This window comes from Stegodyphus dumicola, chromosome 5 (genome assembly GCF_044657685.1).
Source record: "Stegodyphus dumicola isolate Sdum_Otavi_A_Nest chromosome 5, ASM4465768v1".
Classification (NCBI taxonomy): Eukaryota; Metazoa; Arthropoda; class Arachnida; order Araneae; family Eresidae; genus Stegodyphus; species Stegodyphus dumicola.
In genome coordinates this window covers 224,801,504-225,089,861 of record NC_140772.1, presented here as the reverse complement: position 1 = coordinate 225,089,861, position 288,358 = coordinate 224,801,504, and the positions used below count along the sequence as shown (strand labels likewise).

The following is a 288,358-nucleotide window of genomic DNA, read 5'->3' as shown; positions in this document are numbered from 1 at the left end:
ATTATCTCGTTGGACATTCAGGGCGCATTTGACGCGCTCTGATGGCCTGACGTTCTCCAAACTCTTTGTGGCCTAGGCTGTCCCTCTTTTTTGCTTAACTTTGTTAAAAATTATCTTACTCATAGACGTGTGCAAATGAGTACTGAAATTGGAGTCGTGACAAAAGCGGTTACACGTGGATGCCCACAGGGATCTTGTTTTGGTCCACTATTCTGGATTTTGGTGGCCAACACACTTTTTCCTCTGTTTGAACAGATGGAGAATGTGGCAGTGATATCTTATGCTGACGATTTTTGGATTGTGGTTGCAGGACGCTCTGACATTTCACAGAGAGCGCAGTTGGCTCTGGATACTTTCAGTGACTGGGCAAATACTCATAAAATCTCTCTCTCGCCCAGCAAAACGCAAGCTCTTCTAATTGGTAGACGTTCAGTTCTACGTAGGAATCCATCCATTAAAATTTATAATCAGCCAATTCGTTTTGTCCCCTAACCCAAATTTTTGGGAGTCATTTTAGACAATCGCTTGTCCTGGCTCCCGCACATTAAATATTTACAATCCAGGAATAGACAATTATTAAATTCTTTTTTTAAAGTTGTGGGGTCTTCTCAATGGGGAGTTCCATCTCATTTTTTAAAACTATGGTATCGGCTTGTTTCCGAGAGAATATTGTTATATGCATGTTCCATCTGGGCACACACCTCACACGCCAAAAACGCAAATTATTATTACAACTACAGAGACCATATCTCTTGTTTATTGCAAAATCATATCGAAACCACTTCTACTTTGGCGATGCAAGTGTTAGCGGGTGTGCCTCCGCTGGACTTGCTTGTCGAGAGAGAGGTTTTACTAACTAAAGTTCTGCGCCTTGCACAAAATTGTACTTTATGGAATAGTGAATATTTTCATTCGCATTATGTACAGCGTACTAACCGAAAACTTTGGGCGCCGTCTGAATTCAACCTTCCGGAGACGGTTGGTACTGATCATGAATTAATACCTCGACCTCACACGTCAATTTACACTGATGGTTCTGGTTTTGAGACTAGCGTGGGCAGTGCATTGTAGTATATTACTGGCACAGCATTGCATCCAATCACTTGGCAACGCCATTTGGCAACACATAACTCTGTTTACCAGGCGGAATTAGTCGCCATTCGAAAAGCTGTTCAACTTTCTCAACAACTACCTGGACCAGTTGTCATTTATACTGACTCAGCCTCCAGTATACAATCATTGCAACAAAATTTTTCTAGAGATCCATTGGTCCAGGACATTCAAAATTTTTTACAATCCGTTTCGTTGGCGGATCGGCCGTGGATTACCTGGGTTCCTGCACATGTGGGAATTCAAGGGAATGAAGCGGCGGATCGGCTGGCGAAGGAAGCAGCCTTATCCACAACGTTTCCCACAGTGTCTCTACCTGAGCCGATCTCTTATTTAAAGCGTATCACTTGGCTGGCACTTTTACAACAGTGGCAGTTGCGATGGGATGAAGAGACAGTTGGTCGACGCACTTTTTCCTTTCTACCTAACGTTTCAACTGATCTAGTTGGCTCCTCTCCTTTTCGGACCTGGTTTTTAACCGGACATGGTCCTTTTCCAACCTATCTCCTTCGCTTTGGTCTCCGCCCCACAGATCTCTGTGATTGTGGGGAACAAGGAGATCCTGATCACTTTGCCTTTTCTTGCTCTTTAACTTCTTCTTCCCACTTGCGTCCTCCGTCCCAGAGCAATATTCCGCATTTTAATGAAATTTTAACACAAAATGACCGGGCCTTAAATAAGTTATATACATCAATGCAATTCTGTGCTGAGCACTTTAACTGATGTGGTCTGTTTCTATGTATAATTAACATGTTGAATGGTGTGAATGATTTAACTATTTTCATTTCTTACTCTTATTTATCATTATCAAATGTCATTAACATATATTATACTTTTGTATCCACGTACTATATTTTTTTGATTCATGCATCCATATTGTTTTTCTGAAATTTATTTTTTGTATTATGGGTCCCATTTGTATACTTTGCTTTCTCTCCAAACTTAAACTTGATGATAGTGCGCTAAAGTTGTGGGTCTTCTGACTTGTCACTGATATTCATCGTATAATACTGGTGAAATCTTTTTCTTGTGCTTGTACCAAAAACTACAAGGTGCTCCTTACACTGAGACTTTTGACAGCTTACTTGACTATTTAAATAATGACTGTCTTGATTTTTCAATAGAGCACATCTGTGAATCTTACTCATCTGCACATGAGGTCATAGATCTTATATGACTCTCATATATACTCGTGCTTACAAATCTAAATGAGGTCATTGAACTTACATGACTTTCATAGAAACTTATGTATAATTCTCTACAAGCAACAATGATTTATCAAATAGCCGGACTTTGGTGTATTTGCGCATTCATCTGCTTAAAACTTTTTTAACAGGATCTTGGGCGGAGATCTTTGAACCTGCAAATATAAACTAATTAAACAATGCCATTATGGACATTACCATTGATTTGTAACACAAATGGAAGTTGTGTCATACAATATACTTGTGTATTTGAACACACTAATTATATTTTACTTCATCTATTGTAATCTATACTTTGTAATTGTAACTTTTTTGCTTTGCTTAATAAACGCCAACTGATTCTGTCGGACCGTCCTTTGGTCGTGACTAGCGGATGGTGGATACATTTTCTGCGGGGGGGGGTGGATTACTCTGTTTGTTCGTTATTAATAAGCGATCGAAGGTCAGAGTCCACCTCTCTTTCAGGTAGCGGTGTCATTGAGCACTGAAAAAATAGAGAAGAGCATGGAGAATGTTTCGTAGATACCCTACTTTGAGAAACTTTATAGCGAGAGCCAAAGCAAGTGCACGAAAAGTAAGACAGCAGAGCTATAGGGATTCTTGGGTTTCATATGTGTCATCAATAACACCTTCTACGTCTAGTAAGTGGCTTTGGGAAAGAGTAGAAAAGCATGAGGAATATACAAAGACCACTAACTTTCCTTTTTGGAAAAATATGATCGAGTGTTAGCTCCATAGAAGAAATTGCGAATACTACTGGTGAGACATTTCATGAAGTCCCTTCCAGCAGAGAGTATTCCCCCACATTTCGTTCTGTCCAGCAGCGATTTGAGAGAAATCCCATCGCGTTTAACTCTTCCAATTCTGAGGCTCATAATAGAAGTTTTACTATGCTTGAGTTAAAGAAAGTTTTGTCACATACACATAGGTCTTGTTCGGGTCTTAATGGCATGAATTACGAAATGCTGAAGCATCTGTCGCACAAGTCATTGACTAACCTTCTCGTTCTTTACAATAGGGTGTGAAAGAAGTGGAAATTTCATAGTGAATAGAGGAGAGCTGTTGTGATGCCTATTGCTAAGCCAGTGACAGACCCGAGGACTCTGTCGAACTATCGGCCAATTGTCCCTACGAGTTGTGTATACAAGTTGTTTGAAAAAATGGTAAACAGCCGCTTAGTCTACTTCTTGGAAAAGAATAATATTATATCGCCTTACTAAAGCGGTTTACGAAACGGAAGAACTTCTTTTGGAGATATCCATTCAAAAAGAAACTATCGTCTCTATTTTTAGCAATGAGAAAGCTTATGATAAGGCACGGAGGGACGGTATACTCCGGTATCTTCATGACAGTGGCTTGCGTGGCAACCTACCAATTTCCATTCAGATTTTTTGAACCCTAGAACTTTTCAAGTAAGGATTAGCTCTGTTTTGGCAGAAATGTTTGAAATTTTTCGAAGAGAGTGTGCTCAGTGTAACCCTGTTGAGCTTAAAAATCAACACTGTATTAAAAGAACTTCCTCCCACTATGTTAGGATCTTTATATGCTGATGACCTACAAATTAGCTGTTGAGGGGCAGACATGAGACATGTAGAGAGGCAATTACAGATCGCTTTGAAGAGAATCGAGGAATGGTAAAAAAACGAGATTCTACTTTCTCGAAAACGAAGACTGTATGCGTGCACTTTTGTGGAAAGCAAGGTCTCCATCCTGAGCCCTGAGTTATATTTAAATACTTCAATGATTCCAGTTGCACCTGAAGCAAATTTTTAGGGGCAATTATCCGACTGAAAATTGACTTTTCTTTCTCATGTCTTACACCTGAGAAAGAATGTGTATGAAAAACATTTTTAAAAGTCTGGGCGAACATCTCCTGGGGTGCAGAGCGCTGCTCTATGCTTCGCATTTATAGAGCGTTTTGTTAAAACTAAAGCGTGTTCGTCATCAACCTTTGGGGAATTGTTCTGGACCTTTCAGGACGTCTCCCTATCCAGAGCTTTTATGGTGACTGTGATGAACTTTCATTCCATATGAGGCATGAGGAACTGTCTCTTTGGCAGTATTTTAATATATTGTTTCAACCTGACCATGTTTGCTTGATAATATCTGTAACATTTCAATTGAAGCACGACCATCCTGTGTGCCTTCTTTTTCTTTAAGAGTTCATCCTCTGATTAAAGAACTCCCCCTGTCTAATATCTCCCCCCAAGCAGTACTGCATTTTGGAATCCCTCCTTGGGAAATACAGAAGTACATCTTCTTGATGTTTTCAACCCATCACGTTAAAACTAACGAGACTATCTACAGACAACTTTTTGCTGAGCACAGGCATAGATATTGCACTTATGTTCCCATGTATACAGATGGATCCAAAGCAACTGATCATGTTGGGAGGGCGTTTGTTATTGAAGGTCACATGGAGGGCCGACGTTTGCGCTACGCTTCCTCAGTGTTAACATCAGAACTAACTGCTGCATATTCTGTACTTTTTTACACATCAAACCTATGCCATAATAATTCATAATTTATACAGATTCGCACAAGTGCGTTGAAACCTTTAGAAGCTTTAGTCGTTAATATTCTCAAGTTAACTTTAAACTTGCAAAAGCGTGGCTACGAAATTCTGTACAGCTGCTTTCACGGTAACAGGGAAAATGAAGTTTCAGATATCACAGTCAAATCTGCTGTTGATCTGTGCAACCAGCATCTTCCCCTGGCGAATATTTAAAGGGTTTAATTTAAATATCAAGCTGGACAACAATCAAAAACAAAGTCCAACATTAAGAATCAACGTAAATTTCAGCTGCTAAGTGCAAATTAACCAAATAAAGGACAATCCTTTATTTGGCTCATTTACACTTAGCTGCTAAAGAAGGTAGTTAAAAAACTACTGAAACTAATACTGCTCAAAAAGTTTTGAAAATTTATCCGGATTCTTGATGTTGGACTTTGTTTTTGATTATTAAAAGGGTTATCAAGAGAAAAATCTTAGAGAAGTGGCAGCTAATGCAGAATGCTCAGGTCCTCAATGAACATCAAAGCGTAAAACTTGTAGTTCAGTATTAGAAATAGATAAGAAACCGAAGGCAGGAAGTAATTTTAACCCATCTTCGTATTGATCACTCTCGTGTCACATGTCACTCTTTTGTCACTTATCTCGTGTCACTCTTTTGAAACCGAGAATGACTCTGTTTGTTCTTACTGTGGGAGTGTTCTAACAGTGTGTCAATGTTTAATTGACTGCTCGTATTTTAACACATTTCGTTTAAAGTTGTAACGTTGCGTGCCTCCAACTTGCACGCAACCAAGAGGTGACTGTGAAAACTGTATAAAACACAGAGTCTTGTGAAGGGTTTAAGTCCCTTTTTATTCAACGTAAAAATTACAATGGCGTGCTCTTGAAGCTCACAGACTGTGCCAACTCGGCAGTCAAATAAAAATAATAACCTGAAAAGAAACTAAAGACAAGACTCTAACTACGAGGCTCTCTAAAATAACTAACTCACCGCGTTTTACAACACCGCTGCTAATTCAGCAGACTTGAAGCTCACTTGAACGATTAACACTACTTCCCGCCAAGCACATAGGCCGAAACGCGGGGTTCTTCAATTTCTCGCTAACTACCTCCGCGCTCGTGAAGTAAGAATATCACACACCGAACTTGTTTCCTTTCTATTTAAATCATAATACTTCCGCTGATAATTTGAATCCTTGCGCGTTCTACTCAAATTTACATATTCTGGCATTGGCAGTTCCAGGGGAAAGTAAGGCTTGACAGGAAAGATAGTTTAAACTTAAAATAAATGTTAGTTAAAATAAATATAAACCCTACATTTGCCGCTGCCAGAATTTGGAAAACTTGGAAGCAGGTCCTACAAACGACCTGTTGTAAGTTTCTCTAATTCTGAACTAACTGGCGAGAACCTCGTTTACACACAAAAAAAAAATCTTATGTAACAAATTGTATACTAAAATTTCTGTTGATAGTTGTAACTTTCTCTTCTTACAGCAACTTTTCCTGGACTTCATCAATCAATCTTGGTCTTTCCTTCCAGCATCTGGAAGGAATAAGTATCAGTATCTTTCTACATACATTATAAGTTACACTTTCTTGACACAATAAATTTTTGTTTTTAACGATTCGTTTTTCTTAGTTATTGCTTACTTCACATTCATTCAATTTTTCAAGAATTAATTTAACTTTACCCTGGCTCTCCACCGTCTGTGGTGTCAAACGGGAATATTCGTGTTTTAGTCTTACAACACTTCCCCTAACCACCAAGATTTGTTAGAATTCAACAACCAACTAGACACACCTTACTCGACATTCTACAACTCCATGAGCTACTTTAATAGTCTTAAAAATTCAAATGTAGGTGGAGAACCCTACAAAACACATTCATTCTAACTTCCCCCTCATTCATCTTTAAACATGCAGGCTTTCGCTCTAAAGCATGACTTTATCTACAATTTAATACTTAAATTTTGACTTCATTGCTTTTAAGCATTCACTTTTAGCATCTACAATTTTATGCTTCTAGACTTATTTCTACTTTTACATAACATTCAAGTATTTACATACATTTACAAAATTTTAATACATATGCTTTTTACAATTTACCATAAAATGAATAAGAGAAAATAAATTTTTACTTTACTCATTCTTCGCCAAGCTGGCGGCACTGAAAGTAAAATTCTTATTAATACAAGAATACGAAGTTATTTTTATCTTCGGCCAAATTTTGGCTTTAACATAACAGAATTAGTCTTTCGACCAACAGAAAATGCTTGTTTTTAGCTTTTACACTTAAAGAAAATAATACTTTTGCCTTAGCTAAATAAGGTAAAACAAAACTAAGTCTCAACCGAGACATATTGACTTTCGTCAAAACATAGAACTTCGTACTTATGCATAACATTTCGGAACAAAAGAGAAAAAAAATTTATAGAAGGTTTTAACTTATCTTTGAGTTTTCGATGCTTGAAACTCCGTCATTCGTTTTTGGCAGAATTGGTCCCAAGTTAGAGGTTTCATGGATGTTAATCTTCTCCTTACTGCCCTCCGAGTGTCGTCCACCTGACTTTTTCTTTTGCGTCCTCTACATGCTGGCCTCTTGGCGGAGTAATCGTCTGGTTGTTGGCATTTCCGTTTATCCCTGGGACGGCTGGTCTTGACGTCCTCCGGTCTGGAGTCCTTCTTGAATTTCTTCTGTTCGTCGTATTTTTGTGCCTCCTGTTGTCGTTTCAGTTTCCGGAACGGCGGCCTTGATGACACCTGACTCTGTGGCCGTGTGCACGTTCTCCTTGATGTGTAATTTCTCCTGCTATCTTTTGTAGTTGGTGTTTTTCTCTTTACCACGGTTTCTTTACCCGGTGCATTTGTATTTTTGTTTTTCTTAAACGCTGGAGTTTGAAAATTATTTTTTCTTTTTGATACCGACGTCCGGGTTGTAGAAGTGTTAGGTCTCTCTTCAGTTCTCTGTTTCTTGGGTGGTGGAATAGTTGTTGTAGTCTCTGGACCTTGTCCTTCGTTTAGACTTGAGTCCTGCAAGAAACTTTTAAGGATTTCAAAATCATTTGGATTATAGTATTTTTTCACCTGGTCGGGACTTGCTTTACAGATTTCCCCTCTCCCGTTCTTAAGATATAATACTACCCCTTTGATTTCCTGAATTACATAGGGGCCTTCAAACTTTGGAGCTAGCTTTGCCGTAAAATTGTCTGGGGCACTTGATAAAGAAAATTTCCGCTTCAATACTTTATCCCCAACTTTAAAATCTGCTTCACGGCGTTTTCTATCATAATATATTTTCTGTCTATTTCTTGCCGTATCCGAGGTTTTAAGCGCCTGATCAATCAACTTTTGCACATCTTTTTGTTTAAACTCCTGCTCTCTTTGTTGCACAAAGAATAATTTATCTAAAGGCGTAATTAATTTTCGGCCTAAGAATAATTCTGCTGGAGTTTTTCCCGTAGTATCATGATGTGCCGTTCTTAAAGCATAAGCTAATTCATTTATGTAGCCATCCCAGCGCTTGTGATGTGTGCTCACGTAACTGCGAATTATTTTTACTATGTTTTTATTAACTCTTTCTGCTATGTTAGCCTGTGGTCTATACGGAACCATTTTGATATGGCGTATGCCAAGTCCATTGCATATGTTTTCAAATATTTGACTAATGAATTGTTTTCCGTTATCGCTAATGACTTTTATCGGTGTACCGTATTTTAAAATGTATCTGTGTAAGAATGCATCTGCGACTGTTTTGGCTGACGCGCGTTTAAGTGGAACAATTTCTATCCATTTTGAAAAATGATCTACTATTACTAAGAGAAAACGATTTTTATTTAACTCGCTCTGGGGGAAGGGACCAAGGAGATCTATGCCTAAAATTTCATTCGGAAATGTAGCGCGAATGCTATTTAAGTACCCGGCCGGGCTGTAATTAATATCATTTATTAACTGACATTGATTGCAGGACCTGACATACGCCGTTACTATTTTGTATAATTGCGGGAAATATTCCGCCTCGCGTACCCTTTTTAAAGTCTTTCTGACCCCTAGGTGGCCGGCTGTTTTTGCTTCGTGCAACTCCTTCAAAATGCTTAATCGAAGCGAGGCTGGGATGACTGGCTTATACTCAAGATTCTCGTTTGTTGTTTTCGTATAGAATAATAAATTATCTATTATTTCATAGTTTTTTGCTCTATTTCTTATCGCATCGATATCTGTGTGCTCAAAGCTTTCGGGGTCTTTCAAATAAGCATAGATATTTCCAAATTCAGGATCAGCTTTCAGTTCAGTAATAACCGTATCTCTAGAATCTAAAATTTTTGAAGTCAACACAGCGCATTTAAGTTCATTTCCTTCATCGTCCAGTTTTATACGAGAAAGTGCGTCAGATACATTGTTTTCCTTACCCGGTTTATATTTTATTGTGATATTATATTCTTGGAGTTTTAAAGCCCATCTTATTAACCTGGGCGTTAGGTTTTTTCCCGAGTAAAGTCTACCAACAGCCGCATGATCAGAAAAGACTGTTACTGCCGAAATAAACTCGAAATTTGTGTACAGGCATTAATACGGCTAATGTTTCTCTCTCTGTAGCTGTATAATTCCTTTGTGTCTGATTCAACGTTTTACTAAAAAATGCCAGAGGATGGTTATTTTGCATAAGAACCGCACCCACCGCATAGTCTGACGCATCTGCTGCAATTTCCAGGTTTTCGTCCCCCTCCGGGAATTTTAAAACAGGGGCATTAATAAGCGCTTCTTTTAATCTTTCAAAAGCTGTGTTAGCTTCCGCTGTCCACGTAAATTTAGCCATTTTTCTTTTGATTACTAAGAGTGGTTCAACAATATTAGCGAAATCTTTTATGAAAGATCGATAGTAAGAACATAATCCAAGGAAAGAAGAAAGTTTCTTGGCGGTGTTTGGCGGTGGGAAATTCTTAATAGCTTTTATTTTTGAATCTTGCGTTTCTATACCCTTTTGCGAAATTTTATAACCGAGATATTTAAGTTCTTTAGTTGCGAACTTGCATTTTGAGGCGTTAATTGTAAGACCGGCCTCTTTTAATAATTTAAAAACTTGTTCGAGATCAGTAATGTGTTGTTCCAACGTACTACTCGTTATAATTATATCATCTAGATAAATTAAAGTTGACTTTCCTAGGACAGGCCTTTAGAACAATGTCCATAGCTCTCTGGAATGTTGATGGGGCCCCACACAACCCAAAAGGCATGCGTAAAAATGCATAAGTGCCCGATTTTGTTATAAACGCGGTTTTATGTATATCTTCGGGTCTCATAGCTATTTGATAGTAGCCAGACGTTAAGTCCAAAGTAGACATATATCTTGTCGATTTGATCTGTCTAATGATCTCGTCTATAACCGGCAAAGGGTAAACTGGAAATTTGGTAATACTATTTAGTTTTCTGTAATGAATAGCAAACCTCCAAGCCCTTTTATCCGAAGGAGGAAACTCGTTCTTTTTCCTACATAGTACGACTGGACTCGCGTACTCACTATTTATGGGCGTTATTATTTTATTCTTTAACATCTCCTGAATATGTTCTTCGATGATTACGTCTTTCTGTTTCTCATAGCGGTAAGGTTTAGTCCTACAAGGTTTTTTGGCATTTAATTGAATCTTGTGCGTCACTATTTGGCAGTTTCCTGATTTTTCTGAAAACAAATGAGAAAAATTACTCACCACTTGCTGTATTGCTTTCCTTTCATGGTCATTCAGATGGCTAAGGTCCACTTGAGGTGTCTCCACAGGTTCCACCACCCTCTGGTCCATCTCCAACACTATCTTGAAAATTTAATTTGGCCCTCGCGGCCCTTAAAAAGTCCATACCTAAAATAAGAGAGTGTTGCAGATCTTTCACCACAAAAATTAATACTTTGAGACTTTCCTCTTTTACCTGTAAGTTTAACGATAATTTCCCGATGCAGTGACATGTTTTTCCTTGCGCCGCTATAATTTCCGTATTTTTGGTTTTAAATAGTCGTACCCTATAAAAATTCTTTTTGAAGAAATTTTCACTCATAAAATTTCCTTCTGCTCCTGTATCGATGAGGGCTTCTACTGGTACATCGCCAACCAGGACTTGTATAATTGGTAGCTGTGAGTTTTTTTACGATGACCGTGTTTAAATGTCTATTTGAGGGTTTTTTTTAAAACTTCCGGGGTCTGGACCTTCCCTTTCACAGGCCCCTCTACTCGTTTAAAGCTTTCCTTTCAATCTGTGTCTTCTGGGTACGCGGATGCTTATTTTCAAATTTTCTTTTTGGGCCTTGACCTTCGAGTTTCGATGCGTTAGCTTGATAGCTTTTTCCCCCATAAGAGCGATTTCCATTTCTGGTTTCCTCCTTTGAAGATTTCCTTCGGGTACTTTGAGAATATGTTTCCCCTCTCGCTTTTTCCGCTATTCTGCGATTTTGAAACTTCATCGCCAATTCGAAAAGTTCCTGCAATGTGCTTGGGTTTCTAATTTCAAAGTAGTCTTGAACAGCGGGTAACAATCTTGGTAATATTATTTCAATAATCTCCGCATCGGGTCTCTTTCCATACAGCATATCCGTTAGCTTGATTTTTCGTAAAATAAAGTCCGTCAATTCTGCTGTATCCCGTTGATAGAAACTATATAGTTCGGCTTCCAGCCGTGCGCGATCTTTCACTATGGGGAAGGCCTTTACTAACGATTTTTTGAAATTTTCAAATATATATGTCTGGCTTCCAACTTCCCCTAATAAAAATTTGCCTATGTTTTTCCACCATAGCGCGGACTGTCCTCTTAGTGCTGATGAGGCGATGGCAACTTTTTGTCTTTCGGGAACAGGGTAGAGCTGAAAGTGGTTTTCTAGACCTTCTAGAAATACCGCCACCGAATTTTTCCCGTCGAAATGGACGTTTGGCTTGATTGACGCTCTCAAAGTCTGGACCAGATATCCAAATCCTTCTAACTGGCTTGTCATTTCTTGGTGTTGTCCAGCGGCTTCCATCCAGTTTTCGGCCATTTCAGTTCGATAATTGTTCGGGCGCCAATGTAACGTTGCGTGCCTCCAACTTGCACGCAACCAAGAGGTGACTGTGAAAACTGTATAAAACACAGAGTCTTGTGAAGGGTTTAAGTCCCTTTTTATTCAACGTAAAAATTACAATGGCGTGCTCTTGACGCTCACAGACTGTGCCAACTCGGCAGTCAAATAAAAATAATAACCTGAAAAGAAACTAAAGACAAGACTCTAACTACGAGGCTCTCTAAAATAACTAACTCACCGCGTTTTACAACACCGCTGCTAATTCAGCAGACTTGAAGCTCACTTGAACGATTAACACTACTTCCCGCCAAGCACATAGGCCGAAACGCGGGGTTCTTCAATTTCTCGCTAACTACCTCCGCGCTCGTGAAGTAAGAATATCACACACCGAACTTGTTTCCTTCCTATTTAAATCAGAATACTTCCGCTGATAATTTGAATACTTGCGCGTTCTACTCAAATTTACATATTCTGGCATTGGCAGTTCCAGGGGAAAGTAAGGCTTGACAGGAAAGATAGTTTAAACTTAAAATAAATGTTAGTTAAAATAAATATAAACCCTACAAAGTAAAGGTCTTCAACCTTTTACAACCACGTCAATAAATTCACAAAGATCCGCGGGCCACATGTCTGTCAAAAAATAGTGTAGTCAGAAAATTTATATAAAAAAGGGAGATTTGTTTTGCAAGACTACAATTGATTCTAAGCGAAGAGATAGTGTTACAGATTTGTATATATATATACATTGGTTCCAAAAAGTCAAATGGATATCGAATTAACATGTTTTGCAACTTCTTTTAAACTATGAAAAAACAAAGTATAAAGATGATTGTACAGAACGATATTACAAAATAATTTACAATAAAAAAAAGAAAAAAACTTACATTACTGGCGGGAGATGGTAGTTACTTTAGTTTTAATGTGAAATTTGACATTATTTTTGCTTGATTAAAGCTTCAATATCCGGTTTAATCTGTGTTGCTGCAATTCGTAAAGTTTTCTACAAATTTCTGTTTGTCAGCTATGTTCTTGTGTTTTACTTTAGGATTTTCATTTTACTAAAAAGCTGGTCGCATATGTAGGTATTACCAAAGATAGAAGACGTGAAGAGTGCATGTTTACGAATTCCTGGATACTTGTCTTCGGTTACGTACTTCGAATAAAAATTGCATTTTACTGAAGAGTCACACTGTAAATCTATATATTCTGATTGAAGTTCAAGTGGAATACTTCCAACGTCTATTGAAAATGACAAGGAGAACGTTCTCATAAAAATTTTTTTTAACGAAAATCGGAAAATCTGCTTTTGAATTTCTCTTTCAAATTTGAAATGCTTTGTACATAATTATTTGAATTCCATGTTGTAGAGTTCTTCATACACTCCACGAGTTTTGAAAAGTGAGTGAAATTTTTATTTAGCAACTGACTTTCCCACAGGATTAATTTTGTCTCAAAAGCTTTGACAAAGTAGTAAAGATTACGGACAATTAGATCTTTTCCCAGTAAGCGGTAGTTCAAATATTTGAGATGACCTGTAATATCGACAAGAAATGCAAAGTCTCTCAACGATTTCTAAACACTGAAGTCGTGCATAGATTTCTCTTTAGATTCCATGAATTGTTGAACAGGCGTTGAATTGAAATTGCCTTTGATTAAGTCCTTTAGACCGAATGAAATTAACCACTTTTACAACAACATTCATCACATGTCCAAAGATTGAGAAGGACTTCTTGCACAAATTTTCTGGGTGGATGATGTATTGGAAATTCATCACAGTATTATTTCCACTTGCCTTCACATCAGATTTGAGTAATGTTGTTGAGATTTGAGTAATACTCTTATTTTCTCTCCAGTCATAGGTTTAGAACCAACCGTGGTTATAGCAGATATATTACTGAAGTCTAACTCAACATTTATCCAAAGTTTGTGTCAGACTCGAATACAAATCTATTCCTCGTGTTGTACCTTTAAGTGCAACGACACTGACTAATTCCTCTAAAATTGCGAAGTCTCTATCAACGACATGAATAAAAATGGCTACTTGTGCAGTATCTGTTGCATTTGTTGATTCATCCATCGTTACAGAATAAAACTCAAATTTTTTGCATTTGGATTTTAATTTACTGAATATACCTGTTGCGAGATCCTCTGTGAATCTCGCTACTATCACACCAGATAAGCTAATATTCGATATGACTTGAGCCTGTGATGGACAAAGCACATCAACTGCACTCTGAAGACATTCTTTTAGAAATTCTCCATCAGCAAAGGGTTTTCCACTCTTAGCAATTTTTTCTGCTATCCTGTAACTAACATGAACACTATTTTCAGTTTCTTTATTCGCTGTGGTGAAGAAAGACTGGTGAAAATTTAGTTTTGATTTTAGTTTACTCACCTTATCACTCCGAAAATGACCTTCCAATACAGACTCTTAATGTTGTATTCCTTCATCACAGCTACACTGCCGTTGCAAATAAGGCAAACTGCCTTACTCTTATGTATAACAAAAAAATAAACATCTGACCAGTTTCTTGAAAAAAAAAAAAAAAAAAAAAAAAAAAAAAAATGCACTTTTCCTTCAACTTTTCTTCGCTTGTTATCACGGCTTGCCGTTGTGTACTCATTTAATGGCCATAAAAGCTTCTGAATTTTAGAATGTAGAATGAGCGTGAGTAACCAAGCTTAAAATCAACTGTAGAAAATCTGTTTATCACCGAATCAAACAGGATGTTTACGACCACCTTTGACAACTAATTGCAACGTTAGGAGAAATATAATTCTGTTAATTTATTCCCCTTCCCCTCTATAGTAGCGGCACGCTCAAGCTCACCTTTAACGAAGTATTAACGAAAGATAGACATCTGTTGCAAAGCTGTTAGAGATAAGAATCTACCCTTTTTATGGAATTGAGATTTTATGCGTAATCAAATTTTTTTATTTTTAAAATTGCATAAAATAAAGTGAAATTTTTGAAAAATTCGTCATTTTCCGCAAATTTTATCTCATACAATATCAGGCATGTCAATAAAATGTTTTAAATATCAAGAATAAGAGGGAAAAAAGTTTTTTTTTCTCGACAAAAGCTGACAAGGCAATTTTTCTTGAAAAAATTCCTTAAAATTCTTCAATTTTTCATCAAATTTATATGTGGGACACTCGTGACTCGCGGGCTACGGGTTGAAAATCCCTAGTTTCCTCTAAAATTTCTCTAAAATAAAGTATTTTAACCACTTTGACTTGCCTGTTAAACAAATAATCGGGAAAGAAATCAATAATAATTTATTTCAGTACTTGATGGAAAGTGGCTTTTACGATCTAATTTGATGTTATATCCTTCCTTAGTAACTTCATTTTAATATTTATTATTTTATTACTTATATTGATTTTATACGTCTGTAGTTCTTTAAGTGTTAGATTGCCCTACATTGTCTTGTTTTTTCAACATGTGTCTGGGGCTTATAACTTCTCCAGTTTCTGCGCATATAGATCACTAATCCAGTACAATCCATTACATGTCATTTTTTTATTACTTTCTCATGTCATGAAATGTAATTTTAACGAAATCAAAGCTGACAACTTAAAGATATCTTTTGCATTAAAGAAATAGGAATTAAATGTTTTATGTAAAGAATTCCCCTTTTAAAATTATTCAATATAGCACTCTAATAGGTCTCAGATATTGATGGCGGTTTTGCATCGCTTTCGTAGATGAATTTCAAGGCCTGTCCTTACATCTGTAAAGCTTTTAGACGCCTTATGCATTTTGGACTCAATTTTTCTCTGCGAGTTCTGTACCTTAAATCTTTACGTCTTCTCCCAATTCAAATTCTTGGATTTTATGCCCTCTGATTTGTTTTAGTTGAAACGATATCAGAGGAGCACTAAGATCGAGCAGTAATGTCAGAGTATGTCGTCTCACACCTTGTAACAGCTTGAACACTGCAAAATTATAAGTAAATAATGCACTGCTAATGTAAATAAGTAACATTTTTATTCATTAATCGTGTAAATAATTTTGTTCCTATATAGAATCAATATATTTTGAAAAAAAAAAAAAAAAAAGGCGATTAACAGTTCATTACAAAGTTGCTATTTATATTTCTGGCCTTGGCAGCAGTAAGTGTTGCCATGCGACCGAAGATGATTCCAATCGAAAGTTTGATATTTTTAACCCATAACTTCTTCAGAACGTTTTGCCCTTTTAGCGTGATTTGTGTTATTTAAAAATTCAGAAATCACTCTAAAATGGCGTGTAGGTATTATTATTTACATTGTTTATTTAGATTATTTATCTTGTTTATTTACAATGCATTATTTACATTGAAAAATCCATTTCGGGTAAAAAATGGAATTCACTTGTAAACATTTTCGTGCGATTATTTTTCATAACATTCGACGTGGATTATCAAGACAAGAATGCTCCGATGAACTTAAATCTTTACACAGAGATAAAGCACCACTCCTACAGTACTGTAAAAAACTGGTAGAACGAATTCGAGTGTGGTCGATGTTCGCTCCAGGACGAATTCCATGAAGCTCGTCCAAAATCAGTTATTGTGCCAGAAAATAGCGATATTGTGCGTGAACAGATATAGCAAGATCGTCATGTGACATATCGTGAGATTGAGGCATCTTTAGGCATTAGTATGACAAGCATCAATAAGATACTACATGAACATTTGGCCGTAGAAAAGATTTGTTCTCATTGAATCCCATATAATCTGACAAACGCTCAAAAAAAAAAAGGTGCGGTGCAAGGAAATATTGGAAAACTACGTTCGCATAAATGAGCCCGAAACAAAACAGTAGTCAACTGTATGGGTCTTTTAAGACGGGCCAAATCCAACAAAAGTTGTTTGCGGAAGAAGCAGACAGAAGCAAATGGTTGTCTGTTTCTTCGGCATTACCGGTCACGTGGCGACACAGCAACGCAGGATGGTCAATTCCGAATGATACACGACCATTTGTTTGCCAGAAGCCATCACAGAAATTTGAAAAAGCAGAAGAGGCGATCATTCTTCATCAATGCGAGTTCTCACACACCGGCTCGACAAAGAAATTTTTCACGAGCCAAAACATCGAATTGATAGGTCATCCGCCATACAGCCTTGATTTGGCATCCAATGACTTGTTTGTTCCCGCACATCACAGCGATTTGCGACATCCGACGAAGCGGTTTTGATGCATTCAAAAGGCATGGTTTTGAGTTACCTCTACGGAGTTGAAAAAAAGCTTCGAAAATTGGTTCAAACACATACAAAAGTCTACTGATCTGTATGAAGAATATTTCGAAAAACAATAAATATAATTTCTATCTAAATATATTTTTTTCATTATTAGGACAGAAATATAAATAGTGAGGTACATATATTATAGTGAGGTAACGGAAGATTGTTATTCACAGGCCTTGTGTAAGTATCACATTATAGATTTTTTAAAGGCAGTAAGATGAAAAGAAACTCAAGTTTAAGTCTCCTACTGAGAATGGGATTTCCTAATAAAATAAAAAAGACACTTCAGATAGCTCTTTCATAATTAATATTGCTAAATTATGCGAATACAGTTGTACAAACGACAAAAAGAAATCTATTTTCTAAAATCTTGAACATCACCTTGCACTAAATAAAGAGCATAGGTGGCAATCACACAGCCGGATGTCATGAATAAAATTAATTTATTCAAAAGTGAGTCGAAAATCAATAGTAATAGCAAAAATTTCTATTTTCGAAGTAAGATCAATATCTTTTTTTTTGCAGTTTTATGAATCATGCTCTTTGACATGTGCAATAATTCACGAATGAGTGAACCGGATATTTATTAAGAAGATTAACCACAATCCAAGGCTGCCTGAACTTTTATTTCACAGCTGGACATTCAGATAAACTCCGAACTTAAACCCTCATGTACGTATTTTCAGCTTCACTCTTTCAACAAATACATAAAATGGAAAAAAGAAAATGAAAATCAAAAGTAAATGTGAAAATAGTGCTTAAAGTGTTACAAGGCTATGATATTTTCCATGTAATGTATAATGAAAATCTTTTTCAATAAAAATAGAAGTGCTATGCATTTAATCCCAAGTCACGTAAATGTAATTTTAATAATGATTGATGCATATTATATAGACCAAGATATTATGTTGGGAGGATTTATTTATTTAGTTTGACTAATAGTTAATTTTTAGTTAAAGTAACTATCCTGTCGCTCTCCTTTTCACCCATGCTTTCCTACCAGAATGTAAATCAGTTAGCGCAAGCATATTCAAATCCAGGGAGAAATTTAAATAATTAAATTAAAGTGCTATTTAAGCGAAGGTTTTGCAAGTTCATTTTAGAACGTGCTATGCCTGCTTAAAGACCACGTTGTTACCTAGACTTAATAGCTATTTGATTCTGTGGCGTTGAGTGCTTCTAGCCATTAGACTTGTCCCGCCGCTTTTTACCAGCCAGTCTTCCTATGCGTCTAAATTACCCGTGTGAGCCGTTAGGGTAGTTGAATTACATTTAATTTTAGGTTCAGCTTTACTTGTTTAAGTTAAGGCAGAAGTGTTGGCTTCTGTAAACCCAAGTGGAGTAATCTGCGAACGCTTTGTGATCGAATTAAAGGGTCATTTACACTCTTCTTCTAACTTTGTTTCTATGATAACACTAAAGGATAATTCTTCTATACTCTTTATAGGTAATTTCTGTAATTGAGTAGTGTGCCAATAGTGAATTATGTTGTGTATGTCGCGTAACGTTGCTTATGTATGATTATGGTGTACTTTGTAATGGTATATGTATAATTGTTTCTGCATACTGTCTTGCATGATAATAATGTATTTTATGCATATGTAATGTATTTTATAGCGGTATATATTTTATTATATTGTATGATAGTGATGTTTGATTATAGTATTGTATTGATAGTAATGTATTGTAGACAGGCTTCTATACTTGATTGATGTTAACATCATTGTATTTGAACTGTTATTGTTCGATATGGAATTTGTACAATAGCTATATTTCTGTACTGTGTATTGTATCTGAACATTAGCTGATTCAATACAACGAGATTTATCTGTATAATCGGAATTAGCATTTTGTCTATATTATAACTATGTACTGAGTTACTACCCATTGTTGTTATCATATGTTATTTATATTTCTTATTTATATATATATATAATATATGTTATTTGTAATTTATCATATGTATATCTTCGTACACTCAGAAATGATTATGTTATATATGATCAGTAATGACTATATAATAAAACTCTTCTGCCTGTCATAACTAACGACTTTGTAATGCATTTCATGACTTCGTACTGACCTTGTCCAACTTAGTTGTCCCCGCACTCTATACTATACTTGCACTTGTACTATACTCCGTAACGAATATTAGGTCTGTAACACACATTTAACTGATACTGTAAAATCTGATTTAAAACTTAATAAAAGCCGCTGGGCTCGCCCTGGGGGTGGCAGAGGTAGATGTTAGATGATTTCTACAGATGAGGGTATAGTCCGATTGGTTTAACCTTAGGACGGGAGCCTTGTCTGTAGTGTAGAGAGAGAGAGAGAGAGAAAGAGAGTCTTTCTAGATCCCGTTTTTATTTCCGTTAGGTATCACCTTAGGTCGGAAGCCCTCTCAGTAGTGCAAAATGCAAAGTCTTTCTAGGATCTCGTTAGTATATGTTACCAAAGAATACGAGGCCCTATAAAGTAATAAACATTGTGGTTGTTATGTTACAGTTGAATGTTTACAGAAGCCATAAATTACATTTACTATTTAAATTTGTCTTAATTACATATGACATCAGACCAATTACATCAGAATACACTTAATTACTCGAGAATATTCCTCATCTGTGTATGAATACCAAGCAAACATTAGACTCATCTCTAACAATTGTTTCATTTGATATTGCAAAAGTAATCTCATTGGAAATTACACTTAGTCACTAATTGATGAGATTGTGCAGCAGGGTTCTTATCCTATATTTAACTACGGGCTTTGTTCGGAAAGTTAGTCACATTATGTCTATATTCAAGTCTGTGGATTCTCACTAATAATCTATGCATTACTCTTTTAGCAAATTATTCATGTCGGCTTAGACAACAACACATAAACTTCTTTCGCAAAATGAATAATGCACGGTAACTGAAAAGGAATCATCTCAGTTTAAATGATTATTAATTTAAAAATTAGTAATATGCAGAACGATATGCAATATATGAATGTGAAGGACAAATTTGTAGGTTTTTTACGAATATTCGAAATGATGTTTTGTAGTTATATGTCTCGTGCCAAAGTGATATCGAAGTCCTGTCAAACATGTTTCAGTAAATTCTTCTAAGGCAGCGAATATGATTTCTTATAGTTTTTATGCTCGTGGATTTAGCTGGCATGAAATACCTCACCACTTACTGACAAAAGAAGAATCTATACCGACTGATAGTTGGAGGTTTAAGATACCAGTTGCTTGAAATCAAATCTTCTAGTCCACTGTGACGGACGGACATCACGCAAACGACAGTTTGCAAAACCTTTTCGCTGTTTGGATGCCATTTTCAGTTTTCCTCGGAAAGAAAATTTACCTTGAAAACCGTTGGTGTTATTTATTTGCTAAAAATTATACATTTTTCTTTTGCATTCATAAATACTTATCATTTTTTATTCATAAATACTTATCATTTATTCATGTTTAAGTTTTAAAAAATGTTAAAATTTATAATCGGATGATTTCTCCTGAATTACTTTGCTCAATAAATTATGTAACATAATTTTCGATTACCCATGTGCAGATTATTTCTTTTACACACTATTTGCACATTGAATGGAAATAAATGGAAGTGAAACTCTAAAATGTCATTAGAAATTTTGTTTGTCTTCCTTCAGCATGAGTTTCAAAGGAAATAATTTTTTTCTTGGAATTAAATTCTGAAGAGGAAATCTGACGGAGTAACTAACCTATATTTTTCAATATCTTAGTTACAGTACTGCATATATGTTCATCAAGAAGCTGCTAGTTGTGGTTTTAAAAAAGAGTTTATTTGCTATTTATAGAAATGCATTTTTACTATGTGTTCATAGTTTCCAGAAGAAAGAGAGAAGGCCTAGCTAACCATTTAAAGATACTCATACCGAGCATTCCTCGGCTGCAGGGGAAAGACAAACGACGAACATCTAGCTTTAATGGACCCCTTTTTCATCAATCTGTTTACTCGCAATGTACCGAAACCGAAATAAATGTAACAAAAATAGCTGCATATATTGCCGAGTTTGTTGAAAAAAGAACGTAAGACATGGAGCTGGAATTCTGGATTTTTGAAATGGCATTGTCCTAAAAGCCAATGTATCAGATAAGAACTTCTGGAATATAGCCGACGGAAACCAATTTCCATTCTTGAAAAAAGCATTATGCAACACAAAACCGTTTTTTGGTTCCACATATTTGTTTTCAAGAATAAATATCACAAATTCAAATTACAGATCTCGACTTACAGATGAATATTTTGATAACAGCTAACGAACAGGAATATGGTCGTGCCCATTAATTATGAGGCAATGTCCAACGAAGTGGCAAATATCCCACTGACTTTAGGAATTACATATTTTATAAAGAATATTTCCATCAACGAACTGTAAGTTAAAGAACTTGTAAACTTTTATCTGTATTATTTAGTAATTATTTATTTTACATAACAATACAAAGAACAATTTTTATACCTTAAAAGTATATTTCTGGAATTTTTATATTGTTGTGTGTAACTAAGTTTCTAGGGTTTCCCTTAATTCAATTAACCAATTATTAAAATTTTTGGTAATATTTTCTGAACTACTCAACTTCAACTCGCATTTCCTCGCCTAGATGCAAATTTAAAGTTTTGTGAAGTAAGTATTTAGACGGGTGAATCTTGGAGTTTATTCAGAGCGTGTTTTTGCTAGCCAGCGCATGTTGCGAGTCTATCCTTGCCGTTACGCGGTGTTGATGATACGCCTTTTTGGCCATTTACCATACAATTATCACGCCAAGTTGTTGAGTCAACCTAGTTAGCATTAACTTAAATTGTTACTCCAGCACTACTCTGTAGCGAATTTATTGTGTAACGATTCTTAAGTCCCAAAGCATGTTGTCGGTGTTCTTGTAAGCACGAAATACGTGCCTTTTTCTGTTCAGAGTTTGAACAATAACAAAGAATTATTTTTATCCATCTTCTGAGTTGGTTTCCTTTATACCTGTGCGAGAAGTCGCCAGGTTCCTTAATAGGATCTAGTAGAGTTTATGTGGCCAAAGAGAACACAATCCTACAAGTTAACCTATGAATTTACCTTCAAAATATAAATGTGCTCGCCGGCCTACTGGTATTCTAGAATGTGTTCTAAAGTGCGAAACGGTTGGAGATCTAAGCTAGCGGAACTGCTTTGTCGTCCACTTTGCAACTGCCGTTCCCCGGGGTCCCTGTCGTCCCCTCAGGGGTCGACGCAGAGCGCTTTGTGCAGTACTGCTTTGTGAAGAACAATTCCAGTTACATATTTACAGAGTAATGGATAGGTGGTTACAAATACTAAAAGTAATAAGAAGTAAAATACTAGAAAGTAAAACAACACATAAAATAAAAAAAAGGCAAAACATTGGAAACAATACATAAAAAAAGGCAAAATACATAGTTCAAGCTTCATAATTCAAGGTTTACAGTTCAAGGAGATAAATATATACAGGGAATAAGAAAAGCCGAATAAGCTAACTTAAGATAAAATTAGTTCACTACAGGTACAGAGCATACAGGGGCTGTGCTGGTGACGAGGATGGTGGCTGAGAATTACTCCAGCCTGTCTGAGATTTTGCGTGCAATGTTTATGCAATCGCATATGCGTTTCAATGCATTGCGATATTTTGAAGTAGCTTCGGCCCATGCATGGATGTGGTTTGCTACTGGTTGCCTAAGATGATATTTGGCGGTCTCTCTGCAAGCGAACAGATAGTGGTCCGGATCTCCTACCATCCCGCATGAGCAATGCTCGTTTTCGCGTCGTCTGAAGCGATGCAGGTAAGTCATGAAGGGACCATGTCCTGTTAGATACTGAGTGAAGTGAGACGAGCCAGATTTTAGAAGCCGGCAGACTTTTGGAAAAAATCTGTAAACTCTTCTGCCGGTGGTTTCTGTCTCCCACAGATGTTGCCAACGTTTGAGTAATTCTCTCTCGAGCTCAGCTTTTAAGGACGAACCCGGGAGAGGCACGTCAAGTGTGCGAACGTGGGGGTCAGTTGCTGCTCTTTTGGCTATTGCATCTGCAATTTCATTGCACCCTTCTTCCATCTTGCACTATCGTCTTCTTCGTCCAGCATTTGTTTGCACTGCCACCAGCAGTCGTCTTGAGCACAATATATATTTATAAGTGTGTCTTTTGTTCAAGTTATTTCCGTCAGCGGGGCTATCTGGCCGATATGCTAACTACCTAGTGGAGCGGTTGCCTCGCTGTCGGTGGAAAGAAAGAAAGTACTGCTTTGTGCAGTACGCAGAGCGTTTTGTGCAGAGCGCTTTGTGCAGTACTGGCTAGGATCTACACCTAGGCAGTCTCGGCCACGGGGGTATAAAATTTTTGAACTTGGCGGTTCCCAGTGGTCCATGGGGTGGGTTCTATACTCCATGGGCCGGGTGGTGTAAGTCCCCTCCACCAGGGTATTGGTAGCCAAATAGCCCCTAGGCCATTGAGCGTCCGGTCACTGCTGTCCTTGGTATTCCATATAAAGCCTAAAGAAAAGGGCCCCACTGTGGTCTCGGTCTTGCCGGGAAGGAGGTTCTGCCTGGCCCGTGTTTAGCGGTGGGTAATTAGAGGAAGCCTAAAATGTGTTGGTGTCTCGGGGGTGTGGGAACCTGGGCCCAGCATGTGTGTACGATGTCGCCTTGGGTGATGTAATACTGGTGACGTAGCAGTCCCCGAATGTGATTAAGTTCATTGGTGGTGGTATGACATTACATTACCCTGCAACTTGCTTAACAGCCATTGCCTCGCTTAAAACCCAATTCTAAAAGTATACTTGGTTGGCAAGTTCAGATTCTGAATAGCTGTTAGTAGTGCATCTGTGAATTTGTAGCCGCTCACAGAAAGTAAATAGATATTGCATTGACAAGACTTAGGCCAATGATGTTCACCATCAGATAAATCAGGTGATAATTTTGTGTTGTAATACATTTAGTTTAATCCACATAACCGTGAGGTAAAGTAAGCTCAATTTAAAATTAATGGTCAAGTCTCTTCGTTTTCAGAAAACAATTAAGCTAGTACTTAAATAAACTAAGTTAGCTTTAAATACTACCTGAGTGTTAGTTTAGGTTACGTTAGTTTTTTTTTTTTTTTTTCGATATGGCAAAGTTATGAGAGTTATCTACTTAAAGGATGTTTTCGTAAAAGACTTTCTACCGGAAGAAGGTTCGTATTCACGTTACACACGGGGAAAACCATGGAAACGAAGTATGCAGCCAGCCCACTCGACGTGGGTTTGAACAGAAGCCAGATCGAACTACCAGTATTCAGCGATCATAACGACTTGGCCACTGGTAGTCCCCTAACACCTAAAAGAGCAATTCTAATAGAATTATTATTTAAGAAATAGATTTATCACCATGTAGATGCTAGAACACGACTGGTTAAATATGACATATGTCTGTCGATATAGGTTAACAACTCCTAACAGAAGAAAGTCTTGACACGGTAAAGTGACGTCACAAATAGTGGTTTCAATCAAATATTCTTTCTTATTCAGGAATTACTTTCAGTGATTCAGTAATTACTTTCAATTTCTACTCTTTCTTATTTGGTAATTACTTTCAGTGCATTTATGTGAACATATGGGATAGATTTTATTCTAATATGCAATGTTTTGGTAGCTTATGAGCAGTAAGAAAAATATTTTTCGAAATTCTGTAGATCAAAAACAAAAAACAAGTTCTGTAAATTCGTTGGCTAAAACTAAAAGTTAAAACGTTATACTTGATATGTAATATTAACAAATGAAACTAATAAAAATACTCGTGGTGAATTAGAAACTTTTAACATAAAAATTATTTTGAAATATGTACTCTACTCCACACAGAACCATTATCTACTACAATACAAATTGTTTCTACAAATCTACTAACGATAATACTCTGCAGAGGAATAGTTATTATTGTGGTAAGGCTGAATTTATTTCAAATAGCTATTTCCCCTGCTTACTAATCAATAATTAAATTAATTTAGAAAAGAATCATATCTGTGAAAGATAAGTACTTTCTTAACATTCTTTTTTTCTATTTATATTTTATATTACAACCAAAAATTTTCAAAAGCTATATATCGTATATCCCGGCGTATAACGCGCAATTTTATTACAATAAATAAGATAAAAATTTACGGGTGCGCGTTATACACCGGATATACAAAATGATAGATTAAAAAATTAGAAAAGAAGAAAATTCAGAAATTAGATTTCTACATATACCTAAATGCTGTTTATTTAAAAGAAATGATCCAGCTTATGAACTAAAAAAGTTCCATTATCGGATAATTTCCGTTACATAAAGCATATTAATTATCGCGCTTTTATTCATTCATTCAGAGAAAATATTTGACTCCTAATTCAGCGAATTCGTTCGCTTCGGAAGTGCATTCTTAATTCAAGTTATGTTCCCCTTTTCTCTAAGGTCTAGAATAATATTCTTGTGCACACCTACACTGAATACGACCCACCTCCTTTGTTAAAGTATTTACTCCCTCAAGCATTAATTCCACACACACATTGTTTCCATTATCGTTTATCAGTTTAGTACACCACTGTTCAGAATTATTGGGAAAGTCTTCAAATGAATGACGTCAAAAGGCAAACGCATCGCACGTGTACTTTTCAGGTTTCTTCTTAAAGAAAAGGGTGCGCGTTATTTGGCGAACGCACCTAAAAATTAAGAGGTATTCGAGAGGTCTAGGTTCGAGTCCCAGGGAGGACATTGCTCATTTTTCACGTCTCCTGCTTTAAAAAAAAAAAAAAAAAAAAAAAAAAAACAGTGGCGCCCCAACAGGGACTCGAACCTAGACTTCTAGAATACGCGTCGAATGTGTTACCGTTGCACAAAGAATGTAGAAAATGCCTTATAGTACACTATTTTAAGCATCAGCTTTCAGAACCGGAAAGACAGACAGACGACTTGTCATCCTTTCTTCCTTCTAATGCAGTAAATACAAACTCTGATGTAGATTTAAAATTATTCAAATTTAATTCATAAAATTATTAATTTATTATTATTCATTATTATTAGTGCGATATGGTAACACGAGCTATCCAGCAACATAAAATCCTCTACTTGGGGGGGGGGAGAAATTGAACACAAAGTAACACACACAGAATAAGGGACTCTTTTTGTTTCCCAAACGGATTATAAAATGGATTCAGAAGAGCTTTTTTTTCGTGACGTCTGTACGTACATTTCGCATATCTCAAAAGCGAATAGCCTCGGAACATTGAAATTTTGTACATAAGACTGATATAACTTGTAGTTGTGCACCTCCCTTTTTGGTTGCAATCATCCTCACAAAAGGTATATATATATATATATGTGTGTGTGTGTGTAATAATAAAATTCCATAGTCAAGAACACGCTTAAATTTCTAACTGTATGTTCTTTTCATTTTTAATGGCGACGTTCGCTTATTTGAAAGTACGTGGAATTAAATTCACAGCCCCGTAGTCAAGTTGTTTTTCCCGCCTTTTTCTACACGTACAGTTTTAGAATGTTCTGGAAATATTTAAAGCGAACTGGATTGGCTGACGAGGCTGACGTCATTTCTTGGAAGCTCCTCCTTTTCAGAGGCTATAAAAGGACTCGCAAAAGAATATCGGGGCTTTTTCTTAAATGTCACGATGCAGTAAACCTTCATACAAAATATTATTAGTAGTTCTTTTTTATTTACTCCGGATATCTGATTTTCTAACTGCTATTTCTCCTGACCAATAATAAATGGATCCTGTTTTTTAAACTTATCGTCTGATAATTTAAGCTACGACTACATTTATGATTCTTCAATAATCTATTTGTTCCTGACAAAAGCTGGTACATCACACACACACTCACACACACACACACACACACACACACACACACATATATATATATATATATATGAGTACCCACTTACTAGGCTCTGTAAGCTCAGTTTTTTTTTTATTCTTATATGTTGGCACATAGTGCATTTTTTCAGTTCTCACTTCGCGGCAAGACGAAAATACATAAAACCTCAAAATATTTTCATTAAAAATTGAAAACAAATATAGAAAAACATAAAACATCAAATACAGATTAAAGCTGATTGTTGTTCTTATCTTTCGGTTAAGGTTTTTATGCCTCTACTCAATCTCTAATTGCAATAGTTGTAGAATTATGAACGATTTAAAAGTTGTTCAACTGTGGCTAAGCCTATTTTTTTTTTTTAAACCATAGCAGCCATATTTGTTTACATTTAAAACTTAGCAGGCTAATGAAGTCAATTTCTGCATCTTCAGTGTCTTTTTGCCGAGTGGTACCAAAAGTAAATTTTCAGTTTCTTTGCACCGAAAAATCTGCATTCTTGCCTGCTGGCCGAATTGCTTGCTTTTGAGTAAATTGTAAAAATTGGTTTTCCTAATTGTTTTAACTGTATTTGGTCTTTTATCTGTATTTGATGTTTTATGTTTTTCTATATTTTTTTCAATTTTTAATGAAAATATTTTGAGGTTTTATGTATTTTCGTCTTGCCGCGAAGTGAGAACTGAATTAATTGAATAAAAAATATATCTCTAATGAATTTCGAGGAAAAAAGTTTAAATGAATTGCCGGAAAAATTGCGTATAATTTAATATTCCGTACAGGGAAGTCATGTGGTATCCACATTAGATTTTTTGATATGTTGACACTGATGTTGTCTCACGTTCAACGGGAAACGGAGAGAACTAAATTTTTGACTGCCCACTTTGGGAACTAGGAGAAACCAAGAGAAAACTGCATCATGTCCGGAGCTAAGAGAAGGAGCGGAATAACTTTAACTGAGAATTTTTAATGATAGGAAAATGTGCCACTCGTGAAATGTTGTTCCAAGAAAGCGAAGTTTGTGACTTTGCAAAATTTAAAGACTGTAACTTTCTTCTGTACAGTGCGTTAAATGTAGGAAAATTTCAAGGTATAGGATTTGTATACGATAAAACATAAAACATAGAAATTAATATAGAAAAAGAGTCTATCTGGAAAAGAGAAAACCTATAACATGTTCACAAACACGCTGTGGAATGTTAAGGGAAAAAATGATACTGAAGAGCCTAAAATAAATATAACTTCGAGATGTTTGAAGAGTAAATCAAACATTCAAACATCAAGCAACACCAGAACAAGTACACAAATTTCATCATGGCAAGGAGTGGTAGATTGCGCCTGTCGTTGGCAAGAGTCTTGAACAGCACGACGTTGCTCAATTTTGCCCCCCCCCCCCAATTTAGATGAAGAGTGCCCGGGGAGATCGGTCCGAAGGTCTTTCCACCCCTTTTCCTCTACCAACAGCTTCTCGACAGGACTTCCGGCTCACCGCATATTTGGAGTCCCCTCATGCCGCACAGGCGCTGTACATTTACCGACATCCATGCCTTCTTCGGGATTCGAACCCGGGCGGTTCAATACAGCAGCCAGCGACGCTAACTACTATAACGGTTGGGCGGCAGTTCATGAAATTAAAGTACAATTCTTGAATAGCTATGCAACAGAAATTATGAGGATTGTGAATGAAAACAAGACTATCATAGGAATAGGACATTAAATATTTTAGTTTTTTTTTTCGTTTATGTGTTGGGTGAGTGAGTTATGTGTCGTCTTACTGTTTTTTGTTTTCTAATCGATTATGCTTATGATTTTCCTTATTTTGTATTGTGTGAGTGTATTTTTAAAGATACACAATCTGTGTTAATCTGTTTAATCTGTATTTTATCTTTTGTTTTTATCTTTTAACTTTTTTTTTTTTTTTTTTTTTGTCTGCGTCGGGTATGCTGCGTTAACTATGAGGCCGATTATTATCGACCAGGAGCTTTGCAGTATACTCGTAAACTAAACTAAACTGATATTAAAGAGACATCCAAAGTTAGGGACTCACTACTGATTTGAGGTGGTTATTTCGGTTGTTATCAATTCTGCTGCATCAATTATGAATTCACATACTTTTTTCAAAATATTTAAGGAGCTGCCAGAATAAACAAATTCATTCAAAGGGGTTCGAGCAAATGGTAAATTTTAGCATTATAATGCATCCTTTCACAGATGAAATTATATAAAATAGAGCCTTCAACAACAATGTATTGAAGATGACTGTTTGTTTTTCGATCGATTTTGGAAAAGCACGCGAAGGCTTCTTTCTTCTGGGATGCCTTTATGAAATTGGTCCGTATTCACGTTACAAGTAAAAACAAAGAAAACGTAATTACAGCCATCTCATTTGCTGGAATTAGTAGCTAAGTCGAACTAACAGTTTTCAACAGTATTATCCACTCCCCTATTAATGGACTGAAAGTAAACTGGGGATTGGTTTGTTTAATTATGGCAAAGCCCTCGAGGGCTATCTAGCTAAGGAAAGGGATGCCTTTGTGGAAGACTTCCTCAGGCAAACTGTTACCGATACATATGATGTACATGTTACACATAGGCAAAACCACACGAAAACGCCCATGCAGCCATCCCGTTCGAACTGCCACTGTTCAGCGACTTTACCGATCGGCAGCTGTACTGCCCACCAGCTGCCGATAAACTGGAGAATATCTTGAAAATGTTACTATCGTTTGAAGAATAGACTCATAGTTATTCACTCGACATGTAAGCAATAATGAATACAATTTCCAAATTTTGATTTACAGAATCGTTATAAATAAGACAATCGTAATTGAAAAAAAATTAACGAAATGAAATAAAACGAAACATTTTGCAAGTTTTTAACAAAGCATAAAATTAATGTATGCATTTTTATTTTTATCTTAAAGCTTGAGTTTTCCTTCATTTCCGAGGAAGCTGTCACCCAAAAATAAAGTTTCGATAAGTTGACGATAACTTATTGAGTTTCAGAGGTTCTTATAAAAAATAAACCCTGATAAAACGGAAGAGCTCAATCAGAAAAGAACGCATTATCTTAAAAATAAGGGAATAATTTAACTTTAGATTAACTTTAAACTCGTATAAAACAGTTCTCAGCCTCTTAGAAGCCAGTTCGATTTCCGTCATTCTTAATAAAGAAGCAGTTTCGTTTGTGTTTTGAACATTCACTCATGCTTCAAAAATGAAGGAAAATTTCTGACAAAAACTTTTCAATTTCAAATGTAAACTAATGCGTCATTTTATTCATAACAGCAGTAACTAGTTTGACTATATCTACAGCATATGATTAAGATCAATAAACAAATTTATTTTTCAATAGTTTTGACAGCTTTCACATAGCTTCACATGCAACATAATGGACACCCCGCTACTTTGTCTATGATAAAATGTCGATTATGTAACGAATTTTTGCTGAGTTCAAGTACTTACAACGTAGACTCGAGGAGGGTTAAAATACGCTTTTATTCGTAATTGAAAGTAAAAATAATAAACTCCAATAAAATACTAACAGATGGTCCCTTCTCGGGCTTACAAGAAAGACTCCACTCGAGCTTTTAAATCAGGCTAAGAAAGTAAACTAATCTAATACTAAACAAAACAGACTTAGCCGAAGCTAGACACAAATACTTAACGTAGTTGGCTCTTAAATTAAGCTAGCCAACGATTATTAACAGGCAAGTATAAAACGGCTTAGCCTAATACATTCAAAAATGAAGTAGCCAGAAGACAAACACCCGCCACTAAAGACTCCTAATCACTCTCTTTCGAAGTAAATTGAACTTCCTTTAAATACTACTTCTAATCCATTTGCATTCAACGCAATTCTAAAAATTCATTTTGGTAAAGAGTTAGTCGTAAGTGGGAAACCAGAGTTGAAAGGAAAGTTTTCAACAATAACATACCTGTTACAAAAATAACATACACTTTAGAGCTTCACAGACCACGTAATCTTAGTCGCTAGATTAGGCATGTATTAAGCAAATTTCAGAAAAGCTGATTTTTGGGGGTCTGTTTTCTGGCTTTTATACGTATTAAAATTATTTTTATGAAAATTCAAGCAATTCATGTATAATTGTCCTTATTTTTACATGAGTTAAATAAATAGCATTATTCCACAATGAAGTACTGTCAGCTTTCAAATTCTTCATTTACTAACAGATTTCGCATCCGTGGCAATGGGAATAAAAATTTGTATGTTAAAAATCTTACATTCTATTTGTTTCTAGTCTCTGATGTCGATAAATTATGATGTGTACACCTTGCACAAAGAAAAATGGAACAGTTCTATATCTCCCGTTCTATTGGACCGATTGTCGAAATTGCGCTTTCCATGTCTCGAAAGTGTGACATAAGACATATATTAGATTTATATATAGCATTATTCTAACATTGGTATTTTGACAGAAAATCGGACTTTTTCTGAAATAACATACCAATCTTTTTCCATATTTTGATTCTTCGACTCAAATTATACTAAAGTAAAAGTGCAAAGTTTTGTAAAAATCGCACGAGAAGTTTCTAAAAAAAATTATCTCTCAAAATTTGAGCTTCTCCATGTTAATTGAATTTGGTATATATTTATTAATCTCTCTTTTTTAGTAAACTTATTTCATTCTTCCTTTTTCATTTCGAAATTTATGTTCGTTCTAAATAAAAGCCGTCCTCTTTTTATGATTTATTTTTTAAATTTGTATTTTTAAATAATTTATAAATTTTTCAAAAAAATTTTGAATTATAGCCCAGAACATTTTTACGTCATCTTAAAGTAAATGCATTTCTAAGCATGCCGGTAAAAAGATCAGAGTTGTTTATTTGAAATTTCCTAAGATATACCTGAATTTACATCTTAGCGCGTTTTGAAATTCGACATATTTGTCATGAGCAATATAAACGCCAAATGTGGTTTACGCATTTTGTTAAAATTACTTTAAAGAATGAACGATGCGTCTTCCCTCCCCCCTCGCAAAAATGCTACTATAAATTAAGACCTTCGCCAAGTGAAATATTCTTGGCGCAAAATGAAAAAAATGCACCAAGATAAATTTTTTAACATCTCACCAAAAATTACAAAACTTAATATCTAGGCATAATTTGAGTTGTAATCGAAATATAGAAAAAAATTGGTATGTTATTTCAGAAAAAGTCCCATTTTGTATCAAAATACTTATGTTATAACTATGCTTTATATAAGTTTAATATATATCCTAAGTCTCGCTTTCGATGAATGGAAAACTCAAGTTAAATTTCTACAATCGATCCAGTAGAACGGCAGATACATAACTGTTCCATTTTTTTTGTGCAAGGTGTACTTCTTTTAGACACGTGATTAGGTGACGAAGACACGGATGCAGTTGGTTTCCTGATCATCACCCTACCCTGTGTGAAACGTACAACATAACTTTTTATAAAATTATCTCCGTTAATAACATCTTAATTGACGGATATTTCCAATTAAAATAAGGAATAAACTGCACTATCTTCACTTGGAAGACGTTCCGAGAATCAAAGTAGAAGTACACCTTTTCAGAAAAATGCTGTAAAGGCACTTCACATGTTTAGAAATGAGAAAACACTGTCATGTGACAAATTTATTGGGCAGTCTGCTTCGTTTTCGTTTGAAAAATAGTGTCCTAGTTCTGAAGTTGCGTTTTTCATGTCTCAAAAGCGTGACTTCGGATATGTATTTCATTTATATAAAAGAATGTTCGAATATAGGTATTTTTACACAAAATCGGACTTTTTCTGAAATGGCATGCCATTTCTGAATGGCCATATTCCGTTTCTACGACTCCAATTATGCCAAAATATTAAATTTTGTAAAATTTGGTGAGAAATTTACGGAAACGTTCAAAATTTTATTTTGGTGCATTTTTTTTTTCCAGTTTGCGCCAAGAATAATTCACTTGGCGAACTTCTTAATATATGGCAACACATTTTTCTTTCCCTTCTTATATTGTGCATGAGAGGAAAAAAAGTCACATCGTTTCTACTTAATAATAATTTTAACAAAGTGAATAAGCCACATTTGATGTTATTATCGTTTTCAACAAACATGCCAAATTTCAAAACGCGCCAATATATAAATTGACGTATATCTTAAGAAATTTTGAATAAAAAACTCTAATTTGTTGAAAGTATGTTTAGAAATGGATCTATTTTAAGATGATGGCAAAAATTTTATAGGTTGTAATTCAAAATTGTTTTCGAAAAATTTATAGAAATTATTTTAAAATACAAATTTAAAAAATAAAGCATAAAAATGAGCGAATTTTATTCGGAATGAATCTAAATTTCGAAATGTGAATGGAAGAATAAAATTAATAAAAAAGAGATATTAATAAATATCTATCAAATTCAATTAACATTGAGGAGCTAAAATTTTAAGAGCTAATTTTTTTTAAACTTCTCTTGCGATTTTTAGTAAACTTGGCATTTTGGTATAATTTCAGTCGAAGAATCGAAATATAGGAAAATAATGGTATGCGATTTCAGAAAAAGTCCGATTTTTGTGTTAAAATAATAATATGTATAAATATAAGTCGCGCTTTCGAAACGTGAAAAACGCAAGCTGAAATTCTTTCAATTTCAGCTTCAATAGAGATTTGTTTTCGTGACCTCTGTAGGTATGTGCGTACGCATGTATATACACATAGTGCATAGGTCAAAAACGCGTAGCCTCAGAACATTGAAATTTTGTATATAAGACTTCTATAACATGTAGTTGTGGACCTCCCTTTTTGGTTGCAATCGGCAGCATCAAAAGTATATAAATATATATATATATATATATTTATTTATATACTTTATATATAATATATATATATATATATATATCCACTCCGTTATTAGGCTCGATGAGCTCAGTTTTCTCTATTCTTATATATTGGTAAATTGTGCATATAATTCATAATAAATATAATTCATTAATTTAGGTACGTCAGCTACTCTTTAATGTTTATCTTTACCGAAGAAATTCTAGGCCCTTATTGTATTGTACAAATAAGATATCTACTTGTAAATATTCCAATTATCAAGAGGTTTTATTTTATTTTTATGCTATTTCAACATTTCTAAAGACGTCTTAGCGTTATGCTAGCGTTTTTTAGCCAAGCAAAGTATTATTGTAGACAGAAGATAAGCTGTGCACGTTGATCAAACACTTTTGGGTATGCAATTATTTGACCAATTGAAAGCAATATTTGGTTTACGCCTGTAACCATTTCAGATGTGATTGCGTTTGCGAAAGAGACATTCTGAGCTTGATTTATGGCTAGTGTTCTGAGATGAGAGCAGACGGCTCAATTTCTTCTTCTAAACAGTGGAAGCCGAACTGCGTAGTTATTTGTTCTCAGCTAATATATAGCAAAGGTCATTCTGAAAAAAAAAAAAAAAAAAAAAAAAAAAAAAGAAGTGTCAATCAATCCCAAGCAAGCGCCGCCCGAAAGTTCTTTGAAATGCGATAGAAAATTTAGGGTTATTCAAAATGATTGAGCTGATTTGGAAGGAGTACATTCCGTACTTCTAAAAAGTGTATTTATGCGATGTATACCAAAACTTAAAGGAAAGCTCCAAGCCTTTATGCCACATTGTGTTACAGAATGTCGTAATCCTTAATACAGTGCCCTTGTGCTCTGCTAGGAGGCTAGGCCAATCGCAATCGATCCGACTGGAAGTTTGCACGGATCTTCTGGAGGATGCTTATGCGATGTACATCAAAACTTAAACGAAACCTCCAAACTTTTATGACACATTGTGTTACAGACTGTCGTAACCCTTATGCGATGTATATCTAACTAAAGGAAAGCTCCAAGTTTTTATGCCACATTGTGTTACAGAATGTCGTAATTCTTAATACAGTGCCCTTGTGCTCTGCCAGGAGGCTAGATCAATCGCAATCGATCCGATTGAAAGTTTGCACGGAGCTTCTGGAGGATGCTTGTGCGATATGTATGAAAACATAAAGGAAAGCTTCATGCTTCTGCGTCACATTGTGTTACAAAATGCCGTAATCCTTAATACAGTGCACCTGTGGTCTGCCAAGGCTAGATCAATCGCAATCGATCCGATTGAAAGTTTGCACGAGCTTCTGGAGGATGCTTCACTGGATTGGTAGCATCACTAGACTGTACCCGTACCACAATCTGCTTCCCAGAAGGGCTAATAAGGCATAAAAAAGCCCACAGGGGCATTTTGTGGCATGTCACTATAAACGGTAGTTAAATTTTCAAATTCTTACCACCAAATATTATCACCCCGTATCATATTTAAAAAAATTAAATAATGAAGAATAAATACATAAATATATGTATTTTTCTCGCATTGTGTTAAAACAACGGTACCTAGAGCCATCACATTTGGAGAAACGTACGTCTCCACCTGAATATGGCCATCTGGAAGCCCAATTTTGAACTTGTTTTATTATCGATTTCATATTTTGTAAAGCATTTATGAGTTTTTCATTAAGAAACTCAACGATTTCAAAGCGAGCAATGATAACACTGTACGAAAAAAAATTATCTCCAGCGCACGAGACTGTGTATTGCACTTTTAAAATTATTTTGTGATACTGTTGATGAATTTACTTTTATGATTTAAGGGCAAAGAACATGATATTTCATAAATATAGGTAAAACACAAAACAATTAAAAATCCCTTTGGAATAAAAAATCTCAAATCTTTTAGATTTCTTTTTAAATAAACTCTTTTTAAAAATAAGTATACAGGAAACAAACTTTGTTCAAACTCTATTCTACTAACTGAAAAATGTAATTATTATGCAGAATAAGCCAGCCGTTGAGAAATCTCTCTCATGCACTACGCTTGTTTTACTGTATGTTTACCGTATCTATTTATTTTGCTATAGTGTTATAAATCCACTATAACACTACATTTGATACACTAACACTATATATATATTAAACGAACTTATATCAACACTATATATATATTAAATGAAACGCTTTTCCAAGATATATTTAATTCAAAAATTTTTTATTTCATATTATATGATGCAAGTATTTATTTTATAGACGTTTTGGAACAATATGCTTGAGAAAAAGCATTTTTACTTTCCGCCAGTATGTATACATCAGAAAGGGAGGTAATGTTTTCAGTCCAAAATTCGACAGTGAATTTTCAGTGATTCAGTACGATTTATTGATCCCATCCCAAGTTATTACTTTTAGACTGACGTAGGTTTGTTTGAGTGGGTGTATTACGATTTTTTGTCCACTCTTATTCTTATATGAAGCTTCCGAAAATTCCCATTTTATTAGTTGAGCTTTCTACATTTAGATTGTAGAGACATTAGACTATTTCGAAGTAGGAGACATGAAAAATGAGGAATGCCTTCGCCAGGACTCGAACCACAGACCTCTCGAGTACGCGCCGAGTGTGCTGACCATTACATTACAAAGGCATACTAAGAAGGCTGGAGAAATACCTTATATACTCTCTCTTTTAAAGGGCGACTGGGGACTAGGGGACCCAGTCGCCAAATCCTGGTGGTGGAGAATCATCATCCACCACCCTCTTTTGTAAAGGACAATCGGAAGTGCTACTTTACTCGACACCCATATAGAATTTTCAATGAAAAACTGTATTAAAATGTAATCCAAAACTTTTCAATTTCAGTACTTAAAATATTTATATCAATGGCAACAACATTTATATCAATAGGAATGTGGGTAAAATTGATAAACCGCTAATGATACTTTACTTGAAGATCTGAACAGACTTTCGTAAAACAAAAGTATAAGATGATCCAAAACTTCTCAAATTTAGTGTTGAAAATAGGTATGTGATTGGCAAAAATATATTACATTTATAAGCATTAAATGTATTCTCGGAATTATGATAAATGCAAAGAGAAAAAGCTCATTATGAAGACCAGCTCTCGTCACAGAAGTTCGTTTTATTATTTTTGTGTCGAATCACTTTTCAAATAAAAGAATGTTGCGACCAAATGTTATCGCTATATTCTATTTTTAACGAAATAATATAGTAAATATAAATAATATATCAAGTTTAAAAAATGAGTGGTAACATTTAAATCTGTATAGGGAATTCTACTCTTAAAAATTTTGCGATTGTTAGGTTACTGATTTGTGACTCCGAAACACAATATGGCTATCCATGTGTTATTTTGAAATCAAAGCATGAGAACGGATGAGCATGCATAGTTATCATTGTCCACTGCATGGGAAAATGAATAATTAAAAATCAGTAATGCTTATATAATTAACATTGAGCAATAAAATTTAAGCAAAATTAATTTATTTACGAATAAAAATAGCTAAAAAATTCTGAACGTTTTCAGATTTCATATTACGCCTAAAGAGACTTTTTTAACGTTTTGTGTGTTACCTTTACTTATTAAATATCGTGTTCTTTGCACGTAAACCATAAAATTCAGTTCAACAGCAATATCGCAAAATAATTTTAAAATGAGCATAGCTTTAGAATTTCAGATACACAGTCTTGCCCACTGGAAATAAAATGTTTTTTTTTTTTTTTTTTTTTTTTTTCGTACACTGTTGCCATTGCTCGCTTTGAAGTCTCTGAGTTTGTTAATCGTTAAAGTGTTACAAAATATCAAATCGATAATAAAACAAATTTCAAATTAGGGCTTCCAGATGCCTATATTCTGTGGAAGATTGCGTTATTCATAATTTGATGGCCCTAGGTACAGTTGTTTTATCACAATGCGAGAAACATACATGCGTTTCTTCATTATTTAATTTCTTTAAATATAACACAGGGCGATAATATTGGGTGGCAACAATTTGGAAAGGGAACCGTCATTTATAGTGAACCAACGCAAAATGCCAAAACGAAATTAATAGCACTTCTGGGCTAACGCCCTTTGGCCTAACAATCAAATGAAACTGATAATTTACTTAATGCTCGTTGCTATTTCGCCAATCCCACACTAGCGGGAATTGATGTACCGGTGACATCAGGTTTTTTAATTTGTTATTGAACTTTGGCCTTCATAGCATAATGTAATGTAATTTTTATTAAATGATGCTACGTTCAAAATATTAAAAGAAGCACCAGTTATCAATTAATATGTATAAAAGAAAAAATCAAAATTTATTTTTTACTACAGTTTATTCGTATTCTAGTATTACTATTTCACTGAAATTAAACTTTGGTTAGACGAACAGGAATAGATGTACGGTAGTCAATTATGTTTATTGTATAATAAATTTACTCAAATGGGTAACTCAGTTTTAAACGGTTTAACTTAAACTCAATTTTAAACGGTTAAATTTCGCAATTACAGAATGACAAATTTTACGTGAAATAAAAGGAAAATGATCCCAGATGCTTGCAAATACTTATAATTATTTCATTTGATTTTCTTTAGTTACACAAACAAGTTTAAGTTAATTTATTACCCCTTTCATCATTATAACAACATCTATAATGATAGGAAGTTTCAGAGATGACGCAGAATTGCTGGAAATATCTCATGAACACATCGCTAACGGATAATTTAGACGGATAACGGATAATAGATTAAATTTAGAACAACGAATTGTCTGGTACTCTCAACTAATTGAACGTTTAATGCGTCTGAGCATTTAATTTGGAAAAAATGACATTATGCATATAGGATGTATCAGAATAAAATCACCAAACCTGTGGCGTACATTTTATGCTGAAGTTATGAAAAGGATGTGTTATGAACATACAGGAGGAAAAAACTTGTTCATAATTATCAGATGCTGAAGATCAATAATAAGACGTATAGAAGTTGGCTGCTATTCCGTGTGGAAAAGATTTGACTGATTTGATTATTGCATAGCACGTGAAGGCTGCCTGCGTAAGCGGAGAGGTTCGTGAAGGATTTTCCATGGGGAACAGGCACTTAAGACATAGTTTTTACCAACTATAGTTAAGGCTCTTCTTTTCAACTATAGTTAGTACCTTTTTTTCCAATAATTACATTTTCCCCGCCATAGTTAGGGTACTTTTCCTCCACTACAGTTAGAGCATTTTTTCTCCACTATAGTTGGGGCATTTTTCTCACTATAGGTGGGGGCATAGCTTTTATCCCCACTATAGTTGAAGCATTTTCCTACTATAGTTAGGGCATCTTTTTCCCTTTATAGTTGGGGCATTTTCCCCTCACTATATTGAGGCATTTTCCCCACTATGGTTGAGGCAATTTTTACTTACCCATTTAGCATCACTTAAACTTTTAAATCGTTGATAACCTATTGCATGCAAATTAATTATCAGATTCTTCTGAACCGGAATATAAGACATTTCAATTAATTTTAAAGCAAATATTCACAGTTTACCAATAATAAGTTACATACAACATAATTTTGGGAAAAATCGCCAAAAGTCGCCAAATTTGGGGACCATTTGGTGACATTTTGGTTCGGCCTCTGTATCATCATAATACGTATTGAAATTGAATAAATGTAATTGATCACTTAATTCAAATTCATGAATGGTAAAATTCATGAATGACATTAGACATTAAAATTATTTCAAAATGAATGATAAACCCAGTATCTCTTAGATAAAGGAATTATTAGTATTAAAAGTATTATTAGTATTAGTTCTCTTAGATAAAGGAATTATTAGTTATTAGTATTATTAGTATTAGAATCTTGCCCGATGAGATGTTGAAGAGTTATCTCAGAACTATTAAAATATTTCTCACGAAGTTTACTAAAATAAGGGCATTCTGTTAAAATGTGACACACAGAGAGTGTAGAATTACATCTACAACAAACAGGTTCTCCGTCTGCTTTTAAAAGGTAGTAATGTGTCACTCGTGAATGACCAATTCTGAGGCGAGTTAAAAGCACTTCCTCTCTCTGATTTCCATTTGCTTCCCAATGTTCTATTCTCGTTTTATTCTTCTCAGCTTGTTATTAAGCTGAATATCTGCCACATACATAAGACCAGAATAGCTGCCACATACATAGAACCTTCTGCTTGATGACAATGTTCGCATCTTTACAAGGAATGAGGCTACTAGACATTTCGATAGCAGACTTTGCTGTGATGTCTGCCAGATCATTACCTTTTATCCCTACATGCCCCGGAACCCAGCAGTAAAGAATGTCATATCCACGGTTCTTCAAGTTAACTTCAGAACTTCAACGACGACAGGATTTTGGGTGTCGCAAAATGTTTCTAAAGCTTTCAGCGCACTGAACGAGTCCGTATATATAATAAACTTTCGTTTGTGTAGTCCAGGTGTAAAGGAAAGTGCTTCATATACAGCAGTCAATTCAGAAGTTAAGACAGAGCAAAAGTTCTGCAGACGGACGCCCTTCATATAATTACCAATCACAAAAGATGCTCCAACATGATTATTTTCTTTAGAGCCGTCCGTATATACGGCAATGTACTTGCTGTATTTTTGTCTATGTTCAATAAATAACTGTCTGTGTATGATATCATTAGTATTCCTCTTGTTAAGGTGCTGAAAAGCGTTAAGAGGTTGGATATTTGCCCTCTCCCAGGAAGGAATTTCAAAATGTTTTATGGTCTTGACATTTACATCGGACATGTGGTATTTTTCTATCAGTGACTGAGCTCTTATATGGAATGGTGGCACACATAGAGGTCGCGCAGGAAACAGGCGGTTGTACCAGTCATAAAGCAAAGGAGAGCAACTAGGATGGTCAGGTATGGATAAAATTTTGAAATAATGAGCAAGACAGTTTCCCGTCTCAACTGAAGGGATGGTTCGAAGCAGTAGACATAGAGACTCTGTACGGGAGGTGTTCTAAAGGCTCCAGACCTAATCCGCAGAGCCTGATGATGGACAGGATCTAGTTTTAGTAAAACAGGACAGCTTGATCCATAAACCACTGAGCCATAATCTATCCTTGAGCGGACCAGCGCTCTGTAGATGTGAAGTAGGGAGCTACGCTCTGCCCCTCAGGAGTTGTTTGCCAGGACGTTTAAAAGATTAAACACTTTGAAACACTTCTTACTTAAGTACATTACATGTGGCATGAAGGTTAATTTTGAATCAAACATTACTCACAGAAACTTAACTTCCCGTACAACTGGAATTAATGATACTTCAAGATGAAACTCAGGCTCAGGATGAAGATGTCTCTTTCTGCAAAAGTGCATGCTAAAAGTCTTGTCTTTCAAAAATATAAAGCCCTGCTTATTTAACCATTTCTCAATTTTGTTAACAGCTACTTGCAACTGTCTCTCTATATATATCATATGCGAACTTTGACAACTTATTTCGAGATCGTCAACATACGATGATCCCGAAACGGTAGGGTAAAGCTCATTCAAAACAGAATTAATTCTTAAAATAAAAAGGGTGACACTAAGCACAGAGCCTTGAGGCACTCCCTCTTCTTGATAGAAAGTATCTGAAAGTTCATGGGCAGTTCTTACTTGAAATGCCCATGACTTCAAAAGGTTCTGTATAAAAACTACCAGATTGCCGCGGATGCCACTGGCGTATAGGTCACACAGTATGCCATACCTTCATGCCTTATCATAAGCTTTCTGGATGTCAAAAAATACTGACATTAAGTGGTTCCTTTTGACAAAGGCTTTACGGATGGAGGTTTCCAAAAGAAGTAAATTATCCACTGTTGTTCTTCCTTTACGGAAACCACTTTGATAACGTGAGATTACATTGTTTTTTTTCAGAAAATAGACCAAGCGTCGATTTACCATTTTTTCAAACAGTTTGCAGATACAGCTTGTTAAAGCAATTGGTCGATAGTTCGACGGATTTTTGGGGTCTTTTCCTGACTTAGCTATAGGAATAATGATAGCTTTCTTCCATGAGTTTGGGAATACATGCTCTTTCCATACTGGATTGTATAGAGCGAGAAGGTTCGACAAAGACTTGCAAGAAAGATGTTTTAACATTTCATAACTAACGCCATCGGGCCCGGGCTAGATCTGTGTGTGTCCGACAATGCTCTCTTTAGCTCGATCATAGTAAAATCAGCATTATATGGTTCCAAGTTGGAAGAGGTGAAAGTAATGGGAGTTTTTTCTGATCGACGCTTGACAGAAAGAAATGCTTCCGAATAATTTTTGCCACTGGAAGTGGCAGCAAAAGTCTCACCAATAGTATTCGCAATTTCTTCCGTGTTGCTAATCCCTCGGCCATCTTTTTCCAGGAGTGGTCTTTATATAATCCATATGCTTTCTTAACCCTTTCCCATACTTGTTTACTTGGTGTAGAAGATGTTATTCCAAGCCCATAGGCTATCCATGAAGCTCTCTGGCTCCGACGTCGTACTTTTCTTGCATTTGCTTTGGCTTTCTTAAAGGCTATTAGGTTTGACAAGGTGGGATATCTACGGAAAATTCCCCAAGCCTTTCTCTGTTCCTTTAGTGTGTCTGGGCATTTATTATTCCACCACGGTTTTGAATATTTTGGTAGCTTATTTGATGACTTTGGGATACAGATATCAGCTGCTTGAAGAATTTTGTTAGTAACAGCCTGCATTGCTGCATCTATTAGCCCATCGTTCACCACCTCTTGTGTTACTGTGGCATTAGCGTTAAACATATCCCAGTTGGCACGATCAAATATAAATTTTTCTGGTCGTTCAATAGGAGAGTTACTTTCTATCGGTAAAGACAAGAAGATGGAGAAATGATTGCTATTATAGGGATGATTTCCCACACTAATTTTAAGAAGAGGCAGGAGGGCCGGTGAACAAAGGGCAAGATCAAACGTATGGAGTGTTCTCGTTGGCTGGTGGAAGTAGGTTTTCTCATCATTAATTCACAAGGCAAAGAGAATGATCATTTATCATATGCTCTATCTGCCGTCTGCGTGAGTTGGTGTCACTGCTTCCCCACATAAGACTATGACCGTTAAAATCTCCTAAAATTAGAAAAGGCGAAGGCAGCTGCTCTCTAAGTTCATCTATCTGTTACTGATCTATGTGTTCATTGGGTGGCAAGTAAAGAGAACATATTGTCATTAGTTATTGGTTCTTAATTCTGAATTCATATGAAAAAATTTTATTTGGCAGTTTATTATTGTCTTAGTTTATCTTTATGCATTTTTTTTCCTAAATTGAATGGTTCTTCTTGAATTTGTGAATTTAATTGATATTAATTGTGTATAATGCAGTAATGGATGTATTATATTTTGTTTGTACTATAGTTTTTATTTAAATTAGTTGGACTCAGTTTTGAAAGTATTTCGTATTTTCAGTACAAATTATGAAAGTATACTCGGTTTATTGTTTGAATGCTATAGGTACTACTTGTAACATGCTTTCTTTAGGGTCTTTTATGACTATGTTACTTATGTTCTTGTGTTCTTGAAGGCCTTGTATGCCACTGTAAACTTATTCTGCTTAGTCATAATAAATAGCTTCTGGAGGCAGGGGCTTTAATCCGTGTAAGGCAGACATCATGTCAGCTAGGTAATGGAGCCCCTGTTCTCTGGTTAACAGTGTTCTCATATTTATTTATATTGCTGTAGCTTGGAGGGTTGTTGTCAGTGGGATTATGTTAGATGGGTAATTAAGTGAGAATAAAATAGCTACACCTCCAGAGGCTCGATCATTACTGACATATTCCTTCCTTACTATAGAGTAGCCTCGCACTTTTACAGAACTTTCAGGTTTTAGGAGCGTTTTCTGTATTGTCGGGCATGCTGGATGGTGAATATTGATAAGCTCTCTTATGTTATCAAGACTGTGGTGGAAGCCACGATAGTTCCATGAAATGAAAAAGGCCATCAAGAATGCTTATTTTTCTAGTGCTCTTTCTTAGACTTGCGGGGAAGCAGATGCTTTGGGACACTGATTCCATCTTCCACTTCCATTCCGTCTGCGTCTTGTGAATCGAAGCTCAGACTCTGCAGAGAGCTATTGCTAGGGCTCCTTAATTTTTCATATTTTTTATTTAGAGATTTTGTTTCTATATTTTTAGATGTTATTTGGTGTGGAGACTGGGCAAGTTCACTTTTATCATAATTTTCCTGTCTAAGTTCCTGTTGGTTTGCTTGTGAACTTCTTGGGAGACTGCATATTGTTTGAAAAGCTATTGTTCTTGTTGATATAGTTACGCTAACGTAAGAAACTGTTGATCGCAGCTGAGAACTCTGTACTATTCTTCTGGCTTCTGCATACGAAACGTTTTTCGTAACTTTGGCAGTCTGAACTTCTTTTTTCGGCTTTCCACTTTGGACAAATGCGTGAGAATGCTGGGTGTGCCCCCTTGCAGTTAATGCACAATGGCTCAGCTGCACAATTATCGCTGTCATGGCCTTTCCCAGAGCACCGGGCACACGTGGGTTTACCACTACAGAACATTTTAGTGTGATCCAACCGCTGGCACTGAAAGCATCGCATGGGGTTAGGGAAATAAAGTCTCACAAGACAATTTAAATAACCAGCTTTAATGCTAGTAGGCAGATTAGGCGTGAAGGTCAGGACAACGTGTCTGGTGTTAATCAACTGACCCTCCTTACGCATCTTGATCCGCCTAGCTTCCCACACATTTTGTGACGCAAGTTCCTGCAAGAATTCCTCTTCTGAAACAGATGAAAGATCGAATTCGGAGATAACGCCGCGACAACTATTCAAGGTCTTGTGGGCAGACACAGATACATCTATTTGTTCTATTCTAGTAAGCACAAGAAGAGAGGTAGATTGTACAGATAATATGGTTTCGATAAGTATATCTCCAGATCGTAAACGTTTCATATTTTTTGGCTCACCAACACTAGCTGTTATATATTTATGTATTAGAAATGGAGAAACTTTTTTCAGCTCACCAGAAGAGTTGCTCATTTCTACAAAGCGTGGTATGGTAGTTAATTTGTCTTTTATAGGGATACTCGAACCTTGTATAATATTAAGGTTTGCATTGGTTCTTGCTTTTTTTAGAGGGGTATTGTCTGATTTACCCATATTAAAGGAAAAGAAAATTCGGACCCGACAGCCCCACCCACCACGGAGTCCAACGAGGGGACGCAGAATCCTGCGCCAGGGTTAACCGGGTCTATACGCAAACTGAAGTCCCACAGTCGGCTTTCCCGACTCGAGAGCTTATCCCCAAGCCACTGACACAAGGACTAGTGACCAGCCGATTCACACACGTGAGGATGACAAAGGTGCCTTCCGTTTAGCTGAAGCAGAGGCCAAAGCAGTGTGTTGGGGACAGTACCTCGTCCCTCAACTACCAGGACCCACCTTTCCAGCGACACGGGTCTCCACGCACGGCAAACACGTGGGCAGTTTTCTGGCCACTCGAAAACTAGAAACAAGAGCTGTTTTAGCTTCTCGTGACGAGCCCCAACCTCCGAAGAGGAAAACCACAAGGGAGCATGAAAAAAAAAAGAGGTATCAGGTCAGAGGAGACGAGAGGGAAAAGAGGACAGATCACTGGGGCTCCAGGATCGTGACACCCGTCTCACCAAAAAGATGATCCCCTGAAGGCCTAGGGTACCTCGGGATTGCCCCACCCGTATTCACAAAAGTGAGCCCCTGAGGGGGATTGTTTATTTAAAGGAGTTGATCTTATGGAAACGCTACTTGGTATTCTTGATCGTTTTAGAATGTATCTGATAGGTATAAGTGCTGACATTGAAAACACTTTTTTGAAGTTACTTGTTGCCTCCAAAGCTAGAGATTTCTTAGATTTTTTCTCGTGTAATGAAGGACAAGGAATTTATAGACATGGTCGGAGTTGTAGTTAAAGTTTGGTCTAACCCTTATTTGTTGAATGCCTCTATCATGCATCTTTTAGAAAACTGCTTGCCACCGTATGATGAAATTTCTCAAAAATTGAAAAACTCATTCTATGTGGCCAATTGTGTAACTGGATTTTTAATATTAACGAACAAGCTCACTTTTTCGAAAATGCAAAGTTTATTTATATCTGTAGGCTGTTTTAATTTGCATGGTTTTAAAATAATGTTGCTTGTAAAAATGTTGATAAGCATTTGGTGAAATTTCTGTTAGGGATGACCTGAAACTTAAATAATGACACTTTAAGATATTGTACTAATTTAGAGCTATTGGTATGTGAAATGTAAACAAATAAGAGATTAAATTTTTCAGTAGTACTGCAAAGACATTAGGTTATTTCGAAGCGGGAGAAGTGAAAAATGAGCAATGTCTTAGTCTGGAATCGAACCATGGACCTTCAAACACGCGTCGAGTGTGCAGATCAGTACACTACAAAGGCACACTAAGAAGGGGGAGAAGGGGAGAAATAAGTTAATATACCCTTTTTAATGGGCGACTGGGCACTAGGGGACCCATTCGCCAAATCCTGGTGGAGGAGAACAATCATCCACCACCATTTTTAGTTCGGGCGCCACATTGGGTTATTTTGAAGCCGGAGACGTGATACCCTCACCGGAAATCGAACAACGGACCTCTCGAATACGCGCCAAGCGTGCAGAGCACTGCACTACGAAGGCACTCTAAGTAGGGGGAAGGAGAAATACTTTATAGTACAAAAAAAATTGTCGATCCTCTATCACATATGTTTTCTTTGACTTTAGATTATCTTGTTGCGTGATTGACTTCATGAATTTGTTATTTTTAGCTACTATATTGCACTAAGTGTTTTGTACCTTCTGTTGCATCTCAAATATTATGTAATTAATTTTTGTATTTCTTTTATATTCGTAAGGAAGAGATATCAGTCCTAGATACGTTCTTGCACAGTGATATTTATGTGTAACATTGTATTAACTTTATAAATTTTTAATTTCTTAATTTCTACTTTTTACTGATTTTCTTAATTTCTACTTTTTACTTTCTTAATTTCTACTTTTTACTGATGTATAATTGTTTTTTATATTTAATTCTTTTATTTCTTTATTCCTGTTTTATTTTTAGTACTGTTTATATATTCAGCTTGTAATGTCTTTTTGTATCTTGTATTCCTATCACTGTAACCTCAAGCCCTTGTTTTTTGTCACTGTAACTATGGAATTTTCTTAATAAATGCCTGGACGGTTGGGTGAGCGTTGTCTGTAGGGCGCTTTTGGTCGGTCTGACTGCCCTCTGGATGGTCCGGGAGTTGGGCCTCGGCTTTCGGTGCTGGGCGCAAATGTGGCTCCTACACATTGGCTCTAGACAGTGGTGGGCACGGTGCAATACCGATTAACCATTATGGTAGGGACAGTGCCCGTGCCCCCCGTTACCTATACCTATAACCTATGCTTGTTAATAGTAAAGGAAAAGTGCCCACGTCCTCCGTCACTCTCTAACTCCCTCACTCCCTCACTCTTTGCTTGCTAACTCTAACAACATTGCTTCTGAAACTACTGTTGCAAGACTTATGGAAGTCAAAAATAACTTAAAATTCTGAACTACCACCAGATATTGTGAAAATTTTCAAAATGGTATAAAGATGTTCATAAACTAAAAAATATAACTTTGACTCGTTAGATAATAATTCATTTTTTTTTCTGAATTGCTGCTTTTGTTGATGCTAGCAAAGGGGAGTATTCTGCGTGCCTCTTTATTCGATTAATAGCTAATTCTGACGTGACTGTAATTCTTATTACAGGGAAGTCTGTTACCAAGTTAAATTACCCCAAACAAGTGAGTATGCCACGACTGGAGTTGGGGGCCCGCAGTGTAAGCACTAGGTTTGTAAATTTTAATATCAAAGCTCTTGGTCTATCAGATCTTACAATAACACTCCGATCTGATTCTACTATAGCCACTTCGTGGATAAAACAGCTGTAAACAGTTTTAAGCAATTCATCAGTTGACAAACCCTCAGGCATGTGCGGGTTGGCCAAATCGATAGTCAGTTTAAAGAAATAGATATATAGAGAAAAATGATTCGGATAATGATTATTGATTTGGCGAACAATGCACCCCACATCATCTAAACCACATATCAAATTATTATAAATTAATTCGAGTGTTTGCTTGAGTTTCAAATTTGTAAATATTTGTGTAAAAACTCTCATCAAGGGTAAAAACCGTGAACTTTCTTTTTCTCAGCTTGAAAATTCTAAAAAATGTTTGATTCGTTTGTAGGATTCTGTACTGTGTATTTTCAGTTACAGTTGAATGTGAAGAATAAGAACTAGTAAGCGAATAATCGCTTGAGTTCGTGAGACAGTAACCAAAACTTGAAAAGAGTTAAATACCCTTTATTATTCAAATAATGTTTAGCAGAATTCCGTCTTGGAGTTGTTCAATAAAGCCGACACTCGGGCTTGAACTTAAGAGACTAAGAACTAAACTAAACTAATCTTAACTAAAGAGATATAGCCGAAGCTATCAAAAGTCTAACAGAGTTGGCCCCTTAATACTAATTGATTGCGAAGCTATCAAGGGCCTAAAGTACGGCCGAGCGTAACAATAGCTTAAGAGAGAGTAGCCTAAAAAGCGGACGTGTGCTAGCCAGAATCTGGGTCTCTCCGTGACTAAGACAGTAGAACTTCGCGGTTAAATACCGCTCTTCCTCAATTTAAATTCAAACGTGGTTCTAAAACTACGTGAAGAATTCTTTCTGTATCCAGTATTTTTATCGAACAAATATGAATTCACTAGGTAATTGATCAAATTTGCATATACGAAAATCTGTTAAGCTGGAATTCAAATAATGCAACTCTTATTATGAGAGATTAGCATTTATTCAACTATATTTGTTATAAGTTTGAGAGTCTTCTCAGATCTCAAGGGGAGGCTGTTGTCAACTGAAGTGAAGATGGAGTAGAGCAATGTGAGCTTCTAGAATATATTAGAATTGGAGTTTTAGTCTTTAGTTTGAAATGTGAAGGAATGGCTTTAATTTTCGTGATTGTCCTTGTATGTATCTCATTTGCTTCAATAAAGTGTTTCGTGCTTCGTAATGACTTCTGTCTTTCTAGCTTTTTCAAAGCATTCTGCATAGGATAGATACGAACCCATAAATCAAATTACGAATTTTCTTTCTCTATAGATGCAAAGTTTTTGACCAAAAATTAATAAAACAGCGTATTACTGTAAGTTGTCACATAATTAGCATGTTTAAAGAATAAAATTTTAAGAAAGACACTGGATCTGGACTTTGCTCTTTTATTGTAACTCTCAGTATTGTAACTGATATTGCTGCCACAACGGCAAGCATTTTGAAGATTTTTATAAGTTATTGTACATGTTTAGAACTCATGCTTCGTCCTTGAAAGTAACTTCTCAAGCATACGTATGCTGTTAACAATAGTAATTTATAGTAATTTTTCTTTCACAGGTGTCTAAATTTAGGTTTTTTTTTTTTTTTTCACGCTAACCAAATTTAGCTTAGAAAAGTATAAGCAATAAACTGGTAGTAAGATTTTGTGTGTTTTGCATGAAATATGCATTTTATAAGATTAAAAAATTTTTTAAATGGACTCTCAGACTATATGTAAAATGAAGACATAAATGCATTTTTTGTGCTGTCAGCTGTACCAAATTTTTAATGTTTCTAAAAGTACTCAATTTATTCTTTCCACTAAATATATAATGAACAATATTTCCCACAAAGTTAAAGAAAAGAACTGAGGAATATTGAGGAAGAAAACGAAGGAAGAAAACTGAGGAGTCCTTCTTCATACTGAGGAAGAGAACGAGGCCATTACTATCCTGATCTTACATCGTATATTAATGATAATTTAATACTTGGAAGAGCAATTCCTTTATAGCCTCCCTGACAGATTATAATAAAAAAATTATATTCAGCGGCATTCATACTGGGCAGTTTCTTTATAGAATTAGTCTACTAAACCTAGGTTTACATATTTAGGTATATAATATTTGTTAATAGCAGTAACAACAACTGTAATCGCTTTGAATAAAAACCACCGACATGCTATCACAATTCTTTAGCTGAAAGGCCTATTTTCAGCAAAATTGTTTTATAAATATTGTTACGAATTTTGTGCATAAATAGATAATTCTAGTGCAGTTATATGTGAAATTGTTGATTCTAGTGCAGTTATATGTGAATTGTCGTAACGGAAAGATCTAAAGAGAGAAACTATGCCGTAAAAGTAAGAATACAGGGACAGTCCATTTAACATTAAAGAAATGTGTATCTCGGTAATTTGGCGAGATGTCGCCAAGCTGACAACGGTTTTCGCAAGAAATCCCCCAAACTCGCCAAACTTGGTGACCATTAGATCTCTGTATCACCATAAAAGGTACTGTAATTGAATAGATGTAATTGATCACTATATTATCTGTAACCGTAATTCGACCCTCATATTGCGTTTTAGTAATTTCGAGAAGCAGAAAGTACTAGAAACATCTCGGAGACCGGTTGAAAACTATATAAGCATGGAGAAAGTATCTGCTCAAACTATATAAGCATGGAGAAAGTATCTGCAAGGCAGTTGTTGTTGTTATTCTTGAGAGTTGTTAGTTCAGCGTGAGATTGGATTAACTTTCTTCTCTTTAGATGCGCATTGCATTGCTTGTGTTTAACGCTCTTAGCTGTTTGGACTAGTGATTATACTGTGGGATACTGTGAACACCTGTACGAGTATTTCTGTGGAAAATTCCAGAACTCTGAAGTATTTCTGTTGATAAAATAAATTTTATTAATCTATAATCGGACCTGTGTGCTTTCAATCTACTACGAACCCGTACGAGCGCAACGATATTTTAAATAATGCAAAAAATCAAACTTTTTTGAAAAAAATTAATCTTTATATTAAAATAGGGTCTTATGTACTATGATGACTACCTAGATATCTCGCCAAAACTGGCGACCTTTGTAGGTTATACAAGTTAACCCTAACATAGGTTATAGAGGGGGCTAAAATAAAGCGTATTATCACGCACTAGTCCCGCACTTGCTGTTACCACACCTTTTTTTTTTTGCTGCATTACTCAAATTATTACGTTAAGGTTAAATACATGAAACTTTTTGTGATTATTTTTTTCTCAATGGATATCAATATTTTCCAGCTTCCTTCGAATGAAGAAAAGTGATAGAATTTTAACCAAAGAACGCATTTGTAAAAACGGTCATGATATGATGTTTTATAATTCAGGATTTTATTGGAGATGCAATGTCAAAAATTGTCAACAAATGTTCGTGTCCGAACTGGTACGTGGTTTGAAAACAGTCGTATTAAATTAAGCTTTAAGATTTATTTACTTTTGGGCATATGAGCAGTCTTCCATTAAATGGTGCAAACATCAGTTGGATTTATCAAATAAGACTGTTTTTGTTTGGAATAATTATATGCGTGAAGTGTGTGTGAAAGATTTGGAGGATACTTTTTTTCCTTTATAATTAGGGCTTTTATTTTTAAAAGAATTTATAAACATAAACCAAAAAACGCCAATGAAGATTTTTATCGGCAAATGTTACCAAGGTAGTCGTCATAGTACGTAAGTACCTAAAATAAATTTACATACAAAATAAGACAAACATAAATTATAGTAAAAAAATGCTGAAACGTTTTCTCTTCCATTTATTAAATTTCCCCTTATATCAGACACAAACATACCAATATTTCATACATAAAAGTTTTCAGTTGCACACATACAGGATTAATTTCCGTAAAATTGAAACTAAATACAAGTTTTAAAAATGATCAATTTTTTTATACTTCGAAAAAACTGCATATTCTACTTTCAGTATATGAATATTGTTGACTTACTAGATTACTTAAACATATATCAAACCACTCACCTTTTTTAACTTCAACTGCAGGAACATTTTACAAACAAAAGAGCAAATAAATCTGTTTTAAGTAATACTAAAAGTGAACACTAAATCCTCTATTACTAATGCAGTAAAATTTGTAAACTCATTAATTTTGCATAAAAGATAGTCTTTTGTAATTTAATGCATCTTACATCTTTGTTTCACTTCGTGGTGTGGTGTATTTAATTACGGCAAAGCACACTGGGGCTATCTGCCTAAGGGGAGGGATGCCTTAGTGGAGGACTTGCTGAGGGAAACTGGCTCGTATACACGTTACACTTGTTTCACTTCGATTAAGATTGGAGAAAAAGCAACCCATTTATAAAAATTTAAGTCTTCTGTTAATGCAAATTATCCCATTTCGCAATGAATGAAAAAAAAAAAATATTTTTGAACATGCAAAAAGTGGTACATGGAAGAATTGTTGAACGATACATTGTGCTATTGCCGTGCATAGCACCTGAAGTAAAAAATCTGATGTGGACACCACATGACTCCCTTGTATGGCCTATTAAATTAGGCAAATTTTTTGCTGCATTTCATTTAAACTTATTTCCTCGAATTTCATTACAGATAGATTTTTCGTTCAATTTATTCAGTTGTCACTTCGCGGCAAAGCAAAAATACATAAAATCTCAAAACATTTTCGTTAAAAAAAAAAAAAAAAAATTGTAGAAAAAACATGAAACACCAAACACAGTTAAAACAGTTAAAAAAATGTGTACAATTAAAATTAGAGTTTCTACGCAAAAACTAGCAATTCGGCCAGCGGGCAAAAAAGCAGATTTCTCGGTGCACAAAACTGAACGTTTAGTTTTAGTAACACTCCGCAAAAAGACATTGAAGACGCAGAAAGACGTAATTCGATATTCTGCTAAGTTTTGAATTTAGACAAATATTACTGCTATGGCAAAACGAAACTAGGCTTAGCCGAACTTAAACAATTTTAAAATTGTTGATAGTTCTACAACGATTGCATGCAGATTAACTAAAGGTGTAAAAAACCTTAAGATAAGAACAATCAGTTTTAAAGCAAAAAATGCACAATTTTCCAACATTTATGAACTAAAAATGTTGAGCTCACCGAGCCACGTAACACCGTTAGACATATTGATACATTAGGTGCAAAACAGCTTCCTGAAAGAACAATTTGTTGTCTTCCTAGCGAAGCTTTCTGCTTTTACTAAACTCCAAAAACAATTCGTCCCCAAGCAATAAATTAATTTTCTTGGGTTTGTAAAATTCAGTGTCTGCTAAAAAGGTGTTAGGAATTTTTATTTACGAAATGTTAATTAATTTTAGATGGACAATTATTTAATTTACATGATTCCATTATTTTTGGTATTACCAAAAAATCTATATTCTATTCATATCTGTCATTTAAATTTGATAATTCATCTTTTTTTTTTTTTTTTTTTTTTTTTTTTTAATTCCTTCTATTAGGTCACACGCTCCCTATATCATGTTCAAATTTTCAATAGTTAATAAAATACTTTTTATTCATTCATTCAAGTTCAAATACACTTTTTTAAACTTGTAGTGGATGACACTTGATATTACATATATATTACATATTTCATATATTAAAGGCAAATCTTACTTATTTATTCCTGTTTATCGGAACTAAAGATATGCTGTTTTTATATATATTAAAAGACTTACAAATAATGACCGTTTATTAGGAATTCTCACGTGCTGTAAAAATTAATCTTATAACAACTTATAAATAACAGTACATGACTGTGATAAATGGGATTGTAATATTTAACAAAAATAAGTAACAACAGTAAGACAGAGTTCTAAAGATTTTTCAAGCATATGGAATTAAAGAATAGTAGTTTTATAGAGTTGGATGAAGCGGATGTAATGTCCCATTACATCGCAAAGTGAGTTGCGAAGCACTGTAGATTATGCAGTAATCACTGTAGCTACAGTGAATACAGTCAAAAGTCATTAATTCGAACACCCATAATCCGGAATGATCTATAATCCGGACCACAAAGCTAAAAACTTTCTGCGCATGCGCCGCGTTGAAACATGCGCAAGCGCAGAATAAGTTTTCGCGTGCGCGTTTTATGTATAACGGACGGTATAAGCTAAAATTATCTAATTATCTATTTCAGTTAATGTTGATGATTGCGTTGTTCCTTAATCTTCGAATTGGATCCGGCTTATTATTTTTTGCAGACTGTAAGAGCAATTTTATAAAAGTAAACTTAAACTTTCGATTATGTCAAATAGAGTTTCCGATGCCAAAGGATCTACAAAACGAAAGTATGTTTCGATGTCCATCAAACAAAAAGTGGAATTGCTGCAAAAAATGGATAAAGACATGAAGAAGGTGACAGAGAGGTTAGTGAAAACGAAAAAATTTCGATTGACAAGTTAGTCGGTATTCTCGGCACAGCAATTACGGGACTTGAACAGCGGAACTTTGTAACTGAACAAGAAATTATGTCTGTTTATAGAATTAAAGAGAAAGTATTATCACATAAAACGAAGCAACTTAAACAACTTACATTGAAAGAAATGTGTAATAAAGTAAGCAAATAAATATTAAGCTTTTCTTTTTGTAAATTTTGATACCCTTTAGATCATAATTGTTCTTTATTTCATAAATTACGGTTTCATATTTTTAATTTTAGAATTTCTGCATGCCATCCTACGAGATTTAAACTGATGATCTATAATCCGGAAAAATCGATAATCCGGAATCGCCGAAGTCCCGACGAGTCCGGATTAACGACTTTTGACTGTACTAAAATGATCTACAATGCAGTATTCACGGTAGCCATAATATGTAATGTCCCATTACATCGAAAAGTAAGTTGCGAAATCTGTAGATTCTGCAGTAATCACTGTAGCCACTGTAGCATTGAGGATTATGCAGGAATATATCTAGGCCGAAAACTCTTCGCAGCAGGTCAAGCATATGTCGCCTTGAGTCGTGTGAAATCATTAGATGGAATATTAATTGAAGAATTGGCCTGCTGGAAACTCACTGGAAAGGTTCCTTGCAATAATGAAGCATTAGAAGAGATGGATAGAATGAGAAATTACAGACCACCATCAGCTTCATAAATTAGAAACGAAAAAATGTTAATAAAAAGTAAGTAAAATAAAATTTTTATTTCTTGACCTAAGTAGGAATTTAATTTTCTTTTTATATTACTTGCTTGTTTTAATATTTAGAAAGGAATCATTAACTCCTGAAACAGGAACAAAAATCTTTCGCTTTTTTAATACCAATAAATTGGCACACTGAAATTACAGTGAGAAGCTGAGTGAAATATAGCAACGACAGGATGTTTACGCTAAAATAAATCTTGAAAATGAACGCGATAGCCGTACGCAACAAAACTGTTTTCTTTTTATCAGCCGTTATTAACGATTTAGCGAAAGTAAATAGCTTGACGTCTGTCCGCACCTTTTCTGTGTTCTATTCAGTTAAAGCGGATGTTGCGTAATCAAGACAATATTTTTACTTATTAATTTTGAAATAAGAATTTTACTATAACTGTTTTGCTATTTTTCATTAATTACTTTTCTTATTTCCTTGTATGAATTAAAGGGAATAATGTAATGACGGAAAATTCCTGGCACTATATTTCAACGAAAATATCCGTTTTGACCGCTATCGAAAGCACTTTAACGACGTTTTTGCTGTGTACCCAAGGGAAGAATAAAGGACTCTTTTTTCGAAAACGAATTATAAAACTGATTTAAAATAGATTTAGAAGAAAGTTTCTTTCGTGGCGTCTGTACGTACGAGCTCAGATTTTTGTATTCTTCTGTGTTGGTAAATTGCTCATTTTTTGCTTTAAAAATGATTAAACTATGTTGATTTTACTTCTGGTTAAGGATTTTATGCCTTTAGTTACCTACATGCAATAACTGTAGAATTATCAACAATTTGGAAATTGTTTAAATGTGGCTAAGCCTAATTTTTGTTTAATTGTAGTAGCCATATTTGTTAACATTTGAAACAATAGTATAGTGAATTTGTTTCCAATCTAGAGAAATTAAGCTTCGCAACAAAAAAGATAGCGTCTTGTTTTATTCTTGTGAATTAAATCATGCTTAATCCATTCTGGAAATAAAATTTAAGTTATTAAATTATCCCATATATTGACTCAGCATATCGTCCACAACAATGTAAGTCAGCTTCTACGCCTTCAGTGTCTTTTAACCGAACGGGACCAAAAGTAAGCTTTCAGTTATGTGCACCGAAGGATCTGCCTACTTACTTGCTGGCCGAATTGCTTGTTTTTGCGTAGGGCATCTTAATTTGAATTGGAAAAAATATTTTTAATCGTTTTAATTGTATTTGATGTTTTATATTTTTCTATATTTTTCCATTTTTAATAAAGATATTTTGAGTTTTTATGTATTTTTGCCTTGTCGCTAAGTGAGAACTGAATTAATTGAATGAGAAACATATCGCTAATGAAATTGGAGGAAATAAGTTTAAATGAAATGCAGTAAAAAGCGCGTACAGTTAATATTCTCTACAAGGAAGTCATGTGGTGTACAAGTGCGTATTAAGTGCGGTTTTTTTATTATTATTATTTTGTAAAGTATTGTTATGTAGAAAAAAAAATTAATATATTTCGTTTAACTTTTATCTCTTTACAACTGACTGCTTGGTGCCGCGACAAAAAAAAAAAAAAAAAAAAAAAAACTAACTACTAAATCTACTAACTACTCTAACCTTAGTACTTACATAATCAAAACCTGTAAAACTAAAAGACATCAAAGAAAGATATCCTCCCTGGTGTTTTGGTAGAATCACCATTAATTATGCACATCCACAACAAAATCTTTAACAGGTTATCTCTCACTAAATGAAAACTAATTTATATCTCCAACCTGAAAACACATAAATTTCAATCTTAAATCTAGAGATAAACTTAAATCTTGAACATTTCAAATATCACACAGAACTCTTCAAAACACCGGGGAAAGATACAATCTCCCAATTAAGAAGTCTACTCTTCAAATCAAAATAAATTCAGCAAACCGATCGTATAGTCACCAACTAAAATTAATTTTTTTCTACTGCCGCAATATAATTACCCAGGTTCGGTTGAAAAACCATGTTTCCGTTAGGATCACATGGGTGACCTACAGTAGACCACAATTAATACACACACAAAAAAAAAAAAAACATACAATATTAAAGATAATAAACACATTTATTGAAAATTCCCACACATTATAACTTAAGATAGCTGGCCAGACTACCCCTACAAAATCTTTTAAAGTTCCTCATAGTTTTTTTCTTTTCATAGCAATCTCAATTTAAACATTATTTCATTAACTCAAAAATCATAGGGAAACACGTCACAGTTCTTAATCATTTTAAGCAGGAACTCAAGAATATTAAACTCATTTTAAAAAACTAATTTAGAATAAAACATATTGAACATAGCACTTAAACATTAAAACAAAGATTCACTTCCTCCAATTAGTTCAATTGACTTCTGACTATTAAACATTAAATAAAAAATTACTTTCTCAGCTAGAAATTGTTAAAAATATTCAATTTTTATCTACTTAACATGTCAACTCTTGCTTTAGTATTAAACATTTCCAAATTTAAAAAGATTATGTATCAAAATAAAAAGTCACTCACGAAATCGGCGTACCACCTTTTAGAGAATCAGGGAGCTGCCCAAATCTATTGATCCAATTTCAAAACACCGAAACAATAACTACTAAATCTTCATCGTTGTTTTCCGGAACCGGAGCCTTTTCATAGTTCATAGTTTTCAATTTGACTCAGGGAGCTGCCCCGATCTAAATTACAAATCCCGAAACAATAACATCCAAATCTTCATCGTTGTTTTCCGGAACCGGAGCCTTTTCATAGTTCCAGTTTAAAGTTTTCAAATTCCTCCGTTAAGCAAAACTTTCACTCAATCATCTTCCCGTTTTCGAAGTTCCACTGAAGATAAGAGAAAGAGGTCGAAACTGGAGACAAAAGACCAAAGCAGACCTCAGGCGATGACGACTTTCCATATTTCCACCTTTTCTAAAGCAAAATAGATACTCCAGCACGAACGAGCAGTTCAGACTGTTCCACAAATGGGAAAAAGAGATCTCAGCGACGAAATTGAAAATAATAGGCCGCAAGAATTGCCGCCGTCACCCTCCGAACCCAGAAATCTCGGAGATAAAAACTTAACTGTATACCGCGGTCGACCACGGCAGAACCGCCGCGTTTTCCTCCGCACCATCTCAGCACCTCACTGACCGCGGCCGGCCCCGTAGGGGCCGCCGTCAAAGTAGCAAACCCCTAAGGCTCCAAAAAAAAAAACCTCTTCAAAGTCTTCTCTACAAATCGCTATTTTTTCAAGTCCAAAAAAAAAAGATTCCCTCCTTCCATGCAACGGCTTAAGAAACCTCGGTTTACCCACACCAAGAAACGCCTCAAAATTACTATTGGTTCAAACAACACTAAAATTAAAAAATTTAGCCAATCTTACGAAAACTAGGAATCCCTTTCGCCAATTAAAAGAAAGGTCATAAATCGCCACTGAAATTCTCAGAAATTCAGAACTTTCTACAAGAAGACAGACCCTTTCTTTCCCACGCAACAGAAGAATGTTTCCAACCTATAACTCTGTCAAAATATCGCTGCCCCTTAGAACTATTCTCCTCTGGACGAGAAAAACACGTGTTTTCAACCCCCGCGAAAAAAGGGGAAAAATGCAGCTGGACAGTGACCTCTAACCTCCAAAGACGCCTACGCGTGAGAAACGGAAATACAACCGCGCCCTTTTAACTGTAACACATATTCAGCCAAACTTAAGGGAGTTTTGCCGTAAAGTTTAACAATATTAAATATTAAACATTAATTTAAAATAAGCTCAATACAAATTCATTAAACACAAAAAATAATATAATAACTAAGAATACATTATGCACAGTAAAATAACACGCAATAATTATACACAACAAAAAATACATAAGAAATTTCCATGGTGAGTTGTTATGGAAATTTCTTATGTATTTTTTGTTGTGTATAATTATTGCGTGTTATTTTACTGTGCATAATGTATTCTTAGTTATTATATTATTTTTTGTGTTTAATGAATTTGTATTGAGCTTATTTTAAATTAATGTTTAATATTTAATATTGTTAAACTTTACGGCAAAACTCCCTTAAGTTTGGCTGAATATGTGTTACAGTTAAAAGGGCGCGGTTGTATTTCCGTTTCTCACGCGTAGGCGTCTTTGGAGGTTAGAGGTCACTGTCCAGCTGCATTTTTCCCCTTTTTTCGCGGGGGTTGAAAACACGTGTTTTTCTCGTCCAGAGGAGAATAGTTCTAAGGGGCAGCGATATTTTGACAGAGTTATAGGTTGGAAACATTCTTCTGTTGCGTGGGAAAGAAAGGGTCTGTCTTCTTGTAGAAAGTTCTGAATTTCTGAGAATTTCAGTGGCGATTTATGACCTTTCTTTTAATTGGCGAAAGGGATTCCTAGTTTTCGTAAGATTGGCTAAATTTTTTAATTTTAGTGTTGTTTGAACCAATAGTAATTTTGAGGCGTTTCTTGGTGTGGGTAAACCGAGGTTTCTTAAGCCGTTGCATGGAAGGAGGGAATCTTTTTTTCTGGACTTGAAAAAATAGCGATTTGTAGAGAAGACTTTGAAGAGGTTTTTTTTTTTGGAGCCTTAGGGGTTTGCTACTTTGACGGCGGCCCCTACGGGGCCGGCCGCGGTCAGTGAGGTGCTGAGATGGTGCGGAGGAAAACGCGGCGGTTCTGCCGTGGTCGACCGCGGTATACAGTTAAGTTTTTATCTCCGAGATTTCTGGGTACGGAGGGTGACGGCGGCAATTCTTGCGGCCTATTATTTTCAATTTCGTCGCTGAGATCTCTTTTTCCCATTTGTGGAACAGTCTGAACTGCTCGTTCGTGCTGGAGTATCTATTTTGCTTTAGAAAAGGTGGAAATATGGAAAGTCGTCATCGCCTGAGGTCTGCTTTGGTCTTTTGTCTCCAGTTTCGACCTCTTTCTCTTATCTTCAGTGGAACTTCGAAAACGGGAAGATGATTGAGTGAAAGTTTTGCTTAACGGAGGAATTTGAAAACTTTAAACTGGAACTATGAAAAGGCTCCGGTTCCGGAAAACAACGATGAAGATTTGGATGCTATTGTTTCGGGATTTGTAATTTAGATCGGGGCAGCTCCCTGAGTCAAATTGAAAACTATGAACTATGAAAAGGCTCCGGTTCCGGAAAACAACGATGAAGATTTAGTAGTTATTGTTTCGGTGTTTTGAAATTGGATCAATGGATTTGGGCAGCTCCCTGATTCTCTAAAAGGTGGTACGCCGATTTCGTGAGTGACTTTTTATTTTGATACATAATCTTTTTAAATTTGGAAATGTTTAATACTAAAGCAAGAGTTGACATGTTAAGTAGATAAAAATTGAATATTTTTAACAATTTCTAGCTGAGAAAGTAATTTTTCGTTTAATGTTTAATAGTCAGAAGTCAATTGAACTAATTGGAAGAAGTGAATCTTTGTTTTAATGTTTAAGTGCTATGTTCAATATGTTTTATTCTAAATTAGTTTTTTAAAATGAGTTTAATATTCTTGAGTTCCTGCTTAAAATGATTAAGAACTGTGACGTGTTTCCCTATGATTTTTGAGTTAATGAAATAATGTTTAAATTGAGATTGCTATGAAAAGAAAAAAACTATGAGGAACTTTAAAAGATTTTGTAGGGGTAGTCTGGCCAGCTATCTTAAGTTATAATGTGTGGGAATTTTCAATAAATGTGTTTATTATCTTTAATATTGTATGTTTTTTTTTTTTTTTTTTTTTTTGTGTGTATTAATTGTGGTCTACTGTAGGTCACCCATGTGATCCTAACGGAAACATGGTTTTTCAACCGAACCTGGGTAATTATATTGCGGCAGTAGAAAAAAATTAATTTTAGTTGGTGACTATACGATCGGTTTGCTGAATTTATTTTGATTTGAAGAGTAGACTTCTTAATTGGGAGATTGTATCTTTCCCCGGTGTTTTGAAGAGTTCTGTGTGATATTTGAAATGTTCAAGATTTAAGTTTATCTCTAGATTTAAGATTGAAATTTATGTGTTTTCAGGTTGGAGATATACATTAGTTTTCATTTAGTGAGAGATAACCTGTTGAAGATTTTGTTGTGGATGTGCATAATTAATCGTGATTCTACCAAAACACCAGGGAGGATATCTTTCTTTGATGTCTTTTAGTTTTAAAGGTTTTGATTATGTAAGTACTAAGGTTAGAGTAGTTAGTAGATTTAGTAGTTAGTTAGTTTTTTTTTTTTTTTTTTTTTTTTTTTTTTTTTTTTTTGTCGCGGCACCAAGCAGTCAGTTGTAAAGAGATAAAAGTTAAACGAAATATATTAATTTTTTTTTTTCTACATAACAGTATTGCCTCATGATTTTTATAACTGTATTTATTTTGTTGTGTGGCAACAGCTCTTCTGTAATTCTTCGATATATTTCTTTTAGGTGACAACAGTGATGCTGTAATGCTTTGAAGTGATAACATCGTTTTTGATTTAGTAGATGAAACATGTTGTTTCAGAACTTTCTTCAAAAATATGTAAAATAAATGTTTAGTTTTTTTAACTCGGATTATACAAACGTTATTTTGTTTCAACATAAAAGCAGTGGCGTCCTTTTGGACAGCATGTTTGAGTGATTTCGAGTAGTTTTGATTTAGGCGTTTTGTTCAAATGGAATTTTTAAAAGCAAAGCGTAAGAATGAACGTACTTCGTTTACGTTAACTACGCAAATTGTGGAAGAAGAATTGCTTACTTTCACCGGCCCTGTTCTGGTGGGGCAACTAATTGACAAATTTGAACGCTGGGACAGTACTCAAAGCAATGTTTAGTGTTAATGTTTTTAGTTAGCTTTAGAACAAACCAAGGAAGCTTATTTTGAGCATGAATTTAATATGACTGACGATTACAGAGATTCCGATACTTTTCCGTTTTGCTTGCGCAGGCCATGAAGTCGCTAATAGTGGTACAACGGATGCCAAACGGAATATCCTCTCTGGTAAACTTTTACGCCTCATTTTCGAAACAAGTCACAGCCATTTCTTATCAGAATGAGTGTTGCTTTCAATACTGGCATAAAATTACATTGAATTGAAGTTTTACGAGATAGCTCAATTTTATGCCCTAAGGCCATTTGCGCCGGGAAAATGGAAAACTACCGTTTTATCCAAGGAGCGGGAATAGTAACATAAAACAAATATCCTAAATGCGTCATTTTTAGAATTTATGTGATAATAAATGAGTTTCTTGATAAGATCATCCATAAAAGTCCCCATGTGCAAAGTGGATACCAGCTAGTTTCCCTTAAAAAGTCCTCCACGAAGCATCCTTCCCTTTCCGTCTAGAGCCTAATGGCGAAGCACGTAATAAATAAATAAATAGTTGCTCTTTTGCAAGAAAAAACCTTAAGCTTATAAATTAACAGATTGTTATTATTATTATTGCTACATAATGGCGGGGAGTAGTTGTACTCCCTCGAAGTTGGAAAAGATTGGATTTCCAGAACCGACCATCTTATGGGAGGAGATCCGGGGTTTGAGTAACAGCGCATGGATTCAACTTTTCTTATCGTCACTGGATCAGTGATTCCTCCTAAATTATAGCGACAATTAATTTTCAAAACCTTCTTACTAAGCAGGGTTCACTAAAATTTAAAACAAAACAAAACAAACAAAAAAAAAAAAAAAAAAAAAGGTATATCTAGTGAACATTAGATGAGTTCCCTATTTATAATATTTGTATTGATAGAAGTGAAAACTCAGTGATGTTAAGTAGTGAATTAGAAGTGAACTTTAGATACGTTTTGTGATCAACAGAGAACATTAACTCTCTAACACTATATGGAGTGGACTTTATTCATTTACTCTATCTTATATACTCATAATACAGCTAAGCAAGATTCTCTAGAAACGAAATCTCAGTGACGCTTAATAATAATTCAAAAGTGAACTTCAAGTCAATCTATATGGTCAATTATTTTACTGCATGAACTTTCTAAGACTATATGAAGTGAACTTCATTCAATCACTTTATCTCAATGACTTTTAAAAAAGAATAACTAATATATATACTTAGAAAAGGGATTCACAGATAAATCCTATACTTAGCCATATTTTAGCACTGACAGTACCTTTACGTATATTCACAAATTGTTTATCCTCACGTTGTATCACATTATTTACCCAGTATAAGTAAAGTTTCTTATATTTTCGGAAAATTTAAAATAAGTGCCGCTGATTCACAAGCCCGCTTGGCTGGGTCTGGCAGTTTGCAGATATTTCCACAGAATGAGCACTCCGTTGATGGCTTTTTAAAGGCATTCTTGTGGTGACCTGGACCTTCTGAGAGGGGGTGCAGCTGTTGAGGGCAGTGACGTGCACCACATAGCCTCTCCTGTTTCTATCTGACATGGGCCTTCTCGTGGCGCCGCCGGTAACCAGGTTCGCCTGGGCTGATCCCGTCCGATACCATTCCTGGTGGTCGACATCGTTGGAATTTCCGTAACCGACCATTTTATGGGAGGAGACCTGAGGTTCTGTCCAGTAAACTAGCTAGACCAATGACTAGACAGCCTCGACTCCTGGGGTAAATAAACAATCTTCACAGGAATATAACCATCAGAGTCGACTCAGAAGGACGCTTCAAAGAACGCAGTAATTTTTTGCAAATACGAAGAATGCCATCCTAGCTTAGTTTTCCTTATTCGACATCTCCTCCCTCATATATGTCTATTAACAAGCAAGTTATGCCGTTTCTACTGCTTTTCTGCCATTATCTTTGCTGCAAAGGACTTTGTTAATTGCTATGCCTTTTCACCGCTTCGGGCTATTATGCGCTGATTGCTCCTGACTTAGGAATTTGCTTATCATATGCTATGCATCCTACGATTTACAAATTGCTTTCGCTCCTTATTATGCCAGTAAGAATGCAGCGTATGCCATTTATGCCAAATTGCTTCACGACTGTTGCTTATCACTTCTGTTAGTTCATTGCGAAAACTGCTTATCTCTCTGTGTAAGTATTTTTATGATTTCCTGACTAATTCATGATTTTATTTGCCGCCTACGGGTGTTGGTGCTTTTTCTGTGCCATTTTGTTTTTAAATATTTTTGAAAGGCTAAGTGCATTCATATGGAATTACTGGTTTAAATTCTACGTAGTTACGCACCAGAATGAATGGATTTCACAAGTCACAATAACATCGAATATTCTGTGGTAGTTTCAGGCTTGGCAAGGATCCTACTGGTACTGGATGGGGACGTTACAGCGTCAGTTATCGCCGATTGTCCAAGGGGGATGGATTTCCCTTGGTCAGCAATCGGAGACGGACGGTTTCTGACTTTGTAGTGTGTATTTAACCTAGACTCAGCGATATTTAAAGTTCCCCCTGGGTTTAACGAGAGAAGTGGTGCCTCCTTTGATGGCTCCCGGAGGTTGGGGTGTTTTTAACCGTGCAAGACTGCGGCGAGCTAGCCAAGTCTGGGTCCGATGTACTGTCCCGTGCACACTGTTGCTACATAACAAAACAATTTAGGTGCGAAATTTCACACTGCTGGACGTACGTTTTTTTAGTGTTGAACGATACTTAGATTCAGTAAGCGTTAAAGCTGAGAAAGTCGTTTCAAAAAGTCTCTGATGCTGAATGGGAAAGGAACATTAATACCATTAAAATGTGGAAATGCAGTTGTAGCGACCATCAAGAATTCAATTAAGGATTTTTGTGAAAAATCATGCTTTTTTAAACTTTTTTAAACTTGAATTCTTAGATAGTATAATAAAATCACCTTGAGTTTTTATGGCAGGTGATAAATCTTATTAATGTTAATTAAAACATTTGGACTCAAACTTGGGCAATAAAGTATTTGCAAAACTGTGTTTCTAGGCTTTTAAGTGATCTAAAATAATTTTTGCAGTTAGAGTTTTACAGTTATTTTTTAAAATTAAAAAAATGTCGACAGTCGAAAACATTTCGAATGAATCATTTTATACCTATTCTTCGAATTGATGAGCTTTTTACTAAAACCTTCAATTTTATCATTAAACAAATACATTTTTGAGTGCGTACGGGTTCGTAATAGACTGAATGCACAAGTCCGATAATAGGTTAAAATTTATTTTTATCAAAAGAAATATATCAGAACGCTGGAATTTTCCTGAGATATACGTACAAGTGTTCACAAAATCACTCAATATAATCAGTAGTTATACTTCCAACTACAAGAAAAGTTAAATACAACGTAATGTACAGCGTATTTAAAGAGAAAGCTAATTAAAATATCTCACTTCAGGCGGAAATAACAACTCGTGACAACAGTAACTAAGCAATTGGACCTCGGACGCCGTCTCTACGGTGAAGCTAAGTGGACGCAGTCCGACCCACCTATCCGTCCGAAGGACGGACTCTATGGTCATAGGACCACGTCCACATCATACCACAAACGACGCCAACCAGAGACCCTGGCAAATCCCAAACAACACGCGGCAGCTCCAGGGATCCAAAACCCGAGGTCCGAGTAAAATAAAAGTTAGTGCAAAGAAACAAAAAGAAATTATATCATACAGAAAGTCCTTAACAAAACACTCACAAAAATTTTATTAACCAACTCGAACAAAGGACTTCCTATCAACCATTAAGAAAGAGAAGAGAAACTCAAAATAACTAGAAAGAAACATACTGTGTTGTTAAGAATTAACTCAAAAGCAAAAGGAAAGGGACATCACAACATAAAGAAAAACAAACACTTACATTCAACCAAAATCAGAAAAACACCACCAGGAATTATTATATATATCAGAGAACCTAAACTAATACACCGACCGCCCGACGCTGCTTATTTATAATATTCATTACTTCTCTACAATATTTACAGAATTTTCTATAATCTGCGAAAGGATCAATATCTGTATATTTTGTTTTTATAACATTTACAACCTGGCAGTTCCCGAGGAAGTGCTGCGCATCGCCCAAAGTATTACATGTATTACACAAGTTGTTGTTCTGTATACGAAATCTGGAGAGATAAGCCGGAAAGCGCCCATGTCCAGTAAGAAATTGATTAACATCGATGTCATTTAAAGGGAATAATTTTTTATGTTTAGAGAAATCAATAAACGTTAATTTTCCAACCCTTTTTTCGGAATTATGCCAATTATCATGCCAACAGTTTAAATAATATTGTTTGATAATATTCAAAGCAATTTTAAGAGAACCCTGGACACAGGCATCAACCGACCCCTCCCAGTTGCGGCTTCCTTGGCGAGGACATCAGCCATCGCATTACCAATTATGCCAATATGAGCCTTAACCCAGCCAAAAGTAATTCGAAAACTATTACTTAAATTAAAATACAAATGTTTAATTGAATAAATCAATTCGTTAGATGTATTAATCGAATGTAAAGCCTCTGAGGATGACATTGAATCTGAAAATATATAATATTCTGAAAAGAAAATTTACAATCTCTAATCCAAAAAATGCATATAATAGAGCCGTGAGCTCTGCCTGAAAAACAGAATTATACAATTCTAATTTAATCTTCTGATGGCAGATTTCCCTTCCATAATAATAAACTACGAAGGCAGAGCCCACTCCCTCGCTGGAAAATGAACCGTCGGTGTAAATCTCAAATTCTCTAAATTTATTTGTAAAATAAACATATGGAAGTGTGAACCTCTCAGCTGGGTGAATCAAATGAAAATTAAATTTTAAGAAAGAGGTAGAAAATACACATTTATCATTATAATATATAAAATCATCTTTTCCAAGTCTAATATCATAGAAATATTTGTAGTAAATAGAGAGGGGTGGAATCCCCACCAAGGTGCACAACACCCCCCCCCGGAAACAGTACCAAAGCATCTAGTCAGCGTTATCAACCAGCGAGAAGAAGAGAATCTAATTTAGCCCTCAGGCGAACCAACTCCCCAGCCCTGGAGCCCCACGCAGAAATTCCATATGTAACGATAGGAATGAATACATTATGATATAAGGCTTTTAAAAGATCATTTCTAAATGTTAAAATATTACTTGAAAATTTATGTCGATAAAAATTTAAAATGGAATCACATTTTTTATGTATTAAATTAAAATGATGAGTGAAAGTAAGTTTCGAATCCAACCACACACCCAAATAATAAAGTGAATCCACCGGTTTAAAATTTTTCTCATGAAATCTCAATTTTGGAGGTGACCGCCTTTAGGAAAAAACAAATAATTTGTTTTTTCAACATTGATTGTCATCTTTTCGTCAAGACACCAAGTATCGAGTAATGACACAAAATTTTGAAATTTCTTCTCTAGTTTTTCTAAACAGTCAGCGAAAATAACACATCAGATCATCAGCGTAGGCCACCACATCAGTACCTTCTTCAAAGGTGGAATTTATAAAATTATGCATGATAATGCTCCAGAACAGGGGAGCACTATTGGACCCCTGAGGGCAGCCTCTGTAAACAAATCTTTTAATCTGAATATTATCTGAACTAGATGAAAATATTACTGATCTATGTCGAAAATAATCATAAATAACCCTAAATAAATTATATGGAACATTTAAATTATAGAAATGTTTAATCAAAGAAGGCCAGTACACCGCATCGAAGGCGCCCGAGACATCAAAGGAAATCACCGCTACATGTTTAAATTTTTTATTGCAACGAATAAATTGAACTACTTTATCCAGTGCTCCTTCAGATGATCTCTGCGGAGTAAAACCAAATTGTCTATTTGAAATACAATCATATTTAAACATAAAATGTAATAAACGATTCGAAATTAATTTATCCAATATTTTTCCCAAGGTTTTCAACATACAAATAGGACGAAATTTATTGCTATTATTTTTCGGAATAAGAACCAAATTTCCAATTTTCCAAGAAGTTGGAAACACACCAAAACATAAGCATTTATTATACAAATCCAAGAAAAACACAGGGTAAAAATCAAACAAAAATTTACATAATAAATTGGTGATTCCGTCGAGTCCCGGGCTACTCCGTATATGGAGACTCGAAATAACCAAACGAATTTCATCTAAAGTAAAATTTAAATTATCATTACCATTAATAAAATGAAATAGAGAAATGTCGTCCAACTCAGCATCCCGAGGCATACCAAAATAAATATTCTTATCCAATAAATCAGAGTAATAATCCTGAAAATTTAAAGTATTACTAACATTAACCACCCTTTGATCCACCAATTTTTTAGATTGTCTGAAAGGATATTCGTAATATTGTTTGCCCACCAGCGGACTAGCGGTAATGTCGCAGAACACTGGTAGTTCAGTCCGAGGTTCGAATCCCGCGAACGGGCTGGCTGCATGGGTGTTTTCGTGGTTTTCCTTATGTGTAACGTGTATACGAGTCAGTTTCCCTTACAAAGTCCTCCACGAAAGGTAATCCCTCCCCTTAGGCAGATAGCCCTAGTGTGCTTTGCCATAATTAAATTTGTCATAATTGTTTAGCGTTAATAAACAAATAATCCTTAACTTGTTTTTTAGTTATTTTAATCAGTTTTCGACATTGAGCTAATGCTCTTTTATAATTAATTCTTCTTAAAATTCTAACTTCAGGAGAAAGATTTGAAACCTGCGAGGAGGACCTCAAGGCTCTCACCCTCCTACGAAAGGGAATAAGCCGGTCATTCCACCAGGTATTCTTTTCAACACCTTCTTTGCATACATTCAGATTTTTATTCGTCTCCGAAACCAGAAAACCTACAAGAGATTTTACAAATTCGTTCAAGCCCTCAGACTCATCAATCTTATTCAGACGATCATGGAATTTCTGTATACGGTCTTTTATAATTGTCTCTACGGTCTTTTATAATTTTCAATCGGTTGCGAGAAATTTTTAATAATTTCTGCTTCTCGAGATTTCTGGAAAGGAATAAGAGGATGGAATTACGGTTACAGCTAACATAGTGGTCAGATGCATTTATTCAATTTCAATACCAATTACCGAGATATCCATTTTCTCAAATTATCATTGTAGAGTTCTCCACTTTGTAAATGATAATTTACAGTTGGACATGAAGAATCTTAAGAACTGATAAGCGAATAATCGCTTCAGTTCGTGTGACAAGAAACAAGAAGATGGAAGGGTAAATAACCCTTTATTAGTCAAATAAGATTTAACAAAACTCCGTCTTGGAGTGTACAATAAAGCCGACACTTGGGCTTGAACTTAAAAGTCTAAGAAGTAAACTAAAATTAATCTAAACTAAAGAGATATAGCCGAAGCTATCAAGATTCTAACCGAGTTGGCTCCTTAACGCTAATTGACTGCGAAGCTATCAAGGGCCTGAGTACGGCCGAGCGTAATAACTGCTTTGTGAGAGGGTAGCCAAAAAGGCGGACGCGCGCTAATCAGAAACTCTGATTCTCTCTAACTCAGCAAGTAGAACTTCACGGTTAAATACCGCTCCTCCTCATTATGTATTCAGACGTGATTTTAAAACTACGTTTTGACCGGAAGTAGTAAGTTAGAGTTAAGAATTTGACAGGAAAGAAGTTTAACTCAAAATTTAACTGTTAATAAAATTAACATAATCCTTACATCATAAACGTGTGCATTATTAAAGTTAAATGCCCGTGCTCCTGTATTCTTACTTTTCCGGTATAGCTTTCTCTTAAAATTTGTCTCGCGCTGCATTTCAAGAAGAAATACAACAATTTTAATTATAATTCTACTAAAATTAGCTATTTAAATGCAAAATTTGTAACAATATTGCTAACGTTTCATTGATGGGACGAAGTCAGAGTGTTTAGTTCCTCAAAAATTTAAATAACGTTTATAATTTTGGCAGCCTCTTGAAGCACATTGTTTCGTTCCTTTGCTTTCTTGCAAGAGCTTTCGATGGATCAGACAGCGTGTAAATGTTACGTTATCATTACAGCAACTTTAGCAAAGGATTTAACGCCAATATTTTCGTCTGTCATCCCCCGTCCTTTGCACAATTACGTGCATATTTGGCGGTGCAGAACTGTAACTCTTAATCTTTAGTTTGTAAGTATCTATGTTATTTTAAATTTTTAAATCCTTTCCTTTCATTTCTTTTTTCCCACTTATATTTCCCTACCAGAATACGTTTTTAGAATCTCATTGAATGCAAATGAGTTAGAAGTAGTATTTAAAGGAGTTTTAACTTACTTCAAAAGATTCCTACTAAGTTTCTTCTCACATGGAGAATTCCCTTCAGGTCTTCTTCAAAAGTCAGGGCCTTTAAGGGACTCCCTGACTGAATCGGTAAGAGCAGAAAATGTCATATCTGCTCAACCAGTATACCACTCAAAGTATCTTCGAAAGAGAGTGCTTCTGAGTACTTGGCGCATGTCTGCCTTTACTTCGTTTTGAATCTACCACGCTCGGCCGTATTGAACGTGCCTGTTGATATCTGCCTGCTAGTTTAATTTAAGCATCAAATACGTTAGATATTTGTGTCTAGCTTCGGTTAAGTCTTTTTTAGTTAATATTAGTTTAGTTTCTTATTTTCTTATCCCGATTTAAAAGCCCCAGTGAAGGCTTTTCTGTAAGCCAGAGAAGAGGTCAATTGTTATTATTTCTTTGAGTGGATAAAAAGTCTTTTAACCTTTCTCGAGTCTACACTGTAAGTGTTTGAACTCAAGGCTACTTAGTTCACTAGGTTCCTGGACATTTTATCATAGACAAAGTATCGACATTAATTAAACAAGTTTACAAATCTTTAATTAATATCTTCTCCTGTTGTATTTTGTTCCATAGGACGATAAAACAGAAATTATTCATCAATCTTTTTGTTATAAATGGATCTAAAGTGTTTGGTAAAAGAATTTTCCATAGTCTATCGTCACATCTACTTCCGTGACGCATTTCTGCCATCTTAAATGTAGCGTCTCCAGTGGCGTAGGAACTTTTTATTTTCAGCGATCAGGTAAATATTTTTGGCTATCAGTCATAATTTTTTAAAATAAGTTTTTGTTTTTCCTGATCATTTTAAGAGTCGTTTGAAGTATTATTTTGGTTTATTGACGCGAAAAGGATATCTGCATCATTATGATCCCAAAGGGGGATTAGCCTAGAGAGGCTACTAGTCTCGAAAAGGCATTTTTTGTTATATCCCTAAAAGCGTCATATCACTTTTCAAACTGTTAGAACCAAATATTATATTTAAAGAAAGCAAATAATAAAGAATCTCAATGAAAGCATGTATGTTTCTCGCATTGTGAAAAACAACGAAGCCTAGAGTCATCAAATTTTGAATAACGTAGACCCCACCCGAGTAAGAGCACCTGGAAGCCCGAATTTGAAATTTATTTTATTGTGTATTTCCTATTTGTAAAGGAATTTTTGATTAAAAATCTCAATGATTTCATCGCGAGATATGGCAACACCGTACGTGAAAAAAAAAAAAAAACATTGTTATCTTCAGCGCGCGCAACTGTCTATCGGAAATTCTAGGGATGTGTTGTTTTTAAAAATTTTTAGCTAAAAGGTTATCGAAACTTGTATGTGTGTGCAAATGAAAAAAAGCTCCCCTTTGGACGCAATATAAAATATGAAAGCTTTCGGGTTATTTTTTTTAGTTTTTTTAAAAATATAAATACAATAGCATTGCTCATGATAATGTTTCAAATAAGTAATGTAATGTAATGCAATATACGAGTGTCCAACAACAACACAGGCAAACAAAAATAAAGTTAAAAGATTAAAACAAAAGATTAAAACAGAAATACAGTTATAAACATCAAATAAAAATTCCCAGTTGTTTCAAATAAGTATCAAACTAAGTCCACTACAAATTTAAAATACGATATTGTATTGCTCTTGGGATGTATGATACTTGTTGCTATGAAACAGAAACAACGGTTTATGATTTCCTAATTGGTATTTTTTCAGTATGTAAATAAAATTTACACCTCAACTTGATCAATATTACGATTTTATAACTGCGCTTTAGAGAAAATGTAAGAAATTAAAGATAACGAAGGAACTGTGCCTAATATTTCTTAATATTTCGTGTATCTGAATGAAATTTTGGCGACCCAACATTTCTCTTTGTGACTGTTGATTTTTCAGCTAAATCCTATGTGATATATCTGACTTCGAATCTAAAATTTTCTGAAGAACACAAAAACCTTGTCTAAAACTTAAAGGTTTATTCAATTGCAACTTCAAAAATGATGTAAACTTAACATCATAAACGAAAACTTAACATCTTAGGTGGAAAACATTCAAAGTGCTTCAAAGTAACAGCTATGCCGGCACGGTGAAGAACACTTTCTTTCAAAAGACAGAATCCATCTAGCCCTTTCGGCATATATCTCCATTCGCTGGGCTCAGACTTCCGCTCCTACGTGTTTTGGACTTAAACGGCCGGACTGGAAGTGGAACAGGACTGGATCAGGACCGGAACAGGACTGGAACCGGAACAAAACGGGAACCGCAACAGGACTGGATCCAGATCAAGACGGGAACCGGAACAGGGCTGGATCCGGAATCTATCATCCCCTGGCTTCTCCCCCGGGCAGGTCTATTCTGGCTCGAACTAAAATGAACTGCGGTGCCACTAAGGAAAGCACCTCCTTTTATTGACGGCGGTTGCCGTTACTACAGGCGATTATGCAAATATTTAACATCCTTCCACCTAAGGGGAAAAAAAAAGTGAACTTTCACAACAAAGTAAAACAATGCCAAAGAACCTTAATATGCCAGTCTGTCTGGCGGAGTTACAGTTCTACCAGATCGTGTTACAGGTCTCACAGATTTATCATCTACGTTGAGTTTAAGTTCAGACAACGAATCTTGTTTTTCATTCTGCAGCTTCAAGGGTACATCATTTGGCATTACCTCTAAAGGATACAGAGTTCGAACCGCTCTAAGCAAAATTCCATTTCGGGTCTTTACTTTTGCAAGCCGATTTATTCCATCAGGTCCTGGAAGTAGTTGTATGACACGGCCAAGTTGCCAAAAAAGTCTTTTGTCACTACTACCGTTCAAAACAATATCATCTAATTTAATAGTAACTTTCCTTTCAGCTCTTTTATGCGAGACCTTGAGAATTCCCAAATATTCTTTACGAAATCTATTTTAAATGCTTCTCGTACAGTTTGAATATACTGAAATCTTTTTTGTAAATTACTTGATTTTAATACCGTATTTTATATCCCGTAAACTACTAGTTCTAATTTCTTTTAAAAAGTCGGCAGGAGTTAAAGCTTTAAATTCAGTATCGGAAGGAATTACTGTCAACGGTCGGTCATTAAGAATCGCTTCACAGTCATACAGTATCGTGTACATTTCTTCATAATTTAAACAAGCATGTTTTAAGAACTTTTTTAAGGACTTGCTTCATCATTCCGATCAGACGTTCCCACCAACCACCCCACCATGGAGCACCAGGGGGAATAAATTTCCATGTTATTCGCTCATTGGCTGCCTGCCGATTAATTTGTTCAAAATCTATTAATTTGAATGCATTTGAAGCTCCTACAAAATTAGTTCCATTATCACTGTACACAGTTGTGGGTTTACCTCTTCGCGACACGAATCGATGAAAAGCCTGAAGAAACACTTCTGTAGATAGAGAAGTCAGCAACTCCAAAAGGACCGCTCTATAAACGGCGCATGTAAAAACACAAATCCATGCCTTTTCTTTGTTTCTCAGCAATAAAGGACCACAAAGGTCTATACCCGTTACTTGAAATACTGCTAAATCATTTACTCTTTCTAATGGCGGTGGGGCGGATATGTGGTCAACAGGTACAGCAGAATATCTCTTGCAAGTAATGCATTTACTCAAAACAGAACGCACAGTTCTTCTGCCAGATAACAACCAAAACCTTTCCCTTAAGGTATTCAGTATATATTGTACACCTGCATGTCCTTTCCTTTTATGTTCTTCCATAATTAAATTCCTAACTAATGGATGTTCTCCTGCTAATATTATAGGTGTTCTAAACTCTAACGTGTCATCTCTTCGAAACGCACCAGTTTTAATTCTTAGAATTCCCTCATCATAAAATGGACTAAGAGTTCGTAAGCGTGCGTCTTCTATATCCTGAAAAGATTCCGATTGAATCAAGCGAATAACAACCTTTTCTGCAAAATCAATTTCATCAACAGTGAGTTCACCTTTCCTTTTTTTCATATTTCTGCAATTAAAGAAAAATCGTTGAATCCAACCAACAACTCCAACTGTTTTTCGATAGCTAGAAAATCGCTCACTCAAACTAAACCTTTCAGTAGACACTAGAGATGAAACCACTGCCTTTTTTTTCTCGCCGGCTATTTCCGCTTCATCAGTTATAAATTCGGCACTCGGCCAATTTTCTTGGGATTTTAAAAGCGAGCTCGGACCCTCCCACCATTTTGACCGGGAGAGTTGGCGAACTGAACACCCTCTACTTGGAAGATCTGCAGGGTTAAGGTGACCAGGTATGTGCCTCCAATCCTCCACACGTGTCAAAAGCCTTATTTCCTGTACTCTATTTTCTACATACGTCCCCCATAGTTCTTCCCTTTTTATCCATGCAAAGACAATAGTTGAATCTGTCCAGAAAAATGTACTTCTGACCTCAAAGTCTTTTAGAACGTCTGCAGCAAGACGAGATGCAATAGTTGCTGCTAACAATTCTAATCTTAAAATAGTCGTTTCCTTTTTATCACAAGGGGAAACTCTAGACCTAACCTGAAGCAACTGGACTTTAACTGATTCAGGTTCTTCTACACAAATGAAAACTACTGCCGCATACGCTGCTTGCCTGGCGTCACAGAAAACATGTATTGAACACTGTTTTGGCTGATATCGTATCCACCTTGGAATTTTAATGTTTTTAAAAAGAGAAATGTCTTTTACCCATTTCAAAAATTTACTTTTAATTTCAGTATTAACTTCTTCGTCCCATTTTACTTTTGTTTCCCATGTAAGCTGTAATAACATCTTAGGTAATATAAGGACTGGACATGTTATACCGATGGGATCAAATACTTTATGGGCTATTGCCAAAATACTTCTTTTCGTGACTTTCTCGAAACAAAGATTTTGTAAATTAGCAACATTTATTTAAAGAGTATCGCCTTGTCTTTCCAATAACAAACTTAATACATTCGCAATAGTTTCGGTTTCTAAACTACAGTCGGTATATTCCCAACCCCGTAATTCAAATTTTCGTTCTGCCATAACATCTGAAGATACTTTCATGAAGCGCTGTAATTCATCTTCACTCCCGACACTTGTTACACAGTTATCAACATAGAAACTATTCATTAATTTAACAATAATGTTGGAAGGATATTTTACATCTGCATCATTTTTCTCTAAAATTGAATTTAGGTGATATTTAATAATAGCTCCAAGTAAAAATGGACTACTGGTTACACCAAATACGACTCGACAATGACGAAAATGCTTCAAGCCATCTTCACGCTTTATCCAAAGAAATCGGTGTGTGTGTGTGTGTGATTATGGCAAAGCCTCGAGGGCTACGCCCATGCAGCCAACTCGCTCGCGGGATTCGAACCTCGGACCGAACTACCAGTGTTCAGCGACTTTTACCGCTCGGCCGCTGGTGGGCCCAAAGAAATCGGAGGAAGTTTCTGTCACTAGAATTCAGGCCAATTTGTAGAAAGGCCTTACGAATATCAGAAATCACCCCTATTTTTTCTTGGCGAAATCTATTTAAGATTGTAGGAATAAATGCAATAAGGTTTAATCCCTTTTCAAGACAATCGTTGAGACTCGGATAACCCTTTGCTTTAGACGAAGCGTCAAATACTGGCCGTAACTTCGTAGTACTATGTTCCTTAACAACATGTCTATGTGGCAAATAATGATGGGGTAAATCCAATTCATTTACGGGTACTTCCTCTATTATGCCCTCTTTGAGCCATTCTTGGAATATATTTTCATACTCTTGGCGAAGATTATCCATTTTAAGTTGCCTAATCGTACCGTGCAACCTTTTAAGCGATAACTCAAAATTATCCGAAAGGGGAGGGTGCCCTTCCAACCAAGGCAAAGACACTACAAAGCGGTTATCTTCTATTTTTACAGTATCAAGAAAATGTTGCCTGGTAGCCTCATACAATTCCAATTTACTCTTTTGTTCAGATGGGTCCGTAATACCAAGCGAGTTTAGGGCCCATAAATCAGAAATACAAGCCTCTTTATTCAACATTGAAGTAACTAAGAATGTTGAACCTTCACTATTCAACTCCCGGTTTTTCCCATAACCGTCCATCCTAACTTTGTCTCAATAGCTACAAGACCGTTTGAAATTTGTTTACGATTCCCCGTTAATAATCATCCTGCAACATCGGCTCCTATTAAAATTTCTATAGGTCCTTCTAAACGATCTGTTAAACTTATTCCACAGTCAGCAAGCTCTTTAAGCCATATTCCTTGTCCAATAGAAGGTATATTATTACAAATAACAAGCTGACTTAACGTATCAAAATTACAGCTGTACGAGCCAGACGTATTAGATAAATGAATTTTGTAAACTTTATGTTCACACAAACTGGTCGTCGTACCCCCAAATAACGCGTGGCTAAGGTATTCCTTTACCGTATACCTATAACCCATATCTTGAGCTGTGCTTTACAGAATATATGACCTTTTACAGAACCAGTATCAATTATAGCTCGATCCGAACGAGGTTTTTTATCTCCTTTAATTATTACTCTTATTGTTTGCAGCAAAACTTTAGGAGACCTTGAAGAAATGTTGGCGAGTATTTCAGCCTGATTTGGAGGCTGTTCCGTTGCCCTTGTCTCACTCATTTGTGAATGGCCATTACATAGAAAAATATGATGCCTTTTACCGCATGTAAAACAAACTGTTTTTAATCTGCACCTCCTGACAGAATGTCCAGATTTCAGACACAGATAACTAGAGCGTGTCCTTTCGACCAAAACTTCTCTTTCCGACAACGATAAGTTACGCGCCTGAAAACATTCCGCAAAACAATGATTTATACTGGAACAAAATATGCAGCCTTTTCTAGCTTCATGAGAAGAAGTAAACAGTTCAGCTGCCGTAGGTTTTAAGTGAGGTTCTCTTATCTTTAAACCCGAATTTCCTTTTTTATTACCGTGAGCCAATGGATCGAAAACATTGAAAGATTTAGCTGCTAAAGAAATTCTTTCCTCACTTTCAACTTCACCGCGCAAGAAACATAAAAGGCGCTTAAGGTCAGATTCCCTTTCTCTTAACTCGGCGTTTTCGCCGGTTAAACTTTCTGATCCTTTACGCGAAAACCTAAGTCTCTCCCACATTTTTAAGACTTCATTCGGTAATGCTGATTCTACCAATGGATATAATATCGCGCAATATTTGCCTCTATTTATTCCCAATATCTCCAAGGCTCTTAGATTAGATTCGAGTTCATCGTATAGTTTCCGCAAAGAGTGTGTACCTTGTTTTTGAATAACAAGGGTTAACAAATCACGAATATAAATCTCCGTTAGTAATTTTTTGTTACCAAAACGCGTTTGCAATGCTTCAATTGCGCTCTTGTAACTATCGCCAGTTGGCGGAAAGCGTTTAACTATTTTCTCTGCGGGAGATTCTTCTCCATAGCCTGTGCCAAATAAGCAAATTTATCATTATTATCTAATGTAGGATCTTTATCAATCTTTTGGAATTGCCCCCAAAATCCTAGCCATTTCTTCACGTTACCGTCAAAGATAGGCAATTTAATTTTCGGATAATGTAACATTTTATTCTGAACAAAGGATGGATCAATTAAAGTTACATTCGGGGTACCAGAAGTAAGAGCTTTTAGTTTACTTTCCATAAGTCTCCACTTATCAAAATATAATTCAGATTCATCCACTTCCTTAATAAGTAAAGTCTCATCTGTAATTTCTTTAAACATTAATTCTCGTATTTTCATTTCAGTATCAAACAAAACTTTAGCTTTCTTGGCAATAACTTTTATTTTAATTAATTTTTCTTCCTGATTAATTTTAGTTCCTTCATTGTCAAATTCATTACACGCTTTGCTAAATAATCTTCTGTATTGAGTTCGTGCTAACTTTAAGGCTTCCATGATTCAAAAATAAAAAGTTGCTTACCTTGCAGACAATATCCTGTCGCGGACGCCAAATGTTGATTTTTCAGCTAAATCCTATGTGATATATCTGACTTCGAATCTAAAATTTTCTGAAGAACACAAAAACCTTGTCTAAAACTTAAAGGTTTATTCAATTGCAACTTCAAAAATGATGTAAACTTAATATCATAAACGAAAACTTAACATCTTAGGTGGAAAACATTCAAAGTGCTTTAAAGTAACAGCTATGCCGGCACGGTGAAGAACACTTTCTTTCAAAAGACAGAATCCATCTAGCCTTTCGGCATATATCTCCATTCGCTGGATTCAGACTTCCGCTCCTACGTGTTTTGGACTTAAACGGCCGGACTGGAACTGGAAAAGGACTGGATCAGGACAGGAACAGGACTGGAACCGGAACAAGACGGGAACCGGAACAGGACTAAGTTCCGGAACAAGACGGGAACCGGAAAAGGACTGGATCCGGAATCTATCATCCCCTGGCTTCTCCCCCGGGCAGGTCTATTCTGGCTCGAACTAAAATGAACTGCAGTGCCACTAAGGAAAGAACCTCCTTTTATTGACGGCGGTTGTCGTTACTACAGGCGATTATGCAAATATTTAACAGTGACTTTATTTAGGATATTTTACATAAAGTATAAGAAATGCTGCCTTAGAAAGTCCTCCATGAAGGCATGCTTCATCTTAGCACGTAGCCTTCACGTGCTTTGCCACAATCAAACAAACCATACAGTCCTTGGTGAGAAACCCACGGTTATCGGTGGGATGACGGATGAAGATAAAAAAGACTAGAGAGAGATAAAGAGGAAGTGAAGAGATAAAGCGGGAAAAGGAAAAGAGTGAAGATAGAAATGACAAAGCTAAAGGTGAAGTAAAAGCCCTGTGAAATGTATGTCGCTAGCAGACATAATTTTCAAATTAGTTTTTTGCTTTCCTTGAAGATTTTAAGTCGTTTGAAATATTCTTTTTTTTTTTTTCCTTACGCGCAAAGGATGCTTAGAGCCATCAAATTTTGAATAACGTACCACCAGAATATGGGCATCTGGAAACCCAAATTTGGAATTTGTTTTGTTATCTATTTCGTATTCTGCAAAGCATTTATTAGTTTTTGATTAAGAAACTCAACGATTTCAAAAAGGTCAATGGCAACACTGTAGGAAAAAAAAAAAAACATTTTTAGCTCTACCGCGCGAGACTGTGTCCAGTTACTATTTCCTTTCCATTAAAAATTTCTTGACGTATTCTAATGCTGAGAAGCATTTCATGAAACGTTTTTACAACTCTGAGAAAGCATAATAAGTCTGACCGAAAGGGTATATTTTGAATGTTGGAAAGTTAAAAGATGAGATACAGACGGTGCATTTCCACCTCCTCATTAGCTGGTACCTGAGAAGGAAACCTTATTCGTTTACTGTGTGTCTAGAGGTTTTTCTCTAACCTTATAAGATTCTAGCTAAATTAACTTTATTTTGCTGAATAGATCTTTACTTGATTTTAGGGAAATTTTAGCTTGATTTATCTTTAGCTAAATTTACTTGATTTTAGGTAAATTTACTTTGCTGGTTAGATCTTTACTTGAACTATGAAGCGATTATAAACTGAGTTCCAATTGTATCAATGACAAAGCATAGGAAGGATGAAAAGACACTTTTATTTAACTCAAGAAGGAATTTACAGACGGTACTCCTGGTTCTTACAAACTGAGCCAACACTTTTGGCTGCAACTCAAAATATATATTTAAAATTTAAACTCAGTTAAATAATCAGCAAAGCTGCACAGAGGTAATTAATGCAAGTTGACGTTTAGCCCTACCACTGACGAAGACGAACAAGCATTTGATATGCATGGCCGTAAACAGCGAAACAATTTAGCCGAATGGCAGAACACGCTCTATCTAAAAGTAACTCAGACAGCAGCTTAAATATTATCTTTCTAGCCTACTTTGGATATCACGCAAAATTGAAATACCATTCTGGCAGGAAATGCAAATGAGGGAAGCTGGAAAAGGTAAGTAACTGAACGAAGCCAGTTAGTTTTAAACTAAATAATCCTTTACAAACTTAAGATAAGGAAATTATGCTTTTTCGTGCAGACAAAAAATTCTGAAAACTGTGTTTGATAGGTACACTGCGAAAAAAAAAATCTGAAAGTTTTAGATTTTAAATTACGTCCAAAGGAGCGTTTTTTTAACATTTTGTGTGTCACCTTTATTTATTAAAAATCATGTACTCAAAGCATAAAATTCAGTGCAACAGCAATATCGCAAAATAATTTTAAAATGAGCATACCTTTAGAATTTCCGACACAGAGTCCCGAGCGGTGGAGATAAAAATGTTTTTTTTTATCGTACAGTGTTGCCATTGTTCACTTTGAAACCGTTTAGTTTTTTAATCAAAAATTCGTTGAAGTGTTATAAAGTCTAAAATCGATAATAAAACAAATTTTAAATTCAAATTAGGGCTTCCACATGCCCATATTCTATGGAAGATTACGTTATTCAAATTTTGGTGGCTCTAGGTACCGTTGTTTTATCACAGTGCGAGAAACGTGCAGACATTCATGCAGATTCTTCATTATTTAATTTCTTTAAACATAATACAGGACGATAATATTTGGTGGTAACAATTTGAAAAGTGATAGGATATGTATTAGATTTATATATAGCGTTTCTCTAATAAAGGTATTTTCACTCTTTTTCTTAAATGGTATGACACGTTTTTTCCCATATTTTGATTCTACGACTCAAATTATGCCTAACTGCCAAGTTTTGTGAAAATCGCACCAGTAGTTTTTTAGAAAATTAGCTCTCAAATTTTTAGCTCCTCCATGTTAGTTGAGTTTGATATACATTTACTAATATCTCCTTTCTATTAAACTTACATGATTCCTTCTTCCAGAATTTGAAATTTAGGCTTAATCCAAATTTAATTCGCTCAGTTTTATGATTTATTTTTAAAATTTGAATTTTTAGATATTTTTTTAAATGTTTCGAAAATATTTTTGTATCATAACCTGTAAAATTTTTAACACCATCTTGAAGTAGATGTATTTCTATGCACACCTGCAAAACATTAGATATTTTTACTTAAAAGTTTCTAAGATATACACGCATTTACATACTGGCCCGTTTTCAAATTTGGCATATTCCTTATAAGCTATAATAACGCCAAATGTAGATCACGCACTTTGTTAAAATTATTTGAAAGTAATGAACGATGCCTTTTTTACTTCCTTGTACGAAGTAAAAAGGAAGCATTGTAATCGCGAAAAGTTTCAGGCAGCATATTTCAACGAAAATATCCATTTTGAACGCTATCGAATGTAATTTAACGATGTTTTTGCGTGATATCTGTACGTAAGGACAGAATAAAAGACTCGTTTCTTCCAAAAAAATTATAAAACTGCTTTAAAATGAATTCTGAAGAGAATTTTTCGTGGCGTCTGTACGAACGTATGTACGTACGTGCGTACGTATCTCGCATAACTCAAAAACGAGTAGCCTCAAAACCGTTGAAATTTTGTATATAGGACTGCTATAACATGTAGATGTGCACCTCGTATTTTGGTTGCAATCGGCCGCGCCAAACGTTTATGAATATATTTATATATGTATCCACTCTGTTACCCGACTCAGTGATCTCAGTTTCTTTACTCTTATATGTTTGTAAATTGTACATTTTTTGCTTTAAAAATGATTGAATTATGTTAATTTTATTTTCCGGTTAAGGTTTTTATGCCTTTAGTAAATCTGTATGCAATATGTTTAGAATTATCAACAATTTTAAAGTTACTAATTCAGAAGTCAAACAACAAAAGTCAGCGTTATATTTACAAAATTTTCACAGGACTAGTTTCGATGGTTTTACCGAACCACCATCCTCAGCTGCAAAACCGCAAATGAACAAGATAGGAAATAATGATTAGATAAAATAAGAAAGCCTGGACAAGAATAAGCAAGTGGCGCCATCTATTGGTGAAACCAGAACTAAAACATATTTTTTTTTAAAGGCCGAAGGCAAATTTGGATTGGAAAATTCGGCCTTTAAATAAATTATGTTTTAGTTTTGGTTTCACCAACAGATGGCGCCACTTGCTTATTCTTGCCCAGGCTTTCTTATCTTATCTAATCATTATTTCCTATCTTGTTCATTTGCGGTTTTGCAGCTGAGGATACTGGTTCGGTAAAACCATCGAAACTAGTCCTGTGAAAATTTTGTAAATATAACACTGATTTTTTGTTGTTTGACTTCTGAATTAGTATTTATTCGGCGTGTTATTGTGTTATAATTTTAAAGTTGTTTAAATGCCGCTAAGCCTTTTTTTATGGCGGCCATTGATTGTTTACATTTGAAACAGCAGACTAGTGGATTTGTTGCCAATCTAGAGAAACTTAGCTTCGCAACAACAAAGATAACGCCTTCATTTATTATTGCTAATTAAATCATGCTTAATCCTTTCTGGAATTTTTTTCAATGAAATAAGTGTTTAAGATTTACTTCGTAATTTTTAATATAGATATTTTGAGTTTTTATGTATTTTTGCCTTCTCGCGAAGTGAGAACTGAATTAATTGAAGGAGAAATACTCAATCGGCTGTGAAAAACGGTTTCTTTTTTGTTTTGTTTGCTTAATTTCTTTTATACATCATTCTAGTTTTATTATAGTATTTGAATAGAACATGTGGCAACGATTAGATAATTATAGTCTTTAAATGATATAAATTTTGTGCATTATGAGTTATAATATGAACGAAATATAATACTGTTAAGTGAATCTAGCGCCAGAGTGTCGCTATGGTAAACAAATACTAGAGTGAATTTTAAAGAATGCATTTATTCTATTGTGGTTTATGCGCTGTCGGCGAAGTAGATTTAATTCAATCCAATAAGTTTAAGTGAAATGCAAGAAAAAATGCGTATAATTTAATATTCCGTACAAGAAAGTCATGTGGTGTACACATCATATTTTTTCGCTCGTGTAACAGATGAGAAAAAGGAAAGGAAAATAAAATAGTTTGCTGTAAATTAAGAATTTCGGCCAAGTGTGGTATTCTTGGCGCAAACTGAAAAAAAAAAAAAAAAAAAAAAAAAAAAAAAAAAAAAGATAAATTTTTAAATTTCTCCATAAATTTCTCACCAAAAATTACAAAATTTTACATTTTCGGCATAATTTGAAACGTAGAATAGAAATATGGTAAAAAGTTTGGCATGTCATTTCAGAAAAAGTCCGATTATGTGTCAAGATACTTATATTAGAACAATGCTATACTTAAATCTAATATAAATATATATTACATATAATCTAGTATATAAAATATATATACATAAATCTAATATATATGCTATTATATATAATATATATATATACATAAATCTAATAAGAAATTTTTTATCAAAATCCCTTTTATTGAAATATTGCATACTCGAATGATAAAGCCAGGGTTCACAATACTTTAAATGAATGAACTCTGTAAGCTCTGTAAGAACTGGAAGAATTGGTGGATCCCTTCAGCCCACCTGGACACGAGTGTCCTCATAGCTCAAAAGAAGGGGCCAATCTCTCCACAAACAAGGGCAGCCAGCAACCCAGCCGCCCCCAAGCAATAAACAAAAATACTAAATTAAAAGTACATAAGTACATCTAACACAAAATTACAAACAAACAAACAAAACCCACAAATACAAATTCACAACATCTAAAACAGATATCTAAAACCTAAATATCTAAAATATCTAAAACCCGACATAAATATAGAATTCAAATTTAACAGAAGATTCCTGCAAGCATCCTATTTTCATTGATAAACTTCATTAGAGCAATGGTATATGATTTAAAAAAAAAAAAAAACTCTGTAAGCAGATAGAGACTTTGATAAATACAAGTAGGATATTTTGGCTCTGAAGACACAGTCTTTTGCCAATTTGAGCTCTGTAAGCTGCGGAGATGATTTAATAAATGGCGGTTATTCTATTGAATAGTATGTATTTGTTTTGGTTCCTTGAAACAAGCGTAATAAACGTGTGAGTGTATTAACCAGCGAGTTTAATAAGCAGCGAGTGTTATATACGAAAAGCGTTTGATACGAAAAGAATCTTACTATTGATTCGAGCTGTCACTGAACTGATTAATACGAATTCGGAAAAATTCATGTCTTATTAAAAAAGAGGTTTTTTTAAATATATATTCAGTTTTTCTCACTGTGGCGTTAAAGGAAAAAAACACAATGAATTTAGAAATATGTTTAGTCCTTTTACTCATTTTTTTAAAAAAAACGTGCCTTAGAAATCACAAGGTATAATAAGCTTCCGTTATTTCTATAACCTTTCTACTGTGGAATCACATTATACGGGGATTAATAATCAATATATATTATAGAAGTAATAATAATCAATATATATTATAGAAGTAAGTATTCATGGAAAAGAATAATGTGTATCCAGAAGTATTTCAATAATCAGAAGTAAAACACAAACACTTTCTTTCCTTTAGTAGCACTGCAACGCATGCCGGGTAACAGCTAGTTTGATATATATCACGAAACTTTAACTAGCTCACAAAGTCTTTAATTTCAGGAGAGTCGTATAAATACTGCAAAGAACATACAAAAAATAGACGATCATTATAGTTATTATTCACCTGATAAAATATTTCTGTGCCTAGGTTTATGTAAAATTCAATTTCTCACTATATGTTCTTAAAAAGTAACAAAACTAACAAATACTGGGCATGAACGCGAGCTCATGTAAGAAAATTCCCTTTTCATCTGTTTACAATTTCATCAATTTGAATGAATATCCTCTGAAAAGATTGGAATTGGAAAATATTCCAAACGCTTCTTTTTGTCCGAAGAAAATCTTTACTATATGATGGTTTTCTTCTGGTTCTTTCAAGAAGTGAAACGATAAAAGCAGTTCGATATAGTACAGTTTTAAGGAAAACTGCAACTGGGCTTTAAACATCTAGCCCTTGTGAAGAACCATAGAGTCGTATTGCTTTAGAATATCGCCCGACTACACACTACTAGAATGTCAACCACACAAGCAAATCAACAGTTTAGAATAGGGGGTTCTACCTCATCGTTCATACTGCCATTACATTTTACCCAATCTATTCCCTTCATTTCTAGCACTTAAGCAAATTTTGGTTCAACAAATAATTTTCTAATAAAGACGACAAGAATGTATTTATCGGGCAGTGGAAGGCTTCCTCATTTTCTAACAACCTTGATACAAATGACCACGCCATACATTAGCAATAATTCGTTGATACTGCTGGAGATTACTTTGATTGAATGAATATTCTTATTATTTTCATTCTCTTCTTTTTGAATTACCCTTAATAACTGCTATTTCATTTGCAACAATCTAATAAATAAGCAAGTGATAAATTAATGACATTTTGCTTCTAGAATTATGTGAACATATTAAGAGCAGCAAGGGGCGACGTAAGTTCTTGCGACATTCGAACATGCTCTTTTTCCATAAATCGATGTTTTGTCTGTCCGAATGCGATTGTCCCTATTTTTTTCATTATTGAGCACAACACTGTATATCTCTTACCGTCAAAGTTTGAAATCCAGAATTTTATACAATGCCTAGATATTGTATACTATAATGCCTAAAACTAGCCGGCAATATATGAAACGATTCATATTTCACACATTTCCTAGGCATTCTGTAAAATGCCAAAAGACAAACCAGTAAAGTAGGAAATACATTTCCGATTCGTTTCGAAGAACCAAACTACTTACCATAAGTTAATAAATGATATAAAAATGCCAAAATGATTACGAAGAAGGAACCACGGGACTACTGGCTACTGAATCGCTAGAATGTGATGTTTGTGGCAAACAAAATTACATTCATTTATTAGAAAGCATCAATACTATATAGCATCACGTCACGAACGTTGAGTTATTTCCCGTACTTGTTGAAAACTCATTTGAGTGCTGGACAATGCTGAAAGAACTTTCAATCAAATACAGAAGCGTTACACTTAATGATATTGAACTGACCACCTTTGTGAGCCCTGCAAGAAGAAACAAAAAGATATTAAAAAGGGCCTTGTTGTGAAACTTATGATTATTTCTGAATTTAATTTTCATTGTAAGGTAGATCTTACTGATTCCCAAGATTTATAGAAGGAAAAAGTACTACTTTGGCTATTTGTGATTTATTGGATAAAATAAAAGAAAACAGAAGATTGAAATTGCATACTGCACTTGTTACATTGGATGTTAAGAGTGCATTTAATAGTGTTTGGTGGCCTTTTGTTTTGATCCAGTTAAAGAAGTTTAAATGTCCTTTTAATCTTTTTAAGTTATTTGAAAATTTTCTTTGTGATCGTTCTGTTTCTTTTCAAGATGGTAATTTATGCTCTAAAAGAAATTATGGTAGAGGTTGTCCTCAAGGTTCTAATTCAGGACCTCTTTTGTGGAATATTTTATGTGATTCAATGCTTGTTTTACCGTTTAAAGACAATGTAAAGGTGCAAGCTTATGCGGATGATATAATTATTATTGTTTCTGCAAGTGGAAGGCATACTATTGATGCTGATATTGATCATACATTGGATCTGATTAGTAATTGGTCAAAACAAGTTAAATTGAAATTCGATTATAAAAAATGTGCTATTATGGGAATAGCCAAAAGAGGAAAAATGATTACTCTCCCGAGAGGACATATTGATGGGTATTCTTTAAAGAGTGTTCGAGAATTAAATTATCTCGGCATTTTAATAGATGATCAACTAACTTTCATTCCTCATTTGAAAAAGATTAAGTTACAGTGTTCTATTATTTTGAATAAATTATATGCAATAAAAGGTCTTAATAGTGACATAAAGAAAATTTATTATAAGAGAGGGATTGAAAGGAAAATTTTATATTCGTGCGCTGCATGGTATAAAAATAATGTTAGAGTTAACAATATGTTAACTCAAATTCAAAGACTTGCCTTGTTAAGTATAACTAAGTGTTTTAGGACAGTTTCTAATGCTAGTCTGTTTATTTTAAGCGGATGTGAGCCAATCTATTTGATTGCTCAAAGAGATTGTATTTTATTTCATTTAAAATATGGCAGAAGTTCTGATCAAAGTTTTGATTTACAAGTGGATTTTTCAAATATTGAGATTTGTAAAATAGTTAATGATGTTCATCCTGCCTTACTTACTGATTATTATTGGGACAAGAAGTTTCCTACTCGTGAAGGACACGAAATTTTTACTGACGGTTCAAAGATAGGTGAAAAAGTTGGCTGCTCTTTTGCAGCGTATTCAAAGGGAGAAATTGGATGTTTTAAATGTGTAGATTAAGTGATAATTCTACTGTGTTTCAGGCAGAAGTCTTTGCCATTTTTAAATCTCTGGAATGGATATTGGGGAAAGATATTAAAAATGATGTTAATTTATATTCGGATAGTCAAAGTGCATTACTTGCCATAGTTTCTGGCAAATCTTCTACTAAATTGGTTTACGATACCCCTGTTCTTTTGATTGAAAATTTAAAGGAAAGAAAAATTAATCTTCATTGGGTTAAAGGTCATATTGGGCATGAAGGAAATGAATTTGCTGATATTTGTGCTAAACAGGCTACGTTGAAGAATTCAACTGATATTTTTCTTCCTAATTCTTTAGAAACTTTTAAAAATGTTTTAAAGAACAATATAATTAATTTATGGGAGGAGTTCTGGGATAAAGACTTAAAAGGCAGATATACTTATAAATTCTTTAAAAATGTTAATAAAAAGAGGTGCATTGGTAACGGGTTTTTGGCCCAATTTTTAACAAACCATGCACATGTACCAAAGTATTATAGTAGATTTCATATTAAATATTTGAAATGTTTATGTGGTGAACAAGAAGCTGATGTAGAACATGTAATTTTATGTGAATTATTGAGAAATAAGTGGTTAAAATTCTTACCATGTTTGAATAGAGAAAAAGATATTGTAAAAATATTTCAAATTGAAAAATTTAAAAAAGGAATAATAGAAATTATGAAATTTATTACTGAATTTGAAAATGTCATATTTGAGCAGTCACTGTAATATATAATTGTTAAAATAGAAGAAATAATATGTGAACAAATAATCTTTTGTAAATTATTTTATGTTACCTTGTAAATATTAATTTAAGTAAATTCAAGATGAATTGTTTTGTTTGTAATTTCTTTGTATTTGTTTGATTTAGTAAAGAGAAAGATTGTAAATGAAATAATTTATTTTGTTTTGTAAAATGTGTTTGTTTAAATAAAGGTATTTGCTGGTGAGGTCAGCAGATCTTCCCTTAGAGTACGAGTACGGTATGGTGGTTTTATAAAGTTTGAAAGGTTCCAATAAGCCCTGCTTTTGCCGCAAGGTAGCAGGTTTAAATATCGGTCTTACTGGTTCCCAAGATTAAGTGATAATTCAACAGTGTTTCAGGCAGAAGTCTTTGCCATTCTTAAATCTCTGGAATGGATACTGGGGAAAGATACAAAAGAAGATGTTGATTTATTTTCGGATAGTCAAAGTGCATTACTTGCCATTGTTTCTGGAAAATCTTTTACTAAATTAGTTTATGATGCTCATGTACTTTTGATTGAAAATTTGAAGAAAAGAAATCATTGGATTAAAGGTCATATTGGACACGAAGGAAATGAATTAGCTGACACTTGTGCTAAACAAGCTACGTTGAAGAGTTCGATTGATGTTTTTCTTTCTACCTCTATTGAAACTTTTAAAAATGCATTAAAGAACAGAATAATTGATATATGGCAGGACTTCTGGAACAAAGATTCAAAAGGAAGGTACACTTATAGATTCTTTAGAAAAGTTAATAAAAAGAGGTGTATTGGTAATGGGTTTTTGGCCCAATTTCTAACAAATCATGCACATGTACCATTATATTATAGTAGATTTCATATTAAATATTTGAAGTGTCTATGTGGTGAACAAGAAGCTGATGTTGAGCATGTAATATTATGTGATTTGTTAAAAAATAAGTGGTTAAAGTTCTTACCATGTTTGAATACAGAAAATGATATTGTAAACATTTTTAAAATTTAAAAATTTAAAAAAGGAATAATAGAAATTATGAAAATTATTACTGAGTCTGAAAATGTTATATTTGAACAGTCACTGTAATTTATTATTTATATTGTTAAGTTAAAAAAGTTGTAAGAGTACAAGTAATCTACTGTAAATTACTTTATTATGTGTATTTTATAAATATTAATTTAAGCAAATTCAAATTGGATTGTATTGTATGAATTCTTTTTATTGTATTATTTGTAATCAAAATAGATTGTAATTGATGTAATTTTGTTTAGTTTTGTAAAATTTTATGTTTAAATAAAGGTATTTGCTGGTCAGGCCAGCAAATCTTCCCTTAGAGTATGAGTACGGTATGGTGGTTTCATAAAATTTTGAATAGTTCTAATAATCCCTGCTTTGCCGCAAGGTAGCAGGTTTAAAATATCAGTCTTACTGATTTCCAGTCTCAGCCAGATAGAAAATACAAATTTATTATCTTGTATCAAGATCATCTCACTATTCTCTTTTTTTACATATTCTGAATAACAGTTTTCCTATGGTACTAATTCATTAATTTTTTTAAATAACATTTACATTTCTGAGGAATGAACGTCTTTTAAATAACAGCCTTATAGAAACCTTTTATCCATAGTCTGCCTAAAGAGCATTCGTTTGTCACTCTATAGAATGCCTAGGTATTATATGCAACGCCCAGGGGAAGTATGTAATAATTCTCATATATCATATTTTGCCTAAAATCGTCCGGCATTATATACAATGCCTAGGCAATCTATAGAATCCTGGCATTTTATATTTTGTCGATAACATATTCACGAAAGCAACCTGATAATTTTCAGTGTGTTTATAAGCACCGTTTAAATGAACATATAATATTCGAATTAGGCCTTCAGTGCTCTTATAATTAACCGGTTGCTTTCTGGTGAATAAATAACTTGTATATTTTTAAGTTAATTGTAAGGGGTGAATGTTATGTATTACTAACGTAAAATTGTAAACACACATTCGTTGAGAAGTTACATTAGTAGGAAAAAGAGAATATAGTATTAACATTTTGAATCAGCTGGACAGTATTAAAAATCTTTCTTTCTTTTAAACAAAATAAATTCGAGTATATTATGTTTTTAAATAACATGTATGAGACTTTAGAATTCACTAGAATATGACATATTACACAATATTTATAGTCTATGTAATACTACAGCTTTAGCATTTATAACATTATTCGAGCAATTTCTCTTTACGTAGAAAAATGACTAAGTAATAGTAAATAATCTAAAATTGTAAAACTTTGTCATCTTGTTAGATATTAGTTAATATTAACAGCTTTATAAATGTATACATATTTAAAAATCGTAAAACTGTATGAATAAAATAAGTCGAATATTTGATGATAAATTTCTAATTGTTTAATACATCTGCTAATAAAAATATAATAATTTATTTGTCAAACAAAACTGTTATATTTCTGTAACATAAAATTTAGTAAACACTGCTAATAGCATAATATCTGTTCACTTGCTACTTGTTGGCGAAGGAGCGCAATACATACTAGATGATATTTTGATATAAAAAACTCATTAAACACTAAATTATATAAATATAATAATACTCCTTGATAAAAATCTGAAGATCGAATAAAAGTAACTAGTATTTACATCTTTAAAAATTAAATTACTAATTTTAAGTCTGGAATTTGCTGTCGGGATATTCTTGGTAATGCCTGACTATCCTGTATCTCGAAATGGTTATGTTACAATATTTAACATCAAGTGTAAAGTAATTTCTTGCGCGTTGCATTTTGTTTGTTGGAAATCGGAGCGAGTGACCAAGACATAAAATGAAAATCCACTGCAATTTCTCGCTTTTGTTTGCCGCTAAAGTAAACTAAAAATCCATTTCAAACTGACATATTTTGCAAATAGAAAGCCGCGTAAAAGGAAGCTCCTGCGAGATTTCTATGTTTATTCAAACCCAAGTTCTTAACCGTGTTCAAAAGTCTATTAATTTTGTTACGATACGAGAAGTTTCTTTGAGCTAACAAACCGATCTTGAGCACAAGTAGAAAACCGCGTTATATTTACGTAGTTTTTGAATTAAAGTTAAATTTTGTTCAGCTTTGCAAACAATATTAGAAAAGCCGCCTTCTGGAATTCTACAGTCGAAGATCCTCCTCTCCACCCACACATCTTCGGATGGAAGATACATATAGGCGACTTTAAACCACTGGGCATTACAACAGCTAGTCCTTTCTTCAGGAACCCACTATCGGAGATTCTTCTCACGAACTGTCCGAGAAGTCAAAGAAGGTAAGGATAAAACAGTTGCATTGTATACGAATAAGGGGTACCTGCTTAATGGAATAAACGAGGCAAGAACACAAATCATGCTTACTGATAAAAATATAACAGTTTTTTTTAAAATTTTTTTATTTCATTTTCGAACTGCATTAAAATGTTGCTTTGTGCTAGGAAACGATTCGCCAGCTATGACTTTCCCCATCAAAAGGTTTTCTTGAAGCTCGGGAAAAAATGATTTTGTAGTGAAACTACTTCAACTACTTCTTCCGTTTTGCAATCCATTGCAAAGTATTCTCTTAAAACTTGTGGGACAGTTTTTATAACATCTTTAGAATCCTTTATATTTTACCATTTCGGTTTATATGTCTTGCTCGTTTGTGTAATTATTACGCTTTAGAGAATGGATTGTAAATCATCGTACGATGTTCACGTAACGGACGAATCTGTTCTTGGTTACGAAATTTTGCAAGAGAACTCGTTTTCTGTTTTTCCAGAAAAATTGTATTCTGAAAGTGTGTCTTTTCAAAATTACGTTTAATGTTTTTGGAAATTAGTATTCTAAGAGTTATATCAGTAATGTAATATTATCATTCTTGTTATTTAGATCAAATTTCGTTTGAATTTTAAATCGGCAAGTGCATATCGATGCATTTAGTAAGGAAACGTTCACCCGTAATTAAATGTACTAATTAATATTTTTATCATGTTCTATAAAATATTAAAATCTATTTTCTTTATCTGCATATTTGGACTTTACTGTTAAGCATGATATTGCATCTATTGAATCAATTATCTTGGCATTTCTTTCTATCTTGCATTCACAAAATTGTGGATTAAATAAATTACTTTTCTTTTAATATTAGTATACTTCGACCGCCTAATCTGTGACCATGAGCACAAACACGCATGCGCCGCCATTCGGACCGAATTATTCTCAAAATAGGGAGGAAGGACGGGGACTTTTCTTTCCCATGAGCATATAAATTCTCTCTTTCTGGAGAAGAATAGACTTTTACATGACTTTTTCATGTCGCAACAAGTTTATATAATAACGCCCCTTTTGGACTAGTCTATGTGTTTTGGCAGAATGCCAGTTAAGGTTGCATTTGAGATGCTTGGACTATACCAAAGTTTTTGAATAGAAGTTCTAACGTCGTAAAGTTCTAAAGTTTTATTTTCGACGTCTATGACTTGCGAAGAAAGAATTCCTGAGAAATAAAATAAAAGTAAATAAGAATAATAAAGGTCGCTTTAGGTAACAGTTCGTTTTAAATATTTTCTTCATCTTGATTTTTAATAACAAATTAAGCAAATTACAAAAACGTTGAAAACATTGCATTATTAAGCATTACTTAAATGTCTTCATAGTTCAGATGAACTTTGGAAAATAAAATACTTGGATTTTGACTGCAAGTAAATTCGGCGTCACAATATTTTCCGTTTTATTTTGTATTACAATTAGAATGATTAAAATTAACATCATAAAAAATTTTTAAAATGTAAAAGAAGTGAAAGAAAAGTAAATCATATTGGACTGCTTTTGCTATATAAGAACTTGAATTTGTAAGTTAGACGAGACAACTAAAGAAAAATGTCTATTGCAATCTTTTCACAGTTTTTATAAATTTAGAGAAATATGAGCATTTTTTTTTCATTGGGCAACTCTCCTTTGATTACATAACTTTTACAAATTAACATTTATTTTTCAGAACTCTAAATAGCAGCTGGATATTTTTGATAACATTTATTTATAAATTTATAAAACTCTTTCTAAGATAATTTAAAACAATAAAATATGAGATTGCTTCCCAGAAAAAAGAAAGCTCTTAAAGTTATAAATAATAAATTTATCTTGATAAATTTATTTTATTTATTTATGAGGTATTTTTCAGTTTTTGAATTTGCTTGTTAAGCAGTATGTGGGATTATGAAATTATTATCAATGATGGTTTAATTTTTCCGGATTTAGATGAATTTTATTCAATGAAAAAGTCATTTTTTGTAAGGTAAGTAAAACATGCAGTGCTAGTCTAAAGATCTCACAATACGTTCTTATTTGGATATGGTCGACTAGCGGCCGATTGTCAAACTGGGAAACACTGGTAGTTTGATCGGGATTTATATCGCGGCGGCTATATGGGGATATTCGTGATTTTTCCCATTTGTGACGGAAATGCGAGGCAGTTTTCTTTAGAATGTTTTCCATGAAGGTATTCCTCGTCTTAGGCAAGTAGCTTTTGAGTGCTTTGCTATATTCAAAATAATCGTTTAGCTGTGACCAAAAGAAAAGGGCCTTTCCCCAACAACAAAAAAAAAAAAAAAAAAAAAAAAAAAAAAAAAAAAAAAAAAAAAACTTGTTCTCAGTTAAAAAAGAAGATACTATCAGCATTGCAAGTCTTACCTATAATCCAGCACTTCTTCTTGCTAATTTTTATCCTCCTCTATGTAATTGTCGTTGAAAACCATTCGTAAATGTACTCCAGTAAGATATATCTTGAGAACAGACATTTTGTCTCTTATATAGAGGTTTTTTGCTTCGGAGATTTACCTTCTAGAAATGGTCAGTTGACAATAAAATTTTATTATGTACACCTGTACTTTGTACACGTACACATGCGTGATATTTGTCTATAAAATAGTGTATTTCTTATATAAAATTAATATAATGGCAAATGTGTTTGGTGTTTTTGAATTACATCACAGGCACTAACAGTGGCAAAACATTTCGCAGTCGCTCTGTGCTTCTGAAACTTTCTTTGAAGTTTGTTTATAGCACACGTTCTACCTACCTCTGTTTCAGGATTTATTAAGCAATTTTCTAGTTTTCCCTCTTTTGCAACTTCAGATTTAAAAGCTCGTATATTTTTTATAATTTTCACATTTTGTTCAACAGTTGCAACGTAATCCTCTGTTAAAGCATTACTGCAGATGTACTTGTTGAACTAATCAATGCGTTATTTTTAACGTTATTTTTGAAGTCAGGTACATAATACACGTTCTAAATTAGTTCTCTAATTTTGAAGGAAGTCTTGAGCATAATGCTGAGAAACTCTCTGAAATTCAGCGTAACTGAATCACTGAACTTTCTTTGGAAATAAATATGTCTTAAAAGAGTTTTCTTTAGTCAGGTTTGCACTTCAGATGGCACCCTACGGGTTGAAGACCTGATATTGTATTAGTAGGAAAAAAAACATTTTCAATAAGTTTCATTTTTGAATCGTGAGGTTGAGATATTACATTATCCATGATAGTAGTAGTTTTCTATTTTGTGTCCTCATTTGTTTATCTAATGAAATTAACCAATCAGATGACATGCTTAGCATCATGCTGAATCAATAATTCTGTGAATTCTTAAAACATTTTCTTTCTTTCTTTATGTTCTAAGTTCTAGTAGCTTCACGATATCTATTTCCATACCGCGGATAAAGAAATTGGTGAGGTTTTTGCCATCTCAACACATTTCTTTTTTCAAGCAAAGGGTTTTACATGGTAACATTTTGAATATTTCTACTGCACTATACTACGTATAATACTATTTCAACTGCTTATAGATGTCTTTAGTATCACAATCATTGCAGCTTCCCAGCCACTAAGTTCTTTTTAAACTGTGCTAGTTTTACATGGATTCAAATCCCGACAAATGAGATTGCTCTCCATGGGCGTTTGCAAAGGTTCTTCTTTCCGTAAGGCGAATGCTAGCTAAATGCTTTCCACGAATGCACCCTCCCCACGCAGATACTCTTAGCGTTGTTTGCTACATAAACTAATCCAATCCAAATAATAACCATTAGACATTTCATTCAATTTTTCGAATCATTTTTGAAATTTCTGTACGATTCTTTGAGTCAAATTCACTACAAGCAGGCCTGGTAATGTGCATGCTTTGTCTTAATGTAAATTATTGCAACCAGTCTTACGATACTTTATTGTTCTCAACACTTGAAGCTTCCAGCTACTTATCTGATTTGAGAAGTGCTTTCTTGAAGAGATTTTCCTTTCGTTCTCTTCTTTTTTTATAAGTTTTCGTTTGTGTTAATCATTCGTAATTTCTTCAAGCCTGTCTTACAAATAACTTAGTTAGTTCTTGTTAACTCCAAATATTTCACTTAGTTTTCATTAACTAAAATTTCCAAATTATGTTGTTTTAATCATTTATATTTTTCGTACGTATAAATGCTGAATAATTTTTATTGCTGTATCAAAACAAAGAATACAGTTTCCGTTAACAGAATCAGTCACACAAGTGATAATATTACCCGAAATTCAATGAAAAAGTTTCAATTTTGAATACTCGAAATTCCTTTTTACATATTTTTTATGTTTGAGATTTATGTACTTTAGTAAATTTCACATTTATATATTGAGGCATGTACAGCGTTAACTGATATTTTAACATTGTAAAAGAAAACGCCAACACATTTATTGCACTAAAATAAACAGAATCGTGTAAAAATAAACCCAACTTAAAATTTTAATTCTTTTTTTATGATCTGCTTTCCTAGGATATCTGAATTCCTGTTCCCCTTATAATGTTCACTGTATCATTCATACTGTACTTACTTTTCTGCTAAATATGCAGTACTGTTAACCAGAGAACAGGGGCTCCATTACCTAGCTGACACGATGTCTGCCTTACACGGATTAAAGCCTCTGCCTCCAGAAGCTATTTATTATCACTAAGCAAAATAAGTTTACAGTGGCATACAAGGACACAAGGCACAAGGACATAAGTAACATAGTCATTAATAAACCCTAAAGAAAGCATGTTACAAGTAGTACCTATAGCATTCAAACAATAAACCGAGTATACTTTCATAATTTGTACTGCAAATACGAAGTACTTTCAAAACTGAGTCGAACTAATTTAAATAAAAACTATGGTACAAACAAAATATAATACATCCATTACTGTATTATACACAATTAATTTCAATTAGATTCACAATATCAAGAAGAACCATTCAATTTAGAAAAAATGCATAAAGGTAAACTAAGACAAATGAACTGCCAAATAAAATTTCGTCATATGAACTCAGAATTAAGAACCAATAGCTTTGATAACTGAACAATATTATCATAAAATACACTGAACCTGAGATATTACTACAATACAAAATATAAATTTGGTTTAAAAACACAACCACTCCAAGTAATATAAAAAATCTACATCAGGTTTGCTGGCAACGCGATAGAAATACAGTACAAGAATAATGCCAACGTAAAGATATGAAAAATTTCAAATTCGAAAACCAAATGCATTCAAAAATAATTCAAAGAAAATTATTATAAAATACTGCCTTAAATGCAAATTTTACAATAGAGAACTCAAGTAAAACCAATCAAATTCTCAAAAAAGGTCAACTATTCAATTCAGAAAAGTGCAAAAAGGTGTACAAAATAGTTATTCTAGATAAGGTTTGCTGGCACCGCTAAGACAAATGCAAACAAAATAATCATGATATATACATAATTAAGAACGATTTCAGTACCATACAACAAATACTATGTGCGTCACAAATAAAACCGACTATTTGTACAATATAATAATTGTACAATATAAGAAAGTAATAGGCTGCAAGTAACCGTTACAATTTATAAGAGCATAGATGCATTCAATGTCAGATACGTCTGTTCTACGTAAAACCATTTCTAATTTTAAATCTGTAACATAAGTAGTGGAAACAACAAAACTGAACAATAATAAGCAACAAACACAATAAGTTAAACAATTACCATTATGCAGTAAAATCTAATGCAGTTAAAAAAATCTAACAGTCGCTGAAAGTCAATTACTCACTTCTCATAGAGATGATCTGAGAGAATTTATTTACAGAAAAATTTAACTCCTGACAGGAAAGCATAATTTCCTTAAATTTCTTTCTCTTATTAGAGTTTTTTAATATCAATTCAACCCATTTTGGTCTGTGTTGATCTAAAGGTTTATTCAAGTGAAGTTTTTTAGTAAATGAACAGTGAAAGATAAAGTATTCAGGGTCTCCCAACTCCCCGCAAGAACAAAGCTCAGTCGCACGTAGTCCAAATCGAAAGAGATATGTATTAAAAGGTCCATGACCGGTGAAAAATTGAGTATAAAAACCCGATGTGCTTCTTCGACTGAGTGAAACTTTTGGGAAGAAAGAGAAGACTCGTCTTCCTGTGGAGTCATTAGTCCATCTTTCCTGCCATTTCACAAGCAGTGCATTTAAAGTCTTGCTCTTCAAGTGTGAAAAAGGCAATTTCGTTGGATTTTCAATTCCGTTGATATCATTAGCAGCCCATTTAGCTAAAGTATCTGCTTCTTCATTGCTCAGTATGCCAACATGAGCTGGCACCGAGGTAAGAAGTGGTCTTTCAGATAAATTAAATCTTAGCAATTTCTCTACAATCGGATTTCTATTCGTAATGTCTAAGATATCCTGCAGATAGATAATGAATCACTGAAGATCTTAGTCTTGCCCGATAGATTTCTTTTAACATAAGTGAGAGAAGCGTTTATCGCTAAATGTTCTGCCTGAAAAACAGTATTTATGTCATCAAGCCTTCGAGTCCATGTATTGTTATTTTGAGTATTGTTAAATACACAAAATGCACAACCTGTTCCCCGTTCAGTCTTAGAACCATCTGTAAATAGAGCAATGTCATTGGCTACTGGAGCCGTATAGTATAGTATAAATTGACTGCAGATTTGAGTTTTAAAGAGGCATGATGGCCAAGATTAGATGGAACCCGTACTTCATAATCATTTACTAAGTGATGTTGGTTCCATAAATCCCCATTCAATCGTAATCGTAGGATCCGTCCTAAGAAAGAGTCTCTTTGAGCCTGCAGATCTAATGGAGGTATACCCACCAAAATATGCAGTGAGGCTGTCGAGGTTGCTCTATAACCTTTGGAAATAAGCAACAGCTGATACCTCTGTATTGAATTCAGTAAACCACTCATAGTTTTGTTCATATCAGAACCCCAAATGAACAACAAAGAACTCTTTCAGTGATTGTTTTATACCACAGTCGCAAGATTTTTGAGGAAGTACCCCAATTAAGGCCTGTAGTGTTTTTCATGCCATTCGTAAGAACGGCACCCTCTGTTTAAGATGTTTCACATGTGGAAACCAAGACAGTGTATTGCTGATAACAAAGCCTAAATATTTCAATGTGTTTGCACATTTTATGGGCCTTCCATGGATTTTTACTGACGGATTTCGACGCATTTTTTTTCCTACCGATAAACAACATAGTAGTTTCTTCTTCGGAAATTCTTAATTTATGCATGTCTGCCCACTCTACAAACATATCAATCGCTTGTTGAGCTCTTACTTCAATATCCTTTACGCCTGAGATAATTAACAGAAAATCATCGGCATAAGCTTGCAGAGTTACTAGAAACTAGTTGTTCAGTATTTTGAAACATACCAAAGGCTGTATTAGCGACCAAGCTCCACACGGTTGGTCCTAAATAGGAACCCTGTCGACAGCCTCTTTGCAATTCTTTTATTAAAATTTCATTATCAAGGGTTAATTGAATTTTCCGTTGTTCCAAATAATTTCGAATTAAATTCAAAATTTCTACAGGGCAGTTTGCGTTATCCAATGCATCAATTATGTCCCGCCACCAGACCGTGTCAAATGCACCCCGTATATCAATGGAGATGATTAACGTGTGCTTGTTACCATCCCTGTTGCCTTTTACTGTGTTCGGCAGATTAGAAACAGCCATTTCAGTTGAAACCCCCTTTTTAAATCCAAATTGAAAGTCGCTGATCGCTTTATTTTCAGTTAGAAAATAATTTAGTCTGTTCAATATTAATTTTTCAAAGAGTTTATTTAAAGAAAAAAGAAGACTCACTGGTCTATAAGAAGACAAAATAGCAGGGCCTTTACCTTTTTTGACAAGTAAAACTATTTCGGCAATTTTCATCTGTCGTGGAAATAAAGCCAATTTCCAACATGCTCGATATAAAGATAACAACAATTGGGGGAATTCTTTGAAAAGTATCTTTATGATAATATTATCAAGACCGTCTGGTCCGAAGGCCTTCTTAGACGGTAGAGAACGAATTGTATTTTCTAACTCCTCAAGCTACAGCAGGGCAGAGTCACTTACAATAGAATTCCAAGTTTGATTTTTAAATTTTTCTCGCATTACTTTATGTAAATCCATATCGTCAAATCCAATGGAAATAACTCATCTAAAATGTTTTTATATTTCTCTCCCAGAGAAGTACAGTCCGGAGTTACCTCTACTGGCAGCTGAAGAGGTCGAAATACTCCGTCCACTGCAATCTTTTGAGTGACGCCATAAGGATTTTCAATAGCTGCACAAAATGCCTTCCAAGATTCACTATTTGTCTTTATAATCAATCTTTTAAAAATTGCTAGTTCCTTCTTATAAGAAATTTTAAGTGAATGCCTTATATTGTCATCCCTTTCTTTTTGCATACGTCTCCTCAAAGCACGAACTTTGTTCCTCTTTTGTGAGCGAGTCGGATTACCATGATGTAGAGGTTTTAATCCGTACTCTTTTCGACTTATAGGACGCTTTTGCTGCATCCATCAATGAAACAGTAAAAAAGACGTAGTTATTTTCTAAATCCTCTCGAGAAGTATTAGATTCAAATAAATTTATACATTGAGAAATTCGTGGACGAAGTTTCTCAATGAATTTTTCATGTCCACGATATGGAGTTTTAAATCTACGTTTCAAAATTATGTCTTCCGAGATTCCAATTGCAAACAAAATAATTTGATGATCACTAATAGACAAGCCTGTCAACCCTCCAATTTGTTATAGAAATTGCAAAAGGAGAATAAGCTAATGTAATATCAGGCCAACCTTTGGCTCTGACAGTCAAGAATGTTGGCTCTGAATCGGAGGAATTAAGAACACATAGTCTGTTTTCTAGGATAAAATCAAGAACTTTAGCAGCCCTATGATCTTCTTGATTTCCACCCCAAAGAGGACTCGTAGCATTAAAATCACCCGCAGTAAGCAAATGATCATTATGAATAATATGTGAACAAAGTTCGGTTAAATTGCTATCTAAATCGTCCGTCGACTGAAAATAAAAGTTAGTAATATTAATACTTCTATTGATAATTTGCAAGTGAATTGTCACTACACAAGGTTCTTTAATATACTAAGGTTAGGCCAGGAACGGAAAAAGCGTGCCATTGGTTGCTGGTAGTGACGTCACCCGGGAGACAAGACGCATCGGCCGACGCGTCTGCTACATGATTTTGGTAATGGAAAAATGTAAACTAAAGCAAAATGATCATTTTATATGTGGTAGATACACCGGAAATACCGGGTATATACTTTCCGATTAAGTATTTTGTTAAAGAAAATGTTTATTTTATGCACAGAATTCGTACGAATGCTGAAAATAATTGTAAACATTAAATTCTTTTCGTAAAGGAAAGCATTAGAAAATGAAAAACGATATTTAAGTTAATTAAGGGAAATAAATATTGTAAAACAAGGTATTTTTCAATATTTTTTCGTAGTATTGTTTGCACTAAATAAATCTTGTTGAACAGAACACATGATGGCATAACTGCTAAGACCATGGTAAAAACATAATCAAAAAGTATTATTCTATTTATTTTCATTGCTCATGCACTTTTTTTAATACAAATGAACTTTGACATTCCATGAGAAATATATGATCGTGATTTCAGTTTAAATTACATATCTCAAGCAAAAATATATATAAAAAGATTTGACTTAACAAATTCATATTTAAATACTATAAAATTCTACAAATTTCTTAATATCCGTCATTATACTTTTAAATAGTATACTTATCGCATTCTTTTTAAAGTGAAAAGTCACTTTATACTGATTCACTTCAGATTTTAGCAGAAGTGCGTATATTTTCAATATAATCTAAAAGTACTCTTATAATCCCTTACACTCAACAAGAATTCTATATAACATTTATCCTTACGTGATTATTTGCTATAGTAAATAATCTTCGATATTGGCATCCTATTCTTCCTTCCATACATTAAAAATGGAACAATTAAAATACATTTTCTTACACATATACGCACAATTATAATAATAATAAACTTGCCCTACATCTTAGTTTCGGCCCACCAGCGGCCGAGCGGTAAAGTCGCTGAACACTGGTAGTTCGGTCCGAATCCCGCGAACGGGCTGGCTGCATGGGTGTTTTCGTGGTTTTCCTCATGCGTAACGTGTATACGAGCCAGTTTCCCTGAGAAAGTCCTCCACGAAGGCATCACACCTATTATGCAGATAGCCCTAGTGTGCTTTGCCATAATCAAATACACCACCACATCTTAATTTCAATTCAGCCTGTACACAAATTAAATATTTTTAATTACTAATGTATTTTTATAAGGTTATTTCTTAAAATACTTTTGTTATACTCGAAATATGTGTTCAATATTGAATTATTTTTCTTTCTCTTATAATTAAAAACAAGTTATATGGAATCAAAATTAAAACATATGCAGCAGTTAAATAACACTGAACAGAATATCTTACTTACTCTTTCGCTATTGTATTCTAGCATTATACACAGATTTGTTTTCCTTCAGGTTCAAGCATGTGTAAGTTATATCAATTAAATTACATCACACATACCTGTATGCATCAGTTAAATAACACTGAAGGAAATATGTCACTCACTCATTCGATGTTTTCATCATGTGGTCGAGAAATTGTTCTTTCCTCACGGTGAGGCATGCATTAGTTTACTTAGTTCACAAAGCTTAACCCAGACGCTGCTTCAATACATAGAATTACGTTTGGGATGTAAAGAAAGTAACCAAAACATGTGAATGAAGTTGGATACGCGAATTTATTAACTAATCATTCAGGTACTCAGTATTGGTAAACATGACACTGAGTTTAAATATCTCACTACGATGTAAGTCTCATACACAAAATGAAGATTATGATAAAAAATGATTTAAAATGAGAAATTTTTCAATTTAAATGTAAAATAGCAGTAAAATGAAAAATAAATGTAAAATTACATCACATTTATGTATGAAAACTACATAAATTCATTAAAAAAAATAGTTATTTTATCTGGTTGTAAAGAGTGTTTTCCGCCAAAAAACGTATTAACGTGTATAATTCTGACACAACGCTATAGCACAATTTGCCACTTCCGCCTAGGTATAATAGCAAATTAACAACACAAATCAAATCAAACTGTTGATGCAACGAAAGTAAACAAACGCCAAAAACTAACGCTGTCACCCACATGACGTCATGCGCATGTGGCATAACTTTCTCCCTGCACTGCGCATCGCTCTTGGGCCCCCCTGGTCACTACATCTAAAGTTCTCGCCACAAAACATGGATTTAGAGGGCCGTTATATATTATCAACGCTTTAAAAGAACCAGAAAAGAATATCTTACTAAAGTTTGGTAATTCAATGATCTTGCCATCTTTGACATAAGGTACTTGTAAGAGAGCGAGCTGTATTTCATTTCTAATCATAAAATCAATAAAATTTAAAGTAGCTGCCCTTGATCTCTGCAAATTTACTTGTGCACAAGTCAGACCCGAGATGCTCTGAGTAGCCGGTATGTTCATTAAGCCTGTCACTTCTGAGTGTTGCTGAGGCGAAGAATCTCCTGCCTGTATAGCGGACATTATGATGAGCTAGCCTCATGGGATGTCTCGTACTTCGTTCCTGCAGAGGCGTTGGAGTGAGTACAATTGACGCAATTTGCAATGCTTTCAGACCACTCCTGAGTAAGGTGGCCCTTCCCGCACTTTGCACAGGCCGGTGGATATTTGCAAATTCGACTTAAATGACCAAAGGCCTGACAGTGATAACAACGCGTCACTTTATGAAATTCTCGAAAGAAGCACGATGCGAAACCAATATAGACTCTTTTAAGGTCCTTCAACAATTGTGCCTGTTCTCTAAACACCTCAACAAGCCAGTTGCACGTACCGTCTGCTCTGGGTCTGGGTTCCCCTGGAAAAACAAAATTCTTCTCACCTGAAGATAAGAGTTCTTGGAAAGCTATTTGTAGTTCCTCAGAAGTAGTATCCTGAGAAACCCCAAAAACTATGAAAGACTCGCTTGGCAGTCTTGGAATTCTTAGGTCCAAATGTTCCTTCAAATCCGAGTTTTCCAAAATGGCTTTTTTCAATGTCACCAATTGCTCTTCCCCTTTACAACGAACAAGTAACTCTTTGGCTCTTGTTGGAGGAACTTGTAAAATATTTACTCCGAGCCTTTGCGGTTTAATATTCTGAACTAATTGCGTCTTAATACTGTTTGGCGATCTACTTGTATCTTTAGCATTGATAATCAAAACGTGATCCTGTTGAGCTGGAATCTTCCTTACCTGTGAAGGCTTCGAAGTAAGCCTAACAATTTCTGCAGAAGATAACTCCGAATTCACTTTATCAAATTTACCGTCTAAACTATGTGATTGACAAGCCTGTAAATCGGATGCTATTTCCGAATGTGGTAAGACAGTGGCTTAGTCAAGCTGTGTTAATTGATTAAATTTTAACTCAAGTTCCAAAAGTCTTTTTTCCGACAAAGAATTCTTTTCCTCCAATGAAGAAGCTCTTTCCTTCAAGCAGGCGTTAAAACCTTCCATGTGAGCTATTTATAATTCACGTTTGTTTGAATATGATCTGATATTGCTTTCAAACTTTTTAAGTTTCGCTGCATCTTTATTATTTAATTTATGTTTTGCATTAGCATCAACTAAAAATTCTAAGATACTATCACAGGAGTCAATAAATGCTAGATGGTTCCCAGTTACCTTTTCTGAAGCCAAATCTTTTACAGAGCCAGAAGAAGATTCAAAGACTGAAGAAACTGATTGTGCCGGAGAAAGCGTTACATTAGAATGAGACATTTTATTATAATTCTATAAAATGGGCTTTTCTGCAGAGGGAGTTACTGTATAATCATAAAACCCTTAAACATATGACTTAAAAGTGAAATAGAAATAGAAACAGTATGAAATACAAATCGGTAATCAGAAAAGAACCAATTAAACAAAAATCATTAATTAACAAAATACTAATTAAAATTAAGTACGATTTGAATTAGTAAATTAACAAAAAGGACCCCAAGGAACATTATAGCACAGAAATGAAAACAATTATCACTTGACTTCAAGTAGTAATATAAGCATGAATTTAACATATAGTCTATGGAGTTTTCCAGGAAAGAACCACAGTCTCAGAACGTTAGTTTGACAAGTTCAAAAACATTACTTCTCTAGAGATTATAATCAGTAACAACATATAAATTTAGAACATATTTTCTATGCGTATGGCAACTTCCGGTTACAGACTCTTAAGAATTTCGAAGAACAGTGGTGTAAGATAGCGTCCTTTTTGTACCATAGTATAAAAATCTTAATTAATTATCCTATTTGTGATAAAACTGTCCAAAAATTTTATGTAAGTCATAAAATCAAAAAAACATGAATATTTAAAAGAAAACTGCAATTAATTTCACCAAAAGGACCATAATTAATTCGAAAACAGTCTTTAGCTTAATATCAGTCTATGAACACAAAGTACAATGTAAATAAATACAAAATTGAAGATAAATTTCAGTAAATACTCATCTAAAATACATATGACGCAAATTGATGTAATCCACGGAAGCTGTAAAACATAATTTTTACACCTGTTTGGCACAAAACACGATCCAAAACTTCACAAAACGAAGACCCCATTGCTGGAATCTCGTAACATTATACCACAACTATATATCCAAAAATCACCATAACTTTGAAATTTGCAGGACGAATTTCACAAAATTGGTATCTACTTAATCAGGAACACTTTATGCACATATTTTAAAACATGAAAAATACCAACTGTAGCTATTTACACCTTTAAAATGCACTAAAATCGGAGCACGAAGTTTAACGGCCAACACCATCGACGGTCTCACCACTCTGACTCAATATGCAGCACTACATTCCAAAACATTTTTCTTGTGAACATGGCTGTTTTCTGTCTTACAGTTCTCACTTACTTATTTTCTTCCTCCTTCCAGCATGCCTTCGTGGTGTAATAGTAGCACACTCGGGGCGGATTCGAGAGGTTTAGGTTCGAGAGACGGCCAGGACATTGTTCAGTTTTCATGTCTCCTGCTTCAAAATAACCTAATAGATCTAATGTCCTAAAAGTTATGAGAATGTTCTACTTATGTATAATCATATTATGTTCTAGTAATGTATTGAATAATGATTCCATACAAAGTTATGAAAATAATTATATATCAACTCGTCAAATCCTAGGTAAATATCGAGCCCAAAGCAATCACTGGGTTAATGATGTAAACCTAAGATATTTAATATGTATTAGTTATATACTTGTTATGCATAACTATATACTATGTATTGGTAATGTATCAGGCATTATTGTTAACTTTCAACCATTCAAATTTATGTTATTGTTTAACAAGATGTAAATGTCTTGAATTCTCTTTATAACAAATTCAAGTAATTATTGCAACCTCAAGTATGTACGACTGAGGCCTCTGTTAGGGCCACGTATACTGCTTATGTATGTTTATAAAAACTCCTAGTTGCTGCTTGGGGTGGTGGGCTAGAAGGGTTATGCACCAGGCACTGCCTTTCCGCGCTGGGTGCGAGAGGCCTGCGGGACCCCCTTCATTACCATCCAAAGTTTGCTCTAGATAAGGGTGGAAGTGGCGCTATACTAGTTATCCAATATGGTAGAGGGATGGTGCCCACGTCCTCCATCACTCATTGATTTTATTCCAGTTTTCTTACCTTATGTGTGGTTCTGTTTATTGTTGCTTATTATATAACTTGATTTTTTTAACATGATTTGCTGCTATGGGATTTTATTTCATCGGAGTGGATACTTCTAAAGTTTGCTATCATAGCATATTCTGAAATTTTAGTAAAGCGTCCCTTTTCAAAGAGCATTTAATGCCTATCCTGCGCATAGGATGAGACTGAGACATAAACTGCATATAACGAATGTCTCTAATATGTGTGATATAATCTTTACGGTATAGGTATAGCGTAAAATTTTGTAATTAATATTCATGAATATTTTAGTTAGCGATGACAACACAGAAGCATAAAATAACTGCGATAAATAAGTAAAACAAAATCTCATTCCAAATGATTTCCTCATTTGTGCTCATGTTATGATTTTCTGCATGTTTTTACCTAAGAAGCTTGCAGAAAACTTGTTTAAGAATCTTTAAGGAATGAAGATGCAAATTGTTGAACGATATTCAGAGGCCTGATTAGAAGGTTCACAAAGCCTAAAACTAAAGATATAAAAACGAATTCTTTAATCTCTTCGTACTTACAGACATCACGCGAAAAACAATCATCCAAATGGGTCCAAGACGGCTCAGAATGGATATTTCCGTCGCAATTGAAAATGTTTCACGATTACAATATTTCTTTTACTTCGTTCAAGGAAGCAAAATTTTGGCAAGTTAAACGAATGATAATTTAACAAAAGTGCGGAGCCATTGTGTTTTTAAGCAAGAAACATGAAAAATATACAATGTTTTCGCCGGGATTTGGACCTCTCGAATACTCTCCAAGTTTGCTACTATTACATAACGAAGTCATCCTGGGAGAAGGGAGAAAAACACCTTATATGCTCCCCCTTTTAAAGAGCGACTGAGGATTAGGGGACCCAATCGCTAAATCCTGGTGTTGACGAATTTTTATCCACCACCTGTTAGCTCGAGCGCCATTGTAGAATTATCTTAGAAATGTTCGAAAAGAATGGATTAAATCTGCTGTAGCGCCGGAAATAAAAGATGGTGTACAGTAATTCGTCACCACCAGGATTTGGCAATTTAGTAACCTAAACGTCACCTGCAATTGAGTCACCCGGTCTTTTTTTAAAAAGGGGAATATATAAGGTGTTTTCTGCCTCCTTCTAGCATGCCATAGTGATGTAATAGTAGCACACTCAGAGTGTATTTGAGACGTCCAGGTTCGAGGTCCGGCAAGGACATTGCACATTTTTCACATTTCCATCCTCAAAATAACCTAATGTCTCTGGAAAACAACAAACAAAAATTCGTAGCAAGTGAAATTCACCTATTTTAAATACGAATTTCTTTGAGAACTGGTACATCAAATTATTGTAGATTTATTAAAAATATCTTAAACTGTTGAGACAGAGCTAATTTAAAATAAAAAGAATTTTATTACGTTTAAGATTTAGGTTTCATATTCTATCCTGATTTAGAGATATAAAATTTTTGAAGTTCATTAAATCTAGCATTGTGGTACTGATTTTGAAACAACATGATTTATAAAAAGTTTCGAAAATTATTTTTAAATATTTTTTTTTCATACACAGAGCTGTCGAGTATGAAAGAAAATTTGAAACTGATAGTGGTGACCATCATATATGGGCTCCTAGTTTCTGAAGTATGGGCACTTCCAGTTACTGCACCCCAAAATGATTTCCCTGGATTCGATATATTTGAAGAAAACCAGTTTGATGGTCTTAGCGAAGATTTTGGAACATTTGAAATAAATGACATTGCTATTGATGAATTTGGTATTACTAGTCTACAACTAGGAGATGAAAATAGACTAGTCCAGTCAACATTTTTAAAAACCTCCGAAACGAATGGCGATGAATTAGACGAAATATTCGACCTTGACCTTTCAGAAAACGACGAAGAATTTAGTGATTTCCTAAAAGACACAAATGTAAACGAAAAGGGAGATATTTTTGCATCAGAAGATTTATCATGGATAACAACGGATATTTCAGAAGACCAATATCATGAATTTTCTACTTTAGCCAAAACCAGCTTTGATGTTTCCACAAATACAGAAACGTCTGTATCAGGCGAAATTTCCAATTCTGCAGGTTTTGATACATCTGCTTCAACAAGCATAGATGTATCTGGCTCAGAAAAAGAGGATAATTCCGTTAGTGCTGATGCATCTGCATCTGAAAGTGTTGATGGTTCGGTATCTGCATCCTTTAGTACTGATATCTCAGATGCTGAAATTTCTGCATCGACATCTACTTCTGCTGACACTTCGGCTGATTTCACTACCAGCGTATCGCAAGATGTCAGTACGAGCACATCGGAAGAGATCAGTACCAGCGCATCAAGTCATTTCAGTGCTAGCGTTTCGGAAGACACCAGTACCAGCGCATCGGCTGATTTCAGTGCATCGGCTGACTTTAGTGCCGGCGCATCCGAGGACACCAGTGCTTCGACTGACTTCAGTGCCAGCGAGTCCGCGGATTACAGTGCTTCGGAGGACACCAGTACCAGCGCATCGACTGATTTCAGTGAATCGGCTGACTTGAGTGCCAGCGCATCCGCGGATTACAGTGCTTCGGAACACACCAGTACCAGAGCATCGGCTGATTTCAGTGAAAGCGCATCGGCTGATTTCAGTGAAAGCGCATCGGCTGATTTCAGTGAAAGTGCATCGGCTGATTTCAGTGAAAGCGCATCGGCTGAATTTAGTGAATCGGCTGACTTCAGTGCCAGCGCGTCCGCGGATTACAGTGCTTCGGAAGACACCAGTACCAGCGCATCGGCTGATTTCAGTGAATCGGCTGACTTGAGTGCCAGCGCATCCGCGGATTACAGTGCTTCGGAACACACCAGTACCAGCGCATCGGCTGATTTCAGTGAAAGCGCATCGGCTGATTTCAGTGAAAGCGCATCGGCTGATTTCAGTGAAAGTGCATCGGCTGATTTCAGTGAAAGCGTATCGGCTGATTTCAGTGAAAGCTCATCGGCTGATTTCAGTGAAAGCGCATCGGCTGATTTCAGTGAAAGCGCATCGGCTGATTTCAGTGAAAGTGCATCGGCTGATTTCAGTAAAAGCGCATCGGCTGATTTCAGTGAATCGGCTGACTTGAGTGCCAGCGCATCCGCGGATTACAGTGCTTCGGAACACACCAGTACCAGCGCATCGGCTGATTTCAGTGAAAGCGCATCGGCTGATTTCAGTGAAAGCGCATCGGCTGATTTCAGTGAAAGCGCATCGGCTGATTTCAGTGAAAGCGCATCGGCTGATTTCAGTGAAAGCGCATCGGCTGATTTCAGTGAAAGCGCATCGGCTGATTTCAGTGAAAGCGCATCGGCTGATTTCAGTGCCAGCGCATCGGCCGACTTCAGTGCCAGCGCATCGGAACACATCAGTGCTTCAGCTGACTTCAGCGCCAGCGCATCGGCTGACTTCAGTGCATCCGCTGATTTCAGTGCCAGCGCATCGGAACACATCAGTGCTTCAGCTGACTTCAGCGCCAGCGCATCGGCTGACTTCAGTGCATCCGCTGATTTCAGTGCCAGCGCATCGGTTGATTTCAGTGCTTCGGCTGACTTCAGTGAAAGCGCGTCGACTAAATTCAGCGCGAGTGCATCAGCTGACATCACCGCTTCGGCTGACTTCAGTGCCAGCGCATCCGCAGACATCAGTGCATCGACTGACTTCAGTGCCAGCGCATCGGCTGACTTTAGTGCCAGCGCATCGGCAGACTTCAGCGCCAGCGCATCCGCAGACATCAGTGCGTCGGCTGACTTTAGTGCCAGCGCATCCGCCGACATCAGTGCATCGGCTGACTTCAGTGCCAGCGCATCCGCGGACATCAGCGCATCGGCTGACTTCAGCGCCAGCGCATCAGCTGACATCAGTGCTTCGGCTGACTTCAGTGCCAGCGCATCAGCAGACATCAGTGCGTCGGCTGACTTTAGTGCCAGCGCATCGGCTGATATCAGTGCTTCGGCAGACTTCAGTGCCAGCGCATCCGCAGACATCAGTGCATCGACTGACTTCAGTGCCAGCGCATCAGCTGACTTTAGTGCCAGTGCATCAGCTGACATCCGTGCTTCGGCAGACTTCAGCGCCAGCGCATCCGCGGACATCAGTGCTTCGGCTGACTTTAGTGCCAGCGCATCGGCTGACTTCAGCGCCAGCGCATCAGCTGACTTCAGCGCTTCGGCTGACTTCAGTGCCAGCGCATCCGCAGACATCAGTGCGTCGGCTGACTTTAGTGCCAGCGCATCCGCCGACATCAGTGCATCGGCCGACTTCAGTGCCAGCGCATCCGCGGACATCAGTGCTTCGGCTGACTTCAGTGCCAGTGCATCCGCGGACATCAGTGCTTCGGCTGACTTCAGTGCCAGCGCATCGGCTGACTTCAGCGCCAGCGCATCAACTGACATCAGTGCTTCAGCTGACTTCAGTGCCAGCGCATCCGCAGACATCAGTGCTTCGGCTGACTTTAGTGCCAGCGCATCGACTGACATTAGTGCTTCGGCAGACTTCAGTGCCAGCGCATCAGCGGACATCAGTGCTTCGGCTGACTTCAGTGCCAGCGCATCGGCTGACTTCAGCGCCAGCGCATCAGGTGACATAAGCGCTTCGGCTGACTTCAGTGCCAGCGCATCCGCAGACATCAGTGCTTCGACAGACTTCAGCGCCAGCGCATCCGCGGACATCAGTGCTTCGGCTGACTTCAGTGCCAGCGCATCGGCTGACTTCAGCGCCAGCGCATCAGCTGACATCAGCGCTTCGGCTGACTTAAGTGCCAGCGCATCCGCAGACATCAGCGCTTCGGCTGACTTCAGTGCCAGCGCATCCGCCGACATCAGTGCATCGGCTGACTTCAGTGCCAGCGCATCCGCGGACATCAGTGCTTCGGCTGACTTCAGTGCCAGTGCATCCGCGGACATCAGTGCTTCGGCTGACTTCAGTGCCAGCGCATCGGCTGACTTCAGTGCCAGCGCATCGGCTGACATCAGTGCCAGCGCATCGGCTAGCTTTAGCGCCAGCGCATCTGCTGACTTGAGTGCCAGCGCATCTGCAGACTTCAGTGCCAGCGCTTCGGCTGACTTCAGTGCTAGTGCCTCCGCTGACCTCAGTGCCAGCGCTTCGGCTGATATCAGTGCCAGCGCCTCTGCTGACTTCAGTGCCAGCGCTTCGGCTGACTTCAGTGCCAGTGCCTCGGCTGACTTCAGTGCCAGCGCATCGGCTGATTTAAGTGCCAGCGCTTCGGCTAGTCTTAGCGCTAGCGCAACTGCTGACTTGAGTGCCAGCGCATCTGCTGACTTCAGTGCCAGCGCATCGGCTGAATTCAGTGCCAGCGCATCGGCTGACTTCAGTGCCAGCGCTTCGGCTGACTTCAGTGCCAGTGCCTCGGCTGACTTCAGTGCCAGCGCTTCGGCTGACATCAGTGCCAGCGCATCCGCTAGCATCAGCGCCAGCGCATCTGCTGACTTCAGTGCCAGCGCTTCGGCTGACATCAGTGCCAGCGCATCTGCTGACATCAGTGCCAGCGCTTCGGCTGACTTCAGTGCCAGTGCCTCGGTTGATTTCAGTGCCAGCGCATCGGCTGATTTAAGTGCCAGCGCATCTGCTGATTTGAGTGCCAGCGCATCTGCTGACTTCAGTGCCAGCGCTTCGGCTGACATCAGTGCCAGCGCATCCGCCAGCCTCAGCGCAAGCGCTTCGGCTAGCCTTAGCGCCAGCGCCTCAGCTGACTTGAGTGCCAGCGCATCGGCTGACTTCAGTGCCAGCGCTTCGGCTGACATCAGTGCCAGTGCATCGGCTGAATTTAGTGCTAGCGCTTCGGCTGATTTAAGTGCCAGCGCTTCGGCTAGCCTTAGCGCCAGCGCCTCAGCTGACTTGAGTGCCAGCGCATCGGCTGAATTCAGTGCCAGCGCATCGGCTGACTTCAGTGCCAGCGCTTCGGCTGACTTCAGTGCCAGTGCCTCGGCTGACTTCAGTGCCAGCGCTTCGGCTGACATCAGTGCCAGCGCATCCGCTAGCCTCAGCGCCAGCGCATCTGCTGACTTCAGTGCCAGCGCTTCGGCTGACATCAGTGCCAGCGCATCTGCTGACTTCAGCGCCAGCGCTTCGGCTGACTTCAGTGCCAGTGCCTCGGTTGACTTCAGTGCCAGCGCATCGGCTGATTTAAGTGCCAGCGCATCTGCTGATTTGAGTGCCAGCGCATCTGCTGACTTCAGTGCCAGCGCTTCGGCTGACATCAGTGCCAGCGCATCCGCCAGCCTCAGCGCCAGCGCTTCGGCTAGCCTTAGCGCCAGCGCCTCAGCTGACTTGAGTGCCAGCGCATCGGCTGACATCAGTGCCAGCGCTTCGGCTGACATCAGTGCCAGTGCATCGGCTGAATTTAGTGCTAGCGCTTCGGCTGATTTAAGTGCCAGCGCTTCGGCTAGCCTTAGCGCCAGCGCCTCAGCTGACTTGAGTGCCAGCGCATCGGCTGAATTCAGTGCCAGCGCATCGGCTGACTTCAGTGCCAGCGCTTCGGCTGACTTCAGTGCCAGTGCCTCGGCTGACTTCAGTGCCAGCGCTTCGGCTGACATCAGTGCCAGCGCATCCGCTAGCATCAGCGCCAGCGCATCTGCTGACTTCAGTGCCAGCGCTTCGGCTGACATCAGTGCCAGCGCATCTGCTGACTTCAGTGCCAGCGTTTCGGCTGACTTCAGTGCCAGTGCCTCGGTTGACTTCAGTGCCAGCGCATCGGCTGATTTAAGTGCCAGCGCATCTGCTGATTTGAGTGCCAGCGCATCTGCTGACTTCAGTGCCAGCGCTTCGGCTGACATCAGTGCCAGCGCATCCGCCAGCCTCAGCGCCAGCGCTTCGGCTAGCCTTAGCGCCAGCGCCTCAGCTGACTTGAGTGCCAGCGCATCGGCTGACTTGAGTGCCAGCGCTTCGGCTGACATCAGTGCCAGTGCATCGGCTGAATTTAGTGCTAGCGCTTCGGCTGATTTAAGTGCCAGCGCTTCGGCTAGCCTTAGCGCCAGCGCCTCAGCTGACTTGAGTGCCAGCGCATCGGCTGAATTCAGTGCTAGCGCCAGCGCTTCGGCTGACATCAGTGCCAGCGCATCCGCTAGCCTCAGCGCCAGCGCATCGGCTGACTTGAGTGCCAGCGCATCTGCCTCCGCCAGTGCATCAGCAGAATTAGACATTTCCGCAAGTGCATCTGCCTCCGCCAGTGCATCAGCAGAATTAGACTTTTCCGCAAGTGCATCTGCCTCAGCCAGTGCAACAGCAGAATTAGACATTTCCGCAAGTGCATCTGCCTCCGCCAGTGCATCAGCTGAATTAGACATTTCAGCAAGTGCATCTGCCTCTGCCAGTGCATCAGCTGAATTAGACATTTCCGCAAGTGCATCTGCGTCCGCCAGTGCATCAGCAGAATTAGACGTTTCCGCAAGAGCATCCGTCTCCGCCAGTGCATCCGCCGAATTAGACATTTCGGCAAGTGCATCTGCCTCTGCCAGTGCATCAGTAGAATTAGACATTTCCGCAAGTGCATCTGCGTCCGCCAGTGCATCAGCAAAATTAGATATTTCCGCAAGTGCATCTGCCTCCGCCAGTGCATCAGCTGAACTAGACATTTCAGCAAGTGCGTCTGCCTCTGCAAGTGCATCCGCCGAATTAGACATTTCGGCAAGTGCATCTGCCTCCGCCAGTGCATCAGCAGAATTAGACATTTCCGCAAGTGCATCTGCCTCCGCCAGTGCATCAGCTGAATTAGACATTTCAGCAAGTGCGTCTGCCTCCGCCAGTGCATCAGCAGAATTAGACATTTCCGCAAGTGCATCTGCCTCCGCCAGTGCTTCAGCTGAATTAGACATTTCCGCAAGTGCATCTGCCTCCGCAAGTGCATCAGCTGAATTAGACATTTCTGCAAGTGCATCCGCCTCCGCCAGTGCATCAGCAGAATTAGACATTTCCGCAAGTGCATCTGCGTCCGCCGATGCATCAGCAGCATTAGACATTTCCGCAAGTGCATCTGCCTCCGCAAGTGCATCAGCAGATTTAGACATTTCAGCAAGTGCATCTGCCTCCGCCAGTGCATCAGCTGAATTAGACATTTCAGCAAGTGCGTCTGCCTCTGCCAGTGCATCCGCCGAATTAGACCTTTCGGCAAGTGCATCTGCCTCCGCCAGTGCATCAGCTGAATTAGACATTTCAGCAAGTGCATCTGCCTCCGCCAGTGCATCAGCTGAATTAGACATTTCCGCAAGTGCATCTGCCTCCGCCAGTGCATCAGCAGAATTAGACATTTCCGCAAGTGCATCTGCCTCCGCCAGTGCTTCAGCTGAATTAGACATTTCCGCAAGTGCATCTGCCTCCGCAAGTGCATCAGCTGAATTAGACATTTCGGCAAGTGCATCCGCCTCCGCCAGTGCATCAGCAGAATTAGACATTTCCGCAAGTGCATCTGCCTCCGCCGGTGCATCAGCAGCATTAGACATTTCCGCAAGTGCATCTGCCTCCGCCAGTGCATCAGCAGATTTAGACATTTCAGCAAGTGCATCTGCCTCCGCCAGTGCATCAGCTGAAATAGACCTTTCGGCAAGTGCATCTGCCTCCGCCAGTGCATCAGCTGAATTAGACATTTCAGCAAGTGCGTCTGCCTCTGCCAGTGCATCAGCTGAATTAGACATTTCCGCAAGTGCATCTGCCTCCGCCAGTGCATCAGCAGAATTAGACATTTCCGCAAGTGCATCTGCCTCCGCCAGTGCTTCAGCTGAATTAGACATTTCCGCAAGTGCATCTGCCTCCGCAAGTGCATCAGCTGAATTAGACATTTCGGCAAGTGCATCCGCCTCCGCCAGTGCATCAGCAGAATTAGACATTTCCGCAAGTGCATCTGCCTCCGCCGGTGCATCAGCAGCATTAGACATTTCCGCAAGTGCATCTGCCTCCGCCAGTGCATCAGCAGATTTAGACATTTCAGCAAGTGCATCTGCCTCCGCCAGTGCATCAGCTGAAATAGACATTTCAGCAAGTGCATCTGCCTCCGCAAGTGCATCAGCAGAATTAGACCTTTCCGCAAGCGCATCTGCCTCCGCCAGTGCATCAGCAGATTTAGACATTTCCGCAAGTGCATCTGCCTCCGCCAGTGCATCAGCTGAATTAGACATTTCAGCAAGTGCATCTGCCTCCGCCAGTGCATCAGCTGAACTAGACATTTCCGCAAGTGCATCTGCCTCCGCCAGTGCATCAGCAGAATTAGACATTTCCGCAAGTGCATCTGCCTCCGCCAGTGCTTCAGCTGAATTAGACATTTCCGCAAGTGCATCTGCCTCCGCAAGTGCATCAGCTGAATTAGACATTTCAGCAAGTGCGTCTGCCTCTGCCAGTGCATCCGCCGAATTAGACATTTCGGCAAGTGCATCTGCCTCCGCCAGTGCATCGGCAGAATTAGACATTTCCGCAAGTGCATCTGCCTCCGCCAGTGCATCCGCTGAATTAGACATTTCCGCAAGTGCATCTGCCTCCGCCAGTGCATCAGCTGAATTAGACATTTCCGCAAGTGCATCTGCCTCCGCCAGTGCATCAGCTGAATTAGACATTTCAGCAAGTGCGTCTGCCTCTGCCAGTGCATCCGCCGAATTAGACATTTCAGCAAGTGCGTCTGCCTCTGCCAGTGCATCCGCCGAATTAGACATTTCGGCAAGTGCATCTGCCTCCGCCAGTGCATCAGCAGAATTAGACATTTCCGCAAGTGCATCTGCCTCCGCCAGTGCATCAGCTGAATTAGACATTTCCGCAAGTGCATCTGCCTCCGCCAGTGCATCAGCAGATTTAGACATTTCCGCAAGTGCATCTGCCTCCGCCAGTGCATCAGCAGCATTAGACATTTCCGCAAGTGCATCTGCCTCCGCCAGTGCATCAGCTGAATTAGACATTTCCGCAAGTGCATCTGCCTCCGCCAGTGCATCAGCTGAATTAGACATTTCAGCTAGTGCGTCTGCCTCTGCCAGTGCATCCGCCGAATTAGACCTTTCGGCAAGAGCATCCGTCTCCGCCAGTGCATCCGCCGAATTAGACATTTCCGCAAGTGCATCTGCGTCCGCCAGTGCATCAGCAGCATTAGACATTTCCGCAAGTGCATCTGCCTCCGCCAGTGCATCAGCTGAATTAGACATTTCCGCAAGTGCATCTGCGTCCGCCAGTGCATCAGCAAAATTAGATATTTCCGCAAGTGCATCTGCCTCCGCCAGTGCATCAGCTGAATTAGACATTTCAGCAAGTGCGTCTGCCTCTGCAAGTGCATCCGCCGAATTAGACATTTCGGCAGGTGCATCTGCCTCCGCCAGTGCATCAGCAGAATTAGACATTTCCGCAAGTGCATCTGCCTCCGCCAGTGCATCAGCTGAATTAGACATTTCAGCAAGTGCGTCTGCTTCTGCAAGTGCATCCGCCGAATTGGACATTTCGGCAAGTGCATCTGCCTCCGCCAGTGCATCAGCAGAATTAGACATTTCCGCAAGTGCATCTGCCTCCGCCAGTGCATCAGCTGAATTAGACATTTCCGCAAGTGCATCAGCCTCCGCCAGTGCATCAGCAGAATTAGACATTTCCGCAAGTGCATCTGCCTCCGCCAGTGCATCAGCTGAATTAGACATTTCCGCAAGTGCATCTGCCTCCGCCAGTGCATCAGCAGAATTAGACATTTCCGCAAGTGCATCTGCCTCCGCCAGTGCATCAGCAGAATTAGACATTTCCGCAAGTGCATCTGCCTCCGCCAGTGCATCAGCTGAATTAGGCATTTCCGCAAGTGCATCTGCCTCCGCCAGTGCATCAGCTGAATTAGACATTTCCGCAAGTGCATCTGCCTCCGCCAGTGCATCAGCAGATTTAGACATTTCCGCAAGTGCATCTGCCTCCGCCAGTGCATCAGCTGAAATAGACATTTCAGCAAGTGCGTCTGCCTCTGCCAGTGCATCCGCCGAATTAGACCTTTCGGCAAGTGCATCTGCCTCCGCCAGTGCATCAGCTGAATTAGACATTTCAGCAAGTGCGTCTGCCTCTGCCAGTGCATCCGCCGAATTAGACATTTCGGCAAGTGCATCTGCCTCCGCCAGTGCATCAGCAGAATTAGACATTTCCGCAAGTGCATCTGCGTCCGCCAGTGCATCAGCAGCATTAGACATTTCCGCAAGTGCATCTGCCTCCGCCAGTGCATCAGCTGAATTAGACATTTCCGCAAGTGCATCTGCCTCCGCCAGTGCATCAGCTGAATTAGACATTTCCGCAAGTGCATCTGCCTCCGCCAGTGCATCAGCAGAATTAGACATTTCAGCAAGTGCGTCTGCCTCTGCCAGTGCATCCGCCGAATTAGACCTTTCGGCAAGTGCATCTGCCTCCGCCAGTGCATCAGCTGAATTAGACATTTCAGCAAGTGCGTCTGCCTCTGCCAGTGCATCCGCCGAATTAGACATTTCGGCAAGTGCATCTGCCTCAGCCAGTGCATCAGCAAAATTAGACATTTCGGCAAGTGCATCTGCGTCCGCCAGTGCATCAGCAGCATTAGACATTTCCGCAAGTGCATCTGCCTCCGCCAGTGCATCAGCCGAATTAGATATTTCGGCAAGTGCATCCGCCTCCGCCAGTGCATCAGCAGAATTAGACATTTCCGCAAGTGCATCTGCGTCCGCCAGTGCATCAGCAGAATTAGACATTTCCGCAAGTGCATCTGCCTCCGCCAGTGCATCAGCAAAATTAGACATTTCCGCAAGTGCATCTGCCTCCGCCAGTGCATCAGCAAAATTAGACATTTCCGCAAGTGCATCTGCCTCCGCAAGTGCATCAGCCGAATTAGACATTTCCGCAAGTGCATCTGCCTCCGCCAGTGCATCAGCTGATATAGACATTTCGGCAAGTGCATCTGCCTCCGCCAGTGCATCAGCAGAATTAGACATTTCGGCAAGTGCATCAGCCTCCGCCTCTGCTGAATTAGACATTTCGGGAAGTGCATCCGCCAGCGCATCGGGAAAAGTCAGTGCTTCCGGCAGCGCATCGGTTGGCATTCGTGGATCGGCTGAGATCGATGTAGAAATTAGTGCAAGGGCTAATGTTGATGCTGATTTTGAAGTAGGTGTCAGTGCTGATTTTAGTGCCGATTTAGATTTCGATGCCAGTATTGGAGGAGACAGCGGGCATAGGAGGCGTCGAAGAAGCGCGGAGTGTAAGATATTTTTTGGCTTTTAACTTTTTCTTTGTAAATTACTAAGATTTTGCTTTGATTTCATCGATATTATGTCAATGTTTCTTTTTAAATGATCACGTAAACCGTTTTCTTAATTCTAGTGTCCAAAAATTCTGTTTGAATACTTGCAAAGAAACCTAATTTTTGAATCTATTTGGTACGCAAGAGAAAAATAGATGGTACGCAAAGAAACAAAGTATTTTTAACTATTAAATTCAAATATCTCGTGGAAAAAAAAGAACACTTGATAGAAATTTCCTGTGTGAAATTTAGACAAATAACATTCTTAACTTTGGGCTACCCCACCAAAAAAAAAAAAAAAAAAGATTTTAAAAGCTTTTCAAATAATCCTGCTAAATATTTATTCTCTCTTTGCACAACCTATTTGCGTGAACAAGTATTTCCTTCCACGTTTTATTTGAAAAAGAAATACAGAACGAAATTAAGATTTGATCTTAATTTACCGTTAAAATTAAGTAAAATAAGCAGACATAAAGAAATTGATCTGTTTTAAACAGGCCCAAATTTCACACTAAATTTTAGAATTAAATTTTGATAACTAAAATCGTAACCAATTTTTAATCTAATTATTTTTATGTGTGCGTATTTAATATAGCCAATACGTTGCGCGAATGGCAATATATATATATATCTTTTTTTTAAATCTTTCTATTGACACATTGAAAAATAATCATTGTGAAATGTAGTAGTGGTTCTCAAGTTTTCCAGCTTTTGTTTAGATGGTACGCGTTAGTCAAAAGGTTGAGAACCGCTGATCTAATTTGTTTCTTTAATAACTTTTCTTCTTAACTTATATTTGTTTGCCCAGGATAAAATCATTATTTGCATTCACAGAAAATGCCATTTGCTTATAAAGAAAGAAAGAGGGAACAGAACTGGAATTTTATAGATTAATGCAAACTTTGGCTAATATACATGATGAGCATTGGAAACAGCAAAAGTCGAATGACACGCAGATCTGTTACACAACCCCATCATATATAATAGAACGTCGTGGTATCTTGTTCTTTGATAGCTTATGTAACTTCCTCTATGTTCAGACAAATAGGTTTACAAAGTATTCCAGCGATTGATGGGGCGCCAAATAGTAGACATTAAGGGTAATTAATAGAAGCTTCTCGAATTAATATAGACCGTCCTGGCCAGAGGAAGTCTCACGCGAACGGAAAGTATCGCTGTGTGCTTCCAATTAGGATTGGAACAGCTGAGGATTATAAAATATTACTTTTGTAGCACTATTATTTCAATGTTCTATATAGTACTGCTAAAGCTGTTATGGTATACAACACAATGGTTTCTCAAACGATAACGCATAGCCTGAAGTAAATGTATTGCTCAGTAATGACTTTGGATTTATGCCGATGAGTAAGGGAACAGGATGATCATTTGTCCGGAAATGAAGAAGCATTAATGACAAAAGAAGTGTATTTATAGACTGTCGCGAATTTTTTCAATGTTTTCATGAATAAGAAGGTTATTCTTCCAGTTTTATGACAACATTTTGATAACCTTTTGATTTCAATGCATTTTCATGCTAATTTCTGTTTGGATCACATTTCTAAGTGATGCTCTTTCTAAGCCCAAACGAGAACTTTGAGTTTTGAAATGCCCTAAGTTTTACTTGATCTTTGAAATGTGAGAAAAATTTATATAAATCCCCAAAGTAACATAAATTTATGATCCTCTGCCTTTTAATTCTCACAAAGAATAATTATCAATCCTTTTCCTAAGAACTCGATACTTTGTGAAAAATACCACCGCATGTACAATATAATGTATAAAATTCCTTCCCAGTTAAATGGTAATCTGATCAGAAATAATTGTGTTGAGTATATTTCTAAAATTAAATTATTTTTCGTTCGTAAATGAAAAACTTTATAAAATATTTTTTATTTAGCTATATATTAATACCGATTTGCATTAATGCCTTGTTTCTGGAAGACTGAATGAATGCCTCTCTGAAATATTAATATAAATGTTTAACCTAAAATTATTACATGTTTTGCGAGATTTCACTATGCACGCTAGGATGGCCCTGCGAATTTCTCTTTCTCTATAGACTCTAAAATTATTCCTCTGATCAAAGTTAAATATTATGCATCGCCAGTCTATGGCACGCCTTGGCTTTTAAGCTGGAACCATTACAATATATTCACCGATGTTATGTCGTTAAAATCAAAATCCTAAAGGACGCCAAGCTAGACAATAGGCTTCCAACAGGGGCTTGGATGTTGTTTCGTGGGCACAAAGAAGACGCTAATTATTCTAGAGTGGAATAAATTACTCGTGGGACCCGTATTTCCTGGCGCATGATCATTTCGTTCTCTCTACGATTTTCCCTTTCTTCCTGGAATCGATGCTTAGCATGTGAGTGCTGTAATTGTCGATTGCGCAAAACAGCATTAAATGGTATAGTTAGATTAGTCCACGTGGCAGGATATACAGCATATCTCATACACTGAAATTTTCACCTCCAAAATGATGTCACTGGAGTTAGAGATGAGTTATTTGGATTATGGGAACGGTCACGAGAATAGTCCCTGGAAGTCTGTAACGTTATTGACATTTTCGGCATCTTCCTATGGATACTTTCATTCTGTATTCTTTTGTGAGTTAGCTGGTGAATTTCTTGTTCATGTGGCATCGAATATAAGCTGGATTTTTAAAGCTGCTTCTTCGTGTTTGCAGTGGCACTACAGGATGTGCGGTCATGCAAAGTCGCACCAAACTTCAATCGTAAGTCCATGGTATGAGGATTTACATATATTCGTAGCTGTAGCTTTTGTTGTTTCTTCTGAGCAAATTTCAATGTCCTTGTTTTATAGTAGTCGGTAATAATTATACTGCAAGATTTCCTTGCTGTCCGCAATTAAAAAAATACGAAAATTGGCTTAAAAATCTTGCTCAGTTTTTTTTCCAGTTTTAGCATATTCGCTGCTTATTCTCGCATTTTCGATTGCTGGAACATTCAAAGTATGGGACCCCTCTTGTAATCGTGCGACGTTTATGTGACGTCATATAGAGATGTTGATGTGAAGTCACACTGTGACGTTGATGCTTAGAAATGTTGCCACATTGCGACTTTGATATTACGCCACAGAACATTATAAGCTGAATGTGATCTCTAAAAATTCAAATGGACGTCCGTCAAAACAAGATTGCTTTCTAAATGTAGCGTGATGTCTCAGTACTCTTACTTTAGAGAACCGATAACTACACTCCTAATTTAGAAAACAGATAGGTACAAGAATGTGTTAGTAATCCAGTAAAAAATTATTCTCTTTAATATATTAGAAAATTTCCGTAATATTCGAAATTTTTAAATTATTGAAAATATTAAATATGAATTATTTAATACTTTTTATCGTACTAAGGTTGTATTAATATTATACAGTAATATCCTTGTTATTTATTACCTATTTGTATGAACCCTAGAGCCTCTGAAAATGCAGAACTGCTTATATATGATAAAAATGTGTTCATATGTTCACTTACTAAGCGTATTACATTGCAAATACTTTTAAGTATTATCTGTCCAGAAGTTACATCATTTTGCTTTCAATCTTTAGAATTTAATATTTAAAAACTCTTCATACTTTTCCAAAAAAATCTAATTTTATTTAAGAATCTGGGTTCTTATTATAGTTTGTTAAAAACTTAACTGTGTTTGTTTATTACTTCTTTCAAGGAAGAAATAGTTGGGAAAAAAAAAAAAAAAAACCTCTTTGGCTTTCAATTTTTTTTTTTTTTTTTTTTTATTGTTCAGCTTTTAATACTATTTTCTCTTCTCTATTTCTGTAATTGTTTTTCCTCCACAAAAGAGATAAATTATTAGATTTGGTAAGTGGATAAAAAAACATTTTTAATACTATATTTATAGCACATTTACCTACTTGAATATTTTGTTGTATAACGAAATGCTTGGTTTTGAGTTAAAACCTTTTCTAAATCAACACAATCATAGTTTCCAAATTAATTAACTGCCACCTTAGTTTTCAAATTATCAATTTTTTGTTTAATCTGCAATACTGAACGAATAGTTATAAGTACACAAATCAGTGGTTCTGGAAACTAAATAACAAAAAATATATATTTATATTTAGTTATATTAGTTACAAAAATGTGCCCTTCCCTTTCACCATTATTTCTTCATTGACGAACTACTATTTTCTGAGATGTTTAAGCTATTAATTTCAGGTAACTTTCTTACAGTGCAAATTTTCAAAGTATTTAAATATTTGTAAAAATGTCGTTTCATTAGCTGATTGATGTGAATCACTTATTTTAAATACTTCTGAATTTCCTGAATACGTATTTCTGTTCTCGTAGTAATTAAAATGTAAACTTAATACAGTTTTACATAGTTTATTATGCAAAGGCATAAAAAATTGCATGAATTAATAATTCCAGTTCAAAATAACAATTATTGTTTCTATGGACAATCTGTATTACTCGCTTCTGAGAATATACACTGTACTTTAACTGTCATAGCAATGCTTAAATAATGTCAATAGCTCATACGGTAGATTGAACGAAACTCAGCCGCTGAGGTGGAAAACTTCGTAAATTACAGTATTTAATTAACACCTACTGGAGTAAACACTTAACTGTATACTGACGTATATGACAGCAGTAATAACTAATTTAAAATTATTGAAGCGAAATTTAAAAATTGTTATTTAGAATGAAGCGATTAGATCAAGAAAAATACCAGAGATGTATGAACTTCGTAGCAGTGCGATAAACATCAATGAAGATTCTTTACTATCCACAAATTTCTGCAAAATAGAATGAAATCAGAGTCATGTTTTAACTTGGACATCTGTAATTATTTTAATATTATTTCACAGAGCAAAGATGAGGATTCGGAAAATTCGGAAACTCCAGTTAATTATGGAAATAAAAGTAATTCGACTACTTAATTTTGTCGGAATCAAAAGGCGCAATTTATATTGTGTTACACGCGAAAGATGATTTCATTTTCCAACTACATAAATTTACAACTTTTTTTAAAATTAAAAAATAGCGAAAACATGAAACTCCCTCTATTACATTAAAAAAAGTATTTAATATTAATTGGTAGGTAACAGTAAAAAGCAGCCCAATTATCTAGAGTTTTCAGTTCCTTCGATTGACTCGCCAGGATTAGCCTTTCTGCTATAAACAAATTTTAGACAGAAATTTATGCATTTGTTTAAATGCGGCAAACATGAGGTCTGTTCCGATGAAAAGAATTTCATGAAGTTATATTTCCCCTTACAATCATTTTTTCTTCTCCTGGATTGTGGTAAAGACTTCACTTTAATGAATCAATGTTTTATAATATGTAAAAGTCGAAGTTAGCGCGGTAAAACATTTAAATTTCTTCGCGAAAGATTCCTTTCTTAATTTTCTAATTTTTAAAACGAGGTTGCAGAAATTACATACCTTTGCATTGTTTATTTCTGAATGTGATACATTAAAGCAAAATTAGACGTGATTAGGTTAGATAATTAAGCTAGACGTAATTTTTAAATTTCTAAAAACAAAACAAAGTATCTTGTTTTCAGAAGTGAAATATATTAATTTAAATATTAAAATTATTGTTTCAGATAAAGTTTATCGGTCATGTGGCTTAAATAAAAGTTTTGAATAATAGTAATTTTCATTATATTTATAAAATGTTCTGCAATAGGTTAAATTCTGTGAAAATCCAGTTTCTTTATAAAATGAAATAACTTTATAAGGTATTTCTCCCGCCTTCTTAAAATGCCTTCGTAGTGCAGTGGTCAGCACACTAGGCGCGTATTCCAGAGGTCCGTGGTTTGATTCCCGGGAAAGGCGTTGCTCATTTTTCCTTTGTCTTGCTTCCAAAAAATACATAACGGCTCTACAGTGGCGCTCGAACTAAAAGGGTGTGGATAACGATTCTCCACACCCATGATTTGGCGATTGGGTCCCCTGAAACTCCAGTCGCCCTCTAAAAGGAGGAGTATATAAAGTGTTTCTCCCGCCTTCTTAACATGCCTTCGTAGTGTAGTGGTCAGCACGCTGGGCGCATATTCCAGAGGTCCGGGTTCGATTCCCGGAGAAGGCCTTGCTCGTCTTTCACTTCTCCTGCTTCCAAAAAAATACCTAATGTACATCTACAACTTGTACTTTTGGAGAGAAATTACTATTAATTTACACTCTTTTGTCAGAAGTGAGATCTTAACTTCCTTCATATATAAGTAACCATGAAATGTAATTTTCTTATTTTTATATTGTTATCGTTTAAATAATTTATATATATGTTTAAAAATGAATATCATAATTATATTCTCTTAACCTCTCCAGTAAGAAACACTTTTGTATAGTTAGTTTTGATGTTTTTCTTAATATGTAAGGTTTATACTAACTAGTTTCCTTTAGAAAGTCCTCCACAAAGCATCCCTCCTCTTATATAGGTAGTCCTTGTGGGTTTTGCGATATTGAAATAACCTAACCTATAAGACATATTTTTCTCTAGCTAAGTCTGTTAATAAGGAAATTGAGTTATTTTAACAACACAAGTTAAATATATGATATATAAAAGCGGGATATAATTTACAGGAAGAAAAGATCTAATGCAATAAATTTACAAAGTAAAAAAAATTAAATAATTTTAGAAATTTACATAAGGGAAACATGTAGAAAAACATAAAAACTATATGGGTCGAAATGCAACTAGGGCGGTCGAAATGCGAAACTATATGGGTATCTGCCTAAAGTGAGGGTTGCCTTCATGGAAAGCTTTCTAAGTAAAATTGGCTTTACATTACACAAGAGAAAAACAAGAAACAAACCATCTGGCAAGCCCGTTCGTTTGGGATCGAATTCTCAGCCCTCAGCAGTTTTTAAGAATTTTGAAATTTCTGGCGCTAGTGTGATTGGTTTTTAATTTCATGAATATTACGTACTCGTTGCTTACAGAGCCTTTTCATTTTACATAGGGCTGGTGATGAGAAAGTAAACTTTCTCAACTTTATTAAAAAAATCAAGTTGTCATATAAATAATAGCGCAAAATCTTGGCATTAGTTGCTAAAATTTATGAAATGAAAGCGTCCACTATACAAGAGATGTTACGATGTGAACAAAAATGCCAATTTCGCTACCGCCAAGTGCTCCGTCACCAAAATTTAAGCTTTATAGAAAAGCTGTTAAGCTGATTAATATCGGAAAACCATAGTTGACTTGAAGATCAAATCCAAAAACCATTTCCAATGAGTTCTTTCATAATCACAGAAAATGCGAATAGCAGTGCAGGATTTACGTATAAGCCACAAAAGCTATAGCTTAGGTGGCCTCAAAAATCCTATTTATCACATTTAATATTTGAACTTATATAAATGTTCCCATATCTCAAATAGCTTAGAGCCTTATCAAGTCTAAATCCGGCCCTGGCGAAGAATCTTCATGAGAATGATTAACGTCTTTGGATGAAAGTAAAAAAGCGATCTTCATAACTTCCATGGAAAAGCCGAAATTGAACAGTCCTGTTTTACTAAACAAGATCAAGTTTGTTGGCGCGTTTGTCTCAGATGACTACACAGCAACTTATAGGTTTAGGCGGTTAAACGATTTTGTAGGAAAGAAAAATGGCATAATTCAAAAGAAGTCTTCGGTGTGAAGGAGAGGAATCTTTTTTTAACAACTTTTGAGAATTTTTAGACCTGCATATAGATTTAAAGCTGGCAAAGATAAACATATTTCAAAGTTTTGTGCGAAAACGAAGTCTTTGCTTCTTTTTAAATCATTGAATGCACGAGCTTTCGAGGCTAAAGAGACAAGCTAGCCAGTGTTTTGTAGAGCTTTTAAAGTCTTTAGGTTATATCGATGCTGGAACGTGAAACATATGCATTACACTCGCTGGGAATCGAACGTCGCACCTCCTGAATATGTTTCGAGCATTCTTCTAGTTACACCACGAAGGCATGCGATGTGGAAAGAGATAATACAACTTAAGCTAGCAGAACAACATGAAGGACTTCCAATGAAGACATTCGTTAAACTGCTTGTTTCTTTCAGAAGTAAAGTCTTGCGTAATATTAAACAGCATTATATGTTAAAATTCTTTTGTTAATTGTGAATGTCCCACTTCATCTACAATCCCTGACGTTTGATCATTTGGGTTTGAATTCATAATTTTGTCACTAAATACTATTTCATTTGTAGACCGTGAAAAAAAAAAAAAAAAAAGGGACAGTTCTCTATCTCGCGTTCTCCTGGGCCGATTGACGAAATTCAAATTGCATCGAAAGCGTGACTTAGGATATATATTAGATTTATATATAGCATTGTTTTAATATACATATTTTGACACAAAAATCGGGCTATTTCTGAAATAACATGACAATTTTTTTTATACATTTCAATTCTACGACTCATATTATACCTAAATATTAAATTTTGTAAAATTTCGAGCGAAATTTACCGAAAAATTCAAACATTTAACTTGGCGCGTTTTTTTTTATTTTGCGCCAAGTATAATTCACTCGGTGAACTTTTTAATATATGACGTATATCTTCAGAAGTTTTTGAATCAAAAACTCTAATTTTTTTGTAGGTATGCTTAAAAATACATCTAACTACATATAAAAAATACATACTAAAAATACTACTTTAGACTTATAATTTAGTACTAAAATTACATACTTTAAGATGACGGTAAAATTTTATAGATTATAATTCAGAATGTTTTTCGAAAAATTTATAAAAAATTTTTAAAAATAATTCATAAAAAATAAGTGAATTTTGTTTGGAATGAACCTAACTTGCGATTTGTGAAAGGAAGTATCAAGTAAGTTTAATAAGAAAAGAGAGATTAAAAAATATATACCAAATTCAATGTACATTGAGGAGTTAAAATTCTGAGAGCTAAATTTTTAAAAACTGCTCTTGCGAATTTTACAAAATTTGGTAGTTTGGCATAATTGGAGTCGTAGAATCGAAATATGGAAAAAATAATTGGCATATCATTTCAGAAAAAATCCGATTTTCTGCCATAATACCTATATTAGAACAATGCTATATGTAAATCTAATACATATCCTAAGTCACGCTTTCGAGACAGGAGAAATGCAAGTTGTCAATCGGCCCAGTAGAAAGACAGGTTGATGTAATGAACGAACTTTTGTTGAAAATCTGAGAAGTGTCGGGAAATATTTGTCAAAATTCAATCCTTAGATATTACTCCTCATAACTAAAATTCGTAATATAAATTCATTAGTTAATTTTGCCAATTTAAGACATTCACAATTTTTTTAAAGTTTTGATTTCTGGAATTTCTACTAAATGATAGTGATACTCAAGCTTTACCAAGAACCCTAGCTCACCTACCCGAAAAAAGAATTAAATACTAATGGAGAAATTATGAAAATTATTCCCAGTTCATTAAGCACGTAAGAAATTTTGCCCCTCCCAAAGAGTGCCTTCGGGGTGTAATTGGAAGTACGTCCGGCAAACGCCTGGCGAATCTCGGTAAAGATGCTTACCTAACTACTTAAACTTTAAACTATACTTATTACTTAAACATGTTTGTAGTAAGAAACATGAATAATGAAATTTCATGTTTCTTACTGCAAACAAGTTTAAGTAGTATAATGTCGTTGCGATGAACAGGCTATTAGCATATATCTTTAATCAGACAAACAGTAATAATTTTCAAAGAATTTCACAATTTTTGAGTTAAGAAAACTTATTATAATTTGAAGGACCCATAATAATTTTTTATACTCGTAAAACGTTTTATTTACTTACATAATAAAACATATACAAACACATTAGAAATAAAAGCACTCTCAAGAAATCTGCTCGTATATATCTGATACAGCAAACAAATAATAATAATAACAATTTATAAACACAATTATAACAGTTCTATATACCGAATGCACTAGAAAGGAAAGAGGTTGAAATGCAATAAATGTTCTGAAAGCTTCAGTACACGTAAGAAAACTATTCCAGGGTTGATTTTTAATGCTATTTTGAAGAGATGGTAAATAAAAATAAGCGGGAAAATAAAATTTTAATATACGCAAAACTTACATATATATTAAATTTTTAATTTTCTATCAGATTAAAACTTTTGTAATAAAAAAAAACATGATATATTATAAGACTCTGTCAAAGCAGATTTCGGCCTAGCAACTCAGTAATCTGCTACGTAAATACAGGGAAATCATTAACCGCAACAGTTATTTTCGTAACATTTCAGACAATGATCATAAGTTTACACTTTTTATATTTCTGGTACAATTTGTGTACACTATCAGTAATGCAGAATTTTCTTATAACTTACACACATTTAGGTGAATATGGAAGGTATTATATAAAGCTTCATAAAATCTAACTGAGTATATCCCATCTTTGAAGGCACAGTCAATTCCATTAGACGTTCTACCACAAAAGTCACTAGCAGAAGCAAGTCCACTTTTGTTATGAAAGAGAGCACAAAAAAATTTATATTTATCTTTTGGACAAAACAGGATTGTACTTTTACTGGTACATTAATATTTAAATAGTTTGAAATATTGAAATAAATAACATAAAAATGTGATATTTAAGATATTATTTAAATAGATTTGAATTTCACTTATCAAACGTAATACTTATAAATGCATGAAAAATTAGAATTAATTAAAACTCGATTTTAATTACAGCTCTGGAATTTGATATCGGTGGACCACTAGACTTTAGTGCAAATGTCGGTGCAGGCATAAAAGTTGACGTCGGAACAGAAGTGGAGGTTGGTGTTTCAGCTCATGCAAGCGCATCCGCCTCTGCCGAATTGGACGTCGCGGCAAGTGCATCAGCCACTGCCAAATTAGACCTTGCGGCAAGTGCATCCGCCTCTGCCGAATTGGACGTTGCGGCAAGTGCATCAGCCTCTGCCAAATTAGACCTTGCGGCAAGTGCATCCGCCTCTGCCAAATTAGACCTTGCGGCAAGTGCTTCCGCCTCTGCCAAAATAGACCTTGCGGCAAGTGCATCCGCCTCTGCCGAATTGAACGTTGCGGCAAGTGCATCAGCCTCTGCCAAATTAGACCTTGCGGCAAGTGCATCCGCCTCCGCCAGCGCATCAGCTAAATTAGACATTTCGGCAAGTGCATCTGCCTCCGCCAGTGCATCAGCAGAAATAAGCATTTCGGCAAGCGCATCTGCCTCTGCCAGTGCATCCGCTTCCGCTAAATTAGACGTTTCGGCAAGTGCATCTGCCTCCGCCAGTGCATCCGCAGAATTAGACGTTTCGGCAAGTGCATCTGCCTCTGCCAGTGCATCCGCTTCCGCGAAATTAGACGTTTCGGCAAGTGCCTCTGCTTCCGCCAGTGCATCCGCAGAATTAGACGTTTCGGCAAGTGCATCTGCCTCTGCCAGTGCATCCGCTTCCGCCAAATTAGACGTTTCGGCAAGTGCTTCCGCCTCCGCCAGCGCATCAGCTGAATTAGACATTTCGGCAAGTGCATCCGCCTCCGCCAGTGCATCCGCCGAATTAGACATTTCCGCTAGTGCGTCCGTCTCCGCTAGTGCATCCGCGGAATTAGACATTTCGGCAAGTGCATCCGCCTCCGCAAGCGCATCAGCTGAATTGGACATTTCGGCAAGTGCTTCTGCCTCCGCCAGTGCATCAGCTGAATTAGACATTTCAGCAAGTGCGTCTGCCTCTGCCAGTGCGTCCGCGGAATTGGACATTTCGGCAAGTGCATCTGCCTCCGCCAGTGCATCAGCAGAAGTAGACATTTCGGCAAGTGCGTCTGCCTCTGCCAGTGCATCCGCTTCCGCCAAATTAGACGTTTCAGCAAGTGCATCCGCCTCCGCCAGTGCATCAGCTGAATTAGATGTTTCCGCTAGTGCATCCGCATCCGCCAAATTAGACCTTTCGGCAAGTGCATCTGCCTCCGCCAGTGCTTCTGCCGAATTAGATGTTTCCGCAAGTGCATCCGCCTCTGCCAGTGCTTCTGCATCCGCCAGCGCATCAGCTAAATTAGACGTTTCGGCAAGTGCGTCTGCCTCTGCCAGCGCATCCGCTTCCGCCAAATTAGACATTTCAGCAAGTGCATCCGCGTCCGCCAGTGCATCAGCTGAATTAGATATTTCGGCAAGTGCTTCTGCCTCCGCCAGTGCATCAGCAGAAGTAGACATTTCGGCAAGTGCGTCTGCCTCTGCCAGTGCATCCGCTTCCGCCAAATTAGACGTTTCAGCAAGTGCATCCGCCTCCGCCAGTGCATCAGCTGAATTAGATATTTCGGCAAGTGCATCTGCCTCTGCCAGTGCATCCGCCAAATTAGATGTGTCCGCTAGTGCATCCGCATCCGCCAAATTAGACGTTTCAGCAAGTGCATCCGCCTCTGCCAGTGCTTCTGCATCCGCCAGCGCATCAGCTAAATTAGACGTTTCGGCAAGTGCGTCTGCCTCTGCCAGTGCATCCGCTTCCGCCAAATTAGACGTTTCGGCAAGTGCTTCTGCCTCCGCCAGTGCATCAGCTGAATTAGACATTTCAGCAAGTGCGTCTGCCTCTGCCAGTGCGTCCGCCGAATTAGACATTTCGGCAAGTGCATCTGCCTCTGCCAGTGCTTCTGCATCCGCCAGCGCATCAGCTAAATTAGACGTTTCAGCAAGTGCATCCGCCTCCGCAAGTGCTTCAGCTGAATTAGATATTTCGGCAAGTGCATCTGCCTCTGCCAGTGCATCCGCCAAATTAGATGTGTCCGCTAGTGCATCCGCATCCGCCAAATTAGACATTTCGGCAAGTGCATCAGCATCGGCCAGTGCATCCGCCGAATTAGACATTTCGGCAAGTGCGTCTGCCTCTGCCAGTGCATCCGCTTCCGCCAAATTAGACGTTTCAGCAAGTGCATCCGCCTCCGCCAGTGCATCAGCTGAATTAGATGTTTCGGCAAGTGCATCTGCCTCCGCCAGTGCTTCTGCATCCGCCAGCGCATCAGCTAAATTAGACGTTTCGGCAAGTGCTTCTGCCTCTGCCAGTGCATCAGCTGAATTAGACATATCAGCAAGTGCGTCTGCTTCTGCCAGTGCGTCCGCCGAATTAGACATTTCGGCAAGTGCGTCTGCCTCTGCCAGTGCATCCGCTTCCGCCAAATTAGACGTTTCAGCAAGTGCATACGCCTCCGCCAGTGCATCAGCTGAATTAGATGTTTCGGCAAGTGCATCTGCCTCCGCCAGTGCTTCTGCATCCGCCAGCGCATCAGCTAAATTAGACGTTTCGGCAAGTGCGTCTGCCTCTGCCAGTGCATCCGCTTCCGCCAAATTAGACGTTTCAGCAAGTGCATCCGCCTCCGCCAGTGCATCAGCTGAATTAGATATTTCGGCAAGTGCTTCTGCCTCCGCCAGTGCATCAGCTGAATTAGACATTTCAGCAAGTGCGTCTGCCTCTGCCAGTGCGTCCGCCGTATTTGACATTTCGGCAAGTGCGTCTGCCTACGCCAGTGCAAAAGCTAAATTAGACATTTCGGCAAGTGCGTCTGCCTCTGCCAGTGCATCAGCTGAATTAGATGTTTCGGCAAGTGCATCTGCCTCTGCCAGTGCTTCTGCATCCGCTAGCGCATCAGCAGAAGTAGACATTTCGGCAAGTGCCTCTGCCTCTGCCAGTGCATCCGCTTCCGCCAAATTAGACGTTTCAGCAAGTGCATCAGCTTCCGCCACTGCATCCGCCGAATTAGACATTTCGGCGAGTGCATCTGCCTCCGCCAGTGCTTCTGTCGAATTAGATGTTTCCGCAAGTGCATCCGCCTCGGCCAGTGCATCAGCTGAATTAGACATTTCGGCAAGTGCATCTGCCTCTGCCAGTGCTTCTGCATCCGCCAGCGCATCAGCTAAATTAGACGTTTCGGCAAGTGCGTCTGCCTCTGCCAGTGCATCCGCTTCCGCCAAATTAGACGTTTCAGCAAGTGCATCCGCCTCCGCAAGTGCTTCAGCTGAATTAGATATTTCGGCAAGTGCATCTGCCTCTGCCAGTGCATCCGCCAAATTAGATGTGTCCGCTAGTGCATCCGCATCCGCCAAATTAGACATTTCGGCAAGTGCATCAGCATCGGCCAGTGCATCCGCCGAATTAGACATTTCGGCAAGTGCGTCTGCCTCTGCCAGTGCATCCGCTTCCGCCAAATTAGACGTTTCAGCAAGTGCATCCGCCTCCGCCAGTGCATCAGCTGAATTAGATGTTTCGGCAAGTGCATCTGCCTCCGCCAGTGCTTCTGCATCCGCCAGCGCATCAGCTAAATTAGACGTTTCGGCAAGTGCTTCTGCCTCTGCCAGTGCATCAGCTGAATTAGACATATCAGCAAGTGCGTCTGCTTCTGCCAGTGCGTCCGCCGAATTAGACATTTCGGCAAGTGCGTCTGCCTCTGCCAGTGCATCCGCTTCCGCCAAATTAGACGTTTCAGCAAGTGCATCCGCCTCCGCCAGTGCATCAGCTGAATTAGATGTTTCGGCAAGTGCATCTGCCTCCGCCAGTGCTTCTGCATCCGCCAGCGCATCAGCTAAATTAGACGTTTCGGCAAGTGCGTCTGCCTCTGCCAGTGCATCCGCTTCCGCCAAATTAGACGTTTCAGCAAGTGCATCCGCCTCCGCCAGTGCCTCAGCTGAATTAGATATTTCGGCAAGTGCTTCTGCCTCCGCCAGTGCATCAGCTGAATTAGACATTTCAGCAAGTGCGTCTGCCTCTGCCAGTGCGTCCGCCGTATTTGACATTTCGGCAAGTGCGTCTGCCTACGCCAGTGCAAAAGCTAAATTAGACCTTTCGGCAAGTGCATCTGCCTCCGCCAGTGCTTCTGCGGAATTAGATGTTTCCGCAAGTGCATCTGCCTCTGCCAGTGCTTCTGCATCCGCTAGCGCATCAGCTAAATTAGACATTTCGGCAAGTGCGTCTGCCTCTGCCAGTGCATCAGCTGAATTAGATGTTTCGGCAAGTGCATCTGCCTCTGCCAGTGCTTCTGCATCCGCTAGCGCATCAGCAGAAGTAGACATTTCGGCAAGTGCCTCTGCCTCTGCCAGTGCATCCGCTTCCGCCAAATTAGACGTTTCAGCAAGTGCATCAGCTTCCGCCAGTGCATCAGTTGAATTAGATATTTCGGCAAGTGCATCTGCCTCTGCCAGTGCATCCGCATCCGCCAAATTAGACATTTCGGCAAGTGCATCAGCATCGGCCAGTGCATCCGCCGAATTAGACATTTCGGCGAGTGCATCTGCCTCCGCCAGTGCTTCTGTCGAATTAGATGTTTCCGCAAGTGCATCCGCCTCGGCCAGCGCATCAGCTAAATTAGACGTTTCGGCAAGTGCGTCTGCCTCTGCCAGTGCATCAGCTGAATTAGATGTTTCGGCAAGTGCATCTGCCTCTGCCAGTGCTTCTGCATCCGCTAGCGCATCAGCAGAAGTAGACATTTCGGCAAGTGCCTCTGCCTCTGCCAGTGCATCCGCTTCCGCCAAATTAGACGTTTCAGCAAGTGCATCAGCTTCCGCCAGTGCATCAGTTGAATTAGATATTTCGGCAAGTGCATCTGCCTCTGCCAGTGCATCCGCATCCGCCAAATTAGACATTTCGGCAAGTGCATCAGCATCGGCCAGTGCATCCGCCGAATTAGACATTTCGGCGAGTGCATCTGCCTCCGCCAGTGCTTCTGTCGAATTAGATGTTTCCGCAAGTGCATCCGCCTCGGCCAGCGCATCAGCTAAATTAGACGTTTCGGCAAGTGCGTCTGCCTCTGCCAGTGCATCCGCTTCCGCCAAATTAGACGTTTCAGCAAGTGCATCCGCCTCCGCCAGTGCATCAGCTGAATTACATATTTCGGCCAGCGCATCTGCTGACTTCAGTGCCAGTGCCTCGGCCGACCTCAGTGCCAGCGCTTCGGCTGACATCAGCGCCAGCGCATCCGCTAGCCTTAGCGCCAGCGCATCCGCTAGCCTCAGTGCCAGCGCATCGGCTGATATTAGCGCTAGCGCATCTGCTGACTTCAGCGCCAGCGCATCGGCTGACATTAGTGCCAGCGCTTCGGCTGATATCAGTGCCAGCGCATCCGCTAGTCTCAGCGCCAGCGCTTCAGCTAGCCTTAGCACTAGCGCATCTGCTGACTTCAGTGCCAGCGCTTCGGCTGACGTCAGTGCCAGCGCATCGGCTAGTATTAGCGCCAGCGCATCTGCTGACTTGAGTGCCAGCGCATCTGCAGATTTCAGTGCCAGCGCCTCCGCTGACCTCAGTGCCAGCGCTTCGGCTGATATCAGTGCCAGCGCCTCTGCTGACTTCAGTGCCAGCGCTTCGGCTGACTTCAGTGCCAGTGCCTCGGCTGACTTCAGTGCCAGCGCATCGGCTGATTTAAGTGCCAGCGCTTCGGCTAGTCTTAGCGCTAGCGCATCTGCTGACTTGAGTGCCAGCGCATCTGCTCACTTCAGTGCCAGCGCTTCGGCTGACATCAGTGCCAGTGCCTCGGCTGACATCAGTGCCAGCGCTTCGGCTGACATCAGTGCCAGCGCATCTGCTAGCCTCAGCGCCAGCGCATCTGCTGACTTCAGTGCCAGCGCTTCGGCTGACATCAGTGCCAGCGCATCTGCTGACTTCAGTGCCAGCGCTTCGGCTGACTTGAGTGCCAGTGCCTCGGCTGACTTCAGTGCCAGCGCATTCGCCAGCCTCAGCGCCAGCGCTTCGGCTAGCCTTAGCGCCAGCGCCTCAGCTGACTTGAGTGCCAGCGCATCGGCTGACTTCAGTGCCAGCGCTTCGGCTGACATCAGTGCCAGTGCATCGGCTGAATTTAGTGCTAGCGCTTCGGCTGATTTAAGTGCCAGCGCTTCGGCTAGCCTTAGCGCCAGCGCCTCAGCTGACTTGAGTGCCAGCGCATCGGCTGACTTGAGTGCCAGCGCATCGGCTGACTTCAGTGCCAGCGCTTCGGCTGACTTCAGTGCCAGTGCCTCGGCTGACTTCACTGCCAGCGCTTCGGCTGAAATCAGTGCCAGCGCATCCGCTAGCCTCAGCGCCAGCGCATCGGCTGACTTGAGTGCCAGCGCTTCGACTGACTTCAGTGCCAGCGCTTCGGCTGACTTCAGTGCCAGCGCATCGGCTGACTTCAGTGCCAGCGCTTCGGCTGACTTCAGTGCCAGCGCATCGGCTGACTTCAGTGCCAGCGCTTCGGCTGACTTCAGTGCCAGTGCCTCGGCTGACTTCAGTGCGAGCGCCTCGGCTGACTTCAGTGCCAGCGCTTCGGCTGACTTCAGTGCCAGTGCCTCCGCTGACTTCAGTGCCAGCGCATCGGCTGACTTCAGTGCCAGCGCTTCGGCTGACTTCAGTGCCAGTGCCTCGGCTGACTTCAGTGCCAGCGCTTCGGCTGACTTCAGTGCCAGCGCTTCGGCTGACGTCAGTGCAAGTGCCTCGGCTGACTTCAGTGCCAGCGCCTCGGCTGACTTCAGTGCCAGCGCTTCGGCTGACTTCAGTGCCAGTGCCTCGGCTGACTTCAGTGCCAGCGCTTCGGCTGACATCAGTGCCAGCGCATCCGCGAGCCTCAGCGCCAGCGCATCGGCTGACTTGAGTGCTAGCGCATCGGCTGACTTCAGTGCCAGCGCATCGGCTGACTTCAGTGCCAGCGCTTCGGCTGACTTCAGTGCCAGTGCCTCGGCTGACTTCAGTGCCAGCGCTTCGGCTGACATCAGTGCCAGCGCATCCGCTAGCCTCAGCGCCAGCGCATCGGCTGACTTGAGTGCCAGCGCATCGGCTGACTTGAGTGCCAGCGCTTCGGCTGACTTCAGTGCCAGCGCATCGGCTGACTTCAGTGCCAGCGCTTCGGCTGACTTCAGTGCCAGTGCCTCGGCTGACTTCAGTGCCAGCGCCTCGGCTGACTTCAGTGCCAGTGCCTCGGCTGACTTCAGTGCCAGCGCTTCGGCTGACATCAGTGCCAGCGCATCCGCTAGCCTCAGCGCCAGCGCATCGGCTGACTTGAGTGCCAGCGCTTCGGCTGACTTCAGTGCCAGCGCATCGGCTGACTTGAGTGCCAGCGCTTCGGCTGACTTCAGTGCCAGTGCCTCGGCTGACTTCAGTGCCAGCGCCTCGGCTGACTTCAGTGCCAGTGCCTCCGCTGACTTCAGTGCCAGCGCATCGGCTGACTTCAGTGCCAGCGCTTCGGCTGACTTCAGTGCCAGTGCCTCGGCTGACTTCAGTGCCAGCGCTTCGGCTGACTTCAGTGCCAGCGCTTCGGCTGACGTCAGTGCAAGTGCCTCGGCTGACTTCAGTGCCAGCGCCTCGGCTGACTTCAGTGCCAGCGCTTCGGCTGACTTCAGTGCCAGTGCCTCGGCTGACTTCAGTGCCAGCGCTTCGGCTGACATCAGTGCCAGCGCATCGGCTGACTTGAGTGCTAGCGCATCGGCTGACTTCAGTGCCAGCGCATCGGCTGACTTCAGTGCCAGCGCTTCCGCTGACTTCAGTGCCAGTGCCTCGGCTGACTTCAGTGCCAGCGCTTCGGCTGACATCAGTGCCAGCGCATCCGCTAGCCTCAGCGCCAGCGCATCGGCTGACTTGAGTGCCAGCGCATCGGCTGACTTGAGTGCCAGCGCTTCGGCTGACTTCAGTGCCAGCGCATCGGCTGACTTCAGTGCCAGCGCCTCGGCTGACTTCAGTGCCAGTGCCTCGGCTGACTTCAGTGCCAGCGCTTCGGCTGACATCAGTGCCAGCGCATCCGCTAGCCTCAGCGCCAGCGCATCGGCTGACTTGAGTGCCAGCGCATCGGCTGACTTGAGTGCCAGCGCTTCGGCTGACTTCAGTGCCAGCGCATCGGCTGACTTCAGTGCCAGCGCTTCGGCTGACTTCAGTGCCAGTGCCTCGGCTGACTTCAGTGCCAGCGCTTCGGCTGACTTCAGTGCCAGTGCCTCGGCTGACTTCAGTGCCAGCGGATCGGCTGACTTCAGTGCCAGTGCCTCGGCTGACTTCAGTGCCAGCGCTTCGGCTGACTTCAGTGCCAGCGCTTCGGCTGACTTCAGTGCAAGTGCCTCGGGTGACTTCAGTGCCAGCGCCTCGGCTGAATTCAGTGCCAGCGCTTCGGCTGACTTCAGTGCCAGTGCCTCGGCTGACTTCAGTGCCAGCGCTTCGGCTGACATAAGTGCCAGCGCATCCGCTAGCCTCAGCGCCAGCGCATCGGCTGACTTGAGTGCCAGCGCTTCGGCTGACTTCAGTGCCAGCGCATCGGCTGACTTCAGTGCCAGCGCTTCGGCTGACTTCAGTGCCAGTGCCTCGGCTGACTTCAGTGCCAGCGCTTCGGCTGACATCAGTGCCAGCGCATCGGCTGACTTCAGTGCCAGCGGATCCGCTAGCCTCAGCGCCAGCGCATCGGCTGACTTCAGTGCCAGCGCATCGGCGGACTTCAGCGCCAGCGCATCGGCTGACTTTAGTGCCAGCGCTTCGGCTGATTTAAGTGCCAGCGCTTCGACTAGCCTTAGCGGTAGCGCATCAGCTGACTTGAGTGCCAGCGCATCTGCAGACTTCAGTGCCAGCGCTTCGGCTGACTTCAGTGCCAGTGCCTCGGCTGACATCAGCGCCAGCGCATCCGCTAGCCTTAGCGCCAGCGTATCTGCTGACTTCAGTGCCAGCGCTTCGGCTGACTTCAGTGCCAGTGCTTCAACTGATATCAGCGCCAGTGCATCTGCTGACTTCAGCGCCAGCGCTTCGGCTGACATGAGTGCCAGCGCATCCGCTAGCCTTAGCGTTAGCGCTTCGGCTGACATGACTGCCAGCGCATCCGCTAGCCTTAGCGCCAGCGCATCGGCTGACTTCAGTGCCAGCGCATCGGCTGACTTTAGTGCCAGCGCTTCGGCTGATTTAAGTGCCAGTGCATCTGCTGACTTCAGTGCCAGCGCTTCGGCTGACTTCAGTGCCAGTGCCTCGGCTGACATCAGTGCTAGCGCATCCGCCGTCATTAGTGCATCGGCGGATTTCAGTACCAGCGCATCGGCTCATTTCAGTGCCAGCGCATCGGAAGACATCAGTACCAGCTCATCGGCTCATTTCAGTGCCAGCGCATCGGAAGACACCAGTACGAGCGCATCGGCTCATTTCAGTGCTAGCGCATCGGAAGACATCAGTACGAGCGCATCGGCTCATTTCAGTGCCAGCGCATCGGAAGACATAAGTACCAGCGCTTCGGCTCATTTCAGTGCCAGCGCTTCGGAAGACATCAGTACCAGCGCATCGGCTCATTTCAGTGCCAGCGCATCGGAAGACCTCAGTACCAGCGCATCGGCTCATTTCAGTGCCAGCGCATCGGAAGACATCAGTACTAGCGCATCGGCTCATTTCAGTGCCAGCGCATCGGAAGACATCAGTACCAGCGCATCGGCTCATTTCAGTGCCAGCGCATCGGAAGACATCAGTACCAGCGCATCGGAAGGTATCAGTACCAGCGCATCGGCTCATTTCAGTGCCAGCGCGTCGGAAGACATCAGTACTAGCTCATCGGCTCATTTCAGTGCCAGCGCATCGGAAGACATCAGTACTAGCGCATCGGCTCACTTCAGTGCCAGCGCATCGGAAGACATAAGTACCAGCGCATCGGAAGGCATCAGTACTAGCGCATCGGCTCATTTCAGTGCCAGCGCATCGGAAGACATCAGTACTAGCGCATCGGCTCATTTTAGCACAAGCGCATCGACTGACATCAGCACTTCGGCAGATTTCTCAACGTCTGCGTCAGATAATGTTGATGTTTCTGCTTCGGCTAGCGATGATATCTCATCTTCGGTGTCTGCTTCAGGTAGTGAATCTCTATCTGCTAGCGCAGAATTTTCTTCTTCGGATAAAGGAGACGTCTCAGGCTCTGCTTCTGCATCAGGTAGTGTCTCTACGTCCGCTAATGCTGAATTTGCTCTGTCGACTAGCACAGACATCTCAGACTCTGTTTCAACGAGTGCTGCTATCTCTGGTGGTCTTTCTGGAAGTTTGGATACATCTGTAACAATGTCTGAAGAAATTTCTGAATCGTATGAGTTTTCATTGTCAGAATCTGACGAGTTTTCTGCCTCTGTGTCGGCTGAAAGGGAGTTGTATGATTCATTCAATTTTGACGGTGATAGTGTCAGAGACGAAGTGATACTTGAAGATGAAATTAGCGAAGGAGATTTCTTTGAATCGGTAAGTGCAAATGTCCTTCCTTTTTTAAAAATAAATTCTAATTGCGGTCTTAAAATTTGAATTTAATATTTATTTTGCATATCTTTCTCCGCATGTATATTACCACTAAGCCATAAGGCTGCAATGCCAGGAGGGCGGTCTTCTTCTCTAGCTATTACCACATTTATGTTTTAAGGATATGTATTTTTTGCATATGTAATATTTTCGAATTTTTCTAATGTTTTTCCGAAGCCTCTGAAATTTCTCATGTACATTATGTACATAAATCTGCAATGCTACGTAAGTTCCCATTAATTTCGTTCCTGTTATATATATCAAGAAAGCCAAAGTCTGATAGAAACGTAATTCTGAATTAAACTCAAATTCAATTGTATCACCGCGGTCTATGCGTATTTGAGTATGTTGTTATCTAAATCCAAGTTTTTCATTAAAAATGGAGAAAAGAATTCTTCTCGAAAGCTTTAGATTCAATATAACTTCTGAGATTACCATTGAGTGAAGTCTTCGTTTTGTGACGCTTGTGAATTACACAATTTTATAATTCTCCTTGAATAAATTTAAGTGTCAAATGATGCCGTTAGATGAAAATTGTCTCCCATCGTTTTAACAATATATGCATTCTTAAATTATCTGATATTATAAATCAACCAACGTCACATAACATTTTTTTACTATTAAAAAAATCTCTCAATCCATTCGTCTCTGTACTACTGGATATATCGCACCATCTACAATGAAATAGGGAACTTGCTTAATTGATCAGGAATTTGCTTTTGAATGAAATGCAATTCTAGTTAAAATTATGTATTTAGCGTTCTCTGATAACAGAGTCCTTTAGCTGTATATAAACATAAATGCTCCCCGGGAGAAATAACCGTTGTTTTTTAGAGTTTATGTGGCATATATATGCTGTCAAATTAATTACTGTATAATAATGTTTATTTTTATATTCCCTACGTTTCCACTAATTAAAGAAAGCTTTGAACTTCGCTCACCGTAAGCCTCTCAGGGGCTCACTTTATGTGAGTACGGGTGTGGCAATCCCGAGGTACCCTATCCCTTCAGGGGATCATCTTCTTGGTGAGACAGGTGTCACGATCCTAGAGATACAGTGATCTATCCTTTTTTACGTCTCCTCTCCTCTGACCTGATACATTTTCTCTTTGCATTCTCCCTTGTGGTTATCCTCTTCGGAGGTTCGGGCTCGCCACGAGAAACTGCAACTATCCTTGTTTGTTTGAGAAACCCTCCCACGTGTTTGCCGTGGAGACCCGTGTCGCTGGAAAGGAGGGTCCTGGTAGCTGAGGGGCGAGGTACTGTTCCTAACACACTGCTTTGGCCTCTGCTTCATCTAAACGGGAGGCACCTTAGTCGTCCTCACAGTTGTCAATCGGCTGGTCACTAGTCCTTGTGTCAGTGGCTTGGGGATAAGTTCTCGGGAGTACCTGCTTTCGGGAAAGCCGACTGTGGGGCTTCAGTTTGCGTATAGATCTGGCTAGCCCTAATAGGGGATTATGTGTTTCTTTGTTGGGCTCCTTGGTGGGCGGGGCCGTCGGACCCGAGTCATTTCTATTTTAATAATGGCTTCTATGTTTCTTCTTAAATCAAATGGAAACGACCAAAGTACTGAGGTTATTGATAAATCTCTAAATAAGAAAATACGTTCAGATGCAAATTTCAAGGAAACTACTAAGAATCCGCGCTTCCTTGTTGTCTCTAATCCTTCTGGCGAACTGCAGAAAATGTCCCGTTTCTAGTAAGCAAATATATCCATTCATGCATAGGCGAGGTAAGGAACATAAAGACTGGGATACAGTATCAATAGACTGGGATACAGTATCAATAAGCAAGTCTCCGGTCAGGAGACTTGCTTATTGATACTGTATCCCAGTCTGCTTCCATTTCACGACAAACCAAACTTGGAAAAGTATCTATAACTGTGTCAGCGCACAAAAGACTTAATTTCTGTAGAGGTGTGAAATCAGAGATCGACCTTCTGTGCGTCTCAGAAGAAGAGTTCGTCTCCGAGTTAGCTGACCAAAATGTCTGTGGTGCTAGGCGGATCAAGATGCGAAAGAAAGGTCAGTTAACTGACACGAAACACTTGATTCTGACCTTCAGTGCGCCTGATCTACCTAAGAATATTAAGGCCGGATACTTAAATTCTCCTGTAAGACCTTATATTCCAAACCCTATGCGATGCTTCCATTGCGAACGTTACGGCCATTCTAAGATGTTTTGTCGTGACAGACTCACATGAGCACAGATTGGCCACTATTCTGATAATTGTACCGCTGGACCTTCGTGTATAAATTCCAAGGGTGAGCACCTAGCATTTTCTCGCTTCTGCCCAAAATGGAAATCGGAAAAAGAAGTGCGGACTGCAAAAGTTAGTAGGAACATCTCATACGCCGAAGCCAGAAGATTAGTCCAGAGCACACAGCTTCGACCAAATACATCATAAATACATCATACGCCAGTGCTGTCAAATCATCTCGTACAGTTGCCAACCAAAATCAATAAGCACGCAGACTCTATGAAATAAAACCCAACCGACTACATCCAACAAGAAGAAAGAAAATTCATTTAATACTAGAAGTTCCAAGGCATTTACTTCCACGAAAAACTAAAAAGCAACACAGAAAAAAATTTATTCCTAAAATTCACCCTCGTCTTATGGAACTGTCGCGGTTTCCACGGAAATTTGCTCGACATCAAAGCTATAATTAATGCATATCATCCTCTATGCTTAGCAATACAGGAAACAAATCTGAAACAGGAACAAGCAAAACTTCGGAGGCTTTCTTTAGTCAGGAAGGATAACCTTGCAGGTGAGCGTGAAAGTGTGGGTGTAGGCCTCCTCACCTCACTGGACTATCCATCAAATGCACTTCCTTTGATGACATACATCCAAGTTGTCGCTACTCAAGCTAAATTTCATACTGTTGTCTAAGTCGTTTCTCTGTATTTACCTCCAAATGAGCACAGTGATCAGCAAGGTTTAAATGCTCTCATAGAGCATCTGCCTCATATCATAATAGGAGATTTTAACGGCCATAGTCCGCTCTGGGGTAGTAAAGATACAAATCGCCGAGGAAGACAAATTGAGCGAATGATTGAAGATCATAGCCTTGGTCTCATGAATAATAGGCAGGATACTTACTTCCATGAGCCTTCAAAGACATTCTACACTCTCGACCTTGCCATCTGTTCATCATCTCTGTTGCCATTTTGCACTTTTAGTGTTTGAAATGATCTTTACAACAGCGATCACTATCCCATTTTTTTATCTCTTGCACGAAGAGGAGCAAATCCCATGTCAAGATCCCCTCGGTTCATACTCGATAGGGCAGACTGGTAACTCTTCTCTTCCGTTGCAGAACTCACAGAGGAAATGGTAAAAGATGTGCATATCGATGACGCTGTTGAAGCTGTTACTAATACTTTTATTCAGGCAGCTGTGCTGTCCATTCCTAGAATATCAGGAAAAGTACTAAAATATACGAAACCATGGTGGAATCGTGACTATCAAGAAACACTGAAAAAACAGAAAAACGTATGAAGAATTTTTCGTAGCTATCCTATTTTGCGAAACCTTATAGCATTTAAAAGAGCCAAAGAAAATGCACGAAAAGTAAGAAGGCAGAGCCAAAGGAATTTTTGGATTTTATATGTGTCGTCAATAACATCCTCTACGCCTAATAAGCGGGTTTAGGAAAGAGTTAGAAAAGCATGCGGAGTATATAAAGACCACTCACTTTCCTTTTTGGAAAAAGATGGCCGAGTGATTAGCTCCATAGAAGAAATTGCGAATACTATTGGTGAGACATTTGCTGCCGTTTCTTCCAGCAGAAACTATTCACCTGCATTTCTATCTATTAAGCAGCACTCTGAAATAATTCCCATCGCATTCAACTCTTCGAAATCTGAGCCTTATAATAGAGACTATACTATGCTTGAACTAAGAAGAGCTTTATTGCAGACACATAGGTTTTCTCCGGGTCTTGATGGCGGGAATTACGAAATGTTGAAGCATCTGTCCTATAAGTCACTGACTGCCCTTCTCACTCTTTACAATTGAGTGTGGAAGGAGCTTACTTTTCACAGTGCATGGAGGAGAGCTGTTGAAATTCCTATAGCTAAGCCAGGGAAAGATCCAAGGAATCCCTCCAACTATCGGCCAATTGCCCTTACGAGTTGCGTATGCAAGCTGTTTGAAAAAATGATAAACAGTCGACTAGGCTACTTCTTGGAAAAGAATAATATTATATCGCCTTATCAAAGCGGTTTTCGAAAGGGGAGAACAACCGTAGATAACATGCTTCTTTTAGAGACATCCATTCGAAAAGCTTTTGTAAAAAGAAATAACCTTTTGTCAATACTCTTTGATATAGAGAAAGCTTATGATAAGGCATGGAGATACGGTATACTTCGTGATCTTCACGATAGTGGCTTGCGTGGCAACCTACCATTTTTCATTTAGAATTTTTTGGAAACTAGATCTTTTCATGTAAGAATTGACTCTGTTTTGTCAGAAGTTTTAAAAAAGGAAAACGGTATGCCTCAAGCCTGTGTGCTTAGTGCAACCATGTTCAGCCTAAAAATAAATTCTGTATTACAACAACTTCCTCCCACCATTTCAGGATCTTTATATGTTGATGATCTACAAATTAGCTGTCGAGGTGCGGATAAGAGACATGTAGAGAGGCAACTCCAGATCGCTTTGAACAGGATCCAGGAATGGGCAAAACAGACAAGAATTTACGCTTTCGAAACAGTGCAGTTTTGTGTGTGCGTGCACTTTTGTAGAAAGCGAGGTCTGCGTCCTGAGCCTGAATTATACCTTAATGGGTCAGTGATTCCAGTTGCACCTGAAATAAAATTTTTAGGTGTGATTGTTCGACCGAAAATTGACTTTTCTTCCTTATGTCTTAAACTTGACAAAAAAGTGTACAAAAATTTTAAATATTTTAAAAGTCCTGGCGAACGCCTCCTTGAGAGCAGAGCGTTGCTCCATGCTTCGCATTTACAGAGTTTTTTTTCGCTCTAGACTAGACTACGGTTCAGCTGTTTACGGATCTAGTGTCCTCGGTCTTCAGTGTTGTTAAAACTAGATCCTGTTCGTCATCAGGTTCTGCGGATTTGTTTTGGAGCCTTCAGGACGTCTCCTGTCCAGAGCCTTTATGTTGACTGTTACGAACCATCACTCCGTTTGAGGCGTGAGTAGTTGTCTCTTTTACAGTATTTTAGTATATTGTCTCAACCTGACGATCCTTATAAACTGTGTTTACTTGATAATAGCTGTGACCTTTTATTTGATGCCCGTCCATCCTGGGTGCCTTCTTTTCCTGTCAGATTTCGTCCTCTCATTGAAGAATTGTCCTTATCTGATATGTCCCCACAAACAGGACAGCATTTGGAAATCCCACCTTGGGAAAATGCACAAATCCGGTTTCTTGATATTTTCTACAGTTACGTCAAAACAACTACTAATGAGAGCATCTACAGACAAATTTTTGCTGAGCACAGACCATAGTTACAGCAGTTATGTTTCCATATATACGGATGGATCTAAGTCAACTTGTCATATTGGGATGTCGTTTATAATTGATGACCACACGGAAGTCAGATGTTTACACGACGCTTCCTCCATCTTAACCTCCGAACTGACTGCCATATATTATGCGCCATATAATATATATTATATTATCTAATACATCTCAACGCTGCACCATGGAAAATTCATTATATATACAGACTCTTACAGTGCACTGGAAGCTTTAGAATCTTTTTTTAGCACCGAGAAACCTGTGATAGTGGATGCACTCAAGTTGAATATTAAATTAACAAGTTGTGGATATGAAATTCTGTGCTGCTGGGTCCCCGGACATACTGGAATAAAAGGCAATGAGCTGGCGTACATTATAGCGAAATCTGCTGTTGAAATGTCCGGACGACCTCATCCCTTCTAGAGATATCTGTTGTGTCATCAAAGAGAAGATCAGAAACAAATGGCACCAACTTTGGGTCATTCAACTTCATAAAAAGTTGAGAAGAGTGAGCCTAAAATAGATCATTGGGATACTACTAGCAATCATAAGGAGGAAGTTCTTTTGACTCGACTTAGAATAGGTCACACTAGAGCGACACATAGCTATCTACTAAAAGCTGAAAATGAGCCTATTTGTCTAAATTACTATGTTTGTCCGTTCGTTCATCACATTTTAATTGAGTGTCCAGATTTTAATAATCTTCGTGAGAAGTATTTTAATAGCTGCGACCTGCCTCTCGACCGTTTAATCGGAAGAGAAGTCAATACCAATTTGTTTCACTACCTGAAAGAAACAGGTTTCTATTATTTAATTTGATTTTTGTCTGGAGATCTTATGTTAGAATTTTAATGAATCGAATGCTTTAGGATTTTATATCTATATTACATATCTCATTATCTGAATCATAATCAGCATTTTCATCCCACCATTTCAATATCTTTTTACTTGCTTCGATTTTATAAGTGTGCTGTTAACTTTAGATATTTTTCTTTATCTAAAATTTGTACTTTAGCTTGCCCCCCCCCCATATTGAAAAACAAATCCTGTGTTTGGCGCATATGGCCTTTACAGCTTTGTGCCATAAATCTACTACTACCACTACCACTATCGCTCACATATAGGGCACGAAAACGGTACCAAAAGGTGATCCGATTTCAATGGCCATGGAACCCGGTCTAACCTCAAATGAGGGCGGCCAGAGACCCGACCACACCCCAAACGAACCACCGACCAGAGGGAAGCCAAAAGCGCAGGTACGAGTAAATAAATCATTAAAGAACAGAAATCATAAAAATAAAAATAGTACAGGCAGTTTTTTACAATCATTATTTCAATATACAAAAAATATTTTTATTATATTTTTATATTCAGTTGTGCCTCTTAACGGCACAAAAGGAAAGATAGAAGACCATAAAATAATTAAACAAATAAAATGTTTGTTATTAAAAATAAACATTATGTAAGGAATGCAAACATAACTCAACATATAAATACATAAACGTTGCAAGCTGAGTGAAGAACACCAACAGGATTACAGAAAATGACAAACAAAAAACAAACCTCAAACGCAAATACTCACCGCCAGTCGGTTATTGTTAAAACTCCTACAATATCTTGACAAAATCTACCAAATTCATTAAAACTATCTAGAACATTACTCCAATTGATTTTATATTGTGATTTTATTTGTGAAAAGAGAAAACAGTCTTCGAGAAAGTGATGTGCGTCCCCAACTTCATTACATATCAAACACATATTATTTGATCCAATATTAAATCTAGTGCGATAGCACGGGAAGCGCCCATGACCAGTTAAAAATTGATTCATTTATATTAGAAATAGGTAATAAATTTTTATGTTTTGTAAATCGAAGTCTGTAAAATAGTTTTTCCTTTTATCTGAAATTAACCAAGAAGCATTCCATTTAGAAAATAATATTTATATATATTAGTACATACAATTCTTTTTTAAGCTTGGACACAGGCCGTTCCCGCGCCATCTCCCTTCATCCTTAGCGAGGACATCAGCCCTCTCATTCCTCATAAAACCACAGTGTGCCTTAATCCAATTCAAATATATTATGTTTTCTAATTAACTGTAGATAAAGAAATTTAAAGTGGCAGATTAAAGTGTTATTGGAATCTGCCACACTTAATGACTCCAACGATGACATACAGTCCGAAAAAATGTAGAAGTCATGTTTATCAGGAAACTTTTGTTTATTAATCCATTTTAAAGAAAATAAGAGGGCAGTGAGCTCCGCTTGAAATACCGAGTTATATTGATCAAGTTTAATCTTTTCACTGTAAATATCAGTTCCAAAGTAAAATACGACAAAAACAGAGTCCACCCCCCCCTCTATACAAGAACCATCCGTGTAAATTTCAAATTCTGTAATGTAATCATAATAAACACCATATGGAATAATGAACCTATCACTTGGATGTGCAAGATTATAATTAAATTTAGCAAAAGTTGAAGAAAAGCATATATATTCATTACCAAAGCTAAGAAAATCAGCCAATCCATTAAGTAAACGTGCTTTATCATACTAATATTGATAGAGGATAGAAAGGGGTGGTGTCCCCGCCAAAACGCACATCAATTCACTTGACACTGTACGGAAAGTACGAGTAAGCAATATCAGCTAGCTCCGTTGGACCTAATCGTGCTTCATTCTTAATCTAACGAGCTCCCCAGCACTGGAGCCTAATGCACAAACTTCATATATGATAACTGGCAAAAGGAAATTCTTATACAGAGATTTTATTATGTGAATTTTAAGGGATAAAATACGAAATGAGAACTTATTTACATAAAACTTCAAAAAACCATCACATCTCTTCTGGATACAATTAAAATGGTCAATAAAGTTCAATTTTTCATCAATACGAATTCCCCGGTATTTAAGACTTCGAACAGTTTTTAAAATTTAACTTTTCAGACGAAGTTTTGGGGGACGAGCGTGAAGACCCGCGTTTGGAAAGAACAGAAATTGTGTTTTCAACTCATTAATCAACATTTTTTCTCTCTCGCACCATTTATCCAGATTTTTTAAAACCATATCGAATTTAATTTCAAAAGCGCTGTTTGTGGGCAGCCCTGAAACACCTCTCTTGTAATCCAAACATTTGAGACATTTGTTTCATAAGAAATTAGACGCCTATTAAAATAGTTTTTAATTAAAAAGAAAAGATTAGCTGGTGAATTCAATTTGTTAAGGCAAATCATAACGGAGGGCCATTGAGCGGCGTCAAACGAACCGGAGACATCAAACGAGATCACAGCCACATGTTTAGATTTTCTGTGGTTCTGAATAAACTCATTAACCCGAAAAAGGACGCCCTCTGTTGATCTTTCAGGGATAAAACCAAATTGAGGATCTGAGATAAAGTTACGGTCAAACATGTCAAACAAAACACGTTTGAAAATTAATTTATCGAGAACTTTACCAAAACTCTTCAATATACAGATAGGCCTTAATTTGTTATTGTCCTTTGGGATTAATACCAAACGACCTATTTTCCAAACGTCCGGAAAAATTTGTAATTTCAAACATTTATTATAAAGATCAACGAAAAATAGAGGAAAATAAGAAAATAAATGTTTAACCAACATGAGCGTGACCCCGTTGAACCCCGGTGCGCTACGATTACGTAAACTATCCACTATTGTTTTAACTTTGGTAAACGTGAAAATAGGGTCATCAGTACGAAGATTATCACAGTGACTCCCCAAGGCAGCAATGCTCCCGAGGTCACCTAATTGAACATTTCGATCAATGAGGTCCTTGTAGTGTTCTAAGATATTAAAGTTTTCACTAACCGGAAGCGAAAATGGTGCAGCTGTCCGAGCAGCTGTGCGAAAATGAAAATCATAATAATTTTTAATACTAATAAACAATTTGTTTTTATAATTTCGTTTAGAAATCTTAATTTCTTTCCTGTAAATTTAACCAAAAGATTTTTATATTCAGTTCTCCTTTTTAATCGAGTACAATTATCTATGTTTTTAACCTGTGACGAGGATTTCAAGGTCCAAACCCTTCTACGAAAGGAGAACACGAAGTCGGAGATTTCTTAATATTCTTATTCTTTATACTCAGATGAGTCACCATTTGATCAATTAAAGAATTTTGAAACTCAGCAACAAAACGATTGAATATATCTCCATCATTTGAAAGCTTCAAATCCACATAAAAACAATCCAGCATAGGTTTAATTTTAATACAGAACTTTTGTATCCTGAATATATTATTAGAAAAAAATTCGCTTTGAAACATTAATTTTATCCATGTCAGTACCAAATGAGATAATCACATATTTGTGGTCAGAGAGAGACTCTTCATCAAGAATTTCCATCCTGACACCCTAGCCACCAGTCGAGGAGGACCGGAGAAATAGGTCGGTCCAACCCCCGACCGACCGTAGAAACGAAAGTCGGAGGTGAATTTTCCTCGTTGAATAAAATAACATGATTACTTAAAATAAAATTACTAGTTTAAATACCCCTAGAATCGATAGCATCAGCCCCTCCCCCAGTTAAAATGTTTAGAGTTAAAAATCACCACAAACAGCAAACTCTTTAAAATGAGATAATGCACTTTCAAGCTCAAATAAATGTTTTTGTAAGTCATCGGCCGGCGAGAAGTAAACCGAGACTACACCGAGAGATCGCTCGTCACTAAACACCCTTATAGCAATAATAGTGTCACTTAACACCACAGTAATATATTCCAAGTTTCCATTCAATATATAAATACCAGTACGACCAAAACTATAAAAAAAAGAGCGCCATTGATCCTCCGATCAAATACGGTAATTAAGTCTTTATATGAGTAAGGACTCGACCTCCGAGAGCTGACAAGCGACGGTGTTACAGAGGTTGAGGTTGATATTTAAGAATCGCATAAACCAAGAAATAAAACAATAAGATCAAAATAAAAAGAAAATAAAATACATTAAACACAACAATTAAAATTACACCAAAACATAAATTAAATCAAAATAACAAGGCATGCAACGACGGACCGATCGTCAAAAGCAAAATTGTACATTTTAAAAACATTAAAAGAAAGTATCTACAAAATTAAAATGAACTATTAAAAAATAAAAATTATATGCATATATATACAAAAAGTTCTAAACACATGTGCTAAAGATCGAAATCTAGGTGATGCTGTAAATAGCGGATCTGTTCCCGGTACTCCGGGCAGTTCGGGGAACCAGCCGGATGACAACAATTTATTTTATCGCTTTAAACATTTTAAATCGAAACACAGTTCGCACAAACAAATTTTTCTGAAGTGCAGTCCTTAGTAGCGCTCAACTCTGCACATCTACCACATTGTGTGTTATTTGGACAGACTCTAGAAGTGTGTCCATAGTGATGGCAATTTAGACATCTCATGGGACTTATAAAAAGTTTTAAATCAACTGTGCGCCAACCAATATTAACATCCGAATCTTCAACGGTGTGTAATTAGCACTTGGCCCTAATCGAGAAGGAACAATGATGGAAATCAGCACCTTTTTTATTTTTCATATCAAACAATGGCTTCATACAGTTACCTTTTTCCCACACACAATATCGCTTCTGTGAACAATCTGATCAGTTGGAATCTATCTATGTAAATTATAAACCATGATTTTTGGGCGGATAAATCGATTCTTTCTTGCCTTTAGGAGCCTTTTGAGTTTAGAGTTGCTAAGAGCGTTGGTGTCATCAGCATTTTTCAACCGAAAAAGAACACCCCTATTACGTCGGGGAATGACTCTTCGTGGAATGACAACAGACTTTTCCGAAGGTAAATCGTTATCTAATAAATCTAAACATCCACTAAAGTTCCAGATTTTGCTGGATTTACTACGATTTCATTGCGAGCTTTTTCGAGATCGTAATCTCTATCCCCTGGATCAGTGTAAACAGTGCTTGATACAACTCTTTCTTTAATAGTCAAGATATCACCATGCAACATCTCAATTTTCTGAGTAAGCTCATTTTCAAGCTTCACCAATTGATCATTCACACCAGGCGGAACTGGCTGAAAACTTACATCAGACACATTTGCAGAATCGGCAATTCTCAAAGATTGATTTTTTTCACAGCAAGATCGTTTATGAGATCTAAATTAAAAGAAAGCCCATCTATGTATCGCAAACCAACCTTCTTCGAACGCATTGTGTTAATAATATCGATGCTTTGCTTGACTAACATAATAATTGAGGGGCCAACATTACCATCCACCTCATGGTTTGAAATCGTAGAATCGTCGGAGGCACAAAAACGGTATGAGAAGGCATTTTTTCCTGTATTTTATCTGTTGCTCTTTTACCACTGACGTTGTTACACAGCCATTACACATTGACAAGACAATATGGTTAGCATAAGAATCCGCATGATGTTGAAAGACGAGTGGTAAGCTTAGGGATCATCCCGCCTCCTCAGCCATTCTGACTTCGAGGTGAAGTGAGACCAATTGAGTAGGGAGAGGTCGTATAAATACAGCGACCAGATTCGTAAAGCTCTCGGCAGATAACGGGAAGAAAGGTCTCACTGACTGACCGCCAACACAGCGCCAATTGCATCACTGTCCACCATTCGCACTTATATTACGCGCCTTTCGCTCCGTGCCAACACAAGGCGCCTGGCAGTAAGACATTTGGTGTCACGGTGCTTATTATTTGTGCTGCCAATGACAGCTATTCTTCGTAGCCTCCGATTGGAATGGAGTCACGCATGATGTCATCGGGCCATAATCGAACATAACCAAGCTCTCATAAGCGACGATTCAGATACAAATTGAGCAGTGGTAACAAATGTACACATGTGTGGAGACCCTGTGGTGAACATATAAAATCCGGCTATTATTTTACAACTGCACACCACTTCCCAGAGTAGTGTTATGGCGTTGTGTGTCATCGCATATTGCACCTGGTCGCCTCTAATACTAACTCACGGCATACAGAAGCTCACAGGTGATTTGATTAAATGATAATACTAGAATTTTACGTAAGATAAAGTACAAAAGACAATTGGCTATTTATGAACGTTTGATTAGGAAGACCAAGAGAGTGTGTAAAGAGAATTATTTTTTAAGAAGCGTTGTTTATTACGATGATCTTTATAAGACGGCAAATGGAAAGCAAAATTTACAGCTGAAGGTGAAAAGGTCTAATGGTATAGGTGATGAACAAGATATTAACGCTGTGTATGTTAAAGAGGTGCTTGATTTGGGTGAACCAGAAGATATACATATTTTTTAAGATAAAGTTTTGAAATGTAGTGAGAATGACTCACCATTCACACATGATGAAGTTAAGAGTATTATATTGTGTTTGAGAAATATGGCTTCTGCAGGTCCGGATCGCATATATTCTGTTTTGATTAAAAGATTATTCTTTCCTATTATCCAGATTTTTTATTTGCCTATATAATGCTTGTGTTAAGTCTACTCCTTTTCCAGATTGTTGGAAAATTGTTCGAAATATTTTGATCTCTAAGCCTAATGGAAAGCAAAGACCCAATACACTTTTGAATATTTTGAGTAAGGTACTGGACAAATTGGTAACTGATAGAATTTTACACTTTATAGTTAATAAATGACCACTTAGTGAGCTTCAATATAGATTTACCTTTGGAGATGCATTTTACCGGATTGTTGGATATGTCAGATGTTTTAGGGGTGAACAACACGTAGCTTTGATTTCTCTAGACCTTTGACTCTGTTGATTGGTCTTCCTTGCTGCATGGTTTAATTGATTTAAAAATACCTAGAAATTTGTTTTATCTATTTAAAAGTCATTTCATTAATAGAAAAATCCTGCTCTGGAACATTATTGTGGATAACTTGCTCAAGCAGAAGTTTTCTCAAAATGTGGAACTAATTGCACATTCTGATGATATTATGATTCTTATAAAACACGATTTCCTTGAAAAAATGGAGAAATTATTTGATGAAACTGCTCTAATACTGAGTGATTGGCAAAACAAAGAAAAATTACAATTTAATATTTAAAAACATGAAAGACTTTATGAAAGATGGATTATGTTTACTATACACATGGAAGGAGAAATATACAAAAATGCCTATGCAGAGAGCATATTTGTGGCTTTAATATTATATACACTTGATGCTAGCTGTTTCATTTATTAGTACGGTTAAAACTTGATTCATTTTATTATGTCTAAATTCCATTTCTTTAAATCCTAATTTTTAACCGAACAGCATGCGCGTAATTTTATGTGAGCATAACTGTCGAACAGCATGTATATAATGTTTCTGATTTTATGCTATGCCTGAACAGCATGTATATATAATGTATATATATATTATATGTATATATGTATTATATATGTACTGAGAGAGAGATGAAGTTCAAAAGGAGTAAAAAAATTATCATTACCCAATCTCAAGAAAAGGTGAATATATATATATACGTATATGTATGTATATACACATAAAATCTTTAATCTAAATCAAAAGATGTAAAAGGACGTGAAGTAAAAGGTTTAAACTTCAGGATATTTTTTTGTTGGTAAACTACAGATGTAGTTTGACAGTCAAATAATCATCGCAAATTAAACGAAAGAAGAAATTTGGTGCAGTGAAAAAAGCAGTAAATATTTACACGAATAATTACCATGGCAATAGAAACTATCTCTCACATCTTGTCTCTTGGGCCCCAGCCGATGGGAGAAAATTTGAACTGTATCATTGCTTTGCCACGAACTGTTAGCTTGGTTCATTAGCCATATATCATAAAATAATTTTAAGCTTGCCATATTAAATACTTAGCGGAAGAATATTAAATGTGTTCATTTATGGAAGAATCGAAAGACACAATATTTATTACGCGCACTTTTACTGTTTCCGATAAAATTATTTCTTATTAAGCTGTATATAATTTGTAAGTCATTTCGATTTATTTTTCTAAAATCTGCCTCTAATATTTCTAACTCATTTTATTTACACATACTAATTTGACGAGAATGAGTATCTGTATAATCAGTCTTGTACTATTTAAGCATAATTTCTCCCAAATGTTCTGTATGTAATTGGTTTCCCCAACAAACTTTTTCCATTAAGCATATTTGACCTCTGTGAGCATCACCCTGTGAACATGCTACTTTTCGTGTTTTTTATCTTAAATTAGTCAGAAAAACAAAGCATCCAACTACATGACTTTATTTTACTAAAACATAAGGATACATATAAGTGAACAAAAATCGTCTATTTAAAAGGTAGTTTAAGAACTTCTTCTGAACATTTCCGAATCCTTGTGTTTGCTAATTTCAGTCGAAATACTTCTGTGTCTTGGTACAAAATCGCTCATGGACGGATTAATCTATTTTAAGGCACTAGAAATTTTTTCCTGTCGTGCCCCTACACCCAGCGGGTGTTATGTAAATTTTACAAGAACTTTCTAACAAAATAATAAATGACAGGTATATAATAATAATTAACCAAAATAGTCAGTTTTTCAAAAATCTTTAATACAGTTTCCGTTGTTAGTATAATTATATATATGCGTTTGATTATGAATCAATATAATCAATAGAATTGGAACTTTTTGTTTGTAATGTAAGGTATATTTTAATTTTATAACAGTTATTTTAATTTAGTTCACCTTTCCTGTCTCTCCTAGCTTCAGCTTACAACTCCCTACTGGAATGAGTTTTTAGAATCGTGTTAAATGCAAATGAGAAGGTTTTAGTTAGTCCTTAGTTAGTTCTTATTTCTAGGATTTTAAGCACAAGTGGAAGCTTTGTTGTACGCCCTGAGAAAGGGGCCACCTGTGAATCTTTATTTTGAGCAACAAAGGGTAATTAACCTTTCTCGAGTTTACGTTTCTATTCTTGGACTTAAGCGATTATTCGCTTACCAGTTCACTAGGTTCCTCGACACTTAACTTGATAGAATAAAAGTGAGAAACCTTATAGTATGTTAACCTTATAGTAAATTTATTCTGTTAAGTGTCAAAACCACGGTTTTGAAAAAATGATTATGAAAATAATTCAAAAATCCTTTTTTTTTTTTTTTTTTCCTTTCAATTCTCTAACTTTATCAATTATTTCTTTGTAATTAATATTATTCAACGTATTTTGTTCTATGTATAGTATAGCTAATGTAATTTTGCTTGACTTAATGAATTTCGCAAATAGTGTTTTATGCGTTTCAACACCGAAAACGGTCTTTCACCGCATGCATTCGATACAGACAAAGGCAAACCTAACATAACCTAAAGATAATTAGATAACATAACCTAAAGATAACATACTGCCAAACTGGCCCAAAAGTCAAATTAAAACAAACCGAATAATTAAAAGACTGGAACCAAACTACAGATAAAAACAACTCGTCCTTCCATTCGCTTTCCGAGGAAGATGTGTCGGCCTCACCAACAGGATCATTTCGATCTTTATTCAGAAGGACACATACATCTAAAAGAAATATACTTAAAATTTCATCGTTAAACATTTCCATTAGTAATAACGTAATCATATTTACGAACATACCTAATAACAAAATAATACATACAGGGATTTTCTGTCTATATAAAATCCTTACTGTATTACAAGATAATCTAAACATTACTCATATTATAAACTTATTACTACTTAGTTCTACAGAATAATCAATATTTGATTAACATTGAGCAATTCTGGCTGCTATACATAAATCAAACAGATTTTTACTAATATAACAGTATTTACTGATCTCCTAAAATAAAATATTTATATCGATTTTAATTAGCTCCTTGTAATGCCCAATTTAGCCTTTTCGGTTGCATATAGGAACTTTTCACTAATCTTTGCAATGTTTCCATAGTATTCTGCTCTGATAGATTCTGTAGGTGGGCAATCCCATATATAGTGTGAACTTGTCTCCAGGTGGCTCAGCTTTATTATTATCACCTTTTATGAAATGTGTAGGAATGTGTGTAGTTAGGAAATTGACCATGTCCGTTAATAATTGATTGAGCAATGTATTACAATATAGTCTTTTCGAATTGACCTTTAGAAGAACTCTATATACATTCCTTGCAGTCATATCATAATCCCACCTTTCTTGCCACTTTTGAAATATTTGATCCTGTAAAATAGTTTTAATTGAGTCTATAGATAATGGTGTACAGAATATCTATTAAATTCTTCTTTGCAGCTTCGTCTGCTGCTTCATTTCCTAGTATGTTTGTATATTCTTTTAACTTGTTAATCTGTGTTTTAAACTTTAACATTAATTTCATTCACAAGATGTCTTACTCTTGCCACTTTCTTTGAAAGACATTTTCGAGAATTTAAAGCTTTTAAAATACTTTGTGAGTCCGTATAAATAAAAATCTCATCACCAATGATAAAGACTCTATTACTCTCATGATAAGCCCATTCCAATGATTTCGCAAAAGCACAGAGTTCAGCCTAAAACGTGTAGCACTATGATTTAGTCTATATTTTCCTTCAAAAATTTTATTATTATCCAGAAAGACGACAAAAGCAGCACCGACATTCTTATTAATAACGGAACTATCAATATATATTGCCAGGCCATTTCTTGCAGGAGATCCTTTTTCCCAGGAAACATGTTTAAATTTTGCTGGATGAAAATAATATTTTCTTGCTTTTTATCTATTTCATTATTTAAAATATTTATTTCGTCATAAAGAATATCTTTTCCCACACGTGAAGCTTTAATGTCTGTGTTTCAACATCAGCAATCAAATCTATTGGTATCACACCAGCCAAAACTTGTAAGCTTGTAGTCGAAACAGTTCTATAATAGCCAGTGATTGAAAGAAAAGAAATTCTGAATCTGATAATAAGAATAAATTAATGCTTTTATTTTTATCTTTTCAGTACCTGCCCACGAAACTGGTGCTCCATACAATGCTATACGCGCAATTCCTCTTTTATATAACACCTTTAGAATGCTCTTGTTCTTCAAAGAAACTTTATTTAAAAGTCTGTTTAATTTATTTACCACTTTAGATATCTTTTCCTTAAGTTTTGCCAAGGGGGCAACCAACTCATATTTGCATCTAAGATAACACCCAGATATTTGAATGTTTTTTCCTTCTTAATCCTTATTCCATTCCATGTAAGTAGATTATAAGGTAGTTCTCCCGCCTTCCTAGCATGCATTCGGAGTGGGGTAGTCAGCACAGTGGCCGGGTATTCCAGAAGTCCGTGGTTCGATTCCCGGCGAGTTTTTCATCTTGCCTGCTTCCAAAAATAGCTAATATCTCTACAGTGGCGGCCGAACTAAAAGGGTGTTGGAGGATGATTCTCCTCGCCCAGGATTTGGCGATTGGGTCGCCTGAAAACCCCTTTTAAAGGGGTAGTATATAAAGTATTTCTCCCACTTTCCTAGCGTGCCTTTGTGGTGTAGTGGTTCTGCACACTGGGCCGGTATTCCAGAGGTCCGTGGTTCGGTTCCCGGCGAAGGCGACTGCTCATTTTTCATCTTGCCTGCTTCCAAAAAATACCTAATGTCTCTACAATATAAGTTGGAGACTTTGGCAATGTTAGCATAGACATCTTGCGTAATTTCTAAGTTATTGAATTTACACCATTGATAGATTTTATTCAATGCTACTTTAGTTTTTTCCTCAATTACTAGTCTACTGCTTCCTGAAACAACCAATGCAAAGTCATCTGCAAATGCTTGTAAAACAATTCCTTCTTCAAATTCAATTTATAAAGCCGAATCAGAGTCGGTCCCAAAACAAAACCTCGTGGGGCACCTTTACTGTATAATTTTGAAATCAATGCATTGTTGTCTTTATATTCTATATAACGGCAATCCAAATAACTAGTGATAATGTTATACAAGTTTCTGGGACAGTTCATATTTATGAGCGAGTTTTATATGCTTGGCCATCATAGGCTGTTAAATGCACTTTTGTTATCGATACTAATAATAGCTGAATGTTATTTTTTCATTTTATTTTTCTTAATAGTATCAGTAATTTTTTGTATCGCCATCCTGTGCCTCTGCCTGGAGTAAATCCAAATCGATTTTTGTAGAATATATTTTCATTACAAAGGAAATAAACCAATCTATTGTTAATTAACTTGTCCATAACTTTACCCACTGTAGGTAAAAAACAAATAGTTGTATAATCTGCAGGAAGCTCAGCTGGGTTACCCGACTTTGAGAACAACACAAGTCCTCCTCTCTTCCAATCATCGGGAAAATAACCTTTAATCAAACAGCTATTGAATCAAATTTTCATTTGTATAAAATAACGATTTCAAGGAAAAATCCCATCTGGACTCGGAGCTTTGTACTTTCTCATATCTTCAAAAGCCTGTTATGCTTTTTTTTCTATTAAACAAAACATCATTTCTTGAAACTGGGATGGTAACTAGTCCTATTTCGAATTTGATGATGTATATCCAAATCGTCTTCAATTGTATTTATCATCCATAAAATGAAAATTTACAATCTCTTCAAGAGTTTCATTAATATTATTTGTCATTGAGTGTTCCAATATTCCTCTTTAGCTCTTCTATAAATAGCTAAAGATTTACAATAAATTTCTCTATGATAAGCTCTTTGATCTTCAACTGAATTTTGATACTTTCTTCTAAGGGATCTTACTTTTTTCCTTTCTGTATTCAAGTTATAGTTCCAAACCATGGACAAAAATCTTTTTCTTTATTCCCAGGGTTCCATTCAAGGTGCCTTATCGCATATATTTCGAATGTTTGAATTAATATCTTGAATAGTGTTGTCTATATCATTTCTAAACTTCATTTGTGAAAAATTCTCATACATCAGTTCTTTAAGAATAACTCAATTTAGACTTTTCAGTCTAATTCGTGATTGGTCATTCTCCTGAGAGCCTATATTATTAATTTCAAATATAATATAATTGTGACCACTTAAACTAATACTGTCCAGAACCTGGTCAGTTGCAAATTTCAATAGTATTAAATTAATCAACTTAATTAATTATTATCAATTAATTAAGTTGATTAATCAACTGGAAGTCGTTATAGCAATCCAGAACTTTCCCAGCGCAGAGGAGTAGGTAGGTAAACTATATTTGTTATTATTGACAACAAAATCGTTTCCTAAGCTTTCCCCCCCCCCAAAAAAAAAAATTCAACTGAAACAACTTCCAAAAAAAAAGTTCAACAACAACTTCCAAATACGGGGTGGGGAAGTGAAAGTTTTTTTAAAAAGTTAAAAAGATACGTAATATGATTTCCATATTGGAAAGGTTAATACAATTTTTCTAGTCTTTATAAATCGTAACACGTCAGACGGCAACGTTAAATTTGGCTTTTGACAAAGTATAATAGAAATTGTAACAGTTCCTCATCCAGTTCTTTTGTATAAATGTCTTCACTATACCATTATTTTTTAGTTACATGGTTTCTTCAGATTCAATATTGATGCACTGTTATTTGAGTTCGTATGAAATATTTTAAAATCTCATTAATAATCTTTGTAACTTTTGTTATGTAGTTTTAGTTAAAAAGATGTTTTGTCACATATTACGTAAAAGCTATTTCGTTTAAAGGCTTCTTGACCCGGATTACATGAACCTAATCATGATGAACTGTATAAGGTATTTCTCCCGCTTTCCTAGTGTGCCTTCGTGGTGTAGTGGTTCTGCACACTGGGCCGGTATTCCAGAGGTCCGTGGTTCGGTTCCCGGCGAAGGTGACTGCTCATTTTTCATCTTGCCTGCTTCCAAAAAAATCCTAATATCTCTACAGTGGCGCCCTAACTAAAAGGGTGTTGGATGAGGATTCTCCACACCCAGGACTTGGCGATTGGGTCCCCTAAAAAAACCCAGTCGCCCTTTAGAAAAGAGAGTATATAAGGTATTTCTCCCACTTTCCTAGCGTGCTTTCGTGGTGTAGTGGTCAGCACACTGAGCCGGTATTTCAGAGGTCCGTGGTTCGATTCCCGGCGAAGGCAGTTGCATATTTTTCATCTTTCCGGCTTCCAAAAAAATCCTAATGTCTCTACAACTGTATCAAAAAGTTCTTTCCGTTTTCTTGACCCTTTATTAGTAAAGTAAAATGTTTTTATTTCTGGCGCGTTTAATGCCTCCGCTTCTGTTTTCTGAATTAAATTTCTTAAAGTAATTAAATAAATTGCCAAAAATCTAGCCGCAAACGAAATTGGTATATTAGGGTCTTAGAAGGAGATATACTGCTTGCATTTATTCTGGAAAGAATTTTATCCCGAATAACTGTTAATAAAATGAATTCTAAAAAATTATTTTTCTTTGCTATTTCTCTGGATTCCAGTTTTACACAACATTTCTGAGATTCATCTACAGATATATCAAGTACAGCATTTTTTATTTCCTTGAACCTAGAGTTAATTGCTTTGACTGCATCAACTCTACAAGACCACCTAGTCGTATATAATTTCTTACTGTAAAATGTTTATTATTTGCTGCGAAACTTCCTTTCTAAAGTTTTCCGCCTATGAGTAGACTCCGAAAAAATGTATAAACGTTCTCCACTAAATTAAAATATGTTATTGCTTGCAAACATCATTCACTAGCACTACTTGCTATCAGATTTACCGAATGTGAAGCGCAAGGAATGTAATGGGCTATTTGATTACATTTTTTTAATGTGGTTTTGGAGCACATAGTATTTTCTAGACATATTTGCCGCATTGTCGTAGCTTTGCTCTCTACAGTTGCAAATAGCCAAACCTAATATTTCAATCTTCTTTAAAAATTCATTTTCTATTGATTCTCCTGTGTGCGAATAAATTGGTAAATATCCAAAATAATCTTCTAATATATAACGCAATATAAAAGTTAACTGGTCTATGTGAGTTATATCAGGAGGTAGAGTTAATCATAATTGAAAAATATTTGGCGGCTTTAACTTCTGACACGAATGTTTTTACATTTTTTTATTCAATATTTTAGTAAATTCATCGCAAATAGTTGACGGGAGATAACTCCCGTTTCCTCTTCCAGCTAACCCGAATTTTTTTATACGCTAAGCTAAAAAATCATCAAATTCTGCCAAATATTCTAGACCTCCTATGTAGTTTCAATTACGGGAAATAGAAAAGCGTTCATTACTGCCACGAAATGCAAGAGAAATTTTAGCCAAAACCTTTAATGTTGTTGCTTACCAGTAGCAGTACTTTTCCTTCCTATAATATCCTATATTTTGTTTCTTCTAAATACTGTTTTTCAACGATAGTGCCTATACGTTCCTCAACTAAATTTCTTGCGTACAATTTTATTAGAATGTCTATGATCAGTAGAATTTTCGTGTTCTTATTTTTGCATGTTTCCAGTCCCGGTATCCTTCTGTAAACGTTGTTAGTTCGATCGAAAGTTTCTTGCAAACATAGCAGTAAATTGCTTTACTTTATGGACTATACACTAACCATTCTTATTCAACTTTTTCACCATTTGCTTTATTGCGAATAAAAATATATTTTTCTTTAATGACCGCGATACAGTTTTTCCAGCTTCTGTTACTACATTTTTAGCGAGGATATGTATAAATGAAATACTTGATGGTGGTTTATTGTTAAGCAAATAATGATGCATGTCTGTTGTTAAATTTAAAGACCACAAAGAAATGGCCAAATTTTCAAAACTAAAGTATCATTAACAGTTTTAGGCATATATTCTATATTTTGAATTTCTTCTTCATCACTTGCATTTTGGTATTTCTCCACAATTATCTGGTAAGCCTCCTATGATTTTCATTTCTATTACTTCAGTTTCAATTTCATTGGTTTCTATCATTTTTCCGTGTACTTTCGAGTTTCCAGAATAGTCACCAAATTGTTTTTTTATAATCTTTGCTTTAGACTGAACATCTGACTCAATATTATATGATGTTTTTGTTATAACAACATATTTAAACTGAGCATTTTTTTGCTTAATTGTTTCTTTCATTTTCTTCTTATCCTTTCTTTTTTCATCAGCGGAAGCGTGACGCTAATTCATTTTATATAAAATATTTATATAATTCAGTAAATAAAAAGCTACTAAACTAACTAATCACTTCTAGAAATTTAATATTTAGAACCAAAAATTGGCTCTCTACTCTTGCTCTGTTTAATGTTTTTACTAGACTTCTGTAATACGCACCCAATATCACGTGATACGTCCCACCTACAGATGAGCTAATCAGCTGACTCAGCGAAATGTTGTTCATGTACGGTGGACCATTTATATCAGTACATCTTAATAAAAATGGAAACCTGTAGATTTAGATTCAATTTGAGTATATCGATGAATTTTATTCCTTTTCTGAAGTAAAAGGAAACTTTTATTTTATTTTCAAATTTTTTTCATTTTATTTTTACATTTTTCAAAGTGTGGACGGTTTGACCGAGAGCCAAAAAATCAGGCCCTAGACATTTACTTGTCTTAATTCTCTATGCTATGGTCCGGCCCTGAAATGGTCAATGTATAAAAGTATTGAATCTGATATCTTCGCAATAATTTATCAATATCAAATGTTATCCCAACGAAAATACCAGATGTTTTAGTTTAAGTCAGATCCAATAAAAAAAAATAAACGTAGCATTTGTATTAAAATAAAAAAAAGTGTATCATGATAGTTTTATTAGTGATATATGCAATTAAAAATACAAAATAACGACATGCCTTAGGAAATTTAAGGAAATAACCTTTGAAATACCATAAAATACTTTGAACCATACCTTTGAAAATATTTCTTTAAATTCAAAAACCTATTGATACTGGCTAGAATAACGTTTCCTAAATCTTGCAAACTAGACACGGACTCTTTAATTAAAGAGTATTACTTTTCCTAGACAAGGACTGTTTAATTAAAGAGTATTACATTCCAAATATTTAATACTCGTTTATATTACGAATTAAATTCTATTATGTCTATATTAAGTGTGTATTTACAGAATTTAAAACTATTCTGTTTGATTTCAACTAAAGTTTCTTTTTTTTTTTTTTTTTTTTTCTTACAGGGCGAATTCGAATTAGGAGGTGATGAACTCGAATTAGGAAATGATGATGTTGAATTAGGAGATGATGAATTCGGCCTGTTTGATACAGATTTACTGGATTTGGGAGGTTTTGATAATGAAGTAACTGCAGACGCAGAATTCGGTCTGAATAACATTCAGTCAGCTCACACCTTTAAGAATTCTCCCTTTTATTTAGATTATTAAATTATGCTGTACGAGTTTAGAAATGGCTTCTTGCCTTTTCTTATATGTGTGTGATATATTGGACTGTACAGTTTCCTCGCCTAGGAAAATACAAGACTTAAAACAAAAGAACTTTTGAAGAAAAATCTCTTACAGTAATATGTGTTCTACATTCCGCACCAAGAAAAAAGCAAAAAAACAATGTAAATGTATTTTGAAAATTTTATCATGAACAAATTAGCACTGGAATGTATAGAATAAAAATGTGTATGGAATAAATTCTACTTGACAGCTCTTTATTCTGTAAACTAAACAAACTGAATGTAAACTTTTTGCATAAACAAACTGAATTTTAACATATAGAATAAAAACGTATATGGAATAAGTTATACCTGACAGCTCTTTATTCTGCATAAACGTTTTTTATAAATAAAATGAATTTTAATATGTGTCATGTAACAGCTGAAGTTAAGTGTTTTCTTTCATACATGCTAATTCTTAATTTTAGTACACATAAATACGTTCAATATTTTCTATTATAATATAACGATTACTAAATAATTTTCAAAATAATTATTAAACGAAAAGGAATTTTCTAAAATAACTCTTGAATTTTCTGAAATTATTATTATACAGCTTGTTTTAGAAACATTCGAGGATCACTTTCAAGAATTAGTTTCAAATTAATGGTTTTAATTTAAAAAAGGAATCTAATAGGTAGACTTTCAGAATACGACAATTTTGGTCTTGTGCCACCATTTTGAAAAGTTAACTGAATTTAAATTTCTATCCGGGTCTTCGCCTTCCCCTCCCCAAAACTAGCGTCGATGTTTTAGCTCACGCTAAGTCTTCCAAAATTGTCCTAGGAGACATTAATTATAGTTTGTAATAATTGCATAAAACAAGTTCTAAAAACAGTTATTCTTAAAAGCTGAGAATACGAATCGCTAAAAGGTACCATCTAAGTCAGGTAAACGTGAATTTAAAATAGTCTTTCCAATTTCCTATTTGCAAAAACTCTTCTAAAATTTAAAATATTTTATTTCAGATATACATGTATTCTTAAGATTTCGCTTTTCCTTTCTTAATTGGGTAAAATTGGTTAAAATCACATAATTCTGAAACTTTTCTTTATAATCTAGCTTGAACATTAAGGAAATTTTTCTTAAACGGATTTTGGTAAAATAAGAAATGAATCGCTAATGAAATTTTCTTTCGAAAAGGCACACATATAAATTTTAAATTATTCTTATCTTTATTGAAAGATATTATCTAAAACGTAGTAATCTTGAAAACTGACCTTATTTGATTCATCTCTTAAATTAGCAATCAATAATTCAATAATTCAAGTCTGCAATCAATAATTTAAATAATACTTACTCATGTAACCGTTTTTGAAAAGTCATCATAAAAAATACAGAACTCTGATTTAAAACATTTTGCAAGTGAATCAAAGCCCAGCTCAAATTGAGAGGATCAGATTCTCGTGATTTATGAGGCCACCAGACAAAGAAATAAATGCATAGAAGACCATATAGAAGGATAGATGAAAAAGAAGTGGACCTAAAAAAACATTAATCTTCTTTTTTTACAGTCATTTCAAATAAGGCGTTTGCAACACAAATATAATCTATTAATTTCATTCAGTATCCGAATAACACCTGTTTTTTAAATCCTTAACAACTCTTTTGGTGATTTTAGAATAGCAATACTAAAATAAAAATTAAAAATAAATAATAATTGACTTTAAAAATAAATAATAATTGACATATATTCCCGTTATCTGGAATTGCATAAAAATGAAATGAATATTCAAGACTTCAAAATTTGAGTTATGGGGAATACACGAAATATATTATTTTATACTTCGTTGAGTAGTTCATACATACTATATATCTTTAAATACTCGTCTGACATTTTGTGTGATTTCAATAGGGCTAAATGTTCAATTAATAGAATATTCTTTATGCTTTAATTAGTTAAATCCCATATAGAATTTGCAAAATGATGTTTATTAAACCTTTGTAGGAACAGTTACTTAACTTGAACAACAGCAAATGCTGTGTTGTTCAAAAAAGAAGCATCATGTTGAAAAATGTCAGCTTTCCCATTTCCTAAATCTGACCTCAAAAGTCTTGATTGTAATTTATCGGTGAAGGTAAAGGATATAAATTAATATAATCATTCTCCAGCATTTTAAAATTTTGCATCAAATTTCGAAACTTCCTTTTTCGTTAATTCTGCAAAATTGCAGTAAATACTTTTACTACATCTTAAATCTCCAGTTTATAATGAGTATTAATAAGATTAAAACCTGCAGCTATCCTTTCGGATGATCCGTTAAACATTGTTAATTTACAAAATAAATCGAATTTGTTTTCAAGGATTAAAACAGTTTGTATTTATCTTAGAAGTTTTCGTTTTTACTAGTTAAGAATACCTAGCTACTACAAATGACATAGTTTCTTTCAAAGAATGAACAAGTGTAATTTAATGGATAGTAGAATTTGAATAGTCCATGAGACACGTTCAGGAAATTTATGTGTAAAATTGGTAAATAAAAATGTCTATTATAAAACTTAATGTCTATATATGTTGCAATATATTTACTTAGCAGTAGCGTTTAAAATGATGACTGACCTTCTTTTTAAGCTTTTACACCTCTGTTTTAACCCTGACTGGAAGAACAGTATGGATCACATCTTAATCGATTTGGCTAGGATCGTTTGCATACAAAATCCAATGTGGACACCATATGACTTCTTTGTACGACCTATTAAATTATACACATTTTTTGCTGCATTTCATTTAAACTTATTTCCTCGAATTTAATTGGAGATATATTTCTCATTCAATTAATTCAGTTCTCATTTCGCGGCAAGGCAAAAGTACATAAAAATTCAAAACATCTTCATTAAAAATTGTAAATTATAGAAAAACATAAAACACCAAATACATTCAAAAACAATTTAATTTTTAAAAAAAAAATTTAAATAGATTTTCTACTCAAAGACATGCAAATCGACCAACGGGCAGGAACACTGATTTTCTGTGCACAAAACTGAACATTTACTTTTGGATCCACTCGTCAAAAAGGCACTGAAATTGGCGCAAGCGCTATTCACTAATTCACTATTCTACTCAGAGTTTTCAAATGTAAACAAATGGCGTTTCGTGGTGGAACCTAAACAACTTTTAAATTGTTGATAATTTTAGAACTATTGCATAAATCCTTGTTAATCTCCCTTAACCGGAAGATAAGAACAATATAATTCAATCATTTTTAAAGCAAAAAATGCTTAATTTACCAACATATCAGAATAAAAAACTGAGCTCACGAGCCGCGAGTTGTTACACGAGAGTTGGTGCATAAATATGTTGGTACATATGGTACACATATGTTTGGTTCATGTATGTTTGGCGCACCAACACATGTTTGGTGCGGCTGATTGCAACCAAAAAGGCAGATGCACAACTATATGTTACAGCAGCCACATATACAAAATTTCCACGTTATGAGGCTACTCGTTTTCCAGTTATGGGAAATAAATTCATACTTAGGTACGGACGTACATCAGAGAAAATCTCTATTTTAAGGTCACGAGAAAATCTCTATTTTAAGGTCACGAGAAAATCTCTATTTTAAATGCATTTTACAATCCGCTTCGGTAAAAAGAGTCCTTTGTTCTCTCCGTATATACAAATGTCACGCAAAAGCATCGTTCAAATGAAATCATGAACTTCGGACATATTCAAATCTTTTAGCATACAATATAACTGAATAATATAAACATCAGTATGAATAAGTGTTTATTGCTTGATTTTAATTATTTCTGTACATAACAAAATTATTAATTTTGTAGGGATTTATAATTATTTTCAATAACCAATTAAATTTAAGTTTACGCTTTTGTATAAGTTTTCATTCCCCTAATTGTCAATGCCAGAATATTTAAAGTTGGTAGCGTGCGTGAAGGAATGTACCGACTAGTCTTCGACTACGAGGAAATATACCGATCGAAAGTCCCAGGAAACTTGTTAGTTGATGAAAATTTTCGGGGTGTCTCCAGTCTTTAACTGCTAATATATTTTCTGGATCTGTACACACACCTTCGGTAGAGATGACATGTCCGAAGTAAGACACTTTCTGTCTGAATAATTACATTTGGCATGACGCAACTTTAGATTGGATTCTTTCAGTTTCTGAAGCAATTTTCTAAGATTTTATAGATGTTTTTCAAAACTCTTCCCGACGACGATGATGTCATCTAGGTATATCAGACAGGCTTCGTAGGAACGACAGTCTCTATGAGGCGTTCAAATTTCGCCGCGCATTACATAATCCAAACGATATCACCTTGAACTGTTAAGTCCTTGTCCAGTAGTAAATGCCTTCCTTCCTCGGTCATCAGGACGTATCTCTACTTGCCAACAAAAACTCTTTACATCAAGCGTCGAAAACCATTTGCTTTCAGAAAGAGTGTCCAGAATATTCCTCAATTCTAGGAAGAGAGTAGCTGTCTTTCTTCGCAACTGAATTCAACCGGCGGCAGTCAACGCAAAATCTAATTGTACCGTGTTTCTTTCTGATGAGGACGATGGGAGATGCCCATGGACTTGCTGAAAACTCGATGACATCACTTTCTTGCATGTCCTTTAGTAGTTCTCCTACCTCTTTCCCTGTTTAGCAATCAGTAGACGTCTTGGATGTTGCTTCTTTTGGACATGATCGCCGGTATTGATTCTATGTTGCGTCAAGCTGGTTCGACTCACGTCAGAAAATGAGCGGGAGAAAACATCTTGAAATTCTTGAATGACACGTTCGGCAGCATTCCTCTCTTCATAGCTTAATTGTGCATTCTGCAATAACTCCGATGTAATGTTCTCTGAAGACACGGATTCTGAAGTGTTATTGTTTCATTTAACGCTGGTCACTAGAATACATTCTGAAACCACTTCACCTTTCTTATTAACTCTCTCCTTGTCATTTACATTGGCAAACCTCACCGGGATAACGGTCCTCGATAGGTCAAAGAGTGCTGAGGCTACTAGTACTGCTTTCGGGTTGTTACTGTTCTTGGGATATTCTATGATGCCGTAGAAGAAATTTTCGCAATGGATCCAGGAAGAAAAATTATGTTCTTGAGGATATTATGATATCGTCTTGGGCTATGATTTTGTGGATAGATTTCTCTCGTTCATCATTAATTCCGAATAGGGCTATGTTCTCAGAGGCAGAATGCAGTTCGTTATTCTTAAAGTCCAAGGAAAAATTGCATTTCCTTAGAAAGTCCCATCCGAGTATGCAAGGATCTGTAATCTCTGCCACATATGCAGTGTGATGGTAGGCGGCACTTTCAAACGTGATGTTAACGTTTAATTTTCCATAAATGTCGATTTTATCACCGGACACAATCTGGAGCGTAACGCAGGATGGCGTCCTGCGTTCTTTTACCTTTCAATTGTTGAGCAAAATCTTTTCGAATGACGGTTGGATTGGCTCTTGTGTCGATGGTCACATTGCAAGGAACTCCATTGATATGCCCCATAATGTAAAGTCCATTACTGCTGCCACTCACTGCAGAAATCTGAAGCACTTTAAACTGGGGCTTTTCATTATTTGGCAATCTCCGCCGACAAGATGGCCACAATTTACTTCCAGCCTTCTTGAAAGGCGCGGTCTTATCTTCTGTGCTCTGGGGTGTTTGCAGTTCCGTCGTATGTGGCCTTCAGTACCACAGCTCCAGCACTTTAAGGTCGGTTTTTGTCACTAATATTCCGTCTCGAGCCATTCAGTTGTCTGGTTAAATCGTCTAGACGAGCAGCCATTTGATTCGCTTGTCTTTGGAATTGAGCAGCTCTGATTGGGCGGCGGTCACTACGAGTTGCTTGCTGCGCTACATCGAATTTTATGGCGTACACTAGAGCGCTTTTTAAATCTTTAACATCCGCCATTCGTAGAGCCTTCTGTATTTCCGAATCCCGAATGCCATCGATGAAGTACTACAGGCACAAGATTACCCTTGTTTTTCTCGGGCACTACGACAATACGAGGTGGGACAGACTTTAATGATCCGTTGCGAGCTTCTGGAGTGTTTCCATGGGCTTCTGTTGACTGGAGTTTTAATTGAAACATGTAGTCTTGTAAACATTTCTCCCCAAAGCGCAGGGTCAACGCGCCGGATCTACTCTTTGGTTTTCTGGAAGAGTCTGAAGGATATCCGCTGCGTCTGCTCTCACAGAAGCGGGGAGAAGACAGGTCTTAGCTTGGAAATCCCATCCATTCGCGTCTGCCACTACAGAACATTGTGTCTTATACATTTGCCGAGAGGTTTTCCCATCCTATGCGGATAACTTCAGGGAGACGGCAGAAAATCTTCTCCGATTCGTTGCTCCACAGCAGAAACTCTCTTTTGTATTTGTTCTTTGACAGAAGAAACTCTATCTTCAAAATGTCCGATTTTATTTTTGACAGCGTCTATTCTGCCTTCCATAGCCAAAAGTTAGTTTTCTACTATGCAGGTAATTTCTCTTTTCATTTCCTCTTGACCTGCTTCAATTTTGTCTTGAAGTGTTTCATCTCTGCTTTAACAGATTCTTGACCGGTTTCCATCTTTACTTGAACGGCTTTCATATCCTTTTTAACGTATTCTTGACCAGCTTCCATTTCTTCTTTATATGCAGCAAAGGATGCCACGATCTGTCTTACTTGCTCATCAGTCGCTCTTGTTACTGGCATTTATTTTCACTCCTAACGTGTTGCGAGTGTATGGGTTCTTAATAGATTGAATTCAAGTCCAATAAGAGGTTAAGAACATTTATTCTTATCAAAAGAAATATAACAGAGCGCAGGACTTTTCCTCAAAGATATTCGTCCAATATCCCAGTATCACGCAATATAATCAATAGCTATACTTTAAGGGGTATCAGCAAATCCTATACCGACAATGTTAAATTGGCCAATTCCGATATACATTTTCTCAAAATTTGCTGTAGATGCACACTTGACATTTTTTGTGTAATTAAAGTGTACCCATTTGATTATATTGAAATGAGCTTCTGAAACATTTTGAATTTTAGAATAATTTACAGAATATTTTGTTAGGCATAGTAAAATTAAGCACTTTTCTCCCACACACAAAAAAAAAATTAATTTTTTTTTCTTCATCATAAAAAGCTCATTTCAGTAAATATTAGGAAACCTAATAAATAAGCCATAAAAAATTTTAGATACCTGTGAGCAGTAGTTCCTGAGGAAAGGTACATCGAGTATAAAAAAAAATCACGTTTGGAGAAAAACGCGTTTTTATGTAAAAATCTTTATTGATCAAAGCAGTCGATGACAAATTAAAACTGGATTTTTTACAGTTTTAATTTTCATAGTGATTAAAGAATGGTATTTTTAGAAAGATAAAAGTGTAGAGAGTTTGAAAATGCAAAAATCGGAAATCACCATTTTTTGAAGATTTTGGGGTTCCCATACCCCTTAAATGCACGTGTGCTCATATATTTTTACTTTTCTGGTGTAGATTTTTCTTCAAATATGTCTCGTTCTGAATTGCCCAGAGAAATAAAACAATTTTAATTATAAATCTACTAAAAATATCTAATTAAATGTAATATTTGTAGCAATATTTTATGAAATCATAATTTGAGTTCGCTTTAAATAATTAATTAATTTGGCAATGACGTTGTAAGAACATGCTGTTTTGTATAAATGTATTTCACAATTTAAAGCTTATTAATCATGTCTCGTCTTTTTTTCAAATATTTTTCAAATTTCGTTAAGTACTTTACATTACTTTACATTTATTAAGTATTCAGGCAGAAATACTTTATGGACCAATTCTTCGGGGTGCAAAACTGCGTGTATATGCCCAAAAAATTACTCAATCTTAATATAATGGGTATTTTATTTGTAAAAGTAATAAAATGATTGGAAATTGCGCTAGAGAGAGAACACTATACTTTACCAGCTTATATAACTGAGATCAATATTTACTTATTTACAAATTAAAAAAAAACGCTTCCTTGTGTAAGGATCTTAAGTTTTACTAACGTTTATTTTATTTTAAATCTTTACTATCACTTATTATTTTCTACTTCCGGCCAGAATTATAAGCGTTAAAGTATTTATGCAAAGTTTGTCTGGCGAACGCCAAGTATTTAAGTTGTGGCTTTTTGCCAAGCGAGAGAGAGGAAGCAGTGAGTCGAAGCAGGCCGCTTACCTTAGAAGTTTTACGCAGTTGCTGGTTGCCTTCCAGGCCAGAGGTTTTAATCCTCTTGATAAATTTTAAACGTATTGTAGTGTTCACAGTTCTCTGTACTACATACGGTTTCCTGTTAATATAAGGCCAATCTTCCACCTTTATTATTTTAAAGTTAACTTAGAGTTTAGTTCTATTTTTATATTTTTACGTTAGACCCCAAGTAGCGGGTCTGTGTATTCCGAAGTACGGAAGTTATTGTAAATAGAGAAAAATAAAGGGTTTTGTATACCCTTCTTGTGTATCCTGTTTACTTCCCACAGTTTTGAACATAGCTTTAGTAAGCTCTCTGTTCCGAGTCAGGTCCTTGCATGTTCCCGAAGAAGGTAAGACGGAACATTGAACCTGATACTTGTATCAAAACACATAACTGCCTTTTGATAGAATAATAAAATCTACTTAAAAAACAATACCTCAATCTTTCACTTAAATAATTTGAGCTTGCTAATTATGTAAATACCTTTTATATACATAACATAAGTAACTGCGTCAGAAATTAAGGCTGGTTAGTAACATTTTGCCGCTGGCAATGCACTGATTAAAATCTGTGAAGGACATGATAAGATAAAAAAAAGACAAGAATTATAACACATCTAAAGATAACAAATGAGAATACATCAAGTTGAATGAATCATATTATAGAGTTGTAAGATTCTGTACTGTGTACCTTTAAGTTACAGTTGAAGTTGAAAAATCTTAAGAACTATTCAGGGAATAATCACTTGAGTTCGTGAGACAAAGAACAACACATAAGGAGGGTGAAATAACCCTTTATTATTAATATAAGGTGTAACAGAACTCCGTCTTGGAGTTTTCACAATAAAGCCTTCACTCGGGCTTGAACTTAGGAAACTAAGAACTGAAACTTAACTAATCTTAACTAAAAAGATATAGACGAAGCTATCAAGCTTCTAACAGAAATGGCACCTTAATTCTAAATGACGGCGAAGCTATCAAGGGCCTAAAGTAGGGCCGAGCGCAATAATAGCTTAAGAGAGAATAACCTAACGCGCGAACCTAAGGCGAACGCGCGCTAGTCAGAATCACTGGTTCTCTCTCTAACGAAGTTAGTTAAATTCACGGTTAAATACTTCTCCTCAATTTGCATTCAAACGTGATTCTAAAACTACGTTCTGGTCGGAAGGTGTAAGTTGAAATTCAGTAAGACAGGAGAGGAACTTTAACTCAAAATTTAGCTATTAGATAAATTAACATATTCCTTATGGTATACAGAAATTGATAATAAATAAAGTGCTTCTGCACAATATTTATAAAAACTCACCTTGCTTTTTATTTTCACAGCTTCTTCCGAACTTCGATTCTCGTTCGTCTCGCTCGATAGCCCACTACATTCGTCCCGAGCAAACTGCCTTTCCTTTAGAATTTCGCGCTATAATATAAACATAATAAATTAAACATTCAATGATTAATATGGTACATCCGACACATACGGATAACTTTTACAGAAGTGCTATGTTTTCTAACAAATAGTCAGTTCCTTTATGATATCATCCGAAAAGCGACTTTTTCCAGTGAAAGTTTTGCCGTCACTATGTTTCTTCCCCTTCATTTCTTACTTTCGTTTACGTGATATAGTGCCAGTTCTTTTCTGAATGTGTTCGATACATTCACGTTTGCTAATAACTAAATCTCTGCCATAAAGATCTGATCATTGAATAGCACTGAATGTTTTCGCATCACCGTCATTAATATACATTATGTATAACACTTGAAGCTTCATTCCAGCAATTTCCATCATTGTTTCAGAACCACTGTAGTTTTTTTTTTTTTTTTTTTTTTTTTTTTTTTACATTTACTGGAATCTTTTGCCTGCCGCTTCTCATACTGTGCTTCAATTCTTTCACCTTTTAAATGATTGCAACCTTTGCAAAATAAAGAAAGCACTTTCACGTCCACCACTTTTATATACGATGCTCCTATCACTGTACACGCTCTAACTAAAAAGCTATTGCCAAAGTTAAAAACAGAGACTTTTAAATTTCGCGCATAATTATAGATTGTGAGAAGCACGCTGCAATTCAACGCTACTCTTACAACGCGCTTAGAACGAGCGACGAGAAGGGTGTATTCTATGACATGTAAAAGCCGTATTTTACGACTTACAAAATCTGAATTGTAATTTTAATGTTATCTTAAATATATTCGGTAAAGTTTTACAACTGGGTGCCCCTTGTTTTTTGGCGACTCTTTTTTTGACGCTAAGATTCGCGCCAGGAAGGCACCATTTCAAGATGGCCGCTACACAAAACCAAAATAAGAATTGCACAAATTCGGTGTCCATGTACACATTGATCTACTTTCATTTAAAACAACATCTGAGAATTGCACAAACTAGGCAATGCGCACTGCCTTGACTTTGTCCATGTACACATCGATCTATTTTCACCTAAACAAATCAGGAACTTAAAACCAAGTTAAAACCATCATGGTAAGCAGAAATGAGGTTTCTTCACCAAAACTGAGCAAAATTTGTCACCAATCGAAGGGGCACGCAGTTCTACACTATAGCCATATATTCTAGTATTCGTCTACGTGGTGGCCTACTTAATTGAGTTTCTGTTTTTTTTTTTTTTTTTTGTTTTGTTTTGTTGTTTTCGAATGCTGAATCATCATAGAAGATGCAGTTACCCCGGGAAGAAAAGGTAGGCTGAATTTTGATATTTCATTTAAAATAAAAACCTTTAAAGAAAAAGGAAAAATTATTAAGTTGTAACGTTGCGCGCCTCCAACTTGCACGCAACCCAGAGGTGACTGTGACAACTGGATAAAATACAGAATCTTGTGAATGGTTTAAGTCCCTTTTTATTCAACGTAATAAATTACAATTGCGTGCTCTTGACGCTCACAGACTGCGCCTACTTGGCGGTCAAATAAAAATAATAACCTGAAAAGAAACTAAAGACAAGATTCTAACTACGAGGCTCTCTAAAATAACTAACTCACCGCGTTTTACAATACCGCTGCTAATTCAGCAGACTTGAAGCTCACTTGAACGATTAACACTACTTCCCGCCAAGCACATAGGCCGAAACGCGGGGTTCTGCAATTTCTGGCTAACTACCTCCGCGCTCGTGAAGTAAGAATATCTCACTCCGAACTTGTTTCCTTTCTATTTAAATCATAATACTTCCGCTGATAATTTGAATCCTTGTGCGTTCTACTCAAATTTACATATTCTGGCATTGGCAGTTCCAGGGGAAAGTAAGGCTTGACAGGAAAGATAGTTTAAACTTAAAATAAATGTTAGTTAAAATAAATATAAACCCTACAAAGTTAATTTCTTAATATAGCACCCCTATCCGGGATGGTGATATGTATTTTACGTAATATGATATAATTACCAATTTAGAAGTCAAACAACAAAAATCAGCGTTCGGCGTGTAATTGTATCATAATGATATAATTAGTTTGAAATGTATTTGAATATCATATTTAGTATTGAATTTTAGTTAAGCATATAAACGTAACATAAATTAAGTAAAATGGCCACTGCAAAATTAATATTGTGTATTCGAAAACGTTCAGCATTAAGGGCGTCAGTTACTAAACTTTGTTCAAAGACATCTGAGAAAAACATCTGAGATTGCTAAGACATCTGAGATTGCTAAAACAGAAGTAACTGCGGCTGATAGTGAGCTTGAGCTTTACTTCGAAAAATTAAACGACAAATTTGAAAGTCTTAAATTTGTAGATACCGAAGTAGAAAAGTTAGTAGATCTCAGAGATCTTGATAATGAATTTGAATCTGCCGAAGAATACACAGAAAAAAATCATTACTTGGAGATACAGCGCAAACAAAATTTCCGATGTCTGAATCAAATGAACAAGTCATTCAGCTCTCTCCATTCCATTCCACTTAATTTGGATGCAAATCCTCAGCAAACTCTTAATGTGAAATTAACTAAAATAACAATTCCAAAATTTTATAGAACGTTAAGTGATTGGCCTGCATTCTGGAACTCATTCGAAATATCTATGCAAAATAACAAATCACTCGACTACGTTAGAAAATTCAGTTACTTAAAAGCCCATTTAGCTAGAACAGCTTTGGAAACTATAGAAGGTTTTTTTTTTTATTTCAAGCGACAATTATAAAAAAGCTGTTTCTTTGCTTGAACAAAGATTTGGAAGAAAGCAGTTTTGATAAACACCCACATGAACCAATTACTATGTAGAATACCCACACATAAATGTTCCAACGACGTAGTGAATTTTCGGAAATTATTTGATAAGATTCAGTTTAAGCTTAGAGTCTTAGGTGTATCGTCAACTACCTTTAGCACATTATTATCCCCTGTAATTTTAAAGGCATTACCAAATGATTTAATATTCAAATTTAATAAAGAATTAGGATATGAGTATTCTATTAATGATCTAATTGGCTTTTTGCACACACAGTTAATGGCTAAAGAAAAAACAGAGTTGCAATTTCATAACTCTTCAATACATTCGCACCCGAACACAATTTAATTCCAGACAAGCAAGCGCACGTTCAGAAAAGCAAAAAGGAAAACCCCATCCCGTGACAGCTTCTGAGTTATTAACGAGCAGTTTGGCCTTGAAATCTAGACTGTTTACCTTCTGTGGGAAAAGAATCACATTTAAGCAATGATTGTTTATACGGAAAGGGTTTACCATATGAAAACATAAAATCACTACTAATTAAAAACGGAATTTTTTCCGATGCTTGAAAGCTGGTCATATTTCTTCTTACTGTTTATCGAAAGTGTAGCATTTGTGGAAAAGGCGTTTAGAAATAATGTGTTAGTCTGACAAAGAACAGTCTAGTGATAATGCTATAATGACTGAGGTAAATGACGTTTCTCAGAACACTGTTCTTTCGAACAATAACTGTTCAAGTGAAGTTTGTCTTCAAACCTTGATAGTGTATAGTACGGAAAACAATTTAAATACCTTGTAATAATAATTACAGACATGGGTCATATGCCGGATAACGTTAAATCTTAAACTACTTCTTCAGGAATGCTGGAAATAGGGAATCTCATGGAATTCTAAATTACGGGAAGATTTAATTAAAAGATTTGAAAAATGGAAAGATCAGTTACCAGAAATTAAAACCTTCAAGATAACTCACAGACTAACTGATTTAGACCTTAGTGAATCCGACATAACACTGCATACATTTTGTGACGCGTCTAAGTTTGCATATGCGACTTGTAATATTTCTTAGAACTGAAAAGTAGGGAAAAGTAACTTTTCAATTAATACAAGCTAGATCAAGAATTGCTCTTTTGAAGGGATTATCGATTCCGAAGATGGAATTGCTAGCATGTCTTATTGGAGCTAGATTAGCCAATGCAGTGAAGACAGATTTGAATTTAGAAAATATTCAGTCAGTCTACTGGTCCGATTCCATGGACGTACTGTATTGGATCCAAAGAGAAGGTCCTTGGCAACCGTTTATATCTAACAGTGTAAGTGAAATTAGAACTCTATTAGAATCCAACGAATGGAAGTTTCTTCCGGAAACTCAAAATTCTGCCGACATACCATCAAGAAGCTGCTCAGTAAAAAGCCTTACTAAAGCAAAATTTGGAAGAAGGACCTCCCTGGCTTAGAGATTCTAAAGATAAATGGCCGGATTATGATCTGTCACCTGACGAAGATGTGGTAAATGCAGAAAAATAGAAAATTATAGTGTCTCACATGAATCAGAGTACTGACAATTATTATAACCATATGTCCTCCTCTTAGAGAATAATTAGAATTACCATATATTCTATATTCCATATATTTCATTAGTTCTAATTTCTAACCATAGGTTTTATAGGAATTCTAAGACACTTATTAAAATTTCAGGAGGGCTATCTGCTGAAGAGCTTAAAGAACTTGCAATTTTGAAAAACGTTCAAGAAGATTCTTTCCATAGTAAGAAAACTCAACGCTTATAATCATTTAGACCATTACAGAAGCTGATAGAATTTTGAGTATTAAAACAAAACTCTTTTTAGAGACGACGATGAAACATTCAGAATCCCGATTGTTTTACTATCTGATCATAGTGTAGTTAAGTGCCTCATTTTGTCTAAATATCAAGAACTTGGACATTGTGGAGTACAGTCGCTAATGGTAGCTTTGAGAGAAAATTATTGGATACTGAAAAGTAGACGAACTATAAAAGTAGTAATCAAAACTTGCATTGTTTGTCAAAGATTTCCAGTCAAACCCCTTGATATTCCAGTAGGAATGCTTCCTGAAGATGCTGTCAAAAGTGCCTGCATTTTCGAAATTATTGGAGTGGACGTAGCAGGTTCATTACTACTGAAAGAAAGAAAGTATGGAGACGTAGCAGGTTCATTACTATTGAAAGAAAGAAAGTATGGATCCTAATTTTAACCTGTGCAGTTTATAAAACAGTACATTTAGAACTCCTGACTTCTCTATCCACAGACAATTTCTTATTGGCACTTAGAAGATTCATAGCTCGTTGTGGTCGCCTTTAGTGATACACTCAGACAACGCAACTAACTTTAACAGAGCTGAAAATTTATTGAAAAATGTAGATCTCGAAAGATTAAAAATATCTATTTGTCCTATTACTTGAAGATTTATTCCTCCAGCAGCCCCATGGTGGGATGGCTTTGGGAAGAGACCTTCTGAAATGAATTCTAAAAAAGGTTTAAGGACGAGCATCTCTGAACTATCAAGAAATGGAAACCGTTATCTGTGACTGTGAAATGTGTGTGTTATCTGTTTTTTTTTCTTTTATTCAAGACCTATTTATATTCTCAAGGACTGTTTACCTTTTACTTATCTCTACAGTTACAGACTACTCATTTATTTCTAGACTCTCTTAAAATGTATAATGACATTTTATATTATATAATTTGGTTATTCTTCAAAATTAATATATAAAAGTCAATAAACATAAATTTTCAACTTAAGTAACAATTCTCTAAATATTTATGTTATAGGCTTTATTGTTAACATTGCCATCTATGTAAATACCACAAGACCTGTATAATATGTCTCTGTATGTCATATGTATATTTGCACAACCATTGTAAATTTGTAAAATTTTATTTCAAATAAATACCGCTGATAGCGGATGGTAGATAGTTTCCATCAATAGAGCACAAAAGCTGAAAGTCGTAATGGAGGTGCAGTTGCTTTGTTGGTGGTCTCCTGTCTTCTGTGACTGTGAAAGCCAAATAAATACTAGACTTCTAACCTAAATCAGTGAAGATCCAGAAGACAAAAACCCATTAACACCTGATCTATTTTTGAAAGAAAATCGCTCAAGTAATACGACTGATTTTGATCAGATAAAGACTACTAGCAAAGATTTGAAAAAACGATTAGTTACAGAAGATGAATGGTTCGAGTCAGGTTTCGAAATGAATACTTGGTACAATTGCACCAAAGGACAGAAACAGAGTTTATGTTCCTAACGTTGGAGATATTGTATGAATATGGACTGATAACTTCAAAAGACTGTATTGGCCGTTAGGAAGAATATTATAGATTTACACCAGCAAAGATGGAGCAACTAGAACCGCCAAAATTAAAACTAAAGCAGGACTTGTGACTAGACCGATAAAAACACTGTATCCTTTAAAACTGGATGGTGAGAACCATGTCGCCTATGTGGAAAATGTTATGTTAGAGAGAGAACCTCCCATAAACCAAAGGAATCCGATTACCATCTTGTTACAACAAGAACTGGACATGTTCAACCACCCTCAAGATATGGACAAAAAGCTGTTGAATTCCGGATCAATGTTCCCGAATCTCAAAAGGGGGAGTGTTAAAAACAGAGCCTTTAAAAATTTGGCATAATTATCGTTAATGAGAAACACACTGCAACTCAACGCTACTCCTGAAACGCGCTTAGAACGAGCGACGAGAATGATGTATTCTATGACTTACAAAATTTGAATTGTAATTTTAATGTTATCTTAAATATATTCTAGTATTCGTCTACGTGTGGCCTACTTAATTGAGTTTTTGTGTTTTTGAATGCTGAGTCATCACAGAAGATGCAGTCACCCCGGGAAGAAAAGGTAGGATGAATTTTGATGTTTCAATTGAAATAAAAACCTTTAAAGAAAATAAAAAATCACTAAGTTAATTTTTTAACAGCCATGATTCTTCCAGGTACAATTTCACAGACAGTGAAATTCGAATTATAATCATTACACTTAATTTCTTGTTTGACAGCAGAAGACTTTTTTTTTCTAACTGGGAAGAAAGAAGTAGCATTTATTTATTCACTGAGTTGTAAATTGTCTAATAGGTGTATAAGGTATTTCTCCCGCTTTCTTCGCATGCCTTCGTGGTGTGGTCGTCTGCACGCTCAGCGCATAATTGAAAGGTCCGTGGTTCGATTCCCGGCGAAGGCGTTTGCTCATTTTTCACTTCTCCTATTTAAAAAAAAAATACCTAGTGTCTCTACAGGTCGAGAAAATCTTTTATTCCACAAAATGTTTTTGCAACCAATAGTCCTTGACCTAGAGCGCGCATACCTTAAATAAGCTTCGAATTATTTTTTTCTGCCAAAAATAGCATTGTCGAGTCTCAAATGGATGAGAGTTCATCACAAAAATTACAAGAATTTCTAGTTTTTACAGAGAGTTCCACCTTCAATGATATGGTCACACTTCCACCGCAAACTTTGCATACAAGACAGTCTTCTATCATTCTAAAACAGTATGTCGATAAATATGTAAATAACCAGACAATTTATATCATTCCGCACAGCTAACGAATTATCCAATTTTTTAGTGAAAGCAGACTCGTTTCGGAGGAGAGAATTTCTTTGTATTTTAAGTTACAACTGAGTCTGTGTTTTTAGATCTATTTACGGACTTTCGCAGGTTTTGTTTATTATCCATTAGTATAAAAGTCTACCAATTTTTTAACCGGCAAAGTGAAGGATAAACGTGATTACAATTCAAAACACAAGCACTGTTTCATCACATGAATTGTGAACAAAATACTCAAATACACGCTTTGAAATTTACGAATAATCCATAATAGAATCATAGAATAATCCGTAAAAATAATAAACATGGAGTTATCAGCAAAAATCAACACAATGTACGAGTGAACCTTCATACGCAGCTGCCGGTACAAATGTAAACAGACGTCGGGTGATGATTTAAATGTCCGACCTATCAAAGCTTACTTCATAAGCATTTCCTTTATTTCATATATTTGAAGTTTCTAATTTGAATATCATAACCCGGTTTATTTGGACAGACTCAGAAATGCCCACAGTTTCTAAAAGCGCATAAATAAATAAATGAACAAATAAATAAAATTTGATTTTTTTATAGGTGTAAAGGCGATGACTACCCTTAAGATAAACTTCAGTAAGGTCACATTACGATAAACATTTCTTAATCCTTTTCGTTTGCTTTGAGGTTTCGAAATAATGGCAGACTTACCTTCTGCGAGAATGAATCCCTAAAAAGCATTTCTTACGTGTAATATTGATTTTGCCGGACCCTTTTTGATCACCCGTAGATATGGTATAGGAGTTAAGCCCCTGAAAATGAACCTTTGTGTGTTTGTATGCTCGTACGAAAGCCGTCCATTTAGAGCTTGTCGGTGATCTCAGTGCTCAAGCTTGTATTGCAACACTGAAACGATTCATCGGTCGACGAGGAAAGCTGTTTGAAATATTCAGCGACTCTGGAATGAATTTTATCGGTGCATAGAATTATTTAAAAACCTGTACAATAGAGTTATAATGTACTTCTTCCGCCTTCCAGGCGTGTCTTCGTGGTGTAGTGGGCAGCACACTGGGCCGGTATTCCAGAGGCCCGCAGTTCGATTCCCGGCGAAGATGTTGTTAATTTTTCATTTATCCAGATTTTCCGAAAAATCCTTATGTCTCTACAGTGGCGCCCCAACTGAAAGGGTGTTGGATGAAATTTCTCCACACCCAGGATTTGGCGATTGGGTCTCCTAAAAACCCCAGTCACTTTTTAAAAGGGGGAGTATATAAGGTATTTCTCCCGCCTTCCTAGCGTGCCTTCCTGATGCAGTGGTCAGCACAATGGGCCGGTATTCCAGAGGTCCGCGATTCGATTCCCGGCGAAGGCTTTGCTAATTTTTCCTCTCTTCTGCTTCCAAAAAATACCTAATATCTCTACAGAGTGATAGTTACCTGACCAGTGAAAGCACTAAATGGGCAATGAATGTTCCATCAGCCCCTCATTTTGGAGGCATATGTGAAGCAACTGTTAAATCCATGAACTTCCACATGAAATTTGTTACAGTATTGCAGATCCTCTTGCAAGAAGAATGATCTACGCGTTGGTGGAGTCTGAAGACTTAAATACCGTTTTTTACTGATTGGTTCAATGATTTTTTTTCCATTACAGCGGGTCACTGCATAATCGGTATCAGGAAATTCCAATTCGTGAACGTGGAAAATAGTAACACAGATTTCCAGTAGTTTTGGAAATCGTGGTTAAAAGACTCTTAACTCAGTTGCAAGTGCGAAAAAGCTGAAAATTCTGAGTGCAAATTCACGTTTGAATGATTTAGTGCTGATTAAGAATGAAACATTGCTGCCACTTAAGTGGAAAATGGCAAGGATTTCGCACCTATAAAAGAACTGACAACAGAGTGCGAGCAATGAACTTCAAAACTGTAAATGACAACCATTCCATAAACTGGTCCGAATTCGAGTGGATAATTGATTGTTTGATTTCTTTCTTTCATTCATTTTATGTTATTTGCATCCCGCCGAAAGATGCGCTGCTGATATTTATAAAACACTAAAAACAATTTATTTCTACTTGTAACGAAATTTCCATGATTTTTTTAGCGATGTGGCAACTCACAATATTTTTTCCTTCATATAGCTGTGTGCTAAAGATGTAACGTTCAGCTGTGTTTGCATTTCTGTATGGAGCAAAGCAAACTAAATATGCTAATTTGAGTGCATATTTATGGTGCGGAGTTTGATTTCTGTCCCTCTGTGCAAAGAGTGGAAAAACAGCTAAATCTTTTTTATCACAGACTTATAATGCATTCAAAAATAAGATATGACATGAGAAGTCATTTTACATCTTGCACGTTAGCTCTTGTCTATTTTATTTTAGGTTGTTGTTTCTAAAAACATTAAAGAATGGGAAGTATTCATTTTATAACCAGTTTATATTTTCAAAGAACAGATAACTGAAATACAGTGTAATATGACAACAATAAAAGATAAGTTATGCAATGAAATATAAGAATAAGGATCAGAGAAAATAAAATTAAACAATTAGAATAAGATGTAAATATGCAGGGAAGTGAAAAATAATGTCCAAAAATACATTAAAAATAAAAACATATGACAGTAAAAATTACTTATAGTAAAAACATAAATTAAATTAATGTCCTTTTAATGAAACTCCAGAACTCACGAGGGAAAAATTAATTAAAGCTTCATAAAAGTTGATTAATATGCTTCGAAAGCATGTTTCGTTCTCCTAATTCATTTGAAATTAAAAACCGAAAAAAGGAACAAATTTTTATTACATTAAAATGCATATAAAACCAAAACATGTGAATCTGAAATGCACCAGAATTTTTCCTACGCCTTCGAAACACTCGCAAAAAGAATAAAAACATAACATTGTTTTAAATTGACAACACAAGAAGCCATGAAACTTTAAGTAAAGTGTAAAGGACCATTAGAAAAACCCAAATTGGTCTAAAAGCATTAAATGCATATCGAGAATTCAAAATCAAATATAAATACAGAGTGCAGTACAAATTTTACTTTAAACCAGATAGTCATTTAAACAATACTCTAAAAATGGGCGGTCGCCGATTATGCTTAACTAAACTTTTAATTCCAAGAAACCGAAAAACTTTTCATAGAGGTTGGTTGCTTTAAATAATAAAATCAAAGCTGAGCCTACTTCGGCAAAAAACTGAAAACCTATTAGAAACAAAAGTGTAAAAACGCTAACTTATTGAAATCATATGACGACCTTCCAAATGAAAATTCACTTAATTCTTCAGATGACCAAACTGTGTTAGAATTCACAAATGCTCTGGAGAAGCAGAAAATGGTAGCTTTTCGAAAAAATATGTTATTGAAATAAGATGACTTGATAAAAGTAAGTTGCAACGGATTAGCGTTAGTTCTCTGCGTCATAACTTGAAATAACCCAAAAAAACTTGCAGACATGGCCTAAATTCCACAAACAATTTTATTTCTGAATAATGCACATTATTACTGAGGGTTCGCTATGCAACGCCCCCCCCAATTTTGTACAGATTTCATCTTCTTAAAGGTCGGAAATTAGAAGAGTACGTAGAGACATTAGCTATTTGTTATTACCCAACACCTGTATATCAAACTGTCATGTGATCTGGAATGGAATTCGTAATAAATTAAGTCGCAACTCCCTCTTCTTTTCTTCGCCAGAGCTTACTTTTCTAATTTTCGTCCTTTAAGAAGATGTAATCTGTACAACATTGGGAGGGGGTGCATAGCGCACCCACACTGATAATGTGCATTATCCAGAAATAAAATTATTTGTGGAATTTAGGCCATGTCTGCAAGGTTTTAGGTTTATGCATCCATCGTTCTAATGACGCAATCGTGTTAAGTTAATGATGCAGAGAGCCACCGTCATTCCGTTGCAACCATTGCAACAACAAGTCATCTTATTTCAATAATAACGCAGTTTTATTACATCTAATGGCGCAGTTATACTCGAACTGGTGCAAAATGATACCTGCTTGATTCAACACTGGTTACGGAATTAAATTGCGGATTAAAAGTGTTCAGTTAGTTGCTTAGCAATATCGTGAAAGGGGGGGGGGAATATCGTTTTCCCAGGCTTTCTACTGATTAAATTTGCAACAACTGGCGATCAAAACTTGGAAGAAAAAAAAATAAATAAATAAAAGTATCCATCTTAATATATTAACAAGTATTCCAAGGTTCTTACGCTGATGTTTGGTCTACATCCGTTTTCAGTGCGCGGCATTGATCTTCGTGTTGGCATTTATTCTTCAGCTATTTTGACCAGGGTTTCTTTAAACTGTGAATCGCGACTCCTTTGGGGGTCGCGGGACCTGCAGCAGGGGGTTGCCAAGCATTTTAGCAGTTTTAATATTTCTTTAACTTATTATAATAATTTAAAAATTACCAAATATTTTTACACAATGATAAGACAACAGAAACAAAGGCAAAAACGAAAACGTTTCGACGCATTATTTTTATAATATAGACGTTAATTTTCCTTGCTTTGCACTTGACGCTGTCATTTCGTCTATTACTTATTTAAAATTTTCACATTGTTCTATGTCTTAAAATTAGAAATTAAAGTTGTGACTTAAAACTGCAATAGTATATTACAGTACAAGGGAAAAAAATTACAGTTTCACACACGCGTGTGTCGGATTTGCGCAATACATATGAGGTCCCACTGAACTTTTGTAAATATTATGGGGTCTAGGGCAGGGGTCGGCAACCTTTTGAGTCGGAAGAGTCAAAAATTACAATTTACAAAATTTCAAAGTTTTTAAAGAGCCACCAATCTTTTTCTTGCCAACAATAAATAGTACTCGCATAAATAATTTTTTTTGATAAACAAAAACTAATCTATTTATTCATAAGAAAAAAATTTCTATTTATGCATAAGAAAAATATATATTTATTCATATATAAATAGTGTTTTTAACAAATTAGATAATATATATATGGCATTATTAGATAATTACTTATTATTTAAGTAAAAAATTAAAACAATTAAACATTTACTTACAACACTAACTTGTACTTCGATAAAAAAAGCGATTGAGTAAACAAATTCAATGGGAGCGTTGGCTTTGCATGGTTTTAGAAAGTTTGGATAAATTTGGCTCATAACTGGTTGTTTTAAGTTTCAAACACGACTCTAAATTTTCATTTGTTAGTTGGCTTCATTCTGTACTTTTAATTAAAAGTATAATTAATTATATTCATGCTCGCACGAATAGGGCGATCCGAAGGTAGTCAGCACTCCAAATGCCAACTTCTTCACCTCACCTTCTTCGCCTTGGGGGCGGGGGGCGTTGCATAGCGAACCCACAATAATAATGTGCATTATTCAGAAATAAAATTGTTTGTGGAGTTTAGGCCATGTCTGCAAGTTTTTGAGTTATGCATCCCTTATTCGAACTGCGCAATCAAGTTGTCTTTAAGTTATGACGCAGAGAACCACCGCTAATCCGTTGCAACTTACTTTTACCAAGTTACCTTATTTCAATAATAACGCAGTTTTATTACATATATATGTATCATAGAAAAACAAATAAAGTATTAGATAATTATACGCATCTAAATCATCAAATCCCTGAAATATACACTGAAGTGTAATTCTTTGGTACACAATAAAGTAAATAGTTCGGATATCACCCAACGAAGCTTTGTGTGTAACCCAAAATCAATGGATGATTAACTATTTAATGAGTTATAAACTATTGCATATTTTACCGTAAGCATCCAGAATTGGATGGATAGTGAACTTACTAATACAAATGAAACGTTTTTGTGTTTTTATATAATTTAAAAATCTGACTTCATTTACTTTCAGCTGAATTATCTTAATTTTAGCACACTGCCGGATAAAAAAATGTGATAATGATTTTTGTTGATGCACAGATATGAAAAACGCTATACAATTAAAAGGTGCTGTAGCAATAATACGTGTATGCTTGACTTCCAAATGAAAATATATTTTTGACTGAAAAGCATTCTTAATTTTTTACTTGTCATCCTATTCGAATAGGCCCTCAGGGACGCGAAATGCCCAAAAAATATTACAGAATTTTCTACAAAACAGGAAAATCATAATTATTCATAACATTAGAATAAATCAAAGGTACCAAGAAAGAGGTTGCCCTCAAAGTGCGGATTTATGGAACTTAACTTTCAATTCCATTACCAACTATATTTGGCCAATCCATTCAAAAAGAATAGCATTTTCGGATGACTCTGCATTTATCATAGCAGGAAGAATCAGATACCTCTTAGAAAAAAATGCTGACGAAATCCAAAATATCTTCAACTCCTTTAGTAAAAATCTGAAATTAATCATTAGCCAAGAAAAGTCTAAAGCCGTTATATTCCCAAAGCCCTCCCAAAACATTACACGCCTGCCCAGATTTGCTGTAGAAGAAAAGAAAATAAAAATTACTGATAGCATCAAATTCCTTGGCCTAATTATTGAAAAGAAATTAAATTGGATTGAAGATTTAAAATTCATTAGAAATAAAACCTCCGAAATTGCAAACAACATCCAAAATTTGAAAGGATTAAATTGAGGATTAAGTCCATATATTCAAAAAACTCTCTTTAATACAATTACTGAAAATATTATATTATATGAGGCAGAGATCCGGGCCCAAGATATTACGAAAAGAAAGAAAACACAGCTGCAGGCAATACAACGCCCGTTTTTACTGTGCATTACAAAGTGCTACAGAACAACATCAAATGCGACACTCTGTTGGCAGGAATAGCCCCCCTGCATATAACAGCTGAAATGAAACATACCAAAGGCACGGTTTAAGACTTAAAAGGAACTGTTCCATAAAAGATAGAATCTTCGAATATTCCAGTTACGAATCTCACTGTAACCCACACAGAAGGCAGCCATCAGTAAATCCAAAAATCAACTGTATTGCAAAAAACACACAAACTAGAGACTACTACTCATGCGCATACACAGATGGCTCCAAAATGGAAGAAGAAGCCGAATGTGCGTGCATTATTTATACAAATTCTCAAGTTAAAATAATACGAAAAGCTAAACTTGGAAATCGAAACCAGTATTTTCCAAGCTCAGTTATCAGTAATAAAAATGGCGCTGGAATATTGTACCGGAAACGAACACCAAAAAAATCTAATATATATATACAGATAGTAAATCCCCGATTCTAGCTATGAAAAATACTTAACATAATTATCCGATTATTCAAGATATCTATTGCATCTCCATCTTGAATTCCGATATACATTCTATTATTTCATGAGTTAAATCCCATGCGAGGATTTCTGGAAATGAAGAAGCAGATGAAGCGGCAAAATCTGCTATTACTGACATTGACGCAGAATTAATAAATCCCTCTTGGCCCAAATCTCATCTGAAACACCCACTTAAATACCTACGGGAACAAGTATGGGAAGAAGCATGGAAAAATAGTGGATAAGAGGAGAAGACTACTCTTCCAACTTGAAGCTCACATCAATACGGACAGGCTTAGTAAGAGCCATCTAATCAATTGGTTTAAGACAGGACATGGCCCCTTCCCCACACGAACGAAACATGGCTCTTTCTGAGTAAAAAGTGGGGAAAGGAGCGACCCTAACCATTACATTTTCAAATGTCCATTAACAAAAAACTATCACTTGAAACTTCTTGAGACTAACATATACCAGTGCTTGCAAATAGCATTAAAAATTAAACAATTAAGAAGAAAAATAGAACTCTCAGTCATATTCCTTGCTAGTAGAGGAGAAGAATTGTGCAATACATGATAAGAAAATAATAACACACTGGAACTTCCAAAAATTTAAATTAGAATTGATAAAAAGACCTACTTGACAAAAAATTGAAGGACAAAAGTATAGACTAGAATTGACAAAAAGACTAGAGGACCATACAACACCTATTTGCATACAACAAAACAGAAGAATGTATAAAATATTCTTCAAAAATAATTCATATACAAAATGATTTCTTTATGTACTCAGTATATTCTCTCTGCATATACAGGTAAAACAAGATGCTCTTTGCATTTATCTATATAATCATTTTAGACATATGTTTGTAAAATGTATTGTTATAGGTATGCCATTATGTGTTAATAGGTTATACAATTACCTTTATGTTTTGTATTTACCGTTATGTTCTATATTTATCATTATGTATTGAAGTCAAAGGCACCATGTGTGACAATTATATTGTAACCGTATGTAAAAATGTCAAAATTCTTCAAAAAAAAATAATAATAATGCTCAAACAAGGATAGATAGTGCAATCGGACAATACCCACATAACCAATGGTTAAACAATGAGTGTCCGCTGCACTATAACCTGAACCTGAACCTGTTCGATTAGGATATTTTTAATGTGGATGCCGAAACAGCAGGAAAGAAACTTATCTTAATATTTCAGTAAACAGCCGATAATGAATTTTCCTTCGGAAATTTGCAGATATTTAACAAAATCTAGATGTTATTTGAAAAATCCCGTAATTTCTAATGCTTATGAAAACTTCGCATTATTGTTAAGTAGCCATTTTAATGAATTTCGAGTATTTACAGTTACCATTAGCGTTAAAATTCATAATTTACGCAAATACTATAGAATTCCAAATTGTAAGTGAAATAAAATAGTATAACACCAACATATATCCTTAAGAAATTAAAACTTTCTATAACTAAAATCAGATACAAATGTAGGAATTTTATTGGACACAATAAATTGTTGGCCGAGATATGCTCCTATTACTTAATCGATATTTGATACATTATCTGTGACGTAATAACGCACATAGTAAAATTTGCAGACATGTAACACACTCAGAAAAATACAAAATCAAAAAAAAAAAAAAAAAAAAAAAAATATATATATATATATATATACATATATCTAAACGCTTTTAGATTTTATAATTACGCCTAAATGGGCGTTGTTTCACTCACTATTTCTCCTGCCTTCTTAGCATGCCTTCGTGATGTAGTGGTCAGCACGTTCGACGAGGATTCGAGTGGTCAGTGTTCGAGTCCAGGCGAGGGCACTGCTCATTTTTCCCACCTTCTGCTTCCAAATAACCTAATGTCTCTACAGTGGCGCCCGAACTAAAAGGGTGGTGGATGATGATTCTCTACCACTAAGATTTGACGGTTGGGTCTAATACTCAGTCACCGTTTAAAAGGGGGAGATCATAAGGTATTTCTCTCGCCTTCTTATCATGCCTTCGTAGTGTAGTGGTCAACACGCTCGACGCGTATTCGAGAGGTCCGTGGTTCGAGTCACGGCGAGGGCATTGCTCATTTCCTGCTTCCGAATGACCTAATGTCTCTACAATATACATATTTCAAAATCATTTCAGCTAACGTCCCTTTGGACTAAAAATATTTAATAACAACATAATTTTAAAATTTCCGACATACAGTCTTGCGCGCTGGAGATAAAAATATTTTATTCCGTACAGTGTTGCCACTACTCGCTATAAAATCGTTAAGATTTTCTATCAATATTTCATTGATTCGTTTCTAGAAAATATAACAGAGATAATAAAACAAATTCTAAATTCAAAATTTGGGCTTCCATGAGCACGTGTTCGAGTGGAGGATTACGGTATTTAAAAGTGGATGGTTCTAGGTACCGTTGTTTCTTCACAATGCGAGAAACATACATACATTCATGCAGATTTTTTATTATTTAATTACTTTAAATGTATTGCAGGGCGATAATATTTAGTGGCAACAATTTCAAAAGTGATTCAACGTTTTTAGTAGTGATTAAACTCAAAATGGCGCTTCGAGACTAATACCTTCTCTGAGTTAACGCATCTTTGGGTTAATAAAATGCTTTATAAGGCTATATCACTAGAAAACAAATAACTGAAACATATTTTGAAATATTTCTGTAAAGTGCAATAAAAGAGGGATTTAATAAGATTAGCCGTCCCAAATGTGTGCGAAGAACGATCAATAGTTATTACTCAATGCTTACTCCACAAAATATTAGTATTATATACTATACATTAAAGTGTGTATTTATACTAAAATATCTTCCTTTCATTAATGCGAAATGCAAATATAATATCATATGAATTTATATACTCGAAGTCTACATAACTGAAATTTACAGCACTCTGTAAAGTGTATTGAAGTCAAACCAGTTTTCATTTTTTTACCGTCATGCCTAAAACTCAAATTAGGAGCAGGACAATCTAAAAGCAGCTGACAGAGCGGAATTTTTCAAGCAAAATGAAAAATTTTTTATCTAAATTTTAAATTCTACTTAATAAACATTTATCGATACGCATATAAACAGCAGTAGTAATGATGCAAATAAAAAATTCAAATTAATATTTGTTATGTGCTTGAAATCTGAAAGTTAGTTCCTGAAAGAAATTTTTGTTGGCTACGCCTCTTAATTCAAGAGTACTGAGAACTAAATGTCATATTTTCAGAATGAAATTTATTTCAAATGCTTCCAGTGTTTTCAGTCAAACAGTAGGTGACTCGCTTTTAACTTGCTTTAACACTCTGAATGTTTTACAGTGAAAAACAATTCATTCATGATGATATCTTTTAACTGATTTTAATCCGTTTTAGCGCAATTTATTTATTTTGTTGAAATTTGAGGAGAATAATATTTTCTAAGGTTATAAGTTATTTCTCCCGAGCACTCTTAGTATGCCTTCGTGGTGTAGTGGTCAGCACGCTCGACGCGAATTCGAGAAGTCCGTGGTTCGAGTCCCGGCGGGGGCACTGCTCATTTTGCATCTCTCCTGCTTCAAAAATACCTAATGTCTTTACAAAGTTAATTAAACCTAAACAAATTAAATCTTATTTTTTAAAGTTAATTAAACTTAAACAAACAAGACATAATCAAATTAAAAAAATTTTATATTTTATGTAAGAAATCTGACCCATCCTCTAGCTAAGATACTGGGATAAAGGGAATCAAATTTGTATTTACATGTTCCAGTGTTCTCTTCAATAGTGAAAAGCAATTTCCGAGTACAAAGTTTTGGTTTACCCGAATAATACTTTCTGTTTACATGAGATTTTAATTTTTAGTTGAATTTGACTCTAATCTTGGCGGAAAGGCCCAAAGCAAACAAGACAAAGTGTTTAGTCGCATTTCTCACAGTATCTTTTCGGTTTTCCTTTGCAGAACTCGCTTTGATAATGACGCTGTTTTTCTTCCTTTAGTACGAAATGGCCAACACTATCTTTAGAGATGTCTTCTTTTGAAATAGAAGATACAGACGAGATCCGGATCTGGGATCCCAGATCCTGGATCTTGTTCTGATCATAGTCTTTTTTTGATGAACTGCTCTTATACCTCTTCGGAAGTCCTCCAAATTTAGGGCATCACTTTTGCTCAAAGTTTTGCGGATTATACATGCATTTACCACTGCTATGTCCAGGAAACGAATGAAATGTGGCCAGTACCACCTTTTTTTCCATGAATGTAAATTGCATATAGTCCAGCCAAGCAGTCGTGGTGACCCACACCGCCCAAATGTTTGTTGTCAGAATTTATCACATTAGCGTCATCACGTTAACTTTACCTTAGTGTCCTCTTACTTGCCTCTTTACACCAAAAGTGATTCTAAAGTGCTAAAATTTGTAGCAAAAGTTACAGTACTATTGTCATTCCATCGCAACAGGAAAATCTCAGATTTCATCTCAAATACGAAATCAAACATATCTCTTTCTTTCTAAAGCATAGACTTAGATTCTTCTAAAGAACACTCGTGGTTTGTCTGATTTTCTCGTATTGTTCCTGTGGCTCGAAATCATTCTTCACCAAAACCTTTCTAAAGATCAATGCTGGTAAAAACGTTATCAAAATATAAAGTGTAACTTAAAGGATTCACAATATTTTCTGTCAATTTCATTATATCGTGGTTTCCAAGAGGTGGATCATTTCTTTCATCAGATTTTTTACCGCAATACAGAGAAAAATTGTAACAATATCTCTCGCTTCCACAAAGAGCCCAAAGTTTATATCCAAAACTCACTGGCTTGCCTCGGATAAACTGCTTCAGACTGCACAGACCGTAGTACATGATAATTAGTGCTTAGATTTACTGAGAAATATCCGAACTGCAGAAAGTTATGCTTAAGTATGACAAACAAGCATTTTACTTTGAAGGATCGATCCCGGGGATGCTGACTTACAGTTCCATTGTCCACAAAGTATAACTAAGATTTTAACTTTTGGAAGCGGTATCTTAACATGGCATTTTTCGCCAGGGTAATGCGTTCAGTATCTGACCAACATTAACGTGCACAGGTATCTGAATGATAACAATTAAAAGCAAAATTCCTAGATAAACACGTATTTCACTAGCAGTGGTCAAGAAATCGTGTACCTGTTTTACATGTGTTGCATATCGCACAGTTTCGTTGTAAAGTCATTAGGTTATTTTGAAGGAGGAGTACATGAAAAATAAGCAATACCCTCTCCGGGACTCAACCTGGACCTCTCGAATATGCATTGAACCTGGTCATCTTGAATATGCAGTGAGTGTGCTAACCGTTACACTACGAAGGCATGCTGGATGGAGGGAGAATATACCTTATATTTTTCCCCTTTTAAAGGGAGACTGTGGATTTAAGGTACCAAACGCCAAACCCTGGTGCTAAAAATCATCAGCCACCATCTTTTAGTTTGGCGGCAACTATAGAGTCATTAGGTTATTTTGACGCTGGAGATGGAAAAAATGAGGAATGCCCTCGTCAGGACTCGAACCTGGACTTTTCGAATATGCGCCAAGTGTGCTAACCGTTATACGACGAAGTCATGCTGAAAGGAGGGAAAAATTACTATGGGATTGTAAACTTCATTGGAATAAAACTGCTCAAAATGCTCTAATGGAGTTTTATCTTCAATACAGTTTCCATCTGCTTGAGCAACTCACTTAGAGTTAATTCCCCTTGTATTTCCCATTTCGTATATTGCGGTGATTTATTCTTTATCCAAGATGACTGATGTCTTCTAGCTTTTCTTCTGCGCTTTCTTGTCGAAACACTAGAACTCGTGGATGGCTTAGGCTGGAAAGTGCCTCATGTTCTAACATCCAGAAACCCAGGAACATCGTTTTTACAATAATCTCACCAGTATTTAATTCATCGTCATCCCCCTTATCTTTGTCAATTAATTCATTGGTATCTGGTGGTAACACAGCAATATCATTATCGCTCTCATCTGAATCTAAACTATTTAATAATTCTAACGCATCTGCTCACTTTGTTGAGACATTAGGTAATTTTTGAAAGCAGATGAAAAATGAGCAATGCCTTCTCCCAGAATCGAACCATGGACCTGTGGAATACGCGCAGTGTGCAGACCACTACATCACGAAGACACTCTAAGAAGGCGGGAGAAGTACCTTATATACTCCCCTTTTTAAAGGGCGACTGGTGTTTTAAAGGACCCAGTCATCAAATTATGAGTGTGGAGAATCATCATCCAGTACCCTTTTAGTTCGGGTGCCACTGTAGAGACATTATGTATATTTTGGAAGCAGGACTTCATGAAAAATTAGCAACGCCTTCGCCGGGAATCGAACCACGGACCTTTGGAATACGTGCCCAGCGTCCAGACTACTACACCACGAAGGCACGCTAAGAAGTTGGGAGAAATACCTTATAACTTCAGAAAATTTGCACTGATGTAACTCAGCAGGGATTAAACACTAGGAGGGAGATATTTTTTCTGTTTAGTTATAAAGGTAGAAATAACGCGTCAATTGCATGCTTATCATCCCATGTCCTACTTAGAGGACAGTTACAAACTAATACGGTAAAACTTACCTAATAAACTTAAAGCTTTCATTAAATACCAGGATACTACTATATGCGATAGTAAAGTGTGTCCAGCCAAATGTCCGAATTAAACTGAAAAAGAATTCTGCAACTACAGAAGAGAAGATACAAACCACGCCCACTAATACTAACGCGAGGAATAAAAAAAGTTTCGAGACGAAAGAAGAAAGGGTGAGACACATAGCCCACTCTAGCAGAGGCTAATGCATACCTTTATATATTCCAGCAGACAACGTAATTCGCACCGAATATACACTGAACTCCACTTGCTACATTTTATCTTGTATTTTCATCATACTATTTTATCTGTCCTTTAAATATGAAAATGAGATGAAATGGGTTTTAAGCTAATGCCTGCTTTTTGTACCAAAATGTTCAGATACGGTTTCACTTTGTCGTTTAACTTACGGCTCTACAGTTTGTATACTTTGAGGGAAATTCTAAGCAATTTCGACTTACTTTATGAGTTTCGACTTAAGTTGTTAGATAAAAAGGTCTCTCAAATGATACAGTTTTACACAGTATCTCCGAAAATCAAATTACAGGCTTTTTCTGACCATTGAAACAGATCCATGGATTTTTTAAAAACCAAATCGGTACCCCTTGTCATGTTTTCGAAGTTATAACTGAAGAAATCTAAAGCTTTCGTTAGTGAATTATCTAGGTCTTATATTTTCTTTGCTTGAAGTATCAATTTCTTTCCTTCAGGTCAAGAATATATTTCCAACATTTAGTAAGCATCTGAGTCTGATACAATCTTTACATTTACCAGTGAGCATCATACTATTATTGTGTTCAGTATACAGTTTTATGAAACTGACTTTTCTCTTCCTTTACCATTTGGGAAAGCATTTGAATCTTTCAAAATTTCAGCTAGTTATTTAATGCTGAAAAGTTAGGAAAAAGATGTGTTCGTTATCAAAGCTCCAAATTCTCATCTACGTCAAGATCAGAAAGTGAAACGGAGGCGATTTCCTTAGCTCCTAAAATGTAATAAACTACACATATGAATTGTAAACTCTAAGTCTCTTTGAGAACATAAACTTTAAAAGGACTCTTGAATCTTCTTACCTTTTGAAACTATACAGAGATCAGAAGAAGGGTGTATGAGAGCCTTCTTAGTCAAGCAAAGCACTACTAACAAATGACCAAACTTGGGTTACAGGAAGAGCACTTGAGGCTTAACAGAAATACGCAACGAATAACAATTTCAAGGTGTGTTAGATTAGCCTAACGGCTCACAGAATACTTTAACGCGCAGGAAGAGCTTCGGTTTGTAGTAAACCGGCTGGACAAACCTAATAACGAGGACAAATCAAAGCGGCAAGTCGCTAATAATTACAGCACAACGTGGCCTGGACTAAGCAGATACGCTCTAAAACTAACTTCCGAAACGCTTGCTTAAATAGCACTTCATTCCACTTTAATCTGAATAAATTCTCGCTATATCATTTACATTATGGTATGAAAAGGGTATGTGAAAAGAAAGTAACAGGATTGTCAATCTTAAACTGAACTATTAGTTAAAAATAAATTGAGAAACCTCACGGAACTATCAAATTCATCTGAAGTTAAACACAAGTATAAGCAATCATCTGCATCAGATTTTGTAGCTTTAAATAAATCACGCCCACTAGATTTAATAATAATAGCCCCCATAAATCAAGCTACAAAATATTTCGCGATTCATAAAACGGCGAAGTAAAATTCCTGGGAGTGTGGAAGAGAACAATCAATCTAAAAGCTCCAGATTACAGTCTAAAATCTCATAGAATAAGTTTACCATAAAAAAAAATCGGAACAGAGAAATATAACGAATATCAAAGTACAGATTATCATAAAAATAAACTGCTAGCTACAATTACAGTTTCGAAGATCTAGGTTACGACCAACGAAGAGCAATGATATCTCGACTAAATTGACGACATCTTACCTTTCTTCTAATTCTAATTCTTCTAATTTCTTCTAAGTTTTTAGAATCAAAATACATTAAAATCTCTCGTTGTGCTGCGGCTCGTATTTGAACTGCATATCATGCAGATAACCTCAATCAGAAATCCGATACGTATGTGTACGTACAAGATTAATGATATAAGATGAAACAGATTAATAAAAGAGCTCCCGCAACAACAGTTGTAACTGTTAGAACCTTCGGGCTTTCCCTGAAAATTCTTCTACAGCTTTTAATTGTTTCCTAAATCTCATTAAGATTAATATAGCATTAATTATTAAATCTTCCCGCACAGAGTTCTCTATCATATGCAAGAATTTCACTTTAAAATTATTGTAATTTGAGGGGAATAAAAGGAACTGGTGGTCGGTACCATTCTTCTAGCAAAACAGACACTTCAGTGACGTCTCTAGATTCATTTTCTACGTTCAATAAGCTACTGTTCAAAGTACCTTTACTCTCCATCTGGCAATAATAATGTTAGTTTTGTAGACCCAGTTACAATTATAACTAGCATTTATTTTCAAAGAACGTATAAGTTCTCCCATATTTTCTATTTAGCCACTTTTCATCTGCATCAAACGAAGTTTGTTTCCTAACATTCATAGCAAAATAATCTGAGTAAAAACCCCTTTGAGAACGAACTGTGAATACAGTTTAGTGTTTCGGGGCAGGTTATAAACCGTTTGCAGAGCTGTTTGGTTTTCCCAGACTATCACACTTTTTGCAAGAGTTGCAGTTTTTTTGCTAAGGTGCCTTTTATCGAGATTCATACAAATATTTTATTCTTAAATAAATAAAGCTGCGGACTCCGAAAACTATATTTTATCGTTGAATAAAAAAGCAAAAAGAATTCCAGAGGACTCACTTTTGTTTTCGAATTTTCCTTTTGAATGTAAAATACTCCAAAAAAAATATCAACTTCCCCAAAAAGACGCATTATCGTTTGAATAAAATTAAAAAATACATATTTAGAGACAGTCTGCAGATTACTTGAAAACTTCAAAGTGAGCTAACGCACACGTCCGTGTCACGTTGTAAGGATTTTAAATTTTTACTAACGTTTATTTTATTTTAAAACTTTGCTATCCTCTCTTATTTCCCATTTCCGGCCAGAATAAGCGCGATTAGATTTGTTTATGCTAATGAGGTTGCAAACTGTATAGGTATTTAAGATGTGGCTTTTAGCCGAGAGAAGTGTGTGTGTGTTTGATTATGGCAAAGCCTCGAGGGCTATCTGCCCAAAGGGAGGGATGCTTTCGTGGAGGACTTTCTAAGGAAAACTGACTCGTATATACGTTACACATGGGAAAAATACGAAAACGTCTGTGCAGCCAGCCCGTTCGCGCGATTCAAACTTCGGATCGAACTAATCTTAAAGTTTCCCTGATGGTTTTTCCGTTTTTTCTCAGACGATAATAATATTCTGAAGGTTTTTACATCAAAATGCATTCGTTGGTATCTATTACTTTTCAAATAAGTAATTTACACCTATCAATCTAACATTTACTTTTCAAATAAGTAATTTACACCTATCAATCTAACATTTACTTTTCAAATAAGTAATTTACACCTATCAATCTAACATTTACTTTTCAAATAAGTAATTTACACCTATCAATCTAACATTTACTTTTCAAATAAGTAATTTACACCTATCAATCTAACATTTACTTTTCAAATAAGTAATTTACACCTATCAATCTAACATTTACTTTTCAAATAAGTAATTTACACCTATCAATCTAACATTTACTTTTCAAATAAGTAATTTACACCTATCAATCTAACATTTACTTTTCAAATAAGTAATTTACACCTATCAATCTAACATTTACTTTTCAAATAAGTAATTTACACCTATCAATCTAACATTTACTTTTCAAATAAGTAATTTACACCTATCAATCTAACATTTACTTTTCAAATAAGTAATTTACACCTATCAATCTAACATTTACTTTTCAAATAAGTAATTTACACCTATCAATCTAACATTTACTTTTCAAATAAGTAATTTACACCTATCAATCTAACATTTACTCACGTGTTAGATAAGATACCTTCAAATATGAATGTTCACACAACTTCGTTATAATTACATCGATGATTGTAATACGTTCAAATTTCGGGGCTTCAATTGTTCCATCCTGTATATACATTGGGAATTACATAATAAATGACTAGGTTGGCTAGAAATGTACATTAAAATTACAAACCAAATGACATACATTAAAAGGATTATATTTCATAAATGTATCCATTTCATAAAAATATAAAATGTGAATAAAATCTATATAGTTCTGTATAAGCATTCTGTCTGTAAACCAAATAAATGAAAATTATACATTTGTAGTACTCTTATAAAATGAAATAAACGCACAAGTCGACTAGAAAGTGGATCCACATGCCTGCAGCAGTCAATGGTTCGATTTGTTTTAAGTCTAACCTACACACTTTTTATTTCTTATGTGGCACCATGATAAAGGAAGGAACAATTTATACAGGTCACTTAGATATTTTTATAATTAAAAACTGATGTTGAATTAGTTTTAAAAAAACTTTATTTTGGTATCTTCTTAAAGGTAAGACACAGAGTTATTCTTTCACTCCTTTCTCTTGAGTAAACCTAAGTAACAAAATTTAATATAATATAATCATTATACATCATTTTTGTAATACTACTCAGTAAATCCGTAACTCAGTAAATCAGAAGATTCAGCAAATTTTACCCAAGAACTAAAAGAAAACTACTGAAGATTCAGTAAATTTTACCCAGTTTAAAAAAGTTTATTTTGCTGGCAATGGTTATTGAAACATAATTAGCAAAGAACAATATAACCATCTTTTACATAGAATGCTACGTGTGCTGATCATTTTGGCTGAATTTTGAATAATTTACTTGATTCTGTGAAACGCAGTAACTTCCGAGTCCTCAACTCCTGTAAAAACAAGTGTTGCCTCATCCTCTACAAATTTTTAAGAAACTTTCAAAGTTTTACTCACCTTATTACGCTTTTAACATCAGCAATGAAATGTTTGGCTAATTGTATAGTGATATATTCGTATTCATGTTAGAATAACTGAATCATAACAAAAACCATTAATCTTCATCTTGTCAGTGTGCTGCTAGGCCAAAGACATCACTGTGGATTTTGGTGTGGATGCCAAAACTGTGAGCATTGAGATAAAAGAATGAAAACGCATCACTTGAAAGACATCCTAGAGAAAGTATATCACAAAAAAAATATCATTAAAAAAACTTTAGATGAAAGAATTATGTAATAATATTTTAAAAACAATACTTATCAGTTTCAAAGCGGAATTTCGGAAATAAATACTTACTTAGTGTTTACATCATTTTGTACTTTTCTGTACAAGTCTTGTATTATGTCTATTCAAAATTTAATAGCCAAAACTAAAGAGTAATATTACGAGCCTTTTTGGCAACATACAATAACTGCTTTTTGGCTGAAAAGACGATCTCATCAACTGAAAATCTACCATGTATCAAAAAATACATATCAGGTAAGTCCTACAACAAGTGACATATCTGGATCTTCAGACATTAGTTCAGAAACATACGATAAAACAATTCAGTAAAGATGTTACTAGCTCATGGTAGGCTCAAATGAATGCAACGAATACTTAAAGCATAATGGATAATTTTAACGTATTATCTAACGCAATGACTTAAATAGCATTAAAATTGCTGATTTTTATAATTTTATCCATTAGAAATACGAATTTGAAATATATATAAGATATTATACCAGTATATAGTCTCAGAAATCAGTTTAAATATTGCACTGTTGGGCAGTTCTTGATGGCACTTAGTATCTTGCGTGTTCTGAAAAGGTTATGAATCTACAACAAGGCTATGAAGATTCTAAATCGCTACATGAGTTCAAAAACAGGCATTTACGCATCCCCAAATGTCATAAAATCTAGTTGTTGTGTTATCTTCTGTTTATCGAAAATGTGAGCAACTGACCAACAAATCAAATGAAACATCCCCGGTAATTTTCTCAGTTTTGTTTGCTTCTAAAGTAAATATCGAAATCAATTTCAGACTGAGGTATTTCGCTAATAGAATTTCGAAACACAACCTCGTTTTCGTCGCTAATAGAGTATTTAACTCGCTCGTTGTCCTGGCTAATAGAACCTCGTTCACGAGACGTTTCCTTGAGCAAACAAAGTGGAATCGAACACAAATAGTAAACAACATTGTGTTAATTATTTTTGTATTGAAGTAGTCTTTTCCAGCTTCGCCAACAACATTTCAAAAGTCGTCTTCTAGAATGTTTCTGAAGATCCACCCATCCGCCCACAAGGCTTTATATGATGGATATCTATATAAAAGCTCGAATATAAAATTCGGAGCATCACACCAGCTATCATTTCTTACATCAGGATCCCACTCTTGGGGATTCGTCGCAACATTTGATCCAGGAAGCAAAAAGAGGTAAGGACTAAATAATAACGATATAATTCGAACATCAGCTGCAGGCTTAGTAGATGTTTAAAAGTGGCCAGACCATAGATTTAATTTACCGGTGGAAAGCATAATAGTTTTTCTTTGCGAAATAGATAAAATAATGCTTTGAAATTGGAGAAAGATCACCAGTCATATTCACTTTTTTGATGCTTAACAAGGGATGGGTTTGTTCACCTTCAGCCGATGCTATTTGCTAGGCAGTTTAGTTAGCATTGTTGGATTAAGCTTTTGTATCATCATTCCATACTAATTTCTATTATTTCTAGCTTGTTATTTTGTGTTGATATTATATATTAACGAATGGTTTCTCGATTATTGCTTGGTATTAAGTAATTTAGGAGGTAAAACCTTACTGTTCTAGAATACGTATTTTCTCCACCATTCAAGTTCTTCATTGCTGTATTTAAAACTTTTACATCGAAATATCAACTTAACCCGCAGTTATCTTTACGGCTTTAATATCTCTATTTTTAGAACAATATAAATAAATTAAATATATATATATATATATATATATATATATATATACATGTAATAAGACGCATTGGTGTAAGCTGCAACAGATTAACAATGGTTCTCTCCGTTACATCCGGGGGGGGAAGACTTTACTGTTTAGTTAGAAATATGACACTCTAAGGAAAGACTTGTAGACAGACGTGGCCGAATTGAATATAACTTTTGTTGGCGGATACAAACTAATTATCGAATATATATGTTTCATCACACATGATCATGAGCGCAATGCTCAACGCACAGTTTTATATCTAGTATCTCATTTAAAGTAATGGCGCAGTTACCGATATGAAAAAGCAAACGGAACGAACAGTCGCATGTTGACTACAGGTGAGCTGAAGCCAAAACGTTCGCGATTATCCAATATGGAGGCTCACCAAGAGAAGATTTTGGTTTAGATTAGAAAGATTTCAGTTCTAAAATTTTTGAGTTTAGGTTCCAAATTAGCTACGTTATGCAAGCCATTTGAGATTTATGTACTTTAGTAAGCTTCGCATTATATATTGAAGCATATAACGCGTTAACTGATATTTTAACATTGTTAAAAGAAAAGCGCAGCACAACATTTATTGCACTAAAATAAACATAATTTTGTAAAAATAAACTTGAGTTAATATTTTAATTCTGTTTCTTATGATCTGTTTTCTTCGGATATTTGAATTTCTAATAATCACTATATCATTCGTACTGTATTTATTTCTTTGCTAAATACGCAGTACTGAATTTCGAAACATTTTTCTTGTGAATAAGGCTGTTTTCTGTCTTACAATTCTCACTTTACTGTAAGTTCATTTATAAGGCATTTTCTTCCCCCCTTCCGATGCTTTCGTGGTGTAATAGTAGCACACTCGCCGCGGATTTGAGAGGTCCAGGTTCGAGTCACTGCGAGACCATTGCTCAGTTTTCATGTCTCCTGCTTCAAAATAACCTAATAGCTTTACTCGTTGATATTAGTAATCCCAGTTTGCTTGATCTATGTGTGGTTCTGTTTATTGTTGCTTATTACATAACTTGATTTTTTAATATTATTTGCTGCTATGGGACTTTCCATACATTTAATGTTTGCTATCCTAGTATATTCTGAAATTTTAGTAAAACGACCCTTTTCAAAGTTCGGGACCAACGTCGCATAGGCGTGACGCAACGACTCCACACTTACCAGCCCACCGTCGCTAATTCGCGAACAGATCCGATCAATCTCATCAGCCCAGAGTCGCCTGTGTGTAACTTCAAAACAGAACGATTTTTTTTTAATTTTTAAATGGCAGTAGATGGTGCTAAAAGGTAACGGTTTTCACTGTTACCAAGTCATGTGTGGCTTTTGATCTCCATGTATGAGCACCTGTTTCTGCTCTGTGCTTTTGATAGATTTATTGGTGTAAACAAACTGAAAATCACATCTCTTGAAGTTAAAGGGACACCGGCGTGTTTGCTTATTTCGCTAGGAATTTCGTTTTCTGTTTTTGTTATGATGTTGTTGTCTTCGTTTTTGTTTTTTTGCGTTTTTCGATATTAGAATGTCGAGAAATGCATCCAACTCAATATTTTCATTTATGTTGTTTTTTAGTCCAAAGGGACTTTGTCTCTGAGGGACTATTGTTTTCGTCTTGTGATTTTGCGTCGAATCACTCTGAATGTCCTTTTCACTTTTCAGACTCTTGCCACCAAATATTATCGCCCTGTATTATATTTGAAGAAATTAAATAATGAAGAATCTGCATAAATGAAGATATGTTTCTCGCATTGTGATAAAACAACGGTACCTACAGCCATCCAGTTTTGAATGACGTAATCCTTCTGCGAATATGGGCATTTGGAAGACCAAGTTTGAAATTTAGAATTTGCTTTGTTATCGGTTTCATACTTTGTAAAACTTCAACGAATTTTTGACTAACAAACTCTAGGATTTCAAAGCGAGCAATGGCAACGTTGCACAGAAAAAACATTTTTATCTCCAACCCGTGAGACTGTGTAACGGAAGTTCTAAAGATATACTTAATTTAAAATTATTTTACGATATTGCTCTTGAACTGAATTTTATGGTTTAAGTGCGAAGCACATGATATTTAATAAATAAACGTAACACACAAAATATTAAAAAAAAACGCCCTTTGGATGCAATTTAAAATCTGAAGCCTTTCATTATGAGAATCTGGGAAAACGCATCTAGCTCTCTATAGCGGGTGTGACGTCGCCGAAGCTTTCGTGATGGAAAAACTCAGAGCAGTTGTCTTTTTCATATTTATTTTAAAACTTACTATAGACTTTCTTGTATATTTAAAAAGCAACTTTATAGCACTATTATAGAAGGGAAAAGATATCAACTTTCCCGATGTGTGGTGCATTTTACTTGCTCGGCGAAAAAAGCCGTTATTATCCTGTGTGTCGATTCTCGTTTTGAATTATTTCGCACACAGCAGAATTATTAATTTGGAATTTATTTACCTACAGATAATTATTGCTTAATTTTCTTTTACATTTCGTATTTGTAATTTTGTTTTCATGTGTATAGTATTTGTTTCTATTCGTACAATTATAATTTTAGAATTTGGCATGCTTCATCTATTTCTATTAATGTGATATTCTTCGTATTAAATACATATTTATAATTACTATATTAAGTGCGTAACTTCAAAAATTGAGTCATTATATTAAAGTCTGATTTTATATGATTTGTTTTGTACAAGTAGGCTTAACTGGTTAAAACGCGTGGGCCGGTGGCGACGTTCCATTTCGGGGTGGGGTTCGATTCCCTGTCTACGCTTCTTTCTTCGCGCGCTGATTCTCAAGGGGTTAATGCCTGTATGGATCCTGCGCATAAGATGAGACTGAGGCATACATTACATATAACGAATGTCTCTAATATGTGTGACGTATTTAAATGATATATGCCTTACGATATAGGTCTAGCGTAAAATTTTGTAATTAATATTCATGAATAATGAATAATGATATATGCAATTAGTGACGACAAAAAATCTCATTCCTAACGTTTTCCTCATTTATGCTCATGTTATGATTTTCTGTCATGTTTCTACCTAAGAAACTTGCAGAAAACTTGCTTAAGAATCTTTAAGGAATGAAGATGAAAATTTTCCTGCGGCGCATGAATTGAACGATATTCAAGGCCCTGATCAAAAGGTCCACAAAGCTTGAAACTAAAGCTCTATAGTTCGGGGGCCATGGGAAAAATCACCCTGAAAGGTCTTTATTGATAGGGTAGATTACCAGCACCTAAAAGTAGAGCTAATATGCTCCACTAGGAAAAAATCTCGTGGATATTAAGCGATAAGCGACGGAGGACGTGGACACTGTCCCTTTACCATTTAGGTTAATCAGTACAGCACCACGTCCACCTTTATCTAGAGTTGCCTATATATTGGCAATTACATTATACATTAAATTGGCACGTCGTGCCTTGCTTTGGCAAAGACCGTTTACATTATGTGACTGATTACAATTAAACACTTGCATTTGATAATACATATCCTGATTATACATTATAGATTATGGATTATATACATATCTACCCTACATTAGTACCTTGATCCGGTTAAATATATGACGCATTACATTATCCTCATACACAAAACAATTGTATACAACATAAGTGAGATACAACTTATTATACTACTAATTAAATCATTTGCTTATGTATTGTATCTAAATAGTTAAATATTTACTGATTAAAAGTATTAAGTTATACACAGGAAAGTTAGTTTCGCACAGGTGAAACATTATACAGGATAAACATTTTACACAGGGTACGCATTAAGTTGTCATCTGCACCATTTTATACATATTGCAATTATACAGGTGGCATCTGCGTTGTTACAGTTTGACTTTTGTAATAGTTACAGTTGGACTTTTGTAATAGTTACAGTTGGACTTTTGTAATAGTTACAGTTGGACTTTTGTAATGTAAGAAATAAGAACTAACTATTGCATGTTATGTTTCTGATTAACCAGTACATACTAGACTACATATTACATTGTATATTGCGAATCTCGTGGATAAGAAAATACCGAACTAAGGCTGAAAGATAGTAGTTTCGACACGTTGAAAAAAAAGTCTGATTCGGACACAACGTGATTTCCTTATACGGCCTACTAAGTATTCTTTTTATAACAACAAAATGAATCCTTATTTGCCAAAATTTAAATCTTTTTAAATTTCATATTGCCTAAATATGAATATTTTTGTCATTAAAACCTCTCTGTAATTGGAAATTACGACTACGACCAACAATTGCGAAAATAAAGGCCAAAAGAGTCCGTTTTGAATATCAATGTTGCCATCCGCTTTGGAAAAACGAATCCTTTAGTCTGTCCGTGCTTACAGACGTCCCGCTAAAAAAAAAAAAAAAAAAAAAAAAAAAAAAAAAAAAAAAAAAAATCGTCCAGGTGGATTCACAAATAGTCAAAACGTATATTTCCGTTGAAATGTGGTACCCGAAAATATTTCGCGATTACAGTACTTCGTTTACATCGTTCAAGCAAGTAAAAATATTGGCAAATTAAAAGAATGATAATTTAATAAGACAGTAGACCCATTAGGTTCTTTTTAAGCAGGAAACATGAAAAATATGAAATGCTTTCGCCGGGATTCGGACCTCTCGAATACGCGCCAAGTGTGCTACCATTCCACTGTAGTGATCCTCCCTTTTATTCTACTAAACTAAGTGTAGAGGAACCTAGTGCACTATAAGGGAATAATCGCTTAGGTCCAAGAAGACAAAAGTGAACTCAAAAAGGGTTAATTACCCTTTATTTACTCTAAATATAGGTTTCACAGTTGGTCCCTTTCTCAGGGCGTACAGAAAAGCCTCCACTTAGGCTTAAACACAAAATGTAAGAAATGAGAACTAACTAATGACTGACTAAAGAGATTTAGCCGAAGCTAACATAATTCTAGACTAGTTGGCCCATAATAGTAAATTCGCCTACGAAGCTATCAAAGGGCTATAACTTAATACGGCCGAGCGTAGTGACAGTTAGAGAGACATAGCTAAAAGGCAAATGCGCGCTATTCAGGAATCCTTAACTCTCTGTATTGACATCAGTGGAACTTTATTCAGGAATCCTAACTCTCGCTCTTGACATCAGTGGAACTTTTACCTCTCATTTGCATTGAACGCGATTCTAAAAACTCATTCTGATAAGGAATTGTAATCTGAAGCTAGAAACGATAGGAAAGTATCATAAAATAACTGTTATAAAATTAAAATGTAACTTACGACACCACGAAGGCATGCTAGAAGGAGGGAGAAAACACTTTATATGCTCCCCTTTTAAAGGGCGACTGAGGATTAACCCATATTTCCTCATCGTACTAAAGATAGGATGGCACATATAAATGGTCTTTCTATAAAATCTTTGAAATAATTTAATTCAAATTAAAGATGATTTATTGTTCGAGAGTCATTTAACTATATATTTGTTTTTATCGTAAGTTAGAATTAATTTAGCTAATTTTATTAATTTTTTAAAATGGGGATTTTAGCAGATATTTTTGCTTATGTTTTCATAAGCAACAGTTATTAAAATTTTGAGCCCCAAGAAAAATATGCATATAAATTTACTGAGATAATGTTCCATACTTTTATACCAGTAAAAAACATTATCAAAAAATTATACCTAAAAGATAAATTTTCCTTGCATTTTTAGCTTTTCTAAAAATAGGACGACGGTAAATCCCCATCAGTTTGGCAATGGACATAATCCTTTCTTTCTATGTTACGTTCCGAACATTCCTATTCTACAACTAATCCATGCTCTTTAGGTTAGCTGGCGGCTGCACATCACGTGAGGGACAGGTATGAAAAATCTGGGGAAGAGGGTTGAGTAAATGCTTTAAATATTGACGCATCAAGTCAGTTTGTATTCTAAAATTGACCAGAATCGACTGGATTTCTCTCGTTTTTAAGTGCTTGAATTTTGATGAAGAACAAAAAGCCAAATACACAAAAGAAGAAACCAGCTAAGAAAATCAGTAAGTGAGAAGTAGAAGTAGGAAGCAAATTATATTCCTCATTATATATTCCTTATTATTTCACACAGTTTGTAGAGACATTAGGTTATTTCGAAGCAAGAGAGATGAAAAATGAGCAACGCCTTCGCCGGGAATCGAACCCCGGACCTCTGGAATACGCGCCCAGCGTGGTGACCACTACACTACAAAGGCATGCTCAGAAGGCGGGAGAAATACCTTATATACTCCCCTTTTAAAGGGTGATTGGGGATTAGGGGACCTAGTCGCCAAATACAGGGGGTTGAAGAATCATCATCCACCACCCTTTTAATCTGGGTGCCAATGTAGAGGCATTAGGTTATTTCGAAGCAGGAATCATGAAAATTGAGCAACGCCCTCACCGGGAATTGAACCACGGGCTTCTGGAATACGCACCCAACGTGCAGACCACCACATTACGAAGATATACTAAGAACTGGCGACTGGTGTATTTAAATTATATATAAAGGGCGACTTTATATATATTTATATATAAAGGGCGACTGGTGTATTTAGGGAACCTAGTCGCCAAATCCTGGGTCTGCAGAATCATCATCCACCACTCTTTTAGTTCGGGCGCAACTGTAGAGACATTAAGTATTTTTTGAAAGCAGGAGACTTGAAAAATGAGCAACGCCTTCGTCAGGAATCGAACCACAGACTTCTGGAATACGCGCCCAGCGTGCTCACCACTACACTACGAAGGCATGCTAAGAAGGCGGGAGAAATACCTTATAAGTTGTCTATAATTTGCTGTGAATAATTACAAACTCTGAGATACATAAGATTTATATGGATAACATTTTTACTTCCAATGAATTATGATGCGTTCTTGGAAATAAAAACCTATTCGCTGCAGGTACTGTTAGAGAACACATAATGTCTAAATGCCCACTTATACCGTCTAAAACAATGTCAAAAATGGAACGGTGCGCATATAAGCATTCTGTACTGCGCCACCCACATACGGGACATCATTTCCTTTACGCTTAGGAACGCCTTAACTTTGCTCAAGCTCAAGGTACACCTCTATACTATTTGTTTACATTTTGATAACAGCACCGAAAAGAATATTACGTGCGTTGTTTTTCTGTTGCAATGAGATTACACTTCTTGCAACACTGTAGTGAGGTGAATTTAATATAAAGAAAGGTAGTGATTTTTTTTTCCTAGAGAGAAAAAGTATAATTTTTCTTGTGCTAACTCCGTTAATGTGTACAGATATTTTTAAGAAATGTATTCTTAATTTAAAACGGTTCATATTAATGGTGTTGTGATTATTAATCCATTATTTCATGCTCATTATATATCCACTCTCTGCTGATGCAATCCGCAAAAGTATGAGACAAGTCAGTTTTCGGAAATAGCAAAAACGACGTTGCGAGCTAACATAGTATACAGTAAATTCACAATATTTATAATCAGTTTGGAAAAGTAAAATTTATTTTTGAAGTTTGACTAATATAGATTTTTAACAGAAAAATAGCGTATTTTAAATTGAACAATATTACTTTATGGACATTAACATGGACATTAAGATGGTAGTAGCATAATACTATTTGCGAAGGAAATATTTTCTGCAGTGTGAAAGAAACAATTTGCAACAAAATTGCAATAATAATAATATACTTATTAGCACAAAATACCGTTACAGTTGGATCGAGATCGTTGTGTTTTGGTTTTTGTACTAAATTCATGAACTCAGCTATTTATATAATCCAAGCGCTTAAGATTGCTTCTGATATTAACAGCATCTTAGAAAGATTTTATAATTTTATTATTCCATAAAACAGGAAGCTATTTGCAGAACGCAGCAGCTAAACGTTTTCGTTTCAAGGAAAACAAACGATAATTTTCATGCTTCCGTGTCACTCATGCGCGCCATTCAACGAAAACAAAACCGTAAGAATCCCGCCTATACGTCATTACGCCAAAGTAAAATGATGTCATCTGAAAGTATGTCCAATCACAAGTACTGACTTTTCCCAATGCGCGTGGTGCGGTACAGAATGCTTATATGCGAACGGGGCGCGCGCATCAGATAGCAGCTTTGATTAAAAAAATAAAGTTGCAGCAGTTCGATGGAATGACGGTCGTGTCATTTCAATAATGTCCAACTTCGAAGAAACAAAAAATGTATCAGCCATAGGAAGGAGAGTTAAAAGTGGCAGAAAACAGGTAAAGATACCAATGTGAATTTCATCCTACAATAAAATATGAAAACGGAGTTGTTCTATTTGATAATCATGCAGCAGCTTATATTACTTCCATTCAAGGAAAGAAAGGGTATTGTCCTTCATTAGCTAAGTCGTTTGAAATAAGATTTGTTGCTTCATGGAAGTTCAATCAGTTATTTAGTGACGATAGTCTGAGCCTGCTTAATTTTCGAAGACATATAATTTTGGACTATTCCAAGAAAACCATCTTGCAGAAAACTGGATGTTCAACAAGTTAATGAAGATTTTCTAAAGCTTCAAAATGAACATATAATAATAAAATACCATAAAAAACCGTAAAAATACCGTAAAAATACCATAAAATAGACAAAGAAGATGCCAGCTAAAACTTTCACAGCCAAACCAAGAACTATCGGTAAAAAATGTAACGTACGACTATGCTTAAGACGCTTCCTGCCATTCCACCTAAGTAAAAATCATTAGCAGTGGATTGCACCGTTGTCCTATTTTTAGGTCAGGCTGTATTGATCAAACTAATAAAAATTTGGTAAGTTTTTTTTTAGTCCAAAGGGGCTTTGTCCCTGAAGGACTATTGTTTTCGTTTTGCGATTTTGCGTCGGACTCATAAACGTCGGTTCACTTTTCAAACTGTTGCCACAAAATGTTAGAGTCCTGCATTATATTTGAAGAAATTAAATAATGAAAAATCTGCATAAATGATTGTCTATTTCTCGCATTGTGATAAAACAATGGTACATAAAGCCATCGAATTTTGAATGACGAAATCCTACTGCGAATATGGGCATCTGAAATCCCAAATTTGGAATTTGTTTTATTATAGATTTTATATTTTGTAAAACTTTAACGAATTTTTGATTTACAAACTCAATGCTTTAAAAGCGAGAAATGGCAACGTTATATAGAAAAAAAAATACTTTTATCTCCAGCTCGCGAGACTGTGTATATCGGAAATTCTAAATATATGCTTAATTTAACATTATTTTGCGATATTGCTCTTGAACTGAATTTTATGGTTTAAGTGCAAAGAACATGATATTTAATAAATAAAGGTAACACTCAAAACGTTAAAAAAACGCCCCTTTGGACGTAATTTAAAATCTGAAACATTTAAGTTTTTTTTTTTTTTTTTTGATTTTATATGTAGACATAGACTTAAAGAAACACATATTTAAGAATTTATAAAAACGTATTAATTTATTCAATACTTGGTATGATATGGGTTAAGGAATCCAATCGTTAAATCCTGGTGGTGATGACTGGTTGTCCATCACCTTTTAGTTCGGGCGCCGCTGTAGAATCATCTTAGAACCTTTCGATGAAAGAAAATAGAGAAAATCTGTTGTAACGTCTGAACTAAAACATGGTATACAATAACTCGTCACCACCAGGATTTGGAGATTGAGTCCCCTAATTTCCGGTCGTTTTTTTGAAAAGGGGGAATATATGACATATTTTCACCCTCCGTCCAGCATGGCTTCGTTGTGTAATGGTAGCATACTAAGAGCGTATTCGAGATGTGCAGGTTCGAGTTCAGCGAGAGCATTGCACATTTTTTACATTTCCACATTCAAATTAACCTTATGTCTCCAGAAAACCACAAACAAAGATTCGTAGAAAGTGAAATTCGCCTATATGAAATACGAATTTATTTGAGAATTGGTATTGAAAATTAACGTACATTTATTAAAAGTATTATAGAATACTGAAAGAGAGTTTATCTAAAGTAAAAATAATTCCAATTAAGATTTAGTTTTCCAGTTTTAGCGATATATTATTTTTGAAGTTAATTAAATCTGGCATAGTGTATTGAATTTTGAACAACATAATTCATAAAATTTTCGAAATTATTTTTTAAATATTACTTTTTTTCATACACAGAGCTGTCGAGTATGAAAGAAAGTTTGAAACTGATAGTGGTGACCATCATATATGGGCTCCTAGTTTCTGAAGTATGGGCACTTCCAGTTGCCGCACCACAAAATGATTTCCCTGGATTCAACTTATTTGAACAAGGCCCATTGGACGGTCTTACCGAAGATTTTGGAACATTTGAAATAAATGACATTGATATTGATGAGTTTGGTATTAGTAGTCTACAGCTAGGAGATGAAAACAGAATAGGAAAGTCAAAATTAGTAAAAACCTCCCAAACGAATGACGACGAACTAACCGATATATTCGACCTTAACCTTTCAGAAAACGACGGAGAATTTAGTGAATTCTTAGAAGACACAAATGTAAACGAAAATGGTGATATTTTTGAATCAGAAGATTTATCATGGATTACAACGAATATTGAAGAAGACCAATCAGAAGAAACATCTGCCAGTATCGAAGTATCCGAATCAGCCAGTGCTGACATTTCTGCATCTGCTTCTGTTGCGTTTTCTGCTACCACTGATATCTCTGCAAGTGCTGATATATCTGCGTCGACAGATCTTTCTACGAACGCAGATTTATCTGCCTCCGAAAGCACTGACATCTCTGCGAGTGCTGATTTTTCAGCTTCATTGAGCGCTGATGTATCTGCCAGTGCAGACATTTCTACATCGGCTAGCGCTGACGACTCAGCCTCTGCTTCCACGTCAGCTAGTGCCTCTGCGTCGTTTAGCACTGATTTCTCCACATCGGCTAGCGCTGACATCTCAGCTTCAGAATCCGCTAGTGCAGATTTCTCTGCATCCGCGAGCGCTGATATATCAGCCTCTGCTTCAACTAGTGCAGATATCTCTGCTTCCGCCAGTGCTGAATTCTCAACGTCCGCTTCGGCTAGCGCTGACTTGTCAGCCTCAGAATCCACTAGCGCAGATTTCTCTGAATCCGCGAAGGCTGACTTCTCAGCCTCTGCTTCAGCTAGTGCAGATTTCTCTATTTCTGCCAGTGCTGATTTCTCAGCGTCTGCTTCCGCAAGTGCCGATTTCTCAGCGTCTGCTTCGGCTAGCGGTAAAGTGTCAGCCTCAGAATCCGCTAGTGCAGATTTCTCTGCATCAGCCAGCACTGACTTCTCAGCCTCTGCTTCAGCTAGTGCAGATATCTCTGCTTCCGCCAGTGCTGATTTCTCAGCATCTGCTTCTGCTAGTGCTGACTTGTCAGCCTCTGTGTCTATATCAGCAAGTACCTCTGCTTCCTTTAGTGCTGATTTGTCTACTTCGGCTAGCGCTGATATCTCATCCAGTGCATCCGCGTCACTTCATGCCAGTGCTTCTGCCGATATCAGCGCATCCGCCTCACTTGATGCCAGTGCTTCGGCCGATATCAGTACTTCCGCCTCCCTTGATGCCAGTGCTTCGGCCGATATCAGTGCATCCGCCTCACTTGATGCCAGTGTTTCTGCCGATATCAGTACATCCGCATCCCTTGACGTGAGTGCTTCTGCCGATATCAGCGCATCCGCCTCACTTGATGCTAGTGCTTCAGCCGATATCAGTGCATCGGCTTCACTTGATGCCAGTGCTTCGGCCGATATCAGTGCAACCGCATCACTTGACGTGAGTGCTTCTGCCGATATCAGTGCATCTGCCTCAGTTGATGCCAGTGCTTCTGCCGATTTCAGTGCATCCGCATCGCTTGATGTCAGTGCTTCTGCCGATATCAGCGCATCCGCATCACTTGATACCAGTACTTCTGCCGATATAAGTGCATCCGCCTCACTTGATGCTAGTGCTTCTGCCGATATCAGTGCATCTGCATCGCTTGATGTCAGTGCTTCTGCCGATATCAGCGCATCCGCATCACTTGATGCCAGTGCTTCTGCCGATATCAGTGCATCTGCCTCTGTTGATGCCAGTGCTTCTGCCGATATCAGTGCATCCGCATCACTTGATGTCAGTGCTTCTGCCGATATCAGCGCATCCGCATCCCTTGACGTGAGTGCTTCAGCCGATATCAGTGCATCCGCGTCAGTTGATGCCAGTGCTTCTGCCGATATCAGTGCATCCGCGTCGCTTGATGTTAGTGCTTCTGCCGATATAAGTGCATCCGCATCCCTTGATGTCAGTGCTTCTACCGATATTAGCGCATCCGCATCCCTTGATGCCAGTGCTTCTGCCGATATCAGTGCATCTGCCTCAGTTGATGCCAGTGCATCTGCCGATATCAGTGCATCCGCGTCAGTTGATGCCAGTGCTTCTGCCGATATCAGTGCATCCGCCTCACTTGATGTTAGTGCTTCTGCCGATATCAGTGCATCCGCCTCACTTGATGCCAGTGCTTCTGCCGATATCAGTGCAACCGCATCACTTGACGTGAGTGCTTCTGCCGATATCAGTGCATCTGCCTCAGTTGATGCCAGTGCTTCTGCCGATTTCAGTGCATCCGCATCGCTTGATGTCAGTGCTTCTGCCGATATCAGCGCATCCGCATCACTTGATACCAGTGCTTCTGCCGATATAAGTGCATCCGCCTCACTTGATGCTAGTGCTTCTGCCGATATCAGTGCATCTGCATCGCTTGATGTCAGTGCTTATGCCGATATCAGCGCATCCGCATCACTTGATGCCAGTGCTTCTGCCGATATCAGTGCATCTGCCTCTGTTGATGCCAGTGCTTCTGCCGATATCAGTGCATCCGCATCACTTGATGTCAGTGCTTCTGCCGATATCAGCGCATCCCCATCCCTTGACGTGAGTGCTTCTGCCGATATCAGTGCATCCGCGTCAGTTGATGCCAGTGCTTCTGCCGATATCAGTGCATCCGCGTCCCTTGATGTTAGTGCTTCTGCCGATATTAGTGCATCCGCATCCCTTGATGTCAGTGCTTCTACCGATATTAGCGCATCCGCATCACTTGATGCCAGTGCTTCTGCCGATATCAGTGCATCAGCATCCCTTGACGTGAGTGCTTCTGCCGATATCAGTGCATCTGCCTCAGTTGATGCCACTGCTTCTGCCGATATCAGTGCATCCGCATCGCTTGATGTCAGTGCTTCTGCCGATATCAGCGCATCCGCATCACTTGATGCCAGTGCTTCTGCCGATATCAGTGCATCTGCTTCAGTTGATGCCAGTGCATCTGCCGATATCAGTGCATCCGCGTCAGTTGATGCCAGTGCTTCTGCCGATATCAGTGCATCCGCCTCACTTGATGCTAGTGCTTCTGCCGATATCAGTGCATCCGCCTCACTTGATGCCAGTGCTTCTGCCGATATCAGTGCATCTGCATCCCTTGACGTGAGTGCTTCTGCCGATATCAGTGCATCTGCGTCAGTTGATGCCAGTGCTTCTGCCGATACCAGCGCATCCGCATCACTTGATGCCAGTGCTTCTGCCGATATCAGTGCATCCGCCTCACTTGATGCTAGTGCTTCTGCCGATATCAGCGCATCCGCATCACTTGATGCCAGTGCTTCTGCCGATATGAGTGCATCTGCCTCTGTTGATGCCAGTGCTTCTGCCGATATCAGTGCATCCGCATCGCTTGATGTCAGTGCTTCTGCCGATATCAGCGCATCCGCATCCCTTGACGTGAGTGCTTCTGCCGATATCAGTGCATCCGCGTCAGTTGATGCCAGTGCTTCTGCCGATATCAGTGCATCCGCGTCGCTTGGTGTTAGTGCTTCTGCCGATATTAGTGCATCCGCATACCTTGATGTCAGTGCTTCTGCCGATATTAGCGCATCCGCATCACTTGATGCCAGTGCTTCTGCCGATATCAGTGCATCCGCCTCAATTGATGCTAGTGCTTCTGCCGATATCAGTGCATCCGCATCGCTGGATGTCAGCGCTTCTGCCGATATCAGTGCGTCCGCCTCACTTGATGCCAGTGCTTCTGCCGATATCAGTGCATCCGCATCCCTTGACGTGAGTGCTTCTGCCGATATCAGTGCATCCGCGTCAGTTGATGCCAGTGCTTCAGCCGATATCAGTGTATCCGCCTCACTTGATGCTAGTGCTTCTGCAGAAATCAGTGCATCCGCGTCACTTGATGCCAGTGCTTCTGCCGATATCAGTGCATCCGCCTCACTTGATGCCAGTGCTTCTGCCGATATCAGTGCATCCGCATCCCTTGACGTGAGTGCTTCTGCCGATATCAGTGCATCTGCTTCATTTGATGCCAGTGCTTCTCCCGATATCAGTGCATCCGCATCGCTTGATGTCAGTGCTTCTGCCGATATCAGTGCATCCGTCTCACTTGATGCTAGTGCTTCTGCCGATATCAGCGCATCCGCATCGCTTGATGCCAGTGCTTCTGCCGATATCAGTGCATCCGCATCGCTTGATGCCAGTGCTTCTGCCGATATCAGCGCATCCGCATCGCTTGATGCCAGTGCTTCTGCCGATATCAGTGCATCCGCCTCACTTGATGCCAGTGCTTCTGCCGATATCAGTGCATCCGCCTCACTTCATGCCAGTGCTTCTGCCGATATCAGTGCATCCGCATCCCTTGACGTGAGTGCTTCTGCCGATATCAGTGCATCCGCGTCACTTGAAGCCAGTGCTTCTGCCGATATCAGTGCATCCGCCTCACTTGATGCCAGTGCTTCTGCCGATATCAGTGCATCCGCATCCCTTGACGTGAGTGCTTCTGCCGATATCAGTGCATCCGCCTCACTTGATGCCAGTGCTTCTGCCGATATCAGTGCATCCGCATCCCTTGACGTGAGTGCTTCTGCCGATATCAGTGCATCCGCGTCACTTGATGCCAGTGCTTCTGCCGATATCAGTGCATCCGCCTCACTTGATGCCAGTGCTTCTGCCGATATCAGTGCATCCGCATCCCTTGACGTGAGTGCTTCTGCAGATATCAGTGCATCTGCCTCAGTTGATGCCAGTGCTTCTGCCCATATCAGTGCATCCGCCTCACTTGATGCCAGTGCTTCTGCCGATATCAGTGCATCCGCATCCCTTGACGTGAGTGCTTCTGCCGATATCAGTGCATCCGCGTCACTTGATGCCAGTGCTTCTGCCGATATCAGTGCATCTGCCTCATTTGATGCCAGTGCTTCTGCCGATATCAGTGCATCCGCCTCACTTGATGCCAGTGCATCTGCCGATATCAGTGCTTCCGCATCCCTTGACGTGAGTGCTTCTGCCGATATCAGTGCATCTGCGTCACTTGATGCCAGTGCCTCTGCCGATATCAGTGCATCCGCCTCACTTGATGCCAGTGCTTCTGCCGATATCAGTGCATCCGCATCCCTTGACGTGAGTGCTTCTGCCGATATCAGTGCATCTGCCTCAGTTGATGCCAGTGCTTCTGCAGATATCAGTGCATCCGCTTCACTTGATGCCAGTGCTTCTGCCGATATCAGTGCATCCGCCTCACTTGATGCCAGTGCTTCTGCCGATATCAGTGCATCCGCATCCCTTGACGTGAGTGCTTCTGCCGATATCAGTGCATCTGCCTCAGTTGATGCCAGTGCTTCTGCCGATATCAGTGCGTCCGCGTCGGTTGATGTCAGTGCTTCTGCCGATATCAGCGCATCCGCATCACTTGATGCCAGTGCTTCTGCCGATATCAGTGCATCTGCCTCAGTTGATGCCAGTGCTTCTGCCGATATCAGTGCATCCGCGTCAGTTGATGCCAGTGCTTCTGCCGATATCAGTGCATCCGCCTCAGTTGATGCCAGTGCTTCTGCCGATATCAGTGCATCCGTATCGCTTGATGCCAGTGCTTCTGCCGATATCAGCGCATCCGCATCTCTTGATGCCAGTGCTTCTGCCGATATCAGTGCATCCGCATCGCTTGATGTCAGTGCTTCTGCCGATATCAGTGCATCCGCATCGCTTGACGTGAGTGCTTCTGCCGATATCAGTGCATCTGCCTCAGTTGATGCCAGTGCTACTGCCGATATCAGTGCATCCGCATCGCTTGATGTCAGTGCTTCTGCCGATATCAGCGCATCCGCATCACTTGATGCCAGTGCTTCTGCCGATATCAGTGCATCCGCCTCACTTGATGCCAGTGCTTCTGCAGATATCAGCGCATCCGCATCACTTGATGCCAGTGCTTCTGCCGATATCAGTGCATCCGCATCAGTTGGTATCAGTGCCAGCGCCTCCGCATCAGTTGATATCAGTGCTTCTGCCGATGTCAGCGCCTCTGCATCTGCAGATGTGAGTGCTTCTGCTGATGTCAGCGCATCTGCATCCGTTGGTGTCAGTGCTTCTGCCGATGTCAGCGCCTCAGCATCAGTTGATGTCAGTGCTTCTGCCGATGTCAGCGCATCTGCATCTATTGATGTCAGCGCTTCTGCCGATGTCAGCGCTTCCGCATCTGCCGATGTCAGTGCCTCCGCATCAGTTGATGTCAGTGCTTCTGCCGATGTCAGCGCCTCCGCATCCGTTGATGTCAGTGCATCCGCCGATGTCAGCGCCTCCGCATCAGTTGATGTCAGTGCTTCTGCCGATGTCAGCGCATCTGCATCCGTTGATGTCAGTGCTTCTGCCGATGTCAGCGCCTCCGCATCCGTTGATGTCAGTGCTTCTGCTGATGTCAGCGCCTCCGCATCAGTTGATGTCAGTGCTTCTGCCGATGTCAGCGCATCTGCATCCCTTGATGTCAGTGCTTCTCCCGATGTCAGTGCTTCTGCGGATGTCAGCGCCTCTGCGTCCGTTGATGTCAGTGCTTCTGCCGATGTCAGCGCATCTGCGTCTGTTGATGCCAGTGCTTCTGCCGATGTCAGCGCATCTGCATCTATTGATGTCAGCGCTTCTGCCGATGTCAGTGCTTCTGCCGATGTCAGCGCCTCCGCATCCGTTGATGTCAGTGCATCCGCCGATGTCAGCGCCTCCGCATCAGTTGATGTCAGTGCTTCTGCCGATGTCAGAGCATCTGCATCCGTTGATGTCAGTGCTTCTGCCGATGTCAGCGCATCGGCATCTGTTGATGTCAGCGCTTCCGCATCTGCCGATGTCAGTGCCTCCGCATCAGTTGATGTCAGTGCTTCTGCCGATGTCAGTGCTTCTGCGGATGTCAGCGCATCTGCATCCGTTGATGTCAGTGCTTCTGCCGATGTCAGTGCTTCTGCGGATGTCAGCGCATCTGCATCCGTTGATGTCAGTGCTTCTGCCGATGTCAGCGCATCTGCATCTGTTGAAGTCAGTGCTTCTGCCGATGTCAGCGCATCTGCATCCGTTGATGTCAGCGCTTCCGCATCTGCCGATGTCAGTGCCTACGCATCAGTTGATGTCAGTGCTTCTGCCGATGTTAGCGCATCTGCATCCGTTGATGTCAGTGCTTCTGCCGATGTCAGCGCATCTGCATCCGTTGATGTCAGTGCTTCTGCGGATGTCAGCGCATCTGCATCTGTTGATGTGAGCGCTTCTGCCGATGTCAGCGCTTCCGCATCTGTTGATGTCAGTGCCACCGCATCATTTGATGTCAGTGCTTCTGCCGATGTCAGCGCATCTGCATCCGTTGATGTCAGTGCTTCTGCCGATGTCAGTGCTTCTGCGCATGTCAGCGCATCTGCATCCGTTGATGTCAGTGCTTCTGCCGATGTCAGCGCATCTGCATCTGTTGAAGTCAGTGCTTCTGCCGATATCAGCGCATCTGCTTCCGTTGATGTCAGCGCTTCTGCCGATGTCAGCGCTTCCGCATCTGCCGATGTAGGTGCCTCCGCATCAGTTGATGTCAGTGCTTCTGCCGATGTCAGCGCATCTGCATCCGTTGATGTCAGTGCTTCTGCCGATATCAGCGCATCGGCATCTGTTGATGTCAGCGCTTCCGCATCTGCCGATGTCAGTGCCTCCGCATCAGTTGATGTCAGTGCTTCTGCCGATGTCAGCGCATCCGCATCCGTTGATGTCAGTGCTTCTGCCGATGTCAGTGCTTCTGCGGATGTCAGCGCATCTGCATCCGTTGATGTCAGTGCTTCTGCCGATGTCAGCGCATCTGCATCCGTTGATGTCAGCGCTTCCGCATCTGCCGATGTCAGTGCCTACGCATCAGTTGATGTCAGTGCTTCTGCCGATGTTAGCGCATCTGCATCCGTTGATGTCAGTGCTTCTGCCGATGTCAGCGCATCTGCATCCGTTGATGTCAGTGCTTCTGCGGATGTCAGCGCATCTGCATCTGTTGATGTGAGCGCTTCTGCCGATGTCAGCGCTTCCGCATCTGTTGATGTCAGTGCCACCGCATCATTTGATGTCAGTGCTTCTGCCGATGTCAGCGCATCTGCATCCGTTGATGTCAGTGCTTCTGCCGATGTCAGTGCTTCTGCGGATGTCAGCGCATCTGCATCCGTTGATGTCAGTGCTTCTGCCGATGTCAGCGCATCTGCATCTGTTGAAGTCAGTGCTTCTGCCGATATCAGCGCATCTGCTTCCGTTGATGTCAGCGCTTCTGCCGATGTCAGCGCTTCCGCATCTGCCGATGTCCGTGCCTCCGCATCAGTTGATGTCAGTGCTTCTGCCGATGTCAGCGCATCTGCATCCGTTGATGTCAGTGCTTCTGCCGATGTCAGCGCATCGGCATCTGTTGATGTCAGCGCTTCCGCATCTGCCGATGTCAGTGCCTCCGCATCAGTTGATGTCAGTGCTTCTGCCGATGTCAGCGCATCCGCATCCGTTGATGTCAGTGCTTCTGCCGATGTCAGTGCTTCTGCGGATGTCAGCGCATCTGCATCCGTTGATGTCAGTGCTTCTGCCGATGTCAGCGCATCTGCATCTGTTGAAGTTAGTGCTTCTGCCGATGTCAGCGCATCTGCATCCGTTGATGTCAGCGCTTCCGCATCTGCCGATGTCAGTGCCTCCGCATCAGTTGATGTCAGTGTTTCTGCCGATGTTAGCGCATCTGCATCCGTTGATGTCAGTGCTTCTGCCGATATCACCGCATCTGCATCCGTTGATGTCAGTGCTTCTGCCGATGTCAGCGCATCTGCATCTGTTGATGTGAGCGCTTCTGCCGATGTCAGCGCTTCCGCATCTGCCGATGTCAGTGCCACCGCATCATTTGATGTCAGTGCTTCTGCCGATGTCAGCGCATCTGCATCCGTTGATGTCAGTGCTTCTGCCGATGTCAGTGCTTCTGCGGATGTCAGCGCATCTGCATCCGTTGATGTCAGTGCTTCTGCCGATGTCAGCGCATCTGCATCTGTTGAAGTCAGTGCTTCTGCCGATGTCAGCGCATCTGCATCCGTTGATGTCAGCGCTTCTGCCGATGTCAGCGCTTCCGCATCTGCCGATGTCAGTGCCTCCGCATCAGTTGATGTCAGTGCTTCTGCCGATGTCAGCGCATCTGCATCCGTTGATGTCAGTGCTTCTGCCGATGTCAGTGCTTCTGCGGATGTCAGCGCATCTGCATCCGTTGATGTCAGTGCTTCCGCCGATGTCAGCGCATCTGCATCTGTTGAAGTCAGTGCTTCTGCCGATGTCAGCGCATCTGCATCCGTTGATGTCAGTGCTTCTGCCGATGTCAGCGCCTCCGCATCAGTTGATGTCAGCGCCTCTGCGTCAGCTGATGTCAGCGCCTCCGCATCAGTAGATGTTAGTGCTTCTGCCGATGTCAGCGCATCCGCATCACTGGATGTCAGTGCTTCTGCCGATGCCAGCGCATCCGCAAAAGTAGATATCAGTGCTTCTGCCGATGTTAGTGCCTCCGCATCCGTTGATGTTAGTGCTTCTGCCGATGTCAGCGCATCCGCATCAGTTGACGTTAGTGCATCGGCTGATGTCAGCGCGTCCGCTTCAGTTGATGTCAGCGCGTCTGCGTCAGTTGATGTCAGCGCCTCCGCATCAGTCGATGTTAGTGCTTCTGCCGATGTCAGCGCTTCGGCATCGGCTGACGTCAGTGCTTCTGCTGATGTCAGCGCCTCCGCATCAGTTGATGTCAGCGCCTCCGCATCAGTCGATGTTAGTGCTTCTGCCGATGTCAGCGCTTCGGCATCGGCTGACGTCAGTGCTTCTGCCGATGTCAGCGCCTCCGCATCAGTTGACGTCAGCGCTTCTGCCGATGTCAGCGCCTCCGCATCAGTTGATGTCAGTGCTTCCGCAGATGTCAGCGCTTCTGCCGATGTCAGTGCTTCCGCATCAGTTGATGTTAGCGCTTCTGCCGATATCAGTGCTTCTGCAGATGTCAGCGCGTCCGCATCAGTTGATGTCAGTGCTTCTGCCGATGTCAGTGCTTCCGCATCAGTTGATGTTAGCGCTTCTGCCGATGTCAGTGCTTCCGCTGATGTCAGCGCTTCAGCCGATGTCAGTGCTTCTGCAGATGTCAGCGCGTCCGCATCAGTTGATGTCAGCGCTTCTGCCGATGTCAGTGCTTCCGCAGATGTCAGCGCTTCTGCCGAAGTCGGTGCTTCTGCAGATGTCAGCGCTTCTGCCGATGTCAGCGCAGCCGCGTCTTTTGATGTTAAGGCATCTGCGGAGGTAGCCTTCGGTTTCGATTTAGATGCCAGTATTGGAGCAGGTGTCGAGCTTAAAAGGCGCCGAAGAAATGCGTTCGGTAAGTATATTTTTAATTTTTTTTTAATTTTTTGTTAAGGACAATGAATTTGTGTTGATTTTATAAATATTAGATTATAGTGTCTATTTCAAAGGTCATATATCGCTTTTTCGTAATTCTAGAGACTGAGACTTGTCTCAATGTAATATCAAGCAACCTGAAGTTTTGGAGCGATCTAATGTGTTTTTATTTATCCATTTTCCTTTTTAGTTTACGTTTGTATGCACAAGATAGAATAGTTATATGTATTTCCAGAAAGCATACAAAGCTTGTTTATTGGCTTTTATAGATTTAATACAGACTTTAATACATACTTAGAATAATTTACGTGATCAATTTTAAAACATAGCAAAAGTCGAAAGACACACAGATCTGTTATAGAATCCGATCATATTTAATAGCAGGTTGTGTTGTCTCTTTCTTTGATACAAAATGAGACTCCCTCTGTATTCAGACAATAGGTTCGCAAAGTGTTTCACGTTTCATGGGGCGACAAATGATAGGCAGTAAGGGTAAACAGTAGAAGCTTCTTCAGTTAATATAGACAGTCCTAAGCCCTGCAAGTCTTGTGCGAACAGCGCGTATCTGTATGTGATTCCAACTAAAAACGAGATAACTGAGAATTATAAAATATTATTTTTGTAGCACTATTCGTTTAACGTTCTACATAATACTATTAAAGTTGTTATGCCATATAACATAATGGTTTCTCAAATGATAAAGTGTAGTCTCAAGTAAATGTACCGCTGAGTAATGACGTTGAAATTATGGCGATGATTAAGGGAACATGATGATCTTTTGTCCGGAAATGAAGAAGCATTAATGACAAAAGAAGTGTATTTATAGACTGTCGCGAATTCTTTGAATGTTTTCATGAATATGAAGGAATTTTTTAAGATTTCTAGATCGTCATATTTTTCCTGATATTCTTCAAGTCGTATTACAGCATTTAGATTATTTTTGGATTTTATCACATTTTTATGCTAATTTCTGTTTGGAGGATATTTCTAAATAATATTATAACTAAATACAAAGGAGAACTTTGAGTTTTAAATTGCTCTAACTTTTACTTGATTTTTGAAATATGAGAAATGTTTATGTAAAACCCCAAAGTAACATAAATTCACCCTTCTCTTTCCAGTTAATGCCCACAAAAAATATTTATCAATCCTTGTTTTCTAAGAACCTGCTACTTTGTGAGGAAAATACCCGTATGTACAATATAATGTATAAAATCCCTGCCGAATTAAAAGGCAATTCTATAAGAAATAATTGTTTGAATATATTTCTAAAGATTGTTTTTCATATGTAAATTTCAATTAAAAATATGTAAAATAATTTTTTATTTAGCTATATATTAATACTGATTTACATTAATGCTTTATTTCTGGTAGACGACATCTGTCTAAAATATTAATATAGCTCTTTAACCTCAAAAATGTTAGGTAAATCTTAGGCGGTAAATGTTTTGCGCTATTTCGCCATGTACAACGCAATGAAATTGCGAATTTTTCTTTCTCTATCGACTCTAAAATTATTACCCTGCTCATCGTTAAATATTTTGCATCTCCAGTCTATGGCATGCCGTGTTTTTTAAGCTGGAACCATTGCAATAGACCTGTTGATATTCTGGCGTTAAAAGCAGAATGGTGAAGGACGATACGATAGGCGGCAGATCTTCAATCGAGCCTAAAATTTGTTTCGCTGGCACACAGAAGACACTGATTATTTTACAGTGGAACTGAATTAGCGTGGGATCCGTATTTCCTGGCGCATGATCATATTTTTTCTACGGTTTTCATTTTCTTCCTGTTATCATGCTTAGCACGTGAGTGTTGCTACTTGACCATTGCTCACAACAGCATTAAATGGTATAGTTAGAATAATCCATGACACAGGATATGGATATCTGTCACACTGCAATTTTAACCTCCATGATGTCTCTAGGTTTAGAGATGAGTTATTTGGACTATGAGAAAAAATACGAGAATAGTCTCTGGACGTCTATAACGTTATTGACATCTTCGGCATCTTCCTATGGATACTTTTACGCAGTATTCTTGCCTGCGTTAGCTGGTGCTTTTTTTTGTTTTTTTTGTTTATGTGGCATCGAATACACGCTGGATTTTTAAAGTTCTTTCTTTGCGTTTGCAGTGGCACTACAGGATGTGCGGTTATGCAAAGTGGCACGAAACTTAGATCATACGTCCATGCTCTGGGGATTAACATACTTCCGTAACATACTTTGTTGTTTCTTCTAAGCAAATTTTATTGTCCTCGTTTTATCACAGTCGGCAATAATTATACTGCACTAATCCCTTGCTGTCCGCAATTAAAAGAAATAGGGAAATTCGTTTAAAAGGTAATGCGCAGTTTTTTTGCAGTTCTAGCATGTTTGCTGCTTATTCTCGCATTTTCGATAGCTCCAGTATATTTTTGTTCAGTGTCTGATTTTAAGTGTTCATTCTTCTCTTTCTTTAAGTACACATAACTAGCACTGTACAGGGCATGGGTACATAGAAAATTTGTACTTTCCCAGGAATGGTTTGGTTAAATTGCTTTATTTCGTAGAGATGCGTCTATATCCATATCTGAAGAAATAATAAAGGACGATCGAAATTTTTCATAGCATTTCGTTCCTGCTATAGTATGAATCGAACGCTCTTGCCATACTTCAAAGTATGGATCTTCTTGTAATCAGACAGTAGGCGCACTGTTTTAGTTTGGGCTCATTAGGTTGCTCGAATATAGGAAAAAGCACGCAAGAGATAACAGCAAGGCGACATCGCTGTGGCATTACAAACGTGTCACACTGTGACGATCTCCATTTCACAGTCACGTTGTAGATATGACTTAATGTCCGCTTTTTGCGACATCACATTGTGTCGTATATGTTACGTCACAGTGTGGCGTTTATGTGACTTCACATAGGAGTGTTTCTGTGAAGTTAAATTGTGACATTGTTGTGAAGTCACACTGTGACGTAAATGCGTAATCACGCAGCGACATTGTCGTGAAGTTAGACTGTGACATTGTTGGGAAGACACACTGCGATATTCATATAACGCCAAATTGTGTATTAAGACCACAGAGTGACATGAATGTAACGTAATGAAGTGCTGTGAATGTAATGTCTCTAAAGCTGCAAATGGATGTCATGCAACACAGGATTAATTTCTAAATGATTAGAGTGATATCTTAGTACTCCTACTTTAGAGAACGGATAACTATACTCCTAATTTAGAAATCAGATAACTACAAGAATGTTTAGTAATCCAGTAACAAATTATTCTCTTCAAGGTATTAGAATATTTCCGTAATATTCAAAATTTTTAAATTATTGAAAATATTCAATATGATAATTTGAAATTTTCTCATCGTACTTAGCTTTTAATACTATTTTCTCTTCTCCTCTTTCTTGTAATTGCCTTGCTTCCAAAAAAGAGATAAATTATAAGATTATTTGGATGAAAGAGAAACCTTTTTAGTACTATATTTATATCACATTTACCTATTTGAATATTTTGTTGTATAACGAAATGTTTCGTTTTGAGTTAAAAGCTTTTGTAAATCAACACAATCTTAGTTTCCAAATTAGTTAGCTACAACCTTAGTTTTCAAATTACCAATTTGTTATTTAATCTGTAACACTGAACGAATAGTTATGAGTACACAAATCAGTGAATCGAAAATGTAGTTCTGGAAACTAAATTGCAGAAAATATATATTTATATTTAGTTATATTACTTATAAAAACGTGCCTTCTCTTCCTCCATTATTTGATCATTGACAAACTACAACTTTATAGATTTTTAAGCTATTAATTTAAAATATCTTTCTTACACTGCACAGAGCGGCCCACCAGCATCCGAGCGGTAAAGACGCTGAATACTGGTAGTTCGGTCCGAGGTTCGAATTCCGCAAACGAACTGGCTGCAGGGGTGCTTTCATGGTTTTTCCCATATGTAACGTGTGCAGGAGCCAGTTTCCCTTAAACGAAAGCCCTTAGACAGATAGCCCTCGAGTCTTTGCCATAATCACATAAACAAATCCAAATATACACTGCGGAGCTTCAAAGTATTTAAATCTTTATATTAAGTAAAAATGTCGTATAATTTGTTTCATTAGCTGATTGATGTGAATCACTTATTTTAAATACTTCTGAATTTCCTGAACACGTTTTTCTGTTCCCTTAGTAATTAAAGTTTAAATTTAATACAGTTTTACATAGTTTATTATGCAAAAGCATAACAAATTTTGTGAACTAATAATTCCAGTTCAAAAGGACAATTATTGTTACCAAAGATGTATTATGGAAAATCTGTATTACTCGCTTCTGAGAATATACCTTGTATTGTAACCTTCATAGCAATGCTTGAATAGTATCAGTAGCTCATACGGTAGAATGATCGAAACTCAGCTATTTATGTAATAAACTTCGTAAGTTGCATTATTTAATCAACACATACGGGAGTAAACACTTAACTGTACACCGACTTGAAGCGAAATTTAAAAATTATTGTTAAGAATGAAGCGATTAGCGTCAAGAAAAATACCAGAGATGCAATGAACTTTATAGAAGGGCGATAAAAATCAATAACGATTCTTTGCTATCCACAGATTTCTGCAAAAATAGAATGAAATCAGAGCCATGTTTTAACTCGGGCATTTGTAATTATTTTAATATGATTTCACAGAGCAAACATGAGGATTTATGTTTAGAGGTAAAGATGAGGTAACATGAGATACACGCATTCCTACTATTCTTATCGTTTAACGTAAATATAAGAACAGAATGGAGTTCCACTTGCCCGAAATACGATATCCAAAGTTATAGTAACGTGGACTATTCACTACTTCTACGCTATCCAAAATTAATTCCGTTTTTACACGATTTCAATTTTTTTATTTGATTTAAATAATATAAAGATATTATATTTTAGAATGCATACTTTTAAAAAGTTGTTAATTTCATCTAAATGAATCAGTACAGCACAGAGCTGTACCGTTTTTGTACCACTTGCCAGTAATAGGGCGCAAATACTGAATAAATAAGGATTTGGAAAGTAATTGAAAATATTTAACAGAAGCAGTACTGAGATTAGTTTCAGATATTAAAATCTGATGGCAAGGCTTTGACGGTGTTCTTTTTAAGTACTTCTTGTTTCTTTAAACTGGACTTTCTTTAGTATTTTCATTTGATTTTCTTATTAAAGTCAGAAGCGATTTCAAACTGTAAAGTATCAAAAAGCCATCAATACATATTTTAGTATTGATTTTATTGTTTTATTTCTAGACAGGAATTAAAGAAACATTTCCTTTGTATACTTTTAATTGAAGAGAAATAAATTATATAATTTCTTTGATGTGAAAAAAAAAATCATTTATCATTAAATTTATACTTGTTAGCACTGACTTTTCAAACTCGCAAACTCTGAGTTATATACTATAAACAGCAATTTTCCGCTTCATACTCATATATTTCAAAACATATGAAAACGCCTTCTGGAAAATTTCCATATGTTTTTGTGGTCTTACTTAAGATTAAATTTTATTATCTCTATTTCTAATAGACATAAATCTCCCTTACTAAAGTTATATGAACTATTTCAAAATATTTTAGACATCTAAAAGGTTTTAAACCTATTCATTTTGATATAGAAATATTGAGTGTTACTTCTAGTCAATATAAAGAGTTTATAAATTACAGAAATGCTTACAGTATAGTAACTTGTTTTACTCACTACTGTATTGGTTCATATCACATTTGTGAATATGCTAAGTCCAATCAACAAGAAACTATCGTCTCATTTTTGAACAGTGTCTGCTTAAACATGGATCGAAATAATGGTGATTACATCGAAATAATGGTTTACTGCTTAATTTTATTTTTTCTTCCAATGTTTTAATTTAAGAAAGTCAACTTATAGCTTTAACTATAATCAGTTGGGAAAATACGCAGGGAACCAATATTAAAATTAATAGAGGAAGAAATTAACGATTTACCTAAATTATTAAGCAATTTCATATGTATAACAAGTTCATTTACATGTTATGAAAATTAAATCGGCATTTAAAACAAGAAGACATTTCTGAACAAAAAGAATGATGTTTCTGTTCAGATTACTCGTCAGGAGTGTATCGACATGAGTCAGTGGGAAACAGATATATAATGCTGTACAATTAATTTAATTTTTATCATTGAACTAATTATTTCCAACGGATTGATTTAACAACATTTGTATAGTACAGATTATGTATAATTACATTTCGTATGGTAGTCAGAGCCGGGATAAGGAGGATGGTAGATTAGCTATTAAAGTTTGGAAATACCTTTTAGGGAAAAAAATGGGAACTTTCAATTATGTGCAGCATCGAAAAGCAACTGTTTAAAATATCGTACTTAATAACAATATTACGTCTTGACACTGTGTTTCACCTGCTACTAATGTATTACTACTTCGGTTTTACTTCTACGTCAGGAGACTATGCTTCATTCTCAGTGTTCTAAAGTCAACCATTTTACATCCGATAGTTATCCTTTCTATCCAATTATCATTCTCAGTCAGGCTGCCGCATTTCCAATAAAGCACGTTTAACTCACGATAATATCAAAACAAACGGTGTGCTTGTTGCGCATCGGTATCCCTAACAGAATCCATAAAGCATTGGAAACTTTATATATCTTAATTTTACAGATCGTAATCCAGAAATACTCTAGTGTTATTTTTTTAATATCAGTCTCTAGTTCTTGACAGGTTTTTCCCGATTTTGAGGCTGAGTCTTAAGCTGCAGTCAGTAAGAACTTTTCTCAGAAATCGTACTTTTGAATCATTCAGTCGTCAACATATGAATGTTTATCGGCTAGTAGAGTCTGCGACAATAAAGCAGACTCCCCTCTTAAATAAACAGCAAAATGCAAGGCGAAATGTTAAACGATCAAACAGATTTGTCTGCTAAATTATTTCAAATGTTTTTCTATGACCCCTTCCTGTCATTTTGCAAAAGAATAAATGCAAGAAGAGATAACTTAAGTGAGATATGTTTCACAGCAGGATGCGAAATTTCCATCATGTAAAAGTGATCGTTTACGTATAAAACGGGTTTTAGGAATTCATTTCTCGAGTCACTTGTTCACTGCAGAAATTTCTGGGTGACGTTGATGATGTATCGATTTACGGTTGGCAGCTTCCCCTTTCACAGAATTCATAATTTTTCGAGTAAGAAAAGCAAAGCTTTGTTTCATTTCAGCCGCATCTCGTTGCGATTCATTTCGCTGTGTTCTTTATTTCGATGCAAAATTGTGGCAATGATTTTCCATAACTGATTTCACCTCCTGTTCGATCTCCATGGTTATCGGCATTCAGAGAGATCCACAATACGGGCACCCCTTGTATGGAACTACGAGCTCATAGATGTCCCATAACCGCACTATATGACCAGGAAGAAATAATTTTGCGTAATGATAACATACAGTAAAATAAATAGCTGTAAATAGCTCAGAAGAAACCTGTGTGGTAGGCAAATTCTTCTTAGCGCAGGAGAAACATAGCAAATTTCTAAAATCACTCACAGAAGGCAAAACGTTAAAGCCGAATCCAGATACCTTTCTTTCAACTGTACAATCTCAGAGCTGATTAACAAATGATTCCTCCTAACTCTTCCATGTGTAACGTGTATACGAGCCAGTTTTCCTTAGAATGTCCTCCACGAAGGCATCCCTCCCTTTAGGCAGATAGCCCTCGTGTGCTTAACCATAATTGAATAATAACCAATCCAATCCCTCCTAACTCTTCGAGGTATATTTATGCGGTATTTAATTGGCTTATGAAAGCTGCGGAAAGAAACACTCTAAAAATATATTTTTCCAAATCTTCCTGAAAAATCGCTATAGCTGCAGAAAATTGTCAAATTTTGCCAACATGTTGACAAGAAACGATGCCAATGCCCATCAAGAATGTTTTCCCACATGTCTCGCATTCTACTTTAGCTGTTTTTAGAACTAAAATTTGTTGTACTCAGAATTGAAAGATCTATAAGTTTTATATGAAAAATAAATACTTATGTACAAAACGTATAACAGCAAATTCAATTAAACTTTATTGTTTTAAAATAGCCCTATTCTATTTATAAAAATATATCACAATTTTTTCAACACTGTATTAGTTTAGATTTCTTTAAAATTCACACCAACGCAGGTAATTATTAAAGCAATCAAAAGGCTTGAAATATTTACAGAAATTTACAACAGGTTTTAAGACAAAAGTACAATACTTCTAAATGTCTGTTTCAGTAAAATTTCCATATCATAACAGAAATTTAGCAACTGGTGGAAACACTTTCGGAAATATAGAAGATATACTGAGTTAGCAATGCACAAATAATAGTATAATAAGAAATGGAAATCTTAATTTACCGTAATAAAAACAGCATATAATGAAAGAATTTTTAGAAACGCAGTACGCAATGTAAATGTAATGTATTGCATTACATTGTGCATTGAGTTTCTAAAAACTCAATGGTAAAGGACAAAAGCTTTTTCTTTGTATCATAAAATAAAGGGTAATAATACAAATCTAGAAAAGTATTTGCCTACGAAATGCTTCAAAAATGCGTACTTAACTTCAGAGTTTTAAGACCGAAAATATTCACGTGAATAAATATTCTGATTTTGGAAATGACTTAGCAAGTATTAATATTTTATATCCGAAATGTTGTGACTGATGTTTCAGAGGAAATATTTAACCTATTCATTAAAGCAGCGATAATTGGCCGGACATAATTGCGTCTATCAAAATTTTGAACATAAATACGGTTAAAGTAGTTAGATTGAGAGCTAAAAGCAACTTTAATAAGTCACAGTTTCACGAAGAGCAGTTTCAGGTTGTTCAATGGAGAGAACATCGTCTGATGAATTCTTTCTGATTATGAATATCAGGAAATAAAGAGTTTTGACTGTGTTCTAACTTGCTGTCAATCACTTATAACAGTAGAAAGATGGATGTGTGTTTCAGTAGCTAGAAAGCGTTTTCAGGAACAAGGAAGTTAGTTATATATCATGTGACATCCTTGTACGTAAGAGGTCAAAATAACGCACATAATTAATTCTTTCTCTTATGTCAGCTTACTTACGGAGGGTAAGTAAATGTATTACATGGGATACACAAAACTGGGAAATGTTCAAAGATGAAATCAAATGTTCTCAATACTGGAAGATATGTCGTATCGTGATAGGGGAACAGAAAGACGAGAATACAAATACTCTAGCATTCTTAAAAAAACGTTCGCAAAGAAGGAAATATTCTAGACTAGGCTGGATCTTGTTTCAGCAGTCATGGCTGATGGACAGTTTAATGCTCGATCTAGAGTATTGCGTCCTTTACCAGCAAATGAAAAGATATGCTTCCTCCACAGATAGTTCGCATATTTATAGTATAAAGCAATTGTAATCAACTGATCAACCAGTACCTTAAAAATAATAGGATTAAGGAAATTGACTGGTAAGTACAATCTTCAGACCTTCTGCCGACTGACCATTTCCGAGGACACGTAGCAAAAGCAGTAACTGCACTGACATTAATTTAACTACCCGTAATGGAAGTCGGTGGACATGAATATTGTTCTTTAATAAAATAACTGATAATTTAATTGATAACAGGAAAAAGAGACTCTCAAAGTAATACTTTCCAAATAATTTTTTAAAAAATGTTTGTTCCCATTTCAAAATTCCTTGGTATTTTTGAAAACGTAATTTTATAATTCTTTCAGAACTATGATGAGTATAAGTATTTCCCTCAAAAATATATTATTGATATATTAACATATGTGGTTAACTTCATTTTATATCACGTTTGTTTTAACACATATGATTTCATAGTTCCGCACCTTTTAGTAGTACCATGTATAAAATTATGCAAAAACAAAATCTTCAATCGCGAATTACGTAAATAAATGCTTATAAATTTTTATCTGCCTTACAGCAGCCAATAGTCTAATAGATCTAGAATTTGGAGCAAGTATAGATGCCTCTTTTGATGTCTCTGCGAGAGCTTCAGTTTCGATAGATGTACAAGCATCAGCAGAGCTTGATGTTTCAGCCAAGGCATCTGCCAATGTTGACGTCTCAGCATCCGCTGAAGTGTCTGCATCTGCATCAGCTAGTGTTGAAGTTTCTGCCTCTGCATCAGCTACTGTTGATGTTTCTGCTTCTGCCTCAGCTAGTGCTGATGTTTCTGCATCAGCTAGTGTTGACGTTTCTGCTTCTGCCTCAGCTAGTGTGGATATTTCTGCAAGTGCTGAAGTATCTGCATCAGCTAGTGCTGATGTTTCTGCTTCTGCATCAGCCAGCGTTGATGTATCTGCATCAGCCAGTGTGGATGTTTCTGCCTCTGCATCAGCCAGTGTTGATGTTTCTGCTTCTGCATCAGCCAGCGTTGACCTTTCTGCTTCTGCCTCAGCTAGTGTTGATGTTTCTGCAAGTGCTGAAGTATCTGCATCAGCTAGTGTTGATGTTTCTGCCTCTGCGTCAGCTAGCGTTGATGCCTCTGCCTCAGCTAGTGTTGATGTCTCTGCATCTGCATCGGCTAGTGTTGATGTTTCTGCTTCTGCCACAGCTAGTGTCGATGTTTCTGCAAGTGCCGAAGTATCTGCATCAGCTAGTGTTGACGTTTCTGCTTCTGCCTCAGCTAGTGTTGATGTATCTGCATCAGCCAGTGCTGATGTCTCTGCCTCTGCAAAAGCCAGTGTTGATGTTTCTGCTTCTGCATCAGCTAGCGTTGACGTTTCTGCTTCTGCCTCAGCTACCGTTGATGTTTCTGCATCTGCATCAGCTAGTGTTGAAGTTTCTGCAAGTGCTGAAGTATCTGCATCAGCTAGTGTTGACGTTTCTGCTTCTGCCGCAGCTAGTGTTGATGTCTCTGCATCTGCATCAGCTAGTATCGATGTTTCTGCTTCTGCATCAGCCAGTGTTGATCTTTCTGCTTCTGCTTCAGCTAGCGTTGACGTTTCTGCTTCTGCCTCAGCTAGTGTTGATGTTTCTGCAAGTGCTGAAGTAGATGCATCAGCTAGTGTTGATGTTTCTGCAAGTGCTGAAGTATCTGCATCAGCTAGTGTTGATGTTTCTGCCTCAGCGTCAGCTAGTGTTGATGCCTCTGCCTCAGCTAGTATTGATGCCTCTGCCTCAGCTAGCGTTGATGTCTCTGCATCTGCATCGGCTAATGTTGATGTTTCTGCTTCTGCCTCAGCTAGTGTTGATGTTTCTGCTTCTGCCACAGCTAGTGTCGATGTTTCTGCCTCTGCGTCAGCTAGTGTTGATGCCTCTGCCTCAGCTAGTGTTGATGCCTCTGCCTCAGCTAGTGTTGATGTTTCTGCAAGTGCTGAAGTATCTGCATCAGCTAGTCTTGATGTTTCTGCCTCTGCGTCAGCTAGCGTGGATGTCTCTGCATCTGCATCAGCTACTGTTGATGTTTCTGCCTCTGCATCTGCCAGTGTTGATGTTTCTGCTTCAGCATCAGCTAGCGCTGACGTTTCTGCTTCTGCCTCAGCTAGTGTTGATGTTTCTGCAAGTGCTGAAGTATCTGCATCAGCTAGTGTTGACGTTTCCGCCTCTGCGTCAGCTAGTGTTGATGTCTCTGCATCTGCATCAGCCAGTGTGGATGTTTCTGCTTCTGCTTCAGCTAGCGTTGAGGTTTCTGCTTCTGCATCAGCTAGTGTTGATGTTTCTGCCTCTGCATCAGCTAGTGTTGATGTTACTGCCTCTGCATCAGCAAGTGTTGATGTTTCTGCTTCTGCCTCAGCTAGTGCTGACGTTTCTGCTTCTGCCGCAGCTAAACTTGATGTTTCTGCAAGTGCTGAAGTCTCTGCAGCAGCTAGTATTGATGTAGCTGCTTCTGCATCAGCTAATGTTGATGCATCTGCTTCTGCATCAGCTAGTGTTGATGTTTCGGCTTCTGCCTCAGCTACCGTTGATATTTCTGCAAGTGCTCAAGTATCTGCATCAGCTAGTGTTGATGTTTCTGCCTCTGCGTCAGCTAGCGTGCATGTCTCTGCATCTGCATCAGCTAGTGTTGATGTTTCTGCATCTGCCAGTGTTGATGTTTCTGCTTCTGCATCAGCTAGCGCTGACGTTTCTGCTTCTGCTTCAGCTAGTGTTGATGTTTCTGCAAGTGCTGAAGTATCTGCATCAGCTAGTGTTGATGTTTCCGCCTCTGCGTCAGCTAGTGTTGATGTTTCCGTCTCTGCGTCAGCTAGTGTTGACGTTTCCGCCTCTGCGTCAGCTAGTGTTGATGCATCTGCATCAGCCAGTGTGGATGTTTCTGCTTCTGCATCAGCTAGTGTTGATGTTTCTGCCTCTGCATCAGCAAGTGTTGATGTTTCTGCTTCTGCCTCAGCTAGTGTTGACGTTTCTGCTTCTGCCGCAGCTAAACTTGATGTTTCTGCAAGTGCTGAAGTCTCTGCAGCAGCTAGTATTGATGTAGCTGCTTCTGCCTCAGCTAGTGTTGATGTTTCTGCAAGTGCTGCAGTATCTGCATCAGCTAGTGTTGATGTTTCTGCCTCTGCGTCAGCTAGTGTTGATGCCTCTGCCTCAGCTAGTGTTGATGTCTCTGCATCAGCCAGTGTGGATGTTTCTGCATCTGCATCTGCTAGTGTTGATGTTTCTGCTTCTGCATCAGCTAGCGTTGATGCATCTGCATCAGCAAGTCTTGATGTTTCTGCTTCAGCATCAGCTAGTGTTGATATCTCTGCAAGTGCTGAAGTATCTGCATCGGCTAGCGTTGATATTTCTGCCTCTGCATCAGCTAGTGTTGATGTTTCTGCTTCAGCCTCAGCTAATATTGATGTTTCTGCATCAGCCAGTGTGGATGTTTCTGCATCTGCATCTGCTAGTGTTGATGTTTCTGCTTCTGCATCAGCTAGCGTTGATGCATCTGCATCAGCAAGTCTTGATGTTTCTGCTTCAGCATCAGCTAGTGTTGATATCTCTGCATCTGCATCAGCTAGTCTTGATGTTTCTGCTTCTGCCTCAGCTAATGTTGATATCTCTGCAAGTGCTGAAGTATCTGCATCGGCTAGCGTTGATATTTCTGCCTCTGCATCAGCTAGTGTTGATGCTTCTGCTTCTGCGTCAGCTAGTGCTGATATATCAGCATCCGCAAATCTTGATGTTTCAGCTTCTGTTTCAGCTAGTGTTGATATCTCTGCATCTGCATCAGCTAGTCTTGATGTTTCTGCTTCTGCCTCAGCTAGTGTTGATATTTCAGCAAGTGCAGAAGTATCTGCTTCTGCTAGTGTTGATATCTCTGCATCTGCATCAGCTAGTCTTGATGTTTCTGCTTCCGCCTCAGCTAGTGTTGATATTTCTGCAAGTGCTGAAATATCCGCTTCAGCAAGTCTTGATGTTTCTGCTTCTGCGTCCGCTAGCGTTGACATCTCAGCCTCTGCCTCAGCGAGTGCGGACATCTCAGCATCAGCTAGTGCAGATATATCTGCATCTGCTTCAGTCAGCGTCTCTGCGTCAGCTAGCGCTGACATCTCAGCATCGGCTTCAGCTAGTGCTGATATCTCTGCATCAGCTAGCGTTGACATCTCAGCTTCGGCTTCCGCTAGTGCCGACAACTCTGCATCGGCTAGCCTGGACATCTCGGCCTCTGCTTCAGTGAGTGCAGATATTTCAGCATCAGCTAGTGCGGACATATCTGCCTCTGCTTCAGTCAGTGCCTCTGCGTCAGCTAGTGCTGATATCTCTGCATCGGCTAGCGTTGACATCTCAGCGTCGGCTTCAGCTAGTGCTGATATATCTGCATCGGCTAGCCTGGACATCTCAGCCTCTGCTTCAGCGAGTGCTGATATTTCAGCATCAGCTAGTGCGGACATCTCTGCATCTGCTTCAGTCAGCGCCTCTGCGTCAGCTAGTGTTGACATCTCAGCCTCAGCTTCAGCTAGTGCTGATATCTCTGCATCAGCTAGTGTGGACATCTCTGCATCTGCTTCAGTCAGTGCCTCTGCGTCAGCCAGTGCTGACATCTCAGCATCGGCGTCAGCTAGCGCTGATATCTCTGCATCGGCTAGCGTTGACATCTCAGCCTCGGCGTCAGCTAGTGCTGATATATCTGCATCGGCTAGTCTTGACATCTCGGCCTCTGCTTCAGCGAGTGCTGACATCTCAGCATCAGCTAGTGCGGACATATCTGCATCTGCTTCAGTCAGCGCCTCTGCGTCAGCTAGTGTTGACATCTCAGCCTCAGCTTCAGCTAGTGCTGATATCTCTGCATCGGCAAGCCTGGACATCTCTGCATCTGCTTCAGCGAGTGTTGACATCTCAGCATCAGCGAGTGCAGATATCTCTGCATCTGCTTCAGTCAGCGCCTCTGCGTCTGCTAGTGCTGACATCTCAGCCTCAGCTTCAGCTAGTGCTGATATCTCTGCATCAGCTAGTGTGGACATCTCTGCATCTGCTTCAGTCAGTGCCTCTGCGTCAGCCAGTGCTGACATCTCAGCATCGGCGTCAGCTAGCGCTGATATCTCTGCATCGGCCAGCGTTGACATCTCAGCCTCTGCTTCAGCGAGTGCTGACATCTCAGTATCAGCTAGTGCGGACATCTCTGCGTCTGCTTCAGTCAGCGCCTCTGCGTCAGCTAGTGTTGACATCTCAGCCTCAGCTTCAGCTAGTGCTGATATATCTGCATCGGCTAGCCTTGACATCTCAGCCTCTGCTTCAGCTAGTGCTGACATCTCAGCATCAGCAAGTGCGGACATCTCTGCGTCTGCTTCAGTCAGCGCCTCTGCGTCAGCTAGTGTTGACATCTCAGCCTCAGCTTCAGCTAGTGCTGATATTTCTGCATCGGCTAGCCTTGACATCTCAGCCTCTGCTTCAGCTAGTGCTGACATCTCAGCATCAGCAAGTGCGGACATCTCTGCGTCTGCTTCAGTCAGCGCCTCTGCGTCAGCTAGTGTTGACATCTCAGCCTCAGCTTCAGCTAGTGCTGATATTTCTGCATCGGCTAGCCTGGACATCTCAGCCTCTGCTTCAGCGAGTGCTGATATCTCTGCATCAGCTAGTGTGGACATCTCTGCATCTGCTTCAGTCAGTGCCTCTGTGTCAGCCAGTGCTGACATCTCAGCATCAGCGTCAGCTAGCGCTGATATCTCTGCATCGGCTAGCGTTGACATCTCAGCCTCGGCATCAGCTAGTGCTGACATCTCCGCTTCGGCTAGCCTTGACATCTCAGCCTCTGCTTCAGCGAGTGCTGACATCTCAGCATCAGCTAGTGCGGACATCTCTGCGTCTGCTTCAGTCAGCGGCTCTGCGTCAGCTACAGCCAGTGCTGATATCTCTGCATCGGCTAACCTGGACATCTCAGCCTCTGCTTCAGCGAGTGCTGACATCTCAGCATCAGCTAGTGTGGACATCTCTGCGTCTGCTTCCGTCAGCGCCTCAGCGTCAGCTAGTGTTGACATCTCAGCCTCAACTTCAGCTAGTGCTGATATCTCTGCATCGGCTAGCCTGGACATCTCAGCCTCTGCTTCAGCGAGTGCTGACATCTCAGCATCAGCTAGTGCGGACATCTCTGCATCTGCATCAGTCAGCGCCTCTGCGTCTGCTAGTGCTGACATCTCAGCCTCAGCTTCAGCTAGTGCTGATATCTCTGCATCAGCTAGTGTGGACATATCTGCATCTGCTTCAGTCAGTGCCTCTGCGTCAGCCAGTGCTGACATCTCAGCATCGGCGTCAGCTAGCGCTGATATCTCTGCATCGGCTAGCGTTGACATCTCAGCCTCGGCTTCAGCTAGAGCTGACATCTCCGCTTCGGCTAGCCTTGACATCTCAGCCTCTGCTTCAGCGAGTGCTGAAATCTCAGCATCAGCTAGTGCGGACATCACTGCGTCTGCTTCAGTCAGCGCCTCTGCGTCAGCTAGTGTTGACATCTCAGCCTCGGCTTCAGCTAGTGCTGATATATCTGCTTCGGCTAGCCTTGACATCTCAGCCTCTGCGTCAGCTAGTGTTGACATCTCAGCCTCGGCTTCAGCTAGTGCTGATATATCTGCATCGGCTAGCCTTGACACCTCAGCCTCTGCTTCAGCTAGTGCTGACGTCTCAGCATCAGCTAGTGCGGACATCTCTGCGTCTGCTTCAGTCAGCGCCTCTGCGTCAGCTAGTGTTGACATATCAGCCTCAGCTTCAGCTAGTGCTGATATCTCTGCATCGGCTAGCCTGGACATCTCAGCCTCTGCTTCAGCGAGTGCTGACATTTCAGCATCAGCTAGTGCGGACATCTCTGCGTCTGCTTCAATCAGCGCCTCTGCGTCAGCTAGTGTTGACATCTCAGCCTCAGCTTCAGCTAGTGCTGATATCTCTGCATCGGCTAGCCTGGACATCTCAGCCTCTGCGTCAGCTAGTGTTGACATCTCAGCCTCGGCTTCAGCTAGTGCTGATATATCTGCTTCGGCTAGCCTTGACATCTCAGCCTCGGCTTCAGCTAGTGCTGACATCTCCGCTTCGGCTAGCCTTGACATCTCAGCCTCTGCCTCAGCGAGTGCTGAAATCTCAGCATCAGCTAGTGCGGACATCACTGCGTCTGCTTCAGTCAGCGCCTCTGCGTCAGCTAGTGTTGACATCTCAGCCTCGGCTTCAGCTAGTGCTGATATATCTGCTTCGGCTAGCCTTGACATCTCAGCCTCTGCGTCAGCTAGTGTTGACATCTCAGCCTCGGCTTCAGCTAGTGCTGATATATCTGCATCGGCTAGCCTTGACATCTCAGCCTCTGTTTCAGCTAGTGCTGACATCTCAGCATCAGCTAGTGCGGACATCTCTGGGTCTGCTTCAGTCAGCGCCTCTGCGTCAGCTAGTGTTGACATCTCAGCCTCAGCTTCAGCTAGTGCTGATATCTCTGCATCGGCTAGCGTGGACATCTCAGCCTCTGCTTCAGCGAGTGCTGACATTTCAGCATCAGCTAGTGCGGACATCTCTGCGTCTGCTTCAATCAGCGCCTCTGCGTCAGCTAGTGTTGACATCTCAGCCTCAGCTTCAGCTAGTGCTGATATCTCTGCATCGGCTAGCCTGGACATCTCAGCCTCTGCTTCAGCGAGTGCTGACATCTCAGCATCAGCTAGTGCGGACATCTCTGCATCTGCTTCAGTCAGCGCCTCTGCGTCTGCTAGTGCTGACATCTCAGCCTCAGCTTCAGCTAGTGCTGATATCTCTGCATCAGCTAGTGTGGACATATCTGCATCTGCTTCAGTCAGTGCCTCTGCGTCAGCCAGTGCTGACATCTCAGCATCGGCGTCAGCTAGCGCTGATATCTCTGCATCGGCTAGCGTTGACATCTCAGCCTCGGCTTCAGCTAGTGCTGACATCTCCGCTTCGGCTAGCCTTGACATCTCAGCCTCTGCTTCAGCGAGTGCTCACATCTCAGCATCAGCTAGTGCGGACATCTCTGCATCTGCTTCAGTCAGCGCCTCTGCGTCAGCTGGTGTTGACATCTCAGCCTCAGCTTCAGCTAGTGCTGATATCTCTGCATCGGCTAGCCTGGACATCTCAGCCTCTGCTTCAGCGAGTGCTGACATCTCAGCATCAGCTAGTGCGGACATCTCTGCATCTGCTTCAGTCAGCGCCTCTGCGTCAGCTAGTGTTGACTTCTCAGCCTCAGCTTCAGCTAGTGCTGATATCTCTGCATCGGCTAGCCTGGACATCTCTGCATCTGCTTCAGCGAGTGCTGACATCTCAGCATCAGCGAGTGCAGACATCTCTGCATCTGCTTCAGTCAGCGCCTCTGCGTCTGCTAGTGCTGACATATCAGCCTCAGCTTCAGCTAGTGCGGATATCTCTGCATCAGCTAGTGTGGACATCTCTGCATCTGCTTCAGTTAGTGCCTCTGCGTCAGCCAGTGCTGACATCTCTGCATCTGCTTCAGTTAGTGCCTCTGCGTCAGCCAGTGCTGACATCTCAGCGTCGGCGTCAGCTAGCGCTGATATCTCTGCATCGACTAGCGTTGACATCTCAGCCTCGGCTTCAGCTAGTGCTGACATCTCCGCTTCGGCTAGTCTTGACATCTCAGCCTCTGCTTCAGCGAGTGCTGACTTCTCAGCATCAGCGAGTGCAGACATCTCTGCATCTGCTTCAGTCAGCGCCTCTGCGTCTGCTAGTGCTGACATCTCAGCTTCAGCTAGTGCAGACATCTCAGGTTCAGCTAGTGCAGATATCTCTGCGTCTGCTTCAGTCAGTGCCTCTGCGTCAGCCAGTGCTGACATCTCAGCATCGGCGTCAGCTAGCGCTGATATATCTGCATCGGCTAGCCTTGACATCTCAGCCTCTGCTTCAGCGAGTGCTGACATCTCAGCATCAGCTAGTGCGGACATCTCTGCATCTGCTTCAGTCAGCGCCTCTGCGTCAGCTAGTGTTGACATCTCAGCCTCAGCTTCAGCTAGTGCTGATATCTCTGCATCGGCTAGCCTGGACATCTCAGCCTCTGCTTCAGCGAGTGCTGACATCTCAGCATCAGCTAGTGCGGACATCTCTGCATCTGCTTCAGTCAGTGCCTCTGCGTCAGCTAGTGCTGACATCTCAGCCTCGGCTTCAGCTAGTGCTGATATCTCTGCATCGGCTAGCTTTGACTTCTCAGTCTCGGCGTCCGCTAGCGCGGACATCTCTGCGTCTACTTCAGTTAGCGACTCCGTATCAGCTAGTGCAGATATTTCTGCATCGATTTCAGCCAGTGCTGACATCTCTGCGTCTGCTTCTCTTAGCGCCTCTGCCTCAGCTAGTGCAGACATCTCTGCATCGGCTAGCTTTGACATATCAGCCTCCGCCTCAGCTAGTGCTGATATATCTGCATCGGCTAGTGCTGACATCTCAACTTCAGCTAGTGTTGAGATCTCTGCATCGCTCAGTGCTGACATATCTGCGTCTGCTTCAATCAGCGCCTCCGCTTCAGCTAGTGCTGATATATCTGCATCGGCCAGTGCTGACATCTCTGCTTCAGCTAGTACTGACATATCTGCGTCTGCCTCAATTAGCGCCTCTGCTTCAGCTACTACTGATATCTCAGCATCGGCCAGTGCTGACATATCTGCTTCGGCGAGTGCTGATATCTCTGCATCAGCCAGTGCTGACATCTCTGCGTCTGCTTCACTTAGCGCTTCCGCTTCTGCTAGTGCTGATTTCTCTGCATCGGCTAGCGCGGACATCTCAGCCTCTGTATCAGCCAGTACTGACCTCTCTGCTTCTGTTAGTTTCTCAGCCTCAGCTAGTGCAGACATCTCTGCATCGACCAGCGCTGATGTCTCAGCCTCTGCGTCCACTAGTGCTGATATCTCTGCTTCCGTCAGTGCTGATTTCTCAGCGTCTGCGTCAGCTAGCTTTGATGTTTCTGCTTCGGCAAGCGCAGACATCTCTGCATCGGTTTCAACTAGTGCCTCTCTCTCTGGTAGTGCAGACATGTCTGCGTCAACTAGCGCTGACATCTCAGAGTCTGAATCCGCTAGTACTGATTTCTCGGTTAGCGCTGACATCTCTGCTTCTGCTTCAGCAAGTGCTGATATATCTGCTTCTACCAGTGCTGATTTCTCAACGTCTGCATCAGCTAGTGCTGATTTCTCTGCTTCGGCTAGCGCTGACGTATCAGTCTCAGAATCCGCCAGCGCAGATTTCTCTGCCTCAGCGAGTGCTGACTTTTCAGCGTCTGCTTCAACTAGTGCAGACATCTCTGCTTCCGCCAGTGCTGATTTCTCAGCGTCCGCTTCGGCTAGCGCTGACGTGTCAGCCTCAGAATCCGCTAGCACAGATTTCTCTGAATCCGTGAGCGCTGAATTCTCAGCCTCTGCTTCTGCTAGTGCAGATTTCTCTGCTTCCGCCAGTGCTGATTTCTCAGCGTCAGCCTCAGAATCCACTAGTACTGATTTCTCTGCATCGGTTAGCGCTGACGTCTCTTCTTCAGGAAGTGCTTATATATCTGCTTCTACCAGTACTGATTTCTCAACGTCTGCGTCAGCTAGTGCTGATTTCTCTGAATCGGTTAGTGCTGACACCTCTACTTCCGCCAGCGGCGTTTTCTCAGCTTCTACGTCAGCTAGTATTGATGTTTCTTCTTCGACGAGCACTGACATCTCAGCTTCTACTAGTGTCTCATTGTCCGCTAGCACAGATTTCTCTGAATCGGTTAGCGAAGACGTGTCCACCTCTGTATCAGCTAGTGCTGATTTCTCCGAATCGGCCAGCGCTGACATCTCAGAGTCTGCATCATTAAGTTCTGATATCTCTGAGTCTATTTCTGAAAGCTTTGAAGTATCTGTATCTGCATCTGAAGGAATTTCTGAATCCTATGAGTTTTCTGCCACTATATCTGCTGAAGCTGAATTGCACGATTTATTCAATTTTGACGGTGATAGCGTGAGAGACGAAGAGGTTTTTGAAGATGGAATTAGTGAAGGGGATTTTTTCGAGTCGGTAAGTGCGAGTTTCCTTTCATTCCTAAAAGAATTTTAAATTGGATTTTAAAATTTCAGTTTTAATATTTATTTCCTATACCTTTATCTACATTTATATTTTAAGGATATCTATCTTTTGTACACGTAATATTTTCGAGATTCTTCAATGCTTTTCCGAAGCGTCTGAATTTTTTTACATACATTGTGTACACGGTTTGGCAATGCTGTGTAAGTTCAAATTCTCTTTCGTTCTTGTTATATATTTAAGACAAAATGTGATAGAAAAGTAATTATGAATTGAACCTTTCTTTGATTTATACCTCGCATTTCAATAGTATAACCGCAGTCTATGCGTATTCGAATGCCGTGTAATCTAAACCCAAGTTGTTCGTTAAAAATGGAGAAAAAGATGCTTGTTGAAAGCTTTAGATTTTATATAACTTCTGAGATTACCGTTGAGTGAAGTTTTCTTTTTGTGATGCTTGAGAATCACACGCTTTTATATTTCTGCTTGAATGAATTTAAGTCTCAAGTGATGAAGTTAAATGAGAATGAAATTCCCATCGCTTTAAAAATATATGCATTTTTAAATTCTCTGATATTATAAATCAGCCAACGTCATATTATCAGGTTCAATGTTCCGCCTTACTTTCTTTGGGAACATGCAAAGACCCTGACTCGGAACAGGGAGCTTACTAAAGCTAGGTTCAATAAATGTGGGAAGTAGACAAGATACACAGGAAGGGTATACAAAACCCTTTATTTTTCACTCTTTACAATAATTTCCGTACTTCGGAATACAGAGACCAACTACTTGTGGTCTGAACGTAAGAATATAAAAATATTTAACTAAACTCTAACTTAAATTTGGAATAATAAACAAGGGCCTACGTGGAAGATTGGCCGTATATTAACAGGAAGCCGTATGTAGTACAGAGAACTGTTAACACTACAATACGTTTAAAATTATCAAGACGATTAAACCTCTGGCCTGGAAGGCAACCAGCAACCGAGTAAAACTGCTTAGGCAAGCGGCCTGCTTCGACTAACTCCTTCCTCTCTCTCGCTTGGCAAAAAGCCACAACTTAAGTACTTGGCGTTCGCCAGACAAATTTGCATAAATAAGTTAAAGCTTTTAATTCTGGCCGGAAGTAGAAAATAAGAAGTGATAGTAAAGATTTAAAATAAAAATAAACGTTAGTAAAACTTAAGATCCTTACATACTTCCCGCCAGAGTTAATTAGTTTGAAACTGAGGTCTAAAACGACCTTGTTGAAAACTTTTAGCTCTAGAATCTAACGCGAGGCCAATCTTTTACAAACATTTCTCACTAGAAACTAGAAATTAAAAAAAAAATTGTTTTTACAATATCAGCTCCATGGACAACCAATTTTTCATCTGTACCGCATCTAAACAGGAGCTTTTACTCAAATCTGGTTCCTTCCAGAGATCTGGAAGGAAAACTAGTTTAATGAAATGTTACACAATAAAATGGCAAGTAACATGCATATTTATATTTCTCTTAACATTCTTATTTCATTCATGACTTTATTTTAATTATCTCTTCCCGTGCTCTCTGACATGTGTTGTAAAAGGAAACACCAACCACGAATGTGTTTATGTATACGTGTTCAACACTGCCGCCTACAATCAAAACACTAACGTGTGAAAATTCAACATAACAAGACCTCGTAACACACCCTATCTTCAACTCTAAACCCTGAGGTACTATTCTGAAAGTGGATAACTCTGAAGTGTAGCGTCAGAGAGCCTAACTACATTCATTCAACCTTTAACACATATTCACCATAATTTGGTCTTTTTACAGTCACACGAATAAGTTTAAAATTTTTGGCATTACTTTCACTTTTAACATATCACAGTATTTCTTAACATTTAAAATAACAGTTCACATTGTATATAAGAACATATTAACATGCCGTTAATTTTACGCATTTTAAAACATACATTAGTAGTACATTGTTAACTTCTATTCTTTTCCAAGCAAGTGCCAATTCTTCTACATTGAAATACTACATTTCAAAAGTCTTTCAGACTAAAACTTCTTTCTTGCCAGAATCTTTTAAATAAAATTTATACAATAACTTTTACAATATTCAAGTATTTACACATTCCTATTATACATCAACTTTAGTTTTATTCGCGAGTAATTGAAAAACATAATACCAAAATAGGTAACAACTCATTTCTCGCCTTTTTGGCGATAAAGGTAGACTTCACTTGAGGTAAAACTTCTGAAATCTGTCACTTGCAGTAAGAATGAAAGATTAACTTAAGTTTGCAAAGTAACATAAAATTTTACTTATCTTTGTGATATTCGGACATTCTTTTCTCAACCCAGTCCTGGAAGGTAGCGAAGATTCTAGTTTGATTTATTCTCCTTCTTGTGCGGGCTCGCCCTTCAGTCCCTTCCTCTAGAAGCTTTCTTTTTCCTCCAGTTCGGTCACCCTTGAATACCTTCTTTTTCGCCTCTGCCTGTGGTCTTGGCCGTTTGATGGCAGCTGGTCATGGCGGAACCGGGACACTTCTCTCTCGTTCCTGCTTGGACCTCGTTGCTGGCCGTTCAAATTTTCCTTGTATCTTTTCCTCCGCCGCTGGTGGCCCTTTCGCAGTTCGGCGACATTTGCTGCGGAAAGTCCTGTCCGATGAGTAGATCTTCCGTTTGGGAGCCGGGTTATAGTAGCCGTTATTTCTCCTGGCTCTCTTTGCATTCGTCGTACTTCTCCCTTCTTCATTCTGGGGGTGGTCGTGAGCTCTCTTTTCTGGACGGTGGAACGGCTACTTTTCCTTGTTACCTTCAATTTTCCAGCGGGGAAACTTTCTTTTCAATTGCTCCTGCCTCCTAATGGCTTGTCCTTGTGCTTGACGTTGTTCCACCTCTGGAGCTTGTGCCTGCCGTGCCGGATCCTGCAAAAGATCTGTAAATATTTGCATTTTATTACGATCATAATATGGTTTTATTTGATCAATGTTTGCGGAGCATGTTTCACCATTCCTGGCTTTTAACACCACTACAGCGTGAGTTATTTTTTCTATGACATATGGTCCTTCAAATCGTGGAAAAAATTTGGCGGTTTTATATTCTGGTGCTGAAGAAAGTGAATGCTTAATTCTAAATAGTTCATCTCCTACTTTATAAGTTACTCCCCGTCGTTTCAAGTCGTAATAAAGTTTTTGTTTTCTCTGTGCTACTTCAGTATTCTTTTATGCTTCTTTAATTAATTTTTCTATATCACCCATTTTATATTCTGGGGCTCTTTGTTGCACATAAAATAATTTATCTAACGGCGTTATAATCTTTCTGCCTAAAAATAACTCACCAGGAGTTTTGCCCGTTGTATCATGTTTTGCGGTCCTAAGGGCGAAAGCAAATTCATTGACATAGTTATCCCATCTTTTATGAAAATGTTTAACATAACTACGGATAATTTTCACCATATTTCTATTGACCCGTTCCGCTATATTTGATTGCGGCCGATACGGGACCATTTTTAAATGACGTATGCCCAGCTTTTGGCACATGTCTTCAAATATATTACTTACAAATTGAGGACCATTATCCGATATAACTTTTAGGGGCGCCCCGTATTTTAAAATATATTTATTTAAAATAGAATCAGTAACTAATTTCGCGGAGGCTCGTTTTAAGGGAACAATTTCGGTCCACATGCAGTTTCTTTCAGAGAAAAAAAGGAATGAAAATAGTATAGTTCCGTTTTTGACACTAGGTGGCGCTAAAATGATCAAAAATAACAAGGAGATAGCGACTTTTATTTAACTGACTTTTTGGGAAAGGGCCCAATAAATCGATGCCAATTATTTCATTTGGGAATTCGGATTTAATACTATTTAGAAACCCGGGCGGACGGAAATTAATATAATTAACTGCTTGACATGTTGGGCAGGACTGGACATACGCCCTTGTTAACTTTTGCAGTTCAGGAAAATAGACTGCCTCGCGTACGCGTTGGATAGTTTTTCGAATACCAGCATGAGAACTAAAGGGCTGTCATGTAACTCCTGCAGGATATTTAATCTAAGACTAGCTGGGCTAACAGGTCGAAATTCTTTGTTGGAATTTGTAGATTTTGTATAAAATAATAGACCATCTATTAGTTCGTAATGGGCCGCCCTATTTCTTATCGCCACAATATCTTGGTGGCTAAAATTTTCAGGATCCTTTAAATACTCATAAATGCTTCCAAACTCAGGATCCTGACCCAGTTCGGTTATTACAGTTTCTCGGGAATTTATTGTACATGCTGTGAGCATTGCCACCTTTACAGTATTACCTTCTTCATCTATTTTTATTCTGGATATGGCATCTGCTACGATAATTTCCTTTCCGGGGGTATACTTGATTACCAGATTATATTTTTGTAGCTTGAGTGCCCATCTTATTAACCTTGGGGATAAATTTTTTCCAGAGTACAATCTAGTTACCGCCGCATGATCAGAATACACTGTTATTGTCGCCTTTCCAAAATAGACTCGGAACTTTTGCACTGCTAACAGAACTGCAAGTGCCTCTCTCTCGGTCGCGGAATAATTTCTTTGTGTTTGATTTAAAGTTCGACTAAAAAATGCCACGGGCTGCTGATTTTGCGAAAGTACCGCTCCTACCGCATAATCCGAAACATCCGCTGAAATTTCTAAATTCTCATCCTTTTCAGGAAATTTCAACACAGGGGCTTGCGTTAATGCTTGCGTTAATTTTTCGAAAGCACTATTGGCTTCGGCCGTCCACGAGAATCTTGCCTTTTTCCTTTTTAATTTTAACAATGGTTCAGCAATAGCTGCAAAATCTTTTATAAAGGACCTATAATATGAACAATGTCCTAGAAAAGAAGAGAGCTTCTTCGCCGTATTTGGCGGTGGATACTTTTGCACAGCTATTATTTTTGTTTCCTCTGTCTCGATTCCTTTCTGAGATATTTTGTAACCTAAGTATTTTAATTCAGGGGCTGAAAATTTGCACTTTTCGACATTAACTTTTAGACCGGCTTCATTTCATAATGAAAACACCTGTCTTAAATCCTGTACATGTTGGTCCAGATTATCACTAGTAATAATGATATCGTCTAAATAGATAAATGTGGTCTTTCCTAGAACAGGCCTTAGCACAATGTCCATACATCGCTGAAATGTTGCCGGTCCCCTGAAAGGCCAAACGGCATACGCAAGAATGCATAAGTGCCAGACTTGGTTATAAAAGCAGTCTTAGGCACATCTTCCGGTTTAACCCCTATTTGAAAATAACCAGTCGTTAAGTCTAACGTAGTCATATATTTGGTAGAAGTTATGTTCCTTAGAATTTCTTCAATAATAGGTAACGGATATACCGTATATTTAGTCATGGAGTTTAATTTACGATAGTCAATTGCAAAACGCCACCTTTTCGGATGTGTTACCGGATAGTCATTATTTTTCTTCCATAACACAACCGGGCTAGCATAACTACTTGAGATGGACGTTATGATCTTTATACGTAGCATATCGCCAATGTGCCATTCTATAATTTTTTCCTTATTCTTATCATACCGGTATGCTTTGTGGCGAACTGGCATTGAATCTCCGGTGTCAATACTATGGTTAGTAATTTGAGTAAATCCTGGAATATCACTAAATAACGAAGCAAATTCACTTACCACTTGTCGGATTCTTTGTTGCTCTTCATTAGGCAGGTGGTCAAGGTTTAACATCGGCGGCTCCGATTTTTCTTCTCGAACTGGTTTCATCGTCAGCTTAAGGGACGCTTCATTAAAATCCAGCGTTGCTTGTGCCTCTGAAAGAAAATCTATTCCTAAGATAATATGTGCTTGCAGATTCTTTACTATAAAAAACATAACCTTTACTTGTTCGTCCTTGATATGGACGTATAGCGGTAATTTACCTATGCACTTACATCTTTCTCCTTGCGCAGCTAACACTGTCGCATTATCCGAATTATATATGCGATATTTACGAAAATACTTCCTAAAAAAATCTTATGCCACACAGGAACACTGCGCGCCTGTATCCAGGAGTGCGGTGGCTGGAATGTTATTCACCAACACTTCAATCTTTGGAAGAGTCAAATTTTTCACCATTACTGTATTTAACTTGAAGGAAGAGGGGTTTTCTTGGCCTTCGGATTTCCGCACCCTCCCGTCAGCAGAAATCCGTTTTAGTTTAAATCATTTTTCATTTCCATGCTTTCCTTCTTTTTCCACTGGCCTTGAGACTTTTTTCCTGGATTGCTATTGAACTGTCGACGTTCGCCGGCTGTTTTTGGATGCTCGGGTTTCCTTGCCCACTGATTCGCTTTGCTTCCGTAGCCGTGTGCTTGACTTTGCTGTGGTCTTGGCGCTCCAAATTGGTTTCGTTGTTGATATTGGCGTCTTCTTTCAATGTCCGCCGTTCTTCTACTTTCAAACTGGATTGCTAGCTCAAATAACTTTTCCAGTGTAGTCGGATTCCTTAATTCAATAAAGTCTTGTACTTGGGGAAGTAACCTCGGCAAAATCACTTGAATTATCTCAGGATCCGGACGGTTTCCATACAAGAGTTTGAAGACGTGAATTTTTCTTAAAATAAAGGTGGAAAGATTTTCGATTCTTTGCTGTTATATGCTGAAAAGTTCCGTTTCTAATTTCGCACGATCCCTTACGACAGGGAAGGCAGTCTTGAAATTTTCGTAAGTATAGGTGGGACTTCCTGCTTGACCCAAGAGACTTCTGCCAATACATTTGAACCAGTTAAGCGCTTGGCCCCTCAAAGCGCTGGTAGCTAAGGTCACTTTTTGGAACTCGTGCACGGGCTACATCTTGAAGTGGTCCTCCAATTTTTCCAAAAAACAGGTTACCGGTGAGTTTCCATTAAACGTTGCTTCTGGTTTCATCGCTGCGCGCATGGTCTGGACGATGTAACCAAATCCTTCGAGGGCGGCAGCTGGCATTTCTGGATTCTGAGCCGCTTCTGCAGGCAGCACAGGTTCTTCTTGAAACTCCGCCATGGTTATTCTTCTTCGTTGGGCGCCACTATCAGGTTCAATGTTCCGCCTTACTTTCTTTGGGAACATGCAAAGACCCTGACTCGGAACAGGGAGCTTACTAAAGCTATGTTCAATAAATGTGGGAAGTAGACAAGATACACAGGAAGGGTATACAAAACCCTTTATTTTTCACTCTTTACAATAATTTCCGTACTTCGGAATACAGAGACCAACTACTTGTGGTCTGAACGTAAGAATATAAAAATATTTAACTAAACTCTAACTTAAATTTGGAATAATAAACAAGGGCCTACGTGGAAGATTGGCCGTATATTATCAGGAAGCCGTATGTAGTACAGAGAACTGTTAACACTACAATACGTTTAAAATTATCAAGACGATTAAACCTCTGGCCTGGAAGGCAACCAGCAACCGAGTAAAACTGCTTAGGCAAGCGGCCTGCTTCGACTAACTCCTTCCTCTCTCTCGCTTGGCAAAAAGCCACAACTTAAGTACTTGGCGTTCGCCAGACAAATTTGCATAAATAAGTTAAAGCTTTTAATTCTGGCCGGAAGTAGAAAATAAGAAGTGATAGTAAAGATTTAAAATAAAAATAAACGTTAGTAAAACTTAAGATCCTTACAATATAACATTTTAATTGCTACTGGATAAATCTCACCATCAGCAATAAGACAGGGAAGTTGCTAATTGATCAAGATTCTGCTTTTGAATTAAAGGTGAATCTAGGTAAAAATTGAGTTTTTCGTGTTCTCTGATAACAGAGAATTCTCGTTAATCATAAACATAATTGCTTCCCGGGAGACACTAACCGGTGTTTTTTCAGTTTATGTCACAGATATATGATGTGAAATGAATTGCTGTGTAATAATGTTACTTTCGTACTTTCTACGATATTGCTAATTATAGAAAGTTTTGAACTTCTTATCCGTAGAACATAATAATGGTACGAGAAAGCATTTTTACTGAATTCAATCTGCTGTAGACAACAGTTCTTTTAATATTTCCGTTTTTGCTCAAGCATCGAAAGCATTATAATCATCCTAAGAATCAGCATGATGATTAAAAATGGTTTGCCAGTTCAAAGAGTATCTCTTCACCTGGCCCAGTCTGACTTCGATGTATAGAAGTGTTGAGACAACTGGAGGAGGGAGAGGTGCTATATACGACGACAATCTTCGTAAAGCTCTCGCCAGACAAATAACGAGGAGAGCAGTTGTAGAGCTATTAGGTCATTTAGAAGCCGGAGAGATGAAAAATGAGCAACCCCTTCGCTGGGATTCGGATGCCATAATAATTGCCTGAATGGCACCATGAATTTATACTAAACGTGTCCTAGTGGGGTGACAGTCTCCATTTATATGTAGTTTTTCCTGAAATAAATATTCGCTTGAATTTTGTAATCACTTAATTATATCAACTTTGTACACATATATGACATTTCTTTCGAGTCTAACAACGTTTTCCTGATGCGCAAATGGTTATAGCAACTGGAGCTTTAGAACAGCTAGCATGCTTCAAAATTAAATGCCGTAAAAGTTTGGCTATAGCACACGTGCTTTCAGTCGTCTTTACGTTGACTTTCTACTGGCTTTCTCCTCATTTTTCAGGTGTTTCGTAATTGAATATAAAATGATAATTCAAGATATTATGCAAGTAGCTTATTTGGTCGCTTTAATATTCTATAAAGATATTTCTGTGTTGCTGGCAACCTACAAACGTAGTTTGACGTAAAAAATTTGAATATAAAAATAAATTGTCCAAATTTATTTCGTATTGAAATTAATTAATCTAGCAGTACCTGTAGCAAACTCCAACTAGTTCAAAAATTTACCACCGTTCACATATCTAAAGAAATTCTGAATCCCACTTAACAAGGCTCGATTTAATATTCTACGAAAGCATCTCCTTTGTCATGCAGCAATGATTAAACAAAGACAGTGGAACTGACAGAGTTTTCTACCAGTTAATGATTATATTCGCAAATCTTCACATTTACTTCCAATGTTTAATTGATTGTAAAAGAATATGTGGGCATAGCTGCGTAAAGGAAGAATGCTTCTATGGAAGACTTTTTAAGGAGTTTTTAAGTTTTTTATTTGCACATAAAAGCAGACAGACTAATACAAAAACGCCTATGCACGTAAGCTTATTTCACGTTTTAATATTCTATAAGTTTGATGCTGGTTTTTGCGTTTATTATTATGATTAAAACTTCTTTCATCCTATCATACCTTAATTCCATTTCGTTAACACGTAGTAATTTTTTACCGAACAATATTCGCGTAATTTTATGTGTGTATAGTGGTCAAACAGCATGTATATAATGGTTTTGATTTTAAACCTGAACGGCATGTAACAGAACATAAAGAATTAACGTTTATGAAGTTTCCTAATGCAATAGGCTTTACTCTTCAATTCTTATTGAATAATTGAAAGTAGTAATTTAAAAATTTGCATATGTATATAGAGAGATTAAAATCAAAAGAAGAAAAAAGTTATGATTTTTCTATCTATATATGCATAAACTCTTTAATCTAAAGCAAAACCACGTAAAAGGATGTGAAATGAGTGCTTTAAACTTCAAGATATTTTTATGTTGCTGGTAACCTACACATGCTGTTTAACAGTAAAATAATCATCACAATATTAAACGAAAGAAGAAATATGGTGCAGTGAAAAAGGAGTAAAAATTTACATGAGTAATTTCGTTGATAATAGAAATTACCTATGACGCGTTGTGAGTTAGGTGGAAGAGAATGCATGACATGCAATTATGCAACTATCAGTGATGTTCTGAGTGTCCCAACGTTTTGAAAGCATGTTGTGTATACCCATAGAGACATATATATATATATTATAGGGAGAGAGACTGACAGAGAGAAATGCTTGAAGTCATGCAGCTACAGTAAGAAATGTAAATGTTATATTCTGGAACAGACAGGAGACGTGTGCCAACTTATTTATGGGCGCAAATGGCAATTCAAATAAGAATGAATTTTTAAGAACTCTGCTAAAAATTCCAGAGCAGTGGAATTTAAATGCGCACTCTATCAGCTTGTAGAGACTTTAGGTATTTTTTGGAAGCAAGCGAGATGAAAAATTAGCAACGCCTTCGCCTGGAATCGAACCGCGGACCTCTCAATTACGCGCTGAGCGTGCAGACCACTACACCACGAAGGCTCGCTAAGAAAGTGGGAGAACTACCTTATATACTCCCCCCATTTAAAGGGCGACTGGCGTTTATAGGAGACACAATCGCCAAAATCCTGGGTGAGGAGAATCACCATCCAACACCCTTTAATTTCGGGTGCCACTGTAGAGACATTAGGTATTTTTGGAAGCAGGCAAGCTGAAAAAGTAGACACGCCTTCGCCGGGAATCGAACCGCGGACCTCTCAATTACGCGCTGAGCGTGCAGACCACTACACCACGAAGGCTCGCCAAGAAGGTGGGAGAAATACTTTATAAGCTTCGCAAACACTTCAAAAAGTGGAATTTTGAAAAACGTTCCACCATTGGCTTGAAGGAAACATCTTCACTCTGCGCACCCCGTAATGCTGGTACTTCAGCTAGTATATAATAAAACCCTACTGGAAATCATTATGTATGACAGTTCTCATGTTTCTAACACAGCTTTTGCTGAAAATGATCAGTATTTCTATAAGAAAAAATTTTTAAAAATTAACCCGGAAACCCTAAACTTCGGATTAACAAACTGGAATGAGGTTAACATTAAGACCGTATATACAGTTTTTTCTGGTTGTTATAGGTAGCGAGAGTAAAATGTAACACCAGTTAGATCTTGTGACCAGTATGCGCTATTAATGCGGACGCTGAGTGGCCTGTTATGGAGAAAAGATCTCATAATTCGATGCAGATAATCTGGAAAATTACGAATGCTTAATTTATAAATAAGCTCGCACAGCTAGAAGCGTCCAAACGCTTTTGCAACTTAAGCGCCTGTGGGGCCAATTTGCTATTGAAGCCTTTAGTAATAGTGTTGACGACGTACTTGTGCAGTGTTATACAAGTATTTTACCTTAAATCCATATTGCTGTGGGTTATAACCTAAAGTTTTCAACTGATATAAATCAATAAAGCGAAATTGTTTCGTGAAATGATTTTAATGGTCCCGCTACTGAAATTTTATAATAATATTTAACATTTCTGATTACATATCGCATTTTTATTTGTATCCATAATAAAAAGTAGGAAATATACTCTTTAGAACCGTGTTTATTGCTTTTAAATCGCTTACCTTGACATTCAGCAGCCTTCCATCTGAAAGTTAAATATGTTAGGCATTACTGAATGGCAACATGCCAGAGGGTGGCAAATAAAAGCATTTTATTTCCGGAAATGGAAACACATTGCTTTCAAATAGTCGAGATTTTTGATTTAAACTGAAAGATAAATATTTTACATTTTGCCGAATGGCAATAGTCTGGAACATTGTATGTAAAAATGTTTAATTTCCAATAGTGTTGCCCCTTCTATCTCTCAAATGGCTGAGTTTGTTAATTAAAAACTCCTTAAATTCGTACAAAATATGAAACAAGTAAAAGAACAAATTCGAATTCAAAATTTGGGTTTTGAATGAAGTGCTTATGTTCAGGCGGACGACTTCGTGTGTTAAAAATCTGGTGTCTGTAGGTGCCGTCATTTTCCCACCGTGCATAAAACATGTGCCAAGTTTCTTTATTATTTCAGTTTTTTAAGTAATACATGACGGTAACATTGCGTGGCAATAATTTGAAAAATGAATTGTATCTAAAAATGAAGGTTTGAATGGAGGGAGTAAGCCTTCACCGTATGTCCCGAGTAATAAAAATGATGCCACGAAACTTCACGGTTTGACGTCGCCAATTATCATAGCCGCTGCGAAAAGCGGACTTCTGGTTGGTTTTGTTTCCATTCTAATCGGCGTTGTTTGCATGTTATCAATCTACCATTGAACGTTTATAAGGTCTCCCTTTCTAATTTCGTTACTTAACATAATTGGTTTTCTAACTTGATTGAAGATAAGTTAAAATGGTATTTTACGCACATTATGCTTAAAAACCCATTTCTGAGATATTTGTCTTCAAATTTAGTGTAATTTTACTTTAGAATATGTTTTAGTGTTAGCCGTACGGTGTATGGCCGCCATGATAAGTCTTGACGTCAATTTGCTAACATTTCCTTGGTTTCAATTTTGTGACGTCATGCTTACTGCGTCTATTCTAACCTCCATAGATATAAAAGTGATACGCACGTGAAAAGTGAGTTTCGAGATTAAGAGAACATCTTGTACTAGTACGTAAAATATTTTTTAAAGTTTACATGTTTAAAAAGTCAAATTTACGAAGTGTGCAATTTTGGAAAATATAGCATTTCATGCTGCAAATGAATGCGGATTTTACTTAAATCCAACTGGTATTTTCTTTACTTATCTTTTCATTTTTCTTGAAAGTTATATTCAAGTATATAATAGATAAAATGAATTAAGTTTAGATGAAAAAACGGCAACGTAAAGATCTTGTCATTTAAAGTATGTAATGTTAATGCAGTCGACACGTTAAAGAAGGCATACTTTCAAATTCAATCAATTATCTTTTTTTTTTTCTTAAATAATATTTTTAAAATATTTAATCTAATAAATTTTCAAAAATGCCTCGTTTTACTTTATTAATCTTTTAATTATAATGTTACGCTTGTAAAACTAAGTTAGTTAATTAGTCTTATTTGGTTATGGGAGATATCAGTCTTTACCGCATTTACCGCTCGACCGCTGGTGGGCCCCAGCCGGTGGGTGAAAATTTGAATTGAACCATTTCTTTGCCAATAATCTATAATAGCCATATATCATAAAATACTTTTAAACTTGGTATATTAAACACGTAGCGGAGGAACATTAAATGTGCTCATTTATGGAAGAATCGAAAACCATAACATTTATTATGCGCACCTTTACTGTTTCTGAGACAGATGTTTTTAATTAACCTGTATATAATTTAAAGTTACTTCGATTTATTTTTCTAAAATATGGCTGTAATATCTCAAACTCCTTTTATTTAGACTTGATTTGAGGAATATGAGATTAATCAGAAAAACAAAGCACTTTAAGGGGGCTGTATACCTTCGAACACTTTTTTTTTTTTAATTTTTAAGTTTATGCATTTAATTTTGGTTTTAAAGTAATTAATGATGACAAAAATGAAGAAGCTGACTTATTTAATGACCATTAATGTTGTATTTTTGGAGTAAAGTAAGAAAACAAGCAAAAAAAAACAGCAATATTTAGAATAAATTAGAAACACTGTGTTAAAAAAGTATAATATATTTTCATATTTTCTAAAATGCAAACCCATCGTAATGATATTCTCAAGGAGGTAGACTATTATTTTAAAGCTAGGGAGTTATTTAAAAAATTTTTAAGCTATAATGTGTAGAAATTACAAAGGAAAAGCATATTTTCTCATTAAAATTCATGTTTAACACATAATAACTTTATAAAATTGCATTAATCAATTAGTAAGTAGTCCGCCTCCTTACATGAAGGGTTCTAAACATGTATACCAAATTGTGTAAGATTTCAATCATAATTTTTAAATATATTGTGTTTCTTGTTAGTATTAAAACACGAAAAATGAAAAAACGAGATAAACGCATTTAAAGAATTCAAACACTCGATTACCTACTTTTAATCAGTTTGTAAACTTTAAATTCCCCTGATTTATAACTAATGTCCTCTTGTTTTTCAGAATTTACTTTTTTTCTTTTTTTTTCTTTCTCGCAGCTTTGAAAGATTTTATCTGCTTTTTAAAGCCAAATCAGGGAATGTCGTTTTGCATTGTCGATACGGTTAACATCAAACATTTCACACTAGTTTGCAGTATAGTAACCAATATCTATACCTAATTTACCATTTATATATATATATATACCAATATCTATCTATACTTATAAGAAATAATGACTATTACTCGGTAATAAATAAATAAATGAACGCTTAGGAGCAATGTAAACACAGAATCAAAACACGAGCGAAAATGCGTTAGTGAATTCATAAAACACAGATTCAAAATATGCTAGTATAACTTTTGTTTTCTTGCCATAATAAAAATATTCTTTTGGTCTTTAAAATGCAATTAAATAAAGTTTTAAGCCCCGAAAATAAAAGTAAACAACTCTGACACACCCACTTCAGCCTTTTAAATATTTACTTCCTGTGCACTTCCGGTATGCTTTTCAAGGGCAAGATGTCCGATAAAGTATCATAACTCCGGTTTAAACGAACGTAGGAACAAAATTCAAATAGTTTTGGAAACATAAGAAATACGACTTTCATCGAGCGTAAGCAAAAAAAAAAAAAAAAAAAAAAAAAAAAAAGTTTCTTAACCCAAATCTCGGTTTCTGATGTATATTACAAAACCTCCTTAATTACAAAATTTTATTTGACTAAACATAAGAATACATATTATTGAACAAAAATCTTATTAAAAGATTATTTAAGCATTTCCTCTGAATATTTGCGAATTCTTGTGTTTGCTAATTTTTCGAGATTTTTTTCTTTAATTTCCATTGTTTATTGCTGAAGGTGAACTAAACTAACATCCTCTTCACTTGTGAGTACTGTTTCATCCAAATGGGAAATTCTTTTTCAGCAGATTTCCTTACAGAAAATTTCAGTGAAACGGAAACGTTTTTTTCAAAATTAGCTTTTGTTTAAAATTAAGTCGTAACATTCAAAAGAAATTGATATATAACATTATAATTGTTCAGTATATAAATTAAAAACTCACGCATTTATCATACTTTCATTGTTTCATTGTTGAAAGGATGATACATTACACTAATTGAGCGCAACTATTCTGCAAATAAACATTCATTGATGGAAGTAGAAACCTTGTAAATAAATTATACGTTCCGAAAATCTTATACCAAAAAAACTTTAAACTTACTTCATTGAGAAGAAAGTTTGTAAATACTATAAAGCATGTTCAGATTTACATCAAATACTTAAATGCCAAATTTTTGGAATTTCATGAACGAATTGTAGCCTTATTATGCAAATGAAAACAAGAACGTACTAAACTTGGCTTATCCGTGCTTTATTAAATAAAATAACAGCAAAAGTAGTATTTCAGAAATAGCAAGCTTGCGACTGCTGAATATACGCAAATATCTAATAAACGGTTAAGCAAATTCAGAACATTCTAATATTTCAAACATTCAAACATCAAGGTAGAAAATTAAATCAATAATATTAACCGAATATATAAGCATTCAAATTAAGAAAATTCGAAATGAATTTTAAAATTAATCCTGTAACGCCATATTTTAAAGAAGCCGCACTCATAAACATCTGTACCCATCTTAACCAGGGATGTTAGAATATTCTGAGTTCCTTGGTCTTAATAGTATAAGACCAAACCATCTCATTTTTGCCTTCTTAAATGCATGAAATGTACCGGGGTTCCATAAATTACGAAACAAAGCAACACAATGCATGACAACTGCATTGCAAATATTTTAATTCTTGATGTTGTGCATACGCGAAATACCAAATTTAAAAATTTAAATTGCCATTTACTTTGCATCTCTTTCAAATGAAAGAATGTTAGAACGTTTTTAGAATATAAGAAGATTTATTCTATCTAAGAGAAAAATCTTTAAATATAATTGCAAGTAAGTTTTCAAAATCCTTTCTGAACTAAAAAAAAAAAAAAAATCTGCGAAGTGAAACGATGACAGCTCTTAAGCCTCAGAATATGAGAAAGTTATTGAACTTGAATGGATGACTTCTCGATTTCTGTTACGAATAGTTTCCAGCTTTTGTATACGTGAAAACGTCTTCCGATAATTCTTCTGAGAACCATATTTACAGACCATATTTAATTATTCTCAAAATCCGTTGCTTGCCAAAGTTTTGTTTTGTTATAGACGAGCCGTCTAAGGAAATTATCAAGGCATTTAAATAGTTTGAACAAGACTGTTCAAGCTATTTAGAGTGTAGCGTTAGCGTAATTTGGTAACGAATTATAAAGGACCTTACAGAACATACGTGAATGGTTTGCAGCACTATTACTCCGGCAAAAGTGACGCGCCGTTAATTAAGCATTTGCGCCGTATTTCTGTCGCATTTATTAGCACAGCAAACAGATAAAATAAATTCGTGTAGTATATTTCTAAAACTGGGCAATCGTCTCTCGAAACTGTTCCAACGAATATGAAGGTGGTAGAGTCATTAGATGATTTTATTGGATGTGAAAGACGTGATCAATGAGAAAAGACCTGGCCGAGATTCGAACCTGGATCACGCGATTACGCGCCGAATATTCTAACCATTACACCACGATGGCATGCTAGAAGGAGGGAGAAATACCGTATATACTCCCGTTAGAAATACCGTATATACCCGTTAGATGGGCCGGCCCTTGTGATAAGTCATATGACCAAGTGTTCTTGGTTGGGTGGGCTGAGGGCTGTGCCTCCCGTTAATTCACCGTATATACTCCCTTTTTAAACGTGACTGGGGATTAGGGAACCCGATCGCCAAATCCTGTTGGTAAAAAGTCATCATTAAGTTATTTTTATGAAGCAGGAGACATGAAAAATATGCAATGGCCTCGCCAGTCCTCGAACCTGGACCTCTCGATACGTGCCGAGTGTGCTAACAATTACACAACAAAAGCATGCTAGAAGGAGGGAGAAAAACTTCTCCTTTTAAAGGACGACTGGGGATTAGCGGATTCACCAAACCCTGGTGGTGAAGAATCATCATCCACCACCTTTTAGCTCGAAGAAGGCATGCTAGGAGCTAGGAGGAGGCATAAATGCCTTATATGGTATTCAAGGATAAAATCTTAAAATAGGCTGCAAAGAAAATTGCCATTCTAATCGCATCACGCGGCAGATAAAAGTGAGAAAGTTCCTATAATGCTAATTTGGAATCAGCAAAATGACGCCTACTCCTGCCTAGGAAACTTTTCTATGAGAACATGATTGAATAAGTACGAATGATGTATTTGTGCCGAAGAATGAAAAACAAAGTTAAGTACATTTTCATACATATGCCAATTCGTGTGTAACATGAGAGACCAAATTTTACTACAAAACTTATCATTAAACGTTTCGCAGGGCACATCCGGTGATAATAGTTTTTCTTTCTCTATCTCCCAGATTTAAAATATGCACATCATTTGGCTCTTTAATAGCAGATCAGTTGCAATGAGTGAAAATGTCAGCTTAAATACATCTTCTCCAAGTGTCTGTCAAATTATGATGCACCATTATCGGTTTCCAGTACACTCAAAGTGGCTAGATACTTCCAGGGCAGACTTCGTATTCTCTTTGAATTCTTTTTGGCGCTAGAAAGTCTTTAACATAGGGCATTGATTTCCATATATTTCTAAATTCTATTTTTCTCTCTTTCTTCTTCTTTATTTTTAAGTATTACCTTAGTAAAAATAGGAAGTTAGGCTTATTCTTTATGGGTCTATAAAGGAATGAAATGCTAAATTAAAAATAAATAAAATAAAGAATAATAAAATTTTTTATCTTAGTAATGTATTTAATTGCTGGAAATTTGAATCTTAACTCTTTCACATCGAATTCACCCCAAACCCCCGACAATTCAGACATCGGCAGGTCGCCGGGTGTTGGGGGAACGCCTGAATCATTTTCTACCTAGTGCTTTTCTTCATCACGTTAATGATGTGTAGCGTGTATACGAGCCAGCTTCCCTTAGAAAGTCATCCACGAAGGCATCCCTAAACTTAGGCAGATAGCTCTCGAGGCTTTGCCATAATCACACACACACTCATCACGTTAGTGCCTTGTTCATAGCTTTTGGGACTTGTTAAATGCCAAACATTCTTTTGAAGCCACTAAAACTAGTTCTATTATTTTAATGCACCCTGCTTTGTTTACTGTCAATATTTAGCTATTGATGTCTGAATTTGCAATCCTGTTCCAAGGGGAAACTGCACACAGTGGTGAAAGCCTTTATAATTTTCCCAAATGGTGGTCATTTTTTTTAATATAAGAATAATATTTTTTATAATATAATATTTTTTAATATAATTTAATGGTGCACTTTTTAATATAAAAATAATATTTATATAATAGTTTTTAATATAATTTAAGCGTCCAAGAGATAATTTTTCCCTTTCTGTAAGTAGATTATTGTTAGTGCTGTAGCATTCTACTTGTCATGGGGAAGGAAATCCATTCCAACAAAATTCATATATACGGATGTTTCAGATGTTTGAGCGAAATAGATGCCTCTACAGTTTCGAAAGAGTTAATACTATTCTTCCTGTTGCTAAATTCCTTCATTTTTTGTATGAAGAAAGAGTAAAATTCGATTTACCTTAATCTTGCTCAATCTTTTCGACATTTCAAGTGCAAAGAGGCCTTCCTCGCGAAGCAACGTCTGTTCCTATCAGTAAGCCTCCCCCCCCCCGCGGCTGAAAAAAACAATTTGACTCATTAGGGCATTAAAATCTCTCCGCTACGGATACAAACAGCGAAAAAAATATTTTTGCTCACAATCCATTTGATTATATTTTCCCTATCTATCGAGAGACACCTTATATCTTTATTCGTGCATAATACTGTACTTACGCATGCAGAGTATGTGCATATATACATGCATGTGTGTAAGTAAACCAGAAAATATTTACGTCTATTTCCAAGATGAATGTGGCATATAAAGATTTATTTCATCAAGTCTATCTCCTGTGATGCAAACTTGCTGAAATCAGTCTAACTTTTACCTTTATATTTTTCCCAATGGTGATCTTTTATATATATATATATATATATATATATATTAAATTATAGCTTAATAACGGATTTACTTGATATAAATGCTGTACATTTTAAAAAATTCTTTTATATGTGTATTTTTTAATGATTCTTATGGAAGTTAAGAAATTGTAAATTTTATTATATACATACGATTCGGATTGAGCAATCAATAATGCAAATTTTTAAACCGGAAACCAATCAAATTTTATGCGCGGAATTATTATTTTTGGCAAATCACATAGAAGAAATATGATACGTTTATGTGGGGCAATTTTAGTCAAAATATTTCTGTACCATGGCGCAAAATGGCTAGCGTATAAAAGTACGGAATTTGACATTTTCGCAATAATTTTATGAATACTACATATTATCCAAATGAAAATATCCGATGCTTTCCGTTTAAGTCAGATCCGATAAGAAAATTAAGCGTAGCATTTGTATTAAAATAAAAAAAAAATTGATGTGTACATGGCATTGACTTCCTTGTACGAAATTTAAATTATACTATATTACTTTATTATATTATTATATATTATTTTATTTATATACTATATTATATCATTTTATTATATAAATTTCCATTTAAACGTATTGAACTGAAATAAATCTAATACGTCGATAGCGCATAAACCACAATAGAATAAATGCACTTTTTAAAATTCAATATATTTGTTTGCTATAGCGATACTCTGGCGCTAGGTTTGTAGAGTCATTAGGATTTTTTTAGAGGCAGAAAAGATGAAAAATAGCAAAACGCCTTCGCCGGGAATCGAACCATGGACCTCTGAAATACCGGCCCAGCGTGCAGAACCACTACACCACGAAGGACGCTAGGAAAGTGGGAGAAATAGCTTATAGGTTCACTTAATAGCCTTACATCTCATTCATATTATAACTCAGAATGCAAAATAAATTATATCATCTGAAAAATTGTCAAATCGTTGCCATATGTTCTATTCAAATACTATAATAAATCTAAAACGATGTGTAAAAGAAATTAAACAAATAAAAAACAAACAGTTTTCACAGACGATCCAGCGCTGCTTACCTAATGCGCACGCGCTACTCGTAAACATTCTCTTCTGTCCGAAACAGCCTGGCGACAGCATTTTTTGCTAATATGAAACACTTATTTCCTCAAATTTCATTAGAAATGTATTTCTCATTCAGTTAATTCAGTTCTGACTTAGCGGCAAGGCAAAAATAATAAAAACATAAAATATCTTCATTAAAAATTTAAAGATATAGGAAAACATAAAACACCAAATAGTTAGAAAAAAATTACGATTAAAATTACAGTTTCTACGCAAAAACAAGCAATTCGGTCAGGAAGACAGATTTTTCGGTGCACAAAACTGAAAGTTTACCTTTGGTCTCACTCGGCAAAAAGACACTGAAGGCGTAAAAGCTAAATTAATTTATTGTAGACCCTATGCTGAGTCAATATATGGAATAATTTAATAACTTAAATGATAATTCCAGAATGGATTAAGTATGTTTTAATTCGCAATAATAAAAGAAGACATTACATTGTTGTTACGAAAATTAGCTTCTCTAGATTGGCAGCAAATTCGCTATTCTGCTAAGTTTCAAATGTAAACAAATATGGCTGCTATGGCCAAAAAAATAAATAAAAAATAGGCTTAGCCGCACTTAAACAACTTTCAGATTGTTCATAATTCTACAACTATAACATGCAGGTTAACTAAAGGCATAAAAACCTCAACCGGGAGATAAGAAGAACATAATTCAAAACTCTTTAAAGCAAAATATGCACAATTTACAAACATGTAAGAATAAGAAAACTCAGCTTACTGAGCCGAGTAACAGAGTGGATATATATATATATAAATTTAAACAAATTTAAATTTTAACAAACATGTAAATACGCGATATATATATATATATTTGTAATAATAAAATTCCATAGTCAAGAATACACTTAAAATTCTAACTGTATGTTCTTTTAATTTTTAATGGCGACGTTCTCTTATTTGAAAGTACGTGGAATTAAATGCACAGCCCCGTAGTCAAGTTGTTTTTCCCGCCTTTTCTACACATACAGTTTTAGGATGTTCTGGAAATATTTAAAGCGAACTGGATTCGCTGACGAGGCTGACGTCATTTCTTGGAAGCTCCGCCTTTCCAGAGGCTATAAAAAGACTCGCAAAAGAATATCGTTATAAAAAACCAAAAAAAGTATAAAATTTAAAATACAAAAAAATTTTAAAAACCTAAAAACTTATAAAAAAATTATGAAACTTAAGTTTTTATTTTCTCATCTCTATCCCTAAACTTTCTCGAGCCTGTGGCTCCCTCTAGTGTGCATCAAGTAAATCACTTATGCCAAATTTTTCTTATTTCTGCTCGCTTTTAGTAATTCTGATGTGGAGGTAGATGGTTTTGAACCATAGGAACTCCGAAATTTTTAAATCATTGGCATTGGCATCGGAGCATTTTTCTTAAATGTCACGATGCAGTAAACTTCATACAAAAAATTATTAGTAATTCTTTTTATTTACTCTGGATATCTGATTTTGTAACTGCTATTTCTCCTGAATAATAATAAATGGATCCTGTTTTTTTTAAACTTATCGTCTGATAATTTAAGTTACGACTAAAGCTGGTACATCACATATATATATATATATTCTGATATTCAACTTTATGATATATATATATTCAACTTTCTGAGGCTACACGTTTTTGAGTTTTGCGAGATACATACGTACATACATACGTACGTTTGTACAGACGCCACGAAAAAAGGTCTTCAGAATCCATTTTAAATCAGTTTTATAATTTTTTTGGTGAAAAAGAGTCCTTACGTACAGATGTCACGCAAAAACATTGTTCAATTGCATTTGATAGCGATCAAAATGGATATTCAGCTTAAAATACGATACCCGAAATTTTTCGCGATTACAGTACTTCCTTTTTACTTCGTACAAGGAAGTGAAAAGTGTGTCATGGTAATATTATTAGTAGTATATGCAATTAAAAATCCTAAACAAAGACATGCTTTAGGCAATTTAAGAAAATAACTAAACCTTCGAAAATATTTCTTTGAATTCAGAAAGCATGAATCAAAAACCTGTCGGTAAAAGATTAGAATAACTTTTCTTAAATCTTGCAAACTAGACACGGACACTTAAATTAAAGAGATTAATCTAACATTTCCTAGATCACGAAAATATTTAATACCCGTTTATATTACTAATCAGATTTATATTATGTTTATATTACGTTTATATTTACAGAATTAAAAAATTTTATGTTTGATTTCAACTAAACTTTTTTTTTTTTTTCTTACAGGGTGAATTCGAATTAGGAGATGATGAATTTGGCCTGCTTGATACAGATTTACTGGAAGTGGGAGGTTTTGATAATGAAGTAACAGCAGACGCAGAATTCGGTCTGAATGACATTCAGTCGGCTCACACCTTTAAAAATTCTCCCTTTTATTTAGATTATTAAATTATACTGTACGAGTTTAGAACTGGCTTCTTGCCTTTTCTTTTATGTGTGTAATATATTGGACTGTACAGTTTCCTCGACTAGGAAAATGCAAGACTTAAAATAAAAGAACTTTTGAAGAAAAATCTGTTACAAAATAATATGTGTTTTACATCCTGCACCAAGAAAAGAGAAAAAAAAATGTAAATGTATTTTGAAAATTTTATTATGAACAAATTAGCACTGGAATGTATAGATTAAAAACATTTATGTAATAAATTATACCTGACAGCTCTTCTGCATAAACGTTTTGTATAAATAAACTGTTTTAATATGTGTCATGTAAGAGTTGAAGTTATGTGTTTGTATGTTTACCTTCATATATGTTTAATTCTTAATTTCAAAACACAAAAAGAAAGAGGTTCAATATTTTCTACTGTCGTATAATGCCTGCTAAATTATTTTTAAAATGATTCGTTTCAAAATGCGTATTAAAAGAAAAGGAGTTTTCTAAAATAATTATTATACAGCTTGTTTTAGAAAAATTCGTGGATCGCGTTTAAAGAATTAGTCCCAAATTAATGGTTTTAGTTTAACCTTTTCGCGACGGCGCACCTTTGTTTAAAACGCTCGTGCGGGACGGAAGAGAATCGAAGGCAGTCACCGTACAGGACGGAGGTTTTGCATCGTTAAGCCTAATTTTATAACAAAAATCAGAAAAAGAAAAGTTTCGCTTCTAGCATCGTAATTTTTGGTATCATTTTAGATTATTACTTGAGCTCTTATATATGTTAAAATTAGCCCTTAAAACATTTATTTCTTTATTTTACATGGAAATATACTTAAAAAATTGCTTGTCTTCCATAATACTTTTCGGAAGAGCTATTCAAATTATTCTAAAGTTTTAATTGATAAAATCGATCAATAAAGTTTAAAATTATTAAAAAGAACACAATAAAGACTATTTACAGTAAGAAGTAACAAAATTTAAAATGAAAACGAGCGTGGTAAATTTCGAAGCACAGAGAAGTATCACCTTGTAACTCTTAGAAAAAGTATCACTTTTTAACTCCTTAGAAAATGAATCAGTACTCTCATTTGCGTTAGTAAATAAATGGTTCACTAACCATACTAGGGTATTCTTCCTCTGATAAATAGCGCCTCCTTCCCGTCATAATAGACTGGAGGTGAGTGTTTCCTAAATAAAAAAAGAAGGAACGGAAATATATCTGAAGGCAATGCAAAACGTAAAAAAACTCCGCACAGTAACCCTAAAAGACCGTACAAAGTAGAGGAAAAAAATAGAATAAAAAAGGAATTGGATATAAATCAGATACGAGAATGTTTTCATTAGCACGCAGCGATTTAAAGAGCCGAGCTGCGTTTGTTTACATTACGATTTCCCCCCTCCCCAGCCACAGCTGACAAGCAAAATACCAAAAACAGCCAGAATATAAACAATCTGAAGGTCAGAATACTAAAACTACGTTCAGTTTAAATGTAATGGACACAGAGTGCCATCTAGTGGCTATTAAAAATCGTTTCAGCTTAAAATGCATATCTGCACTGCCCGTTCACTTGGCCAGTTCTCCAGGAGTGCACGGGTGAACCGCCCGGGCCTCATATGCGTCCGTACGAAATGCATATATGATTCGCCCGTCGCGAAGAGGTAAAAAACGAATCAAATAGGTAGACTTTCAGAATGCGACAATTTTGGCCTTGTGTCACTATTTAGTAAAAGTAGGCTGAATTTAAATTTGTATGCTGGCAACACCCAAAAAAATAGCATCGCTCGGAAAAATGTTTTACCTCATTAATCACTCTAATCCATCTAAAATTATCCTAGGCGACATTAATTACAGTTTGTAATAACTGCATAAAACAAATTCTAAAAACTGTTATTTTTAAAAGCTGAGAATACAAAACGCTAAACGGTAGGATTTAAGTCAGATAAACGTGAATTTAAAATTGTGTTTCCAGTTTCCTATTTGTAGAAACTCTTTTAACATCTAAATCATTTTATTTCAGATATATATGCATCCTTAAATGAAGATTTCGCTTTTCCTTTTTTAATTGGGTAAAACTGGTTTAAACCATATAAATTTTGACAACTATCTATATAGTCTAGTTTAAATACTAACGAATGTTTTCTTAAACGGTATTTGGTAAGGAAAGAAATGAATCGCTAATGAAATTTCCTTTGCAAAAGGCACACGTACATATTTGAAATTATTCTTCAATTAGTATTCTTATCATTAGCGGACGTTATTACCTAAAATGCAGTAGTCTTGCATACTTACCTTATTTAATCCATTTCTTAAATTAGCAATTACTAATTCAAGTAACATTTACTCATATAACCGTTTTTGAAACATCACAAAAAATACAAAAATCTGATTTTAAAAAATTTCACAAGTGAATCAAAAACCAGTTCAGAATGAGAGGACGAGATTCTCATGATTTATAAGGCCATCAGACAAAGAAATAAATGCATAGACGATCATATAGAAGGATAGATGAAAAAGTGTAGACTAAAAAAAAATTAATCTTGTTTTTACAGTCATTTCAAATAAGGCACCACGAATATAAGTTAATAATTTAATTCAGTACTCGAATAACACCTGCTTTTTAAATCCCTAACAATTATTTTGCTGATTTTAGAACAGTAAAAGTAAAATAGTAATTGACTTTATATCGCATATTCTCTCGTTATCTGGAATTGCATAAAAATTAAAAGAATATTCAAGACTTTAAAATTTTGAATTATCAAGAATACACGAAACATTTTATTTCATACGTTGTTGAGTAATTCATACTTACTATATATATATCTTGAAATATTCGTCTAACATCTTATGTGATTTCAATAGGGCAAAATGTTCAATTAGTATATATCTTTACGTTTTAATTAGTTAAATCCCATACAGAATTTGCAAAAGGATGTTTATTAGGAACAGTTACTTACAACCTTAATAAAAACAAATGCTGTGTTGTTCAAGTAAGAAGCATCAGGTTGAAAAATGTCAGCTTCCTGTTTCCTAAATCTGACTTCAAAGGCCTTGATTGTTAAGTTATTTGTTATGGTAAAGAACATAAATCAATGTATTAATTCTTTAATATTTTAAAATTTTGCATTAAATTTCGGAGCTTCCTTTTTTTACTTCCTTGTACGAAGTAAAAAGGAAGTATTGTAATTGCGAAAAGTTTCAGACAGCATATTTCAAAGAAAATATCAATTTTCACTGCAATCGAATGCAATTTAACGATGTTTTTGCGTGATATCTGTACGTAAGGACAAAATAAAATACTCTTTTCCTTCAAAAAAATTATAAAACTGCTTTAAAATGAATTCTGAAGAGAATTTTTCGTGGCGTCTGTACGAACGTATGTACGTATCTCGCATAACTCAAAAACGAGTAACCTCAAAACCGTTGAAATTTTGTATATAGGACTGCTATAACATGTAGATGTGCACCTCGTATTTTGGTTGCAATCTGCCGCACCAAACGTATATAAATATATTTATATAAATATCCACTCTGTTACCCGGCTCAGTGATCTCAGTTTCTTTACTCTTATATGTTTGAAAAATTGTACATTTTTTGCTTTAAAAATGATTGAATTCTGTTGTTCTTATCTTCCGGTTAAGGTTTTTATGCCTTTAGTAAATCTCTATGCAATATTTTTAGAATTATCAACAATTTTAAAGTTGTTTAACTGCCGCTAAGCCTAATACTTCTCTTGATGGCGGCCATTGTTTGTTTACATTTGAAACAGCAGGATAGTGGATTTGTTGCCAATCTATTGAAACTTAGCTTCACAACAACAAAGATAACGCCTTCATTTATTATTGCCAATTAAAACATGCTTAATCCTTTCTGGAGTTTTTCGAGGAAATAAGTGTTTAAGATTTACTTCGTAATTTTTAATATAGATATTTTGAGTTTTCATGTATTTTTGCCTTCTCGCGAAGTGAGAACTGAATTAATTGAATGAGAAATACTCAATCGTCTGTGAAAAACTGTGTCTTTTTTGTTTTGTTTGCTTAATTTCTTTTATACATCATTCTAGCTTTATTATAGTATTTGAATAGAATATGTGGCAACGATTAGATAATTCTATTTTTTAAGTGATATAAGTTTTGTGCATTCTGAGTTATAATATGAACGAAATATAAATACTGTTAAGTGAACCTAGCGCCAGAGTGTCGCTATGGTAAACAAAGTGAATTTTAAAGAATGCATTTATTCTATTGTATTTTATGCGCTGTCGGCAAAGTAGGTTTAATTCAATTCAATAAGTTTAAATGAAATGCAAGAAAAAATGCGTATAATTTAATATTCCGTACAAGGAAGTCATGTGGTGTACCACATCAGATTTTTTTAATTTTGGAAAGTGGAATAAACATTTTTACTACATCTTAAATCTTCAGTTTGAAATGAGTATTAATACAATTAAAACCCTCAGCTATCCTTGCGAATGATCCGTTATTATTCTTAATTCACCAGATATATCGAATTTGTTTTCAAGGATTAAAATAGTTTGTATTTACCTTATCAGTTTTCATTTATACTATAAGGTTATTTTCCCGCTTTCTTAACTTGCCTTCGTGGTGTAGTGGTTCTAAACGCTGGGCCGGTATTCCAGAGTTCGGTGGTTCGATTCCCGGCGAAGGCGGTTGCTAATTTTTCATCTCTCCGGCCTCAAAAAAATATCTAATGTCTTGTATGGTCTATTTGCACAATTTTGCTGCATTTCATTTAAACTTATTTCCTCGATTTTAATTATATATATATATATATATATATCATTCAATCAGTTCAGTTCTCACTTCGGGGCAAGGCAAAAATACATAAAAATTCAAAACATCTTCATTAAAAATTGTAAATTATATAAAAACATAAGACACCAAATGCATTAAAAAACAAATTAATTAAAAAAATTAAAATAGATTTTCTACACAAAGACATGCAAATCGACCAACGGGCAGTAACACTAATTTTCTGTGCACAAAACTGAACATTTACTTTTGGATCCACTCGTCAAAAAGGCACTGAAATTGGCGCAAACGCTATTCACCTATTCTACTAAGAGTTTCCAAATGTAAACAAATGGCGTTTCGTTAGGCATAGTGGAACTTAAACAACTTTTAAATTGTTAATAGTTTTAAAACTATTGCATGCAGACTAACTAAAGGCATAAAAAACTTAAGCGGAAGATATAAATAACATGATTCAATTTTCTTTAAAGGAAAAAAATACATAATTTACCAAAATATCAGAATAAAAATCTGAACTCACGAGCTGGGTAAATGTGTTGGTATATAAATATATATTATATGCACATATATTTACATGTTTAGCGCAGCTGATTGCAACCAAAAAGGAAGATGCACAGCTATATATTTTATAGCAGTCTCATATACAAAATTTCCACGTTTTGAGGCTACTCGTTTTTGAGTTACGGGAGACAGAATCATAGGTACGCAGGTACATATAGAGGTCACAAGCAGATCTCCATTTCACAATCCTTTTAGAAAAAAGAGTGCCTTATTCTGCTCGAATGTACAAATGTCACGCAAAAGCATCGTTCAGCTGAAATAATGAACTGAAATAAAAGCTCCGGACATATTCAGATCTTTCAGTACGAAGTATAACTGAAAAAACAGTATAACTAAAAAAATAGTATAAGCATCAGTATGAATAACTGTTTATTGCTTGATTTTAATTATTTCTATACATAAATAATTTATTTAAATTTAGAAATAGATTTCGCTTGAGTCTTCTTTCTTTAAACAATTTGTTGTTGCTAAAGAAAAATTCTGTAAATTAATACAAATGCTAAATTTGAAGTTTTGTTTACAGATTTATATGAAAATATTTGCCTGATAAATTCAATAATAGTAAAATATTCACTATTAATTTCTGTTGAACATACATCGCTTTGTTTGCACTTCCTGAGTTTTAAATACTTTTCGCTTCAACAAACGCTACAACTTAATTGTTATTTAAATTCTGTCCTTTTTTTCTCACAATATGAATTAGGTACAGCATTCATTATTTTAATTATCTGCATCTATAGAACTTCCTAAGCATTGCCAATTTTTATCTTTTTCAAGATCAGAGTTTCATTAATTGAAGGCACATAAAAATATACCTCTGACAAACAAAATAATCGAATTCCACAACTTTTGTTATTAATTTCTACAACTTATAGTCAGATATCATATACAAACAACAATGCTGACTAATAAGAAAGTAGAATTTTCGAATTCTGTTTTTCTCCTTTGAAGTACATTCTTAAATCGTTTGACAGAAGATACACAAATCCCTTTATTAAATACGGTTACACGGAACAAAATTCGAATTTGTCAAAAGCAACACCCACATCTTCTATGCGCAAATTGAATTAGTGCACTGGAAAATCATAAATGGCGTTGTTGAAAATTGAGGCGTAATATCTTTGTAAAAAAGAGCATTATAAAGGACCAATGACAGAACAAGAGAGGATGGGGAAGAAATTTTATTGGAATTACAAGTTTTCAGCCTGCCTACCATCATAGATGATAACACATTGCAGGCAAAGAAATGTTCACAACAAGGACGAAGATAGCAACGCAGGAGGAATCTGTGTAACCTTTTATGGCGTCTGCCAATTCTCCCAAATCTCGTAATATATACCCCTAAGATTTTAGATAAACCCAGATAAATAAATCAGGTGTGTGGTCGGTGGATCGCGGTGGTCGCGAAACTGCATAGTTACGGGAGATAACCCTCTCTTGACAAATTGCTCATATTGAAAATTTGTAATTCCAATAAAAAAAAATTTTCCCTCTCTTGTGTTGTCATTAGTCATTTACAATGCTCTTTTTTGCAAATGTTTTATTCGGAACATTTCCGTCATACATATATGATTCCTAAGTCATTTATAGTTTTTCAATGCGCTTATCAATTTGCGAAGGAAAAAGGTGGTGTTGCCAATGAAAGATTTCGAAAATTTTCCCTAAACTGTGACAGCTCAGTTGTTTTAAATCATCCCAATCTCGAGAGCACACCTTCAAATAGCATCCGAAATTTTACTTTGATTGGTTGAGCGGATAGCCACTAGGGTTCGTATATGGGTAAAAGTTTGTATGCCCCCCCCTGTATATTTGAAGCTTGTACATCAATTAAACGTATAAGCTACATTGTCTCTCCTCTCCGCATGCTTTTGTGGTTTATCCGAAAGCACGCTCGATGCGTTATTCTAAGGATCCGGAGTTCAAATCTCAGCAAAGGTATAGCACACTTTTCATGTTCTAGCAGTAATATAACATAATCACTGTAATTTTTTTTTTTTTTTTTTTTTTTTTGGACACGGCCGGCTCGTGTCGTTTGTTGTTGGAAGGGTTGCGCCTGCTTTTCTTCATAAGGTTAAACAAACCAGGCGGAAGGGCTGCGCCCGTATAAAACAAATCACTGTAGACCAGTGGTTCTTTTGGGGGTGCGGGAGAAGCCCCTACCTAACCATAAAGATTATTAAATATCATTTATTAAATTTCTTATAATAAAATATTTGAAATCTGCAATAGTGTCCCCAATATTGAAGCTCATAAAAATTGGTATCACCTAGCTCACTTATCAGCAAAATACACAGGAAAGAGCCGGTGCCGATGGGCGTATACACTACGCTACCAAAAGGCATGAAACGCTACAAACGAACGCGAACAAGCAACTAGGTAACGAAGAAAAGACTCCGTGGGAAATACAAATGGAGAACGTTATCCCAGCTTGCGCATGCGCTGAGTTCAATATGTGCTACTCCAATGGAATCTACGGATTCACATATTTGTATCTGCATCTACTGCGCCTGTGTTAGGTTGAGTTAAGTTGAATCAACTATTGTGTCTGCGACATGTGTATTGTTTATTCTGACTTGTCCAGATATCTCTTCAGACTAATACATTCTTAATTGCCCATTCAGGCCGAATAGGATTCAGTGATGTTACAAACGTAAGAACATTATATATATTATATTACATTATTTCTAAATAATTAAATCGATTATAGTGAACCCCACTATGTCAAAAAAAAAAACGACAATGGAACGATAAGTATGCCGGTAATGGATTTACCTGCACAACCGAAAAAGATGGCACGCAACGACCGCAATGTATCTTGTGTTCCAAAATATTTTCAAACAGCAATCTCAAACCATCAAAGTTATTAGAGCATTTCAACAATCTGCATGGTGGCGAAAAAGCGCATAGCATGAACAGCTTGGAGTCAAAGGAGGCTCAGTTTGATACCAGTGGAACTATCCTAAAATTGTGCGAACCAGCAATTCAAAACCTTTATTAGAAGCGTCATATCAAGTGGCATATTTATGTGCAAAAAAAAAAAAAGGAAACCTCACACGATCGCTTAAGAGTTGATTAAACCTTCTGCTTTAATTATTGATAAAACAGTTTCAGATTCGGAAGCACATAAAAAAATCCAACAGATTCCATTATCGAATGATATTATACGATCGCGAATACAAGATTTCAGTGAAGATATTTTAATGCAAGTAATTGAAGACATAAAAATCAGTCCACTAAAAATAAACATGCAACTGTATGAGTGAACTGATGTTGATAATTGTAGCCAACTTTTGGTATTTGTCAGGTATGTAAAGGAAAAAGAGGTGAACAATTTCTATTTTGTGAGCCACTGGAGGTGAATACGAGAGGAATTGATGTTTTCAATTGCATCAAAGATTTTTTTACTAAATATCAATTGCCAATGAATGTGATTGGCTCAATATGCACTGATGGATCCCCAGCAATATTCAGGATTCAGTAGGCAAAAATTCAGGATTTTTTTCACACATGAAAAGAGAATTACGGTAAGTTATAATAACGCATTGCATGTCGCATCGTCATGCACTTGCGTCGAAAGCATTGCCAGAAAGTTTAAAACAACATCTAACTACAGAAGTAAATGTAGTAAAATACATACGAGGGCGAGCGCTTAATCATCGCATTTTTCGTGCATTTTTCAAAGAAATCGGTGCTGATCATACCGTTTTCTTATATTACTCCGAAATACGATGGTTATCTAAGGGTCGCATGCAGAGTTTAATGCAGTTCGCTTAACAGAGTTTTTGAATTGCGTGAAGAAATTATTCAATTACTGACTAGTCAAAACTGTTATTTAGTAAAAGATTTTGAGAGTAATGATGCAATGTTGAGGCTGGCCTACTTACCAGACATATTTAGCCATTAAAATGAATTGAATCTATCAATGCAAGGATTTGGTATAAATATAATAATATCTAGTGAAAAATTATCTTCATTTATCGCAAAATTAGAAATTTGGATACGTCGAGTAGAAAAGGGGAATTTTGCAAACTTTCCCTTGCATGATTCTGTTATTCCGAAAAATGAAAAGAATACAATTATACCCGACATTGTAATACATTTGAGACGAATGAGCGAATCATTCAATGGATATTTTTCTACCGGAAATATTACCAAAACTAAGAGATGGATACTGGATCTATTTCTATTTGACTTAAATTTGATGGATGATAGTGATCTGAAAAAAGATCAACTTATTGAAATGCGAGCAAGTGGACATGTTCAAATGGAATTCGAACAATTAGAATTGCAACAATTCTGGTGGAGCACTGCAGTTACACTTACCCTTTGCTACCACCTACTTGTGCGAAATGGGATTTTCATCGCTTTTCATCGCGTATGTCTTTCAAAAAAAGGAACCTCGCTTCGCCAGTATAATAATGAACAAACAACAACAGACTAGTCATTAATAAAAATAATATTGTTTTGTATTTATATAAAATGTACAATGTTTTTCAATAAACAATAAGTTTCGCAAATGATGTATTTTTCTAGACTAAAAAAATTAAAACACATTTTTCAATGGGGTGCGGAGATATATTATCAGATTCAATGGGGTGCGACTCGCTAGAAAGGTTAAGAAACACTGCTGTAGACATATGCCGCTAAAAGACAAAAAAATATAAACGATGACATAAAAATCTATTTCTATTTGATATTCCATAATTAGTTTGAAAAAATAATCTATACTGTTTATTACTATAAATTAGTGCTAAATATGTTAGTATAATTTAGCAGCAACAAAAATAATTAAATCTTGCGAAAAAAAATTGGCAGTAGATTAAAGATTTGTATGACAAGGTTTTGCACACTTTAATGTCTACATCACTGGTCATTTGAAATATTACAGATTGTAGAGACATTAGGTTAATTGGAAAAGCCAGAGAGATGAAAAATTAGGAATCGCCTCTCCTGGAATCGAACCACGGACCTCTGGAATACAGGCCCAGCGTGCAGAACCACTACACCACGGATGCACGCTAGGAAGGCGGGAGAAATACCTTATATACTCCCCTTTTTAAAGGGCGACTGGGGTTTTTAGGGGACCCAATCGCCAAATCCTGGGTGTGGAGTGTCATCATCCACAACCCTTTTAGTTCGGGTGCCACTATAGAGACATTAGGATTTTTTGGAAGCAGGCAAGATGAAAAATTAGCAAACGCCTGCTGGAATCAAACCACGAACCTCTGGAATACCGGCCAAGGGGGAAGAACCACTACACCACGAAGGCACGCTAGGAAAGCGGGAGAAATACCTAATATAACCCCCTTTTCAAAGGGCGACTGGGGTTTTTAGGGGACCCAATCGCCAAATCCTGGGTGTGAAGAGTCATCATCCACAACCCTTTTATTTCGGGCGCCACTGTAGAGTCATTACGTTAATTTTGGAAGCCGGAGAGATGAAAAACTAGCAATTGCCTTCGCCGAGAATCGAGCCACAGACCTCTGGAATACTAGCCCAGCGTGCAGAATCACTACACCACGAAGGCACGCTAGGAAAGCGAGAGAAATACCTTATAAGGTGTTCTAAATGTACTATGCTTTTATTGTTATGAACCAATAAATTATAATAGCACATACATAAGCGCGAAGCAGTGGGTGATTCTGCACTTTTCCCCAAATTACGATCTTATATAACAGAGATCAATAATTACTTACAAGTTTAAAAAAATTCTTTCTTGTATCAAAACACACAAATGCATTTTGATATAATAAGAAAATCTACCTCAAGCAGAGTACCTCAGTCTTTCATTTAAGTAATTTGACTATGCAACCGAAATACTGAATTATATAAATACTTTTTACATACTTAACATACGCAACTACGTCGGAAATTAAGACTGGTTAGTAGCATTTTATCGCTGGTAATTTAAAATCTATCAATAAGACATCAGTGTAAAGTATGTAACCATAGCAAATGACAATACATAAAGTTGAATGAATCATATTAGGGGCTACAAAAATTTATAACAAATAAAATGTTTTTGCACAATATTTAAAAAAAAATTACCTTACCTTTTATTTTACAGCCTATTTCGAACTTCGAATCTCCTCCGGCTCTCTTTACGGTACACTACATTCGTCCCACGCAAACTGCCGCTGCTTCAGAATTTCGCTCTGTAATGTAAACATCATAAATTAAGCTTTCAGTGATTAATATTACTTTTGGCCAGAAGGGAGGAATTAGAGGAGAAGGGCTAGCTCGTGTACAGCTTTTCTCTTTGAAACAGGAAGTTGGAAGGTATGATGAAGCCATGTTGACACTGAGCGGAGAAATGCAATTCACAACATAGAAATTAGCGTTTTAAATTTGAAGAATCAGTGTTTAAAATGAACTGTGAAAGACAGCTATAATTTGTAAGAGACAATGTTACTGTTGTATGCATTTTACACTGAACATTAAAAAAAATTAACAATACGTACTTAATTTTTAAATAATAGGTAAAATGCGTAACTCTCTTAACATAAAATTACGTTTTTAACTGTGCTTTTGGCAGATATGTCTCTATCAGCATATTGTAAATGCTACGTGTGAAAGCGTGATAATAATCATTTTAAATCAGAGGGCGCATTATTCTGTGAGAAAACAGCAAAACGGATTTATTTAATACTTAAAAACAAATAAATATTTAAAAAAAGGAAAGAAAAATTTGGCGTTTTTACAATAAAACCATATTTGCGCGCTAGGTTACCAACGCAACTAAAGTATATCTACAAACAATTTTAAAAGTTTTCATCAAAACAATGAAATAAATCATATGAAATTTTGAAGGTAATTTTTCACCGCCATGGGCTTTTTTCAAAAACGTGTAAATTTAAATTTTGCTCTTTTTTAAAAAAAAAATGTACATTGTGAAGCATTTAAAAAAATATGCATTACATTTATCTATCTCTTGATTTATTTTTAAAGATTAATTAATGTATTCTGGCCCCCATTTAAAATGCAAGTATCAAAACAATTTTGGAGAGAACCGTAGGTGTATAACGCGTATTGGTGCATAACATGCACTTATAATTCAAACTACATTTTTTAATTTTTAGGTATATTCACCATATAACCTGTATCCTCTTCTTTACGAAGAAATCTGAAAGCTGTTATCTTTTGAACACATGCAATGCTGTTATCTTTTGAAGTCATTCATCCTATTTTCCCAGGCTTTGAAACAATGGTATACTAAAATAACAAGTGATATGGGGAACAATACCTGCGTGAAGGAGTAAACAATTCTGCAAAGAGGGGGGGGTTGTACTCAATGCACGAGAATGTTATTTCAGGGCAGAAAAGAGGGGCATAATGTGAAATACGAATATGTTTTCGACCTGAATGAATTCGTAGAATTGGAAGTCAGATGTTTTCTCTTTCTGTAGTCACTTGAAGACAACATTTTGGAGCGAACATCGAAGGCTTCAGTACTGTCTGTCTACGAGAAGAAGAGCTCCCGCCGCAGTGTCTGGTGGATGGCGGTTGTTGTAGCACCGGGGGTAGTATATTTCAAATAGGGGTGAACCAAGGGTTGCTTTGCTGTTATTTTGTTTTTGGCGACTGTTGTCTGAGGGGAAAAGAGTTTATCATCCGTCTTCAAGGCACCCCTACGGAAAATGGGTCAAGTCTCGTTTCTATGGCAGCAGACAGTTGGCGAGAGCTTTCCTTATGATAGACATACTGTTAACCACTTTTGCTTCAGTTAAAATACATCATATCTAGTGTTCTTTTTAGTAGTAAATACGGCTCCTGCCAAACGAAACAACCATAGTTCTGGTTCCAAACGCAATTTCATTCAGTTTGCGAAAGAAAATGGAAATTTTGCTGCAGGAATGATGTTTGCTGTTGGCGAAAGCTCCATACATGAATGAAAAAAAAAATGAAATCACAGCAATTAATATGCCAAAGAATAAATATGATTTGCGTAAGGAAGTGACGAAAGGGCTTATTCTAGAAGAAAGTTGTGAACTGGGTCCTGTTAAATCGCCACAATCACCAGAAACAGCATTTAGATACATGTAGAAATCTAATTTTTGTATGCTCATCTTTTCCTTATTTTGAATCTATCCTTTTTACATGCGGAGTATAACACGCACTCATAAATTTGTTTTCTCCATTAAAAAGTGCACGTCATATGCTGGAATATACGATACTTCAAAAAAGGCACCGCCTAGAACTCTCGTATTTTCAGCAGGATATTTGTTTTCAAAATATAGAGGATGTGTAACAATTTATCTATGCTATTGGCACAATATTCATTAACACAGAATTAAATTTACAAATATTTGTTAAACTTCCTCTCATATATTATCGGTATTACAAATTCGGTTTTTATTTATAGAGAATCAGAATGAGCATTTTACACATATTTAAGAAATAAGATTTTTTTTTTAATATCTAAAATGCATATATTAAGAACTTAATTTATAGATTATTTTTAAATATTTTGCTTTAATATTTACCAAATCAAAATTTTGAAGTATTACTTCTTTTTAACAAAATGTTAAACAATAATTTAGCACGCGTTTTAATATTAAATAAATTTAATAATTTAAAAGCATTCATATTAAATTCATATTTTATTAAATGCGTTTATTTTTTATTTATAGATAAAATTAAGTAATGTAAAACTACAAAACGAATCTTGTGCAAGCTTCATGTTTTTAAAAGGGAAGGTTTAGCCGCTTCTCATTCTAAAAGTAACGCTGAGAAACTATGAAGAACGATTGCACCGATCACGTATAAAAGCGGTCATATCACGACGTCTCATCGACGTCGACAAATTACCAAAATGTGACGGCGAATATTTTGCGGCTTCGCTGCACTGCAAAGACGTTAGGGTCAGTAGAAGATACAAATCCATTTTCTAAAAATAAAACAGAATGGTTTGAAAAACTAAAAGTAAACATATCTAAATATTTATTTGTTAAGTTGGAGCTCAGTGTAATGTGTTACCATTACCTAAATTTAAACAATTAAATTTAAGAGAGAAATGTTTGACTAAATCAAAAGTCACTTTAAATAATTACAATGATACTGCAATTGATGTAGTTGGAAAATGTAAATTATTATGTGAAACATCGAAGGGGACAAGGATGAAATAGAAAGTCGTAGCATGTGATAAAACTGTTCCAGCTATTTTAGGTTTACCTACATTGCAAAAATTAAACCTAATACAAAGGATTTGTACAGTAAATCCTGATTCCAATGAAAAGTTACCAGAATCTTTAAAAAGATATCAAGATTTGTTTAAAGGAACTGAGAATTTAAATGGATATACATATCATATTAAATTAAAACCAGGAGCTGTTGGTAAAATAGAACCCTGTAGGAAAATTCCACTTAGCTTATTCAATCCATTAAAAAAGGAATTAACAAGAATGGAAAAAGATGGTATTATAAAGAAAGTTAACCAACCAACAGAATTCGTGAATTCATTAGTGGTAATAAGGAAAAAGGATGGTAATTTAAGAGTGTGTTTAGATCCTCAGCACCTTAACCAAAATATACTGAGAGAACATTATCACATACCAACCTTTGAAGGTGGTTTGACGGAGGAAGATATGAGGGCCATAAGACAGAAATGTCAGGAGGGTTTTCTTCCTCCTATTTCTTACCAACCTTTGAAGAAATTTCATCTCAAATGACAAATGCAAAGGTCTTTAGTATTTTAGATGCAAACAAAGCATTTTGGCAAATTAAACTGTCAGATTCAAGTTGTGAATTTACTACATTTAACACTCCGTTTGGTAGATATTGTTTTTTGAGGTTGCCATATGGATTGAGTTCATCACCAGAAATTTTCCACAGACGTTTTTTGAAATTTTTATTGATTTAGAAGGAGTTCAAATATATATAGATGACTTATTAGTTTGGGGTAAAGATAGAAAAGAACATGATTTAAGATTAAAGAAGCTGTTGGACAGAGCCAGAGAAAATAATGTTAAATTTAATTTAAATAAATGTAAATTTGGGCTGAATGAAGTGAAATATATGGGACATATATTTTCTAAAGATGGTTTAAAACCAGATGAAGGCAAAATTAAGGCTATTCTAGATATAAAACCACCAAAAAAATGTGAAAGAATTAGAAACTTTCCTAGGAATGATTACATATGTTTCTAGATTTATACCTAATGTATTAGAATTGACATCGTGTTTAAAAGATTTGTTGAAAAAACAAGTTCTCTGGAACTGGAATGCAAAATATGAAAAAGCATTTAGAAGACTAAAAGATGTCTTAGTAAATAGACCAGTTTTACAGTATTATGATATAAAGATGCCAGTAGTTTTATCTGTAGATGCATCTCAAGAAGGACTAAAAGCAGTCTAACTTCAGAATAATTTACCAGTAGCATATGCATCTAAGGCATTAACAGATACATAGAGGAATTATGCTCAAGTTGAAAAGGAAACTTTAGCTATTGTATTTGCGTGTGAGAAATTTCACCAGCATATATTTGGAAAAAATATTACTGTGAAAAGTGACCATAAACCACTGAAATCAATTTTCAAAAAGCCATTAAATAAATGCCCTGTAAGACTACAAAGAATGCGTATAAGATTACAGCCATATCATTTTGAGATAAAATATAAACCAGGAAAAGAACTTTTTATAGCGGATGCATTATCAAGATCATTCACTGATAAAGGATCTGATTTCTTTGAAGGAGACATAGAAGCTCATTTTGAATTGGTTGTAGAATGTATACCAATGTCTAATGGTAAAATGGAAGTTTTTCAACTAGAAACAGAAAAAGATGAAGAACTACAAATTTTAAGAAAATTAATTAAAACTGGTTGGCCAGATGAAAAATGTATGGTTCCAGAACTGGCAAAACCATATTTTAACTTCAGAGAAGAAATATCAGAAGCAAATGGATTAATATTTAAAAATTCCTGTGTTGTTGTACCAAGAAGTTTACGAAAAGATATGTTAAGCAGAATTCATTATGGTTATTTAGGAGTAGTAAAATGCAAGATCAAAGCAAGAGAAACATTATATTGGCCAGGAATGTCGAAAGAAATTGAAGATTTGGTACTGAATTGTCAAACATGTTTAAGTTTACAAAAAGCTAATACTAAAGAACCAATGATATCTAAAATACCTAATGGTCCATGGAAAGTAGTGGCAACAGATCTCTTTTACTTTCAAGGAAGGGATTATCTAATAGTAATAGATTATTTTAGAAAATATGTTGAAATTGGACATTTGGAAGATTTGTCAAGTGTAGCAGTGATAAAGCAATTGAAATCAATTTTTGCAAGACATGATATTCCGAAAATAGTATATTCGGATAATGGTCCACAATATAATTGCAGAAAATTTAAAGATTTTGCAAGAAGATGAAATTTTAAAACCAGAACTTCAAGTCCAAATTACCCACAATCTAATGGAATGGTTGAAAGACATATTCAAACTGTCAAGCGAATGTTAGAAAAAGCTGTAGTTGACAACAAGGATCCATATTTAGTATTACTGGAATATCGTAACTCTCCTATATCAGATGAAATTAAGTCACCTTCAGAATTGATGTTTGGAAGAAAAGTAAATGTATTGATGCCTATAAAAGAGAATTTCGTGCAAGCTAAACGATATGAAGACCATAAACAACATTTACTGAAGAGACAAACCTTACAAAAAAGTTATTATGATAGGAATGCAAGACCGTTAAAGCCACTGAAAACAGTAGATCATGTTTACATAACATAGAAAGGGAAAAAACTAAATGAAAGAGGGAAAATTATAGAAGAAGCAGAAAGACCACGTTCATATAGGATTATAAGAACAGATGGAAGAATTGTAGAAAGGAACAGAAGAGACCTTTTTAAAGGAACTAATCAGAAAGAGTTTGCAATACAAAACAACTATGAGAATGAAGTTATAGATGAACCCGAGATACCTGAAAATAGAAGGAGCACTATAAATTTAGATGTGCCTGTAAGTCCTTCAAAATCTAACAGAAATGTTGTGTCACCAAATAGTGAAAGAGGTATAGTATCATCAAATGTTTCAAATGGACATAACTACGTCACTCGACCTGGTAAAACTGTTAAGAAACCTTATTATTTAAAAGAATATGTTTAATTTTACTACTTTTATTATTTTTTATAAAAAAGGGAGATGTTATATATGTAACTGTAACTGTATCTATTATTATCTTTAATCATAACTGTAATATAGAATAGTAGATGAGCAATGTAGAATAAACGATGTTTGTGTACATCTTGTAATCATCACTGAGCATTTACCCAACATATATAAAATACAACACACCGTTTATTACGTTTTAAAACCATTAAAAAAGTAAAGATTAAAGGCAGTCAGTCATCAATTTTGCGTAACGCGAGAAGTGAGAATTTTGACTGGCTCTCGAGTTTTAGTAACTTGGATTGTTATGGTCATAGTGTATAGAGTGATTAGGTTATTTTGAAGCAGGAGACATGAAAAATGAGCAATACCCTCGCCGGAACTCGAACCTTAACCTATCAAACACGCCCTAATTGTGCTACCGTTAAACCCCGAAGGCATGCCGACAGGAGGAAGCAAGTATATTTTATACATATACATAATTGAAACAGAAATTGTAAAGCTAACAAGTAATGAGACGTAAGACCTATTTGGTCTTAAAATTTTTTTTGCGCATAATGCTGCAAAAAGATATGAAATAATAGTAGGTAGAAACATTGCAGCGATCTTGCTAAAAAGTTACCAGGAGCTGTAGCTCAGCATCTCAAGAAACCTATTTAATATAATTAAAAGTTAACTGGAGAATAGAGAATTAAATTTTCTGGGCAACTCTAATACAGTTATTGGAAAAGACTGTTTCGAGGGCTCATATAGTGCTCCCATAGCAAATAAGGTATTGAAAAAAAAAAAGACATGTGATACTGTAAGGATCCTGAGTTTTACTAACGTTTATTTTATTTTAAATTTTTACTACCACTTCTTATTTTCTACTTCCGGCCAGAATTAAAAGCTGTAACTTATTTATGCAAATTTGTTTTGCTAACGCCAAGTACTTAAGCTGTGGCTTTTTGCCAAGCAAGAGAGAGGAAGGAGTTATTAGAAGCAGGCCGCTGGCCATAGTAATTTTACTCGTTTGCTGGTTGCCTTCAAGGCCAGAGGTTTAATCCTCTTGATAATTTTAAACGTATCGTAGTTTTAGCAGCTCTCTGTACTACATACGGATTTTTGTTAAATAACGGCCAATCTTGAAGTTAGGCACTTGTATATTAATCCAAAGTTAGTTTTAGTTATAGTTTTAGTTAATATTTTTATATTCTTACGTTCAGACCACAAGTGGTTGGTCTCTGTATTCCAAAGTTCCGGAAAGCTCTGTAAAGATAGAAAAATAAAGGGTTTCGTATACCCTTCCTGAGTGTATTGTCTACTTCACAATTTATTGAACATAGCCTGAGTAAGCTCCCTGTTCCGAGTCAGGACAGTTCATGTTTCCAAAGCAAGTAAAGAGGAACACAAGTCCTGATAATACGAATATTACCTGTTATGCTGATGATAATATAATCCCGATCGAAAAACTAGAGGCTTCTTTTAACCTGCTTGAAAATGTTTTAAAGATGTGGAGTACTAAGCAAAATATAGAATTTAATATTACAAAACAATGGTATATTTTTCTCTCGGGAAGGGAAAAGAGTTAGAACCCCCAGATTTAAATATAATCAAAAAAGAATAAAATACCTGTGTGTAGTTGTCGATGATCAGTTGAATTTTATAGAGCATTTTAAGTCAATACAAGGAAATATAGAAAAAATTTAAATTATTATAAAACTACTTTTTCTCCAAACACGCTCTCTGACAACGCTCTAACCTGAGGGATATTTATAAAAATGTTCTTTATGGTAAACGTGCATGGGTTGACAGAGCAGGGAAGCTGGTCAAGACAATGCAGAAGTTGGACTCATCACAAAGGGCCTGTACCTTGCAATTACAAGATCATTTAGAACGGTCCCGACAGAAGTTGCATGCCTACTGGCTGGTCTAGCCCCTCTCTCTCTAGAATTTAAATTTTTTAGTGACAAATTTTGACTGTTATATAATATAAAACAGAAAATAGTGTATGACGATAAAGCAATAACCAGAGAGGCATTTTTAGAAAATGATCTGGGTTCAAGGCATCCAGGCGAATTATACTACGATAAAGACTATATTTCAACTGGAGAAACTGAAATTTATACAGATGGATCAGAGTTTGCGGAGAGCGTCGGCTGTACCTTCGTTCCATTTTTCTACAGTGTTGAAATTCATTGTAAAATGTTTACTCTAAGACCAGGAAATTTAGTCTGTCAAGCAAAATTGCTGGCAATTAAAATGGCTTTATCCAGGATCAAGGAATTATCCGTGGAGTATTACATTGATTTACACTCAGATGCCTTATCTGCGCTTATATCGCTCTCCCTCCCTTTTCAAAAGCAAAAAATTCTTAATGAAATTAAGCAGCTATATTTAGAATACGAAAGAAGCATATTTTGAATTTACATTGGATCGGAGTTCACACTAGTCATTATGGGAATGAGAGAGCGGTTGCACTAGAAAATGATCCCGCACTGGGGGTTGGGACCGAAAAGGATTCTATTCAAGATTCGAAAAAGAAGACAAGCACTATAATAGAAGACAAGCTTATTAAGCTGCGAGATCTCTCCGAAAGAAACAAAAATTATCTAGGTTAGAAGATGAGAAGTAAATCCTATACACTAATTAACCTTATATACTATTCCTTTTAAAGGGCGACTGAGGATTATGGGACACAGTCACCAAATCCTGGTGGTCATCATCCACCACCTCGGGTGCCACTGTAAAGTCATTAGGTTATTTTGAAACACTAAGGGTGATAATATTTCAAAGTGATTCAGCGTTTTTAGTAGTGATTAAACCAGGGCAGAAGTTCTAAAAGTAGAAGTGCCGGAGCCCTGTGGAAGATCGTCAGGAAAGAGCAACAAGAGTAAAAAAATAAATAAAATGACTACTAAAATCGTTAATAATTTAAAAATTAAAATTGTTAATGAGCATCAAATTAATTAATAATTAATTGATATTAAAAATTAATGTTTATTAATTAGTATTTAATTTATAATTAGTATTTAATTAATTCATAATTAATTTGTTGTTTACATATCGAATAATTAAAGATTAAAGTAATTAAATAATTAAAATTAAATAACACGTAAGGAGATAAAATAAAATTTAATAAGCGATTTTTATATAATTTTATTGCTAAAAATAAAATTTTCTAGATCAAATTTCTACTGCACTAATTGTTCAGTTACATAAAAAAAGTGCCAACTTACTTAGTTAGAGCTCCGGTGCACTCCGACTAGAATTACAATATGTCCCAAAAACTAAGAAGTACCGGAGCCGGCCTCCTGTAGGCTCCGGCGCAATTTAAGCTCTGGATTAAACGGAAAATGGCGTTTCGAGGCTAATAGTTCTTGAGTTTACGCGCCTTTAGACGAATAAAATGGCTATAATTACAAGGCTATAATTACCAGAAAACAAATAATTGAAATATATTTTGAAATATTTCTGTAAAGTGCAATAAAACAGGGATTTAATAACGCAAGCCGCCCCAAATGTGGGCAAAGAACGATCCATAGATATTAGTTAACAATGCTTACTCGACAAACTATTAATATTATACATTAAAATGTGTATTTACACTATTAATATCATATGAATTTACATATTCGAAGTCTATGTAACTGAAACTTACAATACTCTGTAAAATGTATTGAAGCCGAATAGGTATTAAGTTACTTTAAAGTTGGCTAGAGAGATGCAGCAAGGCCAACTTATTGGCCTTGGATGCAGAAAGCTGAAGTCCAGAAGCTGATTGAGGAGGTGGCGCCATCTATTGACTAAAGGAGAGATTAGAAGGTGAGAAGTAAATCCTATAAACTAATTAACCTTTTATAATCTTCCTTTTAAAGGGCGACTAAACGAAGCGAAACGTTTTTCAGTTTGTCAGACTGAAAAGCATAAAAAGATATGACTTCAATTGTAATGAATACAAAAGAAGAATCTGTATTATGCGAACTGCGGATGTAAAAATTTGGATTCCAGCAACTTGAATCCTTTGATTCGTGTTAAACAAAATATAAGAGTAATGACTATAGTGAATGTGATTCAAATTTAATGACAATAATTTAAAAGAATGTATAAACACCAACCAGCATCCTGATTTGAAAAATTTATTAAAAACTTTGGTAAAAGTTTACAATTGGGTGCCCTAAACTCTGTGTCCATGTACACATCAATCTGTTTTCACTTTAAAAAAAAAAAACCTAGAATTGCACAAACTAGGCATTGTGCACAGCCTTAAATTTGTCCGTGTACACATCAATTTATTTTCATATAAATAAAATCAGGAAGCTAAAACAAGGTTAAAACTATCATGGTAACCAGAAGTGAGGTTTCATCGCCAAAATTTTTAAAAAATTGTCGCTAATCGAAGGGGCACCCAATTCTACACTAGAGCCAAAACGTTTTATAGATAAAAGGAACGAATTTAGCTTTTTCGCTTGATTTTTTTTTAATCATCCAAATGATATCAAGCAGACAGGGAAGTACACGAACATTAAATTTGAAACCAAAGGAATAATTCCTAACCAAGACAAAGATATTATTCTTAATATTTTTACCATGTATAATCAATGAAAAGGAAAACACAGTTGTTCTATTTGTTTTCAAGGTCATCTTGGAGAGAAATGCAATAAAGAATGCAAATTATGTTTCCATTGTAACATGTGCAAATGACGAATAAACTCATTCAGAAAAAAATCATTCATTTTGCATTTGATGCAAACTGTCATTTAAAAGAAAACTCTAAGTATTTTCGAAAATGACACTAAATTATGCATGCTAGTCTAAAATGTATCTAAAAGTTTTTATTATTATTTTTTTAATTTTATTTATTTATTTATTTATTTATTTTACTTTCTCAATACAGCAAAGTTTATAACAAGCGAGAAGCCTTACCCGGAATAAATTATTATGTATCATAAATTTGATTTTCCAGAGAATTTCGCTCATAGACACATTACTGAAAAAAATTATGTAAAATACATAGAGCTCTCTTTTAATTACATATTATTGCTTACTGTGAGTTCACATAATTCTTTTTAAACAACTCAGTCAATTTTTTAAAACTCTCAGCGGGGAAAACTTAATTCATTGAGTTTATAGATAGCTCTTATAGACAAGATAAATAACTCAAGGGCGCAAATAAATATAAATATTTACAAAATTTCATAACAGTGTTGTTATTGTTCCCCACTAGTAAATATTAGGGAAATTTTAGATCCCTTAGAAATGTTTGCTTCTGAATATTCTATATATACCTTAACTACCAGACGTTTGAATATAGCAAGAAAAGGTCAATATTTAAAAGAATTTTTAAGTTCTTATGGTATTGTGATCAATGATGATTTAAACAGAACATGTACATTTTCCTGCAGAATAAGATGAAGCTTTAGTTTCCTATATGTTTAAAACATTTTATTCACAGTTCTAATTATTTCAATTGCTCAATACTAGTTCTTTGCTAAAAGATTCTACATACATTTGTAAGGTATGTATATATATCATGGAATAGATTTCGTTTCACTTATAATCTTACACTCTAAGTTCAGAAATAAAATAAATGCGCAAATTTGAAGCGAAATTTCAGAAGTAATGAATCAATCATTTTAAATCTCCGTATTGGGTACGAGCGAATTTCCTTATATAATGCTCGAGAAAGCATACTTGCACTTTAGCAGATAACCGTCGTGTGTTTTCTTATTCAGAGAACCAAATCAGAATAAAAAAGCACTTCTACTATGCTACTATTAATCTAATCTCCAGCTCTTAGAAGTAACCAAGTTGAAGAATTGCTTCCTTCTACGAAGTAAAGGAAGTACTGTAATTAGGAAAAATTCCAGATACCATATTTCAACGAAAATATTCATTTTGACAGCTATCGAATGCAATTAATAATGTTTTTCGCGTTACATCTGCATATAAAGACAGAATAAAGGATTCTTTTTCCACAGAACGAATTGCAAAACTAATTTTAAATTGTTTCAGAAGAGATTTTTTTCGTGGCGTCTGCACGTACGTATGTATGTACGTATGTAGGTATGTATCTCACGTAACTCAAAAACGAGTAGCCTCAGAAAGTTGAAAGTTTGTATGTAGGACTGCTATAGCATGTACTTGTGCACCTCCCTTTTTGGTGGCAATTGGAATCACCAATATATATATATATATATATATATATATATATATATAATTTATCAAGCAAAGCAGTAATAACAATTTTGCAGTATTGATTAATTGATTATATTATCTCCTAAGTTTAATTAAAGTAGAATTATTTTAAAAGTGTGTATCCATACTGGTAAGTTATATTTTGAAAGATGTTTTGAAATAATTTGAAAGCAAAATGTTAATAATGTTTTAACGGGGACTAGAGTTAAATCATCACAAAGAATAATATTACAATTGTAAAAGTAAAAATTAAAACATGTAATTATTGTCATTGATCGGAAATTAGCTGACTTTTCAAGGGGAACAAACCAACTCCCGTTCAATGATCAATAATTGATAAAAATACGTAAATATGAAAGTGTTTCGTCTTTACTCGAGTTATAAGTTAAAGCCAAACCGGCAATTCTAGTCAGGCCAAATATTTCCGCGAATAGTTGTTACTCAAAGAACTTATTCTCATGTAGCATTTTAGTCAATTCAATTTGGAGTAAAAATCAATTACTGTAGAGAAATCCTGTAAAACTCGAGTAATCGTCCCCGACACTATCATCTTTATGTATTTGAGTACTATATTATTTGTAGAAATTAAACATTTGAAATTGTCATTATGAAATCGAAATCAAAGTAAAGTTGAAATAAACATAGAAGATTATAAAAAAGATAAATAATGCAAACTTTGTAAAAACAAATCAAAGAGAACATAAAAATAATATAAAAATAATATAAAAATAAAATAGAAAATAATATAAATAAGATTAG

General features: G+C 36.9%; 2 protein-coding genes, 1 long non-coding RNA gene and 2 other non-coding genes across 7 annotated transcripts; 4 read left to right on the top strand and 1 right to left on the bottom strand.

Annotated features, from left to right (window-relative positions):
* Window positions 1-90,931: 90,931 nt before the first annotated feature.
* LOC118189160 (uncharacterized) lies at window positions 90,932-163,355 on the top strand. The gene is made up of 4 exons (XM_085817727.1): window positions 90,932-91,088; window positions 107,419-118,047; window positions 128,749-139,202; window positions 162,714-163,355. The coding sequence occupies exons 2-4, from the start codon at window positions 107,430-107,432 to the stop codon at window positions 162,915-162,917; spliced, it is 21,276 nt and encodes a 7,091-aa protein (XP_085673853.1). The 5' UTR covers window positions 90,932-91,088; window positions 107,419-107,429; the 3' UTR covers window positions 162,918-163,355.
* TRNAM-CAU (transfer RNA methionine (anticodon CAU)) lies at window positions 124,094-124,165 on the top strand. Its single transcript has one exon. It is a non-coding gene; the product is annotated as a tRNA-Met (tRNA).
* LOC146997420 (uncharacterized) lies at window positions 153,926-199,665 on the bottom strand. 2 transcript variants are annotated; one of them, XR_015041420.1, is made up of 5 exons: window positions 199,024-199,665; window positions 198,685-198,900; window positions 172,446-172,553; window positions 164,277-164,459; window positions 153,926-155,197 (listed from the first exon to the last, which is right to left on the bottom strand). It is a non-coding gene; the product is annotated as an uncharacterized LOC146997420 (long non-coding RNA). The 2 variants fall into 2 exon arrangements; XR_015041419.1 differs by having other exon boundaries at window positions 199,452-199,664.
* On the top strand, window positions 190,583-190,655 carry TRNAS-CGA (transfer RNA serine (anticodon CGA)). The gene has a single exon. It is a non-coding gene; the product is annotated as a tRNA-Ser (tRNA).
* A 325-nt stretch (window positions 199,666-199,990) lies between the features above and the next one.
* On the top strand, window positions 199,991-264,315 carry LOC118189153 (uncharacterized). 2 transcript variants are annotated; one of them, XM_085817729.1, is made up of 4 exons: window positions 199,991-200,143; window positions 210,776-221,281; window positions 231,265-241,721; window positions 263,829-264,315. In XM_085817729.1, exons 2-4 carry the CDS (start codon window positions 210,787-210,789, stop codon window positions 263,988-263,990), a joined length of 21,114 nt encoding a protein of 7,037 aa, XP_085673855.1. In that variant the 5' UTR covers window positions 199,991-200,143; window positions 210,776-210,786; the 3' UTR covers window positions 263,991-264,315. The 2 variants fall into 2 exon arrangements, with proteins under 2 accessions (XP_085673855.1, XP_085673854.1); XM_085817728.1 differs by having other exon boundaries at window positions 231,262-241,721.
* Window positions 264,316-288,358: the final 24,043 nt, after the last annotated feature.

Excerpts from the sequence above, each read along its gene's own strand:
- LOC118189153 (XM_085817728.1), top strand. The coding sequence starts at position 210,787 with ATGAAAGAAAGTTTGAAACTGATAGTGGTGACCATCATATATGGGCTC. Across the intron at positions 221,282-231,261 it reads GCGCCGAAGAAATGCGTTCG|CAGCCAATAGTCTAATAGAT; the intron begins GTAAGTATATTT and ends TCTGCCTTACAG. Across the intron at positions 241,722-263,828 it reads AAGGGGATTTTTTCGAGTCG|GGTGAATTCGAATTAGGAGA; the intron begins GTAAGTGCGAGT and ends TTTTTCTTACAG.
- LOC118189160 (XM_085817727.1), top strand. The coding sequence starts at position 107,430 with ATGAAAGAAAATTTGAAACTGATAGTGGTGACCATCATATATGGGCTC. Across the intron at positions 118,048-128,748 it reads GCGTCGAAGAAGCGCGGAGT|CTCTGGAATTTGATATCGGT; the intron begins GTAAGATATTTT and ends TTTTAATTACAG. Across the intron at positions 139,203-162,713 it reads AAGGAGATTTCTTTGAATCG|GGCGAATTCGAATTAGGAGG; the intron begins GTAAGTGCAAAT and ends TTTTTCTTACAG.